At 38.4% G+C, this 288,358-nt stretch overlaps 1 protein-coding gene and 1 long non-coding RNA gene across 2 annotated transcripts; one reads left to right on the forward strand and one right to left on the reverse strand.

Annotated features, from left to right (window-relative positions):
- Positions 1–26,775: 26,775 nt before the first annotated feature.
- Positions 26,776–218,708, reverse strand: LOC110365678 (uncharacterized). Its single transcript, XM_065058307.1, has 16 exons — positions 218,491–218,708; positions 198,243–198,298; positions 196,602–196,715; positions 115,540–115,665; positions 90,974–91,042; positions 90,460–90,510; positions 88,559–89,016; positions 86,548–86,669; positions 85,916–86,014; positions 72,463–72,590; positions 64,684–64,830; positions 45,380–45,418; positions 38,237–38,298; positions 37,455–37,493; positions 29,471–29,574; positions 26,776–28,595 (listed from the first exon to the last, which is right to left on the reverse strand). Exons 7-11 carry the CDS (start codon positions 88,770–88,772, stop codon positions 64,785–64,787), a joined length of 609 nt encoding a protein of 202 aa, XP_064914379.1. The 5' UTR covers positions 88,773–89,016; positions 90,460–90,510; positions 90,974–91,042; positions 115,540–115,665; positions 196,602–196,715; positions 198,243–198,298; positions 218,491–218,708; the 3' UTR covers positions 26,776–28,595; positions 29,471–29,574; positions 37,455–37,493; positions 38,237–38,298; positions 45,380–45,418; positions 64,684–64,784.
- Positions 146,771–175,969, forward strand: LOC135579116 (uncharacterized). The gene is made up of 4 exons (XR_010471593.1): positions 146,771–146,836; positions 147,678–147,795; positions 156,809–156,903; positions 160,192–175,969. It is a non-coding gene; the product is annotated as an uncharacterized LOC135579116 (long non-coding RNA).
- Positions 218,709–288,358: the final 69,650 nt, after the last annotated feature.

Here is a 288,358-nt window from a genome sequence, read left to right on the forward strand (position 1 = left end):
GTAATCTTATGACCTAATGTGTGAGTGCTCTCAAAAGCCTGGATGTTCCAGTTCAGTGAAGCAAGATGGCCCCCTGCAGTATTGTTAGCCCCCTCACAAAGAAATTTTGCTTCTAATCTAGGAACATCACTGTACAAAACACTAACAGATCTGCTGCGGTTTACCATTAGTTTCACTCAAAACACAAGGCAAACATACTTTAAAACTTTAGTCAAAAAGAGAAGTCCTCAGTTACCAGCTTTGCTCCCTAGGCTTCCAAATGCCTCCTGCACGGTTCTGATGTGATACTGAAACAAAATTGTTTTTAGAGTAATACCTGTGAACTCCCGGGAAACAAAAATGTTCTCCCAAGCTTGTGTGGTAAAGATTGCAATAGGGTAATGATAAAGACTGAGAAAGTCTGGCCAGTTTTGGGAAGCCAGGAGAGATGTGAAACTCCTTCATGAGTGAGAAGGGACACTTCAGAAAAAAAGCACTGTGCTTTTGGAATAGAAATATTGATGTGTGTTATGTTCATGAAAAGCTTTTATTTCTCTCATCCTATTACATTTCCCTGACAGTAGAGAGCATGGCATAGCATGCTCTTTTGAAAACAAGTTTTTATAATATATTTTGGCAAAAGTTGGGACTTTCAGGTTATGAAATTCTTTACACTGACACAACAGATCACTGTAAATTATGTGCTTTGTAACAGTACAACAATTTCATGCTTTAGAACTTGTGCATACTGAGGAGTTGAATATATATCATCAATACACATCTGTAACCTGTGTCTGATAATAGGCAGCAAAATGCAGAATTTACTGTTTATTCAGTAGTTACGTAGGAAAATGCAGTTTGCTTCACTCTGAAGTACATGAGACTTTGACTGCCATCTGCAACTTCAAGCATCCATTCAGGTCACACATTGCAAAAGCAGGGAGCAGATAAAAAGGGACTCCAATATTTTCTTAGCAATTAAATTGAACAGTTCATAAGGTTCATGAAGTCAAATAAATTCCTTTCCTAGTCCTGTTTCCCCTCCCACTCCTCCTGCTTTATATACCTCTATGATTTCTATCACTATTATTTGCAAGGCAGTAACACTATACGCAGTGCTTGACAGAGAGATGTGCCAGACAACCAGAAGTAAAAGTTTTAGGAAAGAAGGCTGTCTCATAATAACTCTAATTCACACTTCAGCTTGTTCCCATCAGATTTCCAGCCTAACTGTGAAAATCAAAAATAGACTTGGGAAGTTTAAATGAGTGTAAACTTTAATAAAAGTTAATTTTCTCTCTACCACCCAATGCTCAACTTAACACATCACTCACAGAAACCCACCCATACTCTAAAGACTCAGTGTTGTGAGGTCTGTGTGGCCTTCTACAGACTGCTTTGGTGTGGGAGCTTGGATTGTTTTTGACCCTGTGACACTGAATGGCCAAGAGCTTCCATGCAAGCACAATGGTGCTGTTAGTGCCCATTACTAAAAGCCTTCTTGTTTCTTTCAACTGCTCACAGGCCTCCTAAACAGTGAAAGAAATCCATACATCATTAATAAGGAGATTTAATTTAAATTCTGCTCTAAGAGAATTCCCAGATATCCTCCTCATTTTTTTTTTTTTTTTTTCTGAGTGAAAATTGCTGAAGTCTGATGTAAGGCAGAATCTTAATGCAGAGAAATGTTGGGCCTTATTTAGGAATGCCTGTAAACTAGTTGAAATTGTAACCATGGAGCAAACTGGAAGGCAGTACTGGCGCACCAGTGAGCAGCTCCCCTGGAATGAAAGCTCGCTGAGCATGGGGATATGTCAGCTACTGAAAAAAAGTCTGTGAGCCTTCCCGTAAAACGATCTCTTTTGACTTCAGGGATTTGACGACTTTCACATTTCTAATGATGGTAACTTCGTTTTTACAGGAGCTGCATGTATTCTGGACGTCCAATAACCATTTGTCACTCAAAATGGACACCTTTTTACTAGAAAAGGGATTTGCTAAATTCTGACAGAAATTTGAGGTGAAAGAAGATGGAAGAAGATAGCCAATACTCACCTTTGTAGTGAAAGGTCATTAATATACCCATCAATAATCCCATTTCTAATTGTGAATTCTTGATGCAGTTAAAAATCAGCCTTTATAAAAGAATTAGGGTTAGTTGTCACATTAAAATGGTGTGATTTAACTTTGCCTCAGCTCTATCTTTACTCTCTTCAGTGGAATTAACTACATGATAAATGAATGTCAGGGATTTCTGTTGTCACCTTGAATTTGAAGCCATTTTCTCATTTTGATGCTTTTAAAGAAAATACGTAACAACAGAAGATTTCAGATAAACCTCTTGGTTGCACTACGTTGTGTGAGAGATTGGTTTATATGACTAAGATCACACCATCTGCCAGAGTAAGGCCAGAAACAACTAATGCTGCCATCAGTGTAGATATATGTAACGCCTTTAAATGTTTAAAACAGATTCTAGTGCATATGTAATCCAGAAAGAGCCAGCATACTGATTATTAGGTGGAGAACAACTATTATATCGCGTTCATTCTTCATAGATTCCAATAAAACTGCTCAGTTCCTCATTGAGTGTTTTGGTAACATAGCAGATATCTGTCTATCTCTGTATTTATCCGTCTATGTATCTATCTATACGTGCATGTGCGCACACACACACACAAATATGTACAAACATATTTGGAAAGAGAAGACTTAAGACCATAAATTCTTCTTCTCATGACATTACATCTAATTGTATGCATTTGAGTTAAATTGAGTTATTCTGTATTTAGACTAGACTATTTCAGAACAGAGTTTGTATTTTGGCAGACAAATTTTGTTATACAAACTGAACTCTCACTCTGAATGCATTCCTCATACAGCTCATGCGTAATTCTTTGTAAGTTAGGTGAACTGAACTGGCTCATAAAAATGTTATATTTAAAATTATAAATAAATTAAAGTTTGGAGATATATATTACAAATATTTCTCAAACTCTGCTCTCTGTATGTATTATGGTTTCCAATGAAGAAATAGCTGCAAAAGAATAAGACATATTCAGGGATTCTTTTATCCCAGGCTCCCTGATGTTTGTAAACCTGAGCAGGGTCTTACTAAAGATTTTATGATCAGTTTAAAAATTCTTCAATTCCTTTGCAGCTACTCCTAACATGACTTGAGGAAGGTGCAGCCGTGTGCCTCTGTGGAAACCTTTCTGTTCTGAGTGGATTCTGGAGCTTGTCTTTATGCCGGGTTTTCACACTATACTTAGCAAGTATATGATTGCTTTACAGAGCAGTGAAATATGCTTTCTTTGCCACAAATGTTTAGGCAGTAATGCCAAACATCAGCTTAAAACAGGAAATTAAGGATACTTTTTTGATGTGTTTTGGAAACTTAGGATAGGAAAAAGTATATATGCTTCTGAGGACAAAATAATTCTTTGGAATCTGGGCATGCCTGCAGTTGCATTTTAGTGTGGGTCAGGACTCTACTTTTAAAGTTAATCTCATGCTTGTCCCCAGCTACCATGTGCTGGTTCACATCAGAGATAGTACAAACTGCATTCTTTTAGGATGTCATTAAGCCAGAAGATGCAAACATAATTCACTCCAAACCACCAACTGGCAAATCAATTCACACTTGAATATTCCTTTGAATGTGTAAATAAGTTCACATTGAGCATGTACAAGTCCTCGCTATGTTTGTTTTCACAAATATTTAAGCAACTGAGCCTCATTAGCTAGAACAGTATTGGAGCCTCAATCACAAAGTCACTTGAATGAATATGCATGAAATCTCCATTAGTTTTGCATTTAGAGTGATTATCCTACACACGTTTAACCAGGAAAAGGCAGCAAAGAAGCTGTGCAACTCATTCCCTTGAGCTCAAGTGAGAAAGGTATTTCAGGTCTGATTTTCTACTGGTTTGCATCTTGTCTTTTTCTGCAAAACGCGTGTGAAACATTATCCGTTCTGTTCCGAAAACATTTCACAACAATGAATAGTGCTGTTTCAGTAAGTAGTTATGCTATTAATCTGTCTGTATCTAATTCTTGCATATGCTTAGAATGTAAACTTTTGAGAACAGGGACATACCATACTGGTACTATGCCAAGCATAGTAGGATCTTGTTCAGTGTCTGGAACTCCTATGCACTGTCGCAATATTACAGTGTAGTTTTGCAATATTCAAGATGTGGGAGACTCAGTCATCTTATATTTAGAATCTTGTAAATAGTAGAGGATGTATGTAATCAAACTGTATGTTCATGTAAGAGTCAAGAGAATACTGATCACTATGTTGTACAAAGGGCAGTCGCAGATATTAATTCCATAAGCAGAAAGAAAGGCAAAATTTACCAAATGAAACAGGAATTAGGAATTATCACCTATGCTTTAGTAAATACATATAAGGGACGACATTATGATCGTGTCATGCCATGACCAAAAATGGAGATTCTAGTATGGGAAACATTTTCTGCTCCTCTCTTTCCTTCTCTCCTTTTCCACCCCCACGCTTTTGTTCTTTGCCATTCAGTGTTTTGGTTCAAGTTAATTAAAGATTCCTGTTGCAGCCTCCTGGAGTGAAATTCTGGCAGTATGCCCAGTGCTGCCATAGTCATGTGTAAGCAGCCCCTCCAGTGAGCTCCATAATGTCTCTAAGAAACTATACAAAGAGGAAGAAAGAAACTGAATCCAGATGGAATGGGAAACCAGATATTTCTTGCATTTGTGCTGAAATCTGTGAAGGCTGCCCCATAGGTTGAAAGAGAAGGCAATTCACATACTCTGCAGTCTCAGGGAAAAGCATGTTTTCTCCCCCACCAATCCACCCTTCATTGAAGACAAATGTGTGAGAAAACTTACAGTGAGACTGCTAACTCAGTAATGCAAAACATGTTTTCCCAACTCTGCTTTCCTCTGCTAGCTATAGAAAGGTGTAGGATAGACCTGTCAGGGGAACACAAAAAACAAAACAAAAGAATCAAAAGAGCGACTCAAGCAGACAAAGACTCTTCCTAATGACAGGGTTACGAGAGAATTTGATATCCAAACCAACATTTTGACACACAATTCATAGTGAAAAGAGGACTTAAGGCATTTTAAATACCCAACAGGAGAGTAAACATGTCTAACACACTAAGCAATAACCACATCCTGAACTGCTTGTTGCTAAAAGGCATATTTAAAAGATTACAGAATTGTACACTGCATAATCTTTTCTTGGATCTCACACATGTAACAAAAATCAGGAATATCTCTGGAGAAGCACAGATGTGGTGTATTTTGTGCTTGTGAGCCTTTGTCAGCTTCAGAGCTTGGTTCTTAAAATATGGCACTACACTTGTTTGGTAATTACTGAAGAATTCTACTGTGGATTAATGACAGTATCATTAGCAACCAAAACTCTGGATATTTGCAGGTCCGTTTTACATATAAATTACAGTTTGCTTGGTGGCAGATTCTACGCTCACTAGGGACATTCTGGAATCTGGTGGGGAAAAGGAATCATGGAACTGTCTTCAGTATAGCATGGTTTCTCTATGCATTTCATTTTACTTGTGGCACCATGTGAATTTGTTGCCTTCCAATGGCCTGTGTAGTTTTTCAGGATTTTGGTTGTTTGGGGGTGGGAGGTATTCCATGAAGATTACACTTTTGCCAGGGCAATCACTGAAAAGAAGTCAAACTAAACAGTGGATTTCTTTGTCAAAGGCTTTACTTTTAATTTTGAAATATCACAGCAGAGTGATTTCTTGGCAGAGAGAACAACCTGTTGCAACATAAAAGATGCCCATTCAAGGTGCAGGCTTTAGGCAGAGGTTATGATTCAGGGTATCAGAATTTTACCTGATCGTTTAGAGTAATACTTCAGGTGAAATGAACTCAATAATTGTGGTGCAGATTTCCCCAAATAGCAGGTTGACCAGAATAGCTCTGGTTCCCTGTGACTAATTGGCTGTTTGGTTTCCACTTTTTTTTTTTTTTTTTTTTTAAGCAACAAAAATGGTCCAAAAAAGCTGTCCAGGTGAAAGGGGTTATAGATGTATGCTGATACGGGTATGTGTGTTTCTTGCCCTTTCAAACCTTTCAAGCATGCTGGGGTCAAATTACTCAAGCAGAACAGCTTTGTTGACAAACATGCGGTCTTCAAAAAAACAATTGCAGTATGAAGGGTGCTGCTAATTTAAAATAACAGAGGCTGGGGGAGGTGGTGGGGGAAGAAAAAAGGAGGGAGAACCAGCACCAAACTACATGAAATCCAACCCAACTGCCACCTTCCCTGCTACCCTCCTTTTGTGAGCCTGCCTTCCCTGCCGCGTGAATCAGCCATGGTTGGGGTTAAATGGGTAGCTTTTGTCTCCCCACAATGGCCAAGAGTGACAGGTTGAGCTAAATGATTTACTGGTGGAGATGATTTGAAGGACAGAGCCGGGCAGGCTTGGGAACACATGCACAAGAAAAGGACAGTAGCGAATCAGCCTCTCCTCCCCCTCCTGCTTTCATGGTTTTGACTGAAAGATCACAGAACGAGACTCTGACAGGCACAAGGACCATTGAGGAGCTATTTTTATTACTTAGCCACGTCAACCTTGCTTTGGTGAGAATGGACCTGAGGTTAATTAACCTTTACTTTTTTTTTGTTTCCTTTTTTTTTAAAGATGTTGTTGTTTTTCTTATTGGGCATGCAAGCCCCTGAGTTGGCAGGGTCACATGCCATGGGCAAAGGGAAAGTCTCTGGGTGAGACTTCAGCACAAGAAAGCTCAACAAACCCATCTCTAGCCAAAACAAAGCTTTCCACACAGAAAGGCAATGCAATGGGGCTGCAGCTGCTGGGAGCAGAGCTGTCCCAGCTGTTGTCAATTGGAATGTGCTAGAAACAGTGTCCCTCACACACACCCCATTAAACTGCCCTGGCGGCGACGGTACCGAGTGCTAATATGGATCCCAGATTGCTTCCTGAATGCCGTTTGATCTGGCTGCGTGGGTGGGAATGAACCAGTTTGTTGGGATGCGGGGCATCCTGCAGCACTGGCATGCTGCGTTTTGCCCATCTCCTCATGAGAAGGACAGGCGTGCGAGGACAAGATGGCAGGCTGGCCATAGACCCTCAGCACTCGCTCAGGGGAAGGCAGGTTGGAACCTTCTCTCTGCCTGTAAAGCGGGAAGCAGGGTGGTTTGAGAAATCAGCTGGTAGAGCCCCCAGCACAGCTGAGGCTGGCAGGGAAGTGGCACGGCAGAGAGCGTCTGGGAGGCGTCCTTTGATCATTGTGCCTGGCTCCATCGTGCTGGGACGTCCACCAGTGCAGCAGCCCCAACCACTGTTCCATGTAACTTGCTCTCCTTCATGTGGCTCAGCGGGACCAGCTGCAGGGCAAGCTCTGCTCACAGAATCACAGAATCACAGACTGTCAGGGATTGGAAGGGACCTCGAAAGATCATCTAGTCCAATCTCCCCGCCGGAGCAGGAACACCCAGATGAGGTTACAGAGGAAGGCGTCCAGGCAGGTTTTGAATGTCTCACTGTCCAGGGCAGCGGGCAGAACGGGGCCCAGCCTGCAAGGGAGAGCAGGAGATGGCAGCCCTGTGGTCCATCAGTAAATGTCTTGCGATGCTTTCTTCAGAAGCTGCCGCTCCAAACATTTATAAGGAAAAGTGAAGACTTCTCTTAATAGAAAAAGGGCCTTCTCAGACAGTAGCTGTGCGTTAGTCTGAGATAAACCAGAAAGCAGGCCATAAAATATATTAAGCTTGGGTTTATGGATAAATCAGAGCTCTGAAGAGCTATATCACTCAGAAGAGGCAATGTTCTCTTTCTATTCCATATGTCATTGGTCTACAACTTGTGAACAGTTCCTCAAGCACAGTGGAGTAATACATCGTGTCACGGGTTATAATCTGCAATTGTCATGTCATTATTTGGTTATGAGAAACAGAGAACAAAAATTTTTTTTCGAGTACTGCTGCAAAAATGCCATTTTTCTGGTGCCTAATACCTAATGACATCCAAAATCCTCTGAATAGCATCCTGTGAATGTGCAGCAAGGCTTTATTCCAACAGATTCAGCTAGCTTAAAAAAAAGTAGCTCAACAAATATCTTGGACATCTTAACTAGTAAGGGAAAAAGTCTGAACAGTAAAACCACTGTGTACAGTAACACATAGCTTTTTGCTGGCTAGCTTTCAACCATATTCTCATTATTATAGGAATTTTAATGAAATCGTGTAGTTATTCAGAAGAGACAATAGGAACATGTGAACACGATGGCAAAGCAGCATTTCATATCAGCAAGTTTGAAAGACATTACTTGATTTAATGGAAAAGTGACAGGATCTATAAAATGGCAACTTTAGAGAACAGAAGTGTTTAGTATTAGTTATTCTGTTGTACTGTGGAGTTGCAGTAATGCAGAGTTGCGGCATGCTGTCACATGATACATTTCTAATAGCCTCTTGAATGCTCAGTTGCAAATAAACACTTCTGCTGTAAAATACAAAGAGCAAACCAAACAATCTAAAAATACAAGAAGGAACTACTGGGTTTTTTTTGTTTTGTTTTTCTGTGAAAGAGAGCAGTGTGTGCAAAAGATGAAGCGACTCTAAAAAAAAGCTTACTCCACAAGCTTCCAAATAGGGTTTTGCCACCGTAAGGATCATGGCTGGTGAAAATAAACGTAGAACCCTTTCTCTTCCATATCCTTCCGTTCATAATCACTGTCACTGTCCAATTGTGCATGGGGAGATGTTCCTTCTTGAAATCCCAGAGGAATAAGAGTGTTTTAGTACATGCCAAGTAGCACAAGAAATGTGTTTCACGAGTCTTACTCTTGACTGGCTCTGTATTAAAAAACTAGTCAGAAAGATCTTGCAACTATGTTTCATCTGTTTCTGGCCAGGCTGACTTTTTGATGCACGTCCAAGCACTTTTCAAATTCTGCCTCCACACTTCAAGTCCTAGTAATGCTGTTATATAGACATTGTTATATCCAGAACTATGAACAGAGTACTCTTGTAGGACTGGGCTACCATACCCTCCATATTAAGCCCTGCTTTAAAAAGTGTCTCTTGTGAGTTGTGAAATTTATAGAATGCTTTCAAAAATAAAGGAAAACATGTTACATATTGCACAGGGTGAGGGAGATGATTTGAGGCTCAAGAGTGGCCCTTCGAAATCCAGGACTGCACAAGAAGTTTTGCTTGCCCTGAGTTATTAGTGTCTTTTATGTTAGGTTCTTACCTTATCCCTGCAGTTTGCAATAAATCATTGTAAACTTCCTACAACTTTAAAAATCCTTTACTATGGATGATATTTACCATCCCTTCATTTTCTGTGATTTTTTTTTCTCCTTATCTTCACTGGTTTTTGTTTCCTGCACTTTTCCCAACCCTAGTTCTATCTTCCTCTTAGCTTTCATCTGCCTTTTCTCTGGCTCCTTTACATGTTTCCTTGTCTCATAATCCTACTGAGCCAGTGCAGCTGTAATAGCGTTCAGGTGCCAGAGGGTCTAAGACAGTTGGCTTTGAAAGTAAGGACAGGAAAACTATGTAAGGGTGGGACAGGAACATCTGCAGGGTCCCCATTTCATTCCTTATTATCGTGCTGTGCCAGTAGCATCACAGTTTTGCTGCCTCTCTCCTGTTTGTCCATGCCTGATGAATGCCTTGGCTGACTCCAGCTAAGTGGATACATGTAATCTGTTGGCAAAAAAAGCATGGAACAGGGCTGTATTGAGTCACAGGAGTGAGATGGAGTCCCCCCAGTCAAGGGGGCATAGGACAGTATGGGCCACATGGGTTCTGTACTGCAGCTTCCCCCAGACAGCTGGCAAACAGGGTGCCCTCCAGCTGCTCTCTGGTGGCATTGGGTGGCCTCCGATGCTGACATGGGACATGTTAGTTGGTTGTTCCTTCCAGCAGGGCACAACCCTCGAGCACTGCTTGGAGCCAGCGCTTACTGCTTGGGTAACACCAGCCATTTAGTTTCTTGCACACTCAACAATTATTTCCTTCTAGCAGATCTTTCAAAAGCCTTTCTTTACATTACAATTCTTCCATTGCTTTGTAAGAGGTTACATCACATCACAAGACCAAAAAGCACAGTGCAGCTTAGTGTAACTTGACCCTGATCTGGCATTTCTTTGTGATGCGTCATGTCAGAAATGTAAAGAAAACTACATTGTCCTTTTCTTATTAGTTTGAACAGCAGTGGCCACTAAATGTTGTCTTACCTTCTGCCTGGAAGATGTGTGTAGTTTATGAGACTGATGAGGATTCTGTACTGGAAGTAGGAGAAATTGTGTTTATGAAGCTGTTCATAGTTTCTGGAGAGCTGCACATGAGCTTAATGAAAAGTGGGCTCTGAGTCAGTGCTGCTGTGGTGATTGCAGAAAAGCTGGCAAGGAAGCAATAAATAAATAGCATTTACAATTGCTGCTACTTCAGAATGAAGAGTGATGAGGGAAAATATGATAACACACTGTTGTAGTTTCTGTAGATATTCTTATTTTGGCCTACTGAATTTCAACTGCTTATAAATATGCATTTCCCAAAACAGATTTGAGACAGCCAGGAAAGGCTGAAGTTACCCTTAAAAATTTGAAGAGTGAGAAATTCTGGAGCATCACAGACCCAGTAACAAAGTTCCTCTTGTACTGAGCCTGTGCAAGAGCTGACAAACAAGACCTGTTATAGCCTAGACCCGGGCCTGATCACACTGAAAGGAATCACATCAGTATTAGTTTTTTCATGTATATACAGGCAATTATAATCTCAGCTCACATTGCACAGTGTGCTGAGCTATTGTTGCTTACTGTGAGGAGTCTTTTATGTTCTTACAGTTTATTTGCATTGAAATATCACACTCTCAAGAGCCTTGCAGCTCTCCATGTAAGAATCAAATATATCTTGTTTTTAAAAGAAGACTTATCACTTTAACACCTTGGGGACGAAGAAGCCCTGATTTAAAAGGCTTATATGACAGCAGGGATTGAGAAAGGTTTGCAGATAAAGAATTCTAGGGAAGGCTCAAGTGCTCAATTTCCAGTTCTGCTACTAACCTGTAGAGTGACCTTGAGCAACTTATTTCACATCACTGCAGCTCTGTTTTCCCCTTGATTTTTGTTTTTGTTTATTTGTTTAACTTGCAATATACTGGAAGCCTTTTTAGAGCACCCTGTGAAATAAATCTTGATCTCATTTTGATTGTTAAGTCCTAGTACATTAAAAATAGTGAAGATAATTTCAAGCAGATTATTCACTCTCTCCCAGGCCCCTCCACTTTAGCAGGCCACAGTGGCTTCCTGAAGAACGTGGCTATTTTCCTTGAAATATTCTAGCAGCACATCAGTCATTCTGAGGTTTTGCTGAGAGAAAAGCCTTAGGTCAGTCACATCCATCATAAAACTATGATACAGTTATATATGCATTTTACAGCTTGAAGTGATACTTAGATCAGTACAACCAAGGTACTAGTAAGGCAGTGGCAGAAAGAAGTAGCTGGCACAGAGGAAAGCAAGAATTTCTGTGGAGGAGCTCACGGGGAAAATACCTAAGCATGTATGTAACAGCTGTACTGTGTGGATCTTCAGAGGTGAGGAGAGTTGGAACAAGGTGAGTTAGGAGCAACAAAGATAGTCCATCAACATATTTTGAAAGGTCTCTGAAATTGGAAATTGTTCTAAGTTTCTGTACTTAATTTGCAGGTAGGAAATATTCCCATGTCCAATGTATAGGGCTCTTCAGCTATCAGGTGTCATATTTTTGCAGAAGCGATTACGCTCTGTGTCACAGTCTTGTCCTATCACCCATACTTTCTCAGGAAGTTCAGGTGAATAAGTGTACCTGAGTCATATCCCAGTTTACAATGGTATTATTAATTGTAATGTCTTGCTTCTACTGATGTTTTGCCTTCCTCTGTGGAAAAGGTGAAACCTTTGTAATTGCTACATATTACAGATAGCATTTTAATGAATAGGACAGTTGTCATTTTGAATTGAAGGTCTAACTAATGCTGAGTGCTTTATTCAGTGTCTTTCTTTTGTCAGTAGAGTTAAAAAAAAAAAAAAAAGAAAAAATCCAAACCAAAACAAATCAGCTCCAAAACTCCCTTCTATAGTGATAGAAAAAAAAATATAAAAATCACCTGCAAGATTGCTTGTGAGTCCAGGTTATACAAAGAAGGCTACTTCAAATCTAATTTACAACATTTCAAGCTTATCTCATTCATTTAAGAACATTTATTTTATTCAAAATTTTAATTAAATTCATGTCACAAAGTGCAAGAGCCATCTCAAATATTTTAAAAGGTTTCATATGTAGCTACCTAGGTCTGGCTTTGGTTCCTGGAGAAAACGGGCACCTTGAGGCTAAGCTTATTTATTTACATGTTCACTGGACTTACTAGGGAGATTAATGGTACCTCAGAAGTGCTGTTTCTTTCCATTCGCTATAAAGGCAGAATAGATGGCTAATCCAGATGTGCACAGCAACACTGCAGGTGGCTGTGTTTGATCCGATGAATTGACCAAAATACTTCTACAGGAGTTTCAGAGAACAAATGTCCAAGAGATGTATGCTGAGTTACATGAAGGCTTGGTTCGAAAGCCTGTTAAAATGTCTAGCCATCCTTTATTGTCTCTGAAAGTGTCTACCCTCGAGTCAGTCAAAGCAGAAATGGGGACTTGTTAGTGTTTGTTGTTTTCTACTTGCACATTTTTATCTCACTTACGCATGGAGCCCTCTTCCATATTTTTCCATATTTTATAAATGTTAAAAAATAAGGATGACAAGAGAAACTGGCAGGACAACTCCAGGCTGTGCCCTTCTCTGCACGGCCTGAACTCTCCCTGTATTTGTCTGAAGCAGATGTTGCAGGTAGGATGCACACTGCAGCCAGAGGTGAGGATGGAGGTGTACAGGACTTGAATACATTTCAGTACAGCTCCCACATCCTGTTTACACATAACCGCTGGCCTGAGAACAACGCAGGGAAAAAAAAAAGAACGTGGAGGGGGTGTGATGGGAGGAACGGTTGATTGGAGTTGTGATACTAACACCACTGCTGGATGTGCATATCAAGAGTGACTTAGATTTGTGGTTCTCCTTGCATCCGCCATGGGCAGCAACATTTTCTCCACTCCTTTGGCAGGCATTGATAGGCATGCTGTATTCTGTTATAGTGGAGCGAAAAGGAAGAAAGTGAACAATTAATTAAAAAAAATCCCAAAACATCTCACCTGCAGAGATACTATACTTCCTTTTCTATTGAGCAATGCTACCCAGACTCCAGAAAAAACACAGCTGGGATTCACTGAACCAACTTTTCTGTCTCATTAAAATCATGGACTGATTTTTAACAGTAGAAAGGCACTTACTGAATCACTGGTGGGCAATGAGAAATATTAATAATGCTAAGCCCCAGTTATACAGTCATTCTGCTGCAGGATGGATTTTTTTTCAGACTGGATACTCAGTGGAAATTTGATTTCTATGCACACAGGCCAGTGAAAGGCCCACTTTTCTGTGCACTGGACATACATTTTCATTTCATGTCTCATTCCCAACTTACTAAACCTGTTCCACATCATCCACACATATCCCTGTTTAATGCTAGGGTGATAAGGAAGAGGCGTATATATACTTTTTATCTCCCCCAAACCTTTTTTTTTTTTCTTCCACATTTAAACAGACCACTAAGGGACCAGCTTTTCCTTGACGAAGATTCATAAAGCTGCCAATGGCAGAATTCCCAGGAGGCAGAAATGGAAGAAACAGTTTTTCAAAGTTGTTTTTCACAACACTAGCTGGGAAAACTATGTATCTGTTAAGTGTCCCTGTAATTTTATATTCTGCAGAGACTGGCTACTGGTTTCACCTCTTCATGGTCATGCACACATATAACATGGGGTAGTTTGAAGGACATGTACTTTCCTGTGCTTAAATGGTATGTACTTATCAACACCACAGGTCGACTGATGTCTCACCAGCTCATATTTTAAAATGCTTGAAAGGCAGAATGTATGCAAGTCATGTTTAATACCAGAAATAATTAACTAATCTGTTTTATTAGGATAGTATAAAAGAAGCTCACAGTTTATTAAAAGTCTGGACATCTATTCTAAGTTTTTATAATCTATTTATCTCCTACCACTTAGAATGTAAAAATACTAAAATCTCAGCATGGAAGTTTCTATTCTCTCAGCTCAGAACTTATTAACTTCTTTACCACGGCTGTTTTGTTTTTTTTTTTTCTTAAAAGGAAAGGAACCATCTTAGTGCTTAAGACTCATCTTTTTATGCATCACAGAAACTTCTAAAGTATGCACTGAGATTGAGTATATTTCCCAGATGCCATGGTTTTCTTAATCCTATTATACTTGACATATTTTGTTATCCAAGCAACTACCATGGATTTAGGCTTTGATTTTCTTATTTCAAATCATCTAAAAGACCAGAAATTTGGGATATAATTGGAAGATAGAAGGGAAATTTAAATTCTGCTTTATTTTCAAGCCTTTCTTCTAAGTTTCAATCTTTTTAGCACTTGAAATTTAATCTTCAGATAAGGAACAGTAGTCAATCTCTTCATTGCTTCACATTTGTTTTTGTATAAGACAGCCTATCAAGTTTCTTTTTCCCTGAAAAGACGATAAAAAAAAAGATTAATTAAGACTTTACTGTATGATTACTAGTAATTCCAGCTCACATTTACATAGCTTTGTAATTACACAGTTAGAAGCTTTTCAAGCTGCATATAGAACACACCACATCAGTGCTAAAAAGCATCCATCTTAGGGTCAGGCAGAGGCTACCCGAAGAGTGTTTAATTTTTTGCTACAAATAGGTCTAGAACAGGGTGAAGCACTGTAATTGGATAGACAGACACTATTTGGGGAAGAAAGCCATTTTATCTTTCCTCATATTTTCTACTTCAAAAGCTTTTACAGTATTTCATTGACGAATCTGGGGTTTTGCATGAGTTTTGTGATGGTGCTTTCTGGCATAAAACTCAGTGTTAAAGTTAAGTAAAACTAAAAAGTCATCAAAGAAAATATGTTACTGGAGTTACTGGTAGACAAACAGCAATGTACCATTTTCTGACTTAACTCTGTGGTGTTCAGGCAGAGAGGATGCTTTGCAGTTTTGTGGATTGCTATTGCCATTTGGAAATATTGCCAGGATGGTCCCTAAGACAAAAACCTTATGAATGACAACATAATATCAAAGATGTGTAGCAAATGGAGAATAGCCATCATACTAGTTATATAATACATCCCTTTCAAGTCAAAAAGGTACAAGGAAATTAAAAAGCACTAGGGAGACAGCATGAGTGTCACTTCGGTGTTACAACACAGATATGAGTTTTAAAGCAGTCTCCACTTCTATTCATCTTTTGCTGGCATTTCCAAAAGTGTAAGCCCATTTAAGACAAAATACTAAAAGATGTGAAGGATAGTATTTTACCTATTGGTAAGAAAAAAAACTCAGCTAGGCAGTATGAATATTGAATATGGACATTTTACAATGGTTTCCAGCAACTGAACATCCAAAGAAATCCTTTTTATTTGGAATAAAATAATGAATCATAACAAAACCAGAATGCCATACCTGTGGTCTGCAGTCAGGAAGGATTTCTATATAATTTACTTATGAAAAATAGAGAAGATAAGAATGGCAAGATACCAATATATCTTTGCTGTTTCCCGCTTCTCCATTGCACATCCAGAGGTCTTATTTTACAAAGTAAATGTGGAAAAAATTTCAGAGTTGGCTTCTAACTTTTACCATTTTTATCCTTACCTATTTATACTGTAATCATGCACAACAGTCAGGATTGCTACCTAATTGTTATATGATGTATGACAGGACACACTTTTTGTTCCAAGAACCCTGTTGTCCTGTGGTTGGAATGGGCACTGAAAAGACTCAGTAATCACCCTCTCTTGATAATTTTGAGAAAACTTTTAGATTCTAAGTGAATTCCTTTGTGTTTGGAATTATAGGAAAGAACCTTAATATTCATATATACCTAAAGATATCTTTTTCATATTTGTATTATTTATCTTGTTTCACCTGAGCTACACCTAAACAATTTCCTGTCCTTCATTTTATATTCAAGCTGATGCCTGATCTGCCACAAATTCTATGTTATTTCAATTTTTTCTTATGTCCTTTATTATTGATAATCAGCTGCAGTATTTTCTTGTAACCTTCTTTCTCTTTGCAACTCAGATTTTGGTGTTGTTTTTTGTTTGTTTCTTAGTTTTGGTTTTGTTTTTTAATACATAAAGCCACTTTCAGTCCCTTTTCTTGGTCATGATAGTTTTTTCCTTGGTTACTGAATAGCACTTTCATGTCTGAAGCTTTCAATTTCTCATACAAAATATAAAATGTGAAAGGAATGCGGGAATGCTAACCTGTTAGCTTATGCAAAGGGAGTATATGAAATCCTGAATGGGTCAAACATTGAGCTGAGGACAGTTTTCTCTGCAGGGTCTGACTGGAATGTACTTATGGCCAGCAGACAGTGTATGTTCATGAGAAGAGGCGTATCTGAATGTCTGTAGTAACTTAAGCTATCTGAATCATCTCAATCAGTACCCTCGCTTAAGCACAAGACAAATTCTGTGAAATATCTTAAATTTATATTAGGATGTACAATAAATACTTCAGATTCCAGAATTTTTTACATACTCTTTTTGTAAAACTAAAACAAACTGATTGACAGTTAGAGAAAATGATAATGTTTTTACCAAACCAAAATTTATCCATTAATGTTTAATGGATGAAGACTAGCTAATTACTAACTCTCACATATCAATACAAACTTTACAGAATGCAGTTCCTGTGTAGCTGATAATTCCACTGTGGTGGTATATAAACATTTCAGTAGTCCAAATGCCCACGAAAGCAGTAGAAAATCAGAGGCAACAGACCCCTTGCCATTAGCACCCAATTCCTGGGTAGGCTGAGGAATTATTTTGTTCTTTCTTCAGTAGCTGAGATGATGAGACTGAACAAGGATAGCCATCACTTTGGTGGAGGATTAGTTACAGATTATGTAGAAAACATTAAAAGCATTTGGCATTCATATCAGTCTGCAATAATACTGAATACTGTTCATTCTCATGAAGGGGATAAATGCTTCAATAATGCTTAATGTTCAGTTTGCATCATTATTCTGGAATGGGAATAACTCAGAAATACAATTATGAATCTACGATGTCTGTGACAGTTTTAATTCCATTAAGTGAACTTGGCCACTGTGAGAATTTCTTATTCTTACTGCACTTTTTCTGCAGTCATATATATAGACAGTGTACTTGAGTCAGTTTAAGTTATGAGCAGTACATTATTCATAGTGCACACACCCTCTGCTTGGGAAACTTTACTTGTAGATTTAATTTCATGGTTAGTGCTGTCATTGTGAGAACAGTAAGGACAGTCAGACAAGACAGAATAATTTCAGTACGTTTAGCCTTGAAGAGCACTGTAAAATACAAAGCAAGGCAATTTAGCAAATCCAGTGCCACAAATACAAGAAGTCATATCGTGGCCTGCAAAGTTTTCATGTTTGATTGCCTTGTGATTTTAGTTCAGAAAAGACAGGTTCCGTTCCCAAACTAAAGGGAGCTGCCACTGTATTACTGACTCTGACGAGCATTTAGTATTTGTACTTCATAAAACCAGAAGGAGGGTGTGACTTCAAAAGATCTTCTATCAGTACCCCATTTTCTGCCATTTCAATTTCAAGCCTGTATCCCAAGTGCAGAATGACTAAATTTAGCTGATCACTAACTTTTGTTAATGATCTAAGTGGCAGGAGCTGCCTTCTCTTCTTGCCTGATGAAATATGCACATCCTTTAAAATATTTTAAGGTAAACCTGTTAATAAAGCAAATTATACTTACTGACTGTGCCAAGTCTTGCACACAAACTTATCATTAGCCAACTGAAACCAGCTATAGGTGTTGGTAAAAGAAGTACAGGCGTGAAGTTTAAATGCATCTTTAAACCTAAAGCTGAGGATATTGACCAGACAGGTACAGTTACAAACATAATAACATTTTAGAGATTTATTTTAGCAGATAATTTTTAGAAAACTGCAATAATTATGATAATAAATGTTTATGCAAGGATAATTTTTAACAATCTTGATCTTAGTAATATTTTAAAACATGGGAAAAATGGCTAAAGGCATTGAATTACTTAGCTTTTTAATTAGGAAAGAAAAAGCTGTTAGTGGCCTTTGTAGAGTCCGCATGGGAGGAAAGAGGAAAGTAATAAAAAACTTCTGCAGTGGAAAATTAAAATATCCTTAAGTGATCTGCTTTATATTTATGATTTAAAAGACATTACTCTCTTTCACACCAACCAAACTGTCTGATGTGAATTTATTTTAGAGAGTGTAGGGATTAGTGTTATTCAAATCCCCTCTGCTAATGGGGAACTGTACATGAACATATTGGCCTCCTCTTATGTGTTTTGCAGTGCAGTTTTCCATTTTCTGGCCTCAATGCATTCTACAGTACCTACACATTCACAGGGTACTCAGCCATGTTAGCCTTTGACGTACAACTGAGTTTGTCTTCAGAATGTGTTAATTTACACTACACACAGCTATCTAAAGCTGTAACATCCATATCTGTCTATATCTGTATCTAATTTATCTGTCTTAGCTTTCCTTTAGCCACCTTACTTAGTTTTACTGATGAGTTGACTCATTTTGATGATATGAGGGTGGTGTGTACATGACAGACCTTAGGAGTGATGAAACAGGGCAAAAGGAGGCCCATCTCTAGGATGTGTATGCAAATGCCAACAGCCAGGGAAAGAGGCAGGAGGAGCTGGAGATGTGCCCATGGTCACCAAATCACTGGGATAACTGTGGTGGGACAGCTCACATGGCTGAAAGGTTGTGATGGATGGACACACAATCAGTACAAAGAGACAGAGAAGACAACGGGGGTGTCATGCGTTCAGTGAAGTAGGAAATTGGATGCATGGAGTTCCTCTATGAGATGGATGATGATCTGCTTGAGAGCTTATGGGTCAGGGTCAAAGGAGAGGTCAGCAAAGGCGATGTTGTGGTGGAACTGTGTTACAGACTACCACCTTAGGAAGAAGCAGTAGATGTTTAAACAACTCAGCAAGTCTCTGTATCATAGACCCTGGTTCTTATGGGGCCATTTGCTTTCCCTGTTACCTACTGGAAAGGCAACAAGGCAGGATGTAAGCAGGTACTAGATGAGCCAACCAGGGGTGACACATGGCTGCATCTGCTGTTCACTAACGAGGCAGAACTGGTTGGTGTATTGTAATCAGTGATGGCCTTGGCTGTAGTGACCATGAAATAGGAGTTCAAGATGCAGAAGAAGAAGAGTAGCAGATTACAAATACTGAACTTCAGGAGATCAGTTTTAAGCTTATTCTGGAAACTGGTAGATGGGATCCCAGGGGAAGGACATTCAAAGAGCAAAGAAACTCAGAAAAGTTTGCAAATCCTTAGTGACTATATTCATCCCAATGCACAGGAAGGCATGTAGATGTATCAGGAGACCAACTCGTCTAAGCAGAAAACTCATGAAGCAGCTCCAGTGGAAAAGGGGCCAAAGCTCAAATGGAGGTGTCAAAGGGATGCTAAAGGCAAACAAGCGTAGCCTTTACCATTACATTAGTAGTAAAAGACTGAAGAAGAAAAATGTGGTTTTGATAAGTGGATGAATAGATGGGTGAAAAATTAGTTAATTAATCAGGCTTTGAAGGAACTGGGTAATAGACCTACCTTGCCTGGAGACTGATGACAAATACAGCAGTGTTCTGACATGTTTCCCATCTTTATCAAGGATTTTCCACAGGTGATGGAGTGCATACTTACTGAGTTTGCAAATGACATCAAACTGAGAGGACCAGTCAATAAAGTCTATGGCAGAGCTGCCATCTGGAGACACCTAGGCAAACAGAGGAAGAAGCTGCCAGGAACCTTCTGAAACTTAGAAAGAACAAATGCCAAGTCCTGCATTTGGAAACAAATGAACTCCTGCAGCAACACAGGCTAGGGACTGACTAGCTGAGGAGCATCACTGCAGGAGAGGACTTGTGGGTCTTGGTAGCAAGATGGACATGAGCTAGTAGTGTGCCCTGGCAGCAAAGCTGACCAGTAACATTCTGGGCTGAATCACCAGGAACACAGACAGTAGATCAAGGAAACTGAAAGAAGTCCTTTACTTGGCACTCGTGGGACCACATCTAAACACTAAGTGCAGTTTTAGGCCCTCCCCCAATATGCAGTCTCCATCCTTGGAGGTTTTGCACACCTGTCTGAATATAGCCTCAAATAAGCTGATCTGATCTCATAGCTGAGCCTACTTTGAGAAGGAGGTTGCACTAGACACCTCCTGAGATCCCTTCCAACTTGAATTAATCTCTAGTCCTATGATTAGAAGAGACAGAAAGACAAGGCTTGGAAAGAGAAAGAATAGAGTTCAGATCCAGAAGAAATGCACCCTCATTTATAATTCTGCTATCTAACCCCTGCACCCTAAAAGAAAAAATGCATAAGTGACTTCCCCATCTCCTTGCAAAACAGGAGCCAGCCTGAAACATCACAGTACTGAGGGGGTCCCAGGAGCACAGGGAAGTTCAGTCACAATCCCTATATCAGCAAAAGGGAAATGGGTAGAAGTAAAATCCAGCTATAGCTTTCCACCCCAGGAAGGTGTGAATAATCATTAGGAAAATATTGTTTCCTCAGAGATTTGCATCATATAAAGAAAATTTAAAAGGTTCCAAAATGCAGTTTATTTTTAACATACTGCATTATTTTGATTTTAGGATGTCCCTGGAACTATACTCTCTATGAGTTTTCTCTTGTTTCTCAGTTTTGCAGAATGACTAAAATGAACCCAGAGGCATCTGGCATAATTCTACCCAATGCAGCCTACCAATAGTATGCGAAAAAGAGATGCCATGTGTTTCTATATCTCAGACTTCATGGAGACAGAGTTTCAGGTTTATTTAGCTCTTGAAAGTAAGCGGTGAGAGGAATGAGTAGGTGGAATCTCAAATTTTTACAGTGGTAAATGTTCCCTAATATTAACAGCTTGCTGATACCTCAGCCATATATCAGAGGACATACTACATCCTTGTTTGAAAAAAATGCTACGGCCTGGGTTCAATGGCATAAAATAGAATAGATAAGAGTAGCAGAGGGTAATGTTGGGTCAGCCATGTGATATTATGAACAATATAGTTGCTTGTAAGTCAGCTGGGTATTTACAGCAATTTCCCCTGTGATGAAGGCTATTGGTAAATGCTGCTAATAAAACCTTACAATAACAGTAATTATATCTTTCATTTTTAATAGTGTCTTTGATCCTAAAGGGGCAGCTAGTTTACTGCATGTTTTCCAATTAAAAATGGCATTAATGTTTTATGGCCTTCATCCTATTCATCCTGCTTACTGACTGCTTAAGGGAAAGGAGTAAACCTGTAGCTCTGGAAAACCTGACACTACTTTGCATTTCTGTATTCCGTTTTCATTGCAGGGTGTCTGCAGGCTCTCCACACAGAGTGCTGGAGGGTGACTCTGTTTATCTCCAGTCATTTATATGATATGACATGATATTATGCCTCCTAATCGTTTTATTATACTAAATCCTTCTATTTTAAGATCTCCAGACGTGTAGTCACACTCCATGGTGCTAGATGTTATATAGAGATTTATCAGAAAAGGCAGTCCACAGTCTGGAGAGTCTATAACTAAACCAGACAGGGCACTGGAAAGTGTAGATATTTGATCCAGTGAGGGCCTCAAATCCTCAAATACAGAAGCAGACTTTAAAAAAAATACCAAGTTCACACAGAAAGTCTCTGGAAGAATAGGGAACAAATAATCTCTGGGCTCAGTTCTGCTTTCACACAGGATAAATTTGGAAAAGTTAAATTCTGTACTTTGGTCATGAATCAACAGAAAGTAAAGCAAAGCTTTACTGGGCTAGGCTCCCTGAATGTCAGGATCATCTGAGGTTTGTAAATGCTTAACTTTAGGCTAGAATATTCTAGACTATAGCAATCCATTTACTAAAATAACTCGAGGAATCAAAAGATTTTTGCCCTTAGTTGAAACTTTCCTCTACATAGTAGTATCTTGTCAGGCTGAATTCTATCTAGTAAATATAATATTTTTATAGGAATAGCTCTTCAAACTAAGCACTACTCTTTACCTTTTTTTTTTTTTTTATTGTTCAGCAAGATTTTAGACAAAAATTAATAAGAACTCAGTCTTCTCTAGACCATGTTGCACTGCAGGCTTTACTGCAGCCCTCCCACAGAGGAGGAGCTCCCTGTGGAAATATCTCAGTTTCCCCTTCTGTAGTACCAGGGAGGAGTGAAACACTGACACCCCTTGAGACTTCATTGTACTCCTTGTCCAAGGATGGTATTGCTTGACTCTGGGGTTTAGTTTATTGGTTTCAGCATCACGAAAGATTCAAGCACTGTCACACACTTCTGTTTGCAAAAAGACCACGACAGAAGTGCATTAAAATGGTATAAGTCTGCCCAGTGGTGATTCTGCCAAGCAAGTAATAGATTGAAGAAGCTCAGGAGGGAGTTCTAAAACAAGACTGATTTTTCAAATACATATTTAGAAACAAATGACCTGATTCTCTTTCTTACGCCTTTTGGGGCCCATGAAGGAGCAGAAGTTTTTTTTTTTTTTGGGCTGATATGACAGTAGAATTAGACTGGTCAGGTGTCTCCATTGCTATAGTCCATGTAGATGTTTAGACCAGCCAGAAATTAGTAGAGCAAATGCCACCCCAACAAGGCTCACTTCTCTAAACCATAACACCACTGTTGAAAAAGGGTGTTGTGCTGAGCCAACACTGCTATATTTGGCTAATTCTTCATGCAATGAAAAGCCCCAAAGTTTTCTCTTGAAATCACCCTTATGACCCTTGCAGCTTGAAGAAAGGCAGAAGGTATATGTGATAGGCTAGGATCAGATCCCTATATAGATTAAATGTCCAGCAGTTTGAATGCTTACCCAGATCTTGTCCACAGTACCTCAGCTTCCTGACCTTTGAAATAATTTAGGTAAACATACACTTCCTGCAGCAATTTGATGTTGGACTGAAAAAGAAATATGAAAAAATAAGAGATTTACACTGAACTGAACAGATGTTTTAATCCCTTTCAAATGTTAATGAGCTCCAATACTGAATTTCAACATAGCTATTAATATTAGTTCAAAACTCTTCCCAGTAGTGCATGTAAAGGTGTTACATCTCTCATCTGTGTTCAGATAAAGAAGATTTTGTTAGCTCATTTTTCTTTTATCTTGGCCATTGGAATACCAAGTTATACCTTCTTGAATATTCATGAGAAATGTGTGTGTGTGTCTCTGTATCTATAGACACTGGACTTTCTTTCGGATCAGACGTAATACTTGCTCCATCCATATAAAAACAATCTTAAGTCTTAAGAAACATTTGAATTCTTCGAAAGTGGAGGGATTTATAAATACACAGCTGGGACAAAATGAATTATGAACCTTAAAAGACAGATTGTGTTTCCAAAACATGAGGACAAGTATGACATTACTGTAAAACTATGCGTTTTAGCCTATGGGTAAAAGTGCTACATGAGGGGATTATTTATCTTTAGGTGAATAAATAAATGGCAAGTGTTTGGACACCTTTCTCATATTCCCAGTGGAGCCTACCAGCAGTCTCTTATTTCTGTTATGGCTTCAGGACTTTAAGACCCCAGGAACATAGCTAAATCAGACATTGCAACAGCAGGAGTATCTGTGGTGGCTCTCACCTTCACATCTAAGGGGCCCGATTCAGTTGAATGTGTGCTTTACTTAAATATAGTGATAGTACCATGACACTCTGGTGTTCTGCTCCCAGACTAAGCCATTGCTCTGTGTAAAGGCAGCAGAACTGGGTCCTTGATATTGTATCTATCTGACCATGATAAAAGTTTAATCCTATACTGATCATGACTGCAGACTGGAAATAATTCTAGGGAAAATGTCTGCATATGTACAAATACTTTGCTTTGGTTTATTTGGCTGTAGAAAGAGCAAAACAGTCATACAGTGACACACTTAGTAGATTTTTTAAAGGTAAAAAACTTCTGAATTAATTGAAAGTGAGCTGTAAAGACAATCAATCATCAGAGAGTCATTCTGTTAACATTTAACTTACAGAAATTCCTGCTCTTTCTGAAGTATTGTTCCATTACTTCAAAAATTTTAGAAAAATGACAACAAAAAGTCCCGTGCTATTGTAGCTTCTAGAAAGACCATAACCAATCATAGACCATCATTGTTTAGTGTCTTCTGTGATCAATATATTTTTACATATGGACAAGATAAATACAGTCCAATACATATATTATCTTTGCATTTAGCCTGGAAGCTCCCTTCCTGATTAAAAGTGCTTGCTCTGATGTGTCAGCCCTGTAGTACAACCTGCATAGTACACTGTTGTAGTCCGATTTTAGGCAGAGTGTCATGAAAATTGCACCTTAATCTTCTATGAAGTTAGATGTGATAACATACAAGCACTCAGATGCTTCAGTAGCCATCCTTTCTGCATAATACTCCACTAACTCATCCAGCAATTAGGAGTTTTGTTCTTTTTTTCAAGCGCAGAATTCCTGAACTCATATCTTTCACATGTTAGTAAAGTGCTCAGGCTGTGAGGTATTCTGGTTAACTTGTTCTCCACCCTTTCTCCTGAAGTGCAGCCAGAAGTGCTAGCGTTGTGGGCCAGAAAGAGTACAGCCAAGAAGAAACCTGACTCTAGCTTAAGGTTTAGACATTTGGTTAGAAAGGGAAAAAAGCAGAGATGACAGACACTCCTCCCTTAATTGTGTGCATATTATATAACTGTTAAAACAGTCCTGGGAGCAGAGTTAAGAGCCATAAAATTTATTATTATTAAGCACCCACCTAATGTGGCTAAGTATGTGTTGTCTTTTTCTGCTTGTAGTAGCCCTGAGAAATACAGCTTCAATGGATCTTCATCAGTCCTTTCTCAAGTCTGTGGGTAAGATCATTGCAACATTCATTGCCTTCCTGTATTTCTTTTAATTAGTAATTGATTTGCTATGCATACACACAGCATGGGGAGTAAACAAGAGCTCCCTTCCTACCCAAACCATTCTATGATTCCTGATAAAGGCTTTTGAATATGTTCCCATGTGCCTGGTAGCCAAGCAGATCATCACCTTGTAGATATCGCGTATCTGAAAGGCAGTTTTCTTGGTCTATTCATTAAGGAAATACAAGAACACTCACGTTTTAATCTGCTAGCACCAAATATGATGCAATGCAAATGGTTGAAATGAGGGGCAGAGGAAAGAGTTGTGTAAGAATTTTAGAATATAATTATCAGAGTGCACACAGGTATTCACTGGGATGTAAGTGCTGCATGCTGTTCAAACAAATAAATAAAAATAATCTTTACCCTGACAGAAAGACATCCTAAGTAAACAAGGAAGATAAAAATGGATTGGGAAATCGAGGTACAGGAGAGCAAGATGACATTCATTAGATAAACAAAACAAAACAAACAACGTCCTCCCCCAACCCAAACCAACCAACCAAACAAAAACCAGAGAGCCAGCAAGACACTCCCCTGCTTCTGCTGCCCAACTCAGTGTTCTGTATGGAATACATATCATATTTCCTTATCTGGATATGTTTTCATGTTTGAAACACATTAGTTCCTGAAACCTCTGCTTAGACAAAGTCTAGCCTTTCAGGTAATTATGCAAGCTGTTAATCTTGTGCCTTGAAAACACCCCTTCATAGTGCTCCTGGTCCCATTGACTTGGCTTTTCCAATTAGAACACAAGCTCTATTTGACCTAAAAAGGGATTTGAGAGTTTAACCATAAAAATCAATTAAAATTTCCATTTGTGGGAGAATTTTGAGTCACCTGATGGTAAGCAAAATAAATGGTGATTTCAATGTTTAACACTTCTTTAGAACAGACTTTTACACAGACTTTTAGAATATAGACTATATACATGCATACATATAGATGTATGTATACATATAGATATGTATACATATGATGTATATGGGTGTGTGTATATATATATCTCTATACACATATAGGCAAATTCTGCTGTTCGTAACTGAACAATATTCCCACTGAATAGCATAGACTTTAGCTCTGTTTGAGAATATCATTCCATATGGAAGAAGTTAAATCCTGGCTGAAGTGCAGAATTTCTTCTTGGACTTCCTTCAGCTTTACTGTATAGGCAATTAATAATTCAAGGTTCAGAAAATAGAAACAAAGAAGAGGAAGCTCACCAAACATGGTTTTGCTTGCAAAACTCAGAGAAAAATCTCCCTAAGTTATTACTAACATTGAAAGATGATGGAAATTCTTGACCTTTCAGCAGTCAGGATTATGGTTAGACTATGTTGTATATGATATGATCTCTTAGTGGGGCATCTTTTTAAGGGTCAGCTGCTCAAAGAAAAGGTTAATGTTTACTGGCATGTACAAAATGGGCCTTGCAAAACTTCAGTCAACTGGAAACCCTTGTCAGTTGGAAGTCTAATTAGATTAATTCAGCTTAATTATGTTTAGTATTTAATAACAGTTAAAAAGAAGCTAACTAATATACTTTAAATATCACATTTTCAAAATTATTCTCAGCCTTAAGTAGTCTATATAATAGGCACCAGCTTGAATATTGCTCAGTTTCCGTAGAATAAATTAATATTACTACATTGTGTCAAAACAGCCTTGTCTAGCATGTGAAATATGATGTGTCAATTCTTTATTTCAGTTTTGAACCAAAGTAAATGGTTGCTATAGCAATTGTTACATCACAGATTATTTGGCATTCTTCAGTGATTCAGGACAACAATGGCTGATGTTTTAAGCATTTTTGTCACCTGTGTAGTGAAAGCAAGGGAGGGCATATTCCTGAAATCTACAGCCTTCCTGCTGACATGTGGTTTGAAATTGAATTCTGGAATGACAAACAGAACATTTTCTGTACTATTTTCAAATTGAGCTGAGAAAAAAAAAAAACAACAAACATACAGAAATAAAAAGTTTGAGGCATATAATTAAGTTTTCTAAGATGTTCATTACAGCTGTGTGAAAACACAGTTACTCTCAGTTCAGCAGCAGATGCATGAGCTCTTCCCAGAACATTGCTACATTACAGATGCCTGACTTTGAAGTGGTCTGATGCAAACAAAATGTATAGCAACATTTTGATTTTCTCGGCATTGTGCCTCACACTTTGAACGGTGTCATTTTTCTTTCTAGCACACTGGACCTAGGTAGAGCTTACTGGGAAAACTACTGTGTTTTGCCAATTGATAGTTCGGGATCAGAGAGAGGAATCTTCACTATTTGCTGGTGAATAAACTAACTAACTGCTATGTTCAGTATCAAACCAGAGAGCGAACTGAATCATGACTTGACACACAGTACTGGAGTCCTGTCAGAAGCTCTGACTTGTACTTCTGAGATGTACTTCAGACCATCAGAGAGTGGAGGGACACCATAGGACAAAACATGTCTTTTCAGTTATCCCACAAGATATTGGAGGGGTATTGGTTCAATCCAAGCAGGCTGTTAAAAAAATACCTGTCTTCAGTTATTTTTATTTCTATACTATATTCAGTTGACTAAATTATATATTTAATGTCATGTATGCATGGAGGGAGAAAGCTATTTCCATTTTCCATTATTTCTATTTAAAATTAAATTAAAATTTATGTGTTCTCTGGAAACATACATGATAATATAAATCAAATGCAGCAGAAAAGGGTGCAAGAAGTGAAAATATCAAATTCTCATGAATAGATGAAAGTTCTTGTTTTCCGCCCTTTCCAGTTCTTGTTTAATTGATTCATTTATGTTCCTTGGAAAATTCCTTACAACACGACCATGAATCTGATCAATGTACTCAGGTCACAGGAAATAGAGGGAAAAAGATTGAAATTGATTTCTTGGCTAAAAGAGGTATTTCTCTACGACCCCTCTCCAGATATCTTGCCTTCAGCCCGTCCTAATTCAATTAGGAATAGTAGTAGAAAGGTCTCAAATTACTGCAACTGCTGCAACAAAAAAAGGAGGAAGATGATAAAAAAGTACATACCCCTGACCTACGTGGGACTTACCCAAAATAACTCAATTATATGTTGTAAAAATAACTGTTACCTATACTACTATGTAGTGGTGATAGCTATGTGGAAATGGCATTTATAAAGCACCTTTGACCACTTCACCTGAACTCAGATCACTAATTCATCTGGCCTGGGACAATTTCCAACACTTCCAATCTGTCAACAGTTCCAAGCAGCTGCCATTTCAAAACTAAATCCAGCCTTTCAGACACGTCTTCTTTCCCTCAAGATGTGGCATTATTCTTTTCTTTGCTCCTCCTTTCATAAATTCCTCTGACATGATGTGGGATACATAACTGGTCCTTGAAACGGTGGCTAAAGAAGTGGCAGATGCAGTAGCTGATAAACTGTCTTAACCTGAGATGATAAAAGATTATTCACACTCATGATCCGAGATTCCAGATTCTAAAGAAAACCAGGAATAACTTCTGCCTGAAAAATGAAATGAAAAGAGTGAAACCTCATAATCAAGAAGTACAGAGATAAAATCTACTTTTGACTTTTTTTCCCAAAATATTTTTGTTTATATAATAATGAAAATCTGGTGGGATAACATTGTGTCTTTATTGTAACACTGCAGTGAGTAGAATTTAAATTAAATTTATGTATGAGGAGAAGTGATGACAGGGACTGTTTGACTGAGGAAGGGACAAGAAACTCCATTAGTCCCATTTTCTCCAAATTTTCACCCACAAAATTTCCATGTTTTTTAACACAGCCAGGATTATATCTTTGGGAGTCACATGGAGATAAAATGAGATCATCCACAGATACGGGATGTAAGGAGGCTGTGTGAACATGGACTTCCTTCTCAAAGCAGAACAATTCATATGTATTGAAGGCCGCTTCCCTCTGATTGAGTTCCTCCAGCATGTCTCCCTTGAAGTGGGAGAAAGCTCTTGCAGCTTTTCAAATGCTATAATTAACTTTAGTACAGTGCTTTGCTGTCCCTGCCAAAATGTTTCTAGGTGTGGAGCTAGCTAGTTCAAATACTTCTGTATCATGATGCCCTGTACAAATCAGGCAATACAATGTCCAGAACAATGGTTGACATCTGATGGTTTCATATCTGTGCATAGTGTGCTATTACAGAGGAAAAATATATGTGCATGCAATAGATGAGTTTAAACTCCTGTAGAGACTCAACAGCAAAGATTTAATATTTTTTCATTAAGTAGATTTTTATTTTATTCCAACTTTCTGGCATTTTCAATTTGAGGGAAACTGGTTATCCAGTTTTAGAGAGACAAAACAGCACTACCATGAAAACTGTTTAAAATATGCTAAAAAGATATAAAATTATTTACCCTGCATTCCTGAGAAACACTGTACTAGCAACTGAAGGTTGGCTGTATGGTTTTATTTTGTATTCTTTTAATTTGGCCACTGGAATTTCTTCCGTGTGATAACCCTACAAAAAGAGAAGGGTGTATTAACAGTAAGGTATGGTGACAATAGCCAAAATGGTCTGCAAAAAGAATTTGGATCAAAATAGCATTAGAAGCTTCCTAGGTGATGGGAATAAAGAGCTGAAGAAAATAGTAAGCTGACACAATTTTTACACCTCTCTAAAAATAAAAACATAGTGGATTCATGATGAAAACTTTATAATGCCACAAAACCAAACAACGTAATACCGCCTACCCAGCCGCCCTTCTTAACCTCCGAATAGAACAGGTGGATGATTGATAGACACTAACTATGGAAATAATTCACAAGGGGCAGAAAAGTAAGGTTTTCCATGGGGCTTATTGTTTTCAGAAAGTATCTTGGCTCTGTAAATAGCTCTGGTTCAAGTAAATGCAGAGGATGCTCTGCAGCTATTTATCGCTGTGCTGTAACCTGGGGAGGCTGCTGACAGGGCTGACAGTGCTCCCACGCATGCCACACATTAAAAAAAAGACTCAAGGTACACAGCACAAATTCTCATGTGAGAAAAGGCTTCCAAGGGGAAAGGGGGCCTGCTGCGTTTCCCACTCGCTCCTTGGCTTCTGGAGTTGAGATTGTACCTTAGGACACAGTTTGGGCAAAGACGTTTGGGTACTGCTGCACTTAACCAGCAGGTTAAGAGGAGGACAGCACCTCAGAAGTGAGCAAACCCACATCTGCAGAGTCAACAGAGGCATTATCTGGAAGATTTTTGACATGGGGCCCCTTCTACTTTATGTGTGGATGGGATTATGAAGAGGACACGCTAATGTTTGCTAACCACAACAGAGCTGCCCTGTTTGACACCCCACAAACTGATGAGACTGTAAAAATTCCTCTGGGGCTTTATGGAAAATAGATCCTTGTTCTAATTCTGTTCTATGATTAGTTACTGCTTCATAGTTTTTTTTACACCCTCAGGGGACACCCGCTGACCTAACTCACAATTCTGAGCAGTTTGTAAACCAGAGTTTACTTTCTGTTAGCACAGCAATACCTCAATGCCATGTGAGAACTCAAGGCTTTACATATTAGTGGTACATACAGAAAGCCTATTTAGAATTTACCATGGCTCACATTGTCAAATCTTTTTTTTCCTAGCATTAGATCCATCAAAACATCTGTAAGCCTGCCTCACTAAATAAAAGCGCCTGACTTTTAGAAGAGAATGAAAGCAGCTCTTGTAGATTCTGTGTTTATAGCATGTCATACGGTACAGCTTGGTCAGAATATTTTTGAAGTTAAATAGTGTTTAGAAAAGTTCCAAAACAAAAATCAATCCAAGAAAAAATTCCAAAGAAAAGATTTCTGGTTTGTAAAATGTTGTCAGCCCTGCTTCCTTTGAGTAAGGCCAATCCACAAAATATGGCTTTGTCTGTGTAACTCTAACATGGGGGATTGTTTTAATTTTTTTTTTTTTTCAGCTGAAATAATAACACTTCTACAGCCATGGAGGTATGGTGCTGCCTTATTTCAATAACAATCAGACCCGTTTGAGAAAGCCACCCCCAATCCCCTTGTCCATGGAGGAAAATTCCCCAGACACTGGATTACATACTGAAATACCTCTACATCCACGGGGGCTACTTCATGTAACTGTAACCTTCTTCCAGGTATGCTACGTGTCAACATAGGCTTTAGAAAGCCCAATATCTTCAGAGAGAGCACTTCGATCATTTTGTTCCTCGAGTACAAGAAGCTAAACTAAAAACAAACATCCTAATTCATCATGTTTTAGTAATCTGCCCAGGAATATGATGTTCCCTGACAGCAGACGTGTAGCTTTCACTTTCTCATCTTCTTTCATCTCTGTTAAGTTGAATGTTATATGAATTAGGGTTTTTTTTTAAACTACAAATTCCCAAACAGGCTTCTGATTAACCCATATGTAAGTACAGGACACACTACTTGTGTCCAAATTCCCCAGTCAGACCACAGCTCACACAGACTTCTGTGTCTCTCCTCAATAGGGATGTTGGGAGTTTCCATTTGTCTGAAGAAGGGTTATTTACCAAGCATGTGACTCTGGCTCTATTTCACCTGAGTCTCATGATGGTGTTTTTGGGAGATAATGGTCAAGATCTCAGTTCTCCTTAAAACAGCAAAGCAAATCTCTAGCTTCTGTGATTGCAGGAAAATTTTTTAAAATGTGGAATGCTCCTCTAATCTGCAGAATCCAGAAGTCAAAGAAAATACTTTCCTTCTCTCTGTGTTTAATTTTCTTATGCTTTTTTATAGCCTGATTCTTTCTTTAGTATTGTTTTTTGTTTGTTTTTCTGTAGAGAAGGTGGAGGCACAGGAATTAACTCACAGTTTTACTTACCTATTTTTTGTTCTTTGAGGCTGATAGAGAGCTTTTGATAGCTTTTCGACTATAAGTGATTTCATTCTAACTGAAATAAAGAGCAACTAGTCTCCAAACAGCAGCAGCTACCAACTCCTTCCCAAAAGCAAGTTAAGGTCAGTGTGCCATGATCTCTCTGAACCAAAGATCCAAAGGGACTTCTTCCTTGTAGTGCTCATGGCAGTCCTAAAGAAAAGCCTGGGGTGAGACCCAAAGAGGAGACACAGCCTGACTGACAGTCTATGTAGTGTTCTGTGGATAGGAGGAATTTGCAGCACATGTGTCAAAACAACTATTTTCCTCTTGGCAATCCCAGAGGGGTGCAGGAGGCTTTCTTTTTCCCTCTTACAAATGGCCCTGCAGCCTGGAGGTAAGAGTTTGATGCTGGACAGCTGAGGCTGTGCATTTCTTGTTTAATTGTTAACTCCTTGCCGCCTGTATAATTTTAGATGTGAGTAATTGTTTTTTTCCTCTTTTACTTTATTTATTATATTTTTTTACTGTCTTTCTTGCATCAGTGGAAACAAAATATCAGAAGTATGGGAATACTGGAGCAAGTGGAAAGAGTGAAAACAGCCGTTTTCCTGGAATATAATATTATGCCATGGGGGTCAGAAGCAGATGAAGCTAAACAATGACAAAAGAGGGTGACTTTATACATATATTTCTTGTTCCTTCTTGAGGCATAAAGTATTTTAAGTTACTAATTTTACTGTAAAAACAGTTCTTTTTGTACCCTCTGGGCAGCTGTATTAAGATTTAAGCTACTGCTGAATGATTGGTTTATTATTTTTTTAGTTTTAGTGCTGTCAGCATATTCAGTGCCTGTTTAAGTAGGGCTTATGTTGCTCAAGGAAGACTGCAACACACTTTGTGTTTTGTACACCCAAGAAACTACTGCTTGCAGCTAGCAGGAAAGATGTGAAGGATTGAGAAGGAAACTTGCTGGTCTTTGTTTAACGGTACTATTTTGAAAAAAACCTTTCAAGAAAATAATTTACACAGTTTACTAGGGATAAGAAATTCTAAAATTAAGAAGGCTTGAAATAAGACAGTTCGTTCTCAGAGAACCCACTGGGAATCACTCATTTGAAATCACCCAAGAAAAAATACTTCAAAATTATTTACAATGCCAGATTCTTGAATGAAACATTTGAGATATTTCTTTAGCAAAAGCATTTCATTTCCCCCCCATTTTTGAAACAAAGTTTAACTTTAAAATCACAGTTCTATTTTCTGTAGAAAAGAATTCCTTGCAAGTGTAGCAAGGAAGTTAGATTTTTTTTTAATAGAGGAAAAAAGGAATTAATGTGTCTGAAATATGTATTCACTAGGAAAGTTTAGTTTTGTATGAAGTGGTAGCTTTAAGAATCACTCTGATTAATTGTAAAGCCTAATGAAATCAGCAGGTTTCAAATTAACTATATGATCAAGTGATCTGCTGGATCTGACAGGCTGTATTCTTCAGTAGACCCAGAAAAATATTTTTAGCTGATGTGTTTGGGTTTTTTTTATTTCTGAGAGTAAATGTAGAGCATGGTGATCTGAAACATTTCATGAGTTCATTTCTTTTTTACCTTACTGTTAATACAAAACCCAAATATTAATATTAACCAGATAAAAATGCTTTGTCTTCTTCTTATTTTTTTTTGGTGGTGGGGTGTGCAGGGGTATGTGTGTAAAGGAAACTATTTTTCACTCAGAAATTTTCTTCATTTGTAATTCTGGCATATAAAAAAAGCACTACTTGAAGATTTAGCACTTTGGATCACAGGAACTTTTTGTCTAACTTTGTCAGACATGAAATGAAATTTTCCAGACTATTTGGTTCCTACAATTGTTTAGGCAACCCAAAATGGCTTTTCTGCTTCAATTTTACAGAGTAGCAGGGAAATTTGTTGTTTTCCTTTGTTCGACATTCCTTTTTATCTGGAAACTCCCATTTTGAATATTAGGAACTTGATGCTATTTAATAGTGTTAATAATTGAAACTTCTTGGATCTTTTTTTGGTAGATCAGACCTTGAGAAAGCAAACTTTTGCACTATTACACATAAACTCCAGTTGACTCATCTTCTCCAACTTCAGCACCTGTCATTGAAAGAAACATTACACAAAACCTTACATTTAATTTACCCTACATATCTTCCAATACCATGAAGGAGACAATAGGTGCTGCACTGAACTGCAAGAGCAGTAACAAAATTCAATGTTAACAACTTTTGTCCTCAAAAAAATGAGGCCTTAAGCAACAATAAAGTAATTTATGTTATGCTTCCTACAGATAGTGTTCTTCCCTCCCAAGCTGTTTGTGCCTGGCAAGATGCCCCAGTCACCAGCCCATGAAATTCACAGACACTCATTCGTGCTACCACAAAGTAACTTAGCTGTTCTATTTTGGCTGAGAAGAGCGAATTTCCAGCTGGACAACAGTCTGCAGCACCTTACATATACCAGAAGATGCCATATAAAAATGTTAAAGAAAAAAAAGGCAGCTACTGAAACTTTGGCTTGGTACTCATAACTTAGAGTAGTTTGTTTTTTTGGCTGTAGTGGTCTATGGAGAGAAAAAAGAATACATGAGGTAACTCCACTGATATTTTTGAGATCTGAAAAGGAAATTACCCAGGATGATAATGGTTCATGCAAAAATACTGGACTTACATGTTTTCACACAACAGCATCTTTGCTGTAACAACAGGGGCACCACCTAAAATGATACCAGGTAATCTTTATCTTTCTCATTATTCAAATCAGGCACTCTAGCAATCCCTTTCTATTCATCTTTTCGACTTCTGTGTTAGATGCAAGTCTTTTATTTTATATAAAGCTTGGTACAACACACTGAAGCCTACAGTACTTTTTTTTTTCCATTTTTTTCAGAACTCCTAGTCCCTTTCTGTCTTTTCACACACTTCCTTTTGGGCCAGTTACTTACTTTGTGTCAGTTACTTATTTTATATTGTTTACATTTAGAAAGCAGACAATTCTCAGTCCTTTTTATTGCTTTGTAAACCCGGAGCTGCTGCTGCTTTCCAGTCCCAGGAGAATGTCCTACTCCCAGAAAATATCTCTTTTTTTTTTTTTTTTTCCATGTGAAACCAGCAGGGAACCAGTTCTTGGAGTAGTTCCCTTTCCTCTCTGGCCAGGGTGGTGAGGCCTGGAACTCTCTGTACTTCTCTGTACTTCTTCTAACCACCTCCTCTGTTAGTGCATTGAGTGCCTGCTCTACTGCCAAAGAGTAGCTGGTAGTAAGGTTAAACAGTGGTTAGCAATGGCAGCACAATTACTATGATGTTAGATGACATATGGAAATTAAAGTTAAGGTTTCTTGTCTTCATTATGCTTCTTCAGTGTCCAATAATAATAAAAAGAAATGTCCCATGTCCTACTGCCACTCAGGTCTCAATATTTTCATCTGTTCTCATTTTGCTGTGAATTTTTCTTTGGTCTCTTTCTGAAAATATACTTTTGTACTTCCATAAAACCACAAAAGAATGGTTGAGAAGGCCCAGAAAGGGAGAACTTGTTCCACCCCGGCCCTCAGGCCCCAACAAAAGCCAGAAACTGCAGAGAGAAATCAGAGGAATGAACAAACTGATTGCTAACTACAAACCCTCAGTTCACCTGCTTGTGACTTGTTGCTTATATGAGGTTTTTTTCCATCTGTAGCCTATGCAGTCTAACTCAATAGCAAATTCTTTGTTTCATGGACTTCTTTTACAGATGTGATTTTGGAAACCAATGATTCTGTGACACCACTGGCTAGCTGAGGGGGAACCTAAAAAAGAAAAGAAGCCTGTGATTTTTATAGAAGCCTGAGCATGTATCTTCTGGAAATCAGACTCCTCTAAGAGTTCATCTTTTCCAGTCTCTCCATCACTCTGGCAAGATCCTGGACAGGTTGTGGAGTTTCTTCCAGGAGGAGTTATTAAAACACAACATAGACAAATACTTGCTGGGAATGTCCTGGATAAAAACAATTCCACTAGTGGTTTCCAAAGGAAGGCTTCTGTCTTTTTCTGTAAGATGACTGGAAGAAGTCCCTCAGAAATCTCATCCTCAATTGCTTTACTATTTTTTTAAATTTTGCAGAATGTTTGCAAAACCAGGAGGATTTTGTAGATAACAAGTCAAAAACTAAACAACATAATTACAGGAGGTGAAAAATTCTGGAAATTATGACCTCACTCATGAATCTGATACTAATCATCTGCAATAACAAAGTTCTGAGAAGAAAACAAAATGATGGCTGAGAGCTAGTTTAACAATAGCTAAAACCAAAAATGGTTTAACAGTAACAACCAACCAACAAACCCCACCAACCCCCCAGAAAGGAAGTAGAGCTAAAACAATCTCTATTCAAAATTCTGTTCCACAACAAGTCTCGGTGGAGTCTTTGGGACTGTGGTCCCCATGTTTCAGTCAGCCATGTGTGTCATGAAAATTCTAGAGCTGAAGATTCATGAAGGTTTTGACTGTTCTTAGGACACTGGCTTGTGTTCTTGCTTTCATGCTTTTGTGCAGCACCTCAGCGGTTAGATCATTGCTTTGAGAATTCTGGTTTAAAATTTGTCTCCAGAAATTTCTGGAGGGCGCCTTCGGGAAATCTGGGATGAGAGACACGTCACAATACTTTTGTGGAAGAGATTCCATTTTGAATGAAATAGTTAAATACTTGTGAAGCTGTTGGCCCTGAGGATAGGGAACTTGCCTGAAAAGGGACAGATTAGTATTTCGGACTGCTTTGATTAATAGTTCACTATTTTATGGTAAACCAAGCAGGGAGGAGACCTCTAGCATCCTCCTTCCAAGTAAGCCTTGCTTTAAAGTCACATTCACACATTTCTTTGCTTGATTTTCTCTTTTATGTCCCACCCCAACATAGGTGAGGGGTATGAATACAATATAACTCTAGGGAAATCTGGAATTTTATGCTCAGTGTTTCCAGCTGCCTGGCTTCAGTGCCTTTCCAGGCACTACGTCAGACTCTGCAAAGCATATACTTATGTGCCCAACTCTCCTCACACAGCCTTGGTACCTAACTGGAGTCTGGTGAATCAAAGTATAATTAAGTTCCTCCTGTGGATTTCACCTCTAGCTAATTGTTATTCTTCATTAAATTCCTACTCAAAATAAATTTCTCTACCAGTTGTAGCAGAACACAGAAAGCATTTTGCTGTTACAAATTATGTATATGGATTGCAAGCTGTGAGATACCTTCTGCAGGACCTCATTTGGTCAAAACATAGGAAAACTTGAAGCTTAACTGTATGTATGTATGTATGTATGTATGCATGTCAGTCACATTGTTTGAGGTGATTCAAATTCAGTGAGTGAAAAAATGCATCAACATTAATTGTACATTCTTTCCTGAGGTTTCCCTGGTTGCTGAAATTGCCTCTAGAAAGATTCTTGCAGAAGATGGTAGTGTGGAACAATTCTTTTCCTTTAACAACTGTTATTATAGACAAGGCAAAACAACCTTAGGTGTTTGTAAAATGTTGAAGTTGTACCCACCTGACTCTCAAATATCCCTGTGCAGCTATTTTGAACTTCCTGGAAAAATAGAGAACAGATGATTATGAATTAACATGTTACTTCATTTGGCATCTCATAGGAATCTGATACCTGGGGAACATTAGTTGTCTAGGCTGAAAATAAGAATCCCCGCTCTTCCATCCAGTACTATCTAGTTTATAGTGTTGTTTCCAGGTTATGATGTTGCATTTAATTACAATGCAATAATAAATTACCTGTCATACAATAATTTTAATTGTCCTTCTCTGAAACTGGTCTTCCTTGCAGCTGTGTAAAAACAAACAGCTTGAGCAATTTGACTCTTGTCCTTGGATATCTGGGAAGTTTGTGCTTACCAAGCATTTCAGTTCCCCCTCAAAGAAAGACACCAAATTTCTTGGGTGAAAACAGAAATAATTATCTCATCATTGTGGTCTCCATGGGGGATACATCTAGGATACCACAAAATTGAGAAATAAAGAACTTTGACTGAGAATGAAAGTGATGATTTGCAACAGATTCTGCCCCATTGTCTGTATTACCCTGTTTACAAACCATTTTTCAAAATTTGCTAAGAAAGCAAAAAAAGTCACTGTTTAATGTTACTCATACTGTGAAAACCAAGCAGCCCAATGACTTTCCCTCTTCAGAACAGAGACATATCAACCCAAAGAAGCAGGTCTAAGGACTCTAATATTCAAAAACGATTTCTTCAGTGATTCTTCCAGCTCCCACTGTCCCATACTGGTTAATCAATACTTTGCAGATATTTTGTCTTAGACCTGTGCATTGCTAGCAGTTAAAGGGTGATGATTTCCAGAGAAAGGGATGATCTTCTTTTCACCTGGAGAAGAATGCAGAAACAGCTAGAATTAAAAAAAAAAAAAAAAAAATGAAAAAAATAATTTGTCTGGTTCATTAATAACATTGTGACTCTGACATGAGCCTCTAATTATATGGAACATTCAGAACAAAAAATAAAGAGGTGGTAGGTGAGGAGAATGGGCACAAGATCCAGAAGAGGCCTACTATGTGCATAGTTACTATCAAGTGAAAGCCAACTATGCCTTAACATATGTCCAATTGCATTAAAAAATTATCCTTTCTGAATTTGAAAAGTTCGCTATAGACACAAACCAAGAAAAACAAGGCCTTTTATTAAGTTAGAGTGTCTTTGGATTTCTGTCTGCTGCAGCAGAAATAGTACAGCAGTTTTGAAACTGAATGCTGAATGCATTGAACTAAACAGTCACAGAACAAAGAATTATAAAAAAAAATGCTGAAGAATATGACAGGAATATTTGGCCACATCACTGTTTTTCATAGAATGTTTAAGTGAGCACTGAATCTTGGAACAAACCCAGTCAACTGAGGTTAAAGGGTTTCGCAGCAGTATTCTAATCACCAATCTGTTTCATCTTTTTTTCGTTTATTAAGATCAGGACATAGCCGTCTGCAAGCTGACCTATTCCTTAAGCATATATACATGTCACTTAAGGATTTAACTGTCAGAGACACTGAGATATTGTCCAGATCCCCCTTTGACAGTTCAAGAGACAGCTCCAAGAGGCTGAAATACTACTGGGATTTGAAATAGCATGTGCAAAGAGACTCCATGTCTTCAGCTAGTTAAAGTGGTTTGTTTCCATAATTTCATATGCATTAAAAATAAATGTATAGCAAGTAATATTTTAAGGTAACGTTCTGTTATACTGCTGGCATCATCTCCAAAACAGTCATATGTCTTAATGACATTCCATTTATTTAACTGCTTTTCACATTAAAAACACTGCCCTGGTGGTACTGCTTGCTCAACATTTGAGTCTCTAGATCTGCCTGTTCTGAAGAGGTGAAAACCCCGGACAGAGCAGCAAGCCCAGAGAAGGGAAGTTCCCTGCTAAAAGTTTATCAGGTTGAGGAACAATGTGCATTGCCCAATGCACTTATTGTCCAGGAAGTTACTCATCACTGTTAGTTATTCTTGCTGAAATACTAAAATAATTTCCAGTACTTCATCCAAGAAACTGTGTCCTTCAACTAACAGCGCGTCCAGCGTTATTAAAACAGCCATGCATGATTCTGCAGAGAGTTTTTTTTGTTTTGTTTTTTAAATTAAATTAAACACAAAAGCTGATGAGGTGTTTTGCATTTCATTTTATTTTGCCTAGCTGGAAAGCATAATCTACCTGTGCCCTGAATGGGTTTGTTACAACACAGTGTGGATTTATGCATTTGAACACCCTAAATCCTTGTTTTTTTTCTCTCTTCATAATGATGTTGTAACTGAAGATTTGTATTCTGAAGGCAGGCCACCTGAGCTAAGAAAGAGTGGGAAAAAATGTTATAGAGTTTTCTTATACTCCCAGTATGAGAAAGCTGTTTGCATTTCAGCTTGCTCATAGCTAAAATTTATTTTTTGCCCTTGCAATGGAGATCTTAGGCACCAAGAAAAATCAGTACCCTGGATTGTGAAGAGCCTTTCAGGGTACTCTTCCCCACTTGTGCCAAAGGATGGTGAGGACATGAAGGACCCGTGGTGCTCAGGAGCTCTCAGAAGACCTGCAGTGGATGAAGAGCTCCCAGCTGCACCACTCACAGGAGAAGGGCCCTTCAGAATGGTTTAGGAGCACAATATATACCTAACCATAATGCTGCCAAGGATGGCTGCCAGGTCAAAATGTCCCTCTTCAGGACATGTGTGCAAGATTTTATTGGTGAAAGGTTCCATGTGCTCTTAATTTCCAATCAATATGTGGTGTCCTTGAGAAGAGGTGTTGTCAGCCATCTCCAGAGCACCCTGAGTGTGTAAAAATGGCTTCCTGAATCTCTGGGTCTCTGATGCGTTTTGCAGGATGTGCGTCCTGAGGACAGTACACTCAGCAGAGCGTTTCTATCTGCAGAGCAACACACCATGTGTCCTGTTCCTTGTGTTCTTGCTGTGTTGCACAAGACCAGCTGTTAGGTGACACAAATGTAACACAAAACCTTTACTTCACATACTCTCTGTGAAATTAACTGACGCTGATACAAGGAAATTCAAGGAGCTGATGAAGAAATGGAGATTACAGGTTATTGCTTCATTTTCTGATTTTTTTTTCTGTTCATGGACCATTCTGCATGCAAAGATCAGAGTTAAAATATGGTTCAACAGGTTGCAATTTGGCCTCAATGATCTGCGAATCAGGAAGACATGAATAACACGCTGAGATTGGAGCTGTATAATAATACAAACACTTCAGTGATGTACCAGGTGTTGTCTGAAGGCACTGGCTTTCAGACCAGACCTTCAGCTCTTCATCTGAGCTCTAGTGTTTTGTAGATAAATGATCATGCTGCACTTCTGAAAAGAGCACAGGGACAACCCCAGGTTTCTAGCTAACATTCACTTTAACACATAATATAACATGCAGGGCCGTTACTGACTGAAGCTTGACTGTTAATGTTTGCCTACACAGTCACTGTACTTACTAGCACCTAATTCATCTGAAAGCAGTCTTTAGGATTTTGAGATGCTAAATAAAACTAAATTACATTTTGCCATTCTGTCTCATTTATAAATCTCTATAAACATAAACCAATCCTGTGTGTGAAGTTTGAACACAAACTTTGCTTCTGAGTACTTTTAAATGAGAGTTTTTCACGTCCCTATTTAGATGCAGTATCATTTCTGCCTTCAATGTTAATAACATACACGAAGGGACTGAAAGTTTTGCAAAAAATCACAGTGTGTATCTGAATAAGTAATGCAATTTACAGGTGCAATTTTCTTGCAACACTTTCCTGAGTGTGTGTGTCTGTGTGTAAAGTCTGTGCTGGCAGCAGAGCTTTCCATGTGAACATTTCCAGCCCCATTTGTTATCATCAGACGCAAATGTTACTTCAGCGAGCAGCAGTTAACAAGCAGTGGTTTAATTCCTCTGGAGCCTGTTCCCTGCAGAATGCAATCTCACATTAGGACTTAATTATTTTAAGAGTTTGGAGAACAAAAAGATCTTGACAGCAAGATAATTATGAGCTCAGTGAACGAGGGGTCCCAGTCCAAGTCGCTTTCCTCTGCTGATAAAGGATGTGGTGAAAACCAGATTTAGTTTATATGTATTATCTGTATTATTTATCTGATAGAGTGTTTGAATTCAAAGGCAAACAAAGAGGTTCATGCACTGAGTTCATAGTTTGCTGGGAAAATTAATATAAATTAATAAGACCACCAAACGTCTATGCAAAACTGCAGTAATATACAGAAAGGAATGAGATGGTGTTTTGTGGATGTGTTTTCCATTTACCCAGCCTCTTATCACAGGAATGATTTCATTTTGCTATGCTGTCTTCCCTAACCAGACCTTTCATTCTCCTGAATGAAAATCTAAGTAATGTAAATTACATGTATATGCATAATGTACAGAATGGTCATTAGCTGCAAATAAGTTGTGCAAAATTTTGTGTAGCAGATGATTTTATTTTTTTTTTTCAATGTCGCTTACATTTTTCCTTATAACAACAACAACAAACAAAATAAAACAAAACACCAACCAATGAAACCAAACCAAACAAAAACAACCAATAAAGATAAATATTCAGCATTGATATAGAACATCAGGCAAGCTTGGAGTTTTCAATGTGAAAATATATTTGCGTGGGAGTAGCACTACTTGATGATTATTTGTTTCCAAAACTTGCAAGCTATAAGAGCTGGGCAGAAAATAATGCCAAAAGCACTTGCAGTCTGTCTCAGATTATTTTTGGTAGTTGCAATTTAGAAAACTGGTATTTGGAATAATAGGGTATAAGTGTCAATTATAAAATAAAAATAATAACTAGCAATATGTTATTGGATATAATGTTTTATTTTGTGTACAAATAGGTAGAAATACCTGAGAAATTACTTTAAAATGTTGCAAACTTTTCAGCATGATGACTTGCTATGTGAGAAATGTTCAATGTAACAAAATTCTTAAGGAGATCAAAAAAGAACAAAGAGATTCTGTAGAAACAATGGACCAAATATATCTCAAGGATAACCCCACTGAGATCAGTGGAGTTGCACTAGGGATATACTTGGCCCAGTGACTCCAGAAATGATGTTAATGAGGAACCTTAACACTACTGCTAGAGAAATCTCTATTTAAACCATGCTGTGGCAGTTCATGTGAAAAAGTAAATGGGACCTTCACACGAACTGCACAGCATGTGAGTGTGAATCAACAGGCTATAATAAATTGGTTTGGTTTCCTTCTCCCAGACTTAAGCAAATGTATTATATTGTAGCATTTGAGGTATTATAATTAAAGTCATGTCATTATTCCATTATGTTCAAAAAAGCCTGAATGTCTTCAAAAAAGCCCTGATGTTGAAAAATATTTCTTAGTTCTTACAAAAAAGGGAATCTGTAGATCAGATTTAATGAGTGATAAAACCCTATTAGAAATCCCCTGTTTCTTTAAAACTTGATCTGGTGGATGTCAATAAACTCTGGATGAATAAATGTTTTGTAAAATAAAGGCCTCATTTTTTTGAAATTAAAACAAACCTGAATGAGTTTCTAACAAAATTTTACTTTCTTATAGATAGAAACAATGATTTGAAAAGAGCGAATTCTCTTGTCCTACGACATAATATACCCTGAAACTATTTAAAAACACAGAAATTGAGCTACCAGAGAAAGAGTGACCTTTTCAACTTAAAACTCTTGATCGTAAAACAGACAGGATCCAGATTATTTTTAACTTAGGGTAAAATGCTCACAAATAACAGAAGCTGGAGCTGCCTGGATTGCTCTGTCTTTCCTCAGACTCTAGGCAGCTCTTATGCAAATCTCTTCAGCACCAGATTTGAAGTCAATTTACCTTTGCTGTTCCTAGGGACAGATGGGGATACTGAGATGCAGAAAGCTAAGGTGGGCAGCATCCCTGAGATAGGAGATAGTGGTGGAGTCAGGGTCTCATCACACCCACTGATGAGCAAGACAGAATCCATTAACAATATCCCTACCCCAGGTCACCGTCATAAAATACGACTGATCCTTCAAAAAATTTTCCAGCTTTAGCTTCCAACAAAGAGCAAAATCTTATTTCCTAATCTACTGTGTGTTTGCAGTGAAGTGTTCAAATTTTGCAGAAAAAACCCCAAAACCAAATCAAACAAAAAAAAAATCAAAATAAAACAAACAACAATAACATAAAAAAACAAACTACGCCAACAGTCTGAGAGATTGAAAAATGCAGTGCCTGAGCACTGGGCTGAACTCACTGCACTGGACTTGGTGACCCAAAACATCACTTCCAGTCCTCCAGCCCTGTGAACTTGTGATTTAATTCCAGAGACCATTGAAAAAGAAATGCAGCATTTAACGGATTTCACCTTGCACATTCAAAATTATCATGTCCCGACATTTCAGCTGTTGCAAAGAGCCAGTATTTACTACCTCGCATGAAAAAGACCAGAAGGCTAAAATGCATAACAAAGTAAAGCTGTGATACGAGACAGATGAACTCATCTAGATAAAATAAGACAAGACTCAACCTTCATCTGAACTTCACATTGATGTTGATGAAAATATTTTTCTCTGTGTGTCGCCTGATGTCACCTATATGGATAAAAATTTTTTATAGAGGTATATTCTTCATGTGCTCTCTCTTTGTGCTAATATTCTGAATGTAACTTATCTGAATTAAAAAAGCACTACTAGAAGAGACAGAAATGTTTCGTGCAATTTTGCCTACACTATATGAACCCTGCGGCATTGCCATGTCTTCATTCAAAAGTTAGAAGAAAACAAAGGCATTGACTACATTTTAATCCATACTTCATGGTAACAAATTATCATTCTGCTATGTGTTATTTCCCTCTATATTGTTACAGTAATGCTCTGGATTTTTGCATGAATCCTTTGGGTTATATATATCCCACAGAATATAATGGAAAATATTTTTATAGAAGAAAATGTTATACAAACCAGCATGATCCCAATCCTCATCATTTGTTCTAGGATTACTTGAAAATGTTAATTTCTCTATCTGGATTTCATAAATAGCTCAAACACCCCCAACAGAGCATAGAAGTGACTTATATTTGATAGAAACAGTCTTTTAGGTCCTTCAGCTGCTGTTTCTGAGTTGTCTATTTTGGTCCTATTTTCAGTTGTCACGTGTGGCACTGAAAGGAGTTGGCAAAGCACCTCAGATATTCCTACAAGTGTTCGTTTGTGAAACAGCCATTAACCAAAACCAACATGGCTCAGGATATTAGGAAAAGTGCGATCTTGAAGACCTGTCATTAGTAGATTTCTTCAAAGGAAGGAAATACTAGTTCAGGCTTCTCAGTCTTTTCACTGGGATCTCTTCGCCTTTCTACTGCCAGCGTCCCTTTTGTGTCCCACCTCCAAGACACTTAGGAAAACCCTTGCACTTACACCTTCTCATCTCATTCATTAGATACTGATTGGGTCAACAGCCATAAGAAGTGCCATAATAATGTCATGAAGCACTTCAATAAGTAGATTCATTATCAGACTTTTATTACTGCTAAGCAAAGTTGTTCATCTTGCAGGGGTGGAGCAAATTCCAGTAAACACAAAATAACCCAACACTCTTAAAGATGTTAAAATATCATAGCCACATTTGCTGAACCTCACTTCTCTCTTCCTGAACAGAAAATATCCAGGCCTGGAGGCAGAATAAAGCCAAGTACAGATACTGAGTTTTGATTTTAGAAGAAATGAATTATTTTGCATCCCCTCCATCAGTATCTTCAGGAGTAAAACAAAATATGTGAAAAAATATGTCTGAAATTCAGCCTTAATATCACTATTAAAAAATTCAGTGCTTGAGGCATGGCTGAAACAGGGCAGATAAAGCACAGAAGAGCCATTCTATTTAGAATTTTGAATGAGCAAAAAGATTATCTAATAGCAGTCACTACATACTCACATGATATAAATATACCAGTCAGTTGTCTTTTCCAGAATCCTACAAAAAAAAGCAAGAAATATCAGTTATGACAAATTGGAACAATTAGTTAAAAAACTAATTTCAAAGAGGAAAAAAAGCAGTAAGCACTAAAAAAAGATATCTGGTTTGAGGATCATCCATAACTAGCATCTCCAATGTGACACAGTGGTGTCTCTGCTTGCCTGTGAAGGATTTATAGTCTTTGATAGGTTTTGTGCAGATGTGCTGAGCAATTTTTTAATTTACCGCAATCCAAATATGAGTAGCTATTACAATAACAAAGTGTTGTGAATAATTCCGTAATTCTCTTCTAGCCTGCTAACAGTAACTGTGTTAATCATTTAAATGGCTTGCTATATTTCCATGTTTTATGCAGCAGTATTTAAAAACGTTCCCATCATCCTAACAAGGTACACTGCTGAGTTTACATCATGTCAGTCACTATATGGCTAAATACTAATTTGAAAACCTATCCAAAGAAGACTGTAAAGTGAGTAGGCCAGTCACAGCCAGTCATGGAAAGGCAGGAAATGTGTTAAGGCAACAGAATATTGCTTTTTCTCTAATATTTAGGAAGAGAAGCACATAAATCACTGTGTCATAGCACCTAAAACATTACTAAACTGTCCCAGCTGTAACAGCAGGCTGCAGGGCAATATTTTTGCTAATTCTAATTATTGTTATTATGGGTATTCAACTTTGGTATTTTTATTTCCTTAGAACCACTCCCCCAAATGATTTAAATTACAAATTTATGTTCTTATGAGATAATTTTACCTTACTGCTATTATTAGGATGTCATCTCTGATTCTTGGTAATTTCTTCAGTTTATAGGCAGTTACAGGCAAATCAGACCTCACTTATTACAAGTGTTTTCCTTTTTCAGTTGAAACTACCCTAAGATAGATTAATTTTCTACTGTAGTAACATTAGGGAGAATAATTTCAGTTTCTGTTACATTCTATGCTATATTTTGTTTAATTTTTATTTCTCAGTGGGACACACTGTGATGTTGTTCAGAAGCTTCACTCTCAAAAGAAGAAACAGGCTTTAACTTTGGAAGGCCTAACAGAACACTACAATAATCTTTAAAATTAGAGGGCAGCACTCATAAAAGGAAAAGATACATTTGATAAAGGAGAAAAAAGGCAGAAGCACCAAACAAGAACAGGACACAAACTTCTCTGTTCTGCCAATACTGCACAGAAAGAGAATAATGGAGACAACGGAAAAAACATTGCCTGCCTTATCACAAAATGGTTGAGTTTGGAAGGCATCTCTGGAGATCATCTAGTCCAACCTCCTGCTATACTGGAGTCAATGAGAGCAGGTTGATCAGGATCTTGTCTAGTTGAGTTTTGAATATCTCCAGGAATAGACTCCACAGTCTCACCAGGCAACTTGTTCCAGTGCTTGATCGACTTCATAGAAAAAATGTTTCTTCTTACATTTTTTCTTGATGGAATCTCCTGTTTCATTTTGTGCCCATTGCCTCCTGTCCTTTCAATGAATATCACAGGCTCTGCCTTCTTTACACCCTTCCTTTTGGTATTTGTACACATTGATGAGAGTCCCACCCCAAGCCTTCTCTTCTGTTCTCCAGGGTCAACAGTCCCACCTCTTTCAGCCTCTCCTCGCATGTCAGATATGCCAGCCGCCTAGTCACCTTTGCCTCCCTTCGCTGGACTATCAATACAATTTCTTACTGAAATACACATTGCTTATGCGTATTTATTACATACATTTTAAAAAATACTACATCCCCCTTTAAGGGGAATGCTGGAGTTGGATATGGTTCCACAACATTAATTTACTCCATGTGGTATACCCATTATGATTTTTAACCTATTTGGGGAGGGAGGGGACATGATCCGTCATCCATTCAGTCTACAAATGGGCAGACTATAAATGTTTGTTTCCTCTTCAGTCCGAGGCTCAAGGCCTTATTTTAATATTTATAGCCAAACTCTGGTCTGAAAAAAACTAATTTATTTTTTTTCCAGAGAGTTTTCAGTGTAACTTCTCACTACCGTAAGTAGCTGTGCCACAAATGTTCACAGCATCCCTCTGAGGCAAGGTAGTGTCTCTACTCCCACTTTACAGACAGTCTTTGGCCTGAATTTTTAGAGAACGTCACATTTAATTGCGCTATAATTGCCCCCACTGACTTTAGTTGCAGCTGCCAGTGCTCAGCACATTTGAAAATCCAGGCTTCTAGGGCTGCAGACTGGCTTGTCCAACACAATTAGCTTAATCATAAAGCACAATATTTTTATCTAGTGAGATAACAGTTTGGAAGAAGAGAAAATCCTATTCAGTGAAATCTTTATGGCTACAGCTCCCCCGCATAACTGTCCTTTCCACACTCCTTCATTTCTTAACCACTCCATGAGATATACGGCATGCGGTAATGAAATATGAAATACATGCATTTTACTGAGCAAATCTCTCACTTGAAATGTGAGATCTTCGGTTTGAAAATAAACATGATTCAGGGCTCAGCTACGGAACCGTATTTGCTACTCCGACAGCCAGGTCCCGCTGCCCTTGCTCAGTCAGCTCTTTTGCACAGCATTAGCCTGATCTTACATTTTCCCTGTAACAAGTTTCCAGAAGTAAGCGTGAAAAGGCAGATCACTCCCCACTACCCACAGGAAACGAAATGACCCTTCTTTTGTCAGTGGAATGATACATGATCTGTATCCTATGCAGATGCCAAAGCTAGTACGGATTTGTTCTCATTAAACAAAGATAAATATTGGAAGCACATTTAAATTGCAGTGAAGGAGCTGCATAGACTCCAGCTAAACTCTCAGAATTAGTTCTGTTAGCTTTAAGCTATTCAAACTTAAGGCTGAGGTGCTGGATGATGCCATTATAGGCTTTACTTCTAATACATTAAAAAGGGAAATGGGGGGGAAGGCTAAAGTAGCCATAAACTACACTTGCTTCTTCCTAATCTTCAGGCATCTCAGGGCTTTAATGGCCTAATATAACAACTCCAGAGAGTAATTTGCATTATGGCAGCCTTAACCCAGCTGTCCACTATTCAGAAAGTCCCCAGTCTATCAGACTGCCTCTGCCACCGCTGTGCCAGCAAACTGCAGATCTCTGCCCATGTTCAGCTGAAGCCGGTTCATTTAGCCCCATCTCCCAAAGGGCAGGAGGCAGAAATCAACCCCATGAGGCTCAGGACTCTGTTTGAAAGGCTGCATCTTTCCTTACTGTCACAGCTGAAATCCAGACCAAAATAATGCTTCTAACAAAACTTTCCAGAAATGGGATGAGAGGAAGGGGAAGGTGGTTTTCATATTGGTCTGTGGATGGCCTGCCTCAGGCTGAATCTCTCTGACTTCCCAGGCACACAGCAAAAGCCATCTCTCCTCACCCATGCATTCCCTGTGCTGCTTCACTCCAGTTATGCCTAGGGATGGTATAATAGGTCTCCCTTCTGTGTATGTTTAATTTCTGAGGCTGATGACCCGAACATGATATAAGCACTGACAGACATTGTAATTGTATAAACTTGGGGGGGAAAGAGGAGAATTATATAATCATAACAAAACAAATTGTCAAGAATAATAAGATTTTCCTTTTAGTGTAATAATAGTGTCATTAATTATTAAAGAAGAAAAAATAACAATGAATCATAGAGGCTAAAAGTAAATGAGCCTGGAGACTGCAATTCCTTCTTATATAGGAGTGCCCTCTGCAGTCTAGTTCCTGGAGAGTGATGCTGTGCCAGCTGACATGATAATATGCCAGAGGAAATCAGAAATAATTTGGTCAAAGCCAGTGCAGTAAGTCAGGATGTGGGGCCATAATGGACACCTGGAATACGGGATTCACAGTACTAATACACCATTTCCTAGACTGAATGCCAACACCTTTTGTCTGATGGACAAGCTGAAAGACCTGGGCAAACTTTAGTGGTGGTTGGGTTTTGTTTTTTTTTTCAGATGTAAATGTTGCAGCTGAGAAGTAACAACTTATATTGTTGCTGTTTAGACACGGGGCATTTTACTCCATGTTTTAAAACTTACCAGAAACTGTAAAGTGATCTTCAGGAATGTTCTTCAAAGGGGACATTGTCTGTGTCCTTTCAAGATTTTAAGCTCTAAAGCTGGTCACATGCTGCCATAATATTTTAATGTCATTCCTTGCTGGCAGGTAGCAACTTGCTTTTCATCAGTGCCTTATGTAAGTAACCCAAGCGTTAAGATGTGACCTCATTTCTAAACATGCATGTTTCTCCATCAACTGTAAGCTTTACAGGATCATCATTTCTGCTTTTATCATGCTTCACAAAAAATTACTATTTTTAATTTAAAAAAAAAGTGTGTGCAAAAGAATATTTAATTTAATTTGAGAGGGAAACCCCCCTAAGCCTCTAAAAGTTTATACCCCTTCAATTACTTTTCATGCTTGACTATGTGGCAGGGAATACTTCATTATACCAGGTCACCAACTTTGACATCTCTAACCTCACAATAATAGTCCTTTTTGTAATGTACCAAAATTGAAAATCAGTTTAGTTTATGTTCTCCCTAGGTTCATGGCTCCAGTGCCTAATATATTGCTGGCTTGTATGCCAGCATTACTCCCTAGTGAGGAATATTAAATAGCCGCAGCATATATTAGAAGGGGTGAAAAGGTCCAGCTCAAGTCTGATATATATTTCACATTCGTTAGTGCTTTAAAAACCCAGCAAGTTGCATAATGTTTCCACTTATCTGTGAAATTGTGGTATGATTCATATCACAGGCATCTTTAAATGATTTGTAGTCCACTATTTAAGAATGTATTCCACATAAATAAATACTTCCTGGGTTTGTGTATACGACTTGTGCTAGTCAGTATCATAAAAGAGGCACAATAGTGCCTGACCTTTATTGCTATGGCAAGAAGTTCATACATCTAATGAAAAAAACCCAAATAGCCAACAGGAATGGCGTAATACAAAGCACCTCTGTTTGGAAAAGGGATTTTTGGAGCTTCTCAAAATGTGAACGCTATTTCCCTCCATCAAAAAATTCTGTTCTTTCCCCTCCTAGTATTCTCCATGCCTTCTAAAAAGTTCACAGACTGTGTTATGAGAATTAATGCTAGTATATGGGATATAGTATTTGACCGCTGCTAGCTGAGTTGCTCCTTGATCCTGCTAGTTCCTTAGCTCTTTGTGAAACAAATTGGACTAGACCTCTGCCTCTTTGGGGGACTTACTTTACCAGTTAGCGTACCTGCCTTCAGTACTATTTTTTTTTTTATATCGAGCAGTTTTGTGAATGGTAAGTCTCCAGTGTGTAGTAAACTATTTGCAAGAAAACTGAGGATGCTAAGTTGACGAGAGTAAAACAAAAGCTGCAGCAGACTCAACACAACAATAGATGGGCTCAGTCAACAGTCTTCTGAAATAATCTGGCCTGTAGCTTTGGGCTGTTCTTGAGGGATCCTTTGGGAATCATTTATTCTTCCCATCAAATTTTTGGGAGTGCCAAATGAAGTTTCACTGAGCTACCATCAGTCAGAGAATTCAGTAGCTACCATGCTGTCCTCTCAGGACTGTAACTGACTTTCTGTAGCAAAGCATGTCCTTAACGTGCCTTGTTGCATGTTTGTGCAATCACGGACACTGCTGGCAAGCCTGTGTGTGCACCTAGCCTGCAACTCTAAAATATGAAATCTGGTGTGATGTGGGAGAAGAATGGACTCCAACAACTCTATGAGAGTTATAAACGGAAGCTGTTTAATGCAAAAATTGATCAGGTTATATAGCCTAAAAACTGATGATTATGCACTTACATGATTCGGATTGGATAATTACAATAGTCTACGCGCTGCCCACATTCCTCAAATACATTATTGGTTTCTATCTCAGACACCCATCACCTCCCATGTCTCGGCACAAACCACTTTAATTTCCCATTCTCCTCTTGCTTCCTCAACTTTCTTTCCCATTCTGTGTGGTCAAGGACATTTCAATGACCCTTCACTTGTGGCCTAGATCAGCTCGATGCAGTCTTGCTCACTGCATGGATGTCCATTTATTTCCAGAAACGATCCCACAGTGTGAAGCACAGAGAAGCATGGACTCCATATCTTTTTTAAAGAAGACCCAGGATTGCCTGATATAAGGTTCTTGCAAAACAAGATTCAGATTCACTGTCTCTATGTACAAGCGTTTCTGATGGATGCTATTGTTATACCATAGGGGTCTGTGAATTCTCTGCGTAGGCTCAAGGGACAGAGCAACACTGTTGTCATGGCACCTGTGGATCAAGCCATGTGCTCTATGTTGCACAATTCTGTGCAACAGCCAGTGATGATCCTCTGAGGGCTGTCTATAAGGCAGACTGAGGGCCTGTGTGGGGTGTTTTTGTCTTCTGCACAGCACAGGCTGGGCATTTCAAAGCAAGCGTTGTGCCTGGTGGTGCTCCTGGTCCTGCCAGCTAAGCACCACTGCATGAGTGGGTGAAGGAAGATCTGTGCTTGGTGGTTGCCAGGGAGCACCTGGCAGATTCCTTACCCTGAATGTGTGACAGCAGTAGGTTGACAATGCTTTTCCTATCAATACACTGTAAGATTCATGTGGTATTTTTCATCGTTAATGTGGGTGTAATTAGTTCTTTTAAAGTCATTGAGGCTCTTAGCGTAAGTGGTGCCAGGCTCTTCTTGGTGACAACCAATGGTAAGACAAGGGGTAATGGGTTCAAACTGGAACACAAGAGGTTCCACTTAAATTTGAGAAGAAACCTTCTCAGTGAGGGTGACAGAGCACTGGAACAGGCTGCCCAGGGAGGTTGTGGAGTCTCCTTCTCTGGAGACATTCCAAACCCACCTGGATACATTCCTGTGTAACCTTATCTAGGTGTTCCTGCTCCAGTGGGGGGATTGGCCTAGGTGATCTTTTGAGGTCCCTTCCAATCCCTAACATTCTGTGATACTGTAAAGTGAATACACTGTAAGATCGCAAACCTTTTAATTAGCAGTATGTTGTTATAAACTTGGTAAAGGAATTACTGAGTGAAACTGTACAAGCTAATTTATATGAGTCAAATGAGATCCTCATACAACAAATCACAACAGTCAGCCTTGATGTCTGTGAACCTGTAGGAGTCTCAACTAAATAAGAGAATAAGATCTTCTTTCGTTCTAATTTCTCTTGTATCTTTTGAAAAAACAAAAAAACAAACAAACAAAAAAAACCCACAAAAACCCTACACTTAAAGAAAAGGTGCTTTCTGTAGAAAAAACCCCACTTTGCATACTGTGGGTTTTTTCTTTGCACAATAAAGTTTCTTCTCTTTTCTCTCTAACTGTTTTGTGTCTTGTTTCCACAAGGTGTAAAGCAAAGCAACAGACAATTCACATACATCGTTATTTTGTTTTACCCAAATGATGGTGGACATTTTTAGCTTCTCTCAAAATATTGAAGTATTTGTTGGAACTTACTGTTTAAACAGAAGACAATGTTCTTTCACTGAAATAGACAGCTTAGTTTGTCATACTGATATTCATATATGTATAGATATAAACAGAATTACGTTCTTGAATTTTGATTCCAGGGCAAATATACTGTTTCTTTTTACTGTCTAATCCTTTTTCTTTCCACTGTTTCTTAAAATTCTGTTTTCCCTTTCCTCTGCTACCCGTGCCAAGTCACCTAAAGGACATTCAAGCCATTAACATGCATGTGGGTTTTGATTGTGCAAAACAAGCTGTCTGGTATATAGACAGATTTTCAGTTCAACTGTCTGAACTCTATCTCCTCTGTGACACTGCACAGGCAAATCCTGAAAACCTGGAGCATGTTCCTTGTGCAGTGTCCTGTGCAGATGACCTTATTCACCACAGCTGGGCCCAGCCACGCTTCCCTTGCAGTCTGGTTGCCTCACATGTTCTGGGCTCATGGCACACAGGTCTGGCCTCACCTCCTTCATGGGAAAGTATGTTAGCATTCCCATGGAAGAAACGGCCACTTGGTTCAAGTATCCTGACCCAATTTTGACTTCCCTACACATCTGTCAGAATAATTTCCTTGATAACTATTATTTTCTTGGTCAGCAATGTAAGGATATGGTCCTCTTTCTTCCCTTCTTCACCACTGACTCTACATGAGCACAGTAGTTGTCTATAGATGACACTTATATTGGTTCAGGATGTATGGCATGGTGGGCAGAAATGTTCAGATAAAGCTATAAGCAAACAATTAAAATCATTATTGCAATTTGAGAACCAGCTACAGAGTACTTGGACATCAATCACCTTGTGTGAGTACAAACACAAAGGAAATATTGCTGAAATGTTGGCTCGCAGCCATCTCAAAAAAGGTCAGATTTTTTTTTTCTTAGGTGAACCGTATGTAGCAACATGACACTTCTAGCTAACATCTTTTTTTTTTTTTTTTTTTCCCTGAAGAACACAATGTTTTCAGTCAACACTGTGGTTTTTCTGCATGTTAGAATGTGTATTTATGAGATAGATAACACCTCAAATCCTCATTACTCTTTATAATTTCACCATTATAAACTGCCTTACATGACTTTCCCAGCCACAACATTACACTAATCTGCCAGTGTAGGAGTCCTCTATTATGATGGAGCCTGCTGAGTGTTCATGTAAGGACGTTTGGGGGAGGAGATAGGCCTGGATGAGGGGCAGGACTGATTCCTGGCAGCCTTGGGCTTTGGGGACTGTGAGAAGGAGAGATAATCGAAAAACTGCCTGTTCAAGCTGGGACCAAAAGCCCAGTCCTGCTCCAGGTTTGCAACTTACCTGTATGGGACCATGTATACCACGGCACTCGGGTGGTCAGGCTCAGGAGATGTGGTCTGCTGCCATGACTGCAGAAGTGGCACCAATCAACAAAACGTGTTACTTTGCAGAGCTTTATGAAGCTCACAGTCCTGTTTTGTTTATGTGGGCCCTCAGGCAGAACACAGGCTTTTGTAAAGGAACAGCCCAGGTCGGTCACCATAGTGGTCACCCAGGATTGGCCACAGGAAGCTCCAGGGAAATTGAAGGGCAAGCAGGGGGTGGTAGGGGGGACAAGAGGGCAGTGTCTAGGTCACTCACGACACAGGGGCATCGGACCTGAACTGTCCACATTATAGGGCAATTAGAAATGCTGTTTCAGTAGCTGCAAGGATGCTTTTCTGTGGTTGGCACTCTATTCTCTGCTCCCTGCTTCTTCAAAGGGAGAGGGGGCAAAGCTATCCCCTCTCATTCATCCATCCTTCTATTGGTATCAGTGCAAGGGCAGGGACCCCCACAGGGGCTATCCACACCAAACAGAGGGGCAGGGAGCTGGCCTACAGCCCAGTTTGGAGAGGACAATGTGCTCCTGTGCCCTTTTTAGTGCAGGATGGCAGAGCTCCCCAATCTTTCAGATGTGCCTAACACACACGGCCCAATTCTGCAACTAATTTGAAGGTGGGATTTTTGCCTTTGTGCATTCCTGTAATACACTTGGTACCCTGCAGCAGAATGACGCAAAGTCCAATGAAGGGAAGCCTTCATGTATTTGTTAAAATTAATGCTAAGCTACAAAAAAAGTCCCCTTGCTAAGGATGTGGGTATTCTTGACATTTCTTTAAAGCAAACTGCAGTGCACACTGAACAATGTTCAGAGTCCTGCTGAGGCTTCAGTAACTCAATTACGCTTTCTTCTCTTTCTAACCCACCCACATACATGTTTTCCCAATTTAAACTTTTTATAGATCCTCCTAATGTCTTTTCTGCTGTGCTTTGCTCTTAGCATCACACTTGTTTTGTTTTTCTTGCCTCAACCCTTGTTCAAGTACAGAGTGCCTTCCTACGTCTGTGTAACACTGTGTAAGACAGTTTCCGTACGTCAGCGTGAAGCAGAGGTAAAAGAAGAAGTAAGGAAGGAGAAACAAATGTGCCACCTGGCTGGCTGACCCTTTCATCTAAAATACAAAACACTGATTTAGAAGCTTTGGTCCTTGCATGCAAATAAACTGCTGGAAGTAGATATAAAAGACACTAATGGAATCATACACTAATAAAACCTAAAACACTTATAACTTCTGTAACTTGTCACAAAGCCAAAACTGTCACAAAGTGCTAATTACACAATTAGGTCAAGGCATACACTCCTGCAACTATGAAAAAGGGATCTTGCTTAAGGATTAAGGCCATATTCTTTGTGTTGAACAGAATGATTAAATACATATACTAATATAATTATGTACAAGTATATGTAAATGAAGCATGTAAAAAGTCATACCAACTTACCTTTCAAATCTAGAATAATTAGAACCATTTTGAGCCCTACTATTGTGAGACAACAGCTGATTCTAATGGGCTCTGTATTACTGAAATCCTGTGCACTGTTTTGCAAGACAAAGTTCAGATTCATGCTAAACTAATACATTCATCCATCTTTGAGAGCTTCTTCCCCATCTAGAATTCTGTTTTGTATTTGAGTTGTGTAACAAATCCCTCCACAACTCAAAACCATACTCCCCAGCAAAGCACTGAATTTCAGGACTAACAGCAAAACTCAGAGTCTTAGAACAAAAAAGAAAATGATGGACTTTCGCAGTTGATAATGACCACCTTCTTCTATAAGACTCTTGTCCTGATTCAAGCTGATTATAAGAGGAATAGGTTTCCTAGAGAAATGGAGATGCTGTCTTAAAGAAAGATGCTTTTCAGATCTAAAATACAAAAGTTGAATTCTATTTTCAGACAGAAATAATAAACTAATGAGCTTTACGTAGGAAAGAGCAATGTGCAAAATACGTGAAGTTTTACTATTAAGGAAAATTATTTCTGGCAGTTGTACCACTTGAGATAAGGGGTGATGGAGACATGAGCAAATATCTTGGCATCATTCAGTGTGAGCTTGGAGCCCAGCCTAGCGACATTTCTAAAATGAATCAAAGTTTATCTGGCATCCTGTTTAATCGTTAGCTAATATATACATTGGGGCTCAGGCTTCCCCTATGTATTATGATGTTACTAGCACACTAATGACTGTTTCACTTCAGTGTGGCATATAAGGTGGAGTATACTTGGGAAAGTATACTCACAGGCAAGGTAATGAACATGAGCATCACCCATTTGACTTTTAGTGAGGTTATTATTAATTAGTGAGGTTATTTAGTGAGGTTATTATTATTGGTCCTAATTGTGCAATAGGAGATCAGAATATGTTAATGGCTTGGGCACAATAAATAGAGCCCACTCCACACAGATGTGCACCTGAGAGTATACACAGCATTCTACACATTCCTTTTAGGTAGTTTACTGTGCATTAAGCTGAAGAATAAGACAGTAGCTTCTGTCATAGGTGAGCACTTAATGGAATATTTGAATATTTCTGATAATGCGTAGGGTTATGGATTTCTGAACTCCACCCAGGACCACACTGGGATGCGAGGAAGTCAAGCCCCAGAATTAGATGTATGATACTGGATGGAATATTTTGTTCATGTAGAGAGCAGTTTGTTTTAAAAAATGCCCTTAGTTTATTCTCTACAAAACAGGAAAGACTTGCTTCAGGCAACTAAAGGAAGCAGCAATTGCCCTTTTTATTCTTTCTTCTCCCCAAGGGGATATAAGGCAACGAGTCAACTTTGATTCTCCCCTCAGTCCCACTGTCAGAGAGGCTGCCAAGTATATATTGGGTTCCCAGGGGCAAAAGGCCTTCAAGCAGATATTTGTGATACTTATCCCTGTGGCTAGTGCTGAAAATTAAAGACACATGATGTTCAAACCCAAAACAACATGCATAGCTTTCCAAAGACAACCAGCTGCTTCACTAGGAACTGCCAGAGCAAACAATTAGGGATTCAGCAAGGCTATTCACACGGCCTCCTTTCTCGTTGGATGGTTTGGTATTTTCTGCCGTGAAAGGAGACAACTTTGACATTTCAAAAAGATTATAAGAATGATTATTCATCACTGGCTTTGTCCAGCTGGAGAGGTAAGGATAGATATGTATTCTGAAAGAAAAAAATAACAGAAGTTTCCTCAGTGAGGAAGGCAGTTCATGAAATGCACATTAGTCCTAAGTAAACATGAACTGCATTCTAACTGAGAAATTATCAATAAAGGAAAGGTGTTTAGGAGGTTAACCATCACTATCAAAACTGAACAGGAATGGACATCGTATGCTTTTCTCAAATGGTTTTCTAAATGAAAGTGAGAGAAATGGACACAATCTAAGTTACCAAATTCAGTCTCTTCCTGCTAAGTTTTGTGTAAGTCCAAATACCACTTTGCTGGTATGGTCCAATTGCAACGAAAAGCCACAGTCTAGTATGTATAATAACTCCATCGCTGTAGTCAAATTAACAGAGAGGCAGATTGTGGAGTCAGCTATGCTCAGGAGAATCACTCTGGATTTACCTGGGCAAGACTGAGAATTGAACCTCTTCCATAACTTTAATCCATCTCCTATGAAAGCACGTGAAGGAATTCCAAAATTGACATTATTAAACTTCCCAATAGTATAGTATTTCTGTGTACCATCTTTTCAGCGTCAGGTGCACTTGTAAAATACCATGCTTCTGCCAGTGCATATCACTTCTCATATTTTAGCTAGGTAATTGATGATTATGGACTAAAGTCTACAAAACTTAAATAATCCTAGAGTTCAGTAAAGGCACAGATCTTCACATATGTCAATATCTTGGCAGAATTTGCTACAAGACAACAAAAAAACTAGTTGGTGGGCACATATCTAAAACCTCATAAAAAGTGTTGCTAGAGCAGTACCATGCAGGCTGAAAAAGATAATTTTTAAAAAAGCAGTACTTAACAAGGTTAAGCCCAAGTGAACTGTGTACCAGCTGCATATCAGATGCTCAGATTTGTATGAGCTTCTTCACCTATGGATGACAAAGCATCAGGATGTGAACCTTCCCTAACCATGTCTAACTCTTGACCTAGACAGTGACCAGGTCTCAAGAGGCATGACTTCCCACAGAATTTCTAAACTTCCTGGTACTGTCTGGGTTCAACGCTCTCAGAAAAAAACAATCCTTTCTGCAAAGCTGTGAGATGCTCCTTGCTATTTCACCAAGTGCTATTTTATCACCTGAGAAGTCATACTGAGTATTCCACCTCCAATTTCACAAATTTCTTTAGTTCTTGGAAATGAAAATCCTAGCTCATATCTTGCCAAATGCCTAAATGCAAATAAACAAGATGTTCACAACAATTATCTTTCTTTTTTAGTTTGTGGTTATTTTTGTTTTGTTTTGTTTTTTAATTATTTTATTTATTTTTTTTTTCTAGCCATTCAAATATTGTTGGTTCGAAAAATCTTATGTGAAATGAGTATAAAGGTATTTGCATTCCTTCAACAGAGGTAAAAAAAAAATCAAATAGAGCCAAGGGAGGGAAAGAAAACAAAAATATAAAGTATAAGGGACTACAAAACAAACAAACAAACAAGAGTAATTCTTGTATCTGTATCTATCGCTAATCTATAATTTCATAGATATAGCTAGATTAAAAAAGATTAAAAGATAGCAATGAGAAAAATATATTAGTACTCAAGAATACACACTGCAGAATGGCTTCACAGCTTTTCCTGGAGACACAAATAATTGTAAATGATTTTACATGAACTGCCTGCAAATGAAACTGGCAACTTAACCCCCACTCAGTGTATATTTAAGCCAGGTTTTACTGAGGCAGTTCTAACTGCTGATCAGAATAACTTTTTTTTTTTTCCTTCTGCTAATAACATTTAACATATTGCTGAATAGTTCTATATAAAATAGGGGGTTTAAATTACTAAGGGCAGGGGAATTGACAGTTCAGCTGAACAACATAGATGTTTGAAAACCAAAAGCTCTTAATCGAGGTTAGTGAGAAGATATTATTTCTTAAGTTAATATCCTCTTCTTAAACTGACCTTTCTTAAACAGAATGTTTTCGGTAGTTTTAGAAACTCAGCATAGGACCAAACAGGTTGTCTTATCTTTTCTAGAGTAATACATTCTCAGCAAGGGTAGAAAAATATGTAGTCTTTTGTAAGGAATGTTTCCTGAATTGTGCAGAAAGATTTGTAGATCCTGTGAGTAGGAAGATAATGCTGGTTTCCAGGAAAGATTTCAAAAACATTAAATTCACTCTAAGAAAATTCCTGAAACTTGGGTTTTTCTGGGAGCATGTGACACACATGCCTCAACCACATAAAACCAAAGAACCCAATCAAACCCACAAAACCAATGACAAAAAGCCACTCAGTTGCAGGTATACTGTAACTAGGATCTGTTCCTGTTATAGAAAATAAAAACCAGCTTTGCACTAATTCTCTGCATGCATAGGCTGCTGAAGCATGCATTTTGGTTGCCTCTGTCTGAATACACTGCATTCTGGCAATATGGCAAGAAGCCAATAAGATAAAACACACCATGAGATGATATTTTGCAAATCAGAACTTTCCCAAGAGTGACATAATAGATCTGGAAATTAGTAAAAAATATCAGCAGTTTCCATCTTTAAAAGCCCAGTTTATCTTTAAACCTATTTATTGTCATCTAATGTTATGTGAAATTCATAAAAGTTGTGAGAGCAACAGTTAAAACAGTACTGAAGAACTGGACTGGATAACCAGTTTAGGGACCTGGATGACTAAGGCATTAGTTCTGAATGCAAATGTAAAGGGATAAAATTCTGCTCGTCTTATACAACTGTAAATCTGGAACAACCCTTCTGAGGCCCCTGGAATTTCTGAGATGTCTGAGATGTTATAGGAGCTCAAAATCTGTCCCAATCACTGTAATGCTATTGTCCCTTCCTAAACTACATAAGAACATATACATTTACAGGCATAGGAATGGCAAAATCAGAGACAGAAATTCCTTAACAGAAAAAGACAAAGATATTCAAGTTTGAATGCTTTGCAGTTATAAACTGTAACAACTAAACAGTTTTCCATTTTCTTTCAAACGTCCCACACACCTAAGCCCACAAGCACATTGTGCTCTTAAATTATCTTTAGATGTAATACTCACAGAAATGCACAGCCTGTAGACAATAAAACATAATTAAATTGGTTTGAAAAATGCCTGTCCAAGTACCTATGATTAAATTATTTCATCTTTAGATTGAGGCAGCAAGTTTCCCAGGATTGTAAGTACCTACATTCTAACATGGATCAAAGTGTTGGCCGTGTAAAATGAGAAACAGGCCAGTGCAAAACTGACAGAGTTAATCCATGGGATACACTTTTCCATCATAGTAAGTGCTGTTTCTGTGCAGTGAGCCATCAGTAATTTCAATTATTTTTCCTGTAAGTAATACAGCTCTGTTTAAATCAATTTGTGCTTTCAGGGTTACTGTACTTTAATTTGCCCTGTACTTTATACTTCCTCTGCAAGCTGCAGTTTAACAGATTTTATGAAGTTGCAACTGTGTTAGAAGAAATATATTGTATTCATAGTGAAGTTCAAGAGCCACAGACCTTTAATCCTCTGTTGGCTACATACATAAAACTTCAGAATTTCTGTACCACTTCAGAGCATTGCTATGACATTTTAAAGTCACAAGGGATAGGCATTCCTTTGTGGCAAATACTTTGTCAAGTTTTGGGTTTTGTTTTTTTTTAATTATTGGTACTGTTGCTTCAGAGCTTCAAATACATGATAAGAAAGTGTTAAAAATTATTATTGTAATATCTATCAGCAGCACGCTGATAACTCATACCTGTAAATCCTATGCAAACAGCTTGTGGAGTGAAGCAAAAAATAATACTTCACAGAGCTTTAACTTGATATCTATACAAGCCTGAGCACAAGATCACAAAGCTCACTTCAAAAACTATAGTAGTTTGTGAGATATTGCAACTGAATTACCTATTGCTTTCATAGCCTGGCAACCATTTGGTACAACCACTTGCACAAGCTCCCGCTGATTCTTAGGCTTACCAACAATATCTCCTCTTGTGGAAGCAAGACTCTGTCATGCTTAACATTTCACTGCTGCGATTTACATCAATCTTTGCCAACATACAAGCGCTAAATGTGCATAATTCTGTGTGTGTTAGTACAGGACCTGGAGAACCCGAGATAACAGGGTGAGTAGGCTGGTAGGATGATATTCACCTGCACGGGTCCTAACTTGGCATATGGAAGGGGCTGTATGTAAAACAGGGTCTGCAATTTAGATTTCACCATAGCTTTCACTATTAGCCAGACATCTCTTTCTCTCCTATTTGTATGAATTGTACACAATAAAGTTATTTTCTTCAAAGAAAAACTAAGGATCTTCCGCTATTAACCACCTCCTCTCAAACTGAAAGTTTTAATAAGCTGGCAAGCAATACAAAACTATTAACAACATCCTAAGGAAGAAAAGCATATTTCTTTCCATCCCTCAGTGAGCTGAAGTCCATTTTGATAGTCTGGTTAGCTTCCAACTTTGCAAACTACTGAAATATTTTTGGCTCTGGACTATAATCAGACAAAATAAACAAAAGTGAAAACAACTATCGTAGCAGTTTTGTTTCAGGAATTTAAATCCTGACAGCTCTTTCAATTTTGCAAACTGACACCCTCTCAGACTTTTTCTTTGTGTTAAAACCTCTTCGCTGTGTTTACAGTGCCAGCTGAATGGCAAATGCCCACTAAGAGAGGAGCAACAGACAAGGTTTATTCCCCTGCTCCTCCAGCAAACTGCCCACCCAGCCCGTGAGACTCCTCTGTAGTTTCTCCTTTGCAGTTTGATCTTTATTGCAATCTCAATGCTTGATAAAGGTGTAGAATCTCATTTGAAACTGGCAGAGCTGTTCTTATTTCTCCACTTGTGCAGGAAAAAAAAAAATTCTGAGCTTCGCACAAAAGCTCAGTAGCTCCTTTTAAAGGACTTCCTCTCTTTTCGGGGTCATTTGCTTTAAGTATATGGAGCAGTAGTCAGGGAGCGAAATAAGTAGACGAAAGAAAAAAGTTTGAAATTAATTAAGGCCTAGAGCATAATAATAATAAAAAAATCACATTAGACCTGCAAAGGCCTGAGGATCCTCACAAACTGGGTGAAGCCAGTCTCCTCTCCTGTAAGGGCACTGGTTTTTAGTATCACTCAGAGCAGGGAAGGATCATAAGTATTAATCTGTGCTACCTCAGCAAGAAGCAGACTACATGGAGAAGATGTCAATCTGTCTTAGATTTTTATATCAGATTGGATGTCTTAGAATATTCATAAGACATTTTCTGCAGACAATATATATTGAAAGTGCTGTCTTTTGCGGAAGCTTGAAGAACATGAGGGTAGGTACTTAAAAACACAACACACAAATGTGAAAGCAAGTAGATCAAATCTAAAATAGTAAAGAGAAGACGTAGAACAACTTTCTTTGAATCTGGTCAAAGCTGTAGGTCGCTTTACTGTTATCTGAATGGGATCAGATGTTGTTGGCATAGTAATATGCAAAAATCATGTTATTATACATGCACACAATCTGTTTTACCACCTACTACTTTGCAATACTACAAAACACCAAGATTTTTCCTAAACAGTGAGTAATCTAAAAGAGGAGCACAAGGAATTTTACACCAGATGAGGAATTAAAGAATATTGAGGAAAATGTTCATTCCCACATTAAATGGAAGGGTGCAGCAGAGATACTGTAGTTTATTCAAGCTGAAACTGCTTCAGTCCTGTTCGACCTTTCTTGTGGAATTCACTGTACAATTTTTTATTTTACAGAAATAAACCCAATGCAATGTGTCCTGAGATACCCAGAGGTGGAGCAAACAAAACCAAAACTTCTGAGATGAAAAGGTCAGAAATGAAAATCTGTCAGTCACTGCTACTAACTGACAAAGTCAGAGCTGCTCTTCCATTCTTTTTTTTTTTTCTCTAATAATGTGCTGATAGACCTGGTAAAAGAGCTATGATGAAGGCATTTGGAAAAGTTACTTACAAACAACAGCAAACCACAAAGGTAGGTGTAATCCTGTGTACAAGGGCTCCCTCTGTGCAAAGATATTCCCTGTCACAGGACAGGAACAGTGTGCCACAGTGAAAGGTGCCAGCAGTGGGAGGAAGCACATAAAACAAATTAGCCCTCTCCCCTTTCCACCAGTAAATCTGTCTGGTAACAGCTGTTACCTCTCCAGTTTATACAACCTCTTCTCCAGAATCTTTGATGTCCAGAAGACTGGAAAATCTAATCGTGTCTTGGGAAAGAGAATAACAAAAATATTGAGAAAGTAATGAAAACACAAACAATTCTCTTACTGCAATACTTGCTGAGAAAGAAAGATCTCCAGACCTGGTTAGTTAGCAAACTCTTTTAAAAACCAGTCATGAATGGATGAAATTTACTATTCATGTTTACAGAAATAAACGGACTTGCTTCATTCAGCAATCTTGAGAACAATGATATATTTTCATTTGCTTTGCTAAGGACAACTAGAAAATGAGAACATTGATGCTTTGGCTGAAAGTCTTCAGCTTACACAGCCAGGGCATAGTTTAGACCGTTAGTCCAAGGGCCTGATTCTTCATTACATCAGCTCTAATGGAATTACACTTGTGCAATGAAGATGATAATGAAATAAATAAATAGGTCACAATATCTCTAGTTCTATGGATCTCTTTAGTTTGGAGAAGAGGAGACTGAGGGGCGACCTCATTCATGTTTATAAATATGTAAAGGGTGAGTGTCAGGAGGATGGAGCCAGGCTGTTCTTGGTGACAACCAATGGTAAGACTAGGGGTAATGGGTTCAAACTGGAACACAGGAGGTTCCACTTAAGAAAATTCTTCTCAGTGAGGGTGACAGAACACTGGAACAGGCTGCCCAGAGAGGTTGTGGAGTCTCCTTCTCTGGAGCCATTCAAACCCACCTGGACACATTCCTGCATAGCCTCATCTAAGTGTTTCTGCTCTGGCAGGGGTGACTGGACTACATGACCTCTTGAGGTCACTTCCAATCCCGAACATTCTGTGATTCTGTGACCAAACTGGATGGATAGACTGTACGCTGGGAGGTCTCTGCTGAGGCATCAAATGTGGAGCAGCTTGGCTGCTCTCTGCCAAGCCCCGGCTTCCTGCCCGGAGAGGTGGCCTCCCACCAGAGGCACATGAAACCCAACCCCATGCCAGGCAGGACATCACTCCCCGGGCTGACAAAATGTCATGAGATGCGCTACCCATGACATAGGCCCTACAATAATTAAATGAGAAACCAGAGTCCTCTTCCACCACTTTTGCCCCAGACAAAAATTGGCAGGATGACCCAAAAAGGCACCGCTCGGGGCACGTGAAGAGGCTGCGGTGCATCGCCGCTCACTCACCTTGGGTCTGTCAGCAGTCAGGCAGGGCTCGGCCAGCAGCATGGGGAACACACAGAATCACAGAATCACAGGATGTCGGGGATTGGAAGTGACCTCAAACATCAGCTACTCCTGGAAAACACAGGGAGGGCACCAGGCCCCACACACCTGTTGAAACAAGATTATAAGATTTAGGTTAGAAATGCTGATGCACTTCTACTGCGTGGATCCTGCGGGCGCATCTGTGGTACCTGGTAGAGGTTACAAAACTTCATGCAGAGCAGACCGCTCTCACTGCTGGACAATAGGAACAGCGCTCATACCAAATCTGGCATGCAAAGTGTGAAAGAGAATCTGAATTTTAAATATGATTTTTTAAGCTCCCCCTGTATCACCATGCAATTCACCTATAGCTTCCATGCATGCAAATCTCCCCAGATAGGCACCTTTGTTAATGTCAGATAATACTCACAGAGAGTATTTTTTTTGTTTGTAGATTATATTCAGTACAAACTCTCATTGGCTTATTTTTCTTTTAAATCACTACAAAATGTCTCTCTGCTTTTGAGCGGGAGAAAGGTAGAAAGGGGGAAGGGAGGCTCATGCATTTTAAATTTTAAGGGAAAGAACCCCTCTAAAGTACAAAATCTTTCCAAGACAGACTTAGATGGTTTCTGAAACTTGTGTGTAACTGCTCTTTATAACTTGTACCACACTCTGCCTCCTTCACCCTCTGACACATAGCAAGAAAACTGGATTCAAAATGAGATTGCACCATGGTGAATTCATTCCTTGAATTGCAGCGTACATTTCAGCAATACACAGCGTGGGAACACGTCGATTAGCTCTCGCTTTGAAGAAATTGGATTTGCAAAGGTCAGCAGTGGCTCGGCCCATTTCTCAGCAGATCTTTGGCTTGCTTTTCATCCTGGGACTAGCAGGGAGGAGGTCAGAGAGGAATGACAAAAAGAGTGAGCTTTTTGAAGCAAGCCCAAAGAATCTGACAGTGCTCCCAGCAGTGTGGAGGTTTCTTTTGCTCAAAGCTAATAAATAGGTGAATTTTAAACCAAATTTATGGGAATAACTTTCTGAATTTACATATTAAACAATTCATTATTTTGGTATAAACTAAGAAATGTTTTCCAGTGTAACTTTAAGTCTGGTGAGAGCTGCCTGAAGCTAATCTGTGAAACAGCCTGCTCGCCCTCCCTCACCCACCCCTCTTTCTGTGCGAAAGGGAGCAGCCAGCCTGAAAAGAAAGTGGAAAGAGGCAAAGCTCAGCCCCCAGTGGAAGTGTGAAACCCAGGGAGTTTGTGCTCTGTATTTCTCCTTTGAAACACATTTCCCGGTTGTTTAGCTTGCTCCTGTGCCAGCGTACTGAGACAGAGGTAGCTTCATTACCCTTTCGAGCCGGAAAACTCACAAAATAGTTTGGCCACTCTCCACACCTTATTAACATAAACTGGAGTTTCCTCCCGCTGCTGGCAGGGCAGGGTGCTGGGAACGTGTGATCAAGGCGTTTCGGCGGCTGTCGCCGAGATTCGCCTTATTCCTGCGGTGAAGGATTAATCCTGGATCCCAAACAGGGGGTTGCCATGGGCACTTAGGCTGGAAAGCCACACAACGGGGAAGGAGGTGGGCGAAAAAGAAATGAGGGCAGGTTAGAAATGAACCTAAGAAAACCAGCAAGCCTGAGTTCCTTCATCTGTAAATATTAAACTTCTCTTGCAGAAATATAGCACATACAGACCAAAATATGTCTTCTAGAAAACGGAGAATAGTGGACTTGTTTTCTCCATTAGTGTATTGTTTTGTTTTGTATTGTTTTGGCAGGTCCCTTTCATATGCCTTGATTTCTATGGCTTTAAAGCCTTGTGAAGGCTTACGGTATGGAGAGAGAGTGGAGAGAATAGCTCCCGCTGCTGTTGCAGGTCTCGCTGAGATGTAAAAATTTGCTTTTCCCTGGCTCTTCCGACATATAACATTGCAGCATTCTGGCATAAAATGTAATTTAGAAAATATACGAATTGTAGAAGGAGAAATCCTAATGCCCTGTAGGTTGCAGTTAAGTAGCCAGTACCAACCCAGGTGAATTTTACCTGGCATTAACTGAACAAAAGCTAAATGCCAGCCTTTGCCCTGACTGATTTATTCAGCTTGAAGAATTCCCTTCAGAGTCAGTCCCAGGACTCCCAGAGTCAGCACCAATCCTGCAGATCTTGCGAAACTTGCTGGAGGGGAGCGTTTACAGCATGTGTAAAAAGAGGTGCAGGGCAAAGTGTTTCAGGAGGACAAAGATGAAAAGAGCACGGCTATCGTCAAAATGACAGATGAGTGATATTTGTGTGACCTAACAGGAAGTAATAAACACTGAGTTTAGGCTTTTAGTGGGGAAATGGCTTGTTCCCCGACTGCTGCATAACTGCATCAGGCTCCCATCAACGTGTAATCATCTCCATGAAAGAATGAGCCTATGGAGGGCTTGTAACAGCTCTGCCAAGGAGGCCGTGCCAGCTCCTCTCGCAAGTGTTATGTTACCACAGATCCAGGCGTACCCTGGAGTTTCTCATGACCTCACGTTCCAGCAACTCTTCGGCTAAGCCTTTGCTTTCCATTTACAGATGTGCAGGCTAGTAGGGGACCTGAACACAGTTCCCTGGCTGAGGGGATCTCTCTTCAGAAATGGCACTTTGTGCTAAATATGAGGTCAGATCCCATCCAGAGGATTTGTTTACAGAACACTCTCTAGGATTATAATTTTTAACTCAATTAATTCCCACAAAGTTTGACCTGTAGGAAATTGTCATTTATGAATACACACACCATTTTCAAATTTTGCATCTGTGTACGTGTAGGTAAACATGTATCTAACATGCAGAGTTTAGGCATAAGGAAGTGTATCAGGATTATCTGTGTACAGCTGTTCATGCTTAGCCATCAAATACCAGAATTAGCTTCTTTTTTTATATTTACCATCCTCTTGTCTCCCTGTTTTCATTTTTAACACGCTTTTTTATATTTGATACTTTTATCAACACTTACTTCAGCTTCCTTCAGTGGAGGAAGGTGCCCTTATTGCACCTTTCACATACAAATAAGCTTTGCAACTGAAAACACAAAGTGCTGGGTTTAGATTTTTTAAAAACAACAACAAAAAGCCCACACAAAAGTCAGAAGGTTAAACAACTGCACTTGAGGTACCTTGCTGAGCTGCAATAAAAAAAGAAAAGATTGGTCTGAACACACATTTTTTTATTAAAAAAGAATGCATATAAATTACAGCTGCTGACCATGTAGTCATTCTTTTTATGAGGTGTTTCCTCATACCCATATATGATTTCCACGTATAAATTCCCTGTTGGTCTGAAAACTGCTCACATGAAACTGGTGTTTTTCTTAATAAATTGTCCACAGAATCTGTATTTCATCTTGGACATAAAAAGTTCATTAGGAGAAAAAAAAGCATCCCAGTGTCCTGGTGGAAAGCAATACCAGACACTATCCAAACTAAACAAAGATCTGCCTGCTGACTGCATAGCCTTTTTTCCCTGCTTTTCTAATTAATTAGTTTCCATAATTTAATAAAATTCAATATAACATAGCATAGTATGCTTGTGCCTGCAGCAACAACCATCTCATCCAGAGGAGAAAAAAGCAATTCTGTCTCACTGAGGATTTCAGCATGTTAAATTTTGTTTCCTTTAAAATTCTCCTGGAGAGAGAATAGGCACCTAGCTCTGCCTCCAAGCACAGAAACCCCAAAGTCCTCTGCTCTGAAAGAGCCTGTTTGATGGTATAACCTCAAACCATGCAAGTCTGGAAGCCTGGGAGCTGCTCCAGGTCTGCTTACCAGGGTCTTCTCACCAGGGAAAGTCACTGGAAACAGAATTAGATGTTCCATATGGGATGCTCAGTTTTCAATCTGAGAAAGCATTAAAAAATATGACATTGTGAAAAAAATTTCCCCCAGTGCACACATGAAAATGAAAACCCACATTCATCATTACCTTTGCTACTCCATGTAGAAAAGAAGCAATGCTAAACTAAAACAGATGGCAGCCTATTAAGGGTCATCTCCTGCTCTGACGATGGAAGCACAGCTGCTCCTGAAGAAACCAGTGAGTTCAGCAGAGACCAAATAAAGAATGTGCTCCCAAGAGATTCCTACTTCTAGAGGAAAATGCTTGGTTTGACAAACTGGTGGATGTGCATCAGAATGTGACAGACAGGGAACATTTTTAGCAACATTTCACTGAACTAGTATACCAGAGTGTGGTCCCCAAAAGCACAGTTGCTTTCACTCCCATAATTTACTTTCATCTGTCTTTTTCAAAACCTTCCCTAATTAAGCTTAATTGCCATGCAGTAACACATTAGTGCAACATTCTGTCCACTTATGGACCACCCGTAAAATGTTTCATAGCATTAATCCTGGAAAGTGGTAGATTGCTTGTTTTGTTTTCTAATGTGCATAAGTGCCTATAATGCATAGTGATGGCTTTCTGGAACTGATACTTGACTCTGATTATCATGAAAAGGTTCTTAGTTTATATCAGAACATTAGAGATGTCAGAAGGGTGTTTGTGTTCTGGGAGAAACATGTATTTGTGACGATTTGGAATGTAATGCCTTTGGTGCAGAACTCAGACACGGGAATTCCCAGCAATTTGTAACATTTAACTCCTTCTTAGGACAGTTATGGACCAGACCGTAACAACCTGGATACCCTTAGTTTTTGTGAGCTAGCTGGGTTCTCTGCATCATTTAAGTCTCAGTGACCTAGACTCACGATAAGCAGTGATGTGATGACCTAAGGAAACCCAAGAAAACTATCTTTAAGGCTGAACAAAGGTCTAGTCTACAGGACTCTTCTAAATAGTTTGTAGGAGCTGATCTATAACAGAGTATTTAGAAAAAGTAAAAAACCACAACAGCAACACAGAATTGCAGGGAAGCCAACTGAAATGTTCTTGTGTAAGCATCTGATTATTCATCTCCAAAACTACAGTCTCAGTGCAGTTGCTCTCCTACCTTTCAAGTCAAGAAGTCCCCTGAATTTCCAGAGTACTCAGGCAAAAGCAGCAAGTACCAGGTTTCTCAGAGAAAAGCTGCTCCTAATATGCTTCCAGACAGAAATGCTCAGTCAAGCTGATTGGGCTGAAAATTCACAACTAGAGGGACAAAAAGTAGTGTTAAATAATAAAATTAGAACTTCCGTAGCAATTAGACAACATCATACAGTTATAACATGAAGGAATTCCAGCCTCACTCACTTTGGTGAGAGTCAGAGTTCACACAACATAACTAAAAATTTAACATTTCCACTGGCTACACTTTCCTATGGCTTCTCAGCATTGTGAGATAATGCCAATATTCTTGTCACTGCTAAAAATACTTTTCTTAGTCCAGAAATGACAAAGAGAAAGAGAAGAACAAAATTTAGGCCCAAGTTAATATTTCTAAATTATTAATAAGCGATTGAGTTACTTCTAGTCCTTTCCAAAGCTTTCAAGCTTTGTAGGATGTATATGTTGGAAAGAGAAAAATGAAAGGAGAAATACCAAGAACTGCCTAACCAGCAAGGACTAGTTGCACATGTAATTTTTAAGCTAAATTTGTCAAAACTACAGAGTACTAGAGATGCACGTTCTTTGAAAAAAGTAGGGCTCTTATGTTACACATGTGAGACAAAAGTGAAATAGAGGGTACACACATTATTACCTGTGAACTTAAACCCTAAGTTTCTGATGATGATTTAATATTTTAATGCCAGAGAAAATCATTCTTTTCAGTCACACCTTTATGAGTTTCAAAACAGAAGAGAATACCCTGTTTCTAGTTTAATTGTTTTGAATAAAAATGCAAACACATAATTTTTGTTTAATAAAAGCTAGAAAAATTCAAATTACACAAAATTTCTTCAAAAAGCCACACACACAAAACCTCATTGTTATTTATGTTGATACTATCTTTGTCCCTTATTTACCACCCAGGCTTAGCATTCTTTCTGGGTCGAAATGGCACAAGACACACAGTTGTGGACAAACTGAAGTGACAAGCAAGCAAGAAAAACAAAGTAAGGAAAGTGAAAAGTACGTCCATGTTCTGCCAGCTATGTTGCAGGATACTGAGGATTTCATAGCTGCATTGAGTTAGTCCTAGAATTTAACTGGTCATTATAGAGAAAATCTGATGCATACTATTAAATAGAACCCCCCAGCTCAGAAATGCTTGTTTGCTACAGGGCTTTGAGTCCTCCATGTCTGGGGTGCACCCTAATCCAAGAGATACAAGCTAGGCTAGGGTTAGGCTATGTCTGCTATGAAACATGGCGATCTGGAATGGCCTTGCGTTATTTACTCACAGAAAGCGTGGTACCACCTCTCTGTGATTGTTTCTAGGCATCTTTTTACTTGCTTTTAAAAATAAGTAAAATATCCAATTTCTAAAAATACCAACTACTCAAAAAGCTCCTTAGGGAAATGAGCTTACAACATAACTGTGTTGTATGAACTTTTGCCTGTCATCTGTCTGCTCTTTCCCCCTAGTTTTAATTCCATTTTACAGAAGGGCAGAGGTCTCAACGAGTGTCAAGTCCTGTACAAAATGGGGACAGCCCAGGACGGCGGATGCAGCAGCTCTGCCCTGGCCATGTGTACGGTCATTCCTGCCAGGTGCTGGAAGCACAAAAGGACAGGGAGAGCTGGTGGTGGTGGAAACCTGGAAAACAGACAATGAGGCTGAAGAGAGAAATCCATAGGAAATGAGGCCTCTTTAGTTTGGCTGCCGGTGGGTCAACTTGTTAACTGACTTATACCACTTTTTCCCCTCAGTTCTTGAGTTCTGCTGAAAATTATTTTTCTGCCAATGATGCTTTCCAGGAAAAGACCGCACTGCTCACTTCAAAACTTGTGACAGTGTCATTATTTTGCCGAATGAGGGGGCACAGCAAACATGCTTTTTCTTATGTTTCGCTTTAACCTTGCTGATGCCTTTTCAGTGAACTGTGAGCCACGTTCTTCTTGTCACTGATTTAACGAGTGTGTAGACACTGACATCCCCAATCCTACTTTTCCAGATCAAGAGCACATTTCCTTAGAGACCACTGAACCTGCAGAGCTCTGAGTCTGTTTTCTTATAAACACTGGTCTCATGGATTTTAGTGGAGAACCACATGTGGGTTGGGGGCTTTGTACCTACCTGTGTGTAGTACACACTTATATTTAATTCTGAGATGCAGCTACCCTGATGGTTATAATTCTGTCCCATAGAAAGCAATATTAAGTACAGGGCCTGTTCCTAAGGACTCTGTTCAAATGTGGTCAATCAAATGAATTCCTGTTCTGTAGGTTTCAGTACTCTTGAGGGTAACAGAAATCCAGTAACACCAACTAATCATGATTAAAAATGCAAGAAGGCTCATGGGGAAATGATTGCAGCTTTCCTACTTTGTTTTGATTAATATTTAATTCTGGTACAGACAGAAACAAGAACACAGTTGAGGCTGAAAACAGCATTTGTTCTAATGAAAGTATTTCACTCACTAACAGTATTATCACTCAGTGAATAACAAAAGAACTGTGAAATCCATTGATTTAAAGAAACTCCACAACTATTGAGGGAAGCAAATATATATTTAGGGCCCTAGGCAATAAATATCAGTTACCTGGTGCACCCCAGGACAGAAACACATTCATGATTATATACAGTAAAATCATTCCACTGTTTGTCTGGGTGAAAAGTGTTAATTAAGTTTGTACTGTTGATGTGCAGGTAACTGCAATCTAAATACATACCAACCTGGGTAATCCAGTCCAAACAAAGAGAAGATTTCCACCTGGGAGGAAATAACAAACGCAGTCACTCAGCCAGTGGCAGTGGGGACTTGCTGGATGCCTGCAGCCTCTGTGCTCTGCTGTTTGTGGCATCTGAGAAAGGGAAAAAGGACTTAAGTGAATCCAGTAACTATTGATGCTTCTCACTACATCTCTACAGCTATGCTTCAGCTGTGGTGTAAACCATTAACTTAGGGTAATGATGCCTCAAGTTCAGTAACTGACATTTTGCATCATCTTTCTAAAATGAAAGTTTCAGAAAGATCATCCCAAATACTGAAGTTTGATTTAACTCTGACAGCAGAGAGACAATTTCTGCCATTGCTTGCACTCAGGCAACCAGGCAGGGTTACACTTACTGGAGGCAAATTCTGCTTGACATAGTTTCTGGCACGACTGGAAGTTTATTTGGTTTCTCTGTATTTTATAAAAGATCGAGATCAATAAATTCTGTCTTCTAGCAAGGAAAAAGCCATGATGCGCTGCTGTAGCTTGGGAAAATATAAACTTTGAGGGCCTATTTCTGATGCCATTTCAGAACTGATTTAATGGTTTGTCTGCTGTCCTCATTTTAATCACCATCCAGGAAAAATATACTGCAGCAGTATACTTATTCATTATGAAAATTCCATATGAGTAACAGTCAGGAGTATTAGAACTAGCCTATATGTATATGCGTATGTAGTTAGAATCACCTTTTTTTTAAACAAAATAATAAAAAAAAACCAGTAACTCTGTCTTAAACCTAAGAAGCATAGTAATGCCACTAATCTGGAAGTGTATAACTTTGCATATTTAAATGTATCTGTATAAATATTAATATGGATAATTTTATCTACCTCAAAAATAGAAAAAACTATCTGAACAGAAGTCCTTTGGACTTCAGATAGACTTCAACTGTTGGAAAAAAAAAAAAAAGTCCAGAATCCAAAACAACGGCACAACACCAACAATAACAAAAACATTTATTCTTTCTGCTGAAGCCATTACCCAACTTCTCAGCACTAATCCTGAACTCTGCTTCTCACTAGCCCTGTGCTGTAAGTACGACAAAGGGCAGACGAGAGCAGCAGACAATATAAACTGAAACGCTAAGCTTGAGTGTAACTGGAGAAGCAAGTTTTGCCAGAGCCTGGCAAGGCTGAACCGGTGTAGATTTTATGGGTGAGTCACTAGAGAAGGCTCAGCATCGTCTGCCCCAGAACTGCTGTATCTCCATCAGTCTGGGAGAGGGGAGATAATAACGGGGAATAATTGTGATGCCTGGCTTCATTTAGAGGAAGCCCTGACTTACAGAAACAGCAGGATCTGTTTTGGGAAGGGACAGACCCTTTGGAACTACTGAGCGGTAGAATGGTTCTGTCGCTTCGATTCACACTGGGCAGGAACGTTCCCCCAAGCAGACCCAAACACTCATATGAACTCTGTATAAATAAGGTTATAAAGCGACTAATGTTCTTTAGCCATAAAGAGATAATACCAACCACGAAACCTGAAGGGCTTTTTCTTGTCTCCTGCACATATGAAAGATGGCATTAAAAGAGATTAGTTTTAAACCACTTGCAATTTCCTTTATGCAATAAAAGATTTTCTTTGCTTGGAATTTTCCTATTTATGGTGTGTATTTGGACTCAGTATAACATAATACTTCCCTCAGTATCCCTGCTTTTAATGATGCTAGCAGTATTTGAGCCATTCATCAAATGTGACAATTGAAACAGCTAGGAGTTAATGGGAGCATAAGCAGTTTGACAAACACAGTCTATTTGGCAAGGCTGAGGTCAGAACTAAAAGAACTGCTCTTGGTTAAATAAACAGAAAAGCAACAAAGTAAAAGCAAAATCTTTGCAGCCATTTATCAACTTTAAAAGCCTTTTTGTTATAAGAAACATAAAGTGAAGCTGCACACAGAGATGAGAATTAAATGGGGTTGGAACAATACAGTGAGCTTCTTTTTAGGTGAAATTAAAAAGCCCAGTTAAAACTGAAGGATTATGTCCATAAAATTGATATGCAGTCGCATAATGCCTAAACCTACACATTAGAGCTATCTGCTTCTGAACTTATTATTTTAATGAACCCGGTCTTTTCCAAGATAACAGACTAATTCAGGTAGCATTGAAAAGGAAATGATATGACAGGAGACAACTTTGGTCTGCAAAGCAAGAGAGCACTGTGCAGGTATGCTCAGGACCACGGATGAGACTTCATCCATTCACTGCTGCTTCAGTAACAAATTTACCTGATATTAATCTGTGCAGGAGGCCTTCCAGAGAGTCTTTGCAAAATATCTTAATTTTGCATTTAGATACAATATTGCTTGTAGAAAATTCATGGGTGTCAAATGAGTCAAATGACTCCTGGAAGCTAATAATTAGAGCAATCTCTAAATTCCTCCATTTGTTTGGTTCAGTGAACCATTATTTATTTATTTATTTATCTATCTATCTATTTATTTATTTATTTATTTTCTTTCTTTGGGAGATTAGTTTGGGCTCATTGTATTCTGTTTTTTTGGGGTTTTTTTTGGGGGGGTGTTTTTTCCCCTTTCTCCAAGCCCCTGGAGAGTCTAGAAAAGGTAGAAATACCGTGAATCAGCTTTCCTGCTGTTTAAATTTCGGAGTGATAGTACTCTCTTGACTAGATAAGACAATACAGATTTAGACACTCAGACATTTTTTGCCATTATAGCTGCACAGAGTACTTTTTAATCATTTGCCTACCATCACCTTGTGTAATCGCTTGTATTGCTGTCCAGAAACCACCAGTACCATTAGGGAATTTCCATCAGAAGCAAGTAATCTGGCAAAACTCAGTAAGCTTTTGCAATCCTAAAGTTTCAGGAAAGGCCTTTATGGCTTTTGGGCCGGACACATTGCCAGATGAAAAATCCCTTCTCTTTTGAGACTCTTCCATCCTTTCTATTGCTTTCATGCTTTTACAGCTATTGGCAATTTAGAGACAAAAAAGAAAAAAGGCTTGTGTTGAGGCACAAAGACAGCAGAGTGACTAAGGATAACTAAGAACAGTTATACATTTACAGATTTTGTGCAGCTTATTTGTTTCTCTAATAACTTTTCATTTTTTCTTTCATAAGGCAATTTGCACAGCTAAATGATATATTTAACAACTCCTATTGCTGCTGGAAAATCATGAAAGACTTATTTTCCTGGAAGTGATTGATTATAGTCTGGACAAATGAAATAATTTTCCCTCTCCTCATTATGCTTTGAGTAAAACACCCATTACAGGAGCACTGTGCAGCCATTTGGAGCTAGAAAATGTATTCCATTTAGTCTGTCAAACACAGTTTAACTGCTGTCTTAACTCTGCCTCTTTTCCAAACCTCCTTTTCAAGACTACACTAATATAACCTAATTTTGACAGAGCATTCTGGACTTGGGGCAGCTCTGACTCTTGAGCTCTTTTCCATCTGGAATGGGCTTTTCATCTGCTTAATTCCAGGGCTTTCTGGTTAGTTTTGTTTAGTTGTTTTGTATTATACAATCTACAGTCATCTTATAAAGTAATTTATAGCAATCACTTGGACTGCTTTTTGGAACGTTCTATTTGGGAAAAAAAAAAAAAAAAAAGAAAAAACACCACACAAAAAACCCCACCAAACAAAACTCAAATCCTAGTTTTTCTTTTCAATAAAAATGTTTTTACCCAAAATACTGCCATGGATGTCTGAAGGTTGTGCTGTGCTTTCTAATGTCAACACTACCAGTGTCTTTTCTAATGAACACAATAATTACTTTGTGTCATGGTTACATTTGCATTTGGATTTTTTTCTGTGTTCAAAAACATATAAAGATACTTTTTTAAATGTTCAGTGTGACAAACATTTAATGATATGATTCTATCTAACCTTCAGTAAAGGAGGATCCTGAAACAGAGAACAAGAAGAGTAATGCCAATTTTAATACAAAACTTCATGACTTCATGCTGAATATATGCAGATTACATTACTAATATACTTTTTTTACTCATGTAGTGACATAATAGCAAGGTCTGGATTAAAAGATTCAGGAGATCCTTTACAGTCTCATATCTCTTGTGAATGTTTTATGGATTGAATTATTTCTCAGCACTATACAAAGAAAATCCTATTCCACAAAGGCAGGTTTGTTACCTACTTGAATATTGGTTGGTTTTTTTTTTTTTTCAATGTTCTGTGATCAGCAGTGTGCTAAACTGCTTAAGGAAATCAACCCTATTCATGCTCCTACCCTCTTTTCTTAACCAAATTGAGCTGATGCTGAGAGATTTTCACTATGACAATGGTAAAAGTCTTCTCTTTAGTCTAGTCCTGGGGAGGTGGAGGTTAGGATCAAGACTGTACTTTCACTTTGCAATACTATTGCAATCAAACAATAATATCAAAGCCATTATTATTTAGATATATGCTCATACACTGATGGGCTGCCAAAATCTTTTCCAGAAGCTATCTTCACACCTTCTCCATGGCTGGTCTCCAAGAAAGACCCCTGAATCAAAAGCAGTGTTCATGAAGCACAAGGAGTATGAGGGACAGGAGGACAGAGCAGTTTAGGCAAGTCTTGCTTTGGCTAAGCCCAGGGTGGGACTGTCAGGTGCTAATGACCAGGTTTTAACAAATCTCCAAATCAAGAACTAAGAAAAGATATGTACCACAAAATATGAAGTGCATCTTTCTGGTTCTCAGGAAGTATTATTATGATTCTTGTTGCATTTTACTTTAATAATAGTCATTCAGTACATACTAAACGTACTTGTTTGCTATATCTATAATTTAGTGCATTAATAGAAAATACCACTTTTGTGTCACATCAGGTTATGCTGACTAACAAATCCTTTTAAGCTATGTGTCTATATGTATCGTTTTTCACTGAAACAGTAAATTTACTGGTCTTTTACTGATCTCCTAACAACTACACAAACTGCTACATCATAAGTTTTTACTGTCGATGCTACAGAGGGCATAGAGGTGTGTTCAAATCAGTCATCTCTCTCATCATTATTGCTGTTATTTATTATTAGCCAAGTACCAGCAATATGCCAGGTCCTGGAATACTGCTAACAGTGGCATCCCTGTCCCACATTCATGAAGCCTTTCAAGCTTCAATTTTATTAAAACTCCTAAGTCACACAGAGCAGGTAATGAGAGACACACCACTAGCTAAATACTTTTAAACCTGGGGTGTGGAAGCCAAGTGAGGATATGAAAAGACACAATTTAATGGGGAAAAAAGTGATGGGAAACCCTTTGTTTCTTTTTTTTTTTTTTTTCTTTTGGTTTCTGTGGGTATTATTTCCTGCAGGACAGGCCACAGAGTAGGATTTTACTCAATAGGAACAGAATAATATCCACCTCTTGTTATTACCCATCACTGTCTCTGGGCAGCACGGATGAACTGAGTCTTTAAATGGGATGTGAATAGATAGAACAATATGCCACATATAAATGAGAGGGACTGCATACACATCGTTTCTCTGAAATGGCCACTGCAATGAGATTCTTCCAGGTAGGTAGGATCTATTATTACACACATAGGAAGGAAAATTGGTCAGGACCTTGAAGACTGCAAGCAAACTAATGAAACACTTTTCTGATTAAAATGTCTTTCAGCCCAGTTTATCTGGTTTCTATGGCAAGTTATACTATAAATCTCTAATGTTTCATCAAAACATTATGAGAGGGGTGTCATTATTTGACTAATTTGGGAATTGTCCACCAAAAAATAAAATTTTCTAGATTCAAATGATGGAAGGAAATTGAAAGTGCAGAGACTCTGATTTGGCTTGCTTTTTGGTAATTACAGCAGGCAGAAAAAAGCTTTTTTATCAGGATGGCTACACAGTCACAAGAAATTACTTGCTTTAACCTCAAAATATTTTGTAGATAGAAATTTTCTTTTCAGCCAGACTTCTGTAATTCTATAGCTTAATTATAGTTGCCTTCACAAAATAAGAAACATTTATTAAATGAGTTAGACATTGGCCTAGACTCATTTTATGTAAAAACTGACATAGAAAATAGTGATTTGAGATGCTAATCACTTCTTCCTCCTATAGCCATTCTGTTGGGTCAATTAATGTGGTTGTTGGAGACTACTTGCCCTTTAAGCCTGCTCTGAGAAAGACCAGAGCAAAACCAGGCTGCAGTAAAAGACATTCTGCAAGGAGGCTGGGCACTTCGGTCATGTGTTAGAGCTCCAAAACCTTTCTTAATGTGCTGCAGATGTTACTGAGTTTTGACTCTCTTTAGATATGTTTTCATTTACTATTTAGGTGGTCACTGTGTTACAGTGTTGCCAAGAAAGCTTTTGAATCAGCTTAAGATGATAATTAATTACGTTAATTCATACAGAAGTAACTAAAATGATTGAAGGGGTTAAAATTTTAATTGCAGGCTTTCTGTCCTGAAATCAGTAGCTAAACCAACAGACAAGGCACAGTTCGTCCACCTTAGCAAACAGTTTTCATTTCTGCTCTGAAATTGTCACTACTCGTTAATGCACTGAGATTTTTTGCTGGAAGAAAAGAACCAACTGGGGTCTCAGTTGCAAAACAGATGTTCCAGAGAGCCTGAAAAATAGCTTCAAGTAAAGGCTCATAAATGCTTCACTTCCCTTGTCCCCAGGCCTTTCCAGTCTGAGAAAACTCTCTGCTTACTATGTCTCTGAGAAAACTGTCTGCTTACTATGACATTTCTACTTATATCCATATTTTTTATATTCAGCTCTCAGACTTCATAATAGTTTTATCCTTAGGACAAGTAGGGGACTAAATACTTGAAAAGCACTTTTCTATGCTTGAAAGGCAGAAAACACTGGGTCAAAGATTTTACCAAACACTGCTCCTGCTCTCAGCATTAGATGTGTGACTGGATTTTGCCTTAATGCAAATACAGCCAAAAAAAATTTAAACTTGAGTTAAATGGAACCTTTTACTTTTTTGACATGCCAGGGCACTGCTGATGTTCAAACTAGTACTACTGTTCTTCTGTACTGCCAAGTAGTCCCCAGAGGTTATGGCTACTATTGTCCAAATCAGGCTCATTTGAGGGGAACTAATTCAAACATAGATAACCTGAGCAAACACTGAAGGGAGCATTAGAAAACACCCGGAAAAAAGAAGCTGCTGGAAGTTTATTACCCCTAGTCCTGTCAATAAAATAGGCTACTGGGCTCATTTTTCTTACAAGGGAGAGGAGCAGAGGGAAGGAGAAAGTGACTCTCAGACCCAGAGGAACATCCTAGCGAACACATATTCCTCCGACTTTTGGTATTCATGGGGATATCATTTACTGAATGAAATATATATAAGACTTGGCGTCTGCTGCACCACAGGCTCTGCCTTCAACTTTACCCAATTAAAAGAGTAACATTTTACCTACAACCCAGCTCTGGTTTTGTGTAAATGGCTGTCCTGATATTGTCATGATATTGTGCATAGAAACAAAGTACACTTCATATCAACAAAAGACAAGGCCTTAATCTTACATATTGTTTGCCTGTTCGATAAGAAATTCAGAATATAATATTTATTAATAAAGAAATTACATAGCTACAGTCCAAATCTATATGTTATTCATATATGAAAAGGAGATTGTGCATATCATGCACATAGGCTATAAATATATTCTGCAAACTGTTTGCAGGCCAGCCCTCAATCTTCTGCCATATATGCAAGTTAGATCAGTGTTAATTCAATGGCTAAAACTGTTTTGGAAGAGAAATATCAGCTTTTCTTACAACATTTGTATGCCTTGATCATCTAAGTTCACTACAGTACTAGAGCTGAAAGAAATACCAGTACAAGAGTGTTTTATGTCAAATCTCGAACCACTAATACAAAAGGATGTAATTTATCAGACCCAATGGAAAACACTATCTGACAGTGTCCAAAGTGCTACTATTCATTACATATCTAAAGGCAAACAGATCAATAGACAGCACTATGTTCTTTCATTCAATAGGTTCAAGCTTAACTGATTTTCATGGCTTCTTGAATGCTTTTATGACTAACAAGGCACGATCCACATAGTGCTTTGTCACTGATTTGCACATAATCTAATAAAGTGACAGTAATAAATCACAAGTATCATTAATAAAACACCAACGAACAAAGCAGCACACTGGAAACAATGTGGAAAATGCACAGATATTCCTTCAGCTGCTTTGATGAGTAAACAGGCTAAATACACAGTATTAGTTAAGAGCTGCAAGTTCAGTTCATAGTAAATATATACATCTGAGCTGTCAGAGATTTTCTATTGTAGTTGGCAAACAGTACTTCTATGTTTCTTCAGGGCAGGTTCATAGAGAAAGAGAAAAAGGAAAGGAATAAAAGAGCTAAAAGAAAACAAAACTCAAATTGAGCAAACAAAGGTATGGAACGCAATAATATAATCCAGTTTGGTGATGCTTACATGCTGTTAAAATCACATTTTGTGCCTTTTTTCTTTATCATTTGTTACCTCATAAATACCTGCAGTAGCTAAAGCTGTCAGTGGTGCCACTTCAAAGAGCAGTGCCCCTAGGAACAAGATCTTTGAGGTTTAGTCTAGCCACAGTGTGGTTAAGGTTATCACAACGTCTCTTTAAATCTACAATCTAGTTGGCATACATCCATGAAAAGCACATATACCCTCAAATGTGAAGTTCAGGATTCATTTACTTACCCTTCAGATGTGCATTTAATGAAAGCTGGGCATTTAACCTGGTAACAAGCTTCCACAGACTTCATGGAAAAACCCAGCTCCAAGATACATACTGCAGAAGCAAAGCAGTCATTTTGACTCCACCATCGCTACAGAAAATGCGTGTGTTTAACAAGTATTTACTTGATGTGGGATCCTAGAAACACAAATTTGTACCTGTCACACAAGTTAGGTGGTTGGGGTTAATGCTAGACCTTGGTAGCACTTTTTCTATAATGAACAGAAAGCCATATCACTTCATTTTGGACCATTTTGAATTAAAAGCCAAGAGGTTAAAGTTGTTTCTTTTGCTTTTAGTTCCTAAATTTAACACAGAAGTGGTAAAATTAAAAGAGGAAGTCACCTTCCCTGAATTTTCACCTTGACCAAAAGTTTTTGTAAATACCAGAAGGAAGCTTTTCCTACAACATTTTCAATTCAAGATGTAAAGGCTTTGCTTGTTTTGATAAAAGGCTCATCTGAATTCTCGAACATGAATATGAATCAGATTCCAATTCAAATCTTTAGGTGCTTTTCAACCACTTCTCTGGTGACCCTTGAGCAAATAAATGTTTGTGTCAGTGGCTTGAGGCAAAATACGTAATTAGAGCCAATACTACAACCATCTTTCCTCTCAACCTCAGCAACAAAGTCTGATTCAACACTAATAGCCACGGAAAAGAAATAAATAAGGTGGTGGCTAATACCAGAGTTAATAAGGGCTTTCTCTCTGAAGACTAGAGGAGTAGAAGACCTGGGTTTATTACAGCAAAGGGGACTGGTATGGTTATTTACAGGCAAAACTCCTGGACTCTGAGGTAAACCATTCCCTTTTCATTTATTCTTGAGAAATACAAGTCCTTAATAAACACTCAGAGTTTCTCCTTTAAGGTGGTGAGGAAGACTGGCAAGGCAGGATGGAGGATCATGAGGCTGTCAGGTAGGACAGGAGGAGTAAGGTGCATTCCCAGCACCACTGGCACCTCCGAAAACCCCAATCCTTCTCTGCATGGCCACCAGCCTTTCTGTGGTGGCCTGAAACAGTGGCCAACAACCCCAGCAGTCACCACATCCACACATTGAGATCTGGGAGTTTTAAAATGCGCTCTCTTCAGAATGCGGAAATGCTGAGACAGCAGTGGGAGAGGGAAAATGCTGTGGGCAAAATGTGGAACGCAGGGCCATGGCAGCAGTTCCCACAGCCATGAATTGGACCTCAGTACCTCTGTGTTTAGTTAAGGAAATCGAAACACTTTTGCGACAGTTAACATGGCTTTACATACTATCAATTTTACCAAAACAAATTACTGGACAAAAGCAAACTTAAGACAAAAATTAAAATATATTAAAAAAGAACAAAAAAATCTGATTTAAAAAAAAGAAAAAGAAAGAGACCTTAAGGAAGTTGGTGTTAAAACAAGCCTGAAGCTTAAAGCCATAAAGTGTGACCATCACTCTCTCTTTTTCTTGAGCATGTGACTTCATGATTTTTGATCAAAAGGTCACTGCTTACTTTAAATGTGACTTCACCTTTTGGGCAGAGCTGGCCTTGGGAGCCAGATACTCAGCTGAAACACAGATAGATACACATGAAAGTGGATACTTATAAAACTGCTAAAATGTCTAAAACCTTTTGAAGGTTGCCTGCTGACATTTGCCCTGCATTAACTTTCTGTACAATCATTTGCTTTAAAGTGTTTTCCTTCGTTAGTTTAATTATTCACTTATGCCACAGAATTACTGCCTCTTAAAATGCTTATTCTTATATCTTTCTAAGAAAGCCTCTAAACCTTTGCACTCAGAGCAAACCCCTTTGCAAATGCTCTTGAATGCAGTTGTTTGCTAATGTTCCTCTCTCCTTTTTCCTACCCTCAGTGCTTGTCCCTTTCCCTTTAACAAAGGCTTAAAACACAAGATGCCTTTTCCCTCACCACTCTAAGACAACACTTCAGACAACCCTTCCTAACATCTTCCAGACAGGCCCAAAATATAAAAAGAAACTTTTTCCTCCTGTGCAAAACACAATATAGTGAGACATAATTTAAGCAACACCATCTCCTTTCCCTGTGTCGGTTTCTGTATTGCCCTTTGATTTTTTCTCCCCAGATGCTTGCTCACAACATCCCCCCAATGCCCACGCCATCACACAGCCAGTGTCAGCTTTGCAGCTCAAGAGGGAAGAAACTCAGACCCAGAAGATGTGGTGCAGCGACACAGCATTGCCTCTTTGATCTCCTGCTCCTGCCCTGTGCAGTGTGAGGCTGGATCTGCTCTAGGGGTGAAGCTCACCCCATGCAGAGGGCCCCACACAAGGTTTGCTACGCTGTTTAACCCCACGGTTATGCCAGGGAAGAGGAGAACGGTGGGGGACCTCAAAGAATCAGCAGCGCAGCTGAGCCCCCGACCCCCCCACACCATGAAACCGCAGCACTTGGTGGCCTCTGCTCTGGCTCCAATTAGGTCAGCACGGAGGGGGATCAGGGGGGGACGTTAGGGGAGGGTCTGCTGGACCCACACTCCTGCAGCTATCTTGGAAATGAGTTCCCACATACGGGGTGCAGATGGGCTGCAGCCCCTTTTCCAGGCTGCAGCCTGCAAATAAACTTAGTAGCAGCTGGGGAGGGGAACCACCAGAGCCGCATGTGCTTTAATGGGTTCTGTGTTTCTGTGTATGGGAGTACTTCCCTCCCTTCGCTAACCCATGCAAATCCTTCTGTAAAGTCTCATAAACAAAGCTGTGGATATAATTTTAAATGAGAAACTTGCCACTGGGGAAAGCAGCGGTCAGGAAAAATACAACATACCTTTCTCTCCAAGAAGAGTGTTTTGGTGTGTTTTCATGGATTAAAACCAGATTTTGCCAGTTTAAGCAAGCAGGCAAACTTCTGACCTTTATCCACATAATAACCATCCCCCTCCAAGTACTGGTCCCTAATCTGTCCTAAAATAGCCAAGCAGAGCATGGAGCCTGTAAGAAAAGTTGGCCTCATTGCCAGGTGCAGATGTTTGTCAGCACAGCATGGACATGTCCATCTCCAAGACCTCGTGCCCTGGTCTTGATCCAATAAACCAGTTGAATGTGTGATCAGCTGTATATTTTCAGGCACTGGCTTTCAACGGGACCTGTAATCAAACATTTACATGAATGCTTTCCTGGATCAGCCCCGTAGAGCTCAGTCATTGCTGGTTTGAGATGCCAGTACTCAGCAAAGCAAAATTTGTGGTTGAGAGCAAGGATCTTTTAAAGCAAACCATGATTTTTACAGCTCCATACAGAGTTCGAAGTTAGGGGAATCTGCATGGTTACTTTTAGTTCAATCAAGTAAAGTAAAGTTGAAGAAAACTTCCTAGTTCCAAACGTGCACCCAAGTGCAATATGGGTGTCATTTTCATTAGTGAAATAAATTTAATGAGGTAAACATGATGACTTCTTTTGAGAGGCTTGTGTGCTCAGTGATATTGCAACTTGGAGTTAAATGGGGAATGCAAAAAATAAGGTACCCAGTACCTGAATTATATTTGAGAAATAATTTTTAGGCAAACTGGATGCAATGTAGCCAGGGGCTCTAATAATACATGTGAGCAACAAGCTATATCCATGCTAGTGTCTGCAGATATGAACAGGTGGGGACAGAAGATAGTGGTTCGATGCTGCACTGTCAGCTTTTCTGTGAGAAACTACTTTTTTTCTTCTGAATGCTTTCAGTTATTGGTGACAGTACATGGATAGATTTTACGTGGTTTATACATGGCTGCCAAGTAGATCTCACTTCAGTTTCTTGTTCAAGTGCGTAGACAGATCCACAAGCATTATCTTTCTACTGTTCTAGATTAATGTAGTAACCCCAACTTCAACTTCTTTTTTCTAGATATAAATGTAGTAAAGAGGATGTTGATAGAAATGCTGAGAGAATAGTAAAGAGAGAATCCATTTGTTGTCAAGATTTTCTCAGAAAATAATGGATCACAGCAAATTTGACATATTTAATCAAGCAGCAGTCTAGTACTCTCCCTGATGATTATGATGTTGCTGGAAAAATCACATCATTGCCCACATTTATTCTGGTTGTTTTCAGTTTTACCATTAAATTGAGAAGACAAACAAAAATTAATAGCTTTTCTCAGTGGTTTATAAAATCAAGTAAAACAAAACTGATGATCTGACTTTTTGTTTGGTAGTTTGAAAAACTTAGACAAAAGAGTAGGAAAGGGTGGAAAAAAAAACAGGTCCACTTCCTAAATCAAACAAACACAGGAAAAAAACCCAAACAACCTAACAAACAAGCAAAAAATGAAACAAACCAAACACAAACAAACCAAACCAAACAAACAAAAAAAGCAAACAAGGAAAGAAAAAACATGTTAAGGTAGTACAGAATCCAGGGCTAGTTAACTACCTCTGATCCATAAGAATTTTGTTTTTCTTTTTTGGGTTAGTTTTAAAACGCATTTGAGGTTTGCTATGTACATGGGCCAGTGTCTGTGAGAATGTCAGTGAAATATGAAAAGAACTGAGGAACAAGCTATTTGAAGCCATAACTACTGAGCTCTCTTGTGTTTGCTTTGGCTGTTGGAGCTGTGGTAGGTGTTTCCCGTGTTTAGCCTTCACACCTGTATTATGTTTGGGTTACACGTTCCATTCCTGTGGATGGAGACTTCCTCTTGGCCCAAGAAAGAAAAGGTTTCAATCTTGTATGGATTTCCCCTCTACTGATTGGGAAACTTCACCTACCATTACAAGGACTGAGCTTTGTGGTGCTGCTGTTGATGCTTCCCCTGGCTGCCGTAGCCTGGAACCAGTGACCCATGAGCCCAGGTCTTTTGAGCCCTCCTGAAGAATAAAAACAACAAAAAAGAATTGGTAAAGGCTTTAAAACTTGATGGATGATAAAAGCTGATCTTTCAGTTTAGACCTATAAAAACTACCCTTCTCCTGGCCACTGCCACTTGAAAGTCACAGGTAACTAATCCTCGGCAAAATGGGTCCGTGATTTGGCCCTTCCCTGGGCTGCAGGTGTGACTCCTGTGGCTCTGTGAAGAATTCTGTGCTCCACCTAAGCGAGGAAAACCCGACACCAGTGGACCCCACCATTTCTCCTCGTCAGTCCTGGGCAAGTGTCTAATTGTAACACACTTCCCTTCAGCATGAAATTTGCTCACCAGCTCACATTTACTGAAGAGCTTGCAATTTGCGTTTTAAAATGTTGCTCATTAAAGCTGCCAACAGAAAATACTTGAGGCGGTGACCGCATCAATGGTAGACTTCTTACATGAAAATATGAGATTAAAAATAGAGGGAAAAGAGAGTGTTTTAGAGTAGGTGCCTGCATCTGATAGCTTGCTGTCTTGTTTAGACTGACGCACCTTGTCACAGTCGCCATGGGTCTCCTCCACAAAGCCAGAGTATGAAGTGTTAGGACTGTTCATAACCCTCTGCAGCCATATAAAGCAGCATAACGCCTGACAACCCCGGTTGGCCATTTGTTCTGCAAAACATACCATAATAAAAGTCAACGCTACAAGTGCTGGAAGCAAAGGTCAGAGTTGCAGAATGATTTTGGGATGCCAGTGCCCATAGTGTGCCTGCTGAGCTTGATGGGCACCTCCTCACTAGGGGCTGCCACTAGTATTCACATTTAGCTTTAGACACAGGTTATGTGTTTTAAACATTTTCTCTTGGCTCTCACTATGTTAATCTTTGGCTAAAAAGCCTTAAACAATGTTTAAAAAAATGGAAAAAAATAAATAAAAAGAAAACATTGTTCCTTTATTTCCAACCCATAGCCCTAACTAGCATGACTGCTCCATGTTTACATCCCTCTGATATAAGGCAGCAATATGTGTTAACTAAATACCACTATCTCTTGTTTCTTTCCCACATTTTCCTGTTTCCTGTCTTTAGATCTCCTTCCATCTCCTTTTTTATTTGGTTTTATATCCTCTTATTTTCTCTTTCACTTCTGTCTATGATTATTTTTCTATCTCTTTCTCTTTTTTACTATTTTTAACCCTTCTTCATAATCTTCTCTTTATTGATACTTCATCTTAAGTGGTTATCATCAGCTCTTTCACCATGGTCTCTCATTTTCCCCTTCTCTTACTCTTTTTGCTTTCCACTCTGATTTTTTAAATGTTTGTATCTCTTTCTCACTTTCCAATTTCTTCCTTTCTGTTTCCACTAATTTATTTTAGAAAATAGTATTTCACTCTCAACTTCTTCCCTGTTTTCTGTGGCAGATTATGTTGAACTCCTGCTCTTTTTCTGGGAAAAAAAAAAAAAAAAAAATCTGGTCAAAACTTAGTGGAAAGATTAAGGTGTGATGACACATCAATGAAAAATATTAGGTCACCTCACTATTCTCGTAGATGTTGTCTAATATATGTTTTTGCAAAAGCCATCTGTCTGACACAACAATATCTCTTGTGGGTATTTTTCTTTCTTTTTTTTGAGCCATTCATCAGCTATTTCTTAAAGGATCCTAAAAACACTTTATAAGTCATACAAATATAACAAAGGTGTTTTCTCTGGGGTGTTTCCTGCCATTTCAGTAATAAATGAAGATTGAATCTGGAAGCACCATTTGTGGAATATGATTATCAAGAGTGGAAGTTTGTTTAGGACAGTGATAACAGGTACACTTTGTAGAAATTATGAACTAACATATCTATGATTTATAGCTATTTTCTTTCCTAAATAAAACATTCAACTGTTTCTGTAACTGCTATGAACTCCAGAACATGACGGCAGGGATAGAACCATGAACACAACTTTGCTATGTTTTCTATCTCACTTTTCTGCAATACTAAGCCATTTTGCCTCCGTGTCATTCTTTTCAATAACGGTTTACAGATACTTGCATTCTGAGCAAGGATGGGTAATCGTCAAATGTTTTAACTTAGGGTAGCGTTAGCACTGCAAAAGTGACTAGCAATTGCCCTACAATCTGCTTTCTTGAAAGATTTCAAGTTCACCTCAAGGCATTGGAGAAGATAATGCAAGCTGTAGTTGCTATAGGATCTTGCTCCTCTGGGCACTTTCAGGCCTGTCTCCTTGTGGTACCTATCCTTTTCTTCTACGGTGATGCCTCTTTGCAGCATTTAATCTGGGTTTCACTGAGGGACCATGAAAACCATGGAAATTCAATACTTTTAAAATGCTACTCAAAGCAGGGACCACCAAAGGCAGTTTTGTGTGATTTATTAGAGCTGGCTTGTAAAATCACAGCCATTTCTCAAGCCACAGACAGCAAATTCTGCTGTGCATCACATTGCTTTCCTTGGTGGGTGCTGTGCTGCCTGCACTGGGCCCCTTCTCCTCCACTTGTTTAAAGCCCATAAGAATGAATATGTGCACAGGGAAAGAAGACGGACTAACCTGCTGGGTCCCGGTTCCAGACCTGCATCCATGTCTTCTGGCTTGGAAACAGTCGAGAACTCCCAGCTTTGACACTAACTTGACTGAGATCAGAATTTAACATTAGTTTACAAATATGAAAAAATTCAGTTCCTTGCTGCTTCCCTTCATCACTACAACATGCATCTAATTGCAGTACTTGATAGATGGCAATTAAAAATGCAGTTATAGGCATAAATGCATAGGCACTTGACTTTGGGAAATAGAAAATTTTCACTGATATAATTTCTGAGGTATAGGACAGAATAAAGTTATCAGTTCTTCCATGTATTCTTGTTTAGGCAGGTTAGGAATGTCACATCCTTGTGAAGTTTTCCGCATGAACTCATAGCACAAGGTTTGAGAGCAGACTTGCTTTTCTAGTTGATAGAGGTTTGTCTTTTAATTTTTACCCTCTGATGTGTGTTACCAACTGATACCTGAAACAGAAATATTTCCAATTAATTTTCTTTTAATCTACTTATCTCCTAGAAATAAATTCAGATCAAATATGCTCTTGACGCACAGCAACATAATAAAGCATTGCCAAGCATAACAGTCTTTCAAGGTACATTTTTCTTCAGTGATTTTTCTGCAGCCAAGAATAAAATTAAAAGAATGGGAAGAAGACAGAGAGGGGGAATTAGTACATTTGACTCAAACATATACAATCCATAAAAGATATTACTAATCAAGCAGAATCCCACCATCCTACTTATCATCTTGGGCCAGACTGCATGTCGTTCCTCCCCAGATGTGCAGGATAGAGAGGAAGCTGTTGTAGAACTACACACAATGGTAATTCTTTGAGGACATACAAACAGGAGCTAAGAACCATCCTGGCAAAGGCTGCGACGCTCAGCATTCTACATTTTGCACAGCACACGATTAAATTGTGGTATTCACTGACACTGGATGCTGTAGAGACCAAAGTGGGTTCAGACAACGATTGTATAATTTGTCTACAATAGATTCATTAGTGGTTGTTACCTATAATTGTCAAGACAAAACTATTTCAGAAACTCCCTCAGCTGCTAACACAATCTGGATGGAAACTCCAGGTTATATGGTCTGGTCTTAATTTTTTCCCAAAGTACTATGCAACATCAGCGAGAGGACACAGGGCAAGATGGGCTGTCGATCAGACATGGGTCTGTGTCTAGGCAGAAGACATTAATTAGTCTTTTGTTTGTTTATTGTCTCCCTTTTCCTCATTGCCATTTTAGATTGCACTCTTTTCTTGCTCTGGGTGTGGGAGAGGTTTTGCTATCAGTAAGGGGTTATCAGTTAGCTATCGGTTAGCTATCAAAAGTTATCATTCATGGGCCAGAACCTTTGATGGTCGCAACAGAGCTTTACCAGCAGAGCATCAGAGATAACAGTGATATATGCAAGTTGGAGACAGCTCTTTTTTGAGATGCAGATGTCAGTGACTTCGTTTAAAAAATTCCTACATGTTTTTCCTCTTAAATTTAGAGAAATGGAAATGACTTACAGGACAGCACTGGTTTTAAATTCCCAATATTGAAAGGACTGAAAGCTTTTGCAGAAGCTCTTAAAAGTTTATGTTGTTTCCCATTATAACTGCTAATACTACATGATTGGCTTGTTAATACAGCTAACTCACCAGCAGCGTTCATATTAATTTTCACCTTTTACTATGTAATGGTAGTGTTATTTATTAGCCAGACAGACCATTTTTAGTAATGTTATAGGAATAGTGTGCATTACACAACAGAACAAGGGTACACCTGCAGCTGACCATTTCTATATTTATGGATGTCTGACATCTGTAATGAATGGCAAATGGAAAATATTTGTGTTTTTCTTTGGCTTAGTAATTATTTTTTTCATGCTTTAAAAATAAAAACAAAGTGAAATACCTGGCATTAATTAGAGGTTTTAAATATCTGCAAGTCTCTTGCCAGGGTCCCCTGGAAAAATAGAACAGATCCTTAGGGCAGGGCATAGGAAAGAAATCGTTAGCTAACCTCAGCTTTCACTGGAAAACTTGACTGGAAAACCCAGATTACATTACAGTTCAATTCATAATCACATCCAGCTCCTTTCACTTCAAGTTTCAAGTACTACAGCCCTTCATTGTATGGCTATAACTTTGAGATGGGGAATTTACCATGTATTCCTAACAGATGATGAAATGTTTTGCAAACTTTATAACAATCTGCTGTACTTCAAAGTAGAATGAAGTTAGGTAATTCATGTTGTAACGTTTCATCTCACAGATGTCATGTAATTATTATTAACATGCAGAACCTATTTTTTCTCCCCTCTCTCTCCCACCAGTCATGCAACAGTTTCAGTCACCATACAAGGAAATCCTTTGAAAAACAAATGAAATTCAGGCTGAAACTGTGGTCCATAGTACAAAATTCTTACCACTTGGAGATGTGATAATTTCTATCTCATTGTAGCAGGATTTATGTAGTTAGTCAATGACAGGCCTGACTGAAAAGAAACAATGATAAAGAATGGGATTTAAAAAAAAAATCAGATCAAATTGTCTGCATTAGACTCAAAAGATTAAGGAAATGCATACTGAGATATACTTTTTGGAGCATGTAACATTCAGAGCCAAAGCACAGCCATGCAAAAGAAAGCTGGAGACACAGACAGTAAGTTGTCTGAGAACAATGAACCTATTACACAGACCACGGAGTCCTTCTGACTTGGAACTGAATATTTTAATTTTATCTTAAGGAATCCTTGGTCAAGTACAAAAGATTATGTCCAGATTTCAAGGAAAAATCATCCTGACTTAATTTGTTTCATTTTTTTTTCTTATATTCAGTCAGAGACTTTCTGTTAAAATTTGGCCTGTAGTCTCTTCTCTGGTCCATGGAAGGGGAAAATCTCACTGTGAAAAAAAGCCATAGTAAACATGGCTTTCATAAGGAGAAATGTGAAAGCTTTTCTATAAAGGACTCTGTTCTTTCTATGGCACTACCATTGGTCAGCTGCAAGTAAATGCATTTAAGGAAGGTCAGAAGGAAGTTTCTCCATCATGCTGGAGAAAGCACAAAACATTTGAACTTAATAGAATTTCACATCAGCTTTCCAGTATCAGCTTTTAAAATGAATCTTCCAAACATCTGTGTTCAGTTTCACTATTTGAAATTACCAAGATATATTCTTCCCAGAGGCAAAACTAGGGGGATTTCCCCTTCCCACATTCTTTTGCTATTCAGCAAAGAGCTTTGTAATCTATTGACAAGGCGTATATCAGCCTCTCTATCTATGTCAATACTACAGAGATGGTAGGTTAATGTAACCATCATAGCCTTTCAATCACACAGTGATTTGGAAATATATGAAATGAAAAAAAAAAAAAAAAACAAACCAAAAAGCAATAACAACAACAACAATCTAACTGCAAATCCAGATTAAATGCTCCTCAGTGTTAGCGAATATTGTGTTTGTCCTCATGATCTTTGTTTTAATGAAATACATTAACTGACAATGTCTTGGCTGGATTTTAATTTCAGCTGCTCATAATCTGCATTTTTAATTACTTCTTTAGTGTGCACCTTCATCTGAAGGATTTTATTGTCATTCCAATGTGTGCAAAAAGTATCACTTTCCATCAGCTTCCTTTTCAAAACATCACATATAGGTTTCCCTGTGGTGTGTCTGCAGCACAGTACAGGGATTTGATAAACAAGGTATTAGCAAGGCTAATCATAATTTAATGAACGGAAACTCTGCCTTCAGCTCATCCTGACAGGTTTGGTAGTAGGGATGGTTCTTTTGTTACTTCTTTTTATTGTTATTGTTGAGGACATTCTTGTGGGCGCAATTAAATTGGTGCCAAATTACCTGAAATAATTTGTGGTTATTAAACAAAACGGTCTTTGATGTGGAAAGTGCATTGTTCCCTGGCACTCTGAAGGCTTGCATATTTTTTTTTCCACAAGAGATTGTAGTAACTGATCTCTGACAGTAATGCTTCGTATATGCTTTCTCTTGGGTGGTGGAAGAAAAGACTAAGCTGTGTCACAAAACTGCATATATGATCTACAGCTGGCATGTCACATTATAGCTGAAAAAAGTTATCTTGTGACTTACCAAAGCAATTTTGAGGAGGCATCACTTGCAAGGTTAACTATAGTGCTTGACAAAGAAGACAAGGTGCAAATTATCATCCTATTTCCCAGACACTGACTAATGTGAAAGTACTGTTTGTTCAATCTGATCTCCACTGGGTATTTAATTATATTTAACTTATTTCTAGAATTGGACTTCTAACATTTCTAATAATTACTATTTTTTATTTTACTGAAACATGAAACTTTTGCGACTTTACTATCTTTGCATTCAGGTGTTTGACCAGCTGGTTGTTTGTAATATAGGAAGGGTTCATTTGTCCAAAAACCTGTTTTCATAAATGCAGAGTTAAACTAAAAAGGCATACTAATATTTTCCCACAAAACCTGCTTTTCTTGGTCTTTCAGTGTATAAGGATTCTGTATCTGTATTCGTAAGTATTCTTCATCAGTTATGTGTGACAGTTGCTTATGGTTCCTACTGCTTGGTCTTTTGAGGTTATTTAGCTATCAGATTTCTTATTCCCCAAGGTCTTACCAGCTCCAATGTATTCAAGTGGAGGAATTCTATACTCACCAATTTACATTAGTTAGGGAAAACTGAGGCGTGTCTACATTGGTCAGTCACCCTATATATCAGGACTCATGTCCTTTCTCATTTGTACTGGTCTGAGCCACAAGTAACTTGACCAATATCAATGGCATGAAGTCAACATAAAACTGACATAAATGAGAGAAGAACTAAGAGCCTGTGTTATCCTGCAGTGTTTCTGGGGCAACTCCATTAGCATTTGTTATCTGAAACAGGTTTACACTAGTGTACAAGAGAACTAAAAAAAAAATGCCCCATTGTAACACATTTGACTGCTTGAAAAAATTAACTAGAAAATCCCAGCTAGCCTGTCAGGTGGGTTTGTTTGTTGGTTTTTGTTTTTGTTTTTTTTTTTACATTTCCCATAGGAAGTATCCATTTTAACACAGTCAATACCTTTCCTAGACACTTGTCAATCTGTTTGGCCAAACAACGTTTACACAGTCAGCAAATTAAGACGTAAAAGAAGCTAATCAGGACCTCTCCAGGTACTTTCTTTCCACAATGTACAATGCTTAATTTCCTACCAGGAAATTATAGTGTCTACTGAGATTTCAAGATCTGATTAGTTTCAGAGGCTTGGGTTTTTGAAAAACCTGTAATTCCAAATAAAAATATAAACATCACAGTCACCCTATGCCTGAAAACTGGAGAAACCTGGTTACTGCCGCCCCTTTGGGGAAAGAATGGGACCCTTTAGATTTTTACTGATAAGGTATGAATAACATTCTCATAAAGCTCAAAGATTGCCCAGATATACACATTTAAAATAATTATGGTAATTAAATAGAGCTGCAAGCTGCTATAGCTCCAGGCAACACCAGTTAAATGTAAAGAGAAAACATCTTCTGCATATGTTTGTGATTTATGTAATTACATGCTTCTACAAGCTACACACCATTCATTGGCAAACAGCCATCTCTTCTTTCATTACAATTTAGCCACAGCAAGTAACATACTTCATCTGTTTGAAAAGCTCCACTTAATAATGCCACCGAGGATGTATACAACAACACTGGGGAGTGAATGTGAAAAAAGTAAATGTCATTTAGTTGTATGTGTGTGTGTCAAAAATAGCCTTTGTGGGCCTGTTTCTGACGTAAATCATCAATGACTCCATTTTAGACAACTAAATTACACCTTGTGTCAGCGAGAAATGAATAAAACCCAAGGTGTGTTTTGTGTATGAGATTATGTGTTTGCCTTTGAGAATTGCTGTTTTTCTTAATGTAGTAATTTTTGAAAATAAATCTGTACTGGGCCATTCTGAGGCAAGTCCTTACCAAATCCAGTGAGAGGAGAGCAAATTAAAATGTTACCTGAACAAAAATGGATTCAAAACTCAAGAAACCTCTCTAGTGCACTGGCTTACCTGTGCCAACAAAAGCACAGACAAAGGATTTCCCTAATATTTCTGAGATCTGGCCTCCAGACTACCCTCGCATACTCACTAGAAACTTTTAGTCAAGCTTCAATTAACATTTTCAAGGAGATAAAGAGGAAAATGAAAAGTATACAGCTTTTTCACATTTCATCAGACTTTCAGATTTCTTAGCACTAGCAGTCACTCTCCAATACATAGGGTTACTTGTCAAGTAAGTTTTTCTTCCAAATAAAAGGCATCTGGCTCTTGTTCTTTTATGTACAGTTTTCTCACTTAATTTAGTTTCACCTCAGCAGACACAACTGATTTTGAAATTCTCTGTAAAGCCTAGTTGTTTTGTTTGCATGAAGGGGAGATACGCAAACTACAAGATACTGTCCCAGTAGAATAATGGGAGTGCAAATGGGAGAAAATATGTTTGGTTACTAGAAATGTAAAAAAACTTTGTGCCTGCAAAACTGCATACATTTTATAATTAATATTATATTCTGCTTGTGCAGTTGCTTTTCCATTTAGGTGTGCAATGTTGTCTTGAACTATTTCGTATTTTCAGTCACATAAAATGTCAAAGTTACCATTATGGAAAATATTTCTAAGTGTGCTTTACTACCCATGAAATAGTGTCTAAGTACATAGTGATGAGACACACTATACACCACATATGAAATTTACTGTATACATACTCTATACTATAATGTGATATTGGAGACCAAGTTGAAAACACATTTCTGCTCAGCTAGAAAATTTATGAGTAAGTAATGAATTTTTGTCCTTTCCACAACTTTTTCATTCAAATGCCAGTACATTATTATTTGTAATGTACTTTCTGGCTCTTCACTGTATCTGTAAAGTATTCCAGATTAAAATATTTTGATTTTTTAATTTCATTCTCTGCCCCCACCTGACTGCTGGAAGTGAGGAAGCTTAGCACTCAGGGCATCGAAAGGCAGAGGTCCCTGCCCCTCTTGAAAGAGGGTGATCTGAACCCAGCCTTTTGAAAATCCTTTTCTCACCACTAAACTCCAAAACAGCTCTATGGAGTCAATCTGCCTCTTTTGCTCATGCAATAAATAGTTATTCTTTTACAAAGTATAGCACCTTCAACACAGAATAATACTACCATCAGTAGTCTCCAGATTAGGTTATTTAACTATGACAGGAAGAATCAAGCCTCAGTCCTTACTCCGAATTACCCTGACCTGAGACCTGCATCTGAATCTTGCATATACTGGGACCAGGTATTTCTGAGTTGAATCTATACATTACCATGAGTAGAAAAACAAAATAAGGAAACAAAAAAAACAACACACAAGACAAAACCACTTTTAGTTAAGGTAATTTAATAATACATTTTGTTCTTCCTGTAACTCCTGGATATTTTCCCAATTCTGGACTGAGTTGGAGGGAAAAGATTTGATCCAAACGTGATGCTGCCTTCCTTATTTCAGCCGACAGCTGGATACACAGCAGCCTAGAGGGAAAAGCGGAAAGAGATGCAATAACCTGACCTCAGAGAGGACCTGTTTTAGGAAGGTGCTGAAAGCTGTATGAGCGCAGCAGTGGAGAACTGTGCTGTGGCTCATGGGCCACAGGCCACCTGTCAAGGCCAAAATGGGGCAGGCGCAAACTTGTACTTGAAGTGCTCAGGATCAGCTGTAGGCATAGAAGTTGCTGGTACAGTCATGTCTCCATCCTATGCTTGCCTTAGACAGTCAGACTAGATACAATTAGACTACAGCATTCTGCATGTTTTAGATCACAATCATAAGCTATAAATAAGATGACCCAAGGCTAAAGCATTTGGTAGCAAGACCTATTTTTTTCATCGATGTGTTTGTACAGTACAACACAGCTGTAGTCTGTGAGTGAGGTCTTAAGGCACTGATACAATAAAAGAGTAATTGAAGGTCACAACAAATTGAATTGCAGTCAAGTCTGTTACTTCTATGCTTGGAGTGTTCATGCTCCTTACCTGCTAGCCCACAGAAAATGATCTGTTATTTAAAATTGCTGGTGCTGTGTAAGGACTCAGATGTACTGTCAATACTGGCTCTTCCCTGTGGCATTGCAAAACACTGCTTATGCTAGAGGAACAGGAGGATCTGGTGTAGCCAGAAATTGTGGCAACATTACACAGCATGGTCATGTTATGTTTATAAACTTGCCACCTTAAAAACCTGTGGAAAAAGAAGAACTGAGGATGTGATTCTCAAAAATAATAAGAGAATTAGATGCTTAAGGCTCATAAGCCCTTGCAAAAGTTATAGCTAAGTATAAAGCTTTGTGACACCTTTCTCTAGATTTGTCAGAGAATACAAGATGATAAAACAGCATTAAATCAGGGCAGGCCAATGTACTCACGAGTATCCTGGGCACTTCCTAACACAGCCACCTCTGTTTGTAACTTGAGAGAAAATTACTGGATAAGGAGACTGGAGCCTGTAAGGCAATGGCATCAAACTCATATTCACTGAGGGCCACATCAGCCTTGCGGTAAGGTGAAGTGTCTCAGCTGGCTTCCAACTTGCAGGCATCGGCCAGCAAAGAGTGCCAAGGCTGGAGCTCACAGACACCAACTGATCTATTGTTTTCTTAGTGGAGATCACTCACTTCTGGATTTTCACTCCAGGATAGAACAAGAGTCTGGTAACCTTGAGGGCACATTGCCATGGTTTTGTCTCTGTTGTTGCAAGAGAAAGGCAACACTTTATTTTTCCTTTTTTTTTTTTTTGACGTTGGTCTGCTATACTTTTTAAAGGAAATCTCTGGGGATCTGAGTAATCAGGGACTTTTTGTAAATTAAGAAAGTAGATAAACAGAGGCTTTAAAAAAGGCATTTCCCCATCATTCTTTCTAAAAGAAAGCAGGTGTTTGGCTCAAAGGGACTTGTTCTCTTGATAGTGCAGTAGGAGAGTGAAACTGCATTGTCCCCTAAAGCAAAAATAAATAACTTCAGAATACATGAGAACTGGGCCCTTGGTGAGGAGGTGAAATGGGTGTCCATGCTCTTGAACTAATTTATAATACCAAAGATGTCAAGTGACATGCTGAATGAAGGAATGATTTGTGGCTGAGAAAAGCTTTGCAGAGATCCCAGGGGCTTGGCCAAAGGCAACTGTACCTTGATAGAAGTGATCGACTGCCAAACTAAAGCAGGAGAGCTACATTTCCAACTGCAGACCCAGTTATCCACAGCCTGTGCTAGATTGTGAGGCCAGAATGAAAGTATGCCAAGCATTTAGCCTGTTCACTGGGTGCCTTTTGGAAGGACACATAAATCTTAAGAAAAGGTTTAAATACATCACAAACAAAATAGCATCAGCAGCCCAGCTTTGGTTAGCATGCAACAAACTGGCATCTAGCTCTTTAGGCACTTGACTCAAAGTGAACTTTTACACAGAGGTTGTTTGAAACTTGTACCCATGTGCTTACTTATCTGCAAAGCTATCTTCCATTCTTTTCCTTCTAAGAAACCTGGTTTGCATGACCAGAGCTTGTAAATCTCATGGCAGAGGCAATGCCATAACCAGTTTATACCGCTTATGTCAAGCATGCCAGCTTACATACCCCAGTATAGACTAGTGGTTACGACTTGCAATGATTGCCACTTTTGGGGCCAGAGCCATAGAACACACAGTCAGCTACACTGCTCTATGTCAGCAGTGGATTAGCCTGTTGGGTCAAGGCTGTGTGATGCTTTGTATCATCCACATGTCCTCCTGCAATTAGAAGAGCAAAGAGGTATTGCAACACAGCACAGAATCACATCCTGCAATTCAGGTTGCAAGGTGTGGGAAAAAGATGTCAACAGTGATACAAAATTGACAGTTGTGTGGTGTGGTGATTTTCTACCCATTGCAAAAAAACTAAATTAACAAGTTAATATTCTGAAGTTGAGGATCTAACCATTCCGGTTTACAGGCCTGTAATTCAGCCTGGGGTAACATGTTGCACACCAGAGGAATTTAGCCTTTGACCTCATTAGATGCTGGAATCATCCAATTCCATTCTACGTGTGAAACTTCACACAGCTCTAATTATTGAAGCCCTGAAGAAAAGGGCCAGAGGTGCTACCGAGCTGGCAGGTGTCTAAAAAAAAAAAAAAAGTCAGAGGTATCTGCTCCTTATATTACTCACTGCCTCCTGAGAAACAATAGTTCAGAAATCATATACACTTCCATGGGAGGACTTTCTAAAGGCAAAAGGCAGAGGAAAGAGAGAGATTTGATGTCTAAATACTATCTGTGACTGTGAAAATTTCCCCTTTGTCTATATTTAACAGAGCACTTGAAAACCGAATGAAACACAGATTTGAATTATGATATTTGGGAAATTACTTACAAAGATCTTGTTTTTGCTGTTGAGAGCAGCTCATTTTATAGTGACGTTGAACAATAGCACACAAAAAGGTAATTAGTATGAATGCTAGTACAGGAATGAAAGAAAAGTTCAAAGTTAAATGTACTCAAGAAACACAAGAAATGTCCATACAAAAACGCTGAACATCTCATACCACTGCATCAGTACAACATGACTAGAGAATAACAAAAGTAGTCCCTGTATTTCAGAATGGGAAAAGAGTGATCTGAGGAATTGCAGGTCTCATCCTGGGCTGTTACTCAATAACATACAAGAACTTAGGAAGAAGTAGTAAGGTTAGAATAAAGACCATTCAATATAAAAGGAAAACAGAATAAAACACACCTGAGCTGTACCAAAGTTATGATGCACAATAGATGTTACAAGAAGAAGGAATTTATCTGGTGATCAGAAAATCATTGGTTATATTTCTAAAGAAAGAACTTAGTTTAATATGCAAAAGGCCAATGTAAGTACCATCATTTCAATACAAACAACAAACCAAATGACAACTGAAGGACTGGAAGGTTGTTAGATGGGCACCTAAAAAAACCCTGCCAAACATTAGTCTGGCGCAGGATGTATTAACACTTCATCAATGACCTTGGTAACAATCAGTAGAAGTGTTCTAATGAAAGTTAGTGAGGGAGCCCTGCCCATGCTGAGGAAGACAAGAGTATGGCACAGGAATGATCTTAACAGAATTCAGCTGTGTAGACTGCAATGCTATATCGGCAAGGGAAAAACAGAATTTCTCTTACAAGCTCAGAGTCCATGATTTACGCAACAAAGGAGGAACATGAGCATAGTATTTTGTTTGATCACAGCACTCAAAAAGGCAAATGCAACCTCATAAAGCTTCAGGCAAAGTAGAAAAGGGAATTACTGAAACTATTGCACCATGCCCTAGTACTAATTCACCTGAGGCTGTGCATATAAATTCTCATCACTGACATTCAAGGAAGGTAAAAGACTGGAAAATGTACAAAGGACTATTCAGATGATAAGAGGAATGGGTAGCCTCTCTTATGAGAAAAAAAAAAATATCAAGGGAACTTGGCTTATTAACTTAGTAAAATGTGAGCCTCAATTATTTTATTTGTGCCAGGTAGCATTGACAGCAAAGAGGCTGGCACAGCCATCAGTGTGACTGAAAACTAGAAGAAAAGTTGCAACTATCATAGCAGTGTGCTTCTGGTATAACTCTCTATAATAGTAGGGCCGCAAAGGCAAGCAGCTGCCTGGTTGTAGATGAAGAACTTACAAACAGCAAGGGATTGAGTCAGTGAGCCCAAACTCTTGCTTCTGTTAGAGCTTTCTGATAACCAGATTCTCAAACAACATACGGGGCTGCAGTCTGCGACCAGCAGCTACGGCACTGAGTGTCAGCAGAGCAACCCAATGTGCCAGGACAGATCCAGCAGAAGATGAGGAATGGAGCAGATCTCTGGTGAACACTGTACATGCCAGGCCCCCAACTGTATTTGTCAATATAAATTGAATACACATCATTCTCATGGACTTTGGCTGCACTGTAAAGATTTCTGCAAAGCTGTTTCCTTCATTGATTCGGATTTATCTTCCCTCCTTTGCTTTTCTCCTCCATCATTTTAGTCAGAACTTTTAATTCCACATTTTAATCAAATTATCAGTAATGCCAGTTTCTCTTTTGATTTCATGACGGAGCTCATCACTTTTCTCTGACAGAAGAGATTAGAAATAATAAATGACAAAAGGAGAAAATTTAGTATTGAAATCAATAGGCAGAACAAACATTTAAGCAGTATAATTTATCAGCTCTTAAGACTGACTCAAACCACATTGTTGAGCATTGCAAAGGGGTGCATTGCAAGATGTTCTGATACAAGGAATTATTCTTCATATTGATATGTGACAAATGTTGTGATTATATTATTTTAAAGGTATTCATCTTACTAAACTGTTATTTCATGACCTAATTGGAACAAATCTATGTATTCTAGCTCTATTTTCCCCAGTCTACCCAAGCAGGCATACAAACTTACTGAGGAAAATAACAGATACAAAATGCAGTGCCATGACCTTCATTACAAACAGAGCAGCCTGAATAATTTTGTTCTCTTCTACTTTTTCCAGGACCCAAAAAGCCCTACTGAAAGGAGCTTGTGCATTGTGCTGCCTGAGCTTTTCATAAAACTTCCTAGCAGGAATGAATGAGGGAAAAGAATGTTCAGGGTTTGTTTGATTCAAAGTATGAACCAGAGGTCCTGCTAAACTAGAGGCACAAATCTTGATCCAGTTATTCGCTTTAACCATTGATTATGTACGATCCCACAGAATTAGTATGATGCAAAGTTAAAGGGGCTTAGCTTAATTATGTTTTCAAAACTGTTGCAGCCTTTGAAATGTCACTGTTTCATTCAAAGAGAGGATTAAGAAAAAGTTACTATTCTTTGTACTGTTTAAAATACACTGGAAAGCTGCTTCAAAGCATCAAAACCCTGCTTCAAGCCCCCTGCTCTGTTCTATATCCCACAGAACTGTCCTAAGGTCCTTTGTAAATACTTATATTTTTGTATGATAAAGAATGAGCAATGAAATAAGACACTTGTTCCCAGTGATATTGCTTGCTATTCATAAGTATTGTGTTATTACTTTTACAATTTACATGGCTTTTGTAGAGAAGTAGATTTCATTTCGTTTCCTAAGAACAAAAAGTAAAGGCAGAGACAAATCAACAGAAATGGGAGATTATTTAGAGGATGTTTTAAAATAAGATTTCTTGATAATTATCATAAGACCCCAGGTTAAATTGAGTTTCCTATAGCACATTTGGGTCATTTGAATTCACCAATTAACATAAATATCATAAACGCTATCTGGCTTATGATGATCTAATATCTTGCTGCTTACAATGTGTAGAATTTTCTACTGTCTAACCAATTAAGAAAATTCTACATTTTTCCAGTGAACTATGAAGAGGAAACCAGATGGAAAAAGTACTATATACACACATTTACCAACCCAAAAAGTCAAAACACTTCAGGAGATACGTGACCTAGTGCACATTCATTCACATATTCTGAAAATAAAAGCTAAGAAATTACTGATCTTTCTGAAAAATCCTTTTCTTATTTTCTGCATATTTTTGACAAATAAGACCCTTTTCAGTCACTCTAAAGCAGAGAAAGCAAGCATCTGTGGCATGGGGCTCACACTAATTTCAGTATATCTTCTCCTGAAGTTTTCTCTATTTACAATGTTTCTAGAAAGAGAAATTGTAAGACTATGACAGAAGTCAAACAAAAACTGCCTGCAGTGTTATTTATTTTTTTTTAATTTTGTCAGTCCTTCAGGTTACAGTTGTTCCTTAAAAGTCTTTAGCAATGTACACATGAAAGGCTTTGTTTCTAGCTTTAAACCTTTGTTAGTTTTAAGATCGATTAAAAAAGAGATTGTCACCACAATCTATCCAGATTGGGTGTTCTTTTTTTCTCAGATCACTGGATATATTTATGCCTCTAACTTAAAAATGGAATTTCAGTGGGAAGGTCTTAAGGCTTGTCAGGGCAACTAAGTAAGTACTATATTGCTCAACAGTTCTATGTCCTACAGGCTTGAGCAGCATTATACATCTGAAATTTTACTATCTCTTTTTTTTTTTTTTGGTGCCAAAACTGCCAGAAGTAATTGGTTGAAAAAGTTTGAGAGCTGTACATTTTTTTTTTTCCTGGCAGAACCAGAATAAAGAATAATTTCTAGTTTACTATTGGGACACCACATTTAATGCCATTTTTAAAAGGTAGAAAATCTATTTCATAACAAAAAGCTATTTCCTCTGCAAATGACAACACTTCTCACTCATTTCTATTTCAGTGGCATTTCTTGTGAAAAGCGACCAGCCATAAACTTGTATGTACATATAATGTGCTGTCTTTTGAACTAAAGGCAAAACATACCCTTCTTAAGAAAAACACATTGATTTCTGTGGGTCTTATAATTTTCCTGAGGTGTCACATAAAAACCCAAACCAACCAAACACAAAAAAACCCCAACCAATTCTAATGTAATGATCTGCCAGGATTTTCAGAAGCTGCCACTACACAATAGCCAGTCTGTACTTCAGACAGGAACAGTGTTAGATCTAACACCCTTGTTTGTAAAAGGGAAAAAGAAGAAGGGAATCTCTAACATGTGCTGGGAACGTGGCACATGGGCTGAATGATCTTGTCTCCACCAAATAACCTACTCAATACTTTATTGTCTATTAGTTGGTTATCAATATTTAGAAAATGAAGGATATTTTTACTGGTGTTTTTTTGTTGGAGACAATAAAACAGTTGGCAGGCTTTTAAAGTTTTAATTTTTATTTAATAGTGTCTTGTATCTGACTTATGACAGAATGTTAAAGAAATGTGTTTGAGGAACCCATTCTGACAATATCAAGACATTGCATCTAACTTTACAATACACTAATGGTTTGCAGACAACTTCTCCTTCTTTGTTTATTATGCAAGGAAGTGGCTGTCTTCTCATGGGACACTAGCCCATCTGTTAGACAGCCAGACAAGACCAGGAACAGAGCTGTTTTGTTTGATTAAAAATGACAAGATCTTATTTTCTAGTATTGTTGCCTATATCTTGTAACAATGATTGACAACACTTCACCAAATTGGGTTAAAATCATGCCAGAAAGTTAAAAATATGCAGGGCCCAACTACCAAATACAAAAACACAAGACAACTGATTTGGCAAACTAAAACATCTACTGCGAAACTGTGCATTTGCTAACTCGGAATAGCAATATGGAGAGCTTAACTGAAGGAAATAATTCATTTATCAGTTAAAGATATTTATAAAGCACAGCTGGACAAGACTTTAAACAGAGAGTCACCCATAGCTAAAAGTCTTGAAAGAAAAGTCTTTTGGCAGTGAGTGGGTTTTCAAAAGCTTAAGTTTCTTAACATGAGAGCAGAGCTGCAGTCACTCTGTGAAACATCACTGTCTCGAAAGAAATTATCTCCTCCATTTTCCAGAAGAGCTTGTGATGAGGAATGTAAGGACAACTGGACTCCATAAACCAAATTTTTCTTTTGTGAGAGTGGGAAAGTTATTCAATCACTTTGTAACTCAACTCCTCTGGGTTTTAATATTGTGAGTACTCAGACACTTCTGGGAAAGCAGAATGGCATGAATATGTGCTATTGTCCAAAAAAAATCAGTCCAGGAAAGACCTAGATCTGCAATGTGATCTGACCTGATCCTCGTACAACACTGAGTATGAACGACGGCAATTGCTCAAGAGCAAGTCAGCACTGACTGGAAGAAGCCAAACCTAATGTGCCTTGGCTGAGCTGGAGACAATCTCATGGCATTCACATACAGAATATAGGAATTTCAGATAGTGAAGTCAAAGGAACCAATTTATGAAAAGAGGACAAAGATAAAAATACTTTCTGCATGGCTTTGAAAGCAAAGCTGAAGAAGACTGCAAGAATGTAAATCGAGGAGCAGCAAGGAGGTGGGCTGGGTGAACTTCTCAGTTGTGGGGGCATAATCATCATATATAAGGCTGTGATGTGATGCAATGGTCTACAAATTGTAGAATTTCAGCTGAGAAACTAAAATCAAAACCACATAGTAGTCAGCACCCAACAGGAACTGAATGAAGATGAAAAGAAAAAGCAACTTTCCCAATGCCTCTTCTTTCACTACAGACCCTGTGTTCCCACTTTCCTGTTTACAGCTGCAGTGCAACTCCCTGACGCTTTCACTTGGGGCAGTTCCCAAAACACAGACCACAATGTCCTTCAAGTGCAATGAAGAGAAAGATGATCAAACAGAAGGCATGTGACAAAGGTACAGCTCCATGAGATATGCAGATGAGCAAAAGCTTAACCGAGAAAGAGCACGGTGTTTTCTTGGATAAGGTCACTGAGTTGGTGCTTGCCATAAACATGTCAAAGTTTGGTTCAAAGCATTATGCAGAAATATTTGACAATGCAGAGGTGTTCTGTAGTCACTGTACTGAGCAGTAAGGGACATCAGAAACCTGGAACTGTAGCAACAGACGTGGAAGATAGAGCGTGAAAAATGGGAACTGAAAGCATCCAGTTTAGTAACATACCAACCTGGATCATTAAGATTTCCCTAGAATAACCAGCAAGGCCCTCCAAGTATTTCACTGGATCCAGGGTTCAGCCATAGCCAGAGCCTTCCAGTCCTGGAAGGTCCCTGCAACAGAGGCTGCCCTGGTGTTAGGAAGGGGTTTTTGTGAACACATGCCAGATTTGCACTCAGCCCCCTTTGCCATGTTTCCTTTCTCAATGTCACGTTCTGCTTTTGCATGACGCAATAACAGTGCATTGCTGCAAGGCCCTTCTGGTGGTGTGGCAGCAAACGTACATAAACGCCTCCCTCACTGCACAGACTTTGGGACATGCAGAACAGCTGGAGTCACAGACTGCAGAAACCCGTTGGACAATTGGCACAGAGACCACCTATCAGCTGGTCGCATAGGCATTCCTGAAAATTAGATTGATGTTCCTGCATTCTTTTGCTACACAAAGTGTAAGTTGATTTGAGTAACCCCCAAGCGTATTATTAACCACCTCCTTTTTTTAGGTGCTAGCTGGGGTTTGAAATTGTTCCCGAAAGCATGTAACAGAACGAGCACAGACAGTAGTTGTTTTAGCATATGAGTACTTCTGGAATCAAGGCTTTAGCATCTCTTTCATCAGAAAACCTATTCTAAGGAATGCTGCTCTTATCTAGCAGATGTTCCACTAAAGAATTTGCTTTGTCCTTTGCAAAATATGGCTCAGAGCCTATATCCACTCCACGGTGGAGATAAGAGTGTTGTTTTTAAGGTAATGAGTGGAAGTCTCTTTCCCCATAGAAAAGCTCTTTAGGAACCTTTGACTGTGAAGAAATAAGCATTTCCTGATGAGGATTTGGAATGTCATTTGTAAACAGTTCACATTTCTATGCAATTTTTATGACATGAATTACTCTTTCCTTAACTGCAAGAGCAAAGTTGGACATATAAAAGTATAACTAAGAAATGACTGGGTAAAAGGTTTGCAAGAAATAGCTTGTTTAATAGATTTAATCCCATTGTCTGCTCAGAAGTTATCTACAGTCAGTCTTTTGTTATGAATTCCTTCGGTGCTCCTCTTTGTTAGTCAGAAGATTTGTGCAAACAGATTTCTCCCTACTCATTGCACACCAAATGCTGACTGCAAGTGTTCCCTTTAGTATTTTAATATGTTCACCACTTGATAGGTTCAAGCTGTGCAATTGGGTGTCTAAGTCACATGGCATTGTTTATATTCTCAGAATCCTTTTGCCCCTAATGATTTTCATATGGTCGAGATGTAAATTTTGTTTTATGATTAAATGAAACTTGGCTCAGAGGAGCCAAAATTAATTTTTCAGGAGCATTTTGTACAAACAAAACTCCACAGACATAAACACATTAAAAGGGGGTTGTAAGCACAGTCAGGGTAAAAAAATCTATTTAGAAGATGCCAAAGTTATAGAATTTTTTTTGTCCTAACAGACCCAATAGCCACTTTTTTTTCCTCATCAGTCCCTAAATGCCATAGAGCAATTGTAAATGTCCTTAATTCAGTAGGAGTCTGTATGTAGTATTTGTGTTTTACATAATTTAGAACTCCATGTAAAGCAATTTCACTGAAAACATTAAGAATATGTAAATTCACACCACTGTTTGTGCATAAATATTCCAGGGTCAGCTGTCCATCTGCCAACTGTACACAATAAATATTTTCTATTTCCACTCTCCTAGGAAAGCAGTTTTCTTTAAAGCGAACCTTTACAATATGTGGTGTTTGCTACCATTTCAAGGCCTGCTACACCAATGGAAAAGAATGTGCTAAATGTAGCATTATCATGCAGGTCAGGCAGGGCAGCCCAGTACACATTTTCCCACAATCTCTGCTCATTAACATCTAGTTCCCCTATTGTGCAGATTTTTGGCTCTGTTCCATCAGAGCAGAGAAGAAAAATGTTTACAATATGCAAACTTGGAGGGACACGCACAAAAAAAGGGGGCTTTGAAATGTCAGTCCTTTGGGATGAAAAGTTTCAAAGGGGAAGGTAAGTCAAAGGTTACTAATGGGATGTCTGCAACACCTGCTTTTAGTGGGGATTTCATAAACAAGCTTTACTTCTCAAGAACAGCTTGGCCTAGACAAAAATACCAGCTAAAATATCAGTGGCTAGCTTGAGCAGCCTGGTACCTACGAACAGAGAGGTCAGGTTTGTTATATCCTAACATGGCCTCTCACCCTGCTTTTATTGATAAAATGAGATTGCCTCGGTGGCCAACATTGCTGTTCACATCTTAAAGTAGAAGGCACTGGCAACATGGCCTCTGCAGGCGAGGAGGAGGAAGGTGATGTTCAGCATCATGCCGTTAAAAGCCATGCTCTCTGAGGAAGAGCTGAACTGTTGCATGCAGGAACGAGTTTTGCAAACTTCAAAAGTTTCCCAGCTCAGCTAAATGGCCCTCATAAGGCACTTTCAGTTATTGTGAGCAAGTTTCATAACTGTCATAACAACTCGGAGACCTCAGTACTCTTTTTCCCCTGAAAGAACTAATACGTATTTCTAAGATGTTAAGATAGAGAAGCAGATGAGAAGAAATAAGTCCTACTAAATATTCATCGGGCCGCTACAGAACCTTAACCCTCAGCCATTACCAGAGAACTTTCATGAAACTGAAATGCAATACTTTCATCTCACAGGCAGTGGCACAGGAACAGCCCTGCCTAAAATTCTTGTCCTACAGCAGAGAGACCCTGCAGCAGAAAAGGCATCCGAGTCCCCAGAGACAACTTCAGGGCTCTGCCTGAGACAGCATCCTTCTTGTCCAGAGGAAAAATGTGGCAGCTCCTACAAAAGCTCAGAAAATTTCCATATTCATATAGAAACAAGGAGAAAGCAGTGTGATAGATAAGATCACAAACTGGTATTTAGGTCCGATTACACACAAAAACTATAACACATTAATATTTCTCATTTTTTTTTAATTACAAAGCAAAGTACATTTACATGAAGCTAGTATTGAAACAGTAAAAAAAGGTGAATTTTTTCCCATGGTAAAATATTATCAAATATTATCTGCTCTCCTGTTGTTATAATTTATAATTTCTGATCCATAGCAATGAACAGAATTGCTTTAGTAGGAACTGTGTTATTAACCATTACCAAATCAAGACCTCTGCATGTATCACCAACATTGAAAAGAAAAAGCCCTAAGATAATAACACAACTGCAGGCATTACAATAGATACAGGCACAGACAGAATCCTGGGAAATTTTAGGAAAATAATTTCTAGGCTAGGCTTTGCTTTACAGTTTGTTGTTAACTGATTCCTTCAACTGAATTTAATTTTTTTAAAATGATAATCCCTGTTTCTATTCCTCCAGAGAACTGTCAGAACCAATAACCACCTCACACACCACTGCTGGGTACCAGGGACATACTCGCTTGCAGAGGACACAGATGCAGCGTGAAGTTTTTTAAAGGACCTAATGCATTTCTACACGTGCATTTTGTCAACATTTTCTCTTCAAATACTTTATCTAAGCTACAACTGTCCCAAAAAGAGATCGTGTACGCTAATCTGGATACATCTTTGTGGTGGTGATGGTTCAGTCACATTATTTCTGAATTGGATTGTATCAGAGCTTAGGCAAAATGCAGAATACTTCAGATACACAGCCATGAAGAATTTAATATATTGAAAAACATCAGACGATGGATGCTTTTAAAGCAGTTTAGAGATGGCAGAAACCATTTGTTTCACATGAAAACATAGAACTGGACAGCAAAGTAAACACAGAGAGTGCACTTTTTTATGCCTTACTAATGTGAGCTAAGTTTATTTATGAATACACCAGAAGCTGAGAAACGTCTTCAATAAACTATTTACATTTTTAATGCTTGCAGATATGCAACTCTAGAAGTTTACCTGGAGAGATATAAGAAGGTTTAGCTAAGTTTGTAAGGATGACCTTGCTTCTCATTTCACGTAAAGTTTTCCCTCGCATAAATTCACCCAGCTTTCACTCAGTTTAGTGGAGCTGTTCTTTTTACAGTGGGTTGGGATCAGAATAAGGCCTCTTGTAAATGGTATGTCAAGAAACATGTTTAAGTAAAATGTAATCCTGTAAAGTAAGGGTTCTGCTTTTGGTTTACTTAATGATATGCTATGGAGAATAGCTTTCCTATCTTAGATTCCTTCCGTTCTTCTCACAGCACTCATGACTCTTTCTGTATTACTTTTGATCTTTTCTTCTTACCGTATAAACTACATTTCTTTTGCGCTCCTTAAATGTGTTCAAACTTCCTACTTTTTGACTGTAAAAGCATTCAGGATTTCTGGTGGGACTTAGAGTTGGACAGATGGCTGCATCTAGGTTGAACAGTTCATATTAACTTCTGTAAAGTGATGGGAGGAAGCACTGAAGAACCAGCACCAGCTCCATTTAGTATCTGTTCAGCAGGACTCTCAGCATAAGAAATTATTATCTTTTGCCCCAAGTTGTTTCAGGGAAGTCAGATACAATTATATGGGTGCTAAATCAGAAGATGACAACATGCCAAAACAACGCCATTCCCTTGACTGTGTAATAAACAGACCAGTTACAAAACAATGTTTGAACTCCAGTTTAACTACACAGAACTGGAAGTGTAAACAACTGGGGATCAATGACATGCTCGGTGTCACTCAATCCTTCTTCAAACCTCCAGGCTTTATTCTGGTGTGTTTAACAGACATGCTGACATATCAGCTGTTTTGTGTATGACTGCTCAGAAATAAAGATTACTATTTGAACAATCAAGAGCATTGTTCATTTTATTATCAGATTCAGCATCTGGGCAATATTCATCTGTATCAATCCTTTCAGTAACCAGCTTCTCTTTTCAGGACCGGATTTCTGTATCAAATCACTCTGTACGGGTAGGGCTCTGGGAAAGGGGCTTAAGCAGAGAAACACGAATATGTGGTAGTAGAAGCCCACCTCCCTTAGGGCAAAAATCTCAGCTAAAGCACCTTGGCAGCATATTAATAGCTATAAAAGACTCTTTCTTTGCTGACCACAAATATGCTGTGGTCAACAAGAGGTCTACTCACTGTTTTGTTAAAAACAGTGATGATTTATTTTGCTTCAGCCATGTGTGAAACTAGTCACCACTTTATGAATAATAATATCCTCTTAGTCTCAATGGAGCTCTTTTTATACAGAAAGATCCACAAAGCATTTAACTAAATACTTGGTATGGCAATCTACTGACTGACCACTAAAATAGAGCCATATCTGGGATGGAACAGAGCAGCTATTTAACAATGTATGGCAGTGGCAAAGACAAAGAGCAGAAAAAATCCATTAGAAACCAAAGCAAGAGCTGAAGTAAAATCTAACTACCTTAATTAGGCATGAGCATGGAGTGGAGCTAAAATTGTAAGTTTGAAGAGTGCCCTGGAATCTCTATGCCTACAAGAAACCAGAAGTATATACAGTTTCTTGAGAGAATGAACTCCCGACTGCACAGTGCCCTCTACTGTGAAATAAAATCCACAGAGATTCAGAGGGGATAAAATTATGTATAAAATGACTTGGCCAGCTTGATTTCTGCAGCACTGTCCTGAGGTTACAAAATCTGAGGAGAACTGAACGCAGGTGGTAAAAGCTCAGCCTGGGCACGCAGGACCAAGCTGGAGTCCTCAGCCGTGTGCAGAATAGCTTGACAACTACTAAGCCTGTTCCCCGTAACTATTTCCAAAACAGCAAATCGGATGAGTAGAACAAAATGTAGTGATTAAGTGCCTTTTAAGTATCTACAGTTCTAGTAGTTTTTCTGTTTAGGGTGATCCATCTCAATATTTAGATATTATGATCCATTTCAACAACAGTTTGCAACACAGGCGAAATTGCAGAAGTGTATGATTCGTTACACCTTTAAGTGGCAAGCGATCCCCAGTTGGCTGGATATTACTATGTGAAAAAATCAAACATCACTTTAGGGAAGGAAAAAAAATAAACAACAATGAGAAAACCACCACCCAACACAATTCATCCCTGATGCTGCAATGGATTAATGCTAAAATTATAGAAGTCCACTTATATATGTTACATTTAAAATCGCTAGTATTGCATGTTATTTTGCTCTTCTAATGCATACTAAATACATTCTAATGAGTAAAAATGTAGTAAGTTAACTCATAGGGTTTCCAGCTGAGTACATGAAGGAGCCCAGGAAGGTTTAAGCACAGGAAACATCTCAGATGACCATGAGAAAGAAAAGTTCAATAGCAAAGGGCAGACCCTGTGACAAATCACACCACCATTCAGGAAACTCATTTGAGTCCTACAGTGGTTTCTTTCCTCTCACTCCTGCAGTAAACCCTGCCCAGAGGTTTTATACCTCCCTCACCCTCAAACACATACATGTACACATTCTGCCTCAAGAGATGCAGCTGGTGTAATGTGTTTTTCCCTGCCACCTTCAAGCAACCTGCAGGAAACCAAGCTTCTTCAGAGAGTTTGCTTCATAAGCAAGCTGCCTTTAGCTCCAACACAAGGTGTGTTTCTTTAACCCTTTTATTCTCTAACATAAATATAAAGCAAGTACGTAAACACCGATTCATTACAGAACAGAGACACACACATGCACAGGCAGGACAAAGCTGTGGTAGAGAACACCAGCGCTTAATGTCCTACAGAAAATATTCAGACAAGACAATGTAGAGTGTGAAATAAAAACCTGTACAGAGCAAAACAGAATAATTTTCTGAATAAATCTTGTGGAAGAAAAGAGACACCCAGAAGCACCCTGTATTCCAAAAGCCTCTGCTGACCAGATGGGGCACAAATTGCTTGCCCATAGCTCTGTGCAGTCCTTTGGCGGTTTTAAATAATGCCAGGCTGAGCAAGCCACTTGTTGGCCTTACATTGCCAGAAGACTTCTGAGCCACACTTCACATGCTGCTAACTAAAGGAGATGCATAAATTGTGGTTCGGTCCTAAAATAGAGTTTTGTGCATTTCCTTGGGTGTATGTCGTGGGTATTTAAGCAAATATTGCTACTTTTCAATTGTATATCAAGCAGAACTCAAGTAAAAAAAGTAAAAGGAAACAAAGTAAATTTAAAAAAATCTTAAAAGCTGTAAGGAACAATTTAGCAACACAATTGTTTTTTTATTTGTGAAGCTTTCCTATGAAAGTCTGAAGAGGATTACAAGATTTATATACCCTGTAAACTTGAAGGAGTGGCCTTAGCAATCTAATAATATCTGGTGGCAGGGATTTTGCTGGAGATGGGGTATACATCAATGGAGATGGCAAACAATTTCAGTTCTGAAAGTCACCTGTTGTACTCCCTCTTTAAACACAAATTACTGCTCCTGTTTGTATGCAAAATGTTTAAAATTACTCTTTTCTCCACCTTTTTAATCTTTCAGAAGTCTTTGTGGTCTGACAGGGAAATGTAAAACTGGAGTAATGTAGAGAGAGGGAAATGTGTATATGTCATGTATGTAAATAATCCAAAAATGTCAGATTTCAGCTTGATTTATCTTGAAAGGAACAATGTTTTGTACTTCCTGCTTTCTGAGAAATCAGACCTCCTCTGAAATGTTCACCCAACACCACTTTCAAAATTCTAGACCATACATGAGTTTCAAATGTAAAGTCACTGTCAGAAATATGAAATGTCTTCTTTATTGTACTTGAAAAAACAAACACAGATAACTTCCTATGTTACTATCTCCTGGCTGATTTCATTTAATTATCTACTAGCAAGGAAAAAGAGAAGGCTGAAAAGAAGTGTAAATGATTTATCGTTTAGAAAGGCTTTGAAATAAACCAAACATTTGCTGTGTTCAATAATGTTTTTTCACTGCTGTTAGCATAGCCCAATAAGCACAATAGCAGTGGAGCTTTTGGATAAGTTAAGAGCCTTTTTTTAACACAGAAAAGAATAAGAACTTGTTTACACTTTAGCAGCTGCTTAAAGATAACAAATGAAGCTTAAAAAGGCACATACTAACATCAACACAAGATGTTCCTCAAGCTTGAAAATAAAAATATCAGAGCTCTGTTAGGCTTAGACACTGATATTAGATTAAAAAGAAAAATAGTGTTTTCCTCTTGCATTTCTGGAGACAGACATTGTTTGCTGAACAATGTAAAATTCAATCCCCCAGGGAATGCCAGAGGCTTTTTGGCAGACTCTCTGAAACTCAAGTTGACTCTTTTCTGTAACAAATAACGTTAGAAAGAAAAGGGGACAAAAAGGGAAGAAAAGAAGAAGAAGGAGACATAATTACTTTCAATGTTTACATGGCTCTGGCTTCTTGAATCTGAAAAAGTATCAGACTGCAAAGACTGGACTTAATCTAACTTTATACAATTGACAGGTGGACTTCAACTACTTCTAATTATTCTAAGTGGGTATTTAGTTAGTTATCTTAGCTCTTTTTAGAAGAACAATGGGAAAGAATACCCAAGTTTATAAGAAAAGGAGAAAATGTGCTCTCTCATATTTGTACTTGTTCAAGCTTTGTGCCATCTATTAATAACAATGTCAGCTTTGAGCCTGGAAAGCCCAGTTAACTAGCCTAACATCAGGGTGGGCATGCATTTTACTGCCAACATCCCTCCAAACAGCGTTTAACAAATGTTCTTCATTCAAGCTGTACAGATGGAAGAAAAATTACTCTGAGGAGTTGCAGTCCTATAGGCATAAATTATACGAATGCTTAGCAATAGGAGTGCTCAGGCTCAGGAGCAGAGGTTGCTGTAAAAGTGACTTGCGTGCTTGGGCATGCGAGCAGAGGCTCTCTTCACCCTATGGAACTACAGACCAGCGATGCTACTCCCATAGTTTTGGGGCATACACAGGCTTGTTGGTAATTTTCTAAATATCTTCTGCTGAAGGAAATTATGTATCAGTGTCAAAGAAGATTAAAAAATCAAAAAGGCTCTGATTGGTATAACTTCCCTGTAGTTTTCTTTCACATTTAAAGTTTTGAAAGCGTAATTTGGTTTCCCTGTTCTTGCAGTATACTTTTCCATCCACAGATTCATTAATTAAGACTGGATATTTAATGTTTTTAACTTAGTAGTGTCCTCCTTTTTCAGGCAAGCTTATAAAAACTTTATTTAAAATGTACAGGAGTAATGAAAGAGACAATATAACCATGTGTGAAACGAGGAGAAATATTAAGGCAAACCTTAGGTTTAGATCTTATCTGGGACGGCTGGGTGCTCAAAACCAATTTGTAATAGATCAGCAGCAAATGTATTAAAAAATCCCATCCTTGAAACCCAATTTATTTTAGTCCCATCCGTGAATCTTGCCCTGGAATCTTCTGTTCCATGTCTACATTTGCATAATTACCTATTTGTATGCAATACTGTGACTCGTTCAAGCATTGCTTTGTCAGAGGAATAAAATGTTCTGCAATTCCCTCTTCCTCCACTAGTGTCGTCACCTGAACTGCCTTTCATATTCTTTCTTGCTCTTCCAAACCATCCTTTTGATTATGCATTTCAACAGTAATTGTAAAAAAGGTGCTGTACATGTGAGAGCAGCTCTATGGTAGAGATGTTCTGGGTATAGAAATGAATGTTAATCAGGGAAACAGGTAAAGGGTTAGAAAACCAATTGAGATCAAATTCAGTGAATGGAAATAGATATAAGCTCACCTGCTATAATGGCATCAGTAAAAAGATTCAGTCACCTGAGATAATTTCCTTGTAAACAGATGGTCTTATCACATATTACTGATAATTTATTACATATATCAATGCAAAGGCCTTAGAAACAAATATGCAAGCACGTTAGTTCAGTTCAGTTATATTTTATAACACTGGTATCTGGCTTTATTTTATTTCTTCCATCTGTGGTCAAGTGATTGTTTTGACATGGAATGATGACCCAAAGCAAAGTTTTTGGGATTACATGTGGGAAGTTTCAAGCAACCCCAGCAAGGTTGCTGTTCAGTAGTATTGTCTAACTAGATCACTAGCTAGATTATAGAGTAAGAATACTCACAAGAAACAATTAAGGCAAAAAGGACAACAGGTCTCCATAGACAAAATGAGTATTTGAAATACTTCTCACTTGATTTAAAAGTTTTAAAAATCTGAGTAATCTTTGCATAGAGGAGGAGGAGGTACACTAGTCAAATAGTTTGCAACAGTTTGCTGAAGGGCAGGTTAGAGAAACATAATACCCAGCTTCAATAGAAACTAGGCTTTTAAGACAGTGTGATTACCCTTCTGGAACAACCAGTTTCTTAGACATTTTGCTAAAGAAAACAAAACAAAAAACAAAAACAAACAAACAGACTCAGAAAAATTAATGCTTAATTTGCATTTCTTAGACTACTCTGAAGCATCTGTTACCCAGGAAAGATAACACAAGGGATTATGTAGTTTCACCCATCTTTCATGCTAACATATCCAAAAAAACCCAAAAAAAAAATAGCTATAAGCTAGCTAGTGATCTAGTTAGACAATATTACTGAAATTTTCTGAAAAACCATACCAATCTTTCTTTTGGACTGTTGTAGAAGTCTGTTGTAGAGGTCCTAGTTGTTGGTTTAGCAGCATCTTTCCGCAAACACAATACAGCATTGGCAGACAACTCTGACAGCAAGAGCACAGCAGTAATCTATAGGAAGAAAGAAAAAGTTTTTTTCAGATTCTGAGATTACATGCCTACCAGTTATTCTAAGTACACAGTAAAGGTTACTACACTAGGGATTCATATATTTATCAGTTAATCTGTCCCAAAGCCATGGAAGGTAATTAATGAAAAAGATAATCAGGCATGGCTTCAGGCAGTAATTTGATATTACTCTAAATCTCTGCATGAGCAAACCTGTGAACCAGAGGAAACACACACTGTACAAGGACACTTGTGTTCTGAAACGTGATCCCCTGTGGAGTTCTCAGATGAAGCACTTTTCCAGTGATTAACTCAGTACATTTGAATTTCATTATTTAATGTTTTAGGTGACTGGTTATTTGTACTGTACAAAGAGGAAAACAAGTTTTCCATGAATAAAATCAGAGAAAAGGCAGATAATAACTAAGCCATCTCAGGTCACTTCGAGACCCATTGCGCCTTGCTGAGCCAGAATGACATTCAGTGTATGCTCTTTTGGCTTTTTTTATAATTATGCCATACTTTTCTTATATTCCAGTGGCATGGAATCCATGGATCCTTGCTAGGATTCATAGAACTTATTTTCCATACGGGTACAACCCTTCCTATAGGGTTCGTTAAGACAAAGGGAGGTATTTGGGTTTATCAGAATTGGTCAATACGTGCTGAAAATGCTCCAATTATACCAGCTTTTACAATGGTACAGCAATATTCCACTCCAGGGCCCTGCATGCCCAGTGCAGCCAGGCAATTGAGTTCTCATTGATTTTATTAAACATGGGAGCCCTCAAAGCTGCTTTGCAGGTCCAGCAAGCAATGTGGTTGGGACGCGCTTCTCCAGGACATGGGGAGAGGCAGCAGGTTATTTGTCCCTCTGCTGAACTCTTACTAAGCAAGAATCAACTAAGATACATTTGAAGTGTTAATCAAATTAAAAGATGTCTCCAGAGAAATCTACTGTAAATGATGTGTTCTGCTGTACTTCTGGGAAAAGAAAATGCCAAATATCAGATGATAAGACTAAAAATCCAGCAAAGAAATTCACATAAGGGTTAGGTAAAAAAGTGAAATCAAATTTCAGAGCTTTACTGCACTATAAGACTGCCTGCTAAATTCAGTGGGCCCTGGATTTGGTGGGATACACTCCATCAGAATGTCATTTTACCCTCTATCAGAATGTGGTATTTTAAGCCTGTTTATGTTCTTTTAGTTCAGCAATATTTTCATGATCTGCCTTTCTCTTTTAGAGATCAAAGACAAAATTCAGACTGCACTGACAAACTCAATTCTGGATTACATTTAGATATGAAATAGTGTTTCTGTACAATGAAACTTTTTCAGCTTTCAAGCAAAATCTTTTCCTGTTCCCTGTTGGGATGAAAAACAAGGTCTTTTGAGGGTTTATGAACAAAACAAAACACAACACAACCACCAAAAAAAACCACAAACCCATGCAGTCCCAGTTAAAAGCCTGGTAGTTAGAGCTCTCATGTGTCTGATTTGGTCTAAAGACTTGTGACTAAATTTCCCTCATCCCAGGGCACATTGTTGAACAAAGGACTACTGAAATCTCTGTCTGCCTCTCTATTTTTGGCAGAAATTCTGTCGTGGAGCAGAAAAGTCCTTGTAGCAGTCTAATCAAAATCAGCAAATATGTATAAAAATCATAATGAAGGAAAAATTCAAATCAGCCTAGTCCAGTTTTATCAAGCCCCTCACCAGAAGTAAAACAGCCATCAATAGGAGATGATGAGACACTTAAAGTAACACCACAGAAATACCACTCAAACCCAGAAAGACATCAGCTACATGCATTTTCGCCACTAGTTGTCTCATTCTGGTATGCAATACCCTTGGCTTCCCAGATTAATAAATTAACAGGTAGCAATGGTTATATTTTCAAATGTGATTTATAAATATTTTCAGATTTTGGTGGTGAATTTTTCAAAGTGTTACAAGCTTAGCTAAGGGCTTCTGAAGTCTGGCACTGAGCATACCTTGTACACAAACAAACAAGCAAGCAAAAACAACTGGCCTTCTGACCTTAACTCCTGAGGAGGTCAGGACCGCAGGAACAGCTCTGCACTCTATCCCTGCAGCAAACCCTTACTTGAGGCTACAGCTGTTTTTGCCACCAGTGCATTGATGCAGTACAACAGAGACCTTTTTGTAGGATACTGGCAACTCAAGCAAACGAAGGTGAGGCACCTCTAGATAAGAAGGCCCTCACAAGAACCACATCTGTGTTTAATAAGGTGGGATGCAGCAATGTGTTTATATTCTGCAGTGCCAATATTATTTCAGGTGACCTGGGAAACAACCCTGTAGAAAGTTGCATGCAAGTGGTCCTGGTACCTGTGTGACATCAAGAGGAAGTGTATGGAGAGAGGTGTATGGCAGAGCTGTGCCAAACCCGGTGGGTCAGGGGGGCTTCTGAGTGGAGGTCATGGCAAAACTGAGACTGCTGTGCCTTCCAGATGGGGTTTCCCTTCTGCTTTGCAAGCTGAATGTAACAGCACTGCATAGGCAGAAAGTGGAGTTTCTGGAAAAGATGTGACTGTGACTGTTTTTTGTGGTGTTTATAACCTACAAGGCAATCTCCCCCTTCCCTTCTCCCATTCCATTTCCTTCTTTCTCCCCCCCCCCCCCGCTTTTTTTTTTTTTGGTTGTCTTCCCTTTTTCCCTTTCTTTTTTCTTCTCTGCAGTACATTTTCAAAGCTGTTCCTCACATACAACTGAACTGAAGAGAGACTATTACACAGTAACTACACATACAATTTCCCCCTCTTTGTGTCAACAGTGGATTGGGAAATCTTGTTCCATCTACTTTATAGAGAGAGCTGTCATCAGCCACAAAGATTACGTGGTGACTTTTGATTAGCAAAAGATGTATTTAGGGCTTTAAAACCTTTAAGTTTTTTTTATACATTAGGCGCTTTACATTCAGTTCATTTTTATAACCTCCATTTAGACATCATATACGCAAGAAGATTTCTATCTTTTCTGAATGAAAGTCAGCATAGGAACATGGAATCTAACCCAGACCTGGAACCACTGAGGGAAACCTTTTTTAATGTGCAAGTGATGATCAGTGTCACTCTGTCATTCAAAGTGCAAGTAGACTAAGATAGTTGTTTAAATAGAAAATGAATTAAAAGTACTGCTGCAATTTCAATAAAGGTATTGTTTTTTAATAAAAAAGTTAAATGTCAGAGTGTAACAATTATGATGACCGTACAGTTTCCACATTGTAAATAAAATACATGTGTTTTAGAACAAAAGCTAGAACATGCTCCACATACTTCTTCAGTTGTTGCTTAACATATCTGGAATATATTAAAAAGTCATATTCAGTTATAACTCAACACACACATGTCATGAAATACACGCCCTTTGTAGAGAACTAATGCATATTCAGAATAATTTTTTTCAAAAGGACACAATCACAGTGTGAGTGCCACTGAACCCAGCACAGGCACACCAAACTGTATGTTTGACTCCTATGCTAGATGAAAATTCCTTCCCTAAGTTCAACTTTCTTGTCTGAGTTGTCATTCCAAACATTATCCTTAAAGAGTGAAAGCTACTACCAGCACAGCTTGCTTTTACTCTTCTGTTCTGTTCTGACAGCTTTACTCTACCTGAGGTTAATGGCGTAAAACTGGAATGACAAAATTTCTATAAATTAATGACAGTAAGACTTTCCCATGTTCACGGGCAGTTCATTCATACCCTTCCAAGTCAATGACAAAAATTACATTGACTTAAACAATGACAGACCTTTACCTAAATGAAACATAGGTTTTGACCCCATCTTTAGAACGCATATATATTCTTGCAGTTAAATATTTCTCCACAAAACTTTGGAAAATAGGCCTGTATAAAACCAAAGAAAAATAACTGTATTAATCTATTGAGAGCAGTTTCATTTAGACACACAAAAAGACACAAAGACTATAGGAATTTGCTTATTTGAATAGGAAGATGTTTGGCCTCAGATTTAAATCTCAGACAACATCTAAAAGGCAGTGAGACACCCATGTGATCAATCACACCTTGTTTAGTGCATCCTGGGAACACAAATCAGCAACATGTTCCCCTTTGGATTTTACCCAGCTTCCACTGAAAAACAACAGAAGATGCCCAGAGACTTCAGTGGTGAGCTGAATTTGAAGATATGATTTCTGAGATGTAACTAAGAAATTAGTGCTTCATATAGGGTTTGTTTCTTAAATGATTTTTCATACTAAAATAAAATCTTGCTCCTGCTGTACATCCATTCAAGCTAAGTATACATTCAGTGTTCTGTCCTGGGAGCCTCTTTATACTCAATTAGAATAATTCACCTACTCCCTGATAAGATACAGTAGAGCATAATTCTCTAATTTTTATCGAGAAGAAAGACTAAAACCTCTGCAGAATTTGAAAGTCTGGCATAAATATTTATTTGTTCCTTTCAACTGTTTTATTACTTCCTTGTTATTTAACAGCAAATTTCTTTAACAAAGGGAGTAAGTAATAAAGTACTTTCATAATAACTGCAAACTTTTAACACTAAGTTGCCAGAAAAAATCCATTTTTATAAGACCCTGTCTTGGTAACCTTGTATTTTGACCCAAGGTGAAAGGTGAAGATTAAATCTCTTCCACCTTTCTGAATGCAGCTGCTGTGCACACAGACTTTAATTGATGCGAGACTCAGCTTTGTAACTCAAGACCACCTCCCGCCTGCAGCATTGAAAACGTGCGATTCAAGGCTCAGTTACTGCTGATAGCAGGTCCCTCTCAGCTGACGGTGTGGACAGGAGAATGAAGTCTTTGTCACTATCTATTCTCCATCACAGTGACTTTTTCTTCTTCATAACTCCAGTATTCAGCTTAGGAGTATAATGGTGGCTTCTTGGCAAGTAACAATATTAAGTGAAACATACTGAAAAATGGGACAAACAACCCACAGGTGAGCAAAGTCCTGACACTGGAGCAGAGACCCACTTGACACTCACTACGTGATGTGTGCGTGGAGTTTTGTGGGAAGATGACTTTGCACAGACATAGTTCTCTTTTCTTTCAATTGTCTTTTGCACCTGAGTAGAAAGGTATTCTGAATCAGAAAAAAATTCTCAGTTTTCTTGCCAGCTACAAGTACACATACATTCAGGAATGAAGTTACAGACCTTGGGATCATAGGATGTTCAGTTAAGTTATTCTTTAGCATATTTAATCAGATCTTCAAGATCTAAAACCATACCCTCGGCCACTTGAACAATATTAATACTCTGAGTACTGGCTTAGAAACTTCTGTCTGAAATCAGGGACCAAACCAAGACACAATATATAAACTCACAGAACAGGTCATATTCCTTGAGCCTTTTCTAAATTTACACCATATCTACTGGTTTGCAAAAGCATCAGGAGCTAATCAAAACCTTTTTGCAGTTCTAACTTGAATAAACTAGTGGAGACTTGCTAAATTGTGCTGTGTAGTCTTCTCAGAGACTTAAGATGTTGCCCTACATGCAGCTCTAGTCACAAAGAAGCATGTCTAACACATGGCAACCAAACACATATGCTGAATTTAGATGGAGGACCAGTATGTCATATACACATTGGACTTGTTACTACAAAATTAAAAGAAATGGATTTTTTGATGTATACTGGCAATAGTGAAAACTATTCAAAAACATTCCCACAATACCACAGTAACTTTTTATACACAAGGCTATAAAGTTAACATGTATTATAAACAATCTGCATTGTTTGCACTGGAAAAAGAAACAACAAAAAAACCCAAAGCAGAAACAAAGAACAGCATGTGCTTGAAGTCTAGTTTTCCAAGTCATATCTTTCTGGCAGTTCTACTTATTTTAGAGAAACTTGTCTTCTATCACTTTGTGATTTTAATTCCAGTATTTAGCAAAATTTCATTTTCTAATTGCTGGCTGAGTTCAGAGGTCTAAATCACCGAAGTGAAGACTTTTCCCCACTGCCTGCCAGGGCCAGGTGATAGGAGCAGGTCTGTTCTGGGGTTTCCAGAACACCCAACCGTCTGTGTAACTAGACAGCATCACGTTTAAAGGCTGGTGAAGCAAAAACTCTACTTGAGCAAGGGAGACATTTCTGATGAGTCTCAAAACACTCCAGTAATCCCTGGAGACTCCAGTCACTTTCACAGAGCAGCATCACCGGAGAATCACCAAGCGCTGTGGGGCTTAGTATAGGCAGTTCAGAGAGTGGATTTTATTTCCCACCCTGAATAGAACATTTTAATGTGGGAATTACAGACATTTTGAGATAAATCACTCTGAAGTAATACCTTATAATTCATTAGAATCTCAAAGGAGAATAAATTAAAACTGAACTTCATACCTCTGAGAGCTAAACTCATGAGACACGAAAATGAAGATGCTTGAGGATGCTGAGCATTTGCTAAACACTGCTGGATTCAGCAACATATTTGAGGACTCCAGGCAGTTAGTTTGGTCATTCACGTTGTTAATTCTTGCCTGCTTTTTGAACAGTAGCAAGAGCCATGTCACTGAGGAATCTAAGGACCTTGGAGCACAGTCTGTGCAACAGTGACAGAAATTGTTTGTAAAACTTAATTCCTGTGCAGCTGGTAGGTACGTATTAGCACCAGTTTACAAGCACAGCTGGAGCCTGGCTTCTCCCTGCTGGCTGTGGCTGGTTTGATGATCATAATTATGACATCAAAGTTATCACTTTATGAGAAAATACACTTTGTTTGTTTTTGTTTTGTTTTTGTTTTTTGTTTTTTGTTTTTTTTTTTTTTTTCACAGACTATGGCATTTTATGCACTAGGATTACCTCTACAGCCTCCTTAGAGCTAAGTGCCAGTCAATACCTGATTGAATATGGCCATGGATTTATTTTTTTTTTTCAAAAGGAAGTAAAATATCTTTCTAATGGACTCTCAGAAGAGTATCTTATATGAAACGTAACTTACTGTGTGTGCTCATTCCAAACAACTTGCTAATTAAGCACCAGGTCATCTGTTAATAGAAATAATCACAGAGCATTCAAGTCACATTGAATCATATTATTATTCACAGCCTGAAATCTGCTATCCTGCTATGTTGTGCACTTGATGATGTATTGTACCTTGGTCTACAGAGGCTAGAGACAGAGGTAGGGTGGGAAACTTAGCATCACTAACCTAGTCTTAAATTATCACCTGAATCATTATTACATTCACTAGTATCAGAATAAAGCAAAGGAGAAGGTAAAAAACCCACACAACTAGGAATAGCTCCTATTTTAATACAAATGCTAATGCAGGAAATAAACCAAGGGTGAAGAGGCATTAATACATTACTGTGCTGAACTCCGGGTCAAAAGGCAGCCAGTTAAAAAGAAAAATTATGTACATATAGGATATAAAATAGTCCCTCTGTCAAAGCAGTTTAGTATTTAAAGCTGTAGCCCTCTACAGTGCTGATTTTGCGGCACAAGCTACCTTTATTTAGATCAAAAACTTATTTTCCCTTCTCTTTTTGTGGAGATGTAATATGCTATAGGACAGGATTCAGCTGACAAGAGTGCTAAGTAATTGTGGTGTGTAAAATCAGAAAGAATCAACTCACTCCTTTCTCTCCTGTTCCTCAGAGTGAAAGGGTCAGCCTCTTTGTTTATGCTTTAATTCACCATAGGGTATAAATTTTAGGGAGGAAAAAAAAAAAAGAATTGAGAAAAAAAATCAACTTCTCAGCTTTTTACCACAAAGATGTTGAATGAAATGAGAGGCTGGGGGTGTTTTTACAATTCTAATTGTACTAACTGCAGTAAATTAAGCCTCAGCTTCAGTTTCTGTGGACTTGCTCAATTCCATTTCCCTCGATACGGATCCAGCAAGGTCCACCGTCAGTTTGTATATTTGCACTATATGTTGCTGAAGAGCAAAGTCCCGTATGACCTAAATATGACTTTCTTATATACAGCCCATGTCTGTTTATTTGGTTGAGAACACTTGAATTGTTCTTGTGACGTAGATTATTTCAGTCAATCCACTTCACCTCGGAATACGAAGAGCTAAGGCTGAATGAAAACCAAGACAGGAGTTTTGAAACCATTAGTCTTGTCCTCTACAGACTTTCGATCCCCTTCTCTGAAAACGAGAATAAGTTTGCTTAATTGCCTGTACACAAGAACAAAAAGCACTACTGGCTGCTGTACTCTTAAACAGCTTATGAGCCTCACCAGGAGCATTTCTCAGAACAGCAGGCCATACCACCACCTCCTCATGTGTGTTGTACTCAGCTTACAGACCACAGAATGCATTCATACATGCTACATTCGCAACAGAAAGAATAGGAGATATTGAGAAAAGAGGTAGAGTGCCATCTACTCAGTTACTTCGCTATACTAACTAATGCAGTCAGGTTTGTAGGCCTCATAGAAGAAAAGACTTCTCCCTTTAGACTTGAGCAATAAACAGGTTGATAAAGACATTTCAGACAGAGACTTCAAACAAGGTGACATGAAGGCAAGTTTGGAAGAAGTTGCCAAGGGGCAGGTTAATTATGAAGCTTAGGGAGTTGTTATTGGGTTTGATCAGCTAGAAGTAGAATTTGACATCCTTCCAACTCATTAAACAGTGTCTTCCAAGGAGCCCTAATTGAATGAGATTTGAGATTAGTATTGAAGGATCTTCTACTGGACCTTACTGCCTCACAGATCCTACCCAGGGTCAAAAGGACTCAAAGGAAGACAATTGCAGTTAAGAATACTTACTAATAATCAGAATAGCACCAGCAGACCATGAGGCTTGAGAGGGATTCACAGGTACTTATGACGTAAAAACGTAAATTTTACTTTGTTTTGCACATTCAAAGTCACTTATAAGGCAGATAAAAACAATCACATACCCTCTTTCCCAGGAACAATCAATCATCAGTGAAAAAAAAAAAAGAGTAAATGTAAAGACCAGATGTTGTTCATAAATGTGGCTGTGTATGAAATAAAATCCTTCTTAACCCTGAGATGAAACATGTGTGATACAGAATATGGAAACTTCCAGCCAAGAAAGCATTAGTAAATTTCTGTATATCAAATTAGTTTGGCTACATAATTATTTACTATGCAATACAGTGTGAACTAAACTCTCTTTATTCATCTCATAGGCCCAAGTCCCCAGATTAATTTAAATGCTTGTCTCTCAGTAGGAGTTGTCTGTTTAAAGTAGTTTTGAGGGTCTGGGCTACAGCTCTCAGCTCTTCATTGACTTAAAAAATGTGGTGTGGCTGCTTTATGCAGAAAGGGACTTTGACCCAAACCAGCATCTTTGTAAGAGGATTAGAAAAATTCCATTCTTTTAATGACTGCCTAGATGTTTGCTCTCCTTTACTTAATATTCTTTGTCTGTTATTCTTAATTATCAGCATCAATGCTTTAAACCAATGTTGTAAGTAATCTGTCATTTTATCCAAGGTTTTGCTGAATGGTTCTTTTGAAATGATCTGATTATTGATTTCTTTAGGAGACCATTGAGCTAAATTCCCATGCTTGCCCCTACAACAGCATCTCTGCTGCTTCTAGGGAGTTCCACTAAGACCCATGGTGCCAAGTTTATCTTAGCACTGGCCCAGGCAAATCAGAAGCTTCACTGGAGGAGGAAGATGTACCTAGGATTGCCAGAAATGACTAGCACAAAACCCACTTTCTAATATCATTAACATTACCTAGCAACCTGTGCTGCAACTGCTTTGTTCCAAACACTAGTATTTTCAAAGCTCCTTAAAAATCCTGGCTGAGGACTGAATTTCAACCCACTAATACAGTCCTATGTTACAGGATAGTGTGTGATAATAGGCCTTTTAAACCAGCAAAGATGTGTTTTGTAATTTAGAAAATTACTGTGAGGAACCATTTGTCAGTGTAATGAAAATCTGAAACTACAGGGTTACATAATAGAATTAATTGTAATGGCTCTGCTGGAATGATTTCTTTCAGATGGGTTATTTGAAGAATTGAAAGAGGGATTTCACAGTTGAAAGCAAGAAAGGATTTATGCTAAGACCCATGTAAGCAAAACACGTTTAAATTTCATAATACAGTGCCTCAGACTCTGTGGGACTATTGTTTTTGCATGTCTTAAGATGCAGGAAATACTGCTATTCACAAGTCTATTCAAGAATATCTTGAAAGAATTTGGTGCTCTCCTAATGCAGGTGTTCATCACCCACAGATGGCAAAGGAATGAGTGCATTTACTCATTAAAATGTGACCTTGTAGAATTACAAAGAGTAACATGGGGCTGTGTAGCATCCTGGTCAAAATGGAGTTATAGAGTAAACAGAAAACCTATTTCTACCATGGAGGGAAGATTCAGGCCTCAAACAGGTGAGATGGATAGAAAAATTATAAAAGATCACGTAGCTCAGAGTGACAACATGGTCACCCAGGAAGGTGCAGGGAATCATCAACCTCAATTCAAAACATCTTTTCACAATGGCAGTGATGATGTTATGGAAGAAGATAAAGTCTTGATAATCCCATGTGCAAGTTTGTGGTTGAGGTCCTGAAACAGCATCGTTATTAGCAGTATCTTACACTCTTCATTGCTCAACGTTAACCTCTGAGCACATTGTGTGTGATGTGTGTGTGTGAGGGGCATGTACAATATTTTGAGTTGGGGTTCCCCCTACCCACATGATCTTTCCCTTTCAGCCCTTCAAATGGAAGGTCTTTTCCATTCCTCATTTCATTTCTTTCTCTGCAGTCGGAATGAATTTTTCAGCTGGTTGGTGGGGAACAAAAATATTTTATATTCTGACAATTCCACCCTTGCAGCCATCCCAGCATGTCCCAGCCCCAGGGCCATGTTAACATCAGGCCACAGAAAGTGTTTCAGCTAAACATTATTATGAAGGAGGTAAAAATGGGAGTTGGATTCCATATGGCTTGTGCTCTCGCCGGTGAGTTCTTGGCCAGTAAGCTGTGCCCACGACTGGAGAGTGGCACTTAACAGACAGGAACAAATTACACGGCCACAGATGCAACAGCACATCTGATGCACTGAGAAAAGGAGCAGGTGCGATGAAGGTCCCAAAGCTCTGACCAAAACTGCAACAAATAAACAGCAACAGTAGGTCGAGTGACATGTGTAAAGGGTGAGAGGCAGCAGAGTTTGACATCTTTGCCATAAGGTCTAGCTGGGCCGACTGACAGCTCATCTTCCTCCCTCTCACAGCTGCAGTTACCATATTGTACCCATTCTTTCCCTAAAATTCTGCTGAGTATTCAATATGCAAACGCTGCCATTTGAAATCATGGCAAAAAGTGTTTTTTAGTTCATTGACTATGTAGGGTATTTAAACACAAATTCTGATATTGTTATGGAACTAATTCCTATAACTAATTCCCCTATAGCTTAAATTTTTATTCAACTATGCAAATATATTGTCCAGAATGTGAAAGTGTTGCTTGACGTCCTACTGTAATGCAAGAGCCAATATGTAAAGTAAGGTGTTTACTTGCCTTCTGTTACTTAAACTATATATGTATATATATATATATTTTTTTTGGAGAGGGGAGCAAACAAACAAACACGAAAAAAAACCCAAAAGACGTTAAACCACATTTCTGAACTAGAAGCCTAAAGTGTTATTATGGTCATAGCAAGACTACAACTATAAGAAATGTAGCCATCTCCACTGTATCATTTTAAATGAAAACATAACTATCATTGTCTTCTGGTAGCTAGGTAGATAATTATGCATTGCATTTGTGCCACTTGTAATTCTACACAATTTGTTCCAAATCTGTTATTTGACAAGTGTAGGAAAGCACACCAGTGGCTGGTATTTAAGGGAGTGTCTTGGGAACTGCCATAAGGTAAATAGATGTTAGTGAATCCTGAGCCCCAAAGGCCAAGCTACAGAAGCCACGCAGTGTTAAATCCAGCATACTTGCCAACCTGCGAGCCACCTGCAGCTTCCTCTCACTGAAGCAAACAGCAGCACTCAGCAAACCTCAGCTGCATATAAAGTATATTTATGTCCAACCTGTTTTCCCAGAAGAGTACAAAAATACTGATTTGAAGAAGCACAACAATAAAGTGATGATAATAAGAAGACATTATCCTCATCAGCACCGTTCTGCAGCCAGGGAGTGCATTTTTGGTTCAGCTGCCTTCTATCGGAAAAAGGTTGCCTCTTAGATTACAATTTACCCTGTATTACTTTGTTTATAACGTTTCTCCACCTTCTATACCACCCAGAGTGAAAGAGAGTTCATGACACTTTTGATGTGTATTTTACAAAGAGTGCATTTTAAATAAGCCGAGGAGGTTAGCTCAAGATCCTTTAATCCCAGCATATATCTTTGTTAAGGAAACACAGACCCAACTATTGAAAACCCCAGCTAGAAAGCAGGCTTGATTAAATCCCTCACCCTGAAAAAGCTCTCTCAGACTGAATTCAGTGATGTACACTCAGATTCTTTCTGCAAAGAAATAAACTCTTCCCTATTTCGTTGTAATATGATGTTTTTTCACTTCGTTAAAAGGCATCAACACTTGTGCATGCAAGTAGGTGCTGCCTCTAGGTTGACGTTGACCCTAAGCCCTGCAAAACCAACCCATTTTGGTTACAAATGACCCCTGTTACCTTCACTGACAGCTAAATATATGTCTTCTATTCACAAAGCGAAAACAACTGGGCTAATGACCTACCTGGCACTGTTGCATATCTGCCTGAAGAAGGAGTTTTAGAGACACCAAATAGTCTAGTCCAGTCAAAATGCTCCCTCAGAAATGTCAGGATTTTCTTCTTCCGTATTTGCCTCTGTTTTGGAGCCATCACTCCCAGCATGGTTTAACTACAGAGCAAGCTGAAATGTTTTGAGTCTCTAATTTTGTTACTCTGCAACATTTCATTTTTTTTGTAGAGCAAAGTGCCATCAAGACTGAAACAGGCAGCAGAATATGCATGTGGATGAACACCTGATTATACAAGGGACCATGTAAACTTCTGTTTAGCTCTGGAAAAGAGAAGTGTTTTCTCTGGTTGACAGAAAACAAAAGCAAATCAGATTGCAGGGAGTGGAGAAGAGAGACTTCGTTTTTGTTCTTTAAACTAAAAACTAAAATATTTCAACAAAAATATCAGCTTACTCACAGAAATGTTTGTTTTCCATAAGAAGATACAAAACCAGTTTTACTCTCCTTGATTTGTGATTTTTTTTCCCCTCACATGGTCTTGCTTATTTTTCTCTGAACTATAGTGAAAAGACTTGTCAGTTAAAGTAAATATGTCACAACCCAAAACTGAATCTAGTGATCCAGCACAGCCAAATGAACATCTCATAAAAAGGTCATTCATTCTTTATTAAAAAGACCATTTTTAAAATGATGACATTTCTTTCATGTTCTTTTATGACAGCCTGAAAAATCTAACAGTGGAAAAAGAGGTAAATGTCTTAAATCTTCAGCAGTATATAAAATATGATAAAGTACCTGGTAGAGGAATTTATGAATTTTTAAATGTTTTTGGAAAATGAGTTAGGCTAAAGTAAACTGCAGTCACTACAGGCTAAAAAACCTGAATTCCTAGAAATATTTGCATGCCTATACGTGAGTCCTTATCCTCTGCTCTGACTTTGGTAATTTTCCCTACAGCAAATGACATGCTGTCAAGATAAGATAATAAATTTTCAGGATAGCTTTTTGTGAATTGCTGGTTCAATATTTAATTAAAGTGGTTTAATAATCTGATTTATATTTTACTGGAAATTAGCTTGCCCTTTTTATATTTTGTTTGTCCTAAGAAGTGCCATTGGTTTGCTGTGAATTCTTTCTTGTATCAGGACACAATTTCCAATGAGTTTTGCTTTCCAGTAACTTTGCGTTATCATTATTTTGTGGTTTTCCAGAACTGATGGAAGTGTTTACAGTAAAGAAATACTACCCACTTGAAGTTGTTTATTTCTGTCTCTAAGTTGCGTGCCTCCTCATGTTACACACAAGCCCTAAGATGAGCAAGGACCAGGCTCCTTGCAGAGCCTGGAAACACAGTTTGATGATTCTCGGCCCATTGCCCTCCTGCCAGCTGTACTGCGGGCAAAAAGGGCAATAACTTTCTCAGGGTTGCAGATTACTTGCTGCCGCTTGCCAAAAGCATTTACTGATGGCATCACAGTTCCTCCTGTAAACTGAATTATCCTGCCTGCAACACAACTTACAAGAGAGGTTTGCATGTGTCAAGCACCAGAAACACACAGCAGAGGACTGCAGTTACGAAATGCAGAAGATACAACAAGGACCCCAAAAGCCTCAGCTAAAATGGCGCCTTGCATTGCTCCCACGTCAGTCCCTGCACAGCCCATGGCAGAACACACCCTCGGGGAAACCAAGTGAAAACAAACAAACAAAAGCCGTGTGAAGCCTTATTTAGAGAGCCGCTCTTCCCTGCTGCCCCAAAACCAGTTTTAGGAACAGAGCACAGTGATGAAGCTAAGTTTGTGGGTTTTGGGACCCACATCCGATACAGCTGGAGGACCCCTTGGCTAAGCTGTATGGAGCAGGAGAGCTCCAGCAAAAATAAGCAGCAGAGGCAGGGAATTGAGTACGTTGTTTTGGCACTACCACGATTTTTGACAGCCACTTCCACCCACCTGGACTGACTTTCCTCTGATACAGCACTACTAGAAGAAAGGCTTTCTGACATGCCGGGATTGCTTAAAAAGAATGAAACAAAAAATAAATTATCTGCATCTCTTGCCATAACACCTTAGTCTTTTCTGCATTTGCAAATCTACATTTGCAGTCATGCCACAGCCTAGGCTCCAGATGCCTCTGGTGTATTGACCTGTTCCAGGTCACATAGGTCCTAAGTTCATAGGACACCACTGTGCATATATTGCTCAGCAGCTGAGCAAATCCTGCTAGAAAAGGGCCTTTGCAATATCTGACCAGAGCCACTCATCACCTGAATCACTGGATCAAACGTACATCCTATATCCAATTATAAAGAAACACCCCCAGATTTTTGGTAATACTTGTGGTTCAATAAGTCTCCTTCAGTAGAAAATAAAGATTCCCAAAAGTCAAATACCCGAGATTTAAACCCCCAGTTTTCAAGAGAACACTTTCTAGGAGCATTTGCTTTGCTTCATACTAGTGTGCCTCCACTTTCAACTGGAGGTCTGTGTGTGGCCTTTTTCTAAGCTCTGCCTTTAGAGATGCAAGCAGAGTTTTAAATATTTGGTAGTTAATGGTCCCCACTGTCTTTTTAAAATAAAAATACACATATGATCTGTGGAAAAATGACGAATGTTTGCATCGATGATTTTCCTCCCCCGCTCCTCTGCCTCTTCCAGTCCCTCAAGGAATATTGTCTAAATACTCTCCAAGGATTTTCCCTGCTCCTAGCATGCATATGAATCTCCTATTAGTGTCAGTGAGAGTTATGTCTGCATATTGCAAGGAGAATAGATACCTAAATAATTCATTAGAACCTACATAAGTGTGCTTTCCTTGATGAACAGTTACTGTCAACATTCATGGAAAGGTCCATTTCTAAATATTTTTAGAAACTAACCAACTGTTTCAGTTATTAAGACTCTGCTTACAATGCAAGTGATTTAAACCAGAGAAATGTGGGCAGCAGTGATTCTCAAAGATTTTCTGCAGCAGCATCAGTCACTGATGCTGACACAGGAAAAGTACAGGGAAAAAGGCAGCCAATGGGGCTACATTTTGACTTGACTTAATTCATTAATATTTGAAAACAAGTAAGACTGGTTTGCCCCAGGGATTGGTAATAGGATACAAGCCTTTCACCTCTAGGTCAGCAGTTCAAAGCCGACTTTGGTCAGTACTGACTGAAAGTCATTACTATCTACCCGAACACTCTTCAAGAGTATATGTAAAATAAGTTGGTGGTCTCTGTTTATTTCCTAATGGCTAAGGCCCTGATTCAGAAAAGCTCTTAAGCATGCTCTTAATGAGAAGCAGATGTTTAAATCCTTTTGAATTTGAACATCTGATTACAGTTAAGCACGTTCTTAGCAGCCTCACCAGCATTGGCAGGCTGGAGCACACACTTAGGAAGCTTTCCTAACTAAGAGACTCAGTGCGCCGGATTGTCAGTTGATTGTGAACACACAAATGGAGGGAAAAAGCAAGTGAGTCCATTTCCCCCTCCCCCAAATATAATAATATTACCCACATGCTGGCACTGTGTGCTAATGATGGCACAGGCATAAGAATGAGACTATCAGCTGTAGAAGACTTCCCTTTTTCATTCACACACATTCTTGAGAAAAGGCGGGGAGAAAATGTTTGAACTGCTGTTATAAAGCAGAATATAAGGCCACAGAACTGTATTGCCTGTCTTGCTCGCCAGCCCAGCAGCTTTCACGATCATGGAATGTGCTTTAAGAAGTAGAATAGAAACGTAGCATTTGCAAAGCCTCACTGGTGTTTATTCATATGTGTGCTGTGCTAAAAATGCATGGATATATGAATCTAGTCTGGAAGAACAGGAGCTTCATAGCCTAGCCATATTCAGTATTTATCTACAGGTGAAGCTCATTTCTTAAAAGGCAGTTGACAGAGAGGGGAAAAGATATTTGGGAATTCAATGTTTTGAGTTCTTATTTGTACTTGGAAATCATTAGGACTGGCATGGGGGTAGAAGTTTTTAAACATTGCTATTGAAGCAGTCATCTCTCCTGCTAGATTAAATACCTTCTAAGATTACCAGTGGATCAGATTTTGTTTTGCTTCTTTAAAAGAGAATTGTATTCTTGGACATTTCCACAGTGCCCCTGCTTATTGTCTTGCATGATCAAGGTCAACTGCTGTGAAACTAAAGCTAGTGTTTCAAACCACAGCAGGCTGAGAAAACCACCATTTTAATAGCAGGACTGTGATGTTAGCAAGGCAAGTAGAATTTCTTCAGTTACAAGTGCTACTCCCTGTCCCTAAAGACATCCAAAACAGTGTTAGTTGTACAACCCAGTAAGTCCTCTCAGAAAGAAGTGATGGTCCCAGTTTTGCCAAGCTTCAGTTGAAATCAGCGGACTGAATTACATCATGGAACTGAGATCAACATCTAGTGCAGCATTTGGTAAATTTTCTGGCAAGTTTTTGCTGGAATAACAAAGAGATAGCCAGTAATCACATTGGTCTGTAATGAAACGATCACACCCAATTTCCTGCAGCTTAAGCAACAATTTTCCAAGTACCTAATCTCAAAAGATTTCTATCTCACAGAATTTTGGTTCAGGTTTTGATAAACATCCTTCAGTAAAATGAATGAAACCACTGACCTCTATTAAATTTACCCATTGCTAATGGAAAATCAACCTAAAAAGTCATCATTAAACAAATATTTGGCATGACTCCTCAGCCTGCAGGAATTCTCAGAAAACACTTCCTGAAGCGTGAGTGCTCACTCTTCTACTGGAACAATCAAGAAAGGTTATTCCAGAAACTCTTTTCTCAGTTGGTAACAAGGCGCTCCATGCTGATTCCAGTATTGGGGCTCTTTAGTGCTTTTTTAAGGTTCTCCAAGACAAGCCTTGAGCTCCAGTGTTTCAAATGCATGCACAGAATTTATCCACTTTTTTCTTTAGTCACAAGGTACCTACAGTTTTGATTATGATGACTATATTGTTATACAAATATGGTAATTTCAAACTCTGATTTCAAAACAATCGACATTGTCTGTTTTTTTAAGTTGTCTCAAATTCATAAACTTTTGTTTTTGCAGCCTGTGATTAACCACTGACCTTCATAAAAGACTAACGCAGCATTTAAGTATAATGCAAAGAGACGCCTGCCAACCTGGCTGGACTGGGAAACTAATCACTATTCAGCCAAGTGATGCAACAGCTTTTCTTACATTTTACACAGTTCTGTGCTGTTTACTAGGAGAGATCCATACCTTTATGAAAGGAGTCCATATTTATCTGGGATACCATTGCCATACACCTGGGCCAGAGCTCTGCTTCTGCCCCTTTAGTCTGGAAACTGTTTTTATTACTCACAGTAGCGACAGGAAATTACAAGTACCCCTAAGACATGCTGATAATAAACAAAGGTTTGGAGCTGCCTTTCCTTTCCCTTCTCCCTTTATGGAAGACCTTTATGACAGTAACCACTAGGAGAATCAGCTTAATTCCAGTTCTTTAGTATACATTTGACTTTTCAGCAAAGAGGATGCCTCAGTTCATTATTTAGAATGCTGCAAATATAACTTAAAATAGAAAGGAAAGCATAACAACAGAAACACCTGCTTTTCATTTTCATGTAGTGTTTAAATGAAGGAAATTAAATAACGTAATTGAGGACTAAAGTTTAAGTCCAGGTTAGAAATCAGAGCCATGTTACACTGCCTCAGACTGACAAGCAGGGTAAATGCATGTTTAATTCAATTTAATTTTTGATGGTTCTTAATTAAGTTTAAGAACATGACTGGAAAATATGCTATTACCTGTTACAGTCCCATGGCAGAATTTCTAGCATCTCAAGTGTACCATACCAAGATGTTTTTATTACTTGTAATAACTGAACCACCCCTTTGACTAGAGATTTACTGGATACAGTCTTCTATTTGAAGGTCTGTGTGGCACAGTGTAGTGCTGCAAAAGACACTCAAGCAGACTTGGAGAGGCCATGCCAAGAAATACACACTAACTCTACTCACTAACAGACAAGAAGTTCTGGCCTGCAAGTGGGCTCCTCCCAAACAAGCTTGGTTTGTCTACGCATCCCTACATTGTGCCACATAGGCAGCCTTCAGTAGGATGCGGGTAAGATCCTTGCCTCAGGGAACACCAGCATCCTTAAACATGCACGATTGCCTAACAATGCCAAAATACCCCTGAGTTCTGAGCTTTAAAAATGTGAGCAAATAAGACAGATAATGTCTGCGAGGAAAATTCATTCAAGTGCACAGAGGCACAAAGAAACTAAAGAGTGAAGAAGCCACGCTTCCTGACTCCAAGCCAGTACATGGCCCACCAGAGCGATCAAGCTCTGTTGTTATTCTCTCTGAATTATATCCAGCCCCGTCTCAAGAGCTAGTCACTAGGCTGGAGGCAGAGAAAAAGTTTGTATGCAGGAACCTCCTTAGCTTGTGGAGCAACACTGGGGCTCCTCTGCAGCTGCTCACAGCTCTTCTCAAACTGCAGCAATGACTTCACAGCCAACAATGAATTAACACAGCAATTAGACCACTTGTTCCCCCAGCGGCTTGTTCCCATAAGAAATGAGTGGTCCTGCAGTCCCCACCACCCTGGGCTCTGTAGCGTGGCAGGGACAAACATGAAGGCAGCTCAAGCCATGCAGAGACACTGCTGATGCCAAATCCTCCTCAAGGGAGAAGAAATGGGCAGACTGAAGCACAACACTGTGGATTGTGCTATGTGCACTGTGAATGACCTATTAGACAGCAGTGTAGGGGAAAGGGACCAGGGGGTCCTGGTGGACAGCAGGATGACCATGAGCCAGCCCTTCCAGGAAGGCCAATGGCATCCTGGGGTGTATCAGAAGGGGGGTGGTTAGTATGTCGAGACAGGTTCTCCTCCCCCGCTACTCTGCCCTGGTGAGACCACACCTGGAATATTGTGTCCAGTTCTGGGCCCCTCAGTTCCAGAAGCACAGGGAACTGCTGGAGAGAGTCCAGTGCAGGGCAACAAAGATGATGGAGTGGAGCATCTCCCTTATGAGGAAAGGCTGAGGGAGCTGGGGCTCTTTAGCTTGGAGAAGAGGAGACTGAGGGGTGACTTAATTAATGTTTATAAATATGTAAAGGGTGAGTGTCACAAGGATGGAGCCAGGCTCTTCTCAGTGGCAACCAATGATAAGACAAGGGATAATGGGTTCAAACTGGAACACAGGAGGTTCCACTTAAATTTCGGAAGAAACTTCTTCTCAGTGAGGGTAACAGAACACTGGAACAGCCTGCCCAGGGGGGTTGTGGAGTCTCCTTCTCTGGAGACATTCAAACCTGCCTGGACACCTTCCTGTGTAACCTCATCTGGGTGTTCCTGCTCTGACAGGGCGATTGGACTAGATGATCTTTTGAGGTCCCTTCCAAACCCTGACATTCTCTGATTCTGTGATTTGTGCAAACCCCACAGAAGCCCATTGCAAAATGCAGCTTGCTACACAATTCTCAGGGGCTGAATGCCGTACAGTGGGAACATTACAGGTTTATGAGCTAATCCTTTGCTGTTTGGTGATGTGGTTTCATGTTCTCTATGTTTTCCTTTCTGTTAAGTGGGGATGGGGGGGCGGGAAGAAAAACTACTTTTACTTCAGAGGTGCATTTTTCATGTTTATGAACGGACCCCCCCAAAGTGGCAAATTTCCAACTAAAAAATTTATGTACATCAATAGTAGTTCTCTCCCTTCCTCATAAAATTTGGACCATTTTCAAACTTATAATGAAATATGGAAAAGATTTAAATGTGAGCAGTTTTGCCTTTTGTTAGGAATGTCTTCCATGACATTAGCTGGGAATTACACAGGCCTGTGTGTTTCTCTTGGAAAGCCAGAGTTCATTTACTACGAAACTCTGAAAACAACACCTGTATGTCCTCCCACCTCACTCCTTTCCTTTGGCTTCCTCCATAAGACTCCAGACCCCAAATCCTTACATTGGAGGTTTTCAGCAGGGTTTCTGGGACCTGCTTAAAGAGGGAGTCCTCTTGTGAGGAAATCTTTTGAGGATCTATGGAAGGTTGGCTGGCATGCAGGGACTCCAGTCCAGGTGTTAAAAAAACCCCATCAAGCTAATGTTGCAAGGACAGAATTGTTCTCTGGTAAGAGTTCATTCTGTTAAGCAGGAGGGCACTTATGAAAAAGGTACTTTCTATGAAAGATTTCTATTTTAATAGTTAAGGACTTTTAATCAACAATATTTTACAACAGGCATTTGTGACTTAAGCTGACAGTCAGTGTTTGGAAAGAAATTCCCCTTTCATCTGTTTCTGCCAGTCTTTCAAGTTATATCTGCAAACAGAGCAGGGGAAAACATTTATTTCTAAAGGTTTTATTTCAAAGATTTTGCCATCCTGCTGCCTATTGGATCACCTTGACAGAACAGATTGGATGCACAATGACTATCAGTACTGAGAGTCAGTCAGCTACCACACATGCTCATAAACCTGATTTTTTCTGTTATTTTAGTGTAATGGCAAAGAATGGTAACTCCATTAAAGAAAAGGAATGAAACTCTAAAAATAACCCAAACATTCCTTGAAAACACAGCTTTAGAAATCAACAACAATTCAGGTGGATTCATTAACAAAGTCAAAGAATCACGCCAGGTTCACTTTTTGTTTAACATTATCAGAAATCTCTGCATAGACCAACTCTAGGACTGGAATCAGCTCCAGGGATACAAGAAGGTATGATTACACAAAATTTCAAATTCAACTTTGAAGATTCAATAGGGATCTGATCCAAAGCCTATTGAAGTCGATGGAAAAAAATAATAGTCTTATAATCTTAATTTAGACCTATTCAGTTTGGATACAGTTCAGAGAAGTACTTCGTACTTGGCAGCTGATCTAAACTAAACACATTAACCTATCATTAGAAAAAAAAGGTGCCAGAATAGATCTATATAAGGATAAATCTGTGAAGTATTGTTTCATGGTCTGTCTAGCCATTCCAGGACTCCAACACCTTAACAGAGAGGTCAAAGAAACTTTTGCTCAATTTATTCATGCAGAGCTTTTACAGTAGCAAAATCTGAATAGAGATCTGATCCTACTCTATTTTTCAGTTATCGCCACAGATAAATGCAAGTCTACAAATATATAACCACTTTTGTGAAACTAGTGAGGTTACACACAGTGCTGCTCTCAACACTATTTTTTCTTTCATTGCTATTCCAAGACACTTTTCATCTATTTGTAAAGAAACAAAGACTTTATCATATTAATGAGATAAAACTCCATTAACTCACTCAAAGCTTACTTGAATATTTGTATTTTAATGGCAAAGCATAACAGAAAAATTATTCTTAAACCATAGCACAGTATTAATTGCTAATTAGTTTACCATTATGGCTGGAATGCCTTCTAGCATTCTAAGTCAGTTTTAATCCATATAAACAGCCAAGGAATGCTCTATCTCAAAACATGTAATTATGGGGGATTATGTTACACCTCCAGCATTTTGGCAAAAGCTTGAAAAGGCAAAAGATAAAAAGTAATACCAGTCTTCTTATGATTTCATACATCAGGAAAAAAAAAGGAGGCTCATTATCACTAAAGCACATTCACCATTTAGTGGTTCCTTTTTTTTTTTTTTTTTTCTTTTTTAGATTCAGACATACAGGCTTTATGTCACACAATTTTTTTCTTCTGCATTCTCCTTTGCTCATGTCACTCCTAAAATGGAGAATTTAGCAGAGCTGGTATTTACTCTCAAAATTACCAAGACAACTCTTGTACAGCACTGCCATACATACTATTATTATTTTAAATAAGTTTAAAGTGAAAATGAAAACCCAAACAAATCAACAACACAGAATTTTGTTTTTGCCAAGACTTCAGTGGTTGTTATGTGCATTGTTTCCTGGTTAAATGACAGCAGATTTAAGTACTAATCATGTTTACAAGTGCCACAGCTCTTTAGACCAAGCTCAATTTAAATTGAAGAAGCTAGCTCATGGGTGTTCATCTTCCCTTTGAAGAGAAACAACTGTCTGAATCATTTATTGTAACGGATCTCAGCCACAGAGGTATAGACAAGCAGGAGATCAACTTCATTTTCCTTTCTCAGGAGAGTTTACTGCCTTGATACAGAGAGATGCCCTCAAATATCCAAGATTTTTGGGCCCTGTGCAACTCTCTACCTTCCACTGGGCCTTTTTCATCAAGGGCAAGTGGCCACAGCGAGGACTCTGAAGGAGAAGAGTGAAACAGGACACTGAGACTGGCCACTGGGGGAGAAGAGAAAGGAGAGCTTAGAACCATTCAACCCATTTTTTTGTTTTAAGACTAGTAAGGGTGCAATTTTCCTTCAGTTCAAGCCCTGGGCTTGCCTAAGCAGTTAATCCACAAGTTAACCACCCTGCTGACAGAGCATCCCAGCAGCTCCTTCCTTGCTCTGGTGGCTTTGTCTAGCTCCTCACTGCATCCCCCAGAATTCAGTGCCTTTATACACATCTCTCCCGCATGCCCAGACCTAAACGGCCTTTCACCACCTCTCACTGTCTCAGGCATCACATTATTTCTTTACTTCTTCTATGCCTGCAGCAAACAACCAGAGTTGTTCTTGCTCTTAACAAAAAAGCCACAACTCTACTTTGAAGAGGCATAGGCTTAGACCACACTGATCGCAACAGGCACTGCTGTCCTCCTAGTGGTTCACAGGTCTTCCTGCAGGCCCATAGGACCATCCCCTCCCTGCCTGTCTGTCTTTGGACCTTCCTGAAATTAAGGGATAAATTTAATTGCCCTTCTTCCCAGTCAACCCTCAGGATTCTCATTCACGCTAGCTCGGAAAACCACCATTTTCAGAATCCACAGCTGGATCAAGGCTTTTCAAGATGCTCCTCTTTTCTTTTCAAATTCTTAGAAGGGCTGCATTTGAAAACATACTTTAATATTTTGCAATAAATGGATACAGTCATATTTTCCTACAACTTGACCAGTGAACGAGCTGAGCTCTTCTGAATTTTAGGCCCAGTTCTCTCCTTTTCACTTTAACAAAAGCCATGGAAAAACTTCCAGACTTATGGCTTGAAATACAGATTTCTGGTGGAGATGTTTTTAGATCTGAGTCTTTTGCACTTTGGCAACACATTGTCATTTTCACTTAATTTTCCTGACAACCTACCAATAAAGCCAAAAGTCTGTTTAGCAGAAGTGAATTAAAATGCACCTTTCTCATCTGAAGAAATGGCATCTGCTGTTCTAAAGATAACTGGTTATTTCTCATGGAAACAAGATATTACATATCCAAATCTTGCTTCTTGTCATGAAAGCCTGGAAAAATAACAATGAGCTGACTTATTTGGAAAAAAGTTTGTTTTTGAAGAGCATGCTTTAAGTAATGTAAGAACCTGCCTTCTCTGCTCTACTTCTTAAAGTTTTGATTTTGAATCTTTAAGTAATTCCAGTGTTAAACTTGATGCATTTGATTCCAAGTTTAAGAAAGTTCTTTTATCCTGTGAATCATTCAACTTCTCTCTTGAAAGGAGCTTTACTGATTTCAAATATTTCTGTTTCATAAACAGGCTCATCGTTTGAAAATCATCATCTTATAAACGGATCATGCAAGGACTACCTGCCAGCTGACTCATATCCCAAAATAAAAATTAAAATGGTTTAGGTGATTTTTTTTTTTTAATCCACTAAGTTAGAGGAAAACCCTTACAATGCACATCAGTGGAGATTTAGTGCAAGTCTGTGAATTTAGTTGGAAAGTATTTTTTTAAGCATTTGACAGATTAAATTTCTCAATATCAACAAACCTTTCATGTTGCTTAAGTCCTGGAAATAGGGTTTATTTGTCTTATGGATGAATAAAGCTCTCTCCCAAGCACTGGATTTCATTCTTTGTCAAACTGGTGTCTTATGCCATACTGAGTGGATAACAAGGCATGCATTTAATACATAAAAATCAGAGTCATGAGACACTGAAAGTTAATTATAATGTAGCAGAGTTTAAGGGTCAGGATTAGCAGGCTAGGATTACTTGTCAATAGCAGTAAAAAGACCAAGGAAGAAGAGGTCCATCATAGTAAGGTAATAAAAGGGGGCATTAAAAGGACAACTGTGGAAACCATGCTTCCTCTACTGTTGGTTGTATTTTATTTTATTTTTTTTTTAAAGGAAAAATCTGAGTTTGAATATCAGTCCTGGGTATCTAAAACCAGAAAAAAATATTTTATTTTTCAACTTCAAACTTTGGTTTTTTTTAACTTTGTATAATTTTCCTTTTCTGGCATTGCTAAAGCACACTTTCCCTCTCATGTTAGTTACATTCCAAATTTGTGCTATGAAAGGAAAAATGTTACAGAAAGAGCATAGTGCCTTGATCGTCCCTATAAATACAAATTAAAAAAAAACAAAAAACAAAACTGGAACAAGCTGAGCAGCACTTGGGACTAGATATGAAGTAAATACATGTTACAAAAAAAACCCAGATTGTACCAACTAGAGCCTGAAGTGGCATGTCATTTTCAGATACGTTCCACTTCCATGCTGCCTTAGTGGCATTTATCATATGAATTGCTAAAACTTAGATATCACCAGCAAAGAAAAGAAAAAATCAGCAGAAAGGTATTTGTCTTGGCTTATCCAGAAACCTTCAGCTGTTTGTATTCTGTGAGTAGAGCTATTTAACATGGGCCTGCTCCTTGAGATTGCATTCAGTTCTATATTCCCTCCCTACTCTGGAAAACTTTCTAGTTGACTTCAGTGGATCCTTTTGCTGAATTTTAAGTTTAACTGAAAGCCAGTGCTGAAAACTCTTCTGCACATTACTGTTAGTGATCAACCTCCTTAAAGTCAATGAAACTATTTACTCGAATTGTCTCAGATTTTCTTTGTAACCTTGAACAAAGTTTTTGACCATTAGGTCAAACGTCTTTGACAATTCATCAAAGAGAGAAAATATTATTCAGAAACCTTCAAAGACAATCAAAAATTCTAAAAAAACCCAAACCAAACAAACCAAATTCTCCTCCATCCCCAAAACAAATAAAGGAACTGTAACTGGCTATGTGCCAGCTACTTAAAATAGCTGTCATGGTATACTTGAGATACACAGGACCAATGACATTTAAAAACTAAACCTTCCTTGCATACATGAGACACACAGATTTTCTGTGATTAGCTGCAATTTCATCAAACCATTCTCTATAGTGCACATGTGTGTTATTCCTATTCCTAGCACTTGTGGTTAGATTGCCACTAGCCAAGTTTCCAAAATAAAATATGAAGTTCCTACAACAGACAAAAGCGTCCAGTAGTGCAGTATAGTCAGAGATTAAACTAGTCAGTAAATAAAATCATACATTGTTTATTAGTTACAGGACGGGTGAAGCCAAGCCCAAGAGGTGGGTCGGGTAAGCACACTGCAGCCAGACACCGTTAAGCTAGCGTACAGTGCTAAGTAGGACAACAGCAACTGAAATCAGAGGTTCACAAACTGGCAGGACACACTCTTTTGTTGCAAAGTCGCTGGTTTTCAAAGGGTGAAATCCAAGCCACGTTGAAGTCACCAGCAAAAGTCTCTGCCAGCCAGGACTTCACCTTAATAGAAAGTAATAAACCTCACTGTTCCTTGCCAAGAGTTTGAATCTGCGGGCACCAACCCATTAAGCCACGAAAACTCACCTACGCTACAAGAGCAGCCGTTGCAAAAATGTGCAGACCATGGCAGGAAGAAAGGTTTCCCTGGTGATGTTTGAACACCGTGGTGTTTGCATGATTGTATAGTAGGGTGTTTCCTTTTCCAAACCAGTATCAATGATAATCGGCAGCGATGTGAAAAGAGATGGTGAAAAGTTACAAGATGGAATTTCAAACATATCTTTGGCAGTAGGCAAAATTCCCAGCTTCCTGGCAGCGTCCAACAGCTCTGTCTACAGTATGGAAAGCAGCCCAACTCAGCACCCTCAGATCTGAGCATGGGCTTGAAACTTGTGTGGCAGTGTCACAGCTGAGTAATTTAAAGTGACTACTGCCTATACCCAAACACTCTGTAAGTTTTAGGTAGAGTCTAAACTGGTATGACTTCAGGGAAACATTTAGTTTAGAGCTGCTCATATTTTAGGCATGCAATTTCTCCCCTGCCCCTTACATCTATGTGCTTACCTAACTCCCCACCTCTTTGACAGCTATGGCAGTAGTGGCCGAAGTAGGAGAAAGGAGCAATGACAAATTACACCTTACCCTTAGCTGGTGGAGCAAACAGTAAAAGCTAGCTTATCATATTGAACATTGTGTTTACTTCAAGATTGTGTTTCTCTTTGTTAGGACAGCAGAATAAACTTTCAACCTTCATACGCATAAACCAAAGGTCTGCTGGAACTGCACCCTCAGCGTCTACCAACAAAGACATCACTGGACACTCCTATACATCATTACTCACTGCAAAGACTTCCTTATATTGAGCCAGGCAAGAATAACTAAGATGGGTAAGGAAATTCATTCAGGGAGGAAGAGGCCTTGACTCATATTTGCCTGGGAAAGACCAAAATCATGCTGATTGAAAGTGGTAAATATTCTCAAGCATGAAACACGATGTTCTCTCTTCTGCCACTGAATGACATCTTCCAAAGGAGTGGTATGAAGTCTTTATTTAGATGGCTGGGTAGCAATGGTATTTTGAAAAGATGGGTGATGGGTTTTTACTTCTAACTTTACAGAAAACATTGTCACTTGCTGTTAGATGAACATCTGGCTGCAGTGACCCAAATAAACATTGATTACCATAACTGACTCTGGAGCTGAATGGGAACACCATGCACTTCCAGCTGCCAGAAAATGCCTTTGCTCCTTCCCCAGTGGAGGCTACCACATCTCCACTAGGCCCACGTGCCACTGGCATTTAGCCAGCTTCCTCATGTCACTGCAACTCTGCAGGGTTGTATTTCAGCACAACCATCAGGCTGCTGTTTGTCTTAGAAACCCACTTTGCTCAAGGGCACTATGAAATCTGAGCTCCTGTGATACACATTGGATTGCAAAACCTAGGAGATAGTACATAGGAGTGCTAAAGAAAGCATTTAATTTCTGACTCACTGAAATCACTTTTCAAAAGAATTAAGACAAAGTCAGGTTCTGGCTATTCAGAGAATCAGAGAAGACTACAAAGCTTTTTCTTTCTTTTTTTTTTTTTTTTTTTTTTTTTTCTTTTTATTTCTTTCCCGCTCTCTTAAATGCTTTACCACCAGAAAAGTAAGCACCAACCAACCAAAGTTACCCTAAAAAAAAAAAAAAATCACAACTGATTTAATAAAAATCCACCTCAAACACCAAAATCTCCTTGCTCAACAGTGTTTTAACCCTGAGACACTTATGTATGAAAAGCTGAAAGGACTGCAGCAAACATTTTGTCAGTATTAGTAAGACAGACAGGGTATAAATATGTATAAGGGCAGATAGCTGTTATAATGGGGGCTTGGGTATGGTTCTCGTTTTGCAACTGTTGTGAAAACAGATGTTTTGGGCCCTTTATAGGGATGACACAGAATGTTCTCTAAAGTCAGTAATGTCCAAGACTATATTGAAAGGCCTGAGTCAGACTCCTGTAACCAGCATTATCACAAATCTGTTTAACTCTCATTAAAGTTTCCCTTAGTTCAGAAAAAATACCCTACAAACTGTTTTCTCCAAAGAGGATTTGTGAAAGTGCTTTTATTCTTGTTCAAAAAGTATTTTGATGTTAGGATTCAGTGATTAGAAGTGATAAACTTTCATAGCAGACTTTTTCTGGTTCAATAACAACAGATTATACAGTACATAGTCAAATGAACGTTGTTGAAACTGCCTGATATTAGATACCCAGGGTATATATTTGCAGACTTGTTGGCTCTGATTGTAAATAAGCTTGTTTTCCATTTTAACTACAGTTCATTTCCAGGGAGCAATTTCTACTGTTTTAAAACCAGTCTGTACATGTTGTACCTAAAATCAAATGAAGAACATCTAGAAAAGGGAAGCAGTTTGTGTATATTTCCAGAGAAAACAGTCATTTCAGCAGAAAACAGTGCCTGACAGTAAAAACTTAACTGTAAGAAGGCTGGTAGAAGAGAGAACAGAGAGCGGAGACGTTACATGGCAAGGTGGGCTGTGCATCTTAAAAAAATTAACCTGATTGATATAAACTGAACTACGAATCTTATTTTCATTTGTGATTACAGATAGTGTCAGAGACTGTAAATCCTTCTTGAATTGAAAAACCTTAAAAAAAAAAAGAGTCAAGAGGAGCTTTTACTAAGCTAGTAATAGATAGCCCACATATTTTCAAGTCTCCAAGATAACAACAAAAATAATTCCAAACGATCTTTTAAAATGCCTTCTATATGATGCTACACAAATGGATACACAAATGGATAGTACTGCCCTACCGCTATTTGTTGGTTCACTTGTGTCAGGCTTACAGTATCGCGATTCCACCTGTTTTATAATTTGCTGACACTTCTTTTATCCATAATGAGGGTGGAACGCCTACCTGAGACTTGATCTGCTCACTTCTCTCTTTGATGTTCCTCACTCTGAGCCAGGGGTCACAGTGCCAGCAGACACACCACAGGGTATGAATGATTTAGAGCAACAGGTGAAAGTCTTTAAATGAATGTATTTACTACCACCTTTCAAGGACTCTGTATCAGCTATGCTTGATCATATGCCCTGAGTTTTCTCACATGCACTTTCCATTGTGTTGCTGTTTAGAGGCACGGTCATATTTCATGTAAGTTTGCTATTCTGTGAATTTCACATGCTCATCTTGTAAAGCTGGTCTAGCGTGGATGGTCAATCTCCCAGTCTTTCATCACTCAATAAGGGACAGATGCACTTCAGTGTTAAGCAAACTAATACTATTTCCTACATTTGCCACAAAAATACTTCTGGCTGTGTCTCATCTAGTGACACTTTCTTTCTTGAACATTCACCTCAGCTGCCTCCTCTTGCTTCAAGAGTTGGAAATAGCTTCTATGTCTTAAATAACTTGCTGTTTCCAAGGTGATTTTACTTTCCTTCTTTTAAATCCTTTTCTTAAAGATCACTACTTCTAGGGCTATTTTATTCCACAAAGCTTTGAAACCTCAGCACCCCCTGAGGCACAACGTGGCCTTTAGCTAGAATTCTAGCACCAGTCTCTGCTAAGACACTCCTCCTCTGCACAACTGCAAAGTAGAAGAATCCTCACTCTTATCTTGCTTCCCAAGATGTTATGATTGTAACGGGAAGGAAATTCAACAAATCAAATGCAAAACCTGCGAAGTGCCCTAATGCAAGGAAAAAACTACTGAGGAGTATAAGTTAAAAGAATGTCATTAGAGGTCAACTGTAAATATTGTCCTATTTGACTAAAATAACAAACACAAAAGCAACTGTGAGAACATGCACTTCTGATCTCACAGTGTTTCAGTACTGAAAATATAGATATTCAGTTAGAAAATCAAAATTCTTCCTTTTCCTTCTCACGCCCCCTTAATTTATCTCATAACAAAATGAATGTAATTATCGTGCAAATTAATGACTAAACAAAAATAATATTTTTTTGGCATAAATTATTCCCACATTAGAGACAGTCAGTCAGGATTTCCTTGCTAGGTGACATGATATTTACTGTACATAGAACAGTGAGATCAGCCCCTAATGTTGGAGTCTCCTTCTCTGGAGACATTCAAAACCCGCCTGGACATGTTCCTGTGCAACCTCACTTAGGTGTTCCTGCTCCAGCAGGGGGATTGGACTGGATGATCTTTTGAGGTCCCTTCCAATCCCAAACATACTGCGATACTGTGATACTGTGAAAATATAAGGCAATGCTGTTAAACAGCTAGATAATAGATCAGGAATTAGGACATCTCAGTTCTAATCCAGGCCACACCGCTGCTTAGTCATGATGTTGACCAGAATACTTCACAACTCAATGCCACTCTTCCCACTACAGTGTGCTTCTACTATGTAGCATTTTAAATGCTGTAGATATTGCTTTAATAGTTCCAGTAGATTCAAAAAAGATGATAGGATCGCTCAAGTGTATCCTTGAGTTCATAGCAGTACCCTGTGGCACAATGAGAATTTATCATTTTTGGGTGCTTAAATATACCTAGATTACATTTTAAAATAAATATTTTTAATGAAGTAAAAAAACTAAAGGCTGCAGAATTTAAACATGCTCTCTTGACTTTAGACTCTATTTGCAGATTGATAATGATCAGCACCTATAAATCCTCACGGGCAGTGAAATGCTGCAAGGGAGAAAGAATGTTTTCAACAATAGCTGATGTCTGCATCAGCAACAAAAACAGTCTGAGCACTGGCATCAAGGAGCATTTGATGTGAACAAAGTGACATCTTGTTTCATCAAAGGTTAATGAGTACAGCAGCTCTGTCAGCAATACATTAAGACAGCACTGTCACTTCCTCATACTTGGCGAGTTCAAGGCAGACTGCAAGCATCACCATTTGCAGATTTGCTTGGGTTTCTTTTCCCTCCTACTACAGTAAGTTTAATGTGAGCAGTATTTTACCATAGAGCACCACTTTACGCTGGTTTTTCTACAGAGTAAAAATGTTTTTGTAAGCCTGGTGCTTGTGCTGACTAGAAAACTAAAGGCTTTTATCAGTAAATTTTATTTATTTAACTAGAAAGCAAAACAAAATGGAATAGAAGACCATTAATCTTTTTTTTGTTGTTGTTGTTTTTCAGTTTTCTGATAAAAACTTTTTGATAGATATTTTCTTCTGTTGAAAATGCAATACTGTTCAGTTAAAGGCTTTCTTCTCAAGCAAAATTTTTGTGCAAAACTTTCAGTTTGGGTATTTATCCATAACTGTCCATTAAAATAAGTGGAAAAGTATACAGCAACATCAACAGGGAGACAAAGAAATAGCAGCAGTGCAATGTTATACAGCTTAAGTTCAGCACAAATTCTGCTGCTAGATCCAGTGCCACCGGGCAGTGCTGAGACAGATACTACAACTGGCTTCTGAGCTGGTAGTTTTCTTGTGGCTGGAAATTTTCTTGTGGCTGGAAATTTTCTTGTGGCTGAACAAGCACTCAACTCCAGGACAGATTAAATAAGGACTGGACATATGAGTAAGGCTCTAGGATCTGGACCTAAGATGTATGATGGTTCGGCTGGGATTTTGAGTTAATTTTCAGAGGAAGATGAAAGGGGACACAGCTGGGACGCCTGACCCAAACTAGCCAAAAGGATACTCTAATACAATAGGATGTCATGCTCAACATATATATCTGGGAGAGGGGGGCTGGCAAGGGAGGGAATCGCTGCTTGGGAAACTGGCTGTTCGAGACCAGGGCATTGTTTTTTCTTGGACCAGCTGTTTGGCGCAACTGTATTTGAGTGCGATTTGCTGTCCGGGCCTCTGCTCTTCCAGGATGGGAAGGACTGATGTTCATAATCACTGCTCAGGTGTGGGCTGGACATCGGTTTTCCAGGTTGGTGAGTGATTGCATTGTGTCAAGACTGCATAGTCTTTTTTTGTTATTACTGTTGTTGTTTACCTCTTCCTTTTCTGTTTAAACTGTTTTTATGCCAACCCATGAGTTTTATCTTTTGTTTCCCAATCCTCCTTACTATCCCACCAGAGAGGGCTGAGTGAGCAGCCCTGTGGTCCTAGTTTCAAGCTGGGGCTAAACCACAACAAGATGTAACAGCACTTGTCAAATTCTGTCATCCAAGTTCATAACAAACAACAGCTCATTTCCCTGCTGGATAATAATCTTTCTTGAACTGTGGACAGGGTATGGATGGTATTTCATCCACAAGGCATCAGCTTCCAGGATCCATGACCAAAGCCAAGGACAGGAAAATTCTTTCTGCTTGGGAGCTTCCCTAGTGAGGTCAAAGTCTGTAACTTTAGCAAGTCAGTAGTGTTATGTGGTGTTTACTATGTTATCATGTATGAGTTGTGCTTGTATTGTTGCTGAAAGTGTTTCTGAGTCTAGCTACTGTTGGCAAATTGTGGCTATTTTCAAAAGCTTCAGTTGTCCCTCCTCTGAGAACTGAATGACTCCTTTGGGACAGTTTATTTCTATGAGCTTGATTGTTTTACACAAACCAAACTTTCAGCTCTAGCTAGACAAACCTTAACAGTTTCTTGCACAAAGGTCTTACCTACATCATTGCATATCAGTGTTTCACAAGGCAACCTGGACTTGTGAAGGTTGTGAAGGACTTGTGAAGACTCATAGAAAAAGTGCTTCAAATGGAGCTCAGGAGGCTGTGTAGTCATCAGGTGTTCTTATGCCACTACTGACAGGTAGTGGCATAAGAACAGGCACAATCCTGTTTTAACAACCAGGTAGTGACAGAGGTACTGCCTATTCCCTGCACAATCCATTCAACCTTTGCATGAGAAAGGTTCCCTCTCTCTCATAAAATATCTACCTTACCTTTTTCTGAGTGCAAAGATTTGACTTAATCACCATGAACATGGAAAACAGACTATTGGCCTCCTTTCTGTGGCCTGTTATATACTTTTTTTTTCGTCTGCCCTGGGTAGCTCAATGCCTCATGGACCCAGGACTCTTACATACAACTTTCACCTGTTTCCTCTGTAGCAAGCAGTTGTACTGAATCAGACTATGCAGTGCTGAAGATTTAAACTGGTATTTCATCTGCTATATTAATGCACAATGAAGTCCCATTCCTGTTGTAGATTTTATTCTTTCACTTTTTGGCTAGCATCCCATCCCATTTGCTAAGGATAAAGATAGCTTTGAGTTTGGAGTCTATTCTCTGTTTTTCAAAGCGAATGGAATGAAGGCAGGCATGGCTTTTGCCCTGGTTTCCTAAAGATATGAGACCTACATAATCATGCTACACAAGACTTTCTGTACACCCATCCCACTGCCATAGCAACTTCTGATCCTGCAGGTCAAGGTCAGCCAGATTTGACAGGGACAAAGAGTTCAAATGTTAAGTTTCTGCAAGTTTTGGGAAAAGAAAAAAAAAGGCAACCGAGAACAGAGAATAAACAGATAACATATCAGACATTCAGAATTCTTCTAGGAGAGAGGCTTACAAAATGTTTTGCCCAACAAGTTTCAGCTGAAGTTCGTTCCCTCTTAGAGCTGGACTAGCCTAGTGCACGTATTGGGCTCCCTCCTTCGAGAACTCCTGGATCCCTTTGCACTAACCTGGAAAATAAGTTTGCCATGATACGAAATTCTCATTGAATGGGGTTATTTGTTTTTGTGAAGCTCCTTTCATCAGAAGATCTGAAAGCATGTGACAAAGAAGGCCTTGAGCATTATCTTTGTTTAATGAATTTGAAGAACAGAGAGGGGAAGCACCTTGCCTGAGGTCAATAGATCAATGGTGAACCCAGGTGTCCCTCAAGCAGTTGTCCATGCCACTTCAGGCACACCTCAAATATAGTAGGTTAACTTCTATTTTTTCCACTATAGGCTTGTCACTCACTTGCAGTAGTGATCTAATCTTCTTTTATTTTTATCTGACCGACATAAACTAACAGAAAAGGGCCTGTTTTTGCAGAAAGTAGCATAGCCTTAGATTTTTAAATGTGTGTTCACATGAACATCCAAATATTGAGATATTCCATCATATAAGTTGGTTGTTTTTGAAAACTGAGTTATCTGTGTCTTTGAGTTAACAAATGGAATTCAAGAATCAGTTCCAGCTACAGCAGTTTTCATGCAGTGTAAAGACAGAAACTCTTGCTGAATTCTGGGTTGGGTTTACAACAGTTGTCCAGAGAAGTACCATTTGCTCCCACTTAAAAATGGTGTAACCTCTGTGCATTCAGGTTCTCAGCATATGATTTGCTTGCCTTTAAATTATGTAGATTATGTAGCCTTAACTTGCATTCAGCTATACTCTGTTCCTTAATCAATTACTATCCACTAGCAGTTTTGAAAAATCAACCTATCTGAAAGATTCTCACACTGAAAATCAAATTTCATGGAGGATCCATGCTCATTTTATCAGAACCTGTTTTATTATTCCAGAAAAATCCATTCAGTGTCAATGATTGAGGATAAAACCACAAAACAGTGTTCCCTCTGCTAAATATTAGCAACAAAGAATGATTCATTTGAAGTAAGACTTCCAACTGCAGTTCTACCCCAATAACTAAATAAATGAGGTGCCAAAAGTACTGAGTCTTAATGATGCCTTTAGGATGCCAGGAAGGAAAAAAGCTAGCTCTTACTACACAAGTGCATTTAAAATTATTCAACAGAGTCCCTCACCATCACAAGTGGTCCTTCTCATGTCTTCACTTCAAAAATGCAGATATGAAGAACCTTAAAATGGTAGCAGACAACCATACAGGAGAGTTGAGAATAGTAAGTGGTACTTTAGTTTTAAATCTGGTCACAAATACTTAATTCTAGCCATACCGAAATCTTGACATGCCTGTGCCTTCCACAACCCAGGTATAAAAATACCAACTTTAGGGTCCCTCCTCTGAGCCCCATTGAAGCAGAGGGCCATTCTCTTTGAGTCAGGCATTAATTCCTGTGATTGGCAGCCTAGATTTCCAAGCAGCATCCTGACTACAAATGCAATGCTGCATCACAGTTATTCCAAGTATCTTTTAGGCTTATACACTTATCTACTTCTCCCTGGATGCTTTAGTTTGCCTTTTTTTTTTTTTTTTTCCATTGTCGTTTTGGGCACTGCTTCAGTGAAATACTTTAGGAAATGTTTAATTTTCATCTTGTAAATAACTGAGCCATCTTCTACAAAGCAGAGCTTCTGCAAAGCACAGTCTTTTTCCACTTTAAATGCAAAGAGCATTTAAACATGTGCTTATGCCTTGTGCTGCCCTGAAAACCTTGTGCTAGTGACAGAAGCAGAGTTGTTGGTAGAAGTCACCCTCTCCATACTGCTGTATCACCAGGACTCACACCTGATCTGGGAAAGTCCTTTAATCTCCACACCCATTCAACTCCAGTGCCCCCTGCTAAAAGCATCGCTAGTAGTTTTGAAAAGTACAATTTTATGAATTTGAAGCATGGTTTTCAATCAGTTTTTAAAATCAGTTTTAAAACCAGTACAAATATGCCAGAAAGAAAAAAGGAGAAAATTCAGATTTGCATTCTGTCAGAGGAATCTCTAGTGTAACATGTCATCTCCTAAAATAAAGGATTGCACCAGACATGGACAAGAACAATATTCTGAAAATGACAGCACACACAACAAATATCTGTTTTGACATGTAATATACAGAAATACTCTGATTCCAATAAAGAACATACACTATTAATTAGATCTGAATTGAAAGTAATATCCAACACACTATGGGAATTAGAGCGAAGTCTGAGAGCTTGCACTTACTCTAACGGTGTTTTTAGTGAGTTTTTTTGTGGGTTAAAATTAATGAAAGGAGAGAAAGAGCCAGTGGAACATGAATAGAAGCTAAATTATTTAATTAATCCAAGTGATTTTTAGATGTATAATCAGTTTCAGAGCCTAGCACTTATTGCTTTCAATAGCTAATTAAAATACTACTTGGGATGTTAAGGATTATGCATGTGCTTGAATGAAAGGATTCAGGATTTGGATTACTTCTTTGATCTTTTAGGATATGACATCACAGCCTTGCATGCACATATCGAAATGGGACATCTCACATAAGGTCAGTCATGTGCATGTGATGTGTGGTGGTCACAGCCTTCACAAACACAGCAAGAAACTTTAGGACTAAAAGCATAAGTGTTCCACATTTGGCTAAAGAGAGAGACTCCCAGGCTGGGAATTGTTACAAATCAAATAATCTGTCAATCAAGCAGAGATGGTGTTGCCAAATGCTGGATAACACACGTTTGCAAAATTGTGCTTCTAATGTACATGTAGATATGCTACACATTTTATTTGCAGGCTTGGGTACCACTGTGAAAACCACCTGATGTCAGCAAATCAGTGGAGTTTCTATCTAAAAGGAGGTGCACAAGCTATAGAAGCCTTTATGCAAAATCTTTTGCCTGCTTTCAGGGGCTGAATAAGTTATGATCAGTTTACAAATTCAGCTGATCCACAGATAATGTAGAAGTTTCACAAAACTGTAAGGTAGATGTATACAACATAAACCATGCATGTAGCACTCACAACATCAAAATATCCACTAAAATGCATGTACAAGATGTCTTACTTTGGGGTCTAGTAATTGTCCATTTTTCCACATATTCAGGTCGTGGAGACTTTCTTTAAAATACTAACATTGTTTTGAATCATATAATCTGACATTTCAGTTTGGAAACCAATCAGCATGTAGCCAGTTACATCCTTAACTTCTCTGCAAGCTCCCATCCAGATTTGCAGATGTCAGAAAGATCATATCACAGTGTAGTGTGTTATATAGGAGAGTTTCAGACTCTCCTACATCCATGTTATCTAGACATTGCTAGCCTATATACAAACATAGCCCCCTAAAATAAAGAGTAATTGTGTATTAAGATATCTTAATCTGCCTTCCTAGCAATAAGTGAAACAGTCTTTTCATTAGCAGTCGTCACCTTCTCAGTTCTTCATTCTCAATTTGGACACAGCTATATCATATGTCCCCACAAAGGCTACAAAATAATGAAAAGTAGGATGGCTCCTTAAGTCCAGCTCACGTATCCCTAGATTTATTTCCGTGTACCACAAAGGGACCAAAAAAAATCCCTGTAAAGCTTTTTTTAATTGCCAGTTTAAAGTGACAATACAAGGAAGATAAATTTTTGTAGTTACCCTGTCAAAATAATGATAAAATATTTGGGTTTTTATTTACCCGGGATTCATGTATGTTGTAGATCATGCTGCACAATGACAAAACAGGTCAGAATGCTTTAAATACACTTGACACAAAATAAAGGCTGAACAGCAAGACTGTGTAGTCACTGTGCATGTATGAGCTCAATATATTCCTCTCAGAGGGGTGAATCCTGACTGAGAATAAAAATATGCTTGATGAAAATACAAGAATGCACAAAGCTAACACAATAGTCCACAGAAATGTACAGTGGGCATTAGAAAGCCATCTGATCTTGCTTCCAGGTCTATTTGTGACTTCGAATACTAAATTATATACAAATACTAAGGATGTTTTATTAATATTACATTTCCATGTGAATCCTTTTGCAATATGTGAGAGGGAACACTATATTTCTAGTTCGCTTTGAAAGGCTGCTGGGATAACAAGATTGTAAATTGTGCACAATCAGGCCAAGGACAACCTGAGATGGTCATTTTGCTCATACGGGTGCTTGAAGGGAAATCACAATTGGTCAGATTCAGTAACTGCATTTTCCATGGCATGAATTTGTTCAGGCTGCTTCATCTCAAGAAGAGTCAGCAACACCAAAGAAACCTTGATCTTGCACATACACAGAGTGTTCTTCCAGTTACTGCAGACAGGAGAGTTTAAGCCCAAGTTCTGTTGACTTCTGGGTTTTCCTGTAGTGGTTCTGTCTGTCTGTCTGTATTGCCTGCCTGCTGTCCTCAGTTTTCACTGTGATGTGCTCTGGGACAGGATCATTCTGCTTGCACAGAGCTTAACACATTGAGTCCTGACTCATGATGGGGGGTCCGAGTGCTGAATATTTAAAGAAAGAAGCAAAAACTTTTGGTGCTCTTCCTTTACCATTACCTGACTGTGAAAGAGCAGGCAAATAACTTCAAGAGTTCTTCTAAAAACAGGGTAGATACCACCATTATTAGAGTAATGACAATTACTTATTTGATCCTCCACATTGTAGACCTGTCAAGCAGCTGGAAAAATCAATTATTATTAAAAAGAAGACTTTTCTTTTTCTCTGGATGTCAAAGAAAATAAATGCTGACCAGAGGGCAGAAGAATGACACATCATTTAGACAAGACAGGTATCTCCAAATAACTAAGGCTTCATTAAATCTGGTTGTGTGCGTACTTTAGGAACTAATCAAAATGAACCATAATAAATCACCTTTGAGAGTATACAGAAGACAGGCATAAAAAGAAGAGAAGGGGAAAGAATCATAGAATAGTTGATGAAATTGCAACCCACTTAAGTCCTGGAAAGGTTCTGGAGCAAATGATTAAGCAAAAAATTTTCAACTATGGGAATGTAACAGTGATAAAAAGAGCTAGAAAAAAAAATGTGGCAAGTCAGTCCAATTTCCTTCTTTGAAGGATTAATAGGTTTAGTAAATAACAGGAGAGAGATAGATATGTTTCAGCTTGAACAAGATTTTTGACACAGCTTTATCAAAGCTGATGAAAGAAAGTTTAAATCTAAAGACCACAGAGAATCTTCACAGCTGTAAATACCATAGAAGAACATCTATTGATGATTCACTGTCAAAACAGATCCTACAAAGGAAGAGCTATCTGACGTAATCTTGAAATATCCATCCTGGAAATAACTGTTACTTAATGAACAATTTGAAGAGTAGGACATGCAAAAAGTGTGCAGATAACAGTCGAAGAAGGAGATACTGCAAGTATATATTCAGAATCTAATCCTGTCCTTCAGGGCTCTTGACTGGTATGGAAATAGTGAAATATAATAACGTGATAGAACAAGCTAGAGCAATCAATATGTTCAAAAACAGAGGAAGAACTTCAGTAAAACTGACTTTGAAGTATTAAACTTAGGAAGGAAATAAAAGAAATCACAGGTACCCACAGAAGAACAGCTAGCAAGTCTGTAATACAGTAGAAAAGCATCACAGACTAAATGGGAACAGGCAGTGTGAGAGTTTGAAATCAAAACATCTTTTTCAAGTCCAGAAACGAGTGCTGTAGGACAAGACATTGCAGGTGATGAGACCTCAACTCACGTATCACATCATTAAAGACACGTCAGATTACTTGACATATATTCACGTCCAGAGCGTCCCTTTAAAGTAAGTGGTTCACTTGTGTGTGCTTGAGAACCAGTCTGGAACCAGCCTTGCTGGGCTCCAGGTGCTTGTGTAGCAACAGCATCAGCAGTGGCCACTCTGGTCCCAGTGAAGAAAAGGGCCAAAGTATTTATAATTGATTTAAGAACGGGGAAGTGGAAGAATCTAAATTACATAGTTAAACATAGAATAAAACTAAATTCTGGTGCCAAAACAAACCTGAACAGAGGGACTCCTGGTTTCCAAATATTAGCTATGGTAATCTTCAATGTCCCTGCTAATGGCAAAGAAAAAGCATCCTCTGGTAAAGTCACTAAAGATGACTGTTCACAGCACAACCGCATGATCAGTATCACGATTTATAGTTGGTCAAGCAGATTTTTAAAAAGTTGAAATAGGCTGCCTTTTTAGAACGTGGACACTAGAAACTTCTCACAAATACTGCTTCAGTAGTTTTAGCAAGGAGGAATCTGGGGCTCAGAAGTTTCTAAACCAATACCAGTTGGGCTAGTAACATCATGACAAGATGGCCAAATGCTGTGCCAAGCACAGCTGTTGCTCCTCCTGCTAAGCTGAGCCATCAGAATTATACTTCACTGGTTTTCATCATGAGGCAGCCACTATGAGAGCTGGCAGAGCACTAAATGCTGCATGCTTCCCTCCTCACATTAATTCCTTTCTCATTTCCTCTTCTCAGAGATTGCTCTTATTTTATGGTATCATTAACTGTAGGCAAGCAGCTTTTTAACCGTGAGATAAACAGTAAGAGAAAAACAACAGCATCCTTTTCCTTAATGGAAAATTTAAGCAACCATGTTAATGGCAATTGCAAATAGATGGGTAAGGGAGTTTGGAGATACTACCTATATATGTGTGTATATATATATATGTATATAAAAATAAAAAAATATATATAAATACATTAAAAAAATATATATAGCATTGCCTATCTGTTGGTCACCCTTAGATTCAGGGCTGTATACATAGAATACAAAATACCTCCAGCACTTCCTCATCACCACTAGGCACAAAAGTATATACAAGAAAGATAATCAAGGTACCCAGGAGGGCATATTAGAAAGAAAAGTTTTCTACAGCAATTAAATTCATTCAAGTAAAGACCCATTTGACTCTGTGAGGGGTAAAAAACAACAACAAACAAATCATATACACCAAACCAGCCACACAACAACAACAACCCCCCATCCCAACACTAAAAAAACCCAACAAAGTAAACTTTCTACACAATTAGGCTTTGTTTTCTCTGTTTAGACATTCAATCTGTCCTCACATCATCTTTGAAACCTTGCTTATAATTAAGATAGGTTACAATGGAGCAAGTGAGATAAAAACTGGTGACAGACAAAGTCCAGAAGGGATTTTTATAAGATAGAATCAATTTTATCTAGGAAATCAGTGAAGAATCACTCTTCAAAATAATTCAAATCATACGAATATTTTTTTTCAAACATTTTTTAATGTTTTGGAATAAAGACAATAACACTGAGCAATCATACAACAAAACTGAAATTATCATCAGAAGTTATGGGAGAGTTATGGGAGTACTCAAATATTTTTTCTTTGCTATTTACCCAATTTACTGAATTTTCTTCTCAGATATGCATTGACATGTGGCAGGAGAAGAGCCAAGGCAACACAGGCCAACTGGAGGTTTGAACACAGGACTGCTTGTGAGGCCACATGTGAGAAATGTAAGTTACACTACACTTGCTTTTGGCATCTGACAAACTTGTCTGAGTGAATATACCTGCCAAAAATTACATTAGCAACAAGGTATCTTGTGTCTATGCCAACACATTTCCCTTCAAACATGGAAATAACTTACCCCACGTGTCTGGCCTTCACTGATGCCTTGAAAGTCGAGACATATCTGTTGCAAATTAATTTGAGATTTTGCTTTGGATGATGGGACCAGTCTGATAACTTGGTGGGATTTTGGAGCACATAACATAAGAGGAGAGGACAAAAGAACTGGTTTGTTCAGTCTTGAGAAGTTGAAGGGAGATCTTATGGTTTTTTCGTCTATATAATGGGTGTTTTTAAAGAAGACAGAGCCAAACTCCTGGAGGTGCAGAGTGAAAGGAAAGAGACAATAGGCACAGGCTGCAACCTAGGAAATTACAAGTAGATGCTAGGAAAATTTTTTTCACTGTGAGGGTAGTCACAAACTGAAACAGGCTCCCAGGGAGGTTGAGGAGTCTCCATCCTTGGAGATGTTCAAAACCCAACTGGATGTAACCCTGAGCAACCCAAGCTGTCTTTGAAGCTGGATATAGCCTCAAAGTTGGACCTGCTCTCAACATGGCTGTTGGACCAGGCAGCCTCCAGAGGCCCCTTCCAGGCTGAGTTATTCCATGTCTCTCAAAGAGCTGCTGTGAGGCTGCTCTCTTAGAAAAACCTCTCACAAGAAACATGGTCTGATTTCAACAGCAGCAACAGCAAATAAAGGGTCACCCTTTAGTTGTTTCTCTCTGGGCTCCATATGCCACAATGGGGTATTGAGGGAGCTGGGGCTCTTTAGTTTGGAGAAGAGGAGACTAAGGGGGGACCTCATTAATGTTTATAAATATATAAAGGGTGAGTGCCATGAGGATGGAGCCAGGCTCTTCTCAGTGGCCAACAATGATAGGACAAGGGGTAATGGGATCAAGCTGGAACACAAGAGGTTCCGCTTAAATTTGAGAAAAAACTTCTTCTCAGTGAGGGTAACAGAGCACTGGAACAGGCTGCCCAGGGAGGTTGTGGAGTCTCCTTCGCTGGAGACATTCAAAACCCGCCTGGACATGTTCCTGTGTGACCTCACCTAGGCGTTCCTGCTCCAGCAGGGGGATTGGACTAGATGATCTTTTGAGGTCCCTTCCAATCCCAAACATACTGTGATACTGTGATTAAGAAGTAATATTTGATTGAAGATTTGTCCCAAAATTTGTTGTGCATGCTGTCAATGTACAAAAACATTCTTTAGTTTTACTGTCTCAAATGGGAGTTGTTCTTCTGTGAGATGCTACTTGTTTTTTTCCCCTTGTACTAATACAACAGCGACCTACTCTCTATTCTTGCACTGGAATAGAATAACTCTGAGTTGGGTGGGTTTTTTCTTTCTTTTGCATTTGTTTTTAACATCCCTAAAAGCTTCCTAGAGTTAGAACTAAAAACAAGCAAACAAACAGAAAACCCAAACAGGATCTGAGCTTCATGTTACATTTGCATCCAACATCTGCAATCTGATCTTGAAAAACAGGGGCTTTGTTTATAATTAGTTTGGATTCTAAACAAACAAGTGAAGAGTTGGAAGATACTAAGCATATGCAAACACATTAAAAGTCACTGCACTGGAACTGGAGATCTTGCTTTAATACCCAGTTCTGCATGAATATCCTAAAGGACCTTGGTCAAGGCATTTTGTTTTTCTCTGCCTTACTTCTCCATAAAAAGGAAACTGATAACACCTTTTTGCCTTTCTAAATACACAGAACTAAAAATCCTACAGGAAAGGAGCTCTGTCTTATTACAGCATGAACTATAATACAGTCAAGTTATCAAAAACTTGAAAGTATCACTAACATATGACAAACATGAAAAACAAACAAACAAACAAAGAACAAGTAGTCCTTTGCAAATATATTCATGATTTTGCTTAATTGAAAAGCCAGTGGACTCTTGAATGGCCAAGGCTTTTTTCACATACTCATGCAGCATTATCTGTCAGTAGTGGTGCCATCCAGATTGTGTCCACAAGCACACAATAGAGGTCCCTTTCTTCCAGGGTAGCTTATTTTACAAGAAACAATTCCCACCTCTCTCTGAGATACAGATTTAGAAACATGACCCCATAGGATCTGTGTGAGGAACCTGATACAATCTAAGCTGGTGGCACTGAGAGCAGAAACCTGACACATGAGGACAGGCCATGGTCTCATGTGGAACCACATCATCAGTTTGTCTCATCACAGTTTGCATAGATCTCCAGAGCTGGTTTTGGATTATTACACTTCAAGATACCACACACAGATAACACTTTGCAGAGTGTAAATCTAAGCACTTAAATGTGAAAGGTAGAGCAGTCTCAAAATGGAAGGGAAGTTTTATCGATGCTGGTTTGGTTTCCAGTACTGTTCTTGAGAACATTCACACTCAGGCCTTCAGGTGAAGAGATCCCTCCATCCCCTCTCAAAGCAAGTCTTCTTGTTGCTTTTATTTGTACACGCCTAGACATTTTATAATCCAGGCTCTGACACATGCTATCTGGAAGCCATGGCCACAGAAAGGGCCTGCCTGCCAATGTGTCCTGACTAATGTAAGAGAACAAATCCTCCATTGTTGCCCAAGTGCCATATGTCAATACAATAAAATCCCTGTCTTCTGTACTCAAGGTTACATTTGTTTATGATTACAATGTTTATTTCTTGCTGTGAGACTATAACTGTGCATGCTCTTTCTTCTGTTAAAATACATTTTTCCACCCTCACCCTATTAATAATCCTTTTCCCACCATGCACCCATTTCTCAACGTGCAGCAAGAAGAGGAAAATTCTCTTGCACATACGTAAAATAATATCATGTTTCTTTTTTAGAAGTATTAATAATTGGGTTATAGTGGCATGCCTTCAGTGACAAAATCTAAATACAAAAATGTATTTAAGTACTTGCTTAACTTCAAGCAAGTTAAACAGCTGTATACTTTTTGTTGGGCTGGGATGCTACTGAAAGCACCACAAACATCAGGAGACTTAGCTTTCATCCTGGTTTCTCCCAGTTGCCCTATAATTTTGCAGCTAGTCTCTTTTCCTGCTTCGTGCCTTCCAACCTGAGACAGAAAATACCGTGTGGTATTTTTTCCAAAGTGCTCTGCAACACAAGGACAGATTAAGTTTGCAGTGTGCTGGCCTTCCCATTTTATAGACAGAACCACTCTATGGGAGAACAGCATTGCTTTCAAATTTCCATCATGGAAGAGTCCTTTTACAATTTGTTGGCAGACGCACCAGAGGAAGCTGCAGGATCTTCCCCTGTGGGCTGCTCTGCCCAGCACTTGGAACCACTCCTGTCCTTGGACTCGCTCTCCACCAAGACAGAGGATGCATCTGCAATCACACTGCTCGTTGACTACCATTTTCACCATGCTGCAATACAAACATGAGGCAAATCAGCCCCCCTCAGCACATGCAACAGACTTAACCCCAGAAAGAGTGATTTCTACTGCAATCAGCTACTCCAGAAAGGATGCAGGATGCAGTACTGTCAACACCTGCACCACTGAAAATCTACCCTCCATTAGACTCTTGCCAGAGCAATAATAAAAAGTTTTATGCAGTTTCCCATGAGATTGATAAGTCTGGCCTCCCTGGGGTGGTTTTCGATAAAAGTCTGACTGGGTTTGGGATGAATGAAAGTAGCCACCAGGTTCCACCCACTCTCACAATATAGACTTTGTCTAATGCGCTGTAGAGCAATACAACCTACAATATATCTAAAGTAAATATTTGTCTAGTTAAGCAATTACACTGAAAGGCTCCCCTATCTTTATTATACCAGACAAAAATGCATAAGTCACCTGATGTTGTATCTCTGAAGATATTTCCTCTAACTGGGGCACCGGGAAGTGATTTTCAGTTTGAGAGCTGGAGTAAAGGGAAGGAAGGGAAGGAGATAAAATATAGTGTGTTGAGGTTTTTTTGGTTGGTTGGTTGGTTGGGTTTTTTTGTTTGTTTTTTGGTTTTTTTTTGTTTGTTTGGTTGGTTGTTTTTGTTTTGTTTTTTTTTTTTTTTTAAAAAAAAGGTAACAACCTTGTTTGTTGATGCTACAAAGATTTCTACCAGGTCAAATGCAGCTGCATGTAAAAGGACAGGTGCACCGCAGCTCTGAGGGATCTTTTACAAAAGATAACATCTTTACTAGAAAGGGACAAAGTTCAGCATTTCCTGTTAAAAATGCTCATGCAATACCAGTGCAACTTAAATAATCATAGCTAAACATTGACTATCTGTGGAACAGCTTTCATGCCTGAACTCTGCATATGATGTACTCATGTAACATGAGACCACACTGCACCAACTCTCAGACACAAGTATTTGTGCAGAAGCAGGATAAAATTATGAGTTCTTGCGTGCCTTGGCTTTTTCTGCCTCCATTTACATTGAGAAGTTGAATTGCAGTTTAAGAGAAAGACACTACTCTGTAGATAATTTGCTCGGCTATGGGTAAGAAAATACTCAGCAGCTACATTTCTATTTTTTCTGTCTAGATCTTGACATAAAACTTATTAACTAATGAGGCAGGGCAGGTAAAAATGAAAGACAACACGAAAGACTGACCCAAGCAGCCCATAGGCTTTGTAAGTAATAAAATATCCAAATATTGCTTTTAGAAATGTTAAACTCCTGAGTGGCTAGGGAATCATGAGTTATGCAGAAACCATTATAATTTGCACCTCCTCATCTGATGACTTACTACTGATCATGCAGTAAAATTCACATCTAGATAGACCTGAACGTAGAGAGATAAGAAGGGGTATGAGAGATAAGAAGGGGTATGAATCCAGACTTGCAATCTGTTGAAATATGTAACTTCATTGAACTAGGAAACAAGAAGCTCAGCACACTAAGAATGTCTCTGAGTTCCTAGTCACAAACAACAAGATCTATATTTGGTGTTGTCTCATTCCTATATCTTAATTCTCCAGCCTGGTTATCTTATTTTCAAATGTTGTCTGCTGTTCTGGTTTTCAAAACTATCTTTGAATTTAATGCTTGTCTAACATGGAGTTTCATTACTAATTTATTATTTAAATATAGGTTATTTCTGCTGATTTTATTTTCATTTACACTTATTGTTTATCGCCTCCTGAGAGTCTTGAGCTGTCCTGTCCTTTATGTCATCTTGTTTTGCCTTGTGTAGGATCACAGTATCCATATAGAATCATTCTGCCTTGTGTTATTTTTCACAATGATACAATCTGATAGTAAAAAATGTAGCTAGTTTTGAGTTACTGTCAAATTTCATCTTCTATTTGCATTTCTAGGTTTGTGAGTTGGTTGGTGGTGTTGTGGGGGTCTTTGTGTTTGGTGGTGGGTTTTTTTGTTTTGGTTTGGTTTTATGTTTGTTTGGTTTTGTTTTGTTTTGTTTTTCCTCCCTTCAACATACTCTTGGATTCCAGTGTCACACAAATCATTTACATAACTGTACAACACACATTTATTAATTTAATAACTGAAGAAACCCTCCACTAGTGGAAACCATGTCAGAGCTACATACAGGATTGCAGTCAGGATTTGTTCTGTTGCAGAGATTTGAAGATAACATTACTTAGTCACAGAAGATGAATGCTAGCCTCTATAATTTTCCACGTCAATGCTGGGCAAAGTTAAGTATAAGGAAGTAGTATTATAACACACTGTTTTGAACTATCAGATACTTGGGCAATAGTCCCACTTGTTGGTATTGTGGCTGGTCAGAAGTGTTAAAAGGAACATGATTTTGCAGAAATTGGTGGAATGTAATGACAAGAACAAACTATGCAATCTTGCTTATACCTTATTTTAGACAGCTTCAACAGAAATAGCCAGTACAACAGAAGAGTAAACAAAGTCACCAAATGCATGCAAATTAAGACCAGAGATGCAGGTAACAGACAATATCAATTCAAGCATCAAGTCAGAGCACATAAGCAGAGATATGGGCCAGAGGTATTTGTGCTCCATTTATTAATTTACTTTACTGTACCTAAATGCTGGAAAGATGGGTAGAAATAACTGTAAACGAAAGGCATGGCTTTGTTTTGAACAGAACAGAGATCTTACTCCTCTGATGGATTTCAGTTCACTCATACAACTGTATTTGAATTCACTGCTAAACAGCTAGGGCCATGATGAGGTCTATTCACTGCTGCTCCCAAAACATAGCCTTTTTATAAGTATGTGCAGTACATCAAAGCTGCAGACAGGAAAATGGTGCCATTGAAGAGGATTTCAATGTGTATATATAAGGACTGTTCTCATATGAAAAAAAAAGAATATTTAGTTTGAAAAGCTAGAGGAAAAATAGTCCCTTTAATATTCCAATATGATCCAAGAGGCACCCTCATTAGATCATACTCAGGGGTATGTTAGTGCAGGCCACTTAAAAAATTATTGAGTCAGGATTTTTGTTAGAAAAAAACCAATATTGGAACTGAAAATAATCAGTTGATAGACTTAATTCAATTTTTTCCAACTCTCTTTACAGTGGAAGAAAATTGTATGGGAATGCATTACCCATGAATATGAGACTGCTCACCTATACAACCTTTGGTTTACAATTTGGAAAGACTCTTAGATCATTTACACATAGCATACTGTGAGGAGGAGCTGAGGATGCTCTTAAGATGGAAATTTCTTTGCATTTAGTAAGAGTGCTTGTCTTAGTTTATCCCTCTCCAGCCAAGAATGGAGGTAAACATGTCAGGATACAAAATAGCTAAAATTTCTAATAACAGCATGTAGGATCCTGAATCATGAGGAAATAAAAAAAGACATTTGAAGCTTCATATTAAAGTTTAGTTAACTTTCCTTTTATGAATAAAATATCACTTTCACTAATGTACCCATCATGTTTTTGGGGGTACCGAAAAGAAAAGATTTAAGAGGGGACCAATTCAGCTGTTATGAATAATTATGGAATAGTTCACTCTCAAAGTTCAAAAGCCTTGGATTAAATTTCAAAACTAGGTACTGGGACTATTCTCAATATATATTCATGACTGGGATGGAAAATGAAAATTCTGTTTTTACTTTTCAGTGTCTGTGCTTCACTGATACAACTTGTAACCTCAGTCTACACATTTGAGACAGTGTTGGATTTCCTATATGAGTACTAAATAGAGAAGAAAAGTAAAAAGTAATTGTTTACTTACTTTTACTGATATTAACAGCAACTTGCAAAGGATAAACTGAGCCTCCATTTCATCTGTCTTTCATCTAATTGGGAAATACACTAAAATCTTGTTACTGTTTAAATGGCCTCTTATACTGAATACTTTACATGTAGTTCCTGAATCTGCCTGAGCCAAAACAGGTGTTACTGGTAGAACATGTGAGACCTCCTACCACCAGCAATTCAAATGCAGATGTGAGTAATCAAATGAAAACTTGATCACTCTATTCTCAAGGTGTTAATGCTTTTCTCAAATAGGACTTTGTTTCTTACATAATTGAATGGCATGGCAGGCCCAATATCAGCTTTCGCTTCTTAGTAGAAATTCTAACTGTGTTTCATCTAGCCTCCTAAAATACATGAGCTATCAAACACATTGGGCCTGTTTCAGTTAAATACTTGCCTAGTGATTTTATTTCCCGGTATTGGAAAACCAGGTTTGCTTTGCAAAAATTTAATCACAGCAGAGTTGCCCACAAAATGACACCCACCATGCTCTACTCCGCATTCCCACGCTTTTTAATATTTGTCATATTTCATCTTTTAATGCAGTCCTAATGAGAGCGTATTGGAACACCACAGAACCAGGCTCGTAAGAATGCGGTCTTGAAATAAAACGTGGAACAGAAGGCGCATTGTATTACAGTCTCTGTTAATGTTTTAATGGTTGAGAGATTTCCAACATGTTGGCAGTGTCAGGACAAACCAATTTAATAAATTATTAACACTAATCAAACATTTTTATGATGGCAGTCAAAACTTCCTTGGCAGTTAAGGTTAATTCTGTTGAAGTTTGACAAAGATGTTACTGTTTGATGGAAGCCACGTTTAAAACTACAGCCTCCTTTAAATTAAAACCTTGCAGTGCACTGAGAAGAAATGGTTAAGCAACACATCTTGAAGAACATAAACAGCGAATGCAGGGCTACAGCTCCATCGACAGCACAAGAGCTGATGAATAGTAGAGAAATGCAAATTGATTACAGCGTATATAATATACCTGCCACTACTCGGGAGAGGATAGAGAGAGACTCTTATCCGGAAGAGATAAAGCTCGGGCTGTTGAGTGGAGAGTGCTAAATCAATATACAAATAAAATCTAGGAATTCCAGGCACTTGACAAGAGGGCTAGAAAGGAAAATAAAGAATCCTGCCAGTTTTGATGTACTAAACTTTGGAGAAAAGGTATCTTAAAACATCCTTTCATTCAAAAGGCAACAATAACAATGCCAGACAACACCACATTCTCCCCCAGCCCTGCCAGGGAGTTGAAATCCAGCACAGCAGAAGCTAATGAGGGGTATGGATTAACAATACAATGTTTCTCAGGCCTTTCTTGGGCCTCCCCTGGGGCACCCACAGTCTATACATCATCAATCTACTGCAAATTGATGTAGTCAGCCTGTGACAAGGGTCAGGTTTCCAGGACCAGCTACCAGGCATGATCTAGTCATTTTGAGTTACCAAGACAAAGCTCTGTTCTGCTGAGCTCCGGCCATATAAAATCCACAGTTCCCCAGGCGTTCAGTGAGCTGAAATCAAACCATAGAGCCCTCTCTGTTCTCCTCTACACCCTCTGAGAAACCAGCTCACCTTTCTGAAGTGACACTGCTGTTATTATTTTGCTCTCTCTTACAGATGATGCCATCTCAGAAACTTCAGGCTCACAAGAGAAAAGCATGCACTAACCCATGAGATTATTATTATTATTATTAATTTATATTATTATTTATCATATGCTAATTATTTCTACCACATAAAAAGATTAACAGGAAAAATCATACATATTTATCTTCAATATATGACAGCAATGAAGAAGAGAAAAAGGTGCTCGCTGACACAGATTTCTAAATAAGTTTTATTGGAGTACCAAAAACTTGTGTTAGTTCACAATATTTTTCCTGAACAATCACTCGTGGGATCTTGCTTTTATCCAACAACTTGTGCCACAGCTTTTCCAAATACTCTGGATTAGTTGGATACATGCATATTTGTACTGACATCCCCTTGGCTTAGTTGAAGGCAGTGGATTTCCACACAAGATTGGTGGCAAGTGTGCCTTAGCTCACGGCACCGCAGGCTTGTCAGCTGCGCTGAAATTTATCCATTCAGATGGCAAGAGACACAAGGATACAAGCATTCAACACAATGAGAAAAATTAGATGTTCTGTCAATAAGATGCGTGCAGCCCAAACTGAAATAGATTAAATCACTAGAAGGGCCCCTGTTAATTTAAATGGTTTTGATGGCATCCACACTTCTACAGAAACTGCAGCAGGTAAAACTTACATAATATCTATATGTTTAGCATCACCTAAACTTAGAATTAATAGTTCTTCCTGAAGGCAACTTTAACATCTGTTGATCTGCCTCTGAAAGATTTAAAAAAAACCCAAGCTCCCATATAGAAAAAAAAATTGGATCCCAGCTACCTAAAACATGGCAGATTTCTGAGGGATCATATTAACTTCAAACATTCACAGCTACTTGTGGTCCAACACAGGTGTGAACTAGCAGTAGAAAACAGGCACTTTTTTATTCATGAAGGACCTTCAATGAAATTCAATGTGTTTCTTACTTATAATATTTCTATGACTATATCACATTAATATATTTTTAGAATGTGTATGTCCAAAAAATATCCTTGCTTAGGCATTTATTAACAAAAAGCAAATCCTCAAATTCATTTTGAGATTTGTCTGCTCTGAATGGACAACAACCTTTGAAAAGCAGGCAAGAGGAACTGAGCAAGCCACTTGTGGTATGAACATCTGATGAACATTTGCTCATATTTATTCATGCAGGCTTTCTGGCATTTCTCTGTCATGGACAGTCTTCCAAACACAACGTCATACATATGAATGTGCATGAAAAGCAAATAAAAAGATGCACTAATACCTTTGAAGTAAATGTGGCTTTTATCTGATGGATGCTTGCAAATACTTTGTTTCATGATTCACTCAAGTTTTTCACACTGCCAGCAAACTTCTACAAGGGATTAAAAAACCTCTAAATTGCCAGGAAACCTCAGCTCTCATTTTCCACTAGCCCCTTTTGGCAATGATGTGGCTTGAATATGTTTCTAAAACATAACTGCACGTATATGTTCACAAATTAGGCTTGTACTCCAGAAGTTTCCATAATCTCTCACAACAAGCTCCTGCCACTAGACTAGCCGATGATGACAAGTTCTTCTCTTTTTTCTACTAGTAACTTTTACATCGATTGAGATGTAAACAAAACTATGATATTTTTGCAAAAGTTTGCAAGGGACTCTAAAGGAATCTTTGGAGGAACTGTATTCAACTCATGGTCTGTAGCAGGTAGCCATTACATACACCATTTTTTTAGAAGAAACCAATACTAAAGCCTTTGAAGTTCTCAAAAAGGCATGCTCTCTAGCCTACATTTATTTACCTAATTTTCTTTTTTTACATGTTTATCTGGGTGGGTGTGTGCACATTCACCTTTAAGTGCCCGTGTAACACTTTAGGCACATATCCCGTCAGTTAAAAGTAAAGTCTCAGTTTAAGCTGATATGAATAGAAGTTTAGACACAGCATGATTGCGGCACTTTCTTTTAGCATATTGCAACTTATAAGTAGGTTTTACCTAACATTTTTGCAGGTCTTTTGATTTATTCTGTGCTAAAGATCAAACATGCATTCATATTATTATAGCTAATTATTATGAGTAATATTAGATAAAACAGACATTTTTAGAACAGCTGGTAATATATGAACACCTGATAATAAAATATTAATATACATTTTGGAAGTAAGCATCTGCACTTTCTAGAAATACGTGTTTACTTGAAGTGATCTGTAAGTTTAAGTTGTCTTCTAATTATTTTTTTCAGTTGTTAAAAACTACAAGAAGGAACAGATTTTCCCTTCAGTGGAAGTATATGCAAAGATGTGCTCATGATTAAAAAAAAAAAGGGACCCTTTATAAATGGCTTACAGAAATCATGCTAGTCATCCATCTAAGTACTTGACTACACCTATCATTAAGAGATGCCAGAGGAAAGCAGTATGCAGGTGTGTTTCAATTTGTGGATGCAACTGGTGACCTGTTTGAACTCTGCCTGTACATGGAAGCCCATGGAAAATATGTCCCCTGAATGAGCTCTGCACTGCTGATCTCCATGTAAAATTTCTGCTGCACCTTCACCTCTTCTGAGAATGCTTGCTAGTGGGATCAGTAGTGAAGGACTGAGGCTAAAATCCTGAATCACAGCTGGAGGAAATCTCATCACCTAGATGTGAGTTTTTACCGATCATATCTGGTAAGAGAGGACATCATCACCAGCCACCTGTCCCATCTAGAACATTTACCTCCACTCCTCCTCCCAACTGCAGCAACCCCTCCTGTTCATCTGCTCCCTACAGCAGTTGGGAATCTTACAGCACCTATTCCCTTGGAGGAGAGTTGCCAAAAATCCCGCCTCCAACCCCAAACCAGGCTGCTCTGGTCCAGGCCAAAGGCTGGCTCTGGTCTGGCTGCTCGCTCTCTCCAGAATTGTTACTGCTCTTTTCTTCCTATGCTAAAGCTGAAAACAAATGCAGTTCAGTGTAAGTCAGCTTTTTTAGCAAAAATAAACCAGAGTGGTTTGCCTGTGCAGCATACTGGAGAGAAGCTTCTAACACTGTTTACATGCAAGGTCCCTATTCCCCCACCCCTGCCAAGAAGAAAGTTGCTCCTCTTCCCACTTTAAAGGCTCCTGCCCTTCTTTGCTTCTCTTCCCACCTATCTTTATTTGGCTGCTTTTCCAAGGAGGGGTAAAAACTTCGTGCAATTCTCCGAATCTCATATTCTTGAAGAACAAAATACCTTCCCCCATCTAAGAGAACTGATGCACTCTGCTGGCTTCAAACTTTTCAAATATCTGTCTGCTGAAGCAGCTGTTGAATAATTTATATTTCTTAGAACTGAGCTGAGTATATGTACATTTTTGCTTTGATATATACCATATAGTTGTTTTTCCTTCCTTTCCATTGCCATCTTGTTTTCCACTTAAAATTTCAACGTAGGAAAATCTGAAGACTTCAGAGTCTGGGAAAACGATTTGGGTTTCGGGAGCGGGAGAGAAGGGTAGTGCAATTTGTTTGTGAGGTTTTTTTTTAATGAAAGGAAAAAATCCTGAACAACTTGCAATTAGCAGCTCTGAAAAGTTATAGTTTCTTCAATGGCACGCAGCATGCAAAGTAAACCTACAAGAGACTCCTTAGCTTAACATGCCTGGAGCTGGATACAGTTCCTCTAAATCAAAGCACAGCTCGCACTAACAGTTGCAGTATGTTAGTGGCTGGATGGTTGCTTTATGAAGAATTATAAAGTGACACAGCAGTCTGGTTGAAAAAAACACACACCAGGCTTTGATGTTTTTAACTGCTAACTTCAAGAGGACCAACAGAGACCTTCCTGTTTTTATTGCAGCCTCTCTGTCATCCCTCCCCCTGCTCCATCTCTCCTCTCCCACTGTTAGATGGGGGACTGTTATCTTTCAGTCACTTTGTAAGCTTGACTTGTTTACAGACTGAATGTCTCCATTTATAGGCCTATATCAGAGAACAAACAGGGCAAGTGTGACTTCCTAGGATCTGAAATGTGATGCTTTTTCCTCTTGGGCAAGCAGGAGTGTCAAGGGAGGGGGGAAGGAAAGGCAGAAGAGAAATCCTGTAATTGTCCTTCTTGTTCCTCATCCCTCCAGGTTAAACATACACACCTGTAGGGTACCAAGGTATTTTAAATGAACCAATAGCTTAAATGTTAGCTTACTGAAACTCCATGAAAATACACAGCCATTGTCTCAATAAAAACTAGTCCACTTCAGAATCTAGTCCACCAACAGTAAAATCAATGCTAAACAAAGGCTTCTCTTAAAGTCCCTGGTTTTAAAGTTTTATACTATAGATCCATTTAGATATTCATTTAGGGAATCTTAAAAGCATATATCACATTTTACTGGGGACATTTAAAGGGTGTCAGTGGGGTAATTATAAGCATAGACACTGTAATGATGAAATCTTAGAAACCATTAATGACATGAGTTTGGATATTCCTTCTTATCTTGAATAATATTTTACTTTACTCATAATCCCAGTCCAGTCAAGAAGAATAGCCCTTAATAAGTTACTCAAATGACATGAGAGACAGTTTGCTTATATTGCTAACGGCACTTTTCTTTTTGGTTCTCCATAATGTTCAGGTTATAAGCACCCCAGAGGAGGTATGGTTTTGTCCTTACTGAAGGTGCCTTACTTTTACACTGACAACTTTTATTTTAATTGTAGGATTCCTTTTTATAGGTTTCTGGTTTCAAAAGGCTTGCTTTTGCGCAAACACACACTTGGGAGCAGAGGGGGCTTTTAAGGAGGGTACAAAGAGGCATATCAGATTTGCTTTTACAGTACTTTATGGTGAGACACTGGCCCAGCCAGTTTTGAGCTAGGTCTGTCTAGGCTTCCTCTTGTAGGTTGCTCACCAAAAGAGACCAAAAAGCTTATGAACTAAAAAAAATTAAAATCTAGGAAGTTAACTCTTTAGGCACAACCTCTTCCAAATAAATAGATCAGACAGGACAGAAGAGGAAAGATTTTACACATGGCTCTTCCTTCGACAGCCCTGTCTGCAGGTGGGACCTTAGGCAGACCTTGGTTAGACAGAGCCCAGTTACGCTGTGAGTAGCAGCAGTGCCCAGTCCCCGCTGAGTCCTCCCATCTACCCTGAGACCGGTGTGCTCCTCCAGGGACACCACTGTACCCCCCCGCTTCTTACTCCTGGATCACAAACCTTCACAGACCGCAGGCAGGGACAGCTGCTGCCTCCATGCACCTCTGGTGTGCAGAGATACAGACAGCCCAGTACGAGCTGTGTCAGTGCAAATGGCTGAACTTTTGAACTTGATTAAGAATTTGATCTCCTTTAGAGTTCATGTACAATTTGATCAGTATAAACACAACACCCAAATGGACATGACCTAAATGTATGCTGGTGCCACTCTGCCTGCTGGTGACAGCAGAGTTGTTACTCCTTAGCTGGCCTAGCAGGAAGACATCCCAGGGTACTGGCCTTTTAGTTTCTTCCCACAGCAGATTTCTCCTGCAGAGATCCCCTGTGTTCTCCTGTGGGCAGTCACCCCACCAATTTGCCATGTCCTCCTTCCACTTTGAAGGTCTGTTTCACAGGAGGTGCTGGCTTGTCTGATATTCCATGCCTATGTCTGATATTCCATGCCTTAGAACAGAATGCAGAGGATGCTGTGTAAGATGCGGGCTTCTCCCTTTGCGGTTTCCTTACTCTGGGAGCTGTGGAGACCTGGGAGGTCAGCACATGTCGCTCCTGCCAAAAAGCAAGCACTGAGCGAGGAGACAAACCAAGCCTTCAAAGAGTGCCAAAGCTTCCCAGCATAGCTCGGTGTGAAGGGAAGGCAGAGATTTGTGGTAGCTCTGTTTTGTTTTAAACTAAACTGTTTGGGCCATCTATGCTCTTTCTAGTTTTTCGTCTCGTCTGGGGACAACAGAGAAAATTAAACTATATGAGTAGAAGGTGGCTTTTAATCACAACCGCTTTTTCCCCTGGAGTCCAAAAGCATATGCTTGAATTAATGGACTCTTTCTATTAACCACAAAGGGCCCAGGACAGATGCAAGAAAAGTTAGGTTTTCCTCATCATGCATACATAAACTTTCTCCAGCTCTCTTCAGCAGTTTCACATGGAGATGATGAAGCCATTCAGCCTAACAAAAGACTTTGCTTGAATCCTGGACCAGAATTCGCATAAACGATAATTTCTGGTTTTGGCATTCAGATATGATTAACTCTTCTTCTGTCCCTTTTTACATGCTCCTCCTTTAAGATGGCTGAAAAAAAAACCCACAACACTTTAATGCTCAGTTCTAAGTACAGACGTGGTGCTAAATTTGAAACACATGCCTCCCTTCAGTGCCAGGAACTGTAGATGACACTTTCCTCCATACCTCAATATCGTCAGATCCCATTCTGACACACGTAATTCTGTCTGGGCTAAAGGCACCGAATTTTATGTTAAGGAATCTACTATATAGGAAACACCTAGACACAATGTGACAGGATGCTTAGCCCTTTCTGCAGCTCTGGTCTTTACCATGGAAGCCTGTGGCAAATCAGACACATTTTTTGCCATGTCTGAAAGTAAAGCCTTGACAGTCCTGCACAGCTGGACAAGAGAAAATTACATTCTGTTCCTCATGGGTCCAAGGAGGTCCAAGAGTGAACTTGAAAGTATAGAACTATGTGAGATTTAGATGCATTTACAATGCGCATGCAAATGCATGAAGACACTTATCTAATTTTCAAAATAAAAAGAAAGAACAGTCTCTAAACAGGTAGTATTCAATCAGCATTATTCCTGTAGCTATTATGAGCTCAAGGCATCTCACAGATGGACAAGGATATTCATGTGCAAGCCTTCAATTTTCCCACTCATTCTGGCAAATTCTAGCTGGATTGCCATTCCACTTGAATTCATAGAATCATAGAATGCTAGGGATTGGAAGGGACCTCGAAAGATCATCTAGTCCAATCCCCCTGCTGGAGCAGGAACACCTAGATGAGGCTACACAGGAACATGTCCAGGAGGCTTTGAATGCCTTCAGAGTAGAAGACTCCACAACACCCCTGGGCAGCCTGTTCCAGTGCTCTGTTACCCTCACTGAGAAGAAGTTTCTTCTCAAGTTTAAGTGGAACCTCTTGTATTCCAGTTTGATCCCATTACCCCTTGTCTTACTATTGTTTGTCACCGAGAAGAGCCTGGCTCCATCCTCGTGACACTCACCCTTTGTATATTTGTAAACATTAATAAGGTCACCCCTCAGTCTCCTCTTCTCCAAACTAAAGAGACCAGCTCCATCAGCCTTTCCTCATAAGGGAGATGCTCCACTCCCTTCATCATCTTCATTGCCCTATGCTGGACTCTCTCCAGCAGTTCCCTGTCCTTCTTGAACTGAGGAGTTCAGAACTGGATACAGTATTCCAGGCGTGGTCTCACCAGGGAAGAGTAGAGGGGCAGGAGAACCTCTCTCAACCTACTAACTGCCCCCCTTCTAATACACCCCAGGATGCCATTGGCCCTCTTGGCCACAAGGGCACAGTGCTGGCTCATGGTCATCCTGCTGTCCACCAGGATCCCCAAGTCCCTTTCCCTTACACTGCTCTCTAATGGATCATTCCCCAATTTATACTGGAACCTGGGGTTACCACACTCTAGTACCCGCAGGAATTATTGCCTCTCCTTAAGTCCCAAGATGCAGGTGCATCAGCATCCACTAAAGAACCAGAAAAGTCCCAGAGCTGATACATCTCACACAGGGTAAAGGTATGTGACTTAGGGCTGTGTTTGAGCTGGGTGGGCAGGCTGACTGAACATCACCATTCTGAACTCTGCTCCTGTTGATACTATAAAACATCAAGTCTTTTTCTCCCTCTTTGAAGATACTTCTGTATGTCTGAGCAGTGTGCAGCACAAAGTAGGGTTCACAGGCAGTAATGATTTTAAAGCATACAGTCATGTCTCAAAAAGTACTTTTTTTTTTTTTTTTACATCCTATGATTTCCTGATCTACTTTTCCCTGTGAAATCCAGCACAAACAGAGAGCACCTAGGACTTGGGAGCTTTTCCTGAGAGCTCAGGTGCCAACTGTTATTTGTGTTCCTGTGCATATATCTATGGTCATATTCAAGATCCAAGAGGATCAAAGCTTTGACTCCAGTGGTGGGAACACTGGGCAGAGCACTGGGCAACAGGGCTGCAGGTTCCTTTCCAAATACTGCCAGTTACCTGTCCCGACACCTTTATGGATGTTCTACACCCTGCAAGACTGATATGTTCCCACATCTCATGAGCAGAAGTAACACAAGCTCTAGGGCAGGGACACCCCCCACCCCCACAGCTCTGTACAGTGCCTGGGACTCCATGGCTCTATTACAATGCAAGCACTAATTAACAGCCCAATCAGGCTTTGTGCAACGGTTGCCAAGACAAGTTCTTTGCCTTGTGCTGAATTGCTCACCTCACTTAGCTTTTTTAAGTCTAAGTTCATCATTTACTGCAGTGTACTAAGTTATATCATAGAAATTTTAGAGGTATGACTCCCCTCCACAAGTTACTTTTGAACAATAACAAATCATATGCTTGTTCTTGTGCTCTGATGAGCTTTGAACTTTAATAAATGATTAATCCTATTTAGAAGTAACTTAACACTGCCTTAACTGCATCTTTCCATGAAATGTCACTTTGACATCCTGTTGTGTGCATTCATTGCAACTTTCACACGCTGTAAATTAGGAACATTTACACATGCAATTAGTGTTTAATAAATGCCCAAAGAACTACTTGGGGATTAAGCAATTAGATGGCATCATGGAGTACCCTTTGTACTTAATGCTTATGAAGAAAATCATCTACCCGTTTTGCACAAATTGCATGCTGGGGTAACCATTGTGCTGGCAGGAAGCGCTCGGGTGAATTGCCAAATGCAGCCTCGAGTTTATACACAGCCACCATTCCCCAGCTCTCCCATCCCTCCCCCACTGACTTAACAGATAAATTAATATAGAAAAATTTGTCATTGGGATAGTACTTTGTTACCAAATTACTCCCTATGTTAAAAAAAAACAAAAAAACCCATAAGATTTAAGAACTTGAATTTTTAATGTCGTAGTTTAGTTATTATATATATATAAAAAAGATCTGCCCAGAAAAAAATACAGCTATGTACACACGGGTCATTTGCACAGCCGGCAACAACGGAGACTTAACCCTTTCTTATCCTATACTTTATGGTGCATAAAAACTGTAGTCAGTGTATATGGCAAAGCACGCAGTCTTAGAAGGAGAAACACTTGGCACCCTAGAACACCGTGTAAGTGGGAGCCTCTATTTTATGTATACACCACGCACACACAACTATAGCATGCTGAAAATAACAATAATCATTTGTTCTGCCATGTATATGGCCGGTACTCACCACAGTGATTGGTTAAACACCAAAATTAAGGTGCTGGAAGAGAATGCCTTGAAGTTCAAGGTTCAAATGAATCCAATTTACTCTCACTAAGACCCATTCATAGGCAGCCTGGAGAACATCAGGGGTGTTGGACTAGGTGACCTTTGAAGGTCCCTTCCAACTCAAACTATTCCATGATTGTATGATCTCACATTTATAAAGCCATACCTAACACATGGACTCAGATACAAACAAACAACTAGTGGGCAAAAGAAAAAGATACTTTGGGAACAGAGTGGAGTTCGAAGTTACATCCTGAGCACTTAAGTCACCAAAACCAGGAAAACCTGGTTTTGACACCAAGAGAGGGGTCCCGGCTCACAGCACCACATCCTTCACCTCACCAAAAGGAACCACTGCTTGCAGAGGTCACTCCCAGAGTCACAAACCCTCCTTACAAAAAGGCCTATTAGAACCTAATGCTTTCCAAAGCTGGTTTGTGCTGGGATACAATGGAGGTGGTGCAACATGTGTGCTAGCTGAGGCTGCGCTTCACAGGAGAAGAGAGGACCCTGTTTGCAGGGGAGCAGGATTTCCAAGTGCCAGTCACTGGAGAAAGTAGAAAATAAACAAAACCAACCAACCAAATAAATAAATAAATAGACCAAAACAAAACAAAGCCACCAAAAAACACACACACACAAAAAAAAGGACACCAAAAAAACCTACAAAAACACAAAAAAACCCGAAACACACACAAAAAAAACCCAAAAAACACAAAAAAACAAAAACCACATAAAGAACCGAAAATACAAAAAACCCAAACCCCACCAAAATAAAAAAAAAACAAAACACAAAAACAAACAAACAAAAAACAAGCAAAAAAACCCAAACCCCACAAAACTAAAAAACAAACAAAAAAACAAAAAACAACCGAAAACACACTTCCCATTAAAAAAAAATCAAAAAACCCTCAAAAAAACAAAACCCAAACAAAACTCACCAAAAAAAACACACCAAAAAAACCCCTAAAACCAAAAAACAAACAAAACCCACAAAAAACCCACACCGCAACAAAAAAACACACAAAAAAATCCCCAAACACCCAAACAAAAAACACCACACAAAAAGCCCACACACATTAAAAAACAAAACAAAACAAAACAAAACAAACAAACAAACAAACAAACAAACCCCACCAAACTAAACCCTCTAAAACCTCTACCCCAACAACTTAAAACAACTGCAAGGAAGTTGTTTTTCCACTTGATGCAGCCTGTGTAAGTCGTGTGAAAGGTGCTCCTGTGGATGCAAAGTCACCCACCGCAAGGACTCCCAATCTCGGAGTGCCAGCGCCACCTTCTTGCCAAGGGATCTAGTGGCAGGCTCTCACCACGGCCACCTGCGACTGCTCGCGTTTGCCTGTGTGAAAAACCCGCCGGGGTTTGGGGCTGGTACCACAGAAAACACCCGGTTTGCATCACCGAGCTGGTGCCGACGGTTCCCGCATCCCAGCCCCGCACCCTCAGCACACCCCGGGTCTGGATCCCCTCAGTAACAACAGCCAAAAAAACCCCATTTTTACAAAGAGGGCAGCTTAAAACTCACAGGAAATAATTTCAAATGAGGCTCAAGCCAGCCTCCTCCTAAAAAGTGTGTTATTTTTCTTGATGTTCTAAGACAGTCTTTCTAATGGGAAAAATAAAGGGAGTTTTCTTCTGTTGTTTCCTTCGGTGCAAATAAATGAATTTTCCCAGCCACTGTTGAAAAGCAAAATGTTTCTCCCACACAAGCAATTTTTCCATAGATAAACACTCCTACAGCAAGATTTTAAAACAACTCAATATGTTAGTGGCTGTTACAAAGATTTTAAGTTTGAAAGAATGTCATATTTGGGGATATAAAGTTTTATAATCTTCCCCACTCAGGACCAGCAAATTAATGCACTGTTAAATCAACAAGGTGAAGAAGACTAAACCAGCCCTCAGCTCGCTGGAAGAGAGGCTAAGCTCCTCGCTAATGAACCCTTTGACCCACCAAGGAACACCACTGACAAGAGCCCATTGGGAAACCCATCTTGTGTCAAAAGACTCATGGCTGTGGTTGGTGATATTGTCTGTGTGAAATGAACTGGCAACACAAAAAAAAAATTACATCTCTCGAGGAATTTTGGAGTTAAGGATTGTGCCAAATGGATGTCCTCAGAGCTCCAGCACTCTGGTGAGCTACAGACACAGCACAGAGTTGGTGTCAGCAGAGGGGGAGATTCTGTTTTGTTGTCTCAAAGTACATTAAATATGATGTAAAAAGACATACAGTCCTCGGGGTGTGGGAATCAGTTCTGAGCCCCTCCAGTTTGCAGAATCATAGAAAGGCTGGGGTTGGAAGGGACCTTTGGAGATCATCTAGTCCAACACACCTGCTGAAGCAGGTTCACCTAAAGTAGATTGCACAGGAACGTGTCCAGGCGGGTCTTGAATGTCTCCAGAGAAGGAGACTCCACAACCTTTCTAAAGAGCCTCTTCAGTGCTCTGTCACCCTCAAAGGAAAGAAGTTTCTCTTCATATTCAGGCGGAACCTCCTAGGCTTCTCCAAAGCAATAATTACCAAGGGATTCTTCTCATGCCATCTGCAACTGAAAAAAAAAATGTTCTAATTCCCTGAACCATTTTGGGTGCTATGTTCATTTTAGTCCATATGCCACCGGAACTATTTCAGTTCAGTCACTAGACAGCACAAGTAATAGCCTATATATTTTCATACATATTTTTTCCAATTTCCACTCGTGATGGATGTAGAAACAACAAACTCTCAAAGTAAAACACAAAATATTTCTGTTTTGAGTGTAACTCTAATGAGGAAGCATATGCCAAAGAAATTTTCCTTTCCAATACATTTTTGTATCAGATCATTCAGATAAATATTGCTGAATACTTATACAAAAGAAAAGGCTCTGAACATTTTAAGACTTGCTCTCCCCTGCGATTCTGAGAAGTGAAATAACAATAACTGCAAGAGGATGGGACCTTTTAATCACATCCAGGAATCTGGATCTTGCCTGTCCTCACTGCATGAAGACATTCAACAAGTGAGGAAGAGAAGAAACAGAATCAAAAGGAAGCACATGCAGAGTTTACACATCCATGTGTACACAGGGAAAAAAATAAAGATTTCCCAGTGTAAAAAAAGATGTTTGCGCTGTACTTCATAGCAGAGTTGGCTGCATGTGGTGTTAAAATCTGTCTCTCACCTATATACTGAACCCATACGATCTTACTATAAATTTAAGCAACTTCAGCAAAGCTGCTGTCTACCTTCTGTTCTTAGAACCCATGGAGACTACAGCAAGACTGTCAATGTTAGATTTTTCTATATATAAAACTTGCATACATATACACATAGCCCCGCAACTAGTTGTTAACTACAGGGGGGGAAAAATACAAATAGAAAAACAAAAAGGCAAGGAAACACAAAAACAATAGCTGAAAATGTGTCAAATAAAAAAAAAATAGTATTTTCAGCTTTTGAAAACTCTAGAAAATGTTGATTATTGTTGTGAAACATTGTGTTCTGTCACATTCCCCACCTTGACCTCATGAAAATTCAGTCTAATACATGTAACTGCCTAAGAAGAAATATCATTTAAAACTCTCCAGCGAGGATGCCTTCCCTAGGACTCCTCAGCAACTGACTGTGATACGCATTTCCCTCGCACAGCATGGACTAGGAACAGCCACAACATGATGGTCAAGGCAGACTCTCACCACACAACCTGGATCAGCACAGCTAGACCCAGTGTCACTTCAAAAGCGGAGCAGCACTGGTGCTCCCAGATGACTGGTGGGGCAGTGCGGTAAGGCACTGACCTTCCTCTCTCTCCCAGTCCTGCCGTTCACAGAATCACAGAATGTCAAGGACTGGAAGGGACCTCAAAAAATCATCCAGTCCAATCCCCCTGACGGAGCAGGAACACCCAGATGAGGTTACACAGGAAGGCGTCCAGGCAGGTTTTGAATGTCTCCAGAGAAGGAGATTCCACAATCCCCCTGGGCAGCCTGTTCCAGTGCTCTGTTACCCTCACTGAGAAGAAGTTTCTTCTCAAATTTAAGTGGAACCTCTTGTGTTCCAGTTTGAATCCTTGTCTGTTGCTCCCTCTCACCCTGAATCGCCCTCCCCATCTCCGGAGCATTGCTCCCATGGCAATGGGCTGCTCAGGCCCACCACTACCCTGCCCATGTCCTGTTAAGAGCCCGTATACATACACATATACGTGTAAAATATGTGTATATATTTAATATCAACTACAGGGAAGACAGGGCAGTCTTTCAAACTTCCAGTATGTCAACATGCTGTACAAACAGGAAGCAGCACTGCAGCAACAGGTCATTAAAAAGGCTGCAGACGAGCCAAGCTTTAGGAGAGTGATCTGAAAAATGAGGGGGGAAGGGGAAATCAGGCGTTTTCCACCCTAGCTGGCATATCCTAATTCTCACATAGTTTCATACCCTCACAGAAGAGAGATGTGTGTTTCAGGGAACTACCTGAGACAACAGTGTTGTAAATAATCACATATTTTCATACTGCCTTTTCCCAAAATACCCTCCCCATCACTTAATTGCCTCTGTTCTTTTGCTCTCTTCTCAACACACAAATTTTCTAGAGAGAATGGGGAGAGATGCTCAGAAAGCGTTTTTCTCTCCTTCGGTAGGAATCTTTATATGCAGAGGCACCCTGAGAGCTGCAATCTGCCTTCCCCTCCTTGCAGGCTTTATTCCCTTCTCTCTCCCTGCCTTCCACCTTGAAATGACATTATAAGGAAAGTCCCAGCATATTTGTTATTCAAGAAGTTGATGTGGGATATCCAAGATAGGCTGCCAGCTAGAGGGAATCCAAGGCGGAATGGGAGAAAAAAAGCTGTGACCCACCCAAGTTCTTGTTCATGGCAAAAAGTATCTGCTATAAAATATAGATAGGTAGAAAAGCCCAGCATTTGCAGTATTGCTGTGAGCACTCTCATCTAGAAAAGATCCTCATCAGTATTTCCTATCACATCAACCAGCTGAAGGTGATACATTCTAGTTTATCAGTAACATCTGAATGGCAGCTTTATTTCTTTTTTACTTTTTTTTAAGGTAAAATTAAAACCAGTCTCCTTCCCCTGAGTATTCACCATTTTATAATCCAAGCTGTCCCAATGCAGCATGAGTATGCACACAACCGGCTATGGTTTTTAACATCTGCTTTTCATTTTCTTAACAGGAAACCAACACAATTTCCATGACAAAGGAGGATTCTGGTGTTATACTCTCATTTATCTGTCATGTGTACACTTGGCAGCATTTGATCTTAATTCTCTAGACACTTAAGAAATAATCTAGGAATTATTGCTTCTTGACAATACAAACAAATAAGGCTATCTATAAATAAACCACAGCAAGGACAGGGGGAGGTTCACTTCGCACCCGCAGAGGGACTGCCTCAGGGTTAGTTCTCATTTATTTGTTTGGCCATGGCTGGGGATCAGGAGGTCACCCTTCTTTCTGAGCCCTTTTGTGCGAGCCTGTGCACAGGGAAGATGGGCCCTCACACAAAGCACCCCTGAAGAAATCGGCTGATTTTCCCCCATTCCCTGCCCCTTCTGAGGGCATCTTGCCTGATGCCCCATGAACAAGGGATGACAGCGGGACCAAAGCACAAAAAAAAAACCACAAAAACAATTGCAGGCATAAAAAACACTGTTTAAAGTTCGTGCTATACCCACATAGGGAATTCTCGCTAGCACCCACCAGACGCTGCTGAACTTTCTTTTCCTTTTAAACTTTACTGTTTGTAGCATCCCCCCACGGCTATTCTTGTTTACCTTGGGCCTGATCCAAGCAGCTATGGGAGGAAATGGCCAGGAGGCCTATCACCTTCTATAAAAGTTGCATCGGGGCCATGGACAGTAATGGATACAACCCACTGAGCCTTTTTTGAAGGCTCTGAAATTAATATCAACCCCCCGATTTTCATATTGCTAATAAGACAGGTAAGTTTAAAAAATGACAACCTTTCTCTTTTCCTCTCTCTTGCCTTCTGGGTGAAAATGTTGCTCACTATAGAAAGATACATTTGTAAAAAAACCTTCAGGTTCCAAAGAGATTATAGGGAAATGGTTTTAAGATAGAAAATTAAAGACATGAGTTAAAATTGTTCCCATTTAATCTCTTCACAGCCAAATTGTGAGATTGACCCTGCAAATGCTTCATCATGGCTGGGATTTCTTGGAAGTGAAAAGCACAAATCAGTTGAATGCACATTTCAAAGCCAGATGAAATTAAAATAAAATGGCATATTGTCTACCTCCCTGTGGCATCCATAGGCTGGAGGTGTCTCAGATATCTATACAGTTAATGAGAGTTAAGAGCCTCAGTACAGAAGCTGAAGCAGCCTTTGAACAAGGAGGAACAACTGACACAAGTTTGCTCAGCATGCAGCTACTTGAAACCACCCAAGAGAAAATGCCAAATATGCCAAAATGCCCCATATATTTACCCCTTCCAGGGTTTCTGCCCTTCATTCCTTGCTGCATCAAGGTTTTACCTTTCCCTTTTAAGATCAGCAGCTTAGGACATCTCTTCACAAAAGAGACTGGCTTGTTTTTCAAAGACTCAAGCAGAAGTTACCCTTTTAAATGACATTTTGTACCACAAGCCATGTTTAATGTAATTACTTGGTGGTTGAAGCATTACCCTGGAAGCGGGAACCTAGGATCTAGGTCTTTTTCAGCCTTGGGTTGTCCAAATATGTGAGCCATCAAAAACTGACCAGAGAGATTAAATGCCCAAATGAGAGTACTATCCAGACATAGACCAACAATAGCTCTATTTTTATATACAAACTTATTTATATTCGTCTTGCTTCAGCTCATTTCCTCATTTAAAGAAAAGCTATTTTTGTCCAAACCTGCCTGAGGTTTGCCAGACCATAACAACTGAACTTTTTTAAAGCAGTGATTTGATGCTAGAGGTGGTCTTAGAAAAAAATAAAAAATAAAAAATAAAAAAATTACAAGAAACCTCTTGTTTTTGCAACATCCTTAAGAACAGAGAGGCAAAAGGCTTAATCAACTTGGGCCATTTAAAAAAAAAAATTAAAAAAGCATGCCTTGACTCAAGGAATCAGCCTCACCATTCAAGGCTGAAAACAAGCAGCCTCATTCAGAATTTGCATTTATATTTCAGTTAACAGAAGAAAACAAAACCAAACCAAACTCCAAACACATACAGGAAAGAGTAGTTCTAAGCATTATTTTTTGCTCTCTTAATGGCTGTTAATCACATGAACAATCTCACTAAATCTGAGTATTTCTGTTAGTAAGTGCTTAATGTTGCAAATAACTGATAAATAGTTTGGACTATAGACAGCATAGCAAAGACATCTGGAGAAAAAAACAACAAAACAAACAACTAAAAAAAAAAAACCAAACACAACACACCTTGAAAGCATACATATTAGTATTCATCTCTTTATTGGCATGTCTATCATGTTAAAAGCAAAAGCACACCCAAAAACCACTCCCAAGCAAACCATTGGTACCATGTGGGGAAAACAGAAGATATCTAAAAAAGGTTAGAATAGTATGGCCAAATAAAATAAAATAAAATAAAATAAATAAAAAACCGAACCAAAACAAAACAAAACACGCCAGAGAAACAGAAATCCATCACAAAACAAAAAACCCCACAACTCTTTAACCTCTTTTGGTCATTTACTTGCATTATTTACACATTCTTTTTATTAGTTAAAATAATATATAGCAATTGAAATACACCATGCAGAAAGAACTATATAAAAGAGCTGGAAAACAACAGTACCTGGCAGGCAGATTTCCATTTACACACTTATTATTTACAGGAAATATATTTTTTTTACTATCCACCACCAGGAAAATTTTAACAACATATGCAGTTTTAGGTGAATCTAAGTCAAGAATTTTTCAGCTGTCAAGAAGCAACAATTTATCTGGGGTCAGTTAAGCAATAATTTGTCCTTGACTGAGATGCCACAGTGATTCATGGAGAGCTATAGATCGGATGTCTCTTTCTGTTCATCTCCATGGGCTGGCTCCATACTAGATTTCACCTCCAGTCACCTCCACAGTCTTCCTTTTAGGTAAATCACAAGTAGTGGACAATGGAGATCCTACAGACATAGTATATTAAGGGAGATGTGGTCCAGTTGTGAAGAGTGAGCCACAAAAAGTGACTTCTAGTTAACACTCTCCAGCCTTCAAGCTCGCTTTCCCTTCTCTCAAGCCTCATGCATCTCAGCCATTTGTCACCTGACTAAATGAAGGGAGTTTTCACCAATGAGTAAAAAGATTAAATAATCTGACTGGTCTAAAAATAGGTCTGTGCATATTGACTACTCTCCTAATCCAGGCCATATCTTCCTCCAGTGGACACTTTGAGGAGGTCTGTCCAAACAGAACATAGCTGAGGTTCATGGTTTGGGAAACAAAAATTGCACTTTACATCGTTATTTCTGTTTTACACCAGCTTTATAATCTCGTGTTCATTGGCTCGATACAAGCGCTGCTATTAACAGCAATCCTGCAGAGCATTTGTCCCTTAGGACCTTGTGAGTTGGATTCCTGTTGAGGCTACTAACTGAAGGGGGAAGCAAAAGGAATGAAGGAGCTATTCAACTGGTTGCTCCAGGTCCCAATACTTGTGCTTTTATATAGTAGATAAATTGCGCTAGGTCTATGTTAATAAACAGAAACTGGGAATAAAAGCAGGTCTAGAATATGATTCCATTATCCAGTCTCTGTCTACTGCCAAAGCAAGTATTACATCAGTTATTATGGGTGCATGCATGTACACACACTCTCCACACACATTTTGTAAATGCACCTTTATATAGGGAATGTATGAGCATATGTATGTGTGTATAGAAAACCAACTCAGTTAGCACGTGGCTCACAGACAGCCTTTCCTGTCATCTTATTATGGCTATAAATGAATCATAACTCCAGTAAAAAATTCTGCTCTCAGACTTATGGAAAATATTGTGTTATTTTTGGCTTATGTCAGAGAAAAGCAGGGTGATAAAAGAGTGCGTAACGGTAATGTCCAAGTTCATTTGCATTTTCATCTGTACATGTCTTTTGAGATCTCTTTAGGCTCTGTTTACTTGCACAGACTCAAGAGGCATACTTTATGTTTACATTTATTCTGCTTTATCACACTGCAGGTGTCAAGAATTCATTTAAGAGTGTGCATTCTACATATATTTTATACATATAGTACTTATAATGATCTGCAGTTTGGTCTATGGTCTGCATAAATATTAATAAGTGATTTAGACTACAAAAGTAGCAAGTTTGGGCAAAGTATATGGAAACCTTAATGTTTTATTTTTGCACCATTCTACATCCATACTCAAAAGAGAGAACTTATTCCCTAATGAAAAATCTATGTGAAAGGAAAATTACCTGTTGTTTTTCACTTTTCTTTCTTAAGAAGGAATTGCAACAATAAGCAGAAATAGCTTTCTAATCAATTACGTCACCCTTACTCCTAGACAAAGATACCTCAATAGTACTGCCATCCAGAGGAGAAGAAACATGTAAAGGGCAGATAGCCTTAACAACATGAGAAGTCTCGCCTGCAAGATATTTGTCCACAATGATGTTTCCTCTGAAACAAACTCTAAAGAAACTCTAGTACCGTGTTTTTGTCACCAAATTATATGCCACTCCTTCATTCAGCAGTCTAGTCAGACTGTTCTTTCAGAGCTGGCACTCTGCCATCATTTCACAAATCAAAAATACTGAAGACAAAAGCTTGGCAAAACAGAAAAATTAGATCCGAATACTCAAGAGCCTGGAGAAATAAAAATATGAGAGTGGCAGTTCACAACATGGGCTAATGCACTCTTCTTGCCTGTCTCCAAATACTTTGCTTTCATAAATGTTCTTCCTTCTATTCCTGCCAAAATGTCCCAAGATGAGCACTTGCAGCAATGCCAGCTTTTTTTTTTTTTTTCCCTTTTCTCCCCTCCAACTACATGCTAGCAGTGAAATGATTGGTTTAATTCTCATCTGTTGTCACATCCTGTCCCAGCCCTGGTCCTCCAAACTACCATGTACTCCATCCCACCACATGTCATATCACCTGCCCCACTCCCTTCCTTCCAAGAGAAGACTATTAATGTTTACAATGGATCCAGTCATCCTTGAGCACCTGGGAGGGGTGGCAATGCAGGCTCAGACCAGGTGGGTCCCTTCTTGGAGTCCCTCCTAAATCTAGCTCCTCATATCCAGCCTCATGCAGGAAGACAAGGAACACATGTCCAAGTAGAAGCACCTGTGAGGAAAGCAAAGCCCATTATCCTCATTGTGATTGACACAGCCTTGCAGTTTCAACAGAGTGCTCTAGATGCATTATGGTGTCTAAAAACTGTCCACAAGGGCAGAAAAAAGGCTACTTTGGTGTCACCTCACTGAGCCTCTTTCTTACAGGGGTTAGAGAACAAAGGGCATTACTCGAGGGTGAAATAGCATGGGAGCTAAAATATTTTATTTCACTACAAGGTTGCTGCTTGAAACACAGCATGCACTAACTTACAATGGAGTATTTTCAGTCTTGCTGTCAGCTCAAGACTGATCAGTAGAAGCTTCTCTGAGACCAAGTTTCTTCCCTAACCTCCTTTTGAATGCTGACAAACTACAATTGCAATATTCCTACTGTAAGGTATGATGCAGCTAAGCAGTTCATGTGAGGATGCAAAAACCTTCTTAAAGTTTCAGACATCTACCTGGTCTATGAAGGTTGTTTCAGGAAAAGAAAAAAAAAAAGTCGTGTAAGACTATAATAATTAGCAATTATGATACTTCAGGAGTAGAAAAGAATAAATAAGCCACGAATCACTGCCACGAATCAGAGCCTCCTCTCATACTCACGTTTCTACAAACAATATATCTTTGACCCACTCTATTATCAAATCACTTTCTATCATCAAATCATGCTTTCTACCTCCCCCTAGGCATTGCTACAGCAGGGTTATTAATTTTTCAGCTTTAAGTCCCCGTTTGAGCACCCACTTTTATAAGTGAAAATCAACAGGCTAGTGGCTGGCACTATGGACTAGATGCACAGACTCAGATGGCACAATAACCAAATCAGCACTAATTCTCCTCCTTCATGTCATGTGCAATGAGGTCTGGCAAAGAGGAGTGATATGATAAATCAACTTTCAAAGTAGACACTGATTTCCAGTCTTAACTAAGATATCCCTGCCTTTGTGCTAAAGTTTGGGCTGCACAAGTATTTCTCTTCTATGGCTAGAGTAAAAATACTCTACATGTGGGCACTATTCCCACAATCTTCAGTGGAATTTCAGTCTCCTTATTCCAGAGTTGAGATAGGTCCATGGAGTGCAAAAATTAAAATTTACTCTGCCAGTTTTCAGTAGTGTACCAGTCACCACCAAAATCAGTTCCTATTAATGATTAAATAGGAAACTTTATGGTTCCTCTCCCACACAGGTCTTTGTAGACCTTTTTGGCATGACATTGGAAAGAAAAAAAAAGCAGCATAACTGCAGCTGCTTTTCTTCTAGACAAAGAACTGTGTTTTCAGTTGGTTATGTTTTCACTTTTGGATTGGAAAAAAGTTCAGAGTTTCACTCCAGCAACTGAGTCAATATACAACATGCTCCTGCTTGTGTGGGAGAAATAAGCATGCAAAAAGCTACACAGAGAGCTTACAGGGGTCATGAGTGTTTGCTTGTAGAATCTGCTCACCTGCAAACTACCTTGTAGGCCAGCTGTATCGCTTTAATCTTTGAATCACGCTCTGCCCAAGGTTGTGTCCTGAGCTGCAGCACAGCCAGTAAGGTATGCAGAATTCTCAAATATAGCATGGACAAAGATTATAAAGCTGTTTGTTGTTTTGATAAAACTAAACCAGCTATAGTGTTAAAGAATAATTTGACAGGGCAGCCATGGCTCTACGGGACAGTTCAGCTGGGCTTGCTGCACTGGTCAGGAATCAGACCTATCAGTATGCAGACTGACACAGGGATGCTGGCAGACATCCCTGCTGGGACAGAGCTGGCCTTGCAGGAGATGAAGACTGAAAGGAAAATTTAGTTCATGCTGGACAGTTTTGAAGTATAAAGTAATTTTACAGAGCAAAATCCAAAGTGTTTTTTGCCTATTCTACTAACAGAGACTTGAGAGCACTGAAAGGCCCTAGGGACAAGTGGCAGGACACAGTTCACCTTCAATATAACTAAACCTGTGCCCCCCTGTCTTATTGTCTGCTGGGTGTTGCCCCTGGCCTGTGCTGTTCCTTGGAGCTTGCCCAAGGACTTCCTAGGAGACTGCCAGCTGGCACAGATCAAAATCACACCAGGAAACATGCTAACAATTAAAACAGTATGGGGCACCTGCAGAAGAGTGCTCAAGGCTACACGCAGGACCTATTGAGTTTCCTGGTATAGACTTTGGCTTTCCATGCACCACTGTAATAAATTAAAAAACTTGACACAGCACATAGTTTATATTGGAGATCTATAGGAAGTGTAGCCCACAGTTGGTTCTTAGATACCTCTGTATATCATATAGCTCAAATGCCTGAGAACGCTGCACTGGAATTCTAATTTCGCATGATGAGTGACCTGGTTTGAGCTATTTTTCAGTTGCTGTACAGACACAGAGATAAAATACATGAAAACAGCAGTGAATGACATGTCATCTGAGACATCTTTATAATAATTAGTTTTCTTTGCAAATAATCTTTCAAACAGCCTACTGATTCAGGTGCTACAAGGAATGCAACATATCAGCTCTGCTTTCTCCACAAGAAATATTATTCAAACATATTTGGCACCAGTGATTTTTTTTTTTTTGCTTTCATGGATTTAATGAAATACTATGTAATTACATACCTTTCACAAAATAACACTGGATAAAGAATTTTCAGAGCTAGAAGATCTCTTCTGTAGTTGGGTACAGACCTAGTGAGCAATAAGAATGGCAGGTGGGGTGAGGATTTTCACAGAATTAGGCTGGCAGGGGAAGCAATCAGTCAGCTGCTCACATGCATGGAATAGTATAACTTCATGATTACATACAGGTCTCCATATTAATTGCATTTAGTTCTCGGCCTCTCACGTGCCTGCACCGCCAAAATATACCAGCTACATATTATAGCACAGAAACATTAGTACGCATTCACCTGCTGAGGTCATTTAACATGTTGCTGAAAAACCATCACTATCTGGGTATCAAAGCTTATCAACTGTACTCCTGTGAGCCAAAAGATTAGGCTGGGACTTAAGAGCACAGGCTGCAGAGGTAGATCGCATCTCAAAAAACACAGAAACACAAAATAACAGAGACTGGGATAAGTTTCTGTTTGCCTGCCTCAAGCCCTCAGTCAAAGAAGAGCCAGCTTAAGAGTTAGATCAGACAGGGTAGTACCAGTGAAGTTTCAAATACTCAGCCTTCAAGAACAGAGATTTTGCAGCATTTCTGAGAAACTGCTTCAGTGTTTAACCATCCTCTTAAGTTCCAATTATCCAAGATGCTTGTTCTCTACCAAGCTAAATAACTTCTGATTAACCACCCATGTTCAAAGATGACCCTTTTACACATGATTTTTCTACATAACTTCTGGAGGCAATTTTTTACTGTGATAGATAGATTATAGAATTACTCTCTCCTTGTATTTCCACAAATAATGTTTGAATTATATTAGATTGCTTTGATCCTATCAAATTGAAAGCAAGATATAATTAGTTCCAGGAAAGAGCTTACATTAGTAGTATAGGTCTGTGAACATGATACACATGAAATGTGTAAGAACACAGGTAATACAGCAAGATAGGAGAAGCAAAGGATAAAGTCAGGACACTATATTGCCCACAGAGCCCAACCAACCATAGCAGTAAAGTATTATATTCCACTTACACTCTAAACTGAAGCAAAAAGTTTTGGCCCAGCTGTGCCCTGAAAAGACACAGCAAAAGTAGGTTCAAGCACTTGTGGGTTGAGACCAGCTTTCTCAACAAAAGGCAAACAAATAAACCAAAAAAAAAAGCATCAGATCTGAAAGCCATAGTCAGATTTCAGTTGTGCAGCCACCTTTGATTTTCCAGTGTCAGAGATAACAATGGAAGGAGAGAACAATCAGTGCGTTTTAGCAAATAGCTGTACTGTGGTTTTTCCCTTGTACCACAATAACTAGAAAGAGACTTCAGACATTTAACTTATAAACAAGTATAACAGGTAGACAGACCATGAAGGATCCTGATTTATGATCTCCTTTACTGTACTGTAACTTTGTCAGTAATACGGTGTTAGTTTAAATAAATACCAAACAGCATACAGGCCTATGGGATATATCCTACCTTCACTCCATTTTCCTCATTGACCTTTAGCATCACTGCTGCCTTACCATCCACACCACAACTTTCAAAGACTTTCCTTCTGTGTTAACAAACCAAATCAGTTTGTCAAGGGATCAGAGAAAAAAACAGATGAGGCTAATGGGACTGTGAGCCTGAGCATCACTCCAAAGAGGAGCCAAAAGGGAAAACAACAGAGGTGAATCACCAGGTCTGTTCTCTCACCAGAGCACCCTGAAGTACAATAAAATCCAGGGAGCCAGAAAGCAGAGCAGCAGGAAGCACTGAAGTGATGAAGCTACCACAACAGGCAATTACCTTGATATAACAGAGGTATTATCCCAATTTTCCACCTCATGCACATTTATTTATTCATAACCCCAGTGCAGAGGTGCACGTCTTCCAGTGCTAGAGTGCAGTGCCAGTTCTGTGCACCTGAACATCTCAGGTGATGCAGAGAAAAACAACATATTCAGGCATCTGAAGGTCCCAAGGGGGCATGAGCTATATGTACACTTTGCCATCAAACATGTAGTGATATTATTTAATATAAAAGCATAAACAATAGTATTTTTTAATACAAAAGCATTGAAAATGTGCTTACTGCATAAAGTCTAAATTGCAATTTGTTCAAGTTAAGTTTTAAGATTTTGATCTAAAGTTGCAATTAGGTGATAAACTGGTGCTATAGCAGTTTTATCCTCTAAAACTGGTGTTTTGCCAACAGTTACTTTATACCAGCTCTTCAGCTGAGTGGTGACTGCGGCCTGCCCCATCCTTCTTACCAGCTCCTTGTCCCCACCACTGCCTCCATTGTGTCAGTGTGGCTGTTTGGGTGGCTTTAGGGTAAACTCAGTGGCAGAAGGCAGAGGACGAGGTGCTACTTTCAAAAGCCGTGCTACCTCGTGCCCATTTAAATAAGCCTATGTCAAACTCTACCTTAAATCCCATGGAGCGACAATTCTCCAAAGATATTCCTTGCCAACTCTCTGAACACAGTTATTTCATTATTTTTCAACTTGGGGGCTTGTTTACATCAGCTCTTGGATGAAATACAAGGTTAAACAAAATATGAACATTGTTAATCTATACCCAATTAGCATAAGGTGCAAATAACTGCACTAGGAACAAGGTAATGGTCAAACCAATCAGATGAATTTCAGGTTTTGTTCTTTTAATTTTTATGGGCTCCGATTGCAAACCCTCTGTAAGCAGTGGCTGTTTTCCTATGGAGCCAGGATCAGGCTCTGCTTCTGACCAGGTTTATTGCAAAGGATATGGGAAGAGGGGAGGAAGTTTTCTCCAGGGAAGAGTCAAAATTATTCATGGCATTGTACCAAACAGAAAGCCCATGGAGCTTCTCTGGACCAACAGTTACACAGCTGAAGATCTTTTACTTTGAACTACTATTTTTAGTGTTTTATCATTTGTCCACAAATATTTACTTAGACTGAAACCCAGCACTCAAAGATATGATATAGGAGTGTGAAAAGCTTTGTCAAAATCCTTTAAAATAACAAAGAAAGAAAGAAAAAGAGAAATATATTGTGCTTAATTTTAAGTTAAACATGCACAAAGAAAAACAAACAGGCTTCCCAGTTAAAACTGCTTTCTCTCCCTTGTGCTTGTGTAGCTTAAACAAGCTTTTATTTAAAACATGATATTTTCCAGACCCTTAAGATCTTTGCTTGAATTAGGCATTTCTGGAATTCCTTATTTAATATTGAAATAACTGAGTAGCAAATACAGCAGAATACAAACATAAGCCCTGTGCTTTGGTAACTTTTTATTTATAGCGTGTTTTATTACCTGTGTCAATATTAAAATCTCTATATAGAGTTTAACTAAGGATTGAAATAATACTACAGGTAAGATTACATCCCCACTGAAGTATGCTGTTTGTTTTGGGTTATGGCAGGCTATAGCACATCACAAGACCAATGTCCCATTTTATCATTAAACAGCCAGAGTGCTTGTTTGACCCACCACAATTCACTAACATATTTAAGCAGGTGGCTAAACTTCCATTATGCAGCTAATGCCATTGGTTTCAAGAGGACTATTCACTTGCTTCATGCTAGACAAGTACTCAAACATATTGCTGGACTTGAGTTGAGCTCAGCTTTACGCAGAGCTCCTTCTTTAACTGACCATCTGATCCACCATATCAGGACAATACTGGACATCCTGAGCAATTCCTAAGGGCATGAACCAGACTTACCAAAAAATACTAGGGAGAAGATGAAGACCAAGAGGCTGTCTCTTCAAGTGAGAAAAAATGTATCTAACCCTGAATATATTCTTTAAAATATATTGGATTAATAATGTATCACTGGCCTTAAATTTGAGTTTCCTGGCTTTGGTGGGACTGTGACACAAATTTAACTTTACCTAAACACAGAGACTTTTTTTCCCCCCCTCCTCCTTTTAATTCATTTAACATGTACTCCCTTTGGTTTCATTATGGAGCAAATTTTGAGCAAGTATAAATCCTGGGAGTTTTACTACCTAATTAAAAACATGTTCCTGTTCCACGCATTGATGGGAAACTCATGTCTCAAAGGGTTAATTAACAGTCTTTACACATTCTGTATTTAGCTCAAGGTACAAAGCCAAAAACATAAATAACATCTTAGACGGAAACAGGAGGTGCAGATGGTTTTTAAATTTGGTTCTTAGTGCATTTTACACTAGCCAGAAATATGTACTGCATAAAACCGAAACAATGACTCAGTAACCATAGTTAATACACAGTTATATTTAAAATGTTCTTCCCCTTTTGCAACTTCATATCTTTCAGGCTTATAAAATGATAATTGTAAGCTTACAGCAGTCAGATATCTGTAAGCAAGAAGCCTTGAGACAGAAGTGCAACAGAATCTTGCAACCAAGAGAGACAAATGACAATAATGAAACTGCACTGCTGTGTACATAACAGATAATCATCTGACAAAACCAAAATGAAACACTAGAGTGACAACAGAAATTAGCACATTGATTTACCAGCTCTCCATTTACAAACACCCTATAAAATAGCACAAATTTGGCAGTAACTTTAAATGAAGTAGAATTATTAACTGAGAATTCCAGCTTAAAATAAAAGTGAAAGACAATATTTCTGAAAAGCAAATGCTTAAAAAATTCCATTACAAAGACATAAAATGGAACATCAGCCCACACAAGTCCTGTTAGCCCCCCGTCCCTGGCTCTCACTTACATAAATATTCTATTGAATCCAAATGGCAAAGGGACCTGGTAAAAGCCAACATTGAGACAGCTGAATGAGACCATTGACTGAGTGACTGCTAATTGGGTAAAAGTGTTTGCAGGTTTGAACAATGTGCTTTGGGACAGTGGAAGTGAAGGAAGCATGAGATGAATACAGAAGACAGCCAGACCATCTCGTTCCCTGTTGTTACCAATTATTCGGTTCCAACAGCTAAGTGGCCTTGGACATGTCATGACATTTGTGTCTCACTCTAATGTCTCCTAATGGTACTTAAACTTTAACTAACCCCTAAAGGTGCCATGATAATGAGTTAATTTTTAACAAGGATTTTGTAAGAAATCCATTTTCTGTAAGTTTACAGATTTGTGAAACATCAATTACACATATTCTTGAAGTAAAAATTGCAATTTAGAATTGCATGGGCCTTGGACATAATATACAACTATTCCTACAAACAACCTACAGATAAACTAATACTCTACTTTGGAACTGGAGCTCCAACTAAAATGCCTCTCTTCCCAAGTTAGAGCATCTTCCTCAAAAGAGGACTCCAGTCTGCGGTATCAGTGCAGACATAAACAATTCTCTATAGTCTTGAATTAAAATTAAAGAGTCCAGGTTTCTTTGTGGGCTGACTATAAGCTGCTGTGGTCCTCCTAAGGGTTTCTTGCTCAGTATGCTGAAGGTTTTGGAAGCATCCGTGTATCTATCTGCAGCCTTTCATTCCTTTCGTAAAGAGGCAACCTTGATACCTTGGTGTCTGGTATCTAAGAAGTAGGAGACCCTCAGATTTTTACTTTAGATCCTCTCAAAAACATGTTTTTGTGTTTGCAAACACTCTTCTGCTTTTAAATAACTTACACATCACCAAATGTTTTGTCTGGCTAGAAAACATGGCAAATCATCTGGGATCTGACACTTAGGAGAAGACTATAAGGTCATTACCTCAAATGCAAATGGAGCACATGATAGTCAGAATTTCAAGCATTTCCAATTTTGCTGTACGACTTTATGAAGGAACATAATTCACTAAGACTTCAGATCACCAAGTAATACCTTGCAAATCAGCTCACTTAAGGAAGCCCAGACTCACTAAATGGGGTGAAACTTGTGCCATGTTCCAGCATTAAGGACACATATGTCAAGGAGAGGCATGCTTCTCTTTTACACAGAATACTAGCCTCTTCCAGCTTTATCCAGAAAATGATAAGAGCATGGTGGTGTTCCCTAGCTGAAATCAGTGGCATTAATTGGAAAAGAGCATTTTCCTACTTCTTCCAAGAGTAGGAAAACACTCTGGCAGCACAGAGAGGGTGGCATCAGTCCTGGATGTCAGGGTTGAAGTTCAGGCCACAGTTGCATTGTAAAAAGTGAAGCAGGTGGTCTGATGAATAAGGTGTTGGGATCCCATGCCTATGACATGGGGACTGGCACCATCTCTGCATGGTAGAGGACTACTTGATGTGGGTTAGGGTCAGAGCTGTCCCAGGGGAAGCTCAGCTCCCTGCCATCCCAAGACTGCAAAGTTGCCGCACTTGCGGGAGATAGTGGTGCAGTGTTGTAGCAACAATGCAGCAAACCACACAGGAACTTGTAGGAGAAGGGGAATTTTATTTTAAAACAAAACTGGTGTCAGTCACACCCTCATACTCCCATTCTTGCTCATATGCACTAAGGTTTGTTGCACACGGCTGGTCTGCCCAGCATGCAGGCACCCAGATGCTCATGCCCAGGTGTCCTGCCCAGGCTTCTCTGCAGTGACACAGAAGACCTGTCAACTATCAACTCCCCCTCATGTCTCCTCTTCTTCCTCGGCTGGCGACCCTGTGCTGGGTGTTGGATGTGACTTATCGCACTCTTCAGGGGATGACAGTGATTAATGTCTCCATCCTGTTCCACTTTAGTGAGTCATCAGGATTTGCTCACTCTGTCTCTCAACCTGGGTGACTTGAAAAGCTACACACATGTGTGTGTGCTAGGATCCTGATGACCTGCTAATCCATCTGCCACCAGCACATGCCATTCCTATAACCCTTCTCCAACTGTTTACTCATTCTGGTGCTCATTCTGGTGTTCCTGCAACTGGAATTGTACATGTGCTGTCCTACGATACACATTTTAACATTTCTACTACGATTTTCCATAGTCCCACCAGCTTCGGTGGGTCATTGTAACTAGCATGTGGAACTTTTTCTGTTGCAGCCTCCGTGTAACGAAGTTGCCTTGGTCAACAGTATGCAGTCTTTTTTAGTTATGTAAAAGGCAAGGAGACAGGACCGTGTCTAATATTCTGGAAAATTAAGTACACTCACAAAGGATACAGCACCAGTGAATGATAACAGCTGATGACACTGAACGTATGGGAAATGAGACATAAATTGGGTGCACTGGAGAGAATAACACTCCATAGCCAGAACAAGCAAATATATCCATAAGAAGTCAGAGGTAATGAGTATGGAAGGGAAAATGGTAAGCACAGTACAGAAAGGGAGTTCTTTCTATTTCAGGCTGTCTCCTGGAGAGGACAAAAGAAAAAAGGAAAGAGATACAGGTGAAGAACAAAATGTGGATGAAGGAAAGTCCCTTTCAAGCAGAATTATCTGTGAGCACTCTGGAGGGAAGCTGAACTTCTCAGGAAGGAGCCTGCAAGTTTGAAATAGAAAAAGACTAGGAAACAATATTTGTGGTAAACAGAAATACAAGTTACTGCATATCTTGTATATGACATTATCTCATACAATTGTTCTTGGTCAGAATGCCACAATTGTAGAGACAGAACAACCAGCCCAGTGCTCAGCCCAGAATGGCTTCCAGAACGAGGACTCCTGGAGGCATTTATGTAGGCAGCCACTCGCCTTTCCACCTACAGTCACAAAACCCTTATTCATATTCTTGTCTAGCAGTAAATACCTTAGGGCTCCATGTGGAACCTAACTGTGCACCTGAAATTTAAAACATGTGCTTCTCTGAATAGTTATGGATTCCAGCACAAGTTGAAGTCCTCTGCTGTCATGTATAGAGCAATATCCAGGTCTTATCTGGGTCCAAAAGCTGCTGTAAGATGTATAGAAATAGAATGCATACAGCGGGTCCCAATGTGATAGTGGGTCAGAAAAGAAAAAAGAAAAAGAAAAAATGAAGTATGTCCGGAAAATATGAATGCAAGGTAATGCAGCAGAAAGGTAAGGAACAGAGAATATAAAGAAAGAGAGAATAAGCAGTCTGTCTCTTAACCCTCTGATATTAACCCTGTATTCCAAGTCTATTACAGCATCTCCCAAGTGTCTTGCTTAGTTTTGCCCTTATTGCTCTCCCCACTCCCCAACCACCACTTGAGTCAAATAACTGCTTTCCGTTCCCTTCACCTAGTTAGTTTTAGGAGACTTCAGGTTTTTCCAGCCTGTTGAGCTCTCTTGAACCCATCCAACAAAAATATCAGCATATTTATTCAGGATGCTGTAGACATTTCAGTACTGAATGCTTAATTTTAGGGGTCATTGTTGCTACCTGCCAAACCTTATGCATTTCATACTCTAATAAGTGAATCATGAAAATTAGGGCTGATTTTGAAGCACTGTTGGAGATGGGAAGAAGGGGGAAAAGAACCCTGGAATTAGAAAATTAGTAGCACAGTCTGGTTAGAAAACCACATCTTGCTTTTTACAAAGAGTACATGTGAACGCAGTAATGTTTTTATTTTAGGTGTGCTCTCTGGATTGTTGACCTTGTTCAGCTTTCTGCTTCTTTTCTTTTATCCCCCTTTTTTACCAGTTTGCTTAAACTGCTCTTTCTAGGAACATTTAACAGCCTCAGCAATGGCGGACAGAAATCCCTAAATGTTTTGTCACAAGAGGAAAACCAACCTTTTTTTCTGCAACTTGTTAACCATTTTTCCACTCCAGGGCATGAATCCAAAAGATAGAGAGCTTTGATCCTAGTCTGACTCCATTCCCATCTGTACTGAAGTCACTTCATGCCTGACAGAAAGAGGAAAACTGTTACACAAACTGAATTAAAAAAAACCCAGACAACTAGATGGAAAAATAAATGCAAAATTCCAAGGTAAAAGAGGATGGTCATTCTATTAGATATGTAAATGAGGATTAAAAAAGAAGAAAATATATGGTATTAAACATGCAAATTGCTGAAGACACTTGAATTTATTAACTGTTCCCTCCTTTTTATTAAAGAAAATTATTAGTCACGTCTTCCAAGAAGTGACTTTTTTGTACCTAGAAATCATAGACCAAATCTTGCCTGTATCCATCTCCAAGTATTTCCATTTCAAGGCAGAATAATAAGAGAATATTTTCCTAGAATGATGGGAAATGATCTCATAGTGCAGGACGCTGTGCCACAATTTCTCTTTAGCTCAAGAATGTTTAACAAGCCCTGCAAATTAAGTTTTGTTGTACCGGGAATGCTTTAATGCTGGCTTTTATTTGCTGCACATGAAACTAGTTTCACCCTCTAAAAGTTCAAATAATTTGATTTCCTGAAGAAAAACAACCTGGGAGTAAGTTGTAGCTCTTCTGAATCAGCAGGTCCAGTTCATGTATTGGAACAGCATCCATAGTCTCTGTTGAGCAAATGAGTTCAGGCCAGATAATCTGAGGCTGGTCCAAAGACCAATGAAATAAAAGGAAAACCTCTTTTCTATTTCAATTAGCCTGAAATCCAGCCCTCAGGCACTGAATCCAACCCAAGTTCAACCCCCGCTTATACTCTCTGCTCTGTATAACCACACTCTGTCTCCGCTCCAGGTAATGCAAACCTGAAGTGATAAAGGAAGTACTGAGCTACTCCGCCATGCAAATTTGCAAAACATAGTGCTTGTGTACAGCTTTCTGTTGGCCTCTGTCCCCTGGTGACTTTCACCTCTATATTTATATCAGGATCAAAATCTGAACTCAGTACTGCTGTAAGGAAATAATGTGTATTTTTTCTCGGATTTCTGGATCTTTTAAGATTTTTGAACTGGGTTGAAAAGTGAATAAGTAACATCTGTAGAGTGATGGAAATATCACTTAAGTAAGCTTTTGGTCCAGAGTCTTGGAAATGGGTCCAGAGGAAAATAAGATTTTGTATCTTAATCTTAAAAAAAAAAAAAAATAAGTTCAAAATGGATTGCATTTTATTTCTTCGCTTGCCAATGGAAAAACAAACAAAAAACAGCTAGCCCATTCAGGCGTATGTTATGTACTCATTCTGAGTAGTGTGTGTGTGCCAAGAACATTTTCTACTATACAATTCTCTTACTATGTATAACTGTATATTTAATTTTGCCTAGAAATAACCTCACAGCATCACACAGTAGAAAAACAATGGCCAAGAAAATTAACTACCCACAAATCAACATTGCTGCATGGGCTTGCAAGCCAGCACTTCAGATGGTTGGGACATCCAAGTCTATTTTTAATGTCATATTTGTCCACCAACCATTGCTTCATCATCATGATAAACATTATAATCTGCGGCTCCAAAAAAATAAAAAAGAAACTTACCCAGGCAAAACCATATTTACGCAACTCTACAAGCATTCAGAGTGGAACATGTGTATCTGTAAATTTAAACAAAACAGCTATAAACAAACAAATTAGTTGCCTTCAGTGTTTTAATTTATGCTATGCTGTGATATTATCTTTTGGTATTTTGTGTAACTAGAGGACACAGGAATCAAAGCTCTTTAGTTAGTTTGTAAACTCCTACTCATTGCTGTAAGCAATTTTGTTGTCTGCCCAATGTATTTATTTTTTATTGTATAACAAAATAGACTGAATTGTTGAAGAGGCAATCTGTACTGCATTTCACTACTAGTATGTGCAGTATTTATCCCAGGCTTTCCTAGTCATGAAAATCAGGCAATATTGAGAGACAAATCTGAAACACACCATTGATCCAAGGTTATATGCTTCATCAGCTTAAACAACCACCAAAAATAAACCTGGTGCCTGAAGCAGCCAGAACAAGGAAACAGAGCTGATGAACAGATGAAGTTCATCATAGAAATGGCCACAAAGAAGGCCTGAGTGTTATCAGGGTGAGGAAACCACAGCAAATAAGTGCGAAGACTCTGAAACATTTACCTGCTTGCTGTCACCATGATCAGCCCGCTGTCAATTGTAGTCTGGTTTTAAAGATATATGGACTTTTCACACAGACATGAGCATCCATTATCCATGAGACATAGTTTCTTACTGGATCAGGCTTATGTTGATCATTAGCAGGTTTAATTTCCCTGCTTTCTAGTAGGGAAGAATTTGGTAACAGTAAGTTTTAACATTTTTTTACTTTGAACAGTTGAACGGAGATGGTAAAAAAACCCTTAGGGAACCCCTTCAGCCAGAGAGTTCAACAAAGACACCGACACTGCATCTCTGCCACTTAATTTCATTTTTTAAGAGGTCACAGAAAAGAGTGAACAAAATTAGTATTCCTCTTCCTTGATTCAACTCTCTTAAAATAACTTGTATCATCCTAAACTCACAACAGAGGAACATTTCTTCAAAGACTGAAGGGGTCTTTTTTAAGCTAAAAAAAGCTTATGAAACAATATGGAGCAGTTTCATGCAGTTACTCCCAATTCAATACTGTAATACATATTGTTGCTTGCATGACAGTATAGTCAGAGATATAACCACTGAAAGCAATGGAGAGATGCACATTTCTCCATCTTTCTTGCATACTCCCATTAGCATCTCCCTCAAAGTGTTGGAAAACTCTTTGGATCTACAGGGTGTTTCAAAAAGATGGACCCAGTTGCAGAGATACAGTGATTTCAAATTGGGTCCATCTTCTTGAAACATCCTGTATTATTACTCATTCACAAACTAAGATGTTAAAAATAAGGAGAAGAGAAGCAACAGAGAAAGTCACAAAAAAATCAACGAAGTTCATCAAATGTCCATTGGAGAGTAAGGAAAATTAGTTTCTAGTGTCTCTTATCCTCTTGTTCCTCGCAGACCCTGGTAACTCCAGCACTTTGGTCTCAAGTAAACATGGCCAACAACTTTGGAATTTGGCTTTCCTTCAGGAAAGCTGGGGAGACCCCTGCTCACCCACTGTGCAGCACATCTGAAACAGTGCTACACCTCACCCTGGCTGGGTCAACCTGTGCCAAGGTAACTGCTTGCTGTCACGATTTCTCACCAAAAGAGTGAATGGTTGTGCTGCAGGGCTGTGTGAATAATGACCTGATCCTGCAAGTTTCTTGTGAAAAAACAACTTCTCAAGGATAAAAAAATTCTGAGATGATAATTAATATCCAGAGCCCCTGCCACCTTCGGCATTTTGAGTAAAGCCTAAATACTTCTGCAACAATATTCCCTTTATTTAACCTCAGCAGACACCCTGTTACTTGTCATCTCAGTGCAAGGTCCTGCAGAAGAGAACAATGCTGTTGGTGTATGAGGAAAAGCAGGTAATTTGGATAACCGTGTGGCAATTGGAGGACCTGTGTCCTTTCTGATGGGATCCGAGCTCTGGCTGGAGGCCCAGCAGGATATTGTGCATGGCGGTAGCTGTGCCTGGTTGTGTCAAGGCAACCGGCACATGGGGACGTGGGGATGTCTGCGAATTTCTGCAGTGAGCTCCGTTAAAGTTGTTATCCCCTTCCCATGGACAGGCATCTTTTTTATTTTTTCTTTCTTTGCCTTATTTCCTCTTTCTTGCTCCCTTGGCAGCAGCATGTGACAATGGTCAAGAGTCAAGAAAGAAACATTATATTTCAATGCGGAGCGAGAAATATCGCTGGCATGAGGAAAACAGCACTTCCCGTAGAGGAGGTCTGTTTCTCACCCTCTGCTTCACTGAGAGAAGCTTTTCCCTTGATCTCTCCCTGCTCCCACTCGCTCCAGACCGGCTGCCCAGCATTGTTTTAGAAGTTAAAGAAAACAGTGTGGGAGAAGGTCAGCTGCATTTCCAAGTTTAGCTCATATACTCAGCTTCTGATGAGAAAAAACAGCTATTTCTAAAAGCTGCTAGCACCAAACTTTCCCTGAAAAGAATTAATGTTCTTCGATGTCAAATTTACATTCTTCACTAAGGATAAAACCACATCTAAAATAATGTATTTCTTTTAAAGGTGAGGTGAAACTGGGCTACGCTGAGTTATTTCATGACATTGAGAAGAATAATTCCAATAAAAAGACCCAGCCATGAATTTATACCACTTTTTCTCCCAGTACATGGGTGACACATAAAAAGTATTAAAGTTGCCAAGTCAGACACTCAGAAAGTCAGAAATTACAATATACTTGACCTTACCTTGGCCCCTCTGTGAATATACAATATGATGATTACACATTCAGTGTTCTGGTTTTGTTTTGGTTTGGTTTTTGACTGGGTCCTTGTCTCATTTTGTGAATAGAAACTAAAAGTATTCACAAAAAAAAGAGAAAAACTTCATTTGGCTGTTTTGACTTATTCTTTAGTGTGTGATCATGGCCTTTACATACTACACTTTATACAAAAGCTGTTCTCAAGATAGCTTTAGTAATTTTCTCAAGGCTCTTTGTGTTATATTCAGTACAATAGTACCTGAGTGTTTCATATGTATTAATTATCTTCACAATATAGTTTCCATTTTGCAGCTGAAATAATGGTAGCAATTTTATTTTTTTACTTGTGACACCTTGGACTTAAGTTTTCACAATACTTATGTGCCTAAAGTACAGGTCCTATTGCCTTTTGTTACACCTGTAAACACAGGATCCAGAAATAATAAATGTAAAATTCTCAGTTATATTTTATAAAGTCTGGTTTTAACGACTTGCTTAGTGTCATGTCATGGGAATTCCGGGAGAGAGATAGACAGAGACAAGAGTTGTCCACTGACTCACTTGATGATATAGTCTTAGAATCCACATTCAAAGGCACTAACATTCAGCTCTGGTGCACCCCAAGAACAGACATTTCTTATGTGCTGAAAAATGCGTGGGCCTTGCGACTTAAAAACAAACTATGTGATTAAAATGCAAATGCATGGCCCAAACTCAAATTGTACATACAGTCTCAAACTTAACTTTCATAATTACCTCAAATTATTTGCCTCAAAAACCTTAGTAATGTTCTTTTAATGTGGAATTGCATATGTAGTGCATATGCATAACATTTTTATGGGAACTCTTGCTGAATCTCTCAGCCTTACTATTACACTAACTTTTTTAACCAAACATATGGAAAGGTTGAAACTGGAGTAAAATGCAGTATGGAATAAAAGCAAGAGAGGCAAAAAAATATACACCAAAAATCAAGTTCATCTCTATAAGAGGGCTTTATAAGTCTAAACACAATATTAATCCCAAAGTCTTCTACTTTCAGAGTCTAAATAACATTTAACTGGTAAAAATATCTTGTGATGAGGGGGTAATATTTGACATTGCTTTTATTAACCAGCTACTATTTTTTAACTTTCTCTGTTAATATAAAATAAAACTGAAAACACCATATTCAACACAACATGAAAGCCAGTTTCACTCCACAAAGCGTATCTCTGCTAAGCCCAGTGCAGGTTTTTTGACATGAACAAGCACTGACTGCCATTCACAGTTTATTGCCTAATGTGACTTTGTACTTGTCATAAGGAAATGTCCCCAATTAAGTGAACACTGCATTTGTACACTCCTTTTAACTTAAAAAGTTTTAACTGCTACACAAATATAAATTATGCTTAGATTTATTGTAGGGTATTCCTGTAGTTACTTAAAGATGGATAAAAGAAGGTTCTGGTAGAATCTACAAAGGTACCATTACAGTAGTATAAACCTGGCTATCTTTGACTTCAAATACAGTTAAGAAAACTCCTAAGAAAATTGCTCCTGGAGTGAAAAGAAACTTATCAAGTGGTTCAAAGTTACAGAAAAGTTTTAAGGGATTTTTCTAAGGTCCATGAGAAATCAACTGTGATATTTAGGCAGCACTCAACCCCTTGGGAAATGACAGGAGGATTTCTGTCTCGGTGAGAATAAATATCTCAGAGGTGTTCATATGGAATATACAACGTGGTGTCCCTGGAGGAGCTGGAGCTCCTGCAGAACTATCCAGGAAGCCCCATGTCACGTCTGCTCCTCAGGAAAGGCACGAGCACGGAGCTGCAGGAGGGTTCTTACTGCACACAGTAACAGACGTGAACTCATACCCCAGTGCCTTGGATCAAAAATCCATTGGTAGCACACACACAAACTGTGCTGGTAACTAATCTGTTTGCTGTAGTGGTCCAGCACTTTTGGAACTATTCTCTGGAAAAATCGAAACAAAACAAAAGAAGCGTTTTCCAGGCAGAAGGAAAAAATGATTAATAGCTAGTCCTTATAGCACAACCCCAAAGCAGCACCATGAAAGAGTTAACAGCAGGAGCTGAAATTTATTTTCTTCCCATGCCTTGATCAGCCCATGCCTTGATCATGTGATATTATAAACAGCATTTTCCTATCTGAAACACCAAGGCATTAGGAGTTTACTTTCTACTACTCTGAAACTTAAGACTCCCCATTGACATTGCAATATTACAGCTGTCAAACTGTTGGGCTCTATTTTTTTTTTCACCAGAGTACAGTGCTAACTCTCAAAGGCTAAACAGAATCTGCTTCTGAATCAATAATTTTAATACCAATAGGAACCTCTCAAGCAGCTGGGAAAAGACAAGCTGGTTTGTTGAGGTGCAGGCTGAGTGTCGCACCAGACTCCAGCTACAAAAACACTACTCAATCTGATGGGAGCTGCAGACAAAACAGGACAGACTAGGTAGGTTAGATATGACCCCACCAGACAGCCTCCCAGATCTTTACTCATTTTTAGAACCAGTCTGGGACCAAATGTTCTTAAGCTCGTGGAATTTTTGAAGAAGTGTTTTTTCGATTCCACTGTCCAGCTAGGATGGGAAACAGAAGTGCTGAAAGCTACAGGAAAAATGCTGCTCCAGCCCAGTCTTACAGTCTCAGAAAATCTGGAGAGCTTTTATAAACTTTGGATCAGTGACTGCAGCTCTTTCTGAACCAAACCTCTGAACTTCTGAAGTCTGGCCAGGATTCAGATAATTTGTTGACTTTCTCCATGAGACAGTTAAAACACTGAATGTACATGTCTGTGCGATTCCGACCTGACATTGTATAAACATGCAGAGACCACTTTCTTCTCACCTGGAGAAGACAGTCATATTGTCATTGAGGTCATTTTCCTATTCCTCAGAGTACAGCCAACACCATATTATATTTCAGCTCAGCAGTTAAGGCTACATATATATCAATTTCCCCCACCATTCCTGCCAAATGGGAGTGGGCGCGATCTGCCGTGCAGGGGCCTTTGAGTCACCAAGCCTTGTGGTATCTACTGAAATAGCAAAGGTTGGTAAAGACTCTTTTCTGCTGGTCTGCTTGCATCAACAGGTCCTCAAAGCCTGAAACAGTTTGTCCTGGACACTCTTTGTCCTGTTCCTCTGAACACGGGGAGGTGAACATTTGACTTGAGAGGCCAAGCCCAGTGCTGTCCTCTCAGTGATGTGTGACCAACAACACATGACCACTGAATCACTGCCACATGATCCCCTACTTCAGACTTGAGAAACACACTAGACTTTGAAAAAGGAAACAAACAACCAGCCTTAAACGAAGATTGAAACTTGTACCAAATATTTGCACATCGATGTTTATATAATGCTCCACCAAGTGCTGTCCTTTTTTGCTTACGCACAAACAGATCAATGAAACAGAAACAGCAAAAAGAGTAGAAAGTTATCTGCCAAAGTGACCAAAGTGGGTAAAAGTCAGTGCATGTTTTTTCTTCTAGAAAATCACCAAGAAATAGTTTGGATAACACTCAAGAGTACAAAACTTACAGTATCCACCGTATTCTATTTTAATAAAGGGGTCATTGTGCATAGAGTGTAATTACTAGCTCAGGACAAAATTAGTTATGCTGACTTAATTGATGCTATTTACTTTTGCAGTCCATTGGCAGCCAGCCATTTTCTGTGAATACCAGTTCTCCAATTAATCATGATATTCCTTCAGCTTGCCAGAGTATTCTGCAATGGCAGCTGCTATCTGGTAACAACTATCATGCATATCAGCAAAAGAGCAATCTCTCTCTTTAGTAATAGATTGCTTTATCACTCAAAGCAGTGTCTCAAGGCATGATCTTCTGAAACCTCTTTTATTCTCATTGACACAATCAGATTCTAGTGAAAGTCAGTCCTCCTGTTCTCTCTAGTGATGCAATACATGACACAAGAGCTATTAAAAAGAAAAAAACACAAGCCTTGGTAATCGGTCAGGTAGCATCTATTAAAAAATGGCATGTATTCTAATTAATCCTTTTTACAATCTTTCAGCAGTTTCCTGGGGAAAAAAAAAAATCAGCAGACCAAAGTGTAGAAGGTGAACAGGAAGAAGCATAAGAAAAGTGTTGCTTTTCAGAATCCAAAAATTTCTGAGGCCCATGCTTGTTCCTCTCAGAACATGGCTGCAGGAATGAATGCTGCTATAGTTTTCTACAGGAAATCCTCAAACCCACTCATTCTGATGGCATGTTATGATGATCCAAGAAGGCAATATTTGCAGAACTGAAAACCAGGAAAGAGTACATAGTATTTTGCCTTTGAAGAAATCAGCTGGATGGGGGCCCTCTTTTGACTCACCTTCCACTTTCTATGTCTGATGTCTGTTCTTGTTGGCCTGGCTAAAATAATATTTTATTATTGTTGTTGTTATTATTTCAGTATTTAATGGCTAACAGATGTGAGCTGGTTCATCCCACTTCCTGTCACTGCATATACAAAAGTAAATGTCTCTTCGCAGTTCACATACACAGAGCTAGAAGCACCATCTTCTGGAGGTCTAGAAAGACAGACAAATTGAGTTTTCTTATGCATATATGCACATATGCACATGTTCAGATATGCAAACAAATATGTATTTATTAATAAAGAAATATAGGTTGAGCAATGAATTGATCTCACAAATAAATTTAAAAGTAAAAATATATTTTGCAAATGCATGTGCTGATTCAGAAGCATTACTTAAGTGATATGTTTTGACCATATGTGTCCTGATCCTATTGGGAATTATCCAACTCAGAGTTTGGGCCTGATGGAATGAGGGTGGAATACAGATGAAGCCAATGACATTCTTTTTCCATTAGCTGGAAAAACTGGCTAAGAGGAAAAAAGAGACGATGCAAACTGCATATCCTCTATTAAATTTGCCGCATAGAAACACATTGTGTGTCAGGCCCCAGGAAAATGACTTGCTATAACACAGTTACGCCTGAGATTCTGTTTGCAAAGGATGCCCATTCTAGTCCACCAGATCTTGCTAACTCTTGGTGTTTTAGATACACTTAATTTACTACTGGAAGAGAACATTAAACTCGTGCTTAATCTAAATAACAATCATTAATGAACACATATGTAGCCCTCCACAAGGTTTTAATATTCTTCTCAAAATTTTCTGTTGTATTACAAACACACACACATATTTCTGTGTTGGGTGTATTTTGGCATAGATATACACACACATGCCTGTACACACATGTGTATTCCTAAATCCATAACTGACAAAAGTTTCTGATCTGTTTGCAGTTACACACATCTTGTTTAATGCTGTCTCTATTCTAAAACACAAATATAAACAAATTGATATGAGTCACAACCTATAGAAAAATCTGTTTTCTGAATATTACCAAACTTCTCCTCAGAGTGCTTACATCACCTTTCTGCTGGAAAGCCAGCTGAGACGAGAAGTACGATAAAATCTGTGCTGCACACACTGTTCCTCTGTGCAGCCTGAATTCCAAATTAGGCCTTGCAATGAAAATATTGAGGTATAGTTATAAGGCACAGAGTGTAACAGCAGGTGCGAAGAGAAGCACCTGTGTTATTAAACACCACTAACCTTTGGGAAGGGATTTGCAAATCCACTGTACTGTTTCTGCTTATCTGCAATTGCTCACTTTCGTCACAAACCGTATTCCCTTGTTTGCTAAATTATAATTTTCCTTGTTTCTCCCCAGGTAACGCAGACTTGCTAAACACCTGTGGCAATGGGGTGTCCCAGCAAAACTTCTATGGGTTATCATGTTTCCTACTCAGGGTTGGATTCAGAGAAAGTCAGTGCTTTTCTGACAAAACAAAGTTACCTTGAAAACGATGTCTTGTGGAACCTACTAAGTTTCACTTAAAGCTGATGAGGTGTTTGATAAACACTGCATATGGTCCTGGGGTTAGAGGTGGAAGAAATCATGGTAGAAATAAGGAGAAAATGGTTAGAGATAGAGAAGGCAAAAACAGAAAGACAACTCTCAGTTCTCATGGGATCCCATGGCGTCTGACCTGGGATATATCCCACATGGCTGGGCTGTTTTGAGTGGAAGACTGTTATATCCTCCTGCTAGTCCTGAGCACTAGGGACAGCATTGGAGATCCTCAGCTCTTGAGGCAGAGCTTCCTAGACTTCTGCAAGTGGTCTCGAAGACTGAGAGCCTGAGCTTTAACGAAAGCCCAGCCCTACTCATTGCTACTACATCTGTGTGCCTGAAAAGCTGAACTGGAGGAGATTCAACTCCAGGCAGTCAAAGGTAATGATGAATGTGGCATAACAATATGGACAGGCTGGAATAAAGGGGCACTCAGCTGGTACTCTGAGAAGCAGCACAATACATTTTACAGCTGTTTTAAACATGGTCAAATCCATTGTTGCAGAAGCTGGTTTATCACTTGGTCCTACTTATTAAGCTAATAAAACCATACATATAGCTCTGCTTCAGGTGCCATAAGGTAGATTCTGTTATTACATATCTTGTTATAAAGTCAGTGTAAAAAATATTTATGGATGTGTTAAAACTTTTCTAGTCTTTCCAAAATGTTGATATTTCCAGAACATTGCCTAAGAGAAAAGAAAACATTTCACCTCAGAGAAAATAGATATGTTAAACAAGCCCGCTAAAAAGAAGGTACAAAGCAAAGAATGTTTAATTTCTATTTTCCTATTGCTAAGACGTTTTCGCATTAAGGCAGCTGATCTGCCCGTCACACTCAGCCTCACTAATAAATTCCATCCAAAAGATGGAATCATAATCAAGATTTGTCAGTGCATAATTTAGTTCTGGATTGATTCAAACATGATCCTCCACTCAAAACCTAACCAGCATTTTTATATATTCCTTGTGATGCTCTCCAGATAGGCTCCCGCCAGCCTATGAGCCACATTGCTGTCTACAATAACGCATGTCTCAACAGAAACCGTTAAACACCTTTTTTTTTGCAATCAGTTCTAAACATTTGCAACTAGATACATCCATTACGTTGCAAAAGCCCAGTTCAGTATCAATAGCGAGTGCCTTATTATATGACCTTGAGTCAGATGGGAATTTAGAGAGCCACCAGATGTTTGGTATCTCAGCCGGAGTTGCAGGGAGTTCTCCTCTCCACTAAGGAGGCAAATAGGGAACAGTGGAATTTCAAGCATTTGGCACTGTGTTTTGTTCTGTGTGACACAATACTAATTGAGATAAACAGATGCACTCCAGTAACTTCTCTTGCCAGGTCAACTTCCAAAGTCTAGTGTGAGAGAATATCCCAGTCATCAAGATGTTTCATGCTAATGCTTACCTCTGAGCATATGTTTAGTTTCCACTCATTTCAACAGGACTTAAAGCTTTTTTAGTTGAGGATTGACATAAAAAAAGTGTTTAAGTACCTTTCTGAATCAGGGCCAAAAATGGAATAAAAAAAATAAAAATAAAAAAACCCCTCATGCAATGTATATCATACTCCCATTCCACTTGTGACTTGTTTAGACGTACAGAATTATTGTCCAAATACTCATGCTGCATACTGGCTGCCTACTCTAACACAGGCCAAAATGTCCTGTTTAAAAAAAATAAAAAATAAAAAAAATTGGATACCCTGCAAGTTTCCAGCGAGTTTCCAAGTCATATATTACTGTGGAGGAGGTACAACACATGGGAATTTTTTGTTATATTTTCTTTTAATGAGTCCTGTAAGCAATTGTTTCACAACACAGTCTGAAAGGCTAGAACAATTAAATGACTGCAGATGTGTCAAATGATGCAGGAAAACCATGAGACACTTCCAAATGAGTAGGCGGAGGGTGTGAGGAGACCATATCCTGTAATATATGAATCTCAGATTCTTTGGTTTGCAGCTTATTTTTATGGAAATGTCCCGGTAAGCCTGGAACAATGTAATGGTTTTCAAAGTATTTCAAATCAGGAGCATAAAAGTGCTGTTGAGAACAATTTTTTGGGCTGTGGTGATTTTGAATTGGCCTGGGAACAGTACACTAAATAACATGCAAGAGCTAAAAGGACTGAGTTTTTACTGCATTAGGAAGCTGTAGGTGAGAAACAATTTCATAAAGATAATAGAGTTCATTGGTGCAAGAGGCACAGAGGAAACAGTGCTGGCTGCTTTCATCTGCTTTTGCTGACTCTCTGCTTGGATCTCAGCCATGGTCACAGCTTGCAACAACAACAGGGCTGCTCTAAGTTATGCCATCTTCAAATGGGCCTGTGTGTAGGCTTGTCCTGCAAGTCATTACACAGGAGCCACGTTTGCCCCTTCGTCTTCTGAGTCTCCTAGTGAGTGATTACGTGAGGACCACTTCCAGCCCTTTTCTCTGCCATTTATAACTGAAGGAAAGCAGGTCTTGTAGGTGTGATCGTGAGGCCCAAACAAAGTCCCAACTTAGACTGAGCTGCTCTTGGTAACACTGGTGGGAGGAGGAAAAGAAGGACTCAGCAGTGAAAATCAGACAGTAAGTTCCTTTGCACAATGAGGCCCCACATGAAACTGTCTGCAACCACTACCTGACCACTGAACAAACACTGTTGGATGTGGTAATGACTCCATGTGTGAGCAGAAGAAGGAAACTGGTGGGCGGGCAGGGACATGACAAAGCTCCCTGCAGGAAGCATCAGTTTTCAAATCACGGAGCCTTTTGAGGCACACATGTCTCTGCTTGATGCTATTCTTTTGCCTTGTACATAAAAAGGATGGATCAAGGCTGCAAAATCCCAGACACGGCTTACTCTTCCCTACAGCCATATGGGTTTTGCACAAAATAAGTAATTCCATAGTCTTTGTTTAAAAAACAAACAAAACTCCACAAGCTCCAATCATTGAAGCTAAACTGGTTTGAAATTAGGTCTCCAGTACTACTGAAGGTTTAGGGAAAACTATCAAGGAAAATCAAACAAGTGAAAAATTGATCTCAGGTGAGTGTGTTTCCCAGCAGCCCATAGTCAGAGGGTCCCTGGATCAATAACACCACAGATCGTTAAGATAAACCACTGTTAGAGGAGAAGTCACATGCCTAAGCTTCTGAGCTTTTGTGCATTAGCACTGGACCTTAAAAGAGTACAAACGTCTTGCCAAAAATACTTGGAGATCACTAGTGCCTGAAGAATAAGCCTCTACTACTTCAGATGTTTTCTTTTCACTAAGTCCACTTCCTCCCATTTTTTGAGAATGTAATTAGATATTATAAAAGTCTGTGTGGATATTAAAAGCTTTTATATAATGCTCTCTAGCAAAATAGGCATATATATATAAACAGATATAACCTGGAAATTACGTGATATAAAACAAATTTGTATGATTAATTTGTTTTATGCTCTATGAAACTCTGTTTAGAAAAGTGTTATATAAAATTATGTTGTACACAACTGTCAGCAGATACTAATTACTATCATATCTTGTGAGTATATAATGGGAAAAAGCCACCAGGTCACAGAAGAAAACACACTTTATTTAGCCTTATAGTGTTCAAAGTAATGTCACTACTCACAGAGATCAAGTAACAAGGGGAATTTCTACCATTGTTTGTTTGGGGTTGTAAAGAGGTCTCTGGAAAATTTCTTCTGCTATCCAGCTGAACACAAAGGGGTCCCTTCCTTCCCCCTCTCCAGCAGCAATGTCCTAGTGGAGAACCTGAACCTGATAAGAAAGTTGCAGCAAATTCTGTAATAATGTCACCAAAAGAGTCATTTTCATCACCAGCTAAAGTGAAAGATCACATCCAAAATGCAGTACAAAGTATGGCACTAGAACAGACAGGAACTACATAGCCCATTTCAAGAACAGCCTTGTTACAGCACCATTACTTGATAAATTTTTCAAATGTGTGCAGTAGAAATCAAATTGTTCAAGTTTTATAATATAATTTCCATGACACTGACAGCAGGTCATGGAGACTAGATTCCCCACAGAATGAGCCATTACACAGTCCATTTTCTGACTTACTCATAAACTTGTAATGCAAATGAGACCTAAACTCTGACTTAAGCTTTTCTTCCACATTTTGAGAACTGGGGCTTTATCTGAATCTGTTTTCCAGTTCAGAGAAATGAATGTAGCAGATAAAAATAAAAAAGAAATTAGGTTTTGAGTGGTTGATAATGGAAATGGTAAGAAGGCATTTGATCTCAGCATAATATTCTTATTATAGAATATAAAATTAGCTCTATAAATGTTTTCCCTTATCCACCTGTCTTCAGTGAAGCATGATGAATTAGTTGAGAATATTTTTCTTTAAAACAATAGGAGATAATTATTTTTTAATTTGCTCAACTCTAAATGTAACTGAGGACATTATAATGTAAACAAGTGTGCATATATTATATGAAATATCATACCTAAACACTAGCAGAATCAATTTTAGATTTGTGTTATTTTAAGTAGATTCTTTTTTTCATTACAGAAATCCTCATAATTTATATATTGGTTACACTGCCATCTCAAACACAGCCATACACCTTCCATCCAGCCTCAGTCAAGTCAGAAGAAATTTTTTCATCAGCTATGAAGAACTTTGGATCAAAGACCAAGTGATTTGCCCACACACTGCACCAATAGAAAGGCTCAGGCCTGGGAAAAGCTGGAAATGAGTAAAACCTGTAGCAGAAAGTTTCCCAGGTACAACCCTCTGCTATTAGCTGCTTTCAGATGACATCTCCCTGGCCTACCAGTACACACGGCAACCTATGTATCACTGGTTTTCATTTATAAGTCGTAATTATTTTCATTCAAAAGAATCCAAAAGCACTCCACAAATTTAGAGCTGGTCTTGGAATAATTTTATACATATGATCATCCCATTAACAACTTCTGTCTCTGTAGAACTGAAATGAAAATGAATCAGCTGTGCTTATGTTTCTGCCTCACAGAAGCAGCTTTGTCTTCTCTGAAAAATATCAGGGAAAGCAGAAACCCTGTACAGCTGCTTAGAGCAGCATCACATCTACTTTACACATACTATTTTCAACAGAATATCTGAAATCTTTTTACACCTTCCTGATGAAAAAGAGAAGTAGAGAAGGAAAAATTCTTTCCAAGATCACCAAGCAGGTCAGCAGTTTGCTCAACCTGATGGGAAAAGAAAAGATGACCAATTGGCTGTCCTATGGCTGAAATAAAATTTAGCGATTTTAGCACAGAAGGAATCATATTTACATCTAGAAATAAGACACTGCAAACATTTTACCCCTCAGAACATAGTGTTTCAAGGCTACCTCCTACATTTCAGAGTTATCAAAACTTACTTTATAATGAAAAAATGGGAGGAAAATGCTGAGTAAACTGTAAGCAAAAATGAAGTACTTTCTCAAAATTTCAACAGCCACAAGAAGCAAACCCTACAATCTCATGAATGAAAATGATGTTTCTTGTGTCCAGTGAGTCTACACATGGAGTTTATCTGTTGTTTCAGAAAGTAATTGGCTCCAAGCTAAATTAAACAGAAATTACTACATTGAAACAGGTCATAAAATAGTAAGCATTTTAATGAGACTTGGAAAAAAAAAGATCAAAGATGTTTTTTTTAAATTTATCATAAAAGATTCAGAGTTTTTGAATTTGTCATGAAGGTTCTCTTTTGCAGAGAAAAGCAGATACTATATTTTTGAAGAGAAGGGCCCTTATCTGTTCAGGTAATTAAATTAAGAAAAATTAAATTTTATATTAAAAATTTAACATTTTACCAGGGAATTATGGGGTGTGGGGTGAGCGGAAAGTAAAAGAAGGACACTCGTCTTTAGTTTAAAGTGTCTCAAAATAAGAATTTCAATCTGCCTTCCTATGAGGAGTATAACACACTTAGACTAAAGCTATATAGCAGATGTATAATAAAAAAAAATTTTGAAAGTATAACACAGACCTTGTAAGACAGACATTTTGGTTTATAGGAAAAAAGCCTAGAGTTTAGATTGGAAAACAAAACTCAGTGTATGTCCATGCCATTGCCAGATTTGGTCACTCTTGCAAGTCAGGGGCAACAGTCTTCCAAAACTGATCTGTTTTGTATAGTACATAAAAATAAACAAATACACAATATCATATGTATGCTTGTTCATTTCCTGTTGACTTCATCAGTCAGACAGCTTGACTTCAGATGAAACTTTCGTTTCTTTTGCCTTCTTAACCACAAGGGCTTCATGCATCTGTAATTAAAAATTAATTTTCCTGGCTATGTTATACATAATATGTTAAGTATTTGACCAGATGTTGGAGACTGGCCATTTTGATCAAAGAGATGGAGAAATTTCAGTAGCAAAATACAGCAGTATTGGGATCCCTGGGAAGTCACAGTATTCATGTTATAATTTATACAGGAGAAGGGTTGTATGTCTAGCTCTTTAATGTATTTAAGAAATTAGCAGACATCTGAGAAAAATAAAGTCACTGCTGTTTTGTTTTGTTTTACTTAATTTTTTTATTTGGTTATTCTGTACCATTAGTTGAAGAAAAAGCACTGATTTATTGCACTCAGTCTGATCAGGTTCTATGTTTCAGGAAAGGGTTATTCACTTATCTCTTTAAATTCTGTGCCTGAACATGTAAGTCATGCACCAGTGAAAGAGGATTTAATTGTAAAATTTTTCCCCAAGCCAGGAATCAGCAATGCATAGAAGAGAAAAACTCTCAAGAATGCATATCAACTGATATTCGTGGGATCTAATTACTACTAGTTTGCTAATATCAATTTAAACTTCGCAACTAAGTCACATCCATATTCTCTCTTTTTCCCAAAAGAAAGGGTTTACAAAATCCAAGTTTTTCTAAGATAAAAGCTTCAATATTTTTCATGAAAAATAAGGGGTAAATAACTATAAAAGCTCATGTCATGATCAATAATGTCGGTTTAAGAAAGTTCGTTAACACTGGATACAGTAACAATTCACTTTTCACCTTCATTTACTTTGATGATGAAACTAGAGGACTTAAGTGAAGGGTTTACAATTGCAATCAAGACTTAAATACTACTTGAAAAAACAGTCAAATCCAACACCACCTTTTAAAATGTGTTTCCAGATAACTGGACCTTTGTGGGCTTCAAGTCAGTATACCCTGTACACATTTGGGCTCAATTAGGGCTACACAACTTAATCTTACAGAATAGTTATTTTAAAAAAGTTACATAAACAAGCTCCAGCTAAATATTCTGAAATGTGGAATGATTTTTTACTCTTTCTCCATTTTTTGTACTTCTGTAACCAGAAACATCAAAATATTTGGGCCAGTCCTGTGGTAGTTCCTCAGCCACAAGCCTTGTTGACTTAGGCTTCTGCTGGAGGAAGGAACTTTGCTCTGTTCCCATGCTACAGTGTGTGGTGTTTTCTCAAGAGTACTGTATATAGCTGTTAAAATTCTTCTTTGTTTGTCCCATAAACACTCGTTGAAAAATAAAGTTTTCTAATATTATAGGAATTGAATATATATTAAGATTATTTCTGAATGAAATCATGAAAAAGAATAACAGGACTGTGAAAGACACAAAGTAGTTCAAGGTAAATGAGATAAGCTTATTCTCACAACACTGCCTGAGGAAGAAATTTGAGGTTGAGCAGAGCTTATTTTAGAATAAAAACCAGAAATTAAATCCTCCAGAGATTAGAAGTGGCATTCAGAATCTTCCACATTAAGGTCACCAGTTCAAATCCAGTGTAGGGCACTTACCAAGTGGTCATTACCAAGTCATGGTTGGTCAGTGAGCTGGTGATCTCATGGACAGGAATCCATGCCACTAAAACCTCTGCCACAACTGGCACCTTTACTGGCTACTTCACCAAGAAAAGCAAGGAGTGAGTTGAGCGCGGAGACAGACCAATCTTTTTGCCATAAGAAGTGACTCCTCAAAACAAGTTAATAGGATTTATGGTAAGCTTGTTTTAGCTGAAAGTTAGTGTCCACATTTGTAACCAATAATCAAGACAGAAAATATCTGGGTCAGATTCCTTCTGACCTGTTTTAGTGTTGTGATACCCAAATAAATGCTAGATAAACAAGTTATTTCTGATTCTTTCATCAGGGTAGTGATTTCTGTATTCAAGAGAAGGTGACCACATAATTACCCTCATATGGAACCCATTTCTCTCTCTCTCCAAACAATAATTTTAGATGCTGATTTCATTGCCATGAAGAATATTCAGTTTGCAGCTAGATGAAAACACGTTTTCTAATAATAACTGACTTTTCGTGTTTTCATACACAAAAGGACAGTCATAGAGCCCTTCAGAATATATGCAAAGCAAGTGAAATGAAAACATCAGGACTTCACATAGTTATGATTCTGACACTATGAAATGCACTGCAGATTTCACTCCTCACAGCTCTCTATTTTAGAGCACCAGCTTAATTTGGTATTTTACTGTACATTTGTGAAGATACAGACATGAAAGCACACATTCATAACTGACTCCAGACTCTGGAAAGCTTGTAATGAGAGGGATGTATAGCTCTGATCACCTTCACACACACTGCAGATCCCATTCCTGTATAGCCCAAGAAATAAAGCATATTTCCTTGATTGTATAGAAAAAAAATAATCTTACAGATGTCAGAAGCTCAGTACTTGTTTCCAGGCCACACAAACAGAGCCTTGTTGTAACATAAAAATTCAAGTGGCTACACTGATTCAGACCAAGTATCTAACTAACCAAATATTTGGTGGACACATGAGAAAGCACAGTGAAGTATAGAGGCTATTTCCTCTCCCCAGACTCTTTCACCCTGCAGCTGCTTTCTACACAGCAGATTTTCTGAGCTTGTTATGATTTAACCTATTCAATTACTCTGGGGACCCTCTGTTTCGATACTTGTCTGGTCTTGTCTTGAACCTGTGCACACTTCTTATGTCCACAGTGTCCTATGGTGTTCCATAGGACAACTGCTCATTTATGAAGAGCTCTCTCCTTCAAGTGAATGACCTACTTTTGATTTGAACTAGGCTCCTACCAGCTTCATTTGTCACCCTCAGTTTCCACATTGGAGAAAACCGTGGGCAGTTTTAATCACTACCAAATCTCCTCATGCTGTTCATGATTTTGTAGACCTCTTCAGTGTCCTTCCTGAGGCCAGAGAAGCCAAAACCTTCTCAATCACTCTTCCTACACAAGCTGTTCCATACTTCTGTTCATTCCTTCTTCTCTGTGCTTTCTTGAGTTCTAATAAAATAATTTTCAGATAGGGAGACTAGAACCGCACATACCACTCTGTTTCTGAATTAACTATGCATAATGATGTTTTCCATTTTGTTATTTTTTATATTCCTAAAGGAGTCTAACATTTTATTTGCTTGCTGAACTGCTACTGAACACTGAGATGATGTTTTGGTGCCTATAACAGAATCAAAGTCTCACTCCTGAGCAGCTGCAGTCAGTTCAGAGTCCACAATTTCATCTGCGAAAAAATGAATTTTACTGTGGACCATTTTACCTCTCTGGAGACAGTCAGGCAAGAAGCTGCAGGTTTAGTCCAGTTTAAACACAAGGAGAAATGAAAGATAAAACTGAAATTTAGAACTGGATCACTAACAACATAAAACCAGCAGCAAGAGATCTGGAAAGTTATGTTTTTGAGGTTGACTGCAATACTTTATTCTGCCTGTCATCAGTGATTCTGGAGAAATGATGACTCTGAGCTTGGCCATACAGGAGACATCCTAAGTGCTGTACTGGGATTTTAATGTCTATGGAAAAAATAATTCCAGAGTTGTATATCCAAGAACATTTTTAGTTATGCATTACGGTTGTGTTTGTCCATTTGTATGACAGATAATAGGAAATAAGGACTTTTCATTATTTTAGATAGTTGACAGTAATGCAGAAATTACTGTACTCTACTATGCAGTACAAACTAACATTCACTATTGCTGGCACTAGTAAGGAGAAGTATGAAAGTTCAAAGATGAAGTACTTGTCCAAGGTTCCAAAAAATTCAGTCTGAGTCTGGAACTTGGAAAAGCCATACTGACATTTCTGTGAAGAAAGCTTTTTTGGCAGCTGAGGATTTTTGGTAGATTAGTTGCAAATCTTTAAGATCAATTGAGATTTATTGAAACTTGAAATAGTATATCCGTAAGTCTTTTAAGAGCTGACTATTTTGGCTATTACAATATTTGTATTAAAATCTGTTTGACTAGAGGGACAGCCTTGTTTCTAAGGCCCTCTATTGGCTTTCAGAAAAAACTAAATTAACACTCAAATTCATTTGGTGTGATCCTGGGCCAGTTATTCAAAACCATTTCTTCTCAGCTTTACATGTGATTTAGGGACAATAAAAGACTCGTTTATGTGTGGGTTTGTCTGACAATATGCGACTGGTTGCATTACAGCTTTTCTAACAAAGTTTGCCCATAGAGCTTGCATTTCATAATTATGGTCTTAGTTGTGATCTTTTCAGCTTGATTTCTCTTTCTACTCATTTCTACACTGCCAAGTACACAGAGTCTCAGTTTCTGTGTATGAGTACCACATGTGGCTACTTTTAAGTGTTCTCTTCCTGTAATGTTGGAATGACTACAAAAACTGCCTTCTCATTTTTTGTCTGTTCCTTCAGTAGACTGCTGTGGATGCCTCCTCAAAGCCCAAATGGATGCCAGAGTAAGACTGAGCTTTATTCCACAAAATAAACAAAATAAAGCTGCTTATAGACATTTACATAAAGTGAGCCATTCACAGAATGATGAGAATCTCTTTCAATGTTTAAGACATCTGTTATTTTTCACGTGTATTTGAACCAGAATTAATAGGTCATGTCCAAGAGTGGGTCCAAGCCACACGGCAAGAGTGTAAGGGCAGTTTCACAACAGGAAATTAAAATGTTATCTCATATCTACACTGGCAGCATATACTGTAGTGAGATTCTCCCTTGAGTCTATCCCCATACACAGCAGCTATTTTAATATCATAAGCACACACAAAATATTGTTAAAATCTGTAAAACCAAGTAAGAAAATTGAAAGTCCCTTTTAGAAGAGCCTCAGTGAAAAATGAAACTTCACCAACAGGGCTTACAAAGTTCCACGGACCCACCTTTCCAGGGGAAGAAAAAGCAGCAAAAATGCCTGGAAAGTGCCCATTTCCCAGCTCTGCTATGGTCTCACATCATCAGAAGTACCACAGTTCATGTCTTGTTCTAAAGGATTTCATGTGAGAGTCCAGCTACAGATAAATTTTCTGCTTATACAAAAGCCCCACTTCTTGTCATCCTTTCCTCCCCTGTCATTTGTCAGGCATTCAGTGGAAAATACATTTATACCTTTTCTAACTGAACTGTCTGGGGACTGAAGGATGGTAAAGGCTTCAAATCTGGTGCACTGCCTATCTTACATACTTTTCTGCAGAGCCCTGTAAAAGATCCAAGCAAGGAAAAGCCAAAATAAACCAACATACCAAAATGTTTTCCTTCTCATGTCTCATTGAAGCAGTGGGCTTAACAAAACTGCAGGCGGTACTTACCTCAGAATTCTTACCGAGAGCTCCTAGCTTTTTCTCAGAAAAAAAAAAAAAGTTTCTGAGCCTGGCCAAACTAATCCTGAAATACAGGAGAGAGATAACCAGTGCACCTTGGATGATTGTTAACAATTCATTTCTTCCTAATCTGAAAAGTTCATCTCCAGGCTGAGACAGGGCTCTTTACCAACATGACACAGGTTAAGGACCAGCTTGTAACCTCCTTTTCATGTTGGCTCACTGACTTGTTTACTCAACATTGTCACGTATTAGTTACTTAAATAAATGAAACCTGTGTGCTAGTGTTCTTTTCTGTGAAAGAATTCCTATGTGCCTCCAACTCAGGGTAGCAAATGCTCATGAAGGCACACAAATCTGACATTGAATGAAGCCATTACAGGTCATAATGATACTAACCCAAACGGAGTTTACCTGGCAGGCAGGACTTCACTGTCCCCAGTATACAGCAAATAGTGAAGTAATATTTATGTAATACAAAGTGCTGCATGTAACACAGCCAGCTCACATGACTGTTGCTATGTATGAACAAAATCCAGATGGGTTCCTCTGGATCTGAGATTTGCACAAAACCAGATTGTATTGGAAATAGCTCATCTCTATCACCTCTTCCACAGCATTACAACTTCTTTTTATTTGGGTCACATATTTCCTGAGCCTTCAAAAATATTACTCACCAGTAAAACCAGCATGCTAAATAGTCACATTTATTCAGTGAGCATTTGTATCACTTTGGCAAGCAATTGTTCATCATCAGTCTTAAACTTGTAGCTAAACAACAGCCGTGTACTATGTGGAGACTTTTCAGAAGTATCTTACTTCACTCAGGCAGGTTGTTATCATGACAGAATCTTGATCTGAGATATTTTAGGTCTCAAAGGGTCTATTAGCAAAGACCCAGTTGGGCGTCAGCAGTGTTATCTATCTCCCATCATTGTTTTTGGCTGGGCCAGCTGATCACAGGACTGTGCTTTCCCACTGTAAGTACTTAGGCTGTGAGACATGTCAGATGTTTTCACAGCTCCCATGTTAGCCATAAACACCAGAACAAGGCTTAGACACAGTCAGGAAGAAGCACTGAAGATACAAAGAGCTGTGACACCAGCCAGTGCTCTAGTGATGGTTTTCTTCAGACATGTACGGAAAGGATGTTCCATCATGTTCAGGAATGAATGAAAACTTTTAGCTAGCTTATGATAACCACCAATACTGTCAAAATACATCCACGCAGTTCCATATAGTAACACAAATTACTCCCCAGAATACCACAGACTATCCAGCCTGTCCAGCTTCACCTCTGAAATGTCTATTTCCCAGCTGGTTTTGGTAATGACTCACTCAAAAATGGTTAGTATTACAGCTCATCATGGATAAAGTGAGTCTTGGGTGAATCCCAATGGCTAGTTCTTTCTCTCACAGAATAATTAGGACACGGGCCAGTCCTTCCCATGCACACCAGCTGTGCACTCCTCAGACACTGCTAAGCAGACAGATGCATAATCTGGAACTAGTAGTTGCTGTCAGTCAGCTGCTGTCATTACGTCAGGCACAGGAAAATCTCCAGGACATTTTGCGAGGCAAGGGGCTCTCAAAAGAACGGTGCCACATGTGCAGGAGTCAAGCAGAGTGAAGCCAAAATAAAATAAACAAATAAGAAATAACAAGTTCAGTTTTCCTCTAAATAATACACCACTGAAGTATGCATAACAAAAGCCTGTAAAACCCTCACATGTGAGTTCTTGTGCAGAGTTCTGTAGCAGAAAACAAAGTCCCTGAGCCCACTCAAGGGGCTTTTCTTCCTGGAGCGTGAGAGACTGTAAGCTGCCACTTGTGGAAACTAATGTCACATCAATGACCATCCTCTTTTTTCTGAGCTTCCTCTTCCTGCTTATTCTACATCTGGAGCAGGAGCAGGATCTCCAGGGTTATGCCAGAAAATTTGTGTTGTCATACCTGCAAAGATTAGACTCTCACACAAGGCAACTTTGCAAGACTCTACACAAGTAAAAGGACTCGCAGCTTGAACAGATGTGGAGTAGCTGAAGCCATAGGTATTAACACAGGCCCTGTTCTCTGTGCAGAAAGACACACTGCATTTAGACCACACCTTGCATGGGGATCCTTCACCTGGCCAGAGATAATATGCAAAAGCCAAGAAAGTAAATACATAAAGAAATAGATCAGTTCCTGTCTAGGAAATATAGTCAGTTAATTGAGGTAACATTTCTGTTTGGGATCTTGTTATCATAGTGTCACTGTTCAGTGAACGAGCTCCTCAGAAAAACTCCATTTACAATTAGGTATCTAGTGAAGGTGATTTACTGACTGCCTGACACCCATCAGTCTTTTGGCATGTACAAGCAGATTTTCTTAAGACTCGGCATGCACCTCTTTTTAAAATCTATCTTGTATTTTGGAAGTTTCCTTTGATATCCTAGTCCAAAGGGAGCGGTTGTGTGCGGAGCTCTAAGTACTGCTGGTTCTACAGTATCTTTTATATTCCCCAGATGAAGATTTTCTATATTTCAGAAATGACATAGCATACTAAATATCAGCAAAATAAATAACTCATTTCAATTTGCTTTGAGAGTTAACAAGCAGACTTTAAAAGTCAGCACATAACATAACCTTTCCTAGCTAAAATAATCTGTCAGAATGTCATTTATAAATCAGTTAATCTTCCAGGGAATATTAAGTTAAAGGCATATTTAATAACAATCTTTTTAGACAGCTTGAACAGTATAGTTTGCATGACCTTTTTAAAACTCTACGTCAGGACAGAATATCTCTTGGAAATAAACTGTGTAGAGAGAAATACTTATTTTACAAAAAAAAGTCCTTTCCTCAGAGAAAAATCATGAGGTGATAGAATTATAAACAGTCTGGCCATGGACATTGGTGCCTTTTTTTTTCCTCTGGCTGGGAAGAGTTATTTCCTGGATTCAGGAATATGTTGTGAACCTACATACATATCTACATATTTCAACCTGGAACACTGGAAACAACTGTAGCTGGGAACTTGAACATGCACAACAGTGGCTGGGGTGATTTAGTTTCCTTTTAATTAGAGCAGGTTGGAGAAATTCCTGCCAAATAGTGTTTCATTGGAATTTGATGATTTAGCCAATTTAGAACTTTTCATAGACATGGTTTAATTTCAAAGATGATCTGACAGGACCTAGGCAGGATCCAGTATAAGCCTTACTGCCAGGCAGGTTTTAAAACTTGGCTTCTTGCGGGCTAACTCATCCAGCTTGTTGGCAGCCCAGAAAGCAGGCTGCTGGGAACCTGGATTTGCAGAGTCTGGATATCACCAGCTGTCCTTCCTCAAAACAGTGCAAAAGCTCTCTCTGTCCCCATTAATAGAATAGTCCAAGTGTTTTCTTTCTATTTCTTAAATTGGAAGAAACACAAATGTCAAATCGTCAAAAATCTCAGAGAAAAATAATCACTATTTTTATCTCTGTCTGATTCTAATGTCAAGGAACATAACCAAAACATTAAAATTCCACTTGGTAGGAACTAACTCATATGGGGGCTATTGTCATTAATAAACATAAACCAGATAAAATGTAAAAAAAATTACACCTTCAAAAAAGGCTACTTTTTGTCAATGTTTTACATCATGCATTTGTAAAATATCACAATATGATCCTCATTCTTTGGTCAAAAGGCAAAATGAAGTCAGTAATACTACACACCATAGAAAAAAGGGAAATTGTTGCCACACCTTCCTTCATGGTGTTCGGACATTAAAGTTAAAAACAAAGTCCTAATGATGATCATTGATATTTATGCGGTACTCAGAAGTCCATACTGATGTGATAGCCTCATTCTATTATGCCTCATAATTCTCTAGCTCAGTGAATACTAAATCAGATGGCATGAAAGGAAAGAATGGAAAAAGAAACAGAAGTAGAGGCTGAAGTGATATAAATGAAGTAAATTCCTGCCCAGTTTTCAATTTGAATTTATGCATATGAAAAAAAATTCAGTGACTGCAGAAATTCCTTTTTTATTTGTAACTGTTGTAGAATACTCCAGACAGATATTTTTTTGTTGTTGTACTTCTGTTTGCACTGAGCTCCTGCATTTTTTAGATTTTGAAAAGTTAATGGACAGCAGAGAATTTGCACCTGTGCAAACAACTTTCATCAGTTCATTTAAATCCTGTTTGCCACTTGGCACTGATGGAAAATTAACAACATAAAAGAAAAACCAGCACCAAATCACAAGCTTTTGGATTTTTGTCTTTGAGAAAAGATAATTGCATTTTTCAGACTTACGTTTTATACTCTCTGCCTCCCTTCCATGCCTGTAAAATTGTGCGTTACCAAATTGTTGGTATGGCCCTTCCTACAAGAAATAAAGATGCCAAGAAAATTGAGCTACTGCTATTATCCTTGAAGTATTGCCCATCAAACACATTCAGTGGAACAGGGCCATCGATATGACTTATGCTTTGCCTATCTAGACTCTTTGTCTTTTTCATCTACTGAAACTGTTCCCAGTGGGAATAAAAACAGAGCATGTGCTGAAAGTTCACCCTCACTTTTAGTTCCAGACACCAAGAGCAATGAATTTTATTTGAACTGGTGTTTGTTGTTTTGTTTGTTTGTTTGTTTTAACAAGCAGAATGATTTCAATGCTTACAGGTGACAAAAACAGTGTTGGAAGTCGTTCAGATACTAACAGCCACTGGGAACATGTCCCATCCCACCAATGCCAGCCCCAGTCATCTGAGGCTGGAGCACATCTGGGCTTTCTCCACACCTCTTTGGCCCTGGGCTGTCTTCTCCAGCATTTACACAACAGCAATGCTGCATTAGATACTGACTGGTCTCATTTCATACAAGACCTCTAACAATGCTTCAGTCATGATCCTGTAATGGCATTTAGCACTAGTGACCTGGATTCAATCTGGAACCGAAATAAGCATTATAGATCTCTCCAGGTAATGTTGCTCGATTGTCTATACTGCAGCAGATTTCATGGAAATGAAATTAATTGATCCGTCAGGTCTCTGTATACCCTCCCTGTAGAGTCCCTCTAGATGTATCTCAGTGCAAATACTGGACATTTCTTCCTGCCTATGTCCTATCATGTCCTACAAATTCTATCCAGTGTCACTCATACTTGCATGAGAAACCTTGAGTTCTAAATTAAACCAGAATTTCAGGAACTACTGAATGTTCATATTGTAATAGCTAAGCACTTAACCTCAAAATTGCTTGTCTGCAAAATATGTCAGAAGGTTTTATTTATAGTTCATAACTAATAATACTGGAAGTGGATTCAAGAACTCCAGGTTTAGTCACATGCCTGTCTCCAATATCCTGCCCTAAAGTTTCATTATTCCTGTATGCTACAGAACAGCTTCTAAGTTGTTCTTTTTTCCCACATCACAGAATCTGACAAGAAAGTTTTTTAACTATGCTATAATTTAAATCTTAACAGAAAAATATTAATTAATCAAATAGCATTTGAGGCAAAGAACATTTTTTTTCTTCAATGCTCCTGTGTTTTTCATGGTGAAATTCTCTATCTTCTCTTGTTAGCTAGCATGATTAATTAGAAAACTACTGTTCCCAAAAAGGAACACCATTCAGCCTCCTCTCTTCTAATTCCAGTTTTCTTTATTTCTAAGTGAGTGGGAGGAAGAAGTTTGCTAAAACTGCTGGTTTTGTCTGAATCACTATGCACACATACAGGCAACATTCTTCTCTCTGTGTCAAATGGACGTTGGACTTTCTGCTGACTCACAATAAAGAATGGAATTATGTAAAAAATATTCCCCCTTGGACACACCAGAGTGGATGCATAATAATATTAATAAGAAATTAGCTTTTCTTTGACAACAAGGAGTAGGGGTTTTGGGGGTCTGGAAGGGATTCCTAGGTATTAGAATCCAATACACTTACACTACAGGCAACTATATCATATATTTTCTCTCCCCTTATTTGAGTATCATAATGAAAATAAAAAGCTAGATCTCATGGTAAACATGCTGAAGTGGAAGTAATCTTAGTGTTCTGATGGTATCTGGAGGACCACCATGAAATTATCCGCTACATAGCTGTTGTATATGCAGAGAGTGACAGTCATGGCAAGCCTGGCAGATTTTCCTATGTGAAGAACACAGCAATACAGCAAGGGAGAAAGGAGCATGGTTTTCAGATTGGTAACTGTATATAGTTGAATTGCCACCTCTTGGTGTTTTTTAAGGATTCTGGTTTTGCCACTGTTATTTCCTTCTATTATCTCAATGCACGTAAATGACTCAAGTCCATCACAATTACTCAAGTGAACATGGTTGACCAAACTGATCTCTGTACAGCTAATAAAGGTAATTTATAGTTTTAATTGTATTTAGTGGTCAAGATACAATATTTCAGTATGATTGTACTATGTCACTCTGGTTCTTATTAATTTCTAAATCTCCCCAAGTTTGGTGGAACTGGCTGTATACTGAGCTATGCCTTTCTCATGCAGAAAAGTAGTATGCAATTATGCTGCATATTAAGGTTTTTGGAGGGGTTTTTTTGTTGGTTTTGGTGGGGTTTTGTTGTTTGTTTGTGTTTTTTCTTTGTTTGTTTTGGTTTTGTAGGGGAGGGATGCGTATGGAAAGACAGGTGATGCATGTTTTATAACAATCTATTTAAGAATGAGAGTCATGCTACTGACATTAATCATGAAATCATCAGAACTGGGAGGGACAATGATGAAATTGTCATTAGCAGATCCTTGCCTCTTCTTTCCCTCACTTCACCTTTCAGAAGATGTTCTTATCAGAGACCAACAGACTATTTCCATTTTCTCTCCCTATTCACATGACGGTGGGATTATACCTGTAGTAAATAGCCAGAAAAGTTGGTACATATTTCTTTCTGTGCCTGCCAATGACTTTTAGTCTGATCCATTGCATTTTAACCTGATCATATTCTGTACTTATGTTTCCAACCTCTTTTCCCTTATTCAGATTTAATTTAAGAAACAATTGCCTGGCAAAAGTGCTCTATCAAGACTCAGAGATGGTTAATATATCTTTTTATAGTTTTTACTAACTTAATCCAAATATCTAGGGTCAGCCCTTCCTTTGTTATTAAAGGAACTGACACAAGAGAATGTGTAACTTTTTATCAAGAATTACTATTTTGGGGAAACTAGGGTTAAAATGAGCTCTTATTTCAACACAATATAAAAGGACATAAGAGCAGATTCAAAAGCAGATACCGAATATTCTTACCTACAGGGATGGCCAGTCAGAATTTCATTTGCCCATCAGTCAGGGAAGGCAGTAGAGAACATGTATGTGACCTTCACTCTCTGTGGAATTTGCCCTAATAACCTTGAATTCTACACAGTATCTCTATAGGCAGGTTAATATATCTTAAACCATTCTTTGCCCTTGGATATTTTTCCTTGGATTTTTTGTCCTTCACTGGATCTAGAAAGATCCTTAGACTAACATAACCCTTAGAGGTCCAAATTGTCCCTGTCTTACCAGTGCCTGGTTCACTAATAGGATACTGCTTTAGTCTCAGGCCTATCCTTGGTGCAGCCCAGCTTCTTGGTTTTTTGAGGAGTCTCAGAAATCAGCCTACATTCACAACAGTTGTGCCTGAAAAATATCTTCCTTTCATTGCTACCTAAGATTTAAGCCTGTATGCATCTCACCAAGAACAGAAAAAATAAAGCTAAGGGTAAGAACAAAACAGAGAGTGTTTATTACAACCAGTTTAGAACAGTTTTATTTTCAGAGAAAGCACACCGGATAATCCTTGTCCTCCCTCCTCTCTGTGTATATGGCATCCAGTCAGGAGCCAGTGGAGAAGGAGTGAAGAATAAAGTCATAGTTTGACATTTCATTGGTACAAACCCAAGGATTTTATTCAGAGTTCAGCAAATAACTAGTCAGGGATACTCCTCACTCAGTGGAGTATAACATCCTGAGTGTTTAGACTACTTAGGATCATTACATCTTTTAATGAACTATGGTCCTTTTCAGGATAATTTTCTGCTTTTATGGCAGAAGCAGCTCAGGGTACTGTAAGTAACAACTTGGAGAAAAACCTCAAAGAATTGAGTAAGATAGAACCAGAAAGAAACTACATGATGAGAGAGAAGTTGGAGAAATAACTACATTTTTTAATGTCTGACTCTCTCCTGATTTATTTCTCTAACCTCTGACATTGTGGTTACTTCTGTGGGCAATTTCATCAGAAACCAGTTGAATTAAAAGATGAATCCCTTTCCTGACAAATTCCAAAGCATGTGTCTATCAGATATTACTCAGACTAGTGACAACAAAAAAATATAAACTAGAACATAAGTCTGATGTTTCCCTTTCACATAAATCTATGGGAAATAAAACAGCTGGTGAGACCTATGCTGAGTACAAACAAAACTGATGTGTATTCTTAGGAATACAAATAATTAAAATGAAGCAACAAAGAAAATGCAGATCTGGAGTTGATCAAATGAAAACAACTACTTTTCTATATAGGTAAAATTCTGAAAAACACAAAAAAAAAATATGGAGGAGCTGAATGTGAAGCTGTTTGAAGTTTTTTTAATGCCAATGTTTATCCTGCAAATGGCACCTAATTCACCTCAAAACTTTTGGAAAATCTGTTCTTAGGCACTTCTGAAGACCCTTTTTTTTACAGAAAGAACATCAAATGAACAACAGTAGAAGCCCTTTTCATTCACTTTGAAAGTCAAACAAGACAAGTTATGCAAGTTTGCATGGGAAAGTCTGCTGTTGAGTAAAGGGTAAAGCCCCCTTTCCAGCATTCTGTCCCTTTGCTTCTTTGTTTTCACCACAGATAAAGTTATCTCTCTGATTTAACACTATCTCTGCTAGTTCTTTCCTCAGTAATGACCAGTTTTCTATTTTTGAAGCTAAGTTTTCATACCTTTACAGATTAATGTTAGCCTTAGTGCTTTGTAACACCTTTGATTTATAGTCAGTAGAAGAAACAAAATTTGACTTGCAGATGCTACTGAACTTCCAAGTGCTCACATGAAACTGCTGGCAACTGTGTGAGTTATTATAACCACTCTCATGGATATCTGATGGCAACAATTCAGTTCACAATTTTTACCATTACACTCCTATTGTATGAAATGGTTGAGTCCAACAAAATGGAGTCACAGGTACAGACTCACTAAGATGTAATGCCCTAGTTGTTCATCTTAACTCTTGTCAGAAAAACAGTAATCAGCGTCACTGACTTCAGGATCTGGGATGCTATTTCTTCTATACCAGTGATGCAGTATTCTCAGCTTTATTTTTAATTGTTCTTATTCTGTAAGCTTTTGTGGCTTCTTTGGGACTTACCCAGCTCCTGTATGTTTAACATATCTTTATTAACTACATTGCACTTTATATGTTTTTGAGATATAGTTTCCCAACATCTGCCAGCTCTCGTAGCCTTTTCATGTGGATCATGTGGAATATAGACCAAAATACTATTATACGCTAAAAGGCATTGAAAAAGGAAGAGTCAAAACAATTCTGTTGCATTAGCAATTTTTCTACTCGTAGACTTACTCTGAAGTTCACTTACATACAAATGAATTCAATTTCAGTTCAACTTCAGTTTTAAAATGAAACTATTTGATTTAGTGCCACAAGAAGAAAGGAAGTGGCTTTAAAATCCTACAAAGGAATTAATACTACGCATATTTCATTGCATAAGAGTATATGGTTTAGCTCTCCTATGTAATTATTATGAATGGACTTTGCATCAAATCCATTCCCTGAACAAGTTCAAAATGGGCTTGGTTAACTATTGGGGTTTTTTTTTCAGCCAAGAGCAGAAGCCTAATTGCAGACACATCACATTATAAGAAGTTGTTCTCATGATATCTCTTTGCTGGCAGAAGGAAATGAGCACTGGAAAACTCATAAGAAAGTCTGATCATGTAACATTTCCAGCCTGATTTCCAGACCAAAGAGGTTTGGACAAGTTTTGGTTAAGCAGACTAATTTTTGGATGCTTATCTGAACTGAACAATCTGAATTTTTTTAGGTTTAGTGCTGGTTGCCAGCCATTTGAATAGCCATTGGCACTTCTACATGTATAATCAACAAAGCCTTTCATCCAAAATGCTTCCAGCTTCTTCTGTTGTTTCTAGTGCATGCTCATAAACTGGTAGGGTTGAAATAAGCCTTCTTCTGACATAAAAGCAAAAAGAAAGGTGACAATAGACTCTTCAGACAAAACCTTTTCCAATTTTTCAAGCATACCTTCACTTAGACAATGGTAAAGTACAGATCTGTATCTTAAATACAAAATCTGCTGCAAAGAGGCCGTGACGGTGGGGTTTGGGTTTTATAAGTCACCCACCTAGTCTTTACTGTGACTTCAGTGGAAGAAGTATCCCTAGAGCTACAAAAGGCTGCCTGAGATTACTTGGTTCTCTAGGTCTGAGGTTTCCTCTCTCACTGTCAGAAATTGTCATTACAGGTGTTGTTAGGATGAAGGTGGATGGACACAAGTGAATTGTACAGCTGTTTCTGCCTGGGCTTCCTCTATGAATTCCTTCAGTTTATACAGACAGAAAGTACCTCTTTTGGTTGAAAGGTTTTGGTTTTTTAAATGGTACCCCAGAGCATGTCTAACCAAAGTACTAAATGTGTTACAATGACACAGAGTTCTCCCACAATGGATAAAAATATACCGTCTCTGGGATGCATAGCCTAAGAAGGAAGGTGTAAGAAGGCAACAGTTGGATTAAATGGCTTATATTTTTGTTACTTACTTGACGTCTAAGCTTTTGAGCACATAAAGGCTTCATGAAATATTTTTTGACCAGTTTCAAATGTAAAACTTCTAAACCTTCACGTCCCCTCATCATGTTACAATGAGCTATGATTTTACTGTTCACCATTTTAAAATTATGTTTTGTATAAGCTCTCTCATGATGCTCTCCACTCATTACCCTCCATTCAGACCTTCTTTTAGGTCTGTCAATCCAGAAATTAGTATCAGTTACTACTGGACTTTTTCTAATTCTTACAGATATCTCAAATCCAACCAAACTAACCTAGGGAAAGGATCACCCCAGCTCACAAAACATGGCTAGGGCTATTCTACAACAGAGTTTCCTGTTTGATCCATGGTACAGCGAGCAAAGATTCACTGGTGAGATGTTCATGATAACCAGTGTTTTGGGTGGGATTTTTAATTTTTTTTTTTTTTTTTCCTGAATATCTAATAACTTAGAAATACACAGTGAGTCCATGTAATCCCAACATTTCCTTGCAGTTTACCTTGCTGAACCTCACATTAGACTATAAACAAGTCTGGTTAGTTTGTTTCTTTTTTCATTTCAGCCCCTATGGCATTGTAATAAATCTTTCCCATTTTAGTTTTATTCCCTAGCTTTTTCTCTGCCCTAGTTCCTCCTCTTCTTATTTGTAGCTTCATACTGTGGAAACTTGCAATACTATGACTAATTGAGGAGAGAATGATTCATAAATTAGTCACTAGCAAGACAAGCATCTTAGCAGGGCCACAATGACTTAAAACATTAGACTAGTTTCTGGCCCAAGATCAAGCTCCTTGAGATCCTTGGGTACATAGACCTAAAAAAGCACTAATTAAAATTATTGGCTTTTAACTGTCCACCTGTATAGAGTCTGGTTTCACAGCATTCTAATGAGCCACCGGCAAAGGGAGCCAAGCATCTGCTCACAAACATGTTGTAGTCTTTTCTACTTCTCATTGCTCTGCCAGGAAGAAAACACATTGGGAATTTGCTTTTTTTAATCTTGGTGACCCAAGACATAAATTGTAGTACATTTCTTCTGTCCGCTAGCTGGGAGATTTGACTTCTGCTTTTACTTAGAACAAACAAGGTTTTGTTTTTTAAAAGAGCTCAAAACTCCTCAACTGAAAACACCTCATCGTATATCAATCAGACAAGCATGAAAACAAGGCTAATAAAGCAAAAACCCAGTTTCTTGCTCAATGAACTTTTCACAAACAGGCTCACATGTCTCTAACTAGTTCATGGCACTAGGTACCTTGACACACATCACATGTTACAGCTGTCAGCTAAAATAGATGTGTTAGGGAATAAGCTTCCTTGGCTTATTGAATTATTCTTATAGAACTTGTTGAGAAACTGCTTATATAGAATTCAATTAGCATAAGTAAGTTTGCTTAACATAACTTCTACAAGCTATGAACTTTTGAACTTTCTGTCTCATTAAGAAAAATAGGCCTCAGAGTCTTCAAGCTAGAAGATAAAGGGAGCCGCATCCTTGGAGACTAAGTGAAGGAACAGAACAGCATCTAACAGAAGACAAAACAGAAGAATGTTTTGGTTATTGCCAATAACTTATTTTTCTACAGCTGCAGATGCAAAAGAACAACTGAAGGTCAGGACTTCGATGGGTCGCCTGACAAAAATGAGATTCAATGAAGAATGGGGAGACCCCAGACTCTAATTTTGCAATTGGCCTGGAATAACACATGGGCAGGTGGGGCGTTGGATTGTGGGGATATAATTGACAGCCAATAGTAAGACAAGGAGTAATGGGTGTAAACTGGAACACAAGAAACTTCTTCTCAGTGAGGATGACAGACACTGGAACAGGCTGCCCAGGGAGGTTGTGGAGTCTCCTCCTCTGGAAACATTCCAAACCCGCCTGGACACTTTCCTGTGTAACCTCATCTGGATGTTCCTGCTCCATCAGGGGGATTGGACTAGACGATCTTTTGGGGTCCCTTCCAATCCCTAACATTCTGTGATTCTGTGATTGCTTAAGCTTATCTTTATTTGAGGTGCCTCTTCAGGAGACAACCAGCTCAAGCTGCTCTATGCTGTACCATGCAAATAAATTACTTATTTTGGAAGAATTTCTGGATTCCATACCTGACTCTTTGTTATGGGAAATCTAGGGAAAAGAAACTTCCTTAACACATGTGAAGCAGACATCTAGGGCTGTTAGTTCTCCATTCTTTTAAGTGAGAAGACAACTTTCACTAGCTCTTATTAGATACAAAGTCCGTGTATTCTCTACAAGCTCCAAGGAAGGCTGTTCACAAACAGGCCTTGCTCAGCAAAGTACACAGCTCAATGTTGGCATACTAGGTAGCAGAACTAAGTTTCCACCACCTTCACCCCCAGCTCAACCCAAGCCTTGATATTGCGTTATTTAGTGATGCATGTGCAGCCAAATGGAAAGTAAAGGTGGGGAGGAATCTGCAGCCTCATTGATTGGGTCCTCTCCTGGTCTGGGACTCAGTTTTCTTCTCCTCAGCCAAGGCACATGTGCCTGACACTCATAGATGGTTCCCAGTTGAAGAGAAAATACCAGTTGGGTCGACTGACTGCTAATTACAGTGGCAGCAGCAAGCACAAGAGTTTGTTTAAAATTGAGAGCGAATACTTTTGTAGGTTATTATTAGTGGCTTGCAAGATGGAAATGTGATTCTCCGGAAACCAGCAATTTTCTGAATAGGATTCTCTTTGAGAAAACTATTCCTGAGCATGAGCATCATGACACTTTTCAAGACAGTACAGATAAAAGCAAGAAGGGGATTTCTGAGAGAATGTCAGTAGGTTTTCAACACTTAAAAAACCCAAAACAAACAAACACACACACACACACAAAAAACCCCGAACACCTACTTGTGCAGTGTTTTCTCTGAAATGCACAATGAGTGCAGGCTGCCCAGCCCCATTCTCCTAGCAGGAAACAGACTCTTTTTCATTTTAAGTACTCCCACTCCTCCTGTTCACTGATGGATTTTGTTTTGCTTGACTTGACAAGGCCAAGTTAGACAAATCTGAATAATCTGTATGTTGTGGACTGGATCAGCTGCAGATCCCTTAACATGCTTCTCATTTAGTCTTATAAATTACATTTATGAGGGCTGTAAATTTTAGCTCTCTGAGGACATAGCTATATCGTAAAACCCAACTCCAATCTTTAAAGAAGCAAAGATGCCCCTGGCATACATTCTTTAAATGGAATGCATCCTCTTTTCCAATTTACCTAAATGTAAGTTACCTTCTTTCAAGAAAAACTAAGTGTACCTAATAGGCAAATTTTGCTAAACTCTTTCAGAAAAATGGAAGAATAATATCATTTCACATGTATCTATGAAGCTTTGCATGGGTAGAAACATATGACAAAGCATTGTGCAATCTTCTTTTTTTAAAGAGTGGTCTAAAAGTTTGTTTTGGCATCTTTAAGCATAGATTTCATAGATTAAAATAACACCAGCTACTAACCAATAAAATAATATGTATATTCTCTCCAGCCTCTACCTATGCCTAAATAAAAATAAAAGAAAATTAAATAAAAAGAGATGGTCAAGAAACCAATGCATAAAACCATGAAATCATTAGCAGAAGGAACTGTGTCTAAAATTCAACTCCTGTGACTTTCAGTACTGCAAAAAGCATAAGCTATATTGAAGTATATTCCCCAAACTGGCTTCTTCTGACATCAGTCTTTTCAGAGACATTGAAGGTTTGTTAACAAGTGGTATAACGCTCTCACCTTTTTCCAGGTTCTCTTTACAAAGCATTTAGCATTCATTTAAATGTATTAAACTAATAGTCTGAGTCATATACTGAGGAGTCGAGCATAAAAGTCAATAATATGACCCTAGATGGCAGAAATTTAGCACTAAGTTTTGAAGACATCTGTCAATTGACTTAGTTCAGATATGACAGACTGCATGTATATATATTTATCACTCTCACAGTAATTTATGTATTATAACAGATTTTTCAGGCAGAAAAATATTTTAACAAAGGTAAACAGCTAAAATAAATCTATTACTTGTCTGAAGTAACCATAAACAAGTAATGTGCTTATTTTTTTGGAGGATCATACTAAAAGATGTATTATAAGGCATTCTAATTTATAGTGATATCAGAATTCTCTGTCTCTTCCTCAGAGTCCTGACTTTCTTTGCTATAAATACATCAAACTGCCTTCTTCATTAACTTGGGGGTTTTTTATACAGCTTTTCAGCTTACACACAAGGACTAGAGTCTATTACTAAGGCACATGCATTCATTAGTTTGATAAAGCCATTTCACAAAGGCCAAGCTAGTTTTGAGTGCACATGATTTATTCACACTCTGAATCACACTCTGTCATTTATTGCCCAAGTATAACTTGTCAGAGTCAAATATAGGTTTTCTTCCTTTGTTAATTATCTTGCATCTGATCTGCAGGTCTGCTCTTTAAATGAATGTATCAGACATCCTCTTCCACCTCCAGCATTTTTATGGACATCTCCCAAGAAATGTAAACAGCTACAAAAATTCTTCAACTTTCCGCACCTATGTGTAACTCTAATAACAAGGAACTTTCCAGAACTCTGCAAAACTCTTGTTAACACTCTTTATTGTCTGGACTAGGCCCATTCCATTAATCACATGGACATCTACTGAGCAGTGCCAATGCCCAAGGAATAATGAACATGCCAGTCCTTCTCTAGCATCCAGCAATTAATAAGTTCCTAAGTAAATTCCTGCCTATTCTGAGAATTGCTCATTTCCTAAGATCCTTCCAACTCTCTTAGAAAAAAAAGTCTGAAAATGTTTCTTTGGATGTGTAATCATAACATTTATGTGCAGAATAACTATTCTAAAAATGTTTCTTCTTGAAACTGTGGTATGCTTGTTATTCTACCCTGTTGCATTTCAGAAAGTCCTCCGTGAAAATGAGCAGGAGAAGAAGGACAACTGACCCGTGACTAGACTGACAATATCACCACATTAGAATATGTCTCTCAAGCATATTTCATATTATACCAAAGATAAAGTATCTGTTGGATATTTCAGTATCCTAGGCATTTCCAGTTCTGCTTATTTTCTGGGAGCAATTCAGTTTCAATCTGTCCCTCAATTACCTCATACAGATGCTTGAGTGTTCAGCACTTTGATGACACCAGCTAGATTTCTGGGTGTATCTCCTGCAGACTCAGAAAATGCCCTTTTGTGTAGTTTACATATAAACACATCATTTGCATAGTGTAAGCTAGTTAGTGGTCGTGAACAGTTTCAATAATTGGATGTGTAGGTCCCTGGCACAAGGGCACAGGTGGAATTCGGACACAGTTCCAATACTGTTTCCCTATCAGCCTATGCTGACTTCAACATTGCATCTTTATATCAGTGTAAGAGACCCAGAATATTTCAATTATCACCAACTCTTAGTTAGTGACTCTAGCAACATATTTTTTGCTGAAAGAAAGATGTTCCACTCAATCTTCATCCCATCCATTTCACTACAAGGTCCATACAGATAAATATCTAAAGCTGGTTCGATCCTTCCTACAATCAATTCAGCTTCTTAACATTGCTGAAAACTTAATCAGTAAAGATCAGGGAAGGGTGGAAAGTGGCAGAAAGAGAAAGAACAAGTCTACCTCTTATCACTGTCAGGAAACTGGCAGATTTCTCAGCTGCTCACAGCATTGTATCCTCAGATGTGTTTCAGAAATGGTTCTGCCTGGTAAAAAATGAGTGGCATGAAACAATGGCATCAAAATGTGCCCAGCAGATGTTTCCACGAATCTTGTTGACACATTTAGGTGCTTCTTCCAAATGGGAAACACTAGCTGTGGAATTACACTTCGCAAGTCCTTTGTCCTGTTAGATATTAGTCTTCCATCTCATTTGTAACCTGTTCCAGTCAGTTCCTAGAAATCTATTTTTCCAAAGCCATAGCACTTTGCTTTTCCTCAATAGCACACAAAAGGTGTGTTCACCATGAACATTTTTGTGTCCTTTTTGATCATACTGAAGCCTGGGTATTTCAGGTTCACGCAAAATTTTGGCAACATTCAGAATGGAAATACCAATGGGAATTTGGTCAGGGCTCACAAGGACATGTTTCAAATTATGTCCCAAAATTACACTAGATTGTCATTTGGAGGAATATCATTGCAGATAAATGAATGTAAAACACCCTCTGACTGAAAGGACTGTGCTCTGTCCTCCTCTTTCACTGCTTATCACAACCATGATCTTTACCGTAGATACAAAATGTGTGCTTTAATTCTGTAATGTATTTTAGAAATCATGCAAACTCCACTAAAAAAAAAAAAAAATTACCAGATGCATGTTAATAAAAGTATTAATACTTAAAGTACTTCCAAAATTGTACAAATGCTATAATATTTATGAGGAAACCTTAGCATAGATAAAAAGATACTGCCAAATTGAACTAGCTGCCTATTTGCCTCAGTTTTTGGCTTCTGCCTGTTGTTATCCTGATCCTGGCTCACATATGAGCCAGCAACTTGCCGAAGCTGGACCTAAACAAAGAAAAGTGGATTTTTGCTGGGAATAGAGCTGCAGAATTCCCTTCCTTGATTGTGGGGTTTTTTATGTGTTTGTTTGCGTCCTTTGTTGTTGTTGTTTTGTTTGGTTTGGTTTTTGGGTTTTTTTTTTTTGATTGTTTTTTTGAAGGTTTGCATTTGGGGGGGAGCATTGTTTGATGGTTTTCATTTGGTTTGGGTTTTTTTTGTTTGTTTGTTTTTCCTTAGTAAATATCTATAAACCAGTTGAACAAAATACACTTCTGGCCACGAGTGCAAGTAAAGTAATTTCCTGGCATTACAGTAAAACCACTTATCTCATCTATCACCTATCATTATCAATGACTGTGTTACAAATCCTAGAACAAACAAAAGGCCAGGAATGTGGAAAAACAGGTTATGCGGCTCCTCAGACATTTTGCTGTGGCCTTTTCATTAAATCCAAACATAATTACAGGTATTAGCAACAAAGACAGAAGTGGTAAATCTGATAAATGAAATTACACAATTAATGGTCCATCATGATTTGTGATGGCATCACCCAAGAAACAGTAATCAGATATCTATGTTAGAGCAAAGTGTCTACCTTGCGTGGCTGCCTGTTCGGGACACTGAACACCACTATTGGGGCCATCCATCCAGGTAGAATTTATTGCCTATGGGTTATAGAAAAGAGACTGTAAAGGAAATCTGATCTCTACAGGAATGACTGCACCTACTGAAAGTATTTGTCTTGAACCATTTTACTTTCTTTCCTGGATGCTATAGCAAAACTAATTTTTACTATAATTATAAATCCTCAAAGTTTAATCTTATAGCCAGCCAACCTGGCAAGAAAACTGACTTTGCCACTGTGATTATCTACCAGAAAGGTCAATAATTTTGTTTTAATAACACACATCTTAAGGAGCCAAACTCCCATTTTTTGTTCACTTCTGCAAGCACAAACCCGACAAAAGTCAATGAGAATGATGACTGAATGAGGGTTGAGTTAAAATTTTGGTCTTTGGGCCAACATTAATAATTTTAACAGTAGGTGAATTTAATCTCTGATGTAATTCCACCTATCTCAGTTGACAGTGCTCAAATTGTAACATTTATTTCAAAAACATTTAAGTAGTTTTACTTTTGAGAAATGTGCGTAAATCAACTGATAAATTCATCCTGGAAACTGGAATATTTTCAAAGGAAGGGAGCCTTAGTCATAAAATAGAATTCTATAGATCTTATTTATAGCTTCACTATGCCCCACTTAGATCAGGAAAGAACTGATTTAACACAACTGAAAACCATACCTGTGTGCTTACAATATATATGCAAGGCTAAAACATCTTATATTTTACTAGAATGTGACTGTTACTTCAAATTCACAGTTACAGTTCACGGTTTCTTATGTAAAATGGTCTATGCCACCCTATTTTGTGTTCAAATTAAAAGTTTTTACAAGCTTAATGAACGAACGTGTGCACATAAATGTCCATGTCTTTATAGAATTATGGACCTTCATGAGAAAAATCCAAAGACTAGGTTAGATCCAAGGGAAAATATGCCCGTTAAAACCTACATTGAGATTTATGTGTTTCCAGAGAACACACTGAAAAAATCCAGAAAGGTCCTTGCTTATTTTGACTTTTTGCCTGGTCTGAGGGTTTGTTATACATCTAAAAGTTGAACTGAAAGATCAGAAACCTTGGTGAACCTAGACTGTTTTCAGCAAGGCAGGATTTGATGCTTAGACTCATTAGGGAATATCAATCTGAAGCTACAGTCAATCTTAAGAAAATTGTTTTTCTTCTTTGAGGTTTAACTGGCCTCTCCTAGAAGAAGTATCCTGGATATAAAAAATCAGAGAAAATAAAATAACATCTATAACTGATATTATTTTAAAGATTTAAACACATATTCTCCCCCCTTAAAAAAAAAAAAATGCAGAAAAAAATGAAAGAAGTATGGGTTTTTTTTTCTGTCTTACACATGCTTCCAAAAATCCCTTCAAGATATACCAAGTAAATATCTAGAGTTATTTTACCCAGTCATAAAGCTTGGTATTTAACCTTAGGGGAGTTCAAGTCCACAGGGCATGTAAAAAATAATTCAAAGACCAATCCCGATCATTTTTTTTTCTTTGTCATGCTTAAGACTGAATAAAATGGGGCTTTTCTTTACACAGCAGTCTTTTCCATTTTCTTCTGTTTTGTTTTTCGATTTCAGTGATGAGGAATGCGTCAAGGGACAGATGAATTCATCTCCAGTACCATATGTGAACATGTGAGTACTCCAGCATGTTCAAGAAAACAAGGTTTTCATAACTACTGTACTGACTGATAAAGGCACTTTTTTCCTCGGTTGTCCTGTAAATGCTCTCTTTCATAAGTCCTCAAGGCTCTGCGCAAGACACTGGAATTCCCATCTGTACAATGCACGCTTTCATCTGTGTGATCATCAACACATGTCGAATACGTTTCTGAAAGTTTGTTTTAAAGCCACGGCCGTGGGACACCATGTGATCACTGAATCATTTTCTTCCAGCTGAGGGTACATTTTATCTTGCCAGACATTTTCGTAGTTTGTGCAAGCAGTTCCTGAAGTCTGATTCAGCTGCTCATGATGTGGCTGTCTGCTTGTCTGAGGGCAGGGGAAGGTTTAGGATTTCATATTCTCCTCCACACTATGACTTTTAATGCTCCAAAATGTTTCCTGGTTTTTGAACAAATGTGTGTTTGATAATTCCTGGCAAATGGTGTTTAGGAGCAGTTTGTTGATTAATTCTAAGACATATCATGATAACCTTCAAAGAACACCCTAATAATTTTAAGTAATCCATAAGGAAAAGATCTTCTTTCCTTCCACAATACATTTGCTGCAGCATTTTTCATATTAATTAAAATAAAATTTTCATGGCATGTTAGAAGAACTTTTGGGAGTATGTAACATTCTTATCTACCTCACATTTAATAGGATTTATTGCATACACCCCCCATTTAATGAGGTCAAATACACACAGAAAAGTCTGTTAACTAAATAAAATAAGTCAGGCAGCTGCAGGCTTCAAGTAACTAAATTAGTGTAACCAAAAATCTAGTAGCGAACCATAGTTATTCCTAAAAGTATCCTGTATTATTTTTAGTGCTAGATCAGCACACATACAATGTGTTTAATCTGCCAAAGCACTGATAACCAGAGAAGTAGGTTAATACAGTGAGCACCATCAGACAAATACTGGCCTCACTCAGCCTCTGTTTTTCTTACCAGTAGGTCAGAATCCTACCCACCACTTGGACAGCCAAGCGATTATACCACAGTGAGACACAGGTAAGAATCAGAAGGTGCAAGCACATTAAGTCTCTTATCAGAGGTACAGGGCTTGAATTTTCATCTTATTTTGACTTCTTTTTTTTTCCCTGAGGATTTTCCTGCTTAAGTTTACATGGGGGTTACTGAAAACTGCCCAACATAAACTGTTTACTACAATCAGTACCAAAGCTGAGCCTAGACATACGTAGGCTTTCCTAAAATTGTACAACTCTTAAAAACTTTTCTAGACATCAGAGACACAGAGAGTCTACTAGGTGATCCAGCCCGTTTCCCAGTGTCACTCATACGCTGGATTTTTCTGTGGTTCACCCAATCTAGTTTCAGACTCTCTCAGGTGACGTGGTTTCCTCCACTTCCTGCAAGAAACAATTCAGCCCTCTAACAGCTCTTGCTGTCAGGATGTTTCCCCTGATATTCTGCATAATTCTTCCTCTCTTAATTTCATCCCATTAATGTAAGTTATACTCCCTTTCCCTTAATTTATGTCATTATTTTTCAAAGGAAACGTAACAAAAGTTTTAATGAAAAGGAAGCCTGTCTTATGTAAACAATAAAAACTTGTGTTAGAAAGAAACATTCGACTTACTTCTACGAACCAAGGAATTAATACAAGGAAAAGCAATATGGGCCCATAGTTCATGCTTTGTTGTGGTCAAACAGAACTCCAGCAATAAAGTTGCAAGCCCTTCACTAATTTCACTACCTATTATTCAAGTAGGCTATAAATCTGGTAAACCTTTTCCATTGGCCAACCTTACTTACTAATCAAGTTTAATTTGCAATTTATGTAAGGGCTCAGTTCCAAGGTCTTTGAAGTCAGTGGGATTCTTTCCATCAGTTTCACTGGAATCTGGATGACGCCTATATTACACACAAAAACACCACTGCATCTAATAGTATGCTAACAGCACAGTAAATAATGTGGGAACATAAAGAAAATGCTTTTTCACAATACCATTTACATATTTTACCTGTTTAAAAGTGTCTTGCATGAAATCATCTGCTCCCTACATTTTTAGAGCAAGACAATTTTTCAAACCCTCTCAATTTTCACTTTAAAATTATTGAAGCTATAACAGCACGCCAAGTGAAGTATCAATTTCTTTGACAAAGAATTCATTTTCCATGTGGTTTCAGTAACAAAAAGCTTTAACCTGTTTATGGCACTTATAAAAGCAGTAACACGAGCACCTCTCCCCAATATTACTAGATCAATTAAAGATAAGGTTTCACAGCCCAGGTATTATCACTTTCTTCTCTTTCTATAGTTATCTGGTCAGTTGAATTTCACAGAACAAATTTTCCTGTGGGAGCATAGACAAAAGTGCTAATAGCAGTTGCATTCTACATCTCTTGCATGAAACTCGGAGATGTTAAACACATTCCAGCATACACTCTTGACCAACCCTGTGCTCTGCCTTTCACATATAGTTTGATGTCTTTCATTTTGATAAATGACTTGGTATTCTGAAGGGTGGTCAATTTTTGTCCAAGCAAAACAGGCTGATGTATTGGCAATGAGATAGCATCTCACAGCTTTGCTCAGTGATGTATACTAAACCTTCTAAGTAAGGCATGAATGCATATATACCCATAATCTAACATATGGACTTCATCTCTTTCCCTCTCCTGGGCACTCTCTCTCCCCTTAGCTATGTGCAGGCAAAACTCCCATGTTCGTGCTAAATTGTTGCTGGTCCAGCTAAAGTAAACAAAGTAGAGATAATGCTGCTTTTCTTTCCAGCCAGAAATGCTGGTTTCCTGCTTAAATGCATACCTTTGATGGTGGTTCACTGGCTGAACTTGCCTTAGGTAAAAGAAACATAATTATGCAATTTTCAACTAAAATATTTTTGCCCTTAAAGAGAGAAGGAAACTGAGCTCTAATCCAATCTCCCAAGGAGTGTCCATTTGTGAAATTACAACAATTTTATTGCTCTAAGCTCATTTCTATTTAAAAAAAAAAAATTTTTGACTAGAGTTTACATGAAGCCAACAAGCAGCAATCCAGTGGAGCCCTGTATAGGCTTCATACTGGGCCAGCAAGTCAGACGTTTTTGGAATAAAATATATTACGTTTACAAATTACACATATAGAATGATTAGGGTGTTTATATGAGAGATACAAATCTTAATAAGACATGAAGTACAAACAAGTCTGTATTATTTCTACATTTCCATTTTCCAAGGTGGAAGAGGGCAGCGCTGTCTCCTTATCATGCTGGTGATCTGAGAAGTCAGTTTCTCAGAGTTGAAAGGAGTGAAGCTGAAAGGCTTGCAACATGTCATATTTAATGGAAGTCACTGAACTAGTTGCTGTGAAAGTACAATGTCACAGCCTCATAAAACCAGATGTGAAGCAAGGCTACGTTCACTCTGAAAATTTCTCTTTACACAATATAATTATGATGCCAGATCTGTTACAAGTACTAGTTAATAGACAGAATCTGAGACATTGTATTTCTCATAGTTAAGGGGTCCATGATGTTTTACTGTAAATGGAAATGAGCTGTTTTCTCCTCATCCCATCACCTAGCCTGCAAAACAACAGAACTTCACCCAGCAGGCAGCTGGGAAACAGTCCTTTGCCTGAAGCTCCTACAAAAGTACCTACACAATACAGAAAAGGCTAATAAAACTTTCTCATGTTTTCCTCAGCCATGCCTCTTCTGATCTTTTCAGTGCCTGGGAATGTTCTGGTGAAACTTTTTATGGCTCATCCCTTCCCCCACCAGGCAGCAATAATCAGCAGTACTTAGGAAATTCACTTTTCTACACTGTTACGGAAAGCAGTGGTAAATTTGTGTTTCTCATCAGGATTTAGAATGGAGCTGGTCATGTATCAAAGGCAGGGGATGCACTGGAAAAGCACTGTGCTGTTGTTCCCATAAGGCTCATCTACCTTCACCAGAGCAAAAGCTCAGGTAGACCAGAGGTTTCCTTGCAGCAGAGGAACGATTTCCCTGGCATTCATGGCGATGTTGTTGCTGAGAGAAGAGTCAGGTATTGGGCTGAGGTTGGTTTTAAGTCTGTGTTGATCCACCACAGGTGAGCTACTGTTCATTAGAAGACTGTTACCCTCTCCTCTCAGAGACCGTTGCTGACAGACATTGGTGCAACCCTACCTCTCTTCCATTTGAAAATGAGTCCCAACTCAAAAGCTGGACCCTGCTTTCACTTCACACTGCCAGGGGTTCCCAGTTAAAAATATTCCAAAGCTACGAAGTCACAAAGTTTCTCTGCAGCAGTTTTCTAAGCCTGCATGGATAATAACAATCTCATCTCAGCCGCAGGGTATCTTCACTGACATCAGCAAATTTGGCTCAGTATCCTCCAATAGATAGGCAATTTGTTTTCATAATAAACAATACCACAAATCACAAGGAAAGCAGCATAGCTGCCAAAATATCTTCAGTCCTTTTAAGAAAAGAAACAGACCCTGCTACAATCAAAGGATTTTGTTTTCATTTTGGTGAAGTGGGATATTGCATTCTTTCACAGGGTTTCTGTCTCTGATAGCATCAAACAGACTTTTGGCATTAAGGATGGGTTTACATAAAGGCACTTTGTAACAGGAAAAAAAATTACAAGGAAGATTTCAGGCAAAACATGAATGAGAAAACTGTCAGAAAATACTTACATCACTTTGTAAAGGATTCACATGATTAAAACTACCGCTTGTTTGCTGTCCATTTCTTTGAGTTACTATTACAATTTTAATTTCTTAGCCTTTCTACGGAAGAAGCAAAAAAGTTTCTTTTTCTGAATGAGCATTAAATATATAACAAATTTATGATGAATACAGAAAGCAAAGCAAATAACTAATAGAAAACTAACTTGTTTAAAGGAAAGTATGAGTATTTCTTAGGTGGCAAATCTCATGTAACCCTCAGAAGAACACTTCAGTCAGATGTAGTTTAATGATGGGGCCTTTCTTGACTCTATATTCAAAGTAAATAGCACCCATAAACAGCTGCTATTCACCAAACATAGCAGGACTGGATTTAGATGCATATCCATGGACATTTCCACAGTCTCTGCTCTGCCCTCTTCTTAAACAAGTAAGAGAGAACAGAGGACATACTGTCTAGAGAACTACAATTTGGTATTCAAAAATACCTCTGAGCACCAGCTGTGCCAGTCCCCCAGAACACCTTCCAGTTATGTTTTTGAGAGTGAACTTAGCAGCATTAATTCTGAATTTGCGCTTTGTGCCTGGAAGTCAGTAAACAGCATAGCATACATATGGATGTTTAACTGCCAAGGACGTATTATTTTGCTTTTAGATTTTATTCTTATAGGCTTGGTTTGTTCTGAGACCTCATAAAAAAGCTCAAGTCCATTCAAGATGAAAATATAGCTGAGACAGTTCTTTTCTGAAATAAACATACTGTACAGTCATATCTTGCCATTTTAAATGTGTTTCAAATTACATACAAAAAACCAAATCAGTCTCTTGAATTTGGAATCAGTTTGGTAGTTTGGAGTCTAGCCGAAAGTTCTGATATTTTCTTAAGTCTAACTTATCTCTTCTATTCTAATGCTGCTCTTTCCTGGCTCTTAACAACCCACAGGGTCTTATTATTATGGTGCAGGATGTCCTGTCAGTGGTTTCAGAGGAATGTGAGGAGGACATATTCCAATGTGTCTGTGATTCTCAGGACAACTTTCTTTGAACTGAGACCTGGGCTGTCATTGTAGGCAGCTAATATGTTTCAGGAGTCATCTTTTCCTGTAACATTTACTCGGTATGTAATGGATCTTGTTCATTCATGAGAAAGAAGCCACAAAGCTGGAAGTATGGAAATACAATCTGAAAATGTATGCTCTTTTGTTTCTGCCCTAACAGTCACATCCCTGGTGGCTGGGGTAAAACAATAGTAAGAAATTTTTACGTGTATTTAAAGAAAACTGAGTTAAGTTCAAACTTCAGGCTTCACTGGATTTTGAGCCACTGCATTAGAGAGGAAGCAGAAGGACCTGAATGGAAAGCAAAAGCAGCAAATACCTCCCTTATGAGGAAAGGCTGAGGAAGCTGGGTCTCTTTAGCGTGGAGGAGACTGAGGGGTGACCTTACTAATGTTTACAAATATATAAAGGGTGAGTGTCACAGGAAGGGAGACAGGCTCTTCTCAGTGACAACCAATGGTAGGACAAGGGGTAATGGGTTCAAACTGGAACACAAGAGGTTCCACTTAAATTTGAGAAGAAAATTCTTCTCAGTGAGGGTAACAGACACAGGAACAGGCTGCCCAAGGGGTTTGTAGAGTCTCTTACTCTGGAGACATTCAAAACCTGCCTGGACGCTTTCCTGTGTAACCTCATCCAGATGTTCCTGCTCTGGCGGGGGGATTGGACTAGATGATCTTTTGAGGTCCCTTCCAATCCCTGACATTCTGTGATTCTGTGAAAGACACAAAACTAAGAGCTGCTATTTGAAAAAGGGCAAGCTCAATATGCGTATTAGATGAAGGTAAATGACATTTGCTGCACCCATACAAAGAACTTCACTGGCACAGAAAGGTACTCAAGTTAGTTTTAAACTAGCAAACTTTGATCACTGTAGATCATTCACCGCAATACTGTGCATCACACAGATGTATTGTCTCTGCTTTTCAGAGTTCCCTGGTATCTTACTGGCTTGGTTCTGCCTCACGCCATCGAAAGTGGGCTGACCTACATTGGACTGCAGCTGCCTTTGTGTCCACTCTAGTATCTCATAATACAAAAATTGCTGCAGGCTTTCAGTTCATTTTCATAGCTGAAGTATCTTACCTGGAACTTAAATATGCTCAGAAAATTCTGCATGGCAACTGGAATCAATTAATCCAGTCATTCATGCACATATAGAGACTGGGGAAAAAATAAATGGTTTTAAGAAGAGCAGACATACAAAGAAAGTGGGAACTGCAATACCACATATCACAGATAGGAAAAAGGTACTATTTATAACTTAACTTGAGATCAAGAATATCAATTAATAAGAATGCTAAGAAGCTATCATTTCTTTAATTTAAGTAAAACGTTTGACAACTGAGGAAACGAGATAGATGTAAGAGGGTTCCTTCAGAGCTATTAGCTGTTTGAATTGATTAAGAGAGCAGAGGGATCTTATCGCTACTAACATGTTTTCAATCACTAAACTCTTACTGACCTCAATAGCAGTAAAATGAGGCTTCAAGAGATAACAGATAATACCCATAAGACTTGACCATGATTCACACTGAGGCAAGACCTTTCCAGTGTTTCCAGCAATATATAAAGAAATGCATGAAATACTTGTCTCTGTTTGGCTGTCGGGGTGATATAAATGAAAGTGGCCACTAAATACCTTGATTATATTACCCTAAATGTCATGGATCACTTTGAATAACTGGTAGATCTCCAAGCTGTTTGATATTACCACTCATTTTTCTACTGAAGAACATCAGCTGTATTTTAAAGCCACTGTGGGGTGAAGTTAGGTTAAAGATGCCCACTGGTTGTTCTTTCCATGTTCCTCCATTCAATAAAACAATAGCGGAGTTTTACACAATGGAACGTCTCTGTCCAAGACAGAAAAAGCAAGTGAGAAAAGCCAGGCTGGAGTTTACAGAACCACGGAGGGAATTTAACTAATTATATGATATAGCTATTAATGTTATCCATTTGACTCTGTATTGCAAAATAAACACTTTATGAAGTTCTCATTCTGAGCTTTAGTTTTGTTTTTTTTTTTAAATGAGAATTCTGCAAGTAAGGGATCTGAAACATTTGCAGTATTTGCCAATAGTTTAAACAACACTAACACAAAATGCAATGCATACAAAACTGAATTTAGCCAATGAATTATAGCAACAGATTTGTATCACGCATAATCAAGTTTCTATTAGTTTCTATGCAACAAGTTCTGTTGTGCAGAATTTTAATCAAAAAAAGTTTCAACAATATTGATCACAACGTTTCCAAAGAAAGTGTCATCAACAGGCCAAGTTATTGATAATTTGATAATAAAAATCACCCTGAGAACACTTACTAGCAGCAGATACTCGAACTTCTCCAAACTCCTGGTTCTGTTGCTACTAATATTGCATGCGTGTCTCTACATGATTGTCTGCTGTAAGCAGATACTAGCAGATACTTTTAAGTCATTGATAATAGTGAAACTCAAGGTAAAATTTTTATGCATAACTGAGTTTACAGTACTGAAACATTTTAAGTGGAAAACACCAACCATGATTTTTACAGCATAGTAATCTAAACTCAGCTATTAATGAGCCTGCTTTTAATGCAAGCTTTAAGACTGAAGTAATTTACTGCAAAGCAATATAATGAGAAAGTATATAGATATAAAATGGCTACAGTTATGTGATAATCAGATTTCAGTTCTGAATATTTTCTTTTTCTACAATAGAAAGTAAGAAAGTCTCTATGCTGCTCTCGAAATTAAACTAGGAAAAATTAGTTAGGGTTGTGCAAACTTTTTTGTCTTGATAACACGAAAGCATTAAACTATTTTAGCTCTTACCAAGAACTGACTTAGAGGACAAAAAACAGAATGTTTAAAGATGTTGCTGTTATTTTTGTTTGGTTTTAATAATCACTCCCTAAGTTAAAATCTTTCTGTGAAACACTTCCATTTCAACAAAACATATAGTTCTATGGTCTTTTTGTTGTTGTTGTTAAATGTTATCTTTTATGACTTTCACTAAATAAATTTAATACATAAGGTAACTTTGTCCAAATATTTTATGAAAGTTATTGCATACCATTTAACCAACTTTTAAACAGATTAACCCGGTCACAGTAAAAATTGATAATATTTTAACTCACATAATTTTGGTTTCAGTGAGGTAATAATTTGATTCATAGGTAACTCTAAAGCTCTGGTTTAAATAAAAGCAAAGTGTTTGTCAATTCACAGTCTTTTGAACCTGAGAGATTTTCCAAGTTAGCTCTGTAATACTGATGAGACCTGTCTTAAAGCTTAGTGTCTAAAGTTAAGCTCCTATAATTAAGGACCCCAATAGAGCAGCTCTGCTGGCTCATGTGCTCACCTACCACTTGCTGCCAGTGTTCTGCTGCCAAAGCAAAGAAAAGCTGAAACTGGTTGTTGCAGGCAAGAGGCATATTTCAAAAGAAATCAGTGACTTCCAGTCTAGAATCAAGATACATTAAGCAGACAGACTTCACCCTGACAGGACTGCTTTTAAAAAAAAGGCAAATCAAACTGGGGGTGGGGAGAAGCTGCTGAGTTACTACGCTGTCAATGTACATATGTTTGGTTAGGTCTGTGGCTACAACCACCTCACAACCACCTTATTAGAAAGCATATTTTTCCAGAATATTCATTTAAATCAAAAGAACATACCAAATATGTCCCTATTTTAAATCCTATAAAATAAGAAATCTTTAACAAGACGACTTTACAAATCAGAGATTACATGCTTTCAGTTCCCCTGAGGAACAGAAATAATCAAAATTATGGTGTACACATAAGTAAAAGCTGTTCTGTGCCAAGAATTTTAATTGACAAGTAGTTATGTCAAGACAGCAGAAGACAGCTGTGTAAGCTAAAATAAATGAGATCATTTTCATGGGAAAATAGCAGGGACTCCTTCAGCAATTGCAGTGTTATTTTGTAGGTTGATACACCAGTCGCTAATGGGGTTTGGGCAGGTGAGGCATTGCTCAGAATTGTTTGGTAGCTTTTATAGTTTATTTTCAGTTAAGCATAAACAACAACAGCCATGTGAGCATTCAAATACATGTTTTGCTAGAAGAAATTAAATGATCAAGAATTGGAACCATTATGCTGTTTGGAGTACTGGCCCCCTTTTCTGCATTGGGCAGTGAGCCATGAGCTTGAAAAAGCCATTGCTCCCCTCACTTGCAGGCAGACACCTCTGAAAGTCTTAGACTTGCTGACAGAAGATGGGGAAATCTAACCTCCAGAAATAACTTGTCTCAATGACCCATCTAGATCATTTACAAAGAATAAACCCATATATGTGCAAACACAGGATGCCCAAAGCTTGCAGAACACCTCGTTCAACCAGCCAGGCAAAATGTGCATCTAGGTCCGTAGAAAAAAAACGTCTATATAACCTGTATCACATTAAAAACACTAAATTGAAACAGAGCAAATTGTTTTATGCTGCTGAAATTAAGCATAGCCCTTCAAGGAAACGTGCTGGGCTCCCTCTGGGTACATCAGAGTTCCTCAACCAATCACTCAAGGACCTTTTTGCAGTTTTCAGACAAGCTGCATTTGGACACCTCCTAATGACAGATGCAGTCGTGCTGCTCTGGGAACAGCAGGTTCATCCCAGCTGTTAGAAAGTGAGGCCTGAGAAAGGATGATCAGCAGCAGAAGGGAGATTGCCATACATTAAAATGCTGTCCATCCTCTCACTGACTTTCTGTCCTAAGCAATTAAGAAAACTCAAGTACTATTGCAGGAAATAACTAGAAATTAACAGGTACTTGCACTATGCCTAACTGGAGATCTGCAAAGTAAAACTCACTTTCCTGAAGCCAATGACACTTGATTTAATGTCCATGGGGAATGGAGTAATAGATAAGTTTGCTCTGGCCCTCTGCATTTCGTCTTCAGTGTGCAGCCATATCCCTGATACAAGCCCTTAACTCTTAACTCTTGTACACAGAGTTCACTGGTATAGAAACAGCATCTTCTTGAGAAACCTGTTGCTTATCCCAGAGTGAAAAACAGACATCAATATCAACAATATTCATTGTAATTCTCCATCTGACCAAGCATCTTAGTTTTTTTTCAAGTGGTTATCAGCAGCCTGCCTCCCCTCTCTTTTCAAGTATGGCATGATGTAATGTTAGAAGACAGTATCATCAGAAATCATTTTACAAGCCTCATCAGTTTATTACTATTGCTAGAGTGAAAAAAAAGTGGGAGTTTTAAATTTCAAAGACAGTATCTGCTGCGTCAAAATATCTGACTAAAGAACACTCTATGTCATACCCAAGGGCAACACATGTCTACCAATTTGCTCAGCTCTGTTTTAACACAGAGTAATGCTACACCTACCAAAATACAATGACTGAACGACCTCTATCAATGTTTGCCATTTTAAAGCTTAGGATTACTGCAGCATTGTGAAATTTAGCAATCTGGAAATCCTCTGCAAATCAAGAAAGCAAAGCTTCTTTCTCAAAAGCAACAAAACAGAAGCACAAGAACATTTCTGTGTATTTTTTTCCCCTCTTTCGTTACTATCCAGTGACACTGGCTATCTTGTCAAAAGTGTTTGTCTTTTAGCTTCTGTATCAAATGAACTGAAACACAAGAATCTCAAAATGAAGATTTTTTTTTTTTGTGGTGGTGGACATGGGCATAGATTTGCTTATGCAATTTAACTCATATCTCTGCCAAGTGGCATGTTTTTCCCCTCTGGTTTAGTTTTTACTGCCATGTGTGGGTGTGCAGAACATTTTGTTGCAGCAACTATCTGTCTTTTCCTGCATCTAAAGGAACCTCAAAAACTGAGCTTATATATTTCTGAAACTCCAGGTAACTCTTGGACACAACAACTGATGCCATTGGAGAGGAGCTATGTAGGTTAGAAGCTGAAAAGAGAAAAATGCATGTGAGGGAAATTCAGAACTTAGCTAATATGTGTTTAGGGCAAACAACACTCAAATTCATAAATGTATCATCAATATTTGTTGGTCCTTTGTTTAAGTCAGGATGGTTTTAGATATGCTGAGCTATTACCTTAGCTTAATCTCTTTAAAGAAAAATACCAAAAATCACAAACCTACCAGAATTTCAAATCTGGCCTTTCTATAGAATTGGAAAAGCTGATTCCTTAATTTATTATCAGAGGTCTTACCAAGCTTACAGACCAACATCTGGGTATCAAAACCTCAATGAAGGGCACAAATAATCTACAAAGGTACTGTCTTCAATCAAGACAATGCAGCAACAGTGGTTCACAAATCTGGTTTTGATTTGAAAGTAATTTTGAATTTCTATGGTTTATTTCATACATAAATACTTAAATATGATCCTTCTCCTATGTGGCTTCTTGTAAAGAATAACAGTATTTGGAAAGACTATGGAATGCAGCCCATTTTCCAGGCAGTGGAAGATCACTCCACTTCAGTTCACTAGACTCAGCTTTGCTCAGAATCACTTTAAAAGCTCCAAACAATGTGATTTATACTTTTCCCCAAGTAGACTGTTCCACAGCCAAGTTATTCACACTGTAAGGAGCTCGTGTGTGTGTGTGTGTGTGTGTGTATCTTCAACACACATTTACTCTGTATTTTAGTCTACCTTATTGCTTTTGTCCAAAAGTTTCTAGCTAAACAATTTTGACCTTGGCCCAGGAAATTGCAACTAAATAAGTCAATGGAGCTACGACAATTGTTGGAAAGATCTTTTCCAGATGTTTAAACCCTTAATTTTTACTAACTTAAGTAATGTTAAATGGCATACATTTAGCTTTTTAGACTTCAGAAATCAGTGCTTAGGGTCCTAATAATGCTAGTTATACCCCTTCCAGTGTGGCAGTACCTTTGTTGTAGGAAGTCATTCAGAACACTGCTACTGGCTCATCATGGTGATTTTTGCTTTTGCAATGAGTGGCACAAAACTGTGTAATACTTTTCATATCCATGATGTTTCACGAATTCATGTCCATTTGGCATAAGCTGACATAACCTTAGTACTTCATATTGCCCCAAATAATTTTCTCGTAGAGAACAAAATAGTCCAGGATAGCTTCTCGGTTCTTAGGTTTTGTTTGTTTGTTTTATAAAAAAATAATCTTCTATTGTTAATTCTTTCCCAGCTTTCCTTTCCACCATGACATCTTTTTTTTTTTTTTTTTTTTTTTTTTTTTTTTTATGCCATCCTCTAGATTGAGCTTCAGCCTCGTAGCAATTTAGTGGCTGTTAATTTACCAAGTGGCTAAATCCTTTCTTTTCAAGTCAGGAACAAAGATGACAAGTGCAACAGGTCATAGCACTTACTATAATACCACTACTGTATGACTTCACTTACCATTCTCTAGATATATTTAGCACAGTTTCATTTCTCATTCTCATCATTTAGTCTTTTAGCTAGGTTTCATCCTGCCTATATTTTATCCGAATAAAGTGGAATTAACTTTTTGCATACTATATCATGAAGCAGTTCCCAGCGAAGTATCAAAGCTGTGTATTTCCATCACATTGCTTTCAGCCATTATGTAAAAAATATGTTTTTTCTGATTTGTCCCCAGCACCCCCCAAAAAATCTTGTGCTCCAGTGATCTAGCTCAAGGCAAGGCTGGACAAACAGGAATGGTAAAAAAATAAACTGAGAAATAACTGCAGCAAGAAGAGGATGAGACCACTTCTTTTATCGTGAGCATGGGTCATAGTGTTCATGTAGCTGTACGGCTACAGCTCCTATTGAAATACATTTGAAAAAAGAAATCCAAAATATTACTTTTTCCATTTGTTTGTTTACACAGTGCATATAAAGTATGTCAGTAGTTAAAGGATTTAAAATGGTAAAAAAGTAATATGGGAATTGTCACGCTGGATCTGGCTAATGGCTCTTTTGGAACAATATGTCTACAGGCACTGATATAAAATTGAGTCTGAACTTGAAACCTTACTTAAAAAAGAAAATTTTTTAAAGGAGTGGTAAAATCTAGTTTCTTCTATGCCTTCATTCAAACTGACTAAAGATAAAATTAACCTCTGAGCCAAGCTGCTCTCCCACTCCTGCTAAAACCTTCTTCTGAATATATACGATGACATAAATACCTTAGTGGCAACTCTATGCAAACCTCAGCTGGTACTGATCAGTATTAGCTGAGCTGTAGCTTCTTTGAAGAAGTTAAAATCAAAATTGAGAAGAAAAACCCTACAAAAATCCAGAATTCATGGACCATGTACTTCACTTGAGAGCTCACATGCCAGAGAAATTTCTACATTTTCAAATGTAATTGGAATTGAGTAAAACAAAGTGTTATATTTGCAAGCGTATGTCTCTAAGGTCTTTGTAAATTAAAGACCTTTGAGAAAGTGTAAAATTTTTATAGAAACAGGAGATCCATATTGTGCTTAGTCTAGTGTGCATTTGTCAGTATATCACCCTGCAGATTATCACATACTGGAATTGATTATTTCATGTAGATCAGATCACAACATGGGGAAGATCTGGCTGAGGGTTCTTTTTTCTAAGAAACTTGATGAAAGTAGGAAACGAAGGAACCATTTTAAGTTGAAACATATGTCTGACATTTCTTAGTAAGGCTCGTTCTTGGTTGGTCTGCTCTGCTAAAAGGCTAGGAAATAGCAAGGAGGCCTGAAAAATGTAGGAATTAATTTTAGATGGATTTTCATTATTTCTTTGACATCTTTGGAGCAGCTCTCAGACCTTTGAGTTTCATTCTATCTTGATTCTATTCTTAGAACAGTACATCACATTCTTCATTATTAATGACAACATTATTCTTACTATGTTCAAGGTGACTTAAAAGTGTCATAAAATTAATTTTTTCAATAGCCATTCTAAACTTGGTTTTGACAAATGGTAGTCATCCTTCCTTGTAAAAGTCCCTACTGAAGCAACCAGAGAAAATCTCTTTCTTACAGAGAGGTTTCTTATAGAAATCATGGGAGTACACATAAAATCAAAGTTTTCCACAGAAAAATATTTATTGAAACATTTTTTTCCCCCTGATGCAGCATATTTTCTGTCCTTTTGTACTTTTGTCATTTATCATGGTATGTACCATCTAACATACCACCACTGTACTTCTGGGTGACACAGAGCTGAACTGGACAAAAATAAATATTTTGATATTTCTACATTAATATTATGTTCTTATTTCACTTGATATGTCTTAGTTCAGAATAAAATTATATCAAATTATCAAGATTCTTCTGTGGAAAAGTTTTTTTCTTTTGTTAAGATAAATTATTCTAAAAATTAGTAATACCACCAGAAAAACAAACAAATAAAAGAGGTAAAATCCTGCTGCATGTATGAAAATGGCAGTGTTTTGCCCTGTTTGCAACTTGACTAAAAGAGGGTGAATTTCGTGAGAATAATGAAAGGGACTTCACTGCCAAATTTCAGTATCTATCTCCAAGCCACAGAAGAGGCACAGCTGCTTTAAAAAAAAAAAAAAAAAAAAAAGAGAATTAAAAATGAGCACTGGCAAAAACACCTGTTCTTCACCAATGCTTTTACTGGAAGCGAATGACCCATTTTTGTTGAAACTTAAAAAAAAAAAAACAAAAAACAAAACAAAACAAAAAACCAAACAAACAAAACAAACAAACAACCACCACAAACAACAACAAAAAACCACAATAAAACACTAATTTGTTGAAGGAACAATCTATGGAAAAATCCAGCTTAAATTACTACCATGAGCTGCCTAGAGACCACCAAAAATAGAGTGCTAAAGGCAGAAAGCATTAGGCAATATTCAGCGTCTCTCACACGGCTCTGAGTGAACACGCCTGCTCCCTCCAACTTGCCATGCTCCCCTGCCCAGCTTAGGGTGTCACTATCTTCACACTCTCCTGCCAGGTCAACATCACCGTCTGCTTTGCAGGGGAGAGGAGATGAAGCTTAGTGTTGGCCTCAGCATCCTACTTTGCTCGCCAACATAACTTACCCAAGCATCTGTTTCAGAAAGTCATAGGAGTAATGTAAAGGCAGACATACTTCAACTTATTTTTCAGAGAAATCAAAATATGTTTTTTTAAGAAAAGTCTGGAGAATATATTTTGGAGCTGTGAAACATTTGGAATATGTTTGCAGGGTCAAAGGGCCTCGACACTGGAAACAATGAAATCACCATCTTCTTTTTTAAAAATTTCCTGATTCCTCCATTGATTGGAGAAAATGGTCTTAGGACAGTCTTTCTAAATACGTAGGGTTGCATTAGAGACTCTAAGCTTCATCATCAATTTTTCCTCCTAACAGGAAAAACTACAGGACTTGCTGGAAGAGCAGCTTGAGCAAAAATGGAAAGCAGTACAGAGTTTTGGTTAAAGGAACTTCAGTAAAATAAAAACAAAAACACCACCAACAAAAAAAAATAACTAACAGCAATATTTTGCATGTGCTGATTGAAATGCAAAAACAGGTCTCTGGAAACTACTTATTCAGAGCAAAAATTTTATATAATTTAAAGATCTAGTTATGTTAAATAAAGAGTTAATGTGAAATGTAGAGCCCTTACTATTACTGGAAGAGTGAACACCAGACAACCACTCAATAAAGGTCTCTGTACCATGCTGCTGAGCCTGGGCCCAGCATGTGATGTTCTGATTACAGTAATTTTTCTTTTTACTTGCAGGTTGCATGAAATGTTTTGAAAGCATTCATCCAAAGAGCAGCAGTTATAGCTGGGAGCTGCAGGCAGACTGTCCCTGTGCTTGCTATGGAGAGACTCATTTGACAGTTGCTGCTGAGACTACTCATGCATTTTGCTTTTTTCAAATAAATAATAACATACAATTACATGAAAACCTATGTACTTTGAGTGCAGCAAAGAACAAAAACAAACAAAAAAAGCAACTTCCCTTCCCTAATCACACTATTGTCCTGAATATCCTGATTTAATTCAATAGTGACAATATGCAGACTCCTTGGTGGTTTGCACCAGTTGACCCTTTTCATCCTAAACCAGCCCCAACTATTATTATAACCCTGTTTCTACTGCACAGGCCCAACATATCTTTAGGCATCTGCATAAATATAAAATCACTCCTCAGGTTTTGGAACTAATGTAAGCATTATTATACTTTTTTTTTTTTTTTTCTACCAGAAGACTGAAACAAGCTCACCACATAAATATAGTTATAATATTCCAGTCTTGACTGGAGTTTACCACACAAAAAAAAACAAAAACGACAACAACAACAAAAAAAATGATAATATGCTTAAATTTTCCATAGCTCTAAATGATTTAAGTGTGGAAGCATATTATATTAATTATGCATCCTTCACTGGGTATTAGTTTTGTTTAAATCCCTTAAAATGTGACTATGTATCTAAACTGGATGTGAATTTTTCATTTTGGAACTTCAATAATGTGTTATTGCAGACAAAAATAGCCACTCCAAGTTACTTGACAGTTATAACTAATCTTTAAATACTATTTTGCCCATTAGTTAACAAAATACTGCAGAATTCTCTCTGAAAAGCATACCTCTTCAAGATTTATTTTTTTAAAATTCATTTATTTTGCTAGAAAACATCATGTGGTTGAAATTAAAGAAGGAAAAGACAGTTTTAATTAACGTCTTCTTTGGGAACAAAGTTTCTGAAGTTGCTGAAGTGATCCATTTTGACAGTTTCAAAACAAAAAAAAAAAAAAAGAAATCCCTTTTGTATGTTTGAAGTGATATTTCAATCTGAAATTTAAGACACAAAAAGTATTATGTCCAATGCAAATGAAATGTTTGGATTGCTCAAAAGCAAAATATACAAATTCTAAAACTTTTTTTATACATCTAGATGTATACACGCATATATAGATATATCCCTCTATTGAAACATAGGAACATGCATCTGCAAATGCAAATTAAGATGGAGAAATAAGTACAACTACATATGTGAGCAGAAGGGTAATCTTGGAAACCTAATGGGCTATTTGAGACTAAGGCTGGCAATCCAACATAATCACTAAAATTTACATGCTTTCTGCACTCAGGTGTAACAATGACAGGCTCCTAGATCAATTGTATTCTACCTCTAAAAAATAAAATATAAATCAATATAATAATGCCTTTCTTTGAAGGATGAAAACAAATAAAGGGAATTTAAAGCTTTGAAAGGAATTCAAAGGGAAGCCCTAGTATCCATCTCAGCGTTTACATTAGAACCTTAAGACATGCTTAGGCTTCTGAAAGTGGTTTGGCTATAAATACAGATTTCTAGAGGAGCATCCTAAAACTTCAAGGGCTGTTTTCTGGTATGAGAAAGAACTGATAGATACTTTAAAGATAAAATCTTAAGTGCTGATAAATTAGCTGATAAGACAAATAACTATAGACCAGCTTTAGGACAAAGCATAGGAAGTTGCTGGGCAGATCATTTAGGGGATTTTTACCAAAGAGCTTTCAAAACTTGAAAAACCTCTTAACTTTCTAAACATAATGAAACAATTTTAAAAACTGTATTTTACCCCTGTCCTTACTCAGCACTCTTTAAAGATGTAACCGATAGTATTAGGCTCACTGTAGAGCACTCCATTCAGCAATAGGCTTGTATTATCCCATCTTAAATATTCCACACAGCTGGAAGTTGACAGCACAAGGAACAGGAACAAGGGGGCTGCAAACAGTCTCCTACAAGTAGAGGCATGCTAGCATTCTTCCAGGTTTATTTCTTTTTAAGGTTGTGCTAAGGATGTTAAGTCTTTGATTCCATCATTTGTCCTGTTTTTGTCCCACTTGCTGACATTGGATGATCCAGCTTTCAAATGAAAAAAATAAATTCATTTATCTTTGTCCTACAATTGGTGTGCTGTAAAGCCTGCACCCCTCATGTCCCCCTGAATGCATCACGTGAGTTTCTGAAAGCAAGGAAAACTGAATAGATTTTGATCTTACAGACTGGTTGGGGATGGGAGAGCAGGGGCGGGAGTAGGGGAGAAGCAAATAATTGCTACAAAAATATTTCCTGAAAATCATTCCTCACAATTTTCATTTCCTTGTAGTAACTTGCAGATGTGACTGGTCTAGAATACCAACATTCTTCATCACGATCCAAAATCCACTTGGATTCAAGTGTTAACATCAAATTTAAATTTTGAAATGTTTACATGATAGTCCAGCTTCGAACATAGTCCCCAGAAAGGGAACATCTAAATGTAAAATTAAAACTAAATTAAACTTCTTTCTTCTACACTGATCTGCAATACAAAAGTCTATACATAAAAAAAAGGAAAAATTCTTCCTCCATGAAGAAGCCTGTCAGTATTTTGTAACAATCATCTAGTGAGAGTTTCGCAAATGGAAATTGATTCAGGTTTTCAAGTTTGTGCAATTTGCATTTTGTCAAATGCAACATACACTTCAGTCTCATATAGATAGAGGCTCCTTCATGCTGCTTTGGCACAGAAATAAAATATTCAAGTAAATTACACACAGCCAAAAACCGGAATGCATCGCAGTCTGGAGTAAATTCTGACACTTGATTTTTAACTGTTCAATGAAAACTTATGCTCTTCTCACAGAGGCAAAGTCTAGAGGCAAAGTCTGTAAAGACACAGCTTTCCATAGAGCTACTTCCAAAGAAGAAAACAGACAAGTATTTCTCATGTCTGCGAAACAATCAATAAACTGCAAGGAAATGCCAAGTCAAAAAAATTTGGGCTTTAATCTCATCTTAACTATTCAACCAGTGTTCATCCAACTATGCAGTTTAACGAAGTGCTCTATTACTCATCTCTTATCAACTTCTGCACTGAGACAAGCAGAACGTCCATTTCACTGACAGCTGCAAGAGGGTCTGGCAGTCTCTGGCTCTGGGAGATGGTCACCAGATGTATCTGCCCTGACAATAGGTATCCCAATACGTTCAGTGTCACTGACTTCAGGAAAAATCAAGTAAAAGCCCAGGAAGCATTCCTTCAGGGTCACGCCTTGATAGAAATTCATCAGTTCCTAGTGTTTCAAATAAAAAGTTTAGGGTTTAAGAAACTAGCATTTAACCTTAAGGACACTGGAAAGTTTCTAAACTACCCTAATATGCCATTTTTTATTCTAATGCTCTTTTCTGCTATTTGAACAATTAAAAGGAGTTTTCTTTAACTAACAATCAAACTCTGAGAAAGTAAAAATATAGTTTTATAGTGAAACAGAAAGTTTTATTAAAAACATTTAATAAGATTAGATGTGTGCCAGTGTTTGATATAGAGTAGATGACAACATCTCATTTTATTAGAGCACCAGAGGATTTGGTTTAGAATGTCCTTCTGCCACTCAGCTAAATGTTTTTCTTATCTTTTGTCCCATCATCCATCTCACTCCTGTCTTCCTCCCCTTTTCCATATCAAACAGCAATGAAACATAAACCTCTGTAATAATCATTCCATTCTTCTTCAAATATTGGCTTTTTTTCATTTAAAATGTTGAAATATGGAACTGTTGTTCTATGGTTCTTTTACTGAAAAGTAACAACATCCTTTGTTTGCTAGAGCAACTAATATAATATCAGGCAGAAAGAATCCTGCCTAAATTTACATGCAAACCAGCACAGATCACAACAGGATGTTTTAGAATATGATTTTGTTTGTTCTTCACTTCAACAGTAAGCCTTTATGTAGTCATTGAAGATTGGCAAGAACACACAGAGATAACTTTAAAAAAATATAGATTTTGCTTAAATGAGACTTGTGTAGTGTCAAAAAGCAAAAAGAAAAAAAATAAAGGGAAAAAAGGTTAGATACAGAGAAAATTTCAGGCCTATTTTACAGTGCAACCAATAGAAAACTGTGTAGCAGACAGGAAAACAGCCAGAAATTTACAATAAGAGAAAAAACTTAAATGCTACTATAGCAAGAGTCTATATGAGTACACGCAGAAAGCATAACTGCATTATTTTTTGTAGAAAAAAGTATAAATATTGCCTAGTTATAGACAATTGTGTTAATTTATTTTGGATTTTTTTCCTTTAAACTATGAAGTTGAAGCTATGTTTCAGCATATTCAGCGGTGTACTTCTGTTGGATAATATCTGCTTTTTCAAAGTTTTCGGTGTGGAAGTAAAAATATGGCTATGACTGAAAATGATGGAGGGTCTTTTCAGATTTGCTACAGCATTGGTCTATTGATCGTGCTCTAAGGGTACAAGCAAGAGGTTGTAGCAAAAACCATTTTTCTGCTTCTGGTATAGTGGGAAAAAAGGAAAAGTTTTTGGTATCAGTCCATTCTTCCTATCCATGAGGCCCAAGCATTTGTCTTTCTATCACCTGATGACAGGCTTATGTGCTTAAAAGTGTTACTGGTTTCCTCTAGTTTAACAGTAAAATAAAACATGCTGTGTCTGCCCACAAACCCCAACTTACTTTCAATTTTTTCCCGTTTTCCTTGTGTGTGCAACAAGCATTCTTGAAAACACTTCAAATAATATTATGAACTTATTTCACCTTCTCAGAGATACTTTGTCTTTCAACTCTTTCTCTCAACGTGCTCAGGACACATTGTTTAATTAATTTCACCAAAGGCTCTATGATTCATAAATGTGAAATTGTTTTCATCATAATGTTTCCTTGTTCACCGTTGTTCTTTTCCTGCTTCCTTTATGTCTCACCCCAGCTTGTCTCATTTGGCATTCCCAGAGCAGAATAGATTTGTTTTTCTAAAGCCATGGGCAGAGCTAATGGTACACAGGTTCCCATGAAGTGGGTGTTGCAGAAATGGAATAAATAGCACCTGATTTCCACTGACCACAGACAGGATCATTAAGGTGACAAGAGAAAAAAAACCACTAAAAACAAAGCTCTTTAGATACCTTCAGAACAGTGGGAACCAGACAAGAATGTGATATTATATCTCCCAACCAAGGGAAACTGAGTTGCGAATATTTCCAATCAGGAAAGTATACTCAACTTTGAACTTTGCTTTTCAAAGGTGAGAGCTTTCACGCAGTGAGCTTATGGGAAATAGCTTCTGAAGTAGACAGCCAAATTAAATTTAAAGTCACTCTGCCTGCATCTGGAGTGTAAGAGCTGATCCGAAAAAATCAAAGTCTTCTGATGGAGAAATTTTCCCCTTACCTATCCTTACATTTTAATATTGCTTTTTCTATGATATGTAAAGTTGTGTAAAATCTTTCATTGCAAAGCAATAGTTATGAAAACACTAATAAGAATCAAGTGAGAACAGACACAGAGCATCTTCTGATTAATTTACTAACATGGACACATGAGAATGCCAAATGTTTTAGCTTTTTAAGAATCCTTGATGGCTTACACTCTTTAAGTCCTTAGTGTTTTTAGTTAACATCTGAGCCAGCTGAAGTTTGCATGTCCAAAATGTTTTGTTTCTCAGTAGAAGACAGCATTATTAAGTAGAAAAGGGAGTCTCGTAAATCAAATATCAGGAAATTAAATAGTCTGTCAAAAAGCAGTATCAACTCATGTGTAGACACCAGCTGCAATAAAATATCCAAAATGTAAGTACATCTCAGATTGGAAATAAAAAAGGGTATCTTCACACTTGCTAACATTTTTGCTCTTTGTGCATATCTAGAATGGTACTGTCTTTAGTGACCATTAGCCACATTCAGCAAAATCACAAGTTTCTAAAACAGGACTGACTCCGATTTGAGGCACAGATGTTCAAAACGAAATCCCAGATCCCTCTTAGCAAGATTTTCTTACTCAAAGGGTGCTTAAACTTACACTCTCCTCCCCATTTGACCTGAAAGTTTCCTAGGTGTTTGCTTTGTACATGCTTGGAATTGCCCCAGCCTAAATAGCTCAGTGCTTATTTCTCACATCCCTTCCAAGATAGAATCTAGAAATTTGGCAATGGAATGTGTAGGTCCCCTAAGGCATCCAAAACATTAATCATTACTGAATAACACCAAGTGCACACTGACAAGATGAGGTTCCTCAGAAAATGCAGACTTGCTCACTGTCTTTTAAAATAATGGGTGGGAATCTCCACCTTTCACACAACACCTTAATGCTTGCAGGACCCAGCAAGTGAAAGAGCTGGACTCAATAGCTTCCTAAGCCTTCCCAAAGCCTGAGGCCTGGCTTTCCAGAAGAGTGCCCTTACCACCAGAGGCCCAATGGTGTCATGGGGTGCACCCAGCACAGTATTGCTGGCAGGGCAGGGAGGGGATCCTCCCGCTCTGCTCTGCACTGATGCCGCCTCACCTGGAGCACTGTATGCAGTTCTGGGAACCACAGGGTAAAAAGGATATAAAACTACTGGAGAGTGTCCAGAAGAGGGCCACAAACTTTGTGAAGGGTTTGGAGGGGAAGCTGTGTGAGGAGGAACTAAAGTCACTTGGTTTGTTCAACCTGGAGAAAAGACTAAGAGACCTCATCGTGGTCTATAGCTTCCTCACAAGGGCAGAAGGAGGGGCAGGCACCAAACTCCTCTCTCTAGTGATCAACGACAGAACCCGAGGGAACAGCAGGAAGATGTGCCAGGGTGGTTTAGATTGGACATTAGGAAAAGGTTCTTCACTGGAACAGGCTCCCCAGGGAGGCATCACGGCCCCAAGCCTGACAGCATTTAAGAAGAGACTGGACAATGCCCTCAGGTGTGAACTGTGGGGTTGTCACATGCAGGGACAGGAGTTGGACTCGATGATCCTTGTGGGTCCCTTCCAACTCAGGATATTTCATGTTTCTCTAATTCACCAACCTTTTACACAGGGTGCACACTCCAATACCATTGGTGCTAAGCCATTCTAGAGAAAGGAATCCACCATCAAATGGGCCAATGAAAGTAAGCAAATGACAGTTTGAATTTCCACCAGCCTGGTTCATGTGGGAATCATGGGGAACTATGCATTTACATCAAACGGACAAAATTCAAACTTCCAAGAAGACGGTCCTAACTACTAAGCCCTTCAAAACCCTGCTTTCTCCAGCTCTGCTTCAAAAGAAACAAGAATGAGTGCTGCCTTCCTCTGGCTTCTTTTGTGAAGACGACATCTGCTGAGGCCCGAGATATCTGTTCTACAAATTGTGGTGAAGCTCCGAGATCCTTAATCTAGCTTTAAAAATGTCAGCTCACGTGTTGCAAGGAGTTATTTACAGCCACATCAACTTTTACAGCAACGTATTTACCTTGACAGAAGCATGTCTGAAGTAGACACACCGTATCACACAGTCTAAACTCTCTGTGAGTCTAGGTTTTCAGATATATTGTTGCCCCCAAACCTTCGTTGTTTGTTTCTTGGTGTTTTGCTTAGGTTTTTTTGTTTGTTTCTTTAGGGTTTGGTTTGGGTGTTTGTTTGGTTTGTAATTTCTGTGGTTTGGTTGTTGCTTTTGCTTCTTCCATTGGTTTTGTTTTGATTTTGTTTGGTTTTGTTATTTGTTTGCTCCCCCCTAAACTGTATTACACTCCCTAATTAACCAGCACCTTGTCTGGATTCAGATTTGAGGCCCTATCCACCCTATGCATGGAACTTTAGTGTATAGATGAGGATTCAGGATTTCCACTATAGAGACCAGAAAGCATATAATTTTGGGGCACTTAAGTTATATATTCAGCTCAACCTTACATTTTTGTGGTTGTTAATAATCACAGAGTATCCCAAATAAGGGGTCGATCAGATCTAAAACCTCACCAGCAAAATCATTGGTCAAATTCACATTTAAGTGCAGTGTGAGGCATTTTTAGGAGGCAGTGAATCCACACAGGTGCTACCAAGCACAAAGCATGATCTGCAGGATTGCATAAATATTGTTAAAGGAACGACCAACCTCCAACTGATGTGCGAAATGGAAAATGCAATTGTCTTTCCAATTTCAAGCTGAAATTTCAGAATCAATAACTTGAAAATAAGCAAACAGCCATCTCAGCTTTCTGCTTACAGAGTAAGTATGGCTTAGTAGGAGCCCTGTGAGACACAGTAAGAATAGAACATTACAAAAGCCATTTTGGCAGGTTACAAAAAAAAAAAGGCATTTTGAAAATACACTTCTGGCTTATCTAGCAATACACATTAAGAAGATATGGGGAAAGAGAATTTTTCCTGTTCCAGCATGAGCCATTCAGGTAAATTAAAATTATCTCAGCACTATTTCTTCCCTTAGGACTAAATCTTTGCAAATACTAAATATAAGTTGAACATATTATATTCATACTTAGAAGTTGGGTTTGGCTTTTATTTTCAATTCAAGGTGAGTACTTTCAAAAATAAAAAAGCCCAAACAAAGAGGAGAATGTTTTCATTAGAGCACATGAAATGGCAAGCATAGCTTCATAATATGGTGCTTTATTTAGCTCTGTTGATTTGTTAAAGCAAAACATACTGATGTCTGGATGCAGATTAAATCTATCTCCTTCGGTCACCAGGAAAGACAACTACAGTGTTTAAGAAAGCAATTTTTAAAACAATACATGCCATTTCCTACATTTCCTCGGAGGAAAAACATATGTAATAGAAATTACTGGAATTAAATCTATAATCAGCATGATGGGTTCATTTCAAAAGACTTGAGAATTTTTTTTTAAGCTGTGCAACATTTTATCTCTGAGCTTTACTTTCAGTGTGGGTTTTCCTTGACAAAATAAATGCCCCTCCCTAGCCATCATGTTGCACATGTAAAAGACAGCTGCTAAGTTCTGCAAGATGACCTCTGAAACCATAGCTAACCTTTTCATTCTCAACACCAAGCAGACAGCGAGCAGCCCCCAATATTATAAAATGTTGCCTCAGACTGAATAAGTTTTGCTCTGACAGAAATCAGTTCCAGAGCCTGGGAGTCTTTGTGTGTCTTTTAGATCATCAGTTTTAAGGATGAGGAGAAGCAGTTTTTTATAAAATTCAGCTCATCTTCCAATCCATGAAGATATTTGAAAACAGCTGGAGATCTTTGACACATGAAAATAATCCATGGTTTGGTAAAGCTGGTTTTGGAGCTAGTTATTCAGAAGATAGTATAACTTCAATGAGGCAACAAAATTGTCTCACTGATCAACAATGATGAAGCCAAGGTCTTAATTTCAGTTTATAATTTCAATTCTTAATAATTCAGATATCTGATTGGTTACTAGAATACAGAACAGTAAAGAAGTTTTCTATATAAAATATGCTATCAAAGAGAACATATCCCCGAAAATGAAAAGATTCAATAAATACATGGAGTCCTAGTCTGGTAATTTAACAAAGTGTAAGTCCCTAGTGAGTTATCCCCTGCCCGTATGGGCTTGTTGTCCTTCCTGAGTTACACTAAATCCAAGACAAGGGAGAACCAGAGAAGTGTAAAGTGATAGAATACTAGAATGTAGATAAGTTTCATATTAGAAACCAAAACCAAATCAAAATAAAATGAAGTTATCAACTTTCTTGAAATGGCATTAGCAAAAGCAGTGTAAAAAAGAAGACTGTATTGAAGAACACGTACCAAATTAAAGATCTCAAATGAATCATTAGGGTTTCAGTTTTCACCTGAATTGCCAGGTTCTTTGTCACAATTTGGAGGGAAATTTCTTATACAGGCTCATTCATAGACATTGCCTCATCTTGGTCCCTAAAGCAATAGAACTGGAAACTAAAGAAAGAAAACCCTACACACATAAAGAAAAATAATTTGCTATAATTTCTTTCTCTCCTTTTCTCCAAGATTAAAATGTTCCCTCTGTGCCTGCTCTATCCAAACAGATAAAACCTCTGGAAATACAATTATACAACACTGCAATGCACAGTCGTGTTCCGGAAGCTTCATCAACCTACACAGAGTCCAAGATAACTTAAAAAAAGAGTAATTGGCTTGTCACCTAAGAAGATACCTAGAAAGAGCATTGCTTCTACTAAGCACAAATAGCCTTTGGCTCCTCTTCAGCAGAAGCCTTGCCTCCCTGTAATGGCACTTCCTTTCTTGTAGACATTTGCTCTGTCTCATGCACAGCACTGGATCTAAAGGACCATATCCTGCACCATGGTCTACACTCAGAAAAAAGCTGTGTCCTGCTGCCATGGGCTAATCTGCCACAAATCACCTCTCTCACCCATCCTTCTTCTACAGTCTGTGTCTACCCCAGCTCCTCGTTGGTCAGTGTCCTGCCACCAGCTGTTTGGTGAGGTTTGGTATTCTTCCAGACAAGACTTCTGATGGCTGTGGGGAGGAGTAAGGAGGAAGAGGCAGTGAAAGGACAAGATTCAGTGGTGTCCAGTGAAAAGATTCAATAGGCACAAACTGAAATGCAGGAAATTGCATTTAAATGTAAGAAAAAACATTTTTCATTTTTACTATAAGGGTGGTCATACACTTGGACAGGTCACTCAGGGAGGTTGTGGAGTCTCCATCCATGGAGATACTCAAAACTTGCCTGGACACAGGACTCTGAGTAACTCACTCAATTTGACCCAGCCTTGAGGAGTTAGGGATTAGGTGATCTCCTTAGCTATGCTGTGACTCTGTCGAAAAACATCAGCAAAATTACTGATCTAAAACCAGAAGATGCATCATATACAACCATACTGCATGCTGCAGAACACACTGCAGAGCTAAAAATTCCAGGGATGATCAGAGAAAGAATAACATGAATCTTGCCTGCACTTTCCCTTTGCAAATGACTGTGGAATTTACCATGATCCCTTTCAGAGACATAGGTGTTTTGTGAAAAGAGAGTGAGGTCTAGCACATATATCTTAAAACCATCAGTATTTCAATACTACTGCTATGCTCCTAACTAGTGAGCCACCCAGCAAGTCAACAGACTCTTTAGTTCTGCATTAATATTTAACTTCTCCAATTAATTAATTGGAATATTTACTGAAAAATTTTTGGAGTGGCTCATATGTACACAAGGTACAGCCACCTGCCAGTGTAACCAAGTTAACTGCTTGTCCTTAGTAACCTCTTTGCAAACACAGCACGGTCTTCCTCAGTTCAGCCTGATTAATAAGCAAAGACCTAGCTTCTTTTCCTCAAAAGCACGAAAACATAATATGAGCACTACATTTTCCTCTTCAAAACGGAAAGATTTTTTTTTTTTGAGAATTAGATCCCAACATCCTTAGCTCAAGTTCAGCCTATTTTAACCTTTTATTACTTTTTTATTTTTCTGTCCTTCTTATAGTCTGAGCCAAGATCAGCCCTCAAGTAGATTGCACCCATGTCTCTTCTCCCAAGTAACAAGTGACAGGACAAGAGGAAATAGCCTCACGTTGCACCAGGAAAGGTTTAGATTGGATATTAGGAAAAAATTCTTCACAGAAAGGGTTGTGCCGGCTGCCCAGGGAAGTGGTGGAGTCACCATCCCTGGAGGTGTTTAAAAGGCATTCAGATGGAGTTCTTAGGGACATGGTTTAGTTGCTAGAGTTAGGTTATGGTTGGACTCAATGATCCTGAGGGTCTCTTCCAACTGAAATTATTCTATGATTCTGTTAAAGAAAAGCTAATAGCTATCAACAAGAGGAAGGACTGGACGGACAAAAGGATCTCCAAAAGGGTTCTCTGTAGATATTCTGAGTAGAGGCTTGTTTCATCATTGTTCAGAACACTTCTATTGGCAATGAACATAACTAAGAACCTCAGCCTTCAAACCCTGCTGATGGCATACCATTCACAGGGGTCAGAAATCCAACTCTGAGCACTCACGCTTCCTTTTAAACCCAGGCCCACACCCTGAACCACTGAATGATAAAATACTGCAGAGAAGGATAGCAGCTTTAAACTATCTAACTTTCTGTGAGGCAGTACGGAATACATTTCTTTATGATAGGATCTACCGTTATACCCAAAAGCTGTGTCTGCACCTGCCTTACAGTGTCTGAAGTTCTCCAGCAGTATAGAGACAGAATAAATCTAAAGCATGGAGCTGTGGTGATGCTCCCCTACCTTCAATGTATGAAATGGGTAGATTTTAGAATTTACTTCAACTCAGTTCCAGAGAAGGCTACAGAGAACAAATCCAAATAATTTCAGGTTTGAAACTCAACATGTGAACACTCAGTCCTGTGAACTGATGAAGTTCACACAGGTATTTTAGAGCTGTCACCATCTAACCTGATTCACTGCAGCCTCCTGATTTCACTTCCAGAGAGAGGAGAGAGCACATGTGGATGTATTTAATATTTTTGTGAGCTAATACAAATATGAGTGTTTCATCACTGTAGAATCCCATGCACAGGCTGTATAAAAGGTGGGGAAAACGATCTGAAGAGAGAAGTTATCAAATTGATCTTAAAACACTCTATCCACCTTATGGTATATTTTTACTTATGATGAGTATTTAACAATATTAGAAAAAGCTAAACTCAACCTATAAAGCAAGAAAACAAGGAGTTAAGTATGGACAGAAGGGTGCATTTGCTTTAACAAATGGTATCACAGCTAATCATTTTAACAAAATGTTTGTTGTTTATGATTGCTGTCTCCTCCTTTGGATATATGTGAATGAGTTTTGTGTTTAGTTTTGAGAGCTACTGGCTCCATGATGAGACTTATACTGATCATGATGAAGCTGTATGTGAAATGTTCAAAACCTCAAAACTAATTAGATATTTTTTCATGTCATTGCTAAAACAAGAGAAATAGTTTCTTAACTGAGCACTGAACCAACAGAAAAAAAAAATAGGTGTCTTAAGAAAATAAACTTACTATGGGTTAAAAAAATGCATTATTTTGTTTAAATTACTACATACATGACAAGAATCTTAAGATGAAAATGGCAAAAAAACACTGTAAGTCTTCAGGTGTCAGTCAAAAGGGAAGGAATATAATTATTAAATTTTTATATCATAAAAAGCATACATTTGAAGACAAAACAGAAACAAAATACCAAAAAAAATCATGGGAATTCTGAAATTCAGTTCTTTACCACAGACACCTTCCCTTCAGCTCAGATGTTATGGGATTACACCAGTCTAACCTCCTACCATGACTGAAATGAGACCTTGTGGTGCACATAGCTGAACTCTTTTTCACTTAGTCAAATTATTATTTTTTTTCTTAAATGAGACAGAGTATGTTTATTATTTAATAACAAGTAGGGGAAATAAACCTAAAACCTGTACTTCTGAGAAAATGTGCCATTATAACTGATACTGCAAAATGCTGCCTTGATTCCCCTCCCCTGAAGTACCAACTGCCAATTTCTTCCCTGAATCTTCAGAACTGCAACAGAATACAGGGTCTTGTTGTGAAGAGTAAAACAAAGCTTTTTTCAACTGTAGTATGTGTCTTAGCAACTTTATTTTTTTGCATCAAATCTGCAGGATTACAGGTGCTTTTCCAAGAAGAAAATAGAAATGGGGTATACCTGACCAGCACCACATCAGAGATGCTAAATTCTTTGTAATCAATGAGAGAACGGGTGCCGACTTCTTTCAGCTGCTAAGGAGAAGAGTTTGAAATGAGCTCACGCTCCCCCACATGCCCCTTCATGTTTTGCATTTCTTTAGTGCTCCATTACAAAAATAAATGTTGCATGAACAAATGCAGACCTGGCAAATGAGCAGTAACTGTCCCTTGCATTGCTATCACTGAACCACATCAACAGGCAGTTTAATCTTTGATGCAAAGCAATTGTTCAGTCCTTACTGCTACACTGACCCACAGTATAACATTACCTGGAAGATTTCATTTCTGTGTTTCTGTAACAGCATAACTGGGTCACATTAGAAATTCACTGCAAATTCAGTGTTGATATGAACATGAAGTCTTGGAATGCTGTGAATGTGGAGGTTTTATGTTTAAAAAATAAAAATAAATAGTCATGGTTGGATATTCAAAGTCTAATAACATACAAGAGAATGGATTTCTATCCCTTTCAGAACACTTTTCACAGTGCTAGGCAAAAAATATTTCTCTTACAAATTTGGGAAATTTGGGAAATTCAAGTTTTCTGACTGTAGTACAAGCTCCTCTTCCACACAATGGCTCTTGCCTTGACAGCCTTCATTGCCCAGTATCTTTCTGCAGCATGGACTCCCTTACGGGCATGTTCAAGTTCTCATCTCATCCCACGCCTGGTTTATGCTCCTGCTTCAGTTCCTGTTTTTGGAAAACCTTACCTGTCCCTGAATTCTCAAATTGTGAGAGAGCTATCACTAAAGGTATATGTGGAAAGCATATTTGGGTTTCCTTGACACCCTGAATGTGTAACAAATTTACCTGCTCTATTTCCTGTAGGATATATTTTCCATTATATGATTAATGCAACAAATGTCCATCAGTGAGACATCAACAATCAAAAACATAAAACATAGTTCTGCGGCTTAATATAATCTCTTTCTGTTCTTAGTATGCCATTTCAGTCCTGTCATATCCCAATGCCTGAGCTGTCAGCTATATTCAACTATGGAGAATGTGACAGATTTGTCTGCAAATAGGAGCTGGTTAACTTTTTCAGAATCTGAGTATTTCAGGCATTATAAATCTTCTTTCTTTCAGGAAACTACAAAGACATGGCAAACAGCCACACCATGAGTAAAGCTGAATATTGTTGTTTTAATTGCAAATGAATGTATTACAAATAGCTTTGAAAAAAAATACACACTTTTGTTTACACACCCACGTAAATCCTTTTCTAGTGGTCTAAATACCAATAGTCACTTCAGTAAATATTTGGAGGCACTTAAATTTGTCATAGATACACACATACTTAAAATTAAATCACTTTTTTATCTAGAAGAATCAAAAGAAGCATCATCATATACCATATACAGCATTTCCCTCCTTATCTATGTGTTTATTAGCAATACATTTGATTGTGGAAATTGATATTAGTAGGGCTGCTAATAGTATATGTGCTATTGTATGTATTGTATGTATGTATGTATGTATGTATGTATGTATGTATTGTATGTAGCATATGTGTATTAGCAGATGAGATTCTCAGGTTTAATGGTTAATGCTATTACACAGGTTATTACTCTTTCACTACATTAAAAACACATTTCACAATAGGAAGCACAGAGAAGAAAGCAGTGGGTATACGCATTTATAGACAAGATAACGGGAGATTTAGAAATTATTAGTATGTTGATATTCTCCTAATATAAAAGTAACAAAACACAAGATTGACTTTCTGCTTATAATATTTCACCAGATAATCTATTTAGGCTCTTCTAACCCATTTCTGTAGATTCTGTCCCTTGACTATAACACTAATCATTTTCCCATGTGTACTGAAAGTGAAATACCTCTAAGAACTCTTTGTCTGCTCATCCTTTTCCCACCATGAAAACTCTCCAGAGCAATCTTTGCTGAAAGCCATTCCTCAGCTTTGGTCCTGAAGCTGAGAACTGCACCACAAAGGCAGCCAAAGAGAGACACAGTTTAGTTTCCTTCCAAGCATGTAAAAACTTTGGCACAAGGAACACAGCCTGCTCAGGTGTGGATGACACCTTCCTAAGAATTCAACCATCTCATAAGAGTGAGAAACCAGATGGAATCCCCACCATACAGTTCGGGGCAGCTACCTTCACTCAGGTTCATCTCTCTGTTAGCTTTTCAGTAAAATCACAGGGAAAAAAGAACAAGATTAAGATGTTGCTTTGAATTGCACCCTAGCTTGTTTTATTGATAAAATATTAATGTCATTAAGCAATAACACTATATCATTAAGCAATAACACCATATGCCTTAGAAAGACTGATATTGATGTATAAACATGTATATTTCAACATTATATGTTACTTTGTTCGTGGTGACAAAGGAATCTAAATTCTACACAGCCAATCTAACAAATGCCATTATGTTAATTTTTTGAGTATGTGTACTCAAGGGCACACTGTTTTCCTCAGACACACAGATCCATATACAGAAAGTAAAGCCCTGGTGATACAACTACATTTTCTGCCTTTCCTGGGCCTCATGATGCAAAGTGTGAAAAAGCAATCCATATGTCTCTCACTAGGATTTTTCTTAACAAGCAGTGATTAATGGAATTAATTGTCTACAGTTACTATTAGCAGGAAAGAAGAGGGGAAAAAAAAAGAAGGAAAGAAAATGGCAGCAGTTGGGGAAGGAGACAATGGGTTGTATGGGGAAGCTGGTGGCAGTTTTGTTCTTGTAGGTCTGAGGGAGAAGAGGAAGGCTCTGTCACCTAGCTGGGATGGAGAATTTGCCTGTCTATGTTTAGCTTACCTGGCATATGAGCGATTGTTTTTAGTGAGCAAGGCCCCATTTTTTAAAATAACCTGTTTCCACTCAGTTAGGGAACATTCTGCAGACATGCTGTGTGTACTCTGGAAAGAGAAGCAAATATAATGATGAGTATTGAAAACGGTAAACAAACTTCATGAAGGGAGACATTTGGTTTTGATGGATGAAAACAAGTTTATTATTATTATTTTAAAAATCCATTGCAAATGCTGTAAGGAATGTAAAATCAAAATGTAATGTAGCACGTAGATTGCTCAACTACGACACTTGTAGATGGTTATGGGATCAGTACCTGGCATGATCATTACATGTTTTTGAGGTGTACAAGAGAGTTTAGCAAACACAAAGTACGTTTAGTGTCTGTCATTATGTTGTTAGGATATATTTGTTTCTCTTATTCTCCAAATTAATCTGCAGAAAGAAGAAGAGAAAACAACAAATTTAGTCTGTCTTCAGGTACTAGTAATGGAAATAAAGGAGCCTTTTTTTTTTTTTCTTCTGGATGTTGTTGATATTTATATACTTTGATTTAGCAAAAGAAGACATTCTACCAACACTTCAGGTAACTGGAAACAAAAGAGCTTTTGTCTCAGCAGTGTTTGAACACATTAGTGTCACAGCTCTGGCTGCGGGGGTTTGTTCACACAACACACAACACGTGGCTACCCCAGCCATGTCCACTCCAGACCAAAGGTGACTTGTCTCTGAGCAGCTGGTAGCACGGACTGGGGTACAGGCTCCATTTATCTTAATCTCTACTTATTTTAGAGCAACAGTGCTCCACGTTCTCAGCCTCCTGAGTTAACTAAAAAAGCTGGTAGTGGGCTTGGAGCTTGACTAGAAGACATCCAAAAATATGATGATGAGAAAACTGGTACTGGTGATTTAAAAGGTGATTTCCTTCTAACATGAGGTAACATTTTGATGTCAAGACATTCTACTGTAGCAACTTGTTATGTTTTTTTCTTTCAAGAGGACCATGTTAGCACCAAAGCCTTGGGTAACCAACAGCTTTGAGAATTACTGGCCTCTTTACCTGTTTACATTTATTTGTAATTTCAGTTAGAAACAACATTTGTTTTACTGAAGTGGTATATATCATTACTGTCCTCACCTGTGAGCCGGGCTAAGTCACAACAGCCATAGTTTCATCTGCATGGCATCTGAGATCATTGCTATGTGGACAGCTTGGACTACAAAGTCCAATAATGTCAATGAAAAGATTTATTTTTGGTCTCTGGATCAGGCCAGAGCCTGCAAATTTAACTGGCTGAGATATAAAGTACTTGGTCTCTTTTGATATAGGAGAAACTGAAATGCACTTTAATGTAGAGAACTATCATATTTTGGTGACATCACCACACACACTTAAAATTTCTTAAGTAGTCTAGTTCCTCCTTTATGCTCCAGGAGTTTTTGAAGAGCTCACACTCCTCAGGGAATACTGGGAATTGAACAGAGGCCTTCCCCAAAAGTTTTTGCAAATGGATTAGGTGCCTAGCTGATGAAATAATGTCACAAGCAACTACAGCCACTCATGAATGCAATAACTCATGTTTGAGTTATGGAAGATATATTCCTTTTTTTTTTCCCTAGGGCAGGTAGTATTTGGACCAACACCTGAAAAACACTCAGATAGGAAAATCCTTTCTTAGCATTGCCCTGTATATCAAGTCTGAACAAGTCTGAAGTGGCAGCTAGAAAGCAGTATAACTCACTCAGTTGAAGCCAATACCGTAGATCCATCACATTTGGAATCAAGGCCAGCACAGAGGACAGGACAAAATTTAGAGAGATTGATGGAAGATCTGCTGTCAGTAAGCAGGTATCAACTCTCATCTTCTCGACCTCCTGGCATAATCCAGCCTCATCTGTCCCAAGGTATGGCTGGGATCCAAACAGAATGTGTTGAAATGATTTAAGTCATGCCCTCCAAACAACAGTAACAGGAAACTGCACATCCATCCCCATACTCTTAATTTACACTGTCAAGAAGACCTGTTCTCTCTACAGATATTTTCAATATTGATGTGGACTAAGAAAATGACACAGGTGTGTCAGAAGCATGGACCTGGCATATACATTTGCTTGTATTTCATAGCATGAAACCATACAGTTGGCACTGATCAGTGATCATCCAAGTACACAGTTTAGCACTGCTGCAATATTTCTTTTGTTACCAAACACTTGTGCAGCTCTGTCTATTCATTATATGTTTGTCATCTTCACGGGAGAGAAAACTTTCAGCGTCTCCTTAGTTACAGGCAATATTTATACCTCCTCTCTCCACTTCAACAATGCATAATGCTTTTTAAAAATATCTGTCGGTACAGTGCTTCAGCAACATGGATTACAACAAATCCATCACATCTGTTCCCCCTGTTCTACATTGGCTTCCTCCTTGAAATTAAGTGAAGGTCTTTACCTTCAAAACACTCAGTGACCTGTGACAAAGGTATGTTAAAGACCACTTACAGAATGGGAGCAGATGCTGATTGACAGCAAATACTCAGGAAGTTTCTATCGTTATACCTTCTAATGCAAAGGTACAGCTTGTTTGTGCTGAAAACGAAGTTTTTGGAGGCCAGTCTCAAATTGAAGAATGAGCTCCATCAGGAACTATGAGTCATCACAAGCATTTCCACCTCTCTCTCCAAATGCATAACATCTTTCTTGTCCTGACCTTCTCTAACATCCAGCTTATCCATTTTTAAAATGTATTTGATGCTTTTAAAGACAAATTCTACAAAAAACAAACACTGCACTATCCAGTCAGTTTTTAGCTCAGGGACAAGATGAGAGAAAAAAAGATACATATAATGGAGACAACATTTAACATCTGTCCAGAAAGCACTGCAAATTATTTAGAAATGAAGGCAGCCTTAAAATCTTTTGCAAATGAAATATGATAAGATCTTCCTTCTGTTGTAACATATCCAAAGCAATTTAATTGCATAACTTTATGCTTAACTCCTAAGTGCCAGGCATTGCTGTATCCTGCATTTCTTTACCTCATTGATACATATTTTACTCACTACCTAAGGTATTAGCGTGAAAGATACTAGAAACAAGTATTACACTCACTTTGTGGCAAAAGTTTATTTTTATTTATTTATTGAAACTGAGCCCTGGATTTTGCATCTGAGGCATAACCTAGCAAAACATGTTTTTCACAGAAATAAAATTATTATTTTGTGTCTTCAAATTGATTTTATATTTCAACAAGTCTGTTTATCTGTTTTTGAACATTCCAACACCATGATCAAAAATGAGAAAACTTTATATTCCTCCTAAGAAAATGTCTCTCTCCATAAATACTAGCCAGAAATTACTACTGAATGTCTCATTATTTTTCATAACAATTCCAGTAGAGGTTTCAAAGTTATTATTTTATTAACACACTTAAACTAAAATAATTATAAAGAATAAAACACACAACTGTACATCATGACATAGCATGGCTAATTAGACTGCTAGACTCACTAGAGTGGATTATCTCTATAATCTACCTTTTCGTTGTATGTCTTGGTGTGGTGGTTTAACCCCAGCTGGCAACTGAGAACCAAGCAGCCACTCGCTCATTCCCCACTTGTGGGATGGGAGAGAATCTGAGTAAAACTGAAAAAACTCATGGGTTGAGATAAAGACACTTGAATATGTAAAGCAAAGACTGCACATGCAAGCAAAGCTAAACAAGGGAGTCATTCAACACTCCCCATGGGCAGGCAGGTGTTCAGCGTCTCCAAGATAGCCGAGCTCCATCACGTATTACAGTTACTTGGGAAGACAAAACACTTTAACTCCAAACATGCCCCCTTTCTTTCTTCTTCCCCCAAAATATATGCTGGGCATGGTGTCATACAGTATGGAATATCCATTTGGGCAGTTTGGGTCAGCTGTCCCAGCTGTGGCCTCTGCCAGCTTCTTCTCATTCTAAACTCAAAACACAGCCCTATACCAGCTACTAGGAAGAAAATTAACTCTGTCCCAGCTGACATCAGGACACTTGGTTAAACAATGTGCACAAGTGGATTACAAAAACATATAACTACAAAAGAATAGGAATAATAAATGCAGAGAGAATTATTTATCACTATGCAATGGTACTGATGCTATAACACCACGTTCTCTCAAAAACCTTATTTCTGATTTCAAAGCATAAGGACCTGGCTGATACACAATCTTCCCTTGTGGAAGAGATGTCAGTACTGTAATGGACAGCTATACCTTGACGTCTGAATTTTATACTGTATTATGGTTTGAACTTCATTCTCATTTCTTATATTTCTTATATTTCTTATTTATTTAATATATTTTGTACATACTGAAGAAGAAAATTTACAAGGCAGAAGAAGTGGCAAGTAGAAGAAGTATGTCTGTCAAGACCCCACTATTATTAATGCAAAATTAAAGAAGGCTTCACTAGCATCCAGGGGACACATGTTGTTCTTTTTAATGTGCTCCTACGGCTGCCTGAAGATGACACAAAGGGCTAATTACCTAAATTCAGAGTCATGGAGATCACTTTACTCCCATTAATCTCTAGTGTTTTCTGCCTGAGAAAAGGCAAAGAATGAAGTCTCTCATGTTTAAGGAAATCAAGACCATGTTCCATCACCACAGGTCGTTGCTTAGTACCAGTGGCATGCCTGGTGGAGTTGTTTTTGTTGTTGGTTTGTTTTTTTGGTTGGTTGGTTTTGTGTGTCTTCCTTTCTTTTCTTTCTTTTCTTTTCTTTTCTTTTCTTTTCTTTTCTTTTCTTTTCTTTTCTTTTCTTTTCTTTTCTTTTCTTTTCTTTTCTTTTCTTTTCTTTTCTTTTCTTTTCTTTTCTTTTCTTTTTTCTTTTCTTTCTTTTCTTTTCTTTTCTTTTCTTTTCTTTTCTTTTCTTTTCTTTTCTTTTCTTTTCTTTTCTTTTCTTTTCTTTTCTTTTCTTTTCTTTTCTTTTCTTTTCTTTTCTTTTCTTTTCTTTTCTTTTCTTTTCTTTTCTTTTCTTTTCTTTTCTTTTCTTTTTGTTTTTTTGTTTTTTTTCCTAGGAAGTTGTAATTCAACAGTATGGCAGAACTTTCAAACAAAGGACAATCCTCCTGAAATCAGAGAGATTGTTAAGAGAGATAAACTTCAAAACATCAACTTATTGTTTTACTGAATTATTTTTTCCAGCTAATCTTATTAGGGTCAGCCTGTCCTGAGCTAGCAGTGAAAAACAAAAATACACGTAAGCAGCATTATGAAATGGATCACAAAGGTATACCATCACCACCAAATCAAATATATCAAAGCCAGGCAAAGAAAACAAAATGCTTTTATGGGAGACTTCCTTATCTTTGAGAAGGTAAATAAAATAGCTTGCCCCTATATCACTGCCAAAAAATGAACAGCTACATCAGGATAAAACTGTTATATCAAGTTCTTTCCTAAAATATACATATCCAAGTAGAGAATTTTGTCATAAACACACACTCTAGGAGCTGATCGAAGATTCACTGTCAGTGAACTACTCTGACTTGACACTTCATGGAAACTGCTCTTTATTTGAGCAGAATTAACTCCTTTATATTGACAGGCATCCTGTATGCTTCAGTCTTGGCTAGACTTCACCTTTTTAAAAAGCCTTTGTTCTTTCTGATTTAACTGGGAGTGGAATCCTCCACTGATGATGAATAATGCTGTCTCCACAAAGAACAGTGGGCCATAAAAACATTAGAAAATTGTCAAACAGAATCTTGTTAACCAGTTTGCTCTGCAGGGGATTTAAACATGCTTGGGGACTACCTACAGGTACAGAATAGCTCTGAGTAAACTGATGGGTCTCAAATGCTTCAGCTTCCTTTTGCTGTCGGTTAAACATGTTTCATGAAAGCAGCCACATGCTTGTATCTTAACACAAAGTGCAAAAGCAACACAGGAATCTGAAATAGTTTCTCACACTTAGGGTTACATCTTCTACAGGTGGTTTTCTTTTTGAATCCAAAAACTAGGAATCTGCTCCTGATGCAAGTTTTTACCTCGAACACACAGAATTTTTAACACAGTAAACTGTAGCCAAAAATACTGCACAGTGTTCCTGTTGTTAATTACATTTGCACAAAATGAACTGATGGTCTGTATGGACAAAAGTATCACAACCGATGGTTAATCCACAATGGTGGGACTCCATTTCATGCTGCCATGTGTATATCCCGAGTATTGAGCCTGGTTCCATATAACCGGACCTGTTGTTTACTAACCCCAGATGAGGAAAGAAAAGGAAAAATATTGGCCTGAGTCTCTGCTATTCATACAAAACGAAAATAGATTAACCTGAAACCAGATTAATTGGCAGAGACCATATTTTCAAGAGAAATGAGAAAGCAGGGGAGAGAGGCTCTAGAGGTTTCTGTGCCACTGGACTTCTACAGCTCTTCCGCATACTCTGATCCTTTGCTAGTCCCGCCAGTGAAATCCATACCAGCTCGAGCACGCAGATCTACTTTTGCAAAGCATTAATGAGCAGCTTTACTCCTACAAACATTTTTATTAACAGCAATGGGATTATTTATGTCAGTATTTTCTAACACGCATCAATGATTCTACAGACAGTCCCTCAAAACAGTCTGTAAATTGTTTGCTGATGTGCTTATTATCATTCATTAATCAGTCAGAGTCTGTAAACTCATTTTAAACTTGTTTCTGGATTAAAAAAAAAAAAAAAAAAAGAGCTGAAGCCAGCTACCTTTCTCTCCACATAGTGCAATCAGGTTTCCATCACCTTGTAAGATGGTTCACATAAAAAGACATCATTCAAGTTTTAAGGGATTACAGGATCATTTTGTAAACTGGATTACAATGAAAAGACTTAAAACCCTTGCGTAGTTTTACAAAACATAAAGGGACCACTGTAAGAGCCTATGAGTAAACCATATGTTTACACAGAACTTCTCTGACAACCCAAAGAAGCACCTTGAACAAAGTGTTAATCATTAGCTTAAGAAGCATGACCTTTTTTTCCAAGAGTGTTAACACTAAAATCATAAAATCAAATATTTCATGTACATAATTCTAATACTGATGTCATTATCACAATAACACAACAGTGAAATCTGCTGACAAAGACAGTGTATTTTTATCTCAACAATTTAGTCAATATGGTCAGTATTTCGCCAATAGCTACCAGGAAGCTTTGGCCCATATTAATGATCTGAGTTGACTTATTCCCATGGAAAAGATCCCATGGGAGAGCAGATCATAAAAAATCCCATAGTCACGGGTTTTTTCAACAGTACAGAAACATGAAGTGATAAACTGATTAACCTGACTACAACTCTATGAAGATGTCACTCATTCAGTCTCAAAAGAATTGCAGCTACATTTGCTCAAGGGTTTAAAAACATGCACTATAGAAAAATGCGACAGCCTTCTCAATGGTCTCAAGACGTCAATCATTTAACTGTTCCTTGTACAAGTTTACTTAATGAATAAGAGAAGGTGCCCAACCCTGTTAGCACTGAAGCCTTAATAGTCATTTGCCACTAAGGCAGGAGTATCTAAAGAATAGCTATTCTCTTCTTGACAATGCTGAGAGTAATTTTGAAGTGTTCTGAAAGCTGTTTTTGAATCCAACCTATTAACTTTCATTAGTAAGCAACAGCTAATGGTAACTAAGCCTTTATATTTTCTTTGCTGAGTCCTTCATGCACAAATATTTACTTACTAAATGCTTTTATAGGTCTTTTGTGTTGTTGTGTATTAGACTGTTAGGATGAAAGGCATATTTGTGTTTTAATCACACTGATTTTAAAAAGCCTTAATCGCTTATCTCTTCCTTGTGTGTGAGTGTCAGTAAATAAAATGTTACAATAGGTGGACTTTGACCTTATAGTTCTGAAGCTTTTGATTTTTTTCCTGGTTTGTTACCAAGTAGACTTAAATGAAAACTTATAATTACAGCTTTTAAAGGACTTTAACATACGAAACATAAGACGTATGTTCCCAAGTTTTTTGCCTTTTAGAAGCAGCACACAAACCCCAAAACTGACAGAAATTTTCATCATATCAGTCTTGCAAGGTGCTGATAGCACTCCATTGCTATAGAAGTGTGAGGTATAAGAGAGATTTAAGCACCTGGCTGGACACGTTTCTACATAACATTAATTGAGAGCAGAAATGCAGATGTCTAAGAATAAATGAAATGTTTTTAATTTATGGAAGAGCATCAAAACTCTTGAGAGTGAGATTCAGGTAAAATGCAAGGGTAAAATATCTCGTCTTTGAAGCTATGATGCAGCAGTATAGCCTATCACACAGAAATCACTTATGCACAAATTGTGACACTCAGTATGTGATACTGTTATACAGTTCAGTAATCACAACAGAACTGAGGCCCCCTGTACCAGATCCAGGCTCTATTATGATCCTTTGCTATAGTATCCAAATAGTCTCATTCAAGTTTTTGTTTTTGCAGGAGCTAAGAAATGCAAAAGGGGAGTTTAGTTTGGGTTGAGGAAACACTCATAAGGCTGTCATTTTAATAGATCCTCATGATTCTACAAATCAATTAGTCTCTGAAAATAATTTTTATGGATTTAAAGATGCTTTTGAAAGATAACGTCTGCTACTTCCACTTACATCAAGTCTTAGTTTCTGAGAGTCCAAAGTAAAGTGCTGATCAGCAAGGGTATAGATGGATGAGTTTGATTCTTAAAAATTATACAACAGTTGAAAGAAATAATCATTCTTCAGCAATTCAGTTTAGATTTTGAACTTCTGTTTTTGCCTTCTGTTTTATTTCTCCATCTATATTACACTTCCAATGCAGACACACTTAGTATTGTGATAATAGGAGAGTCAGCATTTGCGTGTGATATTCTTGAGAAAAGTATTACCCATGCAAAGTGCTTCCCCTTATCAGAAGTCTGTCTTAAAGCCTATCCTGCCACATGCTAAGCACACTGAGGCAACCTTTAATAATTCCTGCTGCTAGACACAAGAAATTGTATTTACATCTGCTATCTGCTGAGCATGAAGCTTCTGAGCAAGAAACTGTTACCAAAGTTCACGCCTTTGCACAAATCCTTACTGTTCCTTACCGACTAGCACAAGAGCATCCCTGCAACACGGTGGTCAATTGGAGTCATCTTGTGCTGGGTGCTGCATGCACACACATGCTGGAATAGGAAGCAGAGCTACACATCTCAGTGGCCCTTTTTGTGCTTGTCATTGGACCATTTATTAGCATCAGAAATAATATCTACCTCAGCAATATTTAGATTAATATAAATGATTCTTCTTGTAAACAACAATGAACAAACAAGTTCAACAGCCAAAAGAGATGGCAATAAGATTGCATATCTTATCAATAAACATTTGTTAAGTTCTCATCAGAGCTTTCAGAAAGAGCAGAAGCTTAAAGAATGGAGATAAATTAGCCAGTTCTGCTTGGCTGAAATAAAAGGAAAGAACAAAGTGCTGAAGGAAAGACTTTCCAAAAGAGAAATAATCTTTCACTCCACTATCAGTTCTTTGAAAATTACTAGAAAAAAACACTGCATTTATGTATCATGTACTGCTTATTATTATTGTCATTAGTACTCTTTACAAAGAAGTTATTTACACTGTTTTCTGACTATCAGGCTCTTCTCAGCAAGTGGTGTGAACACTAAAGACTGTGAAGAGTGAAACTAGCTTTCTAAAAAGGGCAGTCAAATGGCACGGAGAATACAATGGGGAAAACAGGAAAAAAAAATCCCTTTGTATTTTATTTCAGTTGCAGTACTCCTATGTGCTGCTGCAATGTCCTTGAAACACGAAATGAGAGGGAAGTGTGGTCTTTCAACCGCAGAGTTCCCTTTAGAATTTTCTGCACTGAGCCCTTGCTGGTTACATGATCCATCAGGCCTCTCGGAGTGGCCTGAACTCCCCATGTGTATCGTATCAGTGTGGTCCTCCTCTCCAGCTCTGTTTGGGTAAGCCCTATAACATACCCATTTGCCCAGCTGTACTCTTTCTAATCTCACAAAATCCCACTTGGCAAACATCAGTGACAGAGAAAATGTAAACCTGTGGCAATCAGGGCAGACTTCAGTTACTGGTTAACCTTCAGCCCTGTATATCCAAACACAGCTTGATCTCTGACCATTGTTGAGAACTGGAAGTTTCATGGCATTATTTAACTAACTCTGTTTGCTTTAAAGGATTCATCCCTCCCTCCCTCCACCATACCCTGCTGAAAGCCTTCCCCACTGCAGTCTGCACGACCTTTTCGCCTTACTTAAAATGCGACTTTGATTGATCCAGCTGGATGCACCCGCCGCACAACCTATCACAGGACACGGTTTTGTCTCCACGGCAGCATTTATTGGCATTGTTCTATACTACTTAAGTGTTTCTGACTAAAATCCAGGCAGCAAACCTGCTGTCATTTAAACTCAGCTGACAGTTCAATTTTGGCAAGGCACTGTCCAGGACAAATAACCCCACAGAAAGTCTACCTTTTCTCCTGCACTTGAACAGACTTAGTCAACTTCCAGACAAATGTTGCAATGAACTGTGTTGGTTTGGGTTTTTTTGTTTGTTTTTGTTTTGTTTTATACTTGAATTATTAATGAGTGCCTTAGAGCAGATATTGGACAGGGGAAAAACAAACAAACGAAATAATAATTAAAAAACCTGGTTCTAAAAGCCTTTCCCATTTAAGTTAATATCCTGTATTAAGTCCTCCCTATTCAGTGAAAAAAACAGAGGCCTCCATCTGCTTCACAGCAATTAAAGCTGCAGCTATTACCAATACTACTTCAAATGGCTATTTCATGTAGCTTTATCTGTGTGAGGCGCTACCTGAAAAAACAGCCATCGGTTGAACTTAATGTTCTTAAGGTTCTTTTCCAACCTAAATGATTCTATAATTCTAGAAGAATATACCTGCTGAAATGTTTAAGCCTCACACCTTATTTTATTCTTCTTCCTATTTCACAGATTTCAATCTCACAGTTGTGTTATTCATTATCTTACTTTGTCATGCTACTTTTAAACACCAAGCATAAGACTGCAGAAAAACCACCGGTTAAGTATATTCTATAACAATTTCTTTCTATTTGGATGGTGTTTGGCAACATTGCAAAAATATTTTTGGAAACTGCTTGTTGTATTTATGGCTACAAAGATTTTTCCTAAAGCCAAAGTGTGGTTTTCACCTAACTTCTTAATTTCACAAACATCGTTTACTCAAAAAAACAAAATGCATCATGTGGGTACTTGAACTTATATCCTGATTTTGTTTTGATTTGAAGCATAAATTAAACAAGAAACCCTTAAACTGAATCCAAAAGACCCCTGCTCTAACCTCTCTTGGAGAAATTAGAATGTATAAATATATATTTGGTTACTATTTTTTGTGGAATCCTAGTTACCTATGTAATTATAGCATATTTCCATATTATTCATTACATCATACGTTAAATGATAAGCATCAGTGTCATATTGTTTGGGAATCAGAGTGTATAACATTCATTTAAAAGACCTTTCAGGAATTAGTAACCTTGAATACTTTCTATACTTTCTATACTTTCTATACCCCACCACTCATATTGGTGACTTCTACTGAAATTATTTTAAAGCCATACACTTCAAAGCTGCATTTAACATGTTTTTCTAATGACGTAAAACGTTTTCCACTCTAAAATGTTTTTACAAGTGGCAATATCCTAACACTATAACACTATAACTGTTCTAATATTATAACCATTTGCTATTAATCACCCTTAATACTGATTTTCTTTTTTTCTCCCTCTCCAGCCTCTGAAAATCTGAACTGTACCTTGGGAACTCTAAAAATAAGCAATGGGCCAATGTAAAATCCCATATTCTGACATATTCCAAACCTGATTTCAATCCAAGTCATACATATGAACATGTTAGTTTTGGCCAATATTTATTAACAAAATATGAAATGCATAGACAGTGCAGATTCAAAATGGTTAAAATACCAGATAGAATCATGAAGATGATCTACTCTGACAAAACCACTTCTGATTTTATTGCAAGTTTGACTGATAAGGAACACAGGATCTGACCCATCAGTTTGTCATCTGTCAGTTTCAGAGATTCTCCCACCCTAACCGTGCTAGTAAAGTTTGTCTTATTGCACTGTGTTAGTAAAAAGCAGGTCTTTTCAATTATTTTAGCTTTTCAGTGTAATGTCTTCACAGCTGTTCAGTGCAACAAAACAGGTCATGTCTGATTAAGCAGGGATTTTTTTTTTCCTCCACATAAACGCAATAATAGAAGTTTAAAGCCCCACCTAGAAAGCCTGAAAAACTTTGTAATGAAAAACATGTAATGCTGGGCTCCTGGGTAAACAGCCAAACTTTCTTGACTCCAGCACAGAGTCCTCTGGGCAAAGAAAGATTAATTGGAGTTCGGGGAGAGGAGGTGAAATGGGAGAGATTTCCGATGTTTAAGACTCTTCTTTTGCTCTTACTCAGCAGCAACTGCATTTTATCTGCAAACTTAAATTTTAACATCATCTGACTAAGATTCTGAAGTGTTACATGTCAAAATTCAAGAGAGTCTGACCTATACTGTCATTTCTGCTTATTCACCACTAAATGAAGGCAATCTTTATCCTCCATAAAGAGTTGCTGTCAATGGGGATCTCTTAGCAGAGTTGCAGGCTCTCCAAGGTTCACAAAAAGGTAACCACAGAAAACTCCTTCTTCTCTAGGCTTTGCACCACAAACCATATTTAGTGAAGCAACATAAGAAAGTAACCCGGCTTTACAGGTATATAAAATTTTACAAAGCTACTCCTATCCAATGTATATGTATACAGTAAAAGCAGAGCTGGGAACAATTCTGAGCTTCACACACTTTAAGGTATTTTGAATTAATACAGCTCATCCTCAGAGATTTTCTTCATGTTTCTGAATAATTTTATTTTTTTAAGAAATACAAAAGTAACTTTCAGGCCTTCCAAATTAAAGAGTTTCTACAAAACTGTCTTTTTTTTACTTGGAAAAGTCTCTGGAACAAGAGGATAATTCAAGAATATTTAGTAATTCTAGAAAATAACAACTTCCTATGTATTTTTGTGATATATTTTCCAAAAACTTTGAACCACTAATATGAGCCTTGTGTCTCCTGCACTGGACTGTAAATGGCATCCAGAGACATGGGTTCATTTTCAGTGGAACACGTCAGTGGGGAGCAATTAGACTGTAGTTTTCAAAAGCTTTGCCTGGCATGCAGGGCACGTTGTGGTGGTATTTGAGTGACTGACTGGCCTGCGATCACAGGAGTGGGGGGAGGAATCATGTTTTTACACTGTCCTTAGATTCTGGCACATCACATTAGAAAAGCCTCTCTGAGGCCAGGCTACAGCAGAGCCTTTGCTAAGATTTCATAGGAGGGTGTCCAGTGAAGGCTTGAAGGGAGATGCAAAGCGTGTACTGGGATGACAGAGCCTTTTGAAATTGAAAAGAGTTTCCCAGGATTATTTTATGGTCCCATGGGAAGCTTTTCATTGTCCCACTGAAATTCCTGCCAAGGCTGCCAATATTAAATCATTTTCAAATCCAGTAAACTTTTTTCTTTTTTATTTTTTTTTTTTCTGCTCCTTGGATTTTTTTTTTTTTTTTTTTTTTTTTTTTTTTTTTTTTTTATAGAAAGGATGCAGTATGAGATTATTCCTTTGGGAACTATTTCATTGTCTGGGATGTTTCATTTTCAGGAAGCTTGACATCTTAATTTAATCCAAACAACACACATTATTATCCTTGTATTCATTACACAGAAGTGTGAGAGATTTCCATTTAACATAGGCCATAAATCTATACAAATACTATTGGAAATTAATGAGTATGTTACTGTATAGTGTATACAAATATTACCGGCTATTGAATATTTTATTGAAGACAGTTTATTAATATTGAGTATGAACAATAAAATGGGTGTGTGGATCAAAATGTAGACTTAAATATTCAAAACATACCCAAAGACAGTTTTTTCCTAAATGGTTTGTCTCACATGCTATAGAAAATATGGAATATACATCTAGGAATAAAAAATGTATTTGTAGTTTTGCCCCTGTTTTTGCCTTTTCTGTTAGGCATGATTTTGTTTATTGCTCCCTAAATGACAAAAACTAGTTTACCAAAATAGTATCTGTGATTTAATCCCACCAAATAATGAAATTATCTTCAGAATACTAACAATTTAAAACACAAACCAGAAAGATGTAGCCCCTTGACAGAGACAGATGATGGAAAGAGATGACAACTGAAAGACAGGAGTACTTACAACTCTGTGAAGCTCTAAGCCTCATGACAGGATGACACCAAAAATACTAGTGTCTTTCAAAAATGTAGGTCTTAAAATTTTGCAGAATGCTTACCCTAAATCAATAATAGCTTGAAAAGTAACAGAAAACTAGTGCTCTGTTTTTGCTGCTAACCGCTTTTTTTTTTTTTTTTTAATGTATCTCAAATGTATTTTCTTTTTACTTACATGTAATTAGGAGACTACATGGGAATTTCACAAGGGAGAAAGGCTCTATGCTCCTGGATAGAAGAGTAACAACGTCTTCCAAACTCTCAAAAAACAGTGAAATGAAAATAAACCACTTTTCTTCCCTGTTTCAGGGGGTTAGAGAGTGGGGTTTTGTTTGAGTTTTTTAGAAACCCATATAGGTCTGAATTCAGTTTCAGGATCTTGAAGACTGATTCATTCACTGATTACTTGAGATTAACAGTACCACTGGCTATTATTAGGAAAAATTGCCTCTACTTCTCTGTATAATCTATATTGTCTTTAGCAAGCAGATCTAGTTTATTTGTAAAACTAAGTCTTTATTATGCAAAATCCACCTCAGAATTAATGAGTCATTCTTCAAGAGTCCTCCACCCTTTTGGCTCTTTTATTTTTACTACTGATATAACTCAATTTCATTTAAATTTCATTTTCATTGAAATTTTCCCACACTGTAATTCCAGTTTCAGCATGGCCTTTCAGCTACTTGTACAGCCTCTGGACCACAGGAATTTTCAACAATTTTGTTCACATAACAGGCTGATTTTGAAGCTGTCAAGACTCTGTCTCACAGCACCCAAAGGAGGATTATTCTGTTTCAGCATGCGTGTGTAAACACCTGTAATTAGAATCAAAAGTAGATGTTTCCATACAATGAGACTCAAACAATGGAAATACACAGACATGCATACTAAGATTGTTATAGAATTATTTCACATATGGTAGCAACTGATTCTTATTACGACCTCAGCTATTTTGTCATATTTTTTAAAATACCTAATGGACTACGTGTACTTTTTACACTAATATTCTAAGTGTTTTTATTTAAAGCTAACATTTTTCCTGTGTATTATGGTTGGAGGTCCAAAAGTATCAGAGGTCTTCTTGGAGTGAGTGTTTTAATCACAAAGATGATGAAGGGAGTGGAGCATCTCCCTTATGGGGAAAGGCTGAGCGAGCTGGGTCTCTTTAGTTTGTAGGAGATTGAGGGATGACCTCATTAATGTTTATAAATATGTAAAGGGTGAGTGTCACAAGGATGGAGCCAGGCTCTTCTCGGTGACAACCAATGATAGGACAAGGGGCAATGGGTTCAAATTGGAATACAAGAGGTTCCACTTAAATTTGAGAAGACACTTCTCAGTGAGGGTAACAGAGCACTGGAACAGGCTGCCCAGGGGGGTTGTGGAGTCTCCTTCTCTGGAGACATTCAAAACCCACCTGGACACATTCCTGTGTAACCTCATCTGGGTGTTCCTGCTCCGGCGGGGGAATTGGACTAGGTGATCTTTTGAGGTTCCTTCCAATCCCTAACATTCTGTGATTCTTCTACCTCTGTTTTTAAGGAAAGACAATTTTAATTAGAAATTTCAGGGGAAAAAATTCTGATCTGCAAAATAAGGAGAATCAGAACAATTTTTGATATGTGTTATAGTACAGGTAACCCCTCCAAAACCATTTTGCTGGAATGTTTAGGCAGATCTCACTCACATCAAAGAACTCTTGGAACTTGTACCACTGTGCAACCCCTAACACAAGGCTTCTTCAGGAAAACCAATAGGTTGTGTCTGGCTCTGCCCCTACGACCACAGCAGCCTACTTCTGGTCAATGCCACCTCGGCAGCCATGCCTGGGACACAGGGGACAATGGCTGGTATTGCTCTGGCAGATGAGCCAAAGGAGCGAGCAGTGTCATCACATCACATCATTGCTCCTGGTCACAGGCCCCAAAGTGCAGGAAAGATATTGCTAAACTGGAGCAAGCTCAGTGGAGGACACCAATGGGTGGGCCTGGAGCACTTGCCCTGTGCAGAGAGGCTGAAGGAACTGAGCCTGGAGAAGAGGTGTTGTTATGAAACAACAGAAATTGAGTGTATTTGAGTGACTAAGGCTAAAGGAGGAAAGATTGAGGCCATATCGGCTCCAGAAGTTTTCTCCTTTTAAGTCAGGGGTGTCAAACTCATTTTCACTGGGGCCACATCAGCCTCACGGTTGCCTTCAAAGGGCCAAATGTCATTTTAGGACTGTATAAATGTAACCACGAGGCTGATGTGGCCCCAGCGAAAATGAGTTTGACACGTCTGTTTTAAGTACTGTGTAGCCCAGTAAACAGCACACTATATGTTTATGACTGGTAAAGAATATACAAAGAGCTGGATGGAATCAACAGCGCATTTTATACTCATGTTTGAATTCACCACTATTTGGAAATGCAGCTTGAAGAAATTTGGAGCTCCAGCCACAGCTCACTGAACTTGATTTGTGTCTGCTGATCTGAATACACGTGGAACAAACCATTATTTAAGAAGAAATACGCTGTTCAAAGTACTCTCAGACTTTCATTAAGAATTTAACCCTGATCCATGGTAGTCACCACATTCTTCTAAGCTCCCAATCTAAAATATCATGTTGTTCAGATAAAATTGTGCATTTTCTATTTGCTTACCCCCGTGAATGGTGAGATATTCTAATTCTCTTCGACAGGAAAATTAGGAGATTTGTTGGAGGATATAGTGCCACTGTATTGCACTATCAGTTCTACTTTTGCCAGACAATTTGAAATTTGAAAAGTTTCAAGTGATTCAATGTATTCATCTTCAGAAACATGTCTATACATCATATTTCATCATTTTTAATAGAAAAGCAACAAAGCAAAACAAAGAACCCATGTCAGAGTTTGTCTAACCTCATTCTCTACACCTGCCAAGACAGGGCCCACCTTCTCAACCTGATAGAAGTAATATTGAAAGAATCAGTGTGCCAAAGGTTATTCAAATTCATCATGGCATTCTACACCAGATATACTGCTCTACAGTAATAAAAATTCTGCCACATATACCACTCCAAATTATGCTAAACACATCTTAGCTGGAAGAGACCAAGCTTTAGAGAAGCCATCATTCAGAATAGTAGTGACTCAACGGCAGGTTTTGTTTCACCTCAGTCGA

The sequence above is a fragment of the Columba livia genome, chromosome 3 (genome assembly GCF_036013475.1).
Source record: "Columba livia isolate bColLiv1 breed racing homer chromosome 3, bColLiv1.pat.W.v2, whole genome shotgun sequence".
NCBI classification, from domain to species: Eukaryota; Metazoa; Chordata; class Aves; order Columbiformes; family Columbidae; genus Columba; species Columba livia.

Bases quoted from the DNA above. Each gene is read 5' to 3' on its own strand.
- LOC110365678 (XM_065058307.1), bottom strand. From the start codon at position 88,772: ATGCCTATAACTGCATTTTTAATTGCCATCTATCAAGTACTGCAATTA. The intron at 86,670-88,558 runs GTTAGTCCGTCT...TATGTTTTGCAG, and splicing joins CTGGAACCGGGACCCAGCAG to AACAAATGGCCAACCGGGGT. The intron at 72,591-85,915 runs GTAGGTGAAGTT...TCCCTTTCTCAG, and splicing joins AAAGCTCAGTCCTTGTAATG to ATGCCACAAACAGCAGAGCA.